Source organism: Arvicanthis niloticus, chromosome 10 (genome assembly GCF_011762505.2).
Source record: "Arvicanthis niloticus isolate mArvNil1 chromosome 10, mArvNil1.pat.X, whole genome shotgun sequence".
Classification (NCBI taxonomy): Eukaryota; Metazoa; Chordata; class Mammalia; order Rodentia; family Muridae; genus Arvicanthis; species Arvicanthis niloticus.
Window position 1 is genome coordinate 73,406,836 of NC_047667.1, and position 288,358 is coordinate 73,695,193.

At 44.2% G+C, this 288,358-nt stretch overlaps 2 protein-coding genes across 3 annotated transcripts; both read left to right on the plus strand.

Annotated features, from left to right (window-relative positions):
• Positions 1 to 1,570: 1,570 nt before the first annotated feature.
• Positions 1,571 to 37,452, plus strand: Kdsr (3-ketodihydrosphingosine reductase). The gene is made up of 10 exons (XM_034513019.2): positions 1,571 to 1,748; positions 5,872 to 5,961; positions 8,115 to 8,171; positions 13,904 to 13,969; positions 14,155 to 14,250; positions 17,153 to 17,344; positions 20,447 to 20,530; positions 25,021 to 25,104; positions 29,918 to 30,019; positions 34,053 to 37,452. The coding sequence occupies exons 1-10, from the start codon at positions 1,641 to 1,643 to the stop codon at positions 34,170 to 34,172; spliced, it is 999 nt and encodes a 332-aa protein (XP_034368910.1). The 5' UTR covers positions 1,571 to 1,640; the 3' UTR covers positions 34,173 to 37,452.
• A 6,718-nt stretch (positions 37,453 to 44,170) lies between these two features.
• Positions 44,171 to 212,856, plus strand: Bcl2 (BCL2 apoptosis regulator). 2 transcript variants are annotated; one of them, XM_034513402.2, is made up of 3 exons: positions 44,174 to 44,890; positions 45,089 to 45,975; positions 207,575 to 212,856. In XM_034513402.2, exons 2-3 carry the CDS (start codon positions 45,400 to 45,402, stop codon positions 207,707 to 207,709), a joined length of 711 nt encoding a protein of 236 aa, XP_034369293.1. In that variant the 5' UTR covers positions 44,174 to 44,890; positions 45,089 to 45,399; the 3' UTR covers positions 207,710 to 212,856. The 2 variants fall into 2 exon arrangements, with proteins under 2 accessions (XP_076797798.1, XP_034369293.1); XM_076941683.1 differs by lacking the exon at positions 207,575 to 212,856 and adding an exon at positions 70,025 to 72,041 and having other exon boundaries at positions 44,171 to 45,975.
• Positions 212,857 to 288,358: the final 75,502 nt, after the last annotated feature.

Here is a 288,358-nt window from a genome sequence, read left to right on the forward strand (position 1 = left end):
TCCTCAAATCTATCAGCTTAACTAACACTGGGCACAGATCAATGAAAGAAAAAGATCAATTCCTTTTGCTTTTTGTAAACACAACTACATTTCTCAAAAAGAAAGAAAGAAAGAAAGAAAGAAAGAAAGAAAGAGAAAGAAAAGAAAAATAGTTACCAAGAAAACAAACCCACACAAATCTGATGTGTCCAGTGGAAAGTTTTTACTAATCAGGAGGAAGAGTGTTGGACTAGAGGGTTGGAAAGTCTGCCGTTCACATAGCTGAATGAAAAGTTGTGCTACTACTTAAGAAAATGGTCTGGCAAAGCCCTTCAAATGCTGTTGCAAAGTGGCTTGAGGGCCAGCAATTGACAGAGAACCAAACTGTGCACACACAAGAGCTTGTATGTTCTTTGGTGAGACTATAATACTCTGTGGATAGCCAAATATATTGAGAAATGGAGTTTAAAACCTCTGGCTCCCCAGTGAGCCCTCCAAGGGTTGGAGGTTTGTTTTTCTAAAGTGAGCTTTGGCTAAAGGGTAGATGTTAGCTACTTATCCAGAATTCACCCTTATCCAGAAAGTGAGTTCTTTCTTTGCTTTGGGGAGGTTTAATAGGAGTGTCTTTGTTTAAAGGAGGCTGACTATACATGACCTTAGGATAAATTTATTCAGTGAGTGTGAGGATGCTGATGAATGCCAGGACACACCATTGGAGGTCAGAGGACAACCTGCCAGGTGGGCCGAAGGGATCCAGTGCAGGACTTTAGGCTTGCTGGCAAAAGCCCTTCCCTTTGGACCCAGTAGCATTGTTTTTTGCTTTTGTTATTGTTTTGATCAAAAAGTTTTGAGTGAAAAAAACGATCTAGCCTACAGTAGGATATTATTGGCAATAAAAAGAAATTAAATACTGATAGGTACAGTATGGAAGAATCTTAAAAACAGTACGCTAAGTCAAAGGAGCTAGGCACTGCAGAGGGCATATTATTAGAACTCCATTGGTATGAATAGGCAAGTCCAGAGACAGTTTTGTGACTGCCTATAACTGCATCATTTAAGAGAAATTGAGCTGTGACTGTTAATGACTAAGATTGCTGTGTAGGGCGACACAAGATTGCGGCGATCATTTAGACACTAAACTAAAACTACTTTGAGTCGGTGAATCGGATGTTGAAATTAAATCTCAGCCACGGCGGCTCTTTTTCCCCCCGTTTGCATCTGCCTTGGTAACAGGATGTACGTACAATTTTCAGCGAAATTCAATTATCAGAAATCCAAGTCAAGACTCAAAGCGAAAGGGAGCAGTGACCATTTTCTGAGTGTGCCAGGAATACACGAACTGGAACCTGTGATTTCAAAGTGGAATCGCAGGACTTCAGCACAGCACAAAATCCGTGAATCCGAAAGCCACCGTTTGCAAGCCTCTCACTACGTTGGCGGGCGGGCCCACGGAGGTCGGGTACCCGGAGCCTACGCACGCACAGCCTGCGCAGCCGCAGCCCGATGCCTAAGGGGGCGCGGGTCCAGGGGCCAGTCCGACGGCGGAGGCCGCCCCGCCCCGGCTCCTCCTCTTCCCCTCGCCGCCGTCCCGCCCTCGCCCGCAAACCCAAACACTCCCGGCTGCTGGTGCATGTGATCTCCCAGTAGTCGCTGGAACGGAGATGTTGCTGTTGGCCGCTGCCGGCCTCGTGGCCTTCGTGCTGCTCCTCTACATGGTGTCGCCGCTCATCAGCCCCAAGCCCCTCGCGCTGCCTGGCGCGCACGTAGTGGTGAGTGGCCTCCTGTTGCTGAGCTCGCCCAGGACTGCTTGGCTGGCTTGGGCCAGCGAGACCACGGTCCCGGAAAGGGACAGTTGAGTAGGGCGTGTTACCTGCTGCCTTCGTCCCGTCACTGCCCGGCCCTGTCCGACCTCAGGAACCCGCCCTCCGCGGCGCCGGGCTACAGGGTAGTGTCGTGCGGAACGCGCCAGCCGAGTTTCCAGGGTTCTGGGGCTCTGTGCTGCTCGCTGATCCCCGGAGCATCCCTGTCTGCGACTGTTTGGATCTTCAGTTTTCCCGATGAGTCAACAGAGAGACTGAGAAACTTTGCCAAGGACGCGGCAGTCGGTGACTAGCAGGATAAGGGCGCAAACCCGGGTGGGAGCAGCCACAGCCAGGGAATCCTAAGGAGCCCACAGCAAGGAAGGGTCCGGGCCTCTGGGGCTGGCCCAGGCAGCTGAGACACTAGAGTGTCATGTGCGGGTGATAAAGAGCCATCAGAGGGTTCTAGGAAGTGATACACCTGAGGGGGTGGCCTGGCAGGTTGGACAAGCAGGCTTGTCTCTGAACTCAGCCCGGGCTCTGCTGAGTACTGCTCAAGTGCAATCCTTCACCATCTTTCCGGCGTCGGAAGGATGAGCTAACCAGCTTGGTTAGGGCCTTAAGATGGAAGGAGATATGAGTGGTTTGGTTTGTTAATGTCCGGAAGCTCGCACATTCCTAATGTGCAGGCTTGGCTATGCCTCCACCGCGCCCCACAGCTCAGAGCTTCTTCTACCCTGGCATTTCTCATCGGTGTCCTATATAGACCTCAAAACCTGAGGCACGCCGAGACAATGAATTGTGAGTAAGGACAGCTAGTATCTAAACTGGCAGCATGCATCTCCTTGGTGCTCTTAGGTGACTTACATGAGTGCACCCAAGTGAGTTCCCACTCAGTTGTTACAGGATAGGGCGGTTATTTATCTTAGTGTGCCTTACCTAAACAAGGGTTTGTGGATGGCAACCTGTGCTTCCGTTAATTTGTCTTTTGTAAAATTACTGGTTTATTCCCAGCTGCTGCTATGCGTGATGTGGGAAGAGTTTATTAGGAACAGGAAGCCAGACTTTACAATCATGCCAAGTTTTTAAAGTTTTACACTCACAAGACAACTACTTCAAAATCGGGACTAAAACCGTTGAACTTCAGGGCTGGGGAAATGGCTCACACTTGGGAAAACGCTTGCTGTGCATCATGTCCTGAGTTAGGGTCCCCAGCGCCCACATACTCACTGGGTCTGTGCCTCTAACCTCAAGGCCAGAAGAGCCTCACACTGGGGCCAGGACCTGTGGATCCCTGGGGCTCGCTGGCCGGCTTGCCTAGACACATGAGTGACTTTCAGGTTCAGGGAGAAGCCTTGTCTCAAAAATTGAGGTGCAGGGTGACTGAAGTGCTGGACGCCGACTGTTGGCCTCTGCACTGGTGCACTGACAAACACAAAGCTGAATTAACTTGTGCTTGGATAACATAGCAGCTCAGCTATGGGGCAAGGAGGGCCACAGTCAGGAGGAAAGCGGATTCAACATTTACACGGTACTCACAGCTAACCTTGGTACTTGTTCATGTGTCCCCAGTCCTGTCTCACAGGGAAGGTGAGGGCTGTTTCAGCAGCGACATTCTTTTTTCCCAACACGATATTTTTATTGATTCTTTGGGAATTTTACATAATGCACCCCAGCGCATTCACTTTCCAGCCCTCCCAGGATCCTGCTTTAATACAATAAAAAATAATTATCTCTATGCATACTGGTATATAAACATCATGCCACGGCTTACTAATATACCGTGTCACTGTCTGCCTTTTTTTAATATCCGAAGAAGAGTAAGATGTGATTTAGTTGAGATCCGGGATGGGGAGAGTGAGCTGAACCCTTTATTTTCTGCTTCAGTTTTAGAGCAGTTCCCATACGCTGCTGCGCTGTGTCTGACCACAGCAGCGAAGCTGTGCTGGTCTTCTCAGCCACTCGATGCTGGTTCCAGTGTTCCCCCTTTTGGATGACTGAGAGCAGTGCTCCTAGCAGCAGGAAAGCTGCTGCTGCCCTTAGTAGGAGCTGTATGCTGTGGTTAAAGAGACAGTGTCATTTAAGTGGTATTTGTAGTGATCAGTAAGAAGGTGTGATCAAGCAAGGGAAAATAAATGGTTATTGTTGTGCCCTCTGTTTTCTCAGCCACTGTGAAAAACCCTATGACAGTTCTCATAGCATCCAGAAGAACGTAGTCTAAAGTTAGCCCAACTCTGTTCTTACATGCCACTCAAGAGTTAGCTGCCTTGGCTAGATCATTTTTAATACACCTTGATCCCAAAGCCAGGTCTCCCTCCTGTTGTGAGAAAGTGACACGGTTTGCTTTCCTGCAGCCCCTGGTTACTGTCTACGTAATACATCAGAGCATAAAAGACATCTTGGTAACCTCCTTCCTGCCTCCATAGCTTTGACTTTTTTTTTTTTTTTCATGGAAGTGACATTAGAGAACATTCTGCAAACTAAGGAAAAGTGTTTATGTAGTGCCTGCTGTGCAGGGGGCTGGTATTGTCTGTGATGTGTGAGACAAGCTGGCTTCGTGTTTGTCCACAGGAACTGAGTTCAGCCAGGGAACCAGGATATATCCAAATTGTGTGCAAGCTACACGGTGACCAGCCAGGAGGACTGACTGATGTGTTCAGGGAAGGCACCCATAGGGCTTAGAAGAGCTGCTGTGGGGTGATGTGTGATACAGGGAAGCTAAACAGCTTAAGGCAGCGTTGTAAAACATGTGAGGAAAACTTTTAGAGGCCCTGTCAAGTACTGTGAAGAGTGAAAGTTCCTAAACCAAACAGCCCATAAGATATCCCGAGATCAGGAACCTCAGAGACAACACTCAGCCAAGGCAACGGGTATGCTTCTGAAAGAATCCTCAGTAGACACTCGGTTAATGATCTACCAAGTAAATCTCTCCATTAGAACCAAGGGGAGAGTAAAGAAAAGTGACACATTCTCAAGAACAGATAGAGACATAGCTGTGCTTGGAGGGTGTCGTGGCGATATGAACATGATGATGTGGGAGACGGCCTCTCTGCCTGGCTTTAGGGTAATAAAATATTCAGAGTTATCCAAATGTCTGACTGGAAAATGGCTAGGTTTTGACGGACGAGATTTTTGGTTTGTTTTGTTTTTGTTTTTGATACAGGGTCTCACTATATAGCCATGCTGGCTTTGAATTTGCTGTGTAGATCGGAATGGCTTGAGTTCAGACAGATCTGCCTGCCTCTACCTCCAATGTTCTAATATTAAGGCGTGTGCCGCCACTACTGTGCCTGGCCTGGATGGAGCTCCTTAAATACAGTATTGTGAAGCCTTTTAGTTTTCAACATTGATAGCATCCATTCATTCATTCACTCATTCATTCATTCATTCATTCATATTCTCTCTCTCTCTCTCTCTCTCTCTCTCTCTCTCTCTCTCACACACACACACACACACACACACACACACATGCACTAAGATCAAGCTGTACCACTGACCTCCATCCTTAAGTCTCTAACATGTTTTTACATAGACCTAGTCTTCTGTAGATGTGCTGGAAGGAAATAAGATTCCTTTGTGTTTATAATCAGCACCACTAACGTGTTATTTCTTAGCTAAAATTGTAGGGCAAGTTCCCTTTGGTGACCTGAAACAATTTTAGATGAATAGTTTATAGCTCAGCACAGGGAAGAAAAAAAAAAAAAAAAACAGTCAAAGCTAGGAGGGCCTGCTGAGAGTGTAATCGTTGGCGTTTATGCTGCATTTCAAATGACAAATCTACTATGAGGAGGTTGTGGTTCTTGGAGACGTTTTGTTGTTTTGTTTCTGAGACAGAGCCCTGTGTAAACCATGAAACTGTCCTTGAGATTGATTGGCTTCAACCTCGACCTGCAGACACTCTCCTGATGAATTTTTAAACCTCATAATTAGGTTATAGTCCTTTGTAGTACTGGAGATCCAACCTGGGGCCTCACCTAGGCAAGTGCCTGCACCGAGCTCCGCCCCTACTACTCCCAACACAAATATTTCAAGTAGACTTTGTACTGAGGAGACATTGCAAGTGCCAAGATGGTCTTACTCATGTTCTCTGTAGGTCACGGGAGGTTCCAGTGGCATTGGAAAGTGCGTTGCCATTGAGTGCTACAGACAAGGAGCATTTATAACTCTGGTCGCACGAAATGAGGTAAGCGCTCTTGACTCCTCATGACAAATGTGGGAAGTCCAAGAGACCTGTCTTAGTGCTCACAGCCGTGTCGGGACTATCTGTCATTTTTCTCTGTGATTTGCTAATGACAAGATAGGCATCTTTGGCGGAGTCCCCACGCCCCAGGAGAGTTTCATCCTTTCTAGTATGTGTAGCAAAGTAGTTTTTTCCTGTGTCTAAACAATCAGAGGTCTGTTTTTCTTTGTATTGGGCTCTGCAGTCTTATCAAAATTGCTTTTGGAGCGTGAAGAAGTGACTGAAGATGCCCTTTGTCCCTCTTTGGGGTCTAGGACAGAGACCGTGGCCTCATGGTCAAAAGGTTGTCCTTTCTTGCCATGGAGCAGACATTCTGTTGAATGACAAAATGAAAGAAGAGGGGCTTGGGATTTGCTCAGTGGGTTCAGCACTTACCCAGGGTGAATGACTCAGACCCACGTCATACTTAAGAAGGTGCATGAGAACCCTAGCTCTAGGGAGGTTCAGTCAGGAGGATCAAAAGTTCAAGGTCACCCTCTGCTGTACAGCTAAGGAGAGTCCAGCCTGGCCTATGTGACACCCTGTATCCAGGGAGAGGGAAGAGAAGGAAAGTGAGATGTGCCTGAGGGGTTAACTGTCTAGGTAGAGTGGTTATTTGGAAAAGGGCCTAGTGGGGGAAGGCAGGCTAGAAAGGATCTCTAGAGAAAATACATAGAGAAAATGACCCAGAAGTAGGCTAAAATATCCATCGTTTCTTTAAAAAAACAAAACAAAACAAAACAAAACAAACAAACAAACAAAAAAAAACAAGCTGGATGGTGGTGGCACACACCTTTAATCCCAGCACTTGGGAGGCAGAGGCAGTCGGATTTCTGAGTTCGAGGCCAGCCTGGTCTACAGAGTGAGTTCCAGGATAGCCAGGGCTACACAGAGAAACCCTGCCTCGAAAATAAATAAATAAATAAATAAATGAATAAATAAATACAAGAAAATGTTTTTGTTTGTTTGTTCGTTTGTTTGGTTTTTAATTATGGCTTGTTTGTTTTTTAATTATGGCTTGGTCGTACATGCTTTAAAGTCACTGTACTCGAACAGAACCACTGAGTTGGGGAAAGGCCACTTTTGAGTTTTCAGCAGGGCTAGAATTTGACGTGAGTCCTTGAGTGAGCAGTTGGGGTGCTGGTGTCACAGCTGGCTGGGACCTCATGCGGGGCCATGTTGGAGTGAGTGTACAGAGAGCTTTCTGGCTTGAAGACCTTCTTTAGTTTCTTATGTAACTTTTCATTGCCATTGTGTACTCATTCCCCATCATTCGATAGCAATGTACTGTTTTGTCACGGACATCATGTTTGTAAACTCTGCTTGTGCTTTGAAGGTACCTGCCGGACCACCCCACCCCTCTGTGACATAAGGTTTGGAGTATCATGGGCTAACCTGGAAGTCTGTAGCAGAAAATGCCCTTGCCAGATACGTGGGTTCCTCCAGGCTTGGTTGTAGCCTTTCTGGGGATTGAACCCCAGGTTTCATGCATGCTGGCACCTTCTCCTTTATTCTTCTACAGTTCTCAAATTATATTTGAGTTTATGAAGAATTAAGGTTTTATAAACTCAAATCTGTTTTTAGGAGAATAACAAAATGGAGGATATGGGAAAACTTGGCAATTATCTGGGTAGCTTTGCAGGTCTGAGGAGTATTTTTGAAAGTAGCCAGATGTAAATTTTTCTATCTAGTCTTTGTAAGAAGTGATCAGTTTTTACTTGAGGTTGTGTTGAAAGGAATAAACTGCTAATGTTGTCTTACAAAGGCCCTCTCGATGTGGAATCGTCGCTCGCCTTGGCTTTGCAGATCATTTCGTCTCCCTGTGCTTACTCTGTGTCATCTATAACAGGTGTGAACGAAAATGTCTGTCGGCTTCGACAGGCTGACCGTCAACACGAATGTGGCGAAGAGGGATTTGAGCATCACTTCTTTTTCTTCATCTCTCTGCAATGGACTTAAACCTTGCTGTGACTTATCTGTACTCTCCTATGTTTTGCCTCATTCTTCCTCAGGCTCACGGTTCTGTTGTATAGAATGCAGTGTCTGTTCACATGTTGCTTTTTCTTTTCTTTTTAACAAATGCAGACAGACATAATTTTTTTCTGTATTGCTTTTAGGACAAGCTACTGCAGGCGAAGAAAGAAATTGAAAAGCACTCTATTAACGATAAGCAGGTAAAGTGAGGCCTGGGGACACATTTTCTTTCCTGATTGACACCGTTGTTTAAAGGGGAGGAAAGATGATGCTGTCACTGCAACTAGATCACTGAAGGCATTTATGATTTTTCCAATTAAAATATATTTTAGGCTGCTTTTTATAAGATGAAACTATTTGAAATGACCAGGGTTCAGGTCAGTCAGTACAGAAACCAGAAGGTGTGGTCTGTCACACATACGTAAAAATAGCCACCAGCACTTTATGAGAAAATGGTTTCATTTCAATTACTTTAAAACAAAAAAGAACAGCTTACACAAGTACTTAGATAAAAGGACTTTGAAAAGATGTTGTATGGTTTGGGCTACTAAAACGATAATATACAATATAATGTATCTTTTAATGTACAGTTCAATGACAGGTTAACTACTATAGATCCATCATCATTTAATCTAAAGAAATGGAATTTAAAGGAGTCCCTGGCCCCTTTCTCCAGCCTTTGGGCTCAGTGCCAGCCTCTTGTCCCTGAAGGGCACCTTAAACCAACTCTGATCTTGTTCATTCATTCTTTGCTTTTCGTTAAAATTTTACCATCTATAGGAGTGTATATGCCCCTAAACAGTATTTTGTATGAGTATATACGTGCACCTGTGTGTACATACACCTGTACTGATATGCATGCACATACATGCAGACACTTAAGAAGCCACAGGCCAACATTGGGTGTCTTCTGTAATCTCTCTCCATCCTATTTTTGTTTGTTTGTTTGTTTGAAATAGGCTCTTTTGGTGAGCCTGGAGCTCATGAATTCAGCTAGACTTGCTGAGGACCTAAACACAGGGCCTCACGCTAGCTAGCACCAACTAGTCATCTCAGCCCCTAGATAGCGTGAGTGTGTGCGTGTGTGTTTGTGTGCACGAGTGTGTAAAAATTTTAGAGTTCTGAATCTTTCTGAACTTTGGCATTATTCTTATGTTCCTAAGCTGCCTTAATGATACCGCACACAGTGGCGTTCTGTTTAAGACACCCACTTCCTGAGTTCTCACAAACTTGTGCAACCATAACCACAGTCAGTTTGGAAATCTTCCCAACTCTGAAGTCTCCAGGCTGCACTAGCAGCCACACTCATCCCCGTCCTGCCTCTCCTAACCTTAGCCAAGTACTGATGCCCTCATGATTAGATGGACTGATGGACGTTTTTATGTAGCGGTCTGCAACTTTATTTATTCATTCTGTATTATTTTTAAAATTCATCTGTGTTGCTGAATAAAATAGCTCATGCGGTCTTTCCTTCCTTCCTTCCTTTCTTTCTTTTCTTTTCTTTTTTTTTTTTTTTTGAGATTCTCTCTATGGCTGTGCTGTTCAGCTAGACTCAAATTCCAGGACTGTTGTAGAATGTTTAAATCCCAATCCAGGGTTTTTACCCTGCCTTTGACCATTCAGTTCCCAGATAAAAGACACACAACTTTTATTATTTACAGTAAGCCTTGAACAATACGAGAGCTGGGCAGATATCTATTATCTGTGATATTAAGATCTACTTTCCTATCGATAACCCTGAGTTATTACCTACTGTGTTTCATCTGAGCTGCTCTTAGCTCCAACTGGCCAGCCTCATAGCTGTTTTCTTGACTCCTAACCCATGGTGTCTTTCTCTTCCTCCTCCCCTTCTTTGCACTGGAGGTTCTCCAACCCCCAAGCCTTGGAACCCTAAACCCCACCTATGTCTCTTCTGCCCAGCTTTTGGCTGTTGGTATCTTTATTTACCAATCAGAAATAACTTAGGGATAAGGTCACATAGCATCACTTGGGTCTGTATGTGGACTCTCCTCTCTGGGGCAACCAGGTCTTGAGGAACCAGTATTGGCACTAGACTACAAGCGGCATCAGGCCAACCCTTACAGAAAACTTAAATGATTCTCCTGTCTCAGCCTGTTAACAGTATTGCAGTAGGCATACGTCATTGTACCCACGATCACTTAAGTTTATTAAGTAGTTGTATGTGCAAGCTACTCTCACTTATCTGTTCTGTCATTGGTGGCTCTTTAATTTGCTTTCCCATATTTTTGTGTTTGTTGCTTGTTGCTGTCCTGGCAGCTTTTCTTTGTGCACAAGCTCAAAAGTGTCTCTGTTGTTTTGGGGCCTCTGACAAGGGAAATCAAAGTTGTTCGACTCTTGATGGCTGGGAAATGGGGGGAAGGGGTGGGGAGCTTTCTTTAGTATCCTCTGTTTCCTTCAAGGGCACACCTCAGTAGCCTAAATTCCTTTTATTATGCACTACCTTTTAAAGGTTTCACCACCTTCCAATGATGCCAATGTACTAAGCCTTTAACACGTTGGCAGTGGGAATACAAATTGTAGCACCAGATCTTTTGGGTGCCTGCCTGTTTGCTCTGGTACCCATTGTCATGTCCCTTGCCACAACCTCACCTAGGCACACTGCTTTGTGATAAGCTGTTTCTTGGCTGCCAGTGAAATGAGCCCATTTAAGCCAGGTTAGAGTGTATTAAAGGCAGTTTTATTGAGAAGCCACTCCACAGTGAGTGAGTTCACTGGCTCCAAATACCGTGCCAGGGAAGTAGCCATGGGGAGGTAGGGGAGGGGAGGAAGAGAGAAGGGGCACACACAGAGAGAGCAAAAAGGAAAAGAAGAAGGAGAGAGTGTGTACAAAATGTCTAGATTATATAGAGGGGAGCCTCTGGGGGAAGGGCAGCCCAGCCCCTGGACTGGAAAGTTCAGGGTTGGGGGCAGGGTATGCCAGGTAGGGACTGAGGGATGCTGGGAGAACCCAGAGGCCAGGTCTGCTGTGGTATGTAAAATATGCACCTCCTTCTCTTGTCCCAGGGTCCAGAACTGAACATCTGTCTTTTGTTGATTATAAAAGAATAAGAGCGCCATACTCATCTACGACTACATCCTGCTGGCATTGGGGCGCAGTTTTAAATGTGGGGTGGGAAGAGCTGCTTGTTTCACTGCTGCCCAGGCTGTGGTACCATCGAGGGTAGGAGTGCGCAGGCCCAGTTGAAGCAGTCTGTGAGGCTGGGCCGGAGCACCTGTGAGTAACTGTTTTACAGCTGGCTTGGATGCAGATTCTGAGAGAATACCTGGATGTTGGGAACAGAAGATAAAATTTAGGGCAAAAAACTTTTGGGGGACGAAATACATTTGAAACACTTAGGCTCATGGTCGTGGGAGTTGGAGAAGGGGTGGGGTGGGGGCCGGGATCAGGGAAAAGGGAATAGATCCCACCCTCAGGAATGGGCAGGTGGGGAAGGAAATAGGCTATACTTATCTCACTTATCTCAAGAGTCCATTTGGCTGTGGGAGGTGGATTTGTGTGGATTCCCTGAAGCTTACAAGAATCTTTTTAAGTTGACAAAAAGATAAATCCTTTCTAACTTCAATTAGCCACCCCAAATCACCTTCCTAGACCTTCACACAGTTTCTTAGAAGCTTTTATATCCTCAGACCTCACGGGAACTTTTTCTATCCGGTTATTTACCTTGAGACACAGGTGGCTGACCACTGGGTTTAAACCCCTCAGAAACCTGAGAATGATATGTCTAAATGTCCTATGTGTCAATTAGAATGACAAACTTACCCATTACCCAGTCACCCCACATGGTTCCTGTTAATGTCAATGGCTTTGTTTGGGACACGGGTCCCAGGGCAGGATCGGTCTTAGGTTGCCAGGCCCAGCAAATCTAACAGACCTTCCTGTGGAGGAGGAACTTGGGAGACTGACCTTGCTTTGACTTAAGCAACACAAGACATGTCTGGTGTATGTGTTTGTCCACAGCAGGCAGCGAGCCATCCTTCTTAGTGGTCGTTGTACCACAGTTAGGGTGGAATTGTTTCTTGTGTGTCTGGATGTTCTTGGAGACCTCTAGGTGTCACTGCTAGGATTGGGGAATATACCATTTTAAGCATTAAGTTTAAGATTTTAAATGTCATACTCAGATGGTCTCTGACAGATTTGAGGCCAGTGCCTACTAAGCATATCTGGGTTAGACTATGTCTGTTTCTAGTTACATGTTCTAAACTGTACATCTAGCAAACATAAAACAGGAGGCTAAATAAAGCTTAAATAGCTGCATCTGTTCTCAACATGACTTTAGTGTTGCCTTTAAGAAAGATGGTGGTGAAGCCATAATTCAACCCTCTTTATTCCAAAGTCAAGATGGCGACCAATCACTTGCTGTTTACCCAGTGTGTATACATTATTTAGTTCACATCACCATTGCAATCAATGCTGTTGCTACTGCAGCTGCAGCAGATGCTGGGGCCACAGGACGGACAGGAGGGGGGGGCGGAGGCTAGGTGATATCTGGGGCCCTGTGCTCGGTGTGGCGAAGGGAGAGCGGGAGAGCACAGCCTCCAAAATGCTGGACACAGGGAATTCAGACCAATTTGAATAAATTTTTTTGATTTAGATCCTTTGGCACCCACCTTCCCAGCGTTCGCCGGAAATCCCAACACTAATGAATTGGCATCCCCATTCATAGTCTGAGATAAGACATTTCTGTATCAGAGGTTCCGCCAAAACAGACCTGGTCTTTGTTCAGATGGGGTTAACTCTGGCGTGGTCTCAACTCAGCAGAGAGAGCCCAGAGGGTCTCAGATCCAGATAGAAAATAGCTGGGGATGGGTACCCACGGAGTCGGAAGAAATGTATTTCAGTGGAGAAGAATAGAGGTCCCCACGTGACCAGGAAATACCAGGACCTTCGAACTGGGGACTCACCTTCTCTCTGGTTTGGTGACATCTGATAAGTTATTTCTCTACCACTGGTAAAATGAGCCAATTTAAACCAGATTAGATTAATGGCAGGTTTATCGAGAAGCTGCTCTCAAGTGGGTGAGTTCACTGGCCCAAGGACCATGGCCAGGGAAGTCGCCATAGGGAAAGGAGGGAAGGGGAGGGAGAGAGAAAGAGAAAGGGAAGCACAGAGAGAGGAAAGAGGAGAGTATCCTCCGGGGAAGGGCGGACCAGCTCTTGGGGTAGAAAGTTTAGAGTCGAGTTGGGCCAGAGTATCCAAGGTAGGGACTGAGGGATGCTGGGAGAACCTGGAGCTTTGGTATGTAAAATATGCACCTCAGTCTCCAAACCTGGGGTCAGAAATGAAACACCTTGTAGGTATGCAGGGCTAAATTGGCCTTCATTATTAGAAAGAGTTGGTTTTATTTTTTAAAAATACCTTACAAATAGTTTTGATAGACCAGCATTTTGGTGTTTACTTGTAATCTTAGTAATCTCAGTATTTGAAAGGCTGAAACAGGAGGATAGCTGTGAGCCCAAGTAATTCTGTACTAAAGTTCAAGACCAGCTTAGACTATGTAAAAGACACTGTCTCAAAACATAAAAAACTACTTTTGATACCTAAATCTCCAATATTATATTTTAGATGCTGTGTGTTTCTATTTTATAGAAAGTGAGATTACTGGACCAGTGTCAGAACTATCTTCTCACAGGCTGTAGTCAACACCATATACTCAGAGATGCACGAAAGGCCTGCAGGAGAGTCAGAGAGTGGTGTATGTGTGTGGTGTGTGCGTGTTGTGTGTGTGTTGTATGTGTGTGTGTGTGTGTGTGTGTGTGGTGTATGTGTGTAGGTTAGAACAACCCGAACTTGTCATTCTGTCCTTCCACCATGTGAGTCCCAGGTCACCAGGCTTGGTGGCCAGCACCCTTACCTGGTGAGCTGTCTTAGAGGTCCTGATCCCATTCCCTCTTTTTTTCTTCTTTTGAACAGGTGGTGCTGTGTATCTCAGTTGATGTGTCTCAAGACTATAACCAAGTAGAGAATGTCATAAAGCAGGTAAGAGGCCAGGTGATTTCAGTTCCCTGACTGACTTTGTTGGTTCTTGCCAAGAGTTGGCAACTCTTCTCTGTAGGTTTGGTGGTTTGGTGGACTTCATTGACCTTGCCTTTCTTCACGATGAATCTTCCATTCTCTGGTGTAATGTTTGGAATAATATGTAATGTTCTGGAATATTCCTCCAGGCACAGGAGAAGCTGGGTCCTGTGGACATGCTGGTCAACTGTGCAGGCACCTCTATAACAGGAAAGTTTGAAGATCTGGAAGTTAGTAGTTTTGAGGTGAGTGATAATGTTTGTTCACCTTCATTCAAGATGACGTCTTCTATTTTAAAACAGGCCGGCCAAGCCAAGGGCTCAGCTACTAACACTCTTCAGCGCTGAGGAAATGGACATTAGATTTGAACTCTAAAGTGCAAGGCGTTTTGTGCTTGGCAGTACGGCAGTCTTGTTTTTAGTGTCCTCCTTTATCCGGATGATGGGTTTTGAAAGCTCGACTCTGAAGTTAAACCAGTCTCCTATCTTGTAGAAAGTGAGATCGCTGGACCAGTGTCAGAACTATCTTCTCACAGGCTGTAGTCAACACCATATACTCAGAGATGCACGAAAGGCCTGCAGGAGAGTCAGCGGGTGGTAAAAGGCAGAATGGTGGGACCTGAGTGTGTGCACTTGTCTGAGACATCCTACCACTGTACACAGCATGCTGGCCCAGCCTTACTTCTGCCTCAGCTTCCTAAGCACTGGAATCACAGGTCTCTGCCACTGCGCCTAGTGCCACTACACCTGCCACAGTTGTTTGTTTTAGAGTGAATAATTCAGAGGCACTTAGCATATTGTGATGTTGTGTAACTAATTCCAAAACATTTTCATCTCCTCAGAAGAATACTCTGTACTTTAGTCATTATTCCCCATGACCCCAAACCCTTATTCTAGCCATTGGCTACCCCTAATCTGTGTCTGTCTTGCTGAATAATAGAGTCATGTGAAGCATACCCTCCTGTGTCTGGCTTTTTTCACATGGTAACTGCCCTAAAGGTTTCTTCACGCTGAAGTGTACACCAGTGCTTTATTTTTCTTGGTTGGTAATGGTCCTATTGTGTGGCCAGACTGCAATGTGTTTGTCTATTTATCATCCCTGAATATTTGGACCGGTCTTAACCCACCCAGCCCAGGCCAGAAGCTCTAGGTGTCATTTGAGCCCTTGGGAGGATTGTGTTGCACAATCCTGTCTTTCAGTTTCCCAGTCGCCAGTCAACACTCAAGTTTCTGTGTCTTGCCAGGTGTGTTACAACAACTCCTGTGTTTTCAGTTGTCGCTTCTTAAAGTTCCTTAGTATTCTGCTGCGTTGCCATCTTGGTTTGTGTGTACGACCTTGACTGGGCTGTGTAGCTTCTCGGGGTAGTGAGAATAAGGGTTTTGGTGTGTAAAGGTGTTACTGTGCATCCTCAGGTTCTCAGGTTGGGCCTAGGTTTTAAGAGTTCTAGGATGGGAAGCTGGGAGTGTCTTTGCAGGCACTTAACTATGTGGTGTACTGGCCAGCTGATACTGACTTCTTACTGTGCAGGCCAGCAGGATCTGTGCTTGTACTTAGCTTGTGTTTTCCCTCGTAATCCCTGAAGCATCCTGAGGTAATGCCAAGATTAACCCCATTTTCGGCTGAGGAAGTGGCCAGCGTCTTTTCTCATGAGATCAGGCACTGCTACACTGTTAACTGGTACCATGTTCTCTGTATAATCCTTGTTAGCTTGGAACTGACAGGGCCAGAAATATTTAGAAGCCTTTTTTGTTTTAGTTGCTATTCTATTGCAGTGAAGAGACACGGTGACCAAGACCAACTCTTATAAAGGAAAGCATTTAATAGGGGCTTGCTTACAGGTTCAGAGGTTCAGTCCATTATCACCATGGTGTGCGGGGCTATAGTTCATGCACGTGCATCGGTGTAGGTCCTGTTGGGCTGAGTTGTGGGTCTCATGTGTCTGCCACCCCAGGCGGCTTGAACCACCACTCAGAGGGTAGAAGTAAATTTGAGTTTACTCCACGCAACGCCGTGCAGACAGACGCTGGGCAGTGAGAAGCCACGGGGCTTCACCCAGGCATGGAGAGGTCTCAGCCTGAAACCCCGTGTGGGCCTGGGCTTTTGGATGGGGACCCTGGGGAAGAAGGCGTGCAGGGATGGATTGACTGGTCTCAGACTCCTGGGCTTCTAGGTGCCCTTTGGGAGCTGTGGAAGAGTGGAGACTGGGGGCAAATGGGCTGGACTGGCCACCAGCCGAAGGGGACAAGGGAGAGAAGCTCTGGCAGTGCCCTGTGGGGTAGTGAGACTCGCTTGGCTGGGTCATGGCTGCCTGGGCTTGCTTGGGTTGGCAGCGTCTGGAGCTTAGGAAGCGGCTCATTGGTTAGAGGCCCCCTCTATGGTTCTCCACAGTGGGCTCCAAAGACAGAGGTAGTCCATGATTTCAAAAAGTTTATTATCATGGTGGAAAGTGCATGAAGCTCTACCCCCCGGTGTTCTCAGGGACAGCCTGAGGTTAAATACCTTTTGCAAGGAGGAGGGTCTGGGCTTTCCTCCCTCTGGCCTTTAGGTATCTCATTAATATGAAGATCTCTTGAGGCTCTGTGGCCTGTAGTCACACCCTCTACCTGTGCTATGTGACCTAAGACCACAAACCTTTCTTTGGGATGGGCTGTGGGTAAGTGAAAGGAACCAGGGCCCAGGAGCAAGGCCAAACACCTACCCGTTCCATTAGGGTCCGGAGTTTGAGGCCTGTGCTCGACCAGGTACCCAGCTGCCTCTCACAGCCCACTGCCCCACAATGGTGGGAAGCAGACAGGCATAATACTAGAGCAGTAGCTGAGAGCCTTGCATCCTGGTCCACGGGCAGGAGAGAGAGGGGGAGAGCAAGGGAAAACACAGACACTTGTCCTGCCGCAGGACTTTTGAAACCTCAGAGCACACCCCCAGAGACATACCTCCTCCAACAACCCTACCCCCTACCCCCGTCCAGTCCTTCCAAACTGTTAATCAAGTAGGAATCAAGTATATATGCCTATGGGGCTATTCACATTCAAACTACCACAGGGTCTCTCTTAAATAAATTAGTCCTGGGAAGAGACAAACTCCCCTTAGCAGGGTTTAGGCTTCTGCCCTTGTTCCCTCCTCATCTGGCCTCTTTGTTCCTTGCAGAAATTAATGAGCATAAATTACCTGGGCAGCGTGTACCCCAGCAGGGCAGTCATCACCACCATGAAGGAGCGGCGGGTGGGCAGGATTGTGTTCGTGTCCTCTCAGGCAGGACAGCTCGGCCTGTTTGGTTTCACGGCCTACTCTCCGTCCAAGTTTGCCATAAGAGGATTGGCGGAAGCTCTGCAGATGGAGGTAAAAGCTGCGTTTATGTCTGTATTCTGTCTTCTCAGATCAGCAGGGAGCACTGTTCTAGCATCCTCGCTAAAGGCTTACAAAGCTGGTATCTATAAAAACAAAACAGAACCAATTCAGTTGTAAGTTCTGCATTTTAATACTTCTTTTTGTTTTGGTTTGGTTTTTGGTTCTTCGAGACAGGGTTTCTCTGTGTAGCCCTGGCTGTCCTGGAACTCACTCTGTAGACCAGGCTGGCCTCAAACTCAGAAATCCACCTGCCTCTGTCTCCCAAATGCTGGGATTAAAGGTGTGCACCACCACTGCCCGGCTTAATACTTCTTATTGTATAAAAATTATACTCAGGACAGAGGCAAAATGACTCTGGGGGTGGAGGGATTGTCTGCTGTATAAAGTACTTGAAATCCCTTCCTGGCGTTGGTCTGCTTCTGCTTGAGTGAACTCATCCTCTGCCAACCCATCCATTGTCTTACCTGTGAGGCTGGTGCCAAGCAGAAGGGAGAAAATGAGAACAGGATGGGAGAGAGGCAGAGCAGGAGAGTAGAAAATGACTGTTTCTCAGGACAGGGAGAAAGAAATCAGCTAGATCAGATGTAACAGTCAGTCGTCATAACACTCGTCATAACCCAGAACAGGCGTATGTAAGCCAAGCTGCCCTTTTTGGTTGGCTTATAATGTTAACAGTTAGAGAGAGGTGTAGGAATAATTTTGTATGTCCTGGTTTTTGCAAATTACGTGAATGAGAGTATCAGGAGACCAGGAACTGGGTGATGGACAGAGAACTATCCGTTTAGTTCACACCTGTACGTAACACTATGTTGGGATATAGTAGTAATTTAGTAAGCACCCACCCATAGGCTAGCAGGAAAATTGTGCTTGGTGATTGCAAAAACAGTGTTGGCTCCAAAGGCGATGGACCGGTCCCTCTCTACCTTGCTGTTTGTTTCCAGTCCCTCCCCATGAGAGAACTGTTGGTGACCTGGTCATGACCTTGAGTTTGATAGACACTACTTTGAATCACAGTTTTGATGATCATAAACACCACAGCCTTTACTGTGGGAGGGCAGGGCGATGGGGCAGGCAGTGCGGAGTGGGCCTAAGAAACCAGTGTCTTTGTGACTTGCCCAATTATTACTTGGGTGCCTTTTTTTTTTTTTTTTTGGAAGCCATTTTTCTCTGGTCCCAATACAGGCCCAGACAAGAAGACTACAAGAGACATTTTATTAAGTCACCATCTCGAAAGCAAGTGTGAGAGAAGTCACTTGTTCATCGTTCCAACTGGCTTACTTACAGCCTGATTGGCCAGGAAGACAGCAAGCCCTGGCAAGGCCAAGCCACGAACCCTCGTGACTCGGCTGCCCTGGAATGGAACCAACTTTCATTTTTGCGATTACTTGGATGGGTGCACAGTACCTACTGTTTCTTTCTTTTTTTTTTTTTTCCTCTTAACCCATGTAACTCTCCTGAGCCTTCATAGCTGTGTCACTAAGAGAATCTAGGAGCTAACGGGCTGGCTCCCTGGTAGAAGGGTGGGGCTGTGGAACACTGTCGAATTTCTTCCTTAAGATTTTCAGCGCTTGCCTTGTTGCCACCCCTTCCAAATACCCAGATGTCTTTATGAGGACAAAGACACAAGCCAGCAGTAAATAATGAAAGCAGGCCAAAGTGAACTTGATGGTCTGAGCCTTTGGATTGCTAATTACCAGGCAAGAGAGGAACAGGCGATGGCGACTGGAGTGCTGTTGGGCAGTTTGGGGAGGCTGACCCTTGAAAAGAAGGGCCACTGGGATTGCTGGGGTGTCTTCATCAGTAGAGGAGTTGACTGGGAAAAGAAAGAGGGAGACAGACAGTGTTGGAAGAGCTAAAGGTTATAAGAGGCAGAGCAGCTATAAAGAAAACCAGGGGGAACCGGGCATGATGGTGCACACCTGTGTCCCAAGTATTTGGGAGACCGTGGCAGAAGGATCACCAGGTCAGACTAGCCTGGGCTAGAGGAGCCTGATATGGCTGACTCCTTAGAGGTCCCCCAGAGTCTGACATACCCAGAGGCGGATGCTCACAGCTAACCACTGATCTGATCAAGGGTTCCCAAATGGAGAAGTTAGAAGACTGAAGGAGCTGAAAGGTTTGGTGCCCCATGAGGAGAGCAACAATACCAACCAACCAGAGCTCCCCAGGGTCTAAACCACCAGCCTAGGAGACCTTACTATTTGTTTAAAAGGACAGAGGGAAGAACTTCTGTCCGTAAATAGTGGTTGGGGCTGTTTACGGGAGAGTTGCTTGGGTGGTCGTACTTTGGGGGTCTGCACAGGGTGGAGATGTTTCCACCGATGCTATGATGCTGTGTGGTGGTTGTACAGGGACTTCTACAGGGATGGATAGGATTCCAGACCTGGATTCAGGCACAGCAATGCACAGCAGGGTAGGCACTGGGAGACACAGTCTTTTGCAGTTGAAATGAACATAACAGTATTGGAAGCATCCTGAAAGTCAAAAAGGACTAGCCTCATAGATAAGGGCATAGACCTGCCTCCTGCCTTGAACTGTGCAGTTCCTGGGCAGAGTCTGGGATGAATGAGCAATACTGCCATTCCACAGCTCGTGCAGTCCTCCATGGGCAGCTCCCAGCCTCTGCTGGTAGCGGGAAGGAAGAACCGTACTGGGAGGGGTGTGATGCACTTCAGAGCCATCTCGTTTCTGGCGTAGGTCAGGGGAAACTCTTGCTACCGTTTCTAAGTCATCTTCGTGGAGCGGGGTCCCCAGTACATTTGGTGGCTGTTCACTCATAGTCACTTCACGAGCCTGACAACCACCACCTTCTGAGGCAGTGCCGTGACCCTTGAATCACCTCGTGTTGTGGCGACCCTCCCTCCCCCCCATTGAGTTGTTTCATTGCTGTTTCATAGCAACTGTAGTGTTGCTACTGTTATGAATCAGAGTGTGAATATCTGATATGCAGGTATCTGGTATGTAACCCCCCCCAAAAGGTGGACCCACAGGGTGGAAGCACTGTTCTAAGAATCAGGACAGCTGAGACAAGTTACAGGGATGAATACAAAGTGCTCTGTTTACTGAGAGTTCAAACCTTGTTTGTGTGACCAGGTGAAGCCTTATAATGTGTACATCACTGTGGCCTACCCACCAGACACTGACACCCCGGGGCTGGCTGAGGAAAACAAAACGAAGGTCAGTATTCCTCCATCACACCCTCTGTGAGGAGTGTGTGATGGTGTGTGTGTGTGTGTTATGTGTGTGCTGTGTGAAGTGTGTTGTTTGTGTGATGTGTGTTGTGTGTATGATATGCGCGTTGTGTGTGATTCGTGTTGTATGTGTGATGTGTATGATACGATGTTATGTGTTCTGAGTGAGATGTGTTTGTGATGTATTTTGTGTATGCGTGTGCATGTGTGTGGGGTGGTGTGTACATAATTTGTATTTGTGACTGTGGAGGGAGTTATGCATGTTTGGGTGTGTATATGTTGTGTGATGTGTGTATGGGATATGTGTGGGGGTTATACATATTTGTGTGTGTGTCCATGTTTGAGGGTGTGTAGGTGTGTATGAAGACTAGAGAACAACCTTGGCTATTCTCCAGGTAGTGTCCTTGGTCTTGAGACAGGGTCTCCCACTGTCCTAGAGCTGTCAAGTAGGCCCAGCTGACAGGCCGGTGAGCAGCAGGAGTTCTGGCTTTGCAAGTGCACATGCTCAGAGGCCGGACAGGCACTTTCTCTCCCTAGCCCTGTTCTGCATCTTTACTGTGACTTCTATGAATTTATACTACTTTAGGTCCTGGCTGTTTACCAGTTAATGGGTCTGTTGGGTGCAGGGTGCCAAGCCGAGACTTGACTTTCCAGGAAATGCTTCCTCCTCCCTTCTTCTGCTCTCCCGTCCCCTTAACATTGAACTGGTTTTTTCCCCAACTTTTAGCACAGTGTTCTCTCATACTAGGTAGTTGTCTAATGCTGCCTGTGGTATTATCGCTCCCATGTCTGACTTCTGATCCCCAGAGGGAGCCGTTTCACCCATGTGTCTAAAACCAATCCATACATGCATGCATACATACATACAGACATACGTACATACACACACACACAACATATGTACCTACATATACATATATACATTCATACATATATTCATATGTACTCACATACAAACATGTATTTTAACTAGGGAAGCTAAAATTTGAGCCTCAGATCTACTTTGTTCTCCCTGTGTTCCTCTGATGGAGCCAGATTCGATGTTTATATGTAACTTTGTGAATGTTAGTAAGGTTGAGCCTCTCTCATGGCATTTCCTTTCTTGTGTGTGTTTGTTTAACTATGCATCTGTAGCCCACGCACTGGGGAGAACTGAATGTCTCTTGATCAACTGAACTCGTTTCTGTTACTTTCACTCTTCTTCCCTTCAAGTCCCTTCTCATGAGGCTCCGCCTCCTGACAGGAGACAGGACACAGGCCTGGGGGACATCCTCTGCACTCCACTGGGCTGGGCTTCCCTTCTCTGTCCCTCGATGGGGTCTGTGTCTTCTACTCCTGTCATTTGTCTGCTCACTTTGGTGGCCCTTCAGTCATTGCGGAGAAAGGCACATGAGAGGCAACATTTGTTTAGAATCTGCCTTGACAAAAATGCATCTTCCTTTTTCTATGTCTCGTTAGTTGTGTTTGGTGGGCTGTTTTACTGGTGTGAGTGTTTGGTCCTCACAGAGTTGCAGGCAGTTTTCACTGAGTTCTGGCTCCTAGAGTTTCCTGGGGACCACATTGAGCAAGTGCCACACCCTTCCATCAGGACAGGGAGAACTGGCGTGGACACAATCAGTTCTCCTTCCAGGAAGCAGAAAAAGGGGGTACAGCAGAGAGCCAGGTGAGCCATAGCCTCAGCAACACATTCCTCCAGCTGGGCCTCGGCCCCTCCCTTCCCCACCTTCCAGTAATGCCCTCAGGCCACGCGTGTGTCAGTGACTGAGCAACCCCCTGACACTCGGGGGAGGTGTGTGCTGCTGCTGGTGTTTGGTTGTGGACACTCCTCATCTGTTTTATCTCTCAGAATGTCATTTTACGTGACGTGCTCTCGCTTCATGTGCCGGGTACTCAGGTAGCCCCGTCAGCCGTCCTCTCACTCTTGTGCGGTTGTCCAGGTCTGGAACATCGAGGTCTATTTTTTCCATCCAGAGCACTTGGAAGCGTTCTTTGTGTGGTTGTCCCTCGGGAGCCCCACTTTCCCTGCCGACCTTCATCACCCCCTCTCTGGTTCGCAGTTGGCTTCTCCTTCAACTTTGCGTCGAAATTTTTGTTTCTACTGATTTTTCTTTTTCTTTTTTTAAAGCTTAGATCATGGGTTTGTCTTAGTTACTGGTCTGTGGTTGTGAAGAGAAACCAAGACCAACGTAACATAAAAAAAAAAAAAAAAACCGTCGATTTGGCGCTGTCTTACAGCTTCATAGGACTAATCCGTTAGCGTGATGGCAGGGACCGTGGCGACACGCAGGCAGACGTGGTGCTTGAGAAGGAACTGAGCTAAATCCTGATCCACAGGCTGCAGGCAGAGAGAGAGAGAGAGACAGACAGAGAGAGAGAGACAGGGCCTGCTGTAGACTTTTGAAACCTCCGACCCCATCCGCACTGAGGTTTTTATCTCTAAGGAGCTTCAGTCTGGATGTTGCTTGGCTGTATTTGTCTTGGTTTTGATTCTAGGTGTTCCAGACTCTCCTCACATTGGTGATCCTGTCCAGCAAGGCCGGAGCACCTGTCGTATTGAGCCCTGTAAAGCCCTTCCTCCACCTTCTGCTTTACATATGGAGGATGGGGTGGGGGTGGCACCTACATTCCCTTAGAGTCACGAATGTTGACAGGTGGCATGCGTCTGGTCATTTCAGCCCCAGTAGCATCTATCTCCCTGGGGCGTGCATGCACATTGTATGAAAATGACTGAGTGGTCCTGAGCTGAGTGTAGGCTTCCTTCTCTGTTCATCTGGCTCCTGCTTTCCCTTTGTCATGTCATGTAGCGAACAGATAAAGTGGGGCTGGAGGAAACCAATGAAAACACAGCACCTCACACCGAGGGTAGCTTCGTTTTAGATTAATTAATTCATTTATTTTTCCTCTTAGAGTGTACATGGGTCTCTGCCATAAATCTAGGATGTTTATGTAATCTGTGTCCTGTTTTTGTTTGCAAAAAAACGGGAGTGTATTCATGTAGAAACAACCTCCTCATTTTCTTTTGAGTTCAGCCATTTTTACAATTTCTTTCTGTTTTAAAGAAATAAGTTGAAACCAAATCTCCTGCCTCAGACCTGCTAAGTAAGCATTAATATTTGCTGCATACTCCTTAAGTCTGAAGCCACTGAAGTAGTGACTTCCCTGAGAGTTTGTTGTTTGTCTGTTTGTTTGTTTGTTTGTTTAACCTCCAGTAAAGTTTTGGACACAGTTCTGGTGACTGGAACCTGCATTGGTCTGTGGGCCCTGTAGGGGGCGGCAGACACCCTTCTAACTCAGTGCATCCTGCATGCCCTTACTCACCTGTTATGGAGGAAGAGCAACCCAATGGGATATTTGTCCTTTCAAATTCTTAAAAAATAAAACCAACAAATCCCAACTTTTGTGAAGCATTTGGCATGTGCCTATAATCACAGTATTCAGGAGCGGGGGGATCAAGAGTTACAAGCCTGCTTGGGCTTCATAGTCAGACCCTGACTCTCAGAACCAGACGTGGAGGAAAAAATGTATTCCAGGCTTTCCCCTCAAGCCTATGTAAAGAGTCACATTTAGTCTCCTGTGGCGTAACACTTCAGTCTGAAACTTGTCTTTTGAAGAATGTGTGGATGTGTGTGTAAAATGCTACTCAGAAAAGCCAGTGGGAAAAGACAAAAAAAGTCGCCGCTCACAAGTAAATAGGACACAAAGTTTGAATACAGAAGTAGCTATAACGTGAATTAATACAGAAATGAAGGAGAGAGAGAGAGAGAAAAGGAGAGGGAAGGAGAGAGAGAAAAACCAAGACACAAGGAGCAAGGAACTAGGAAAGGCGTTCTGAGCTAAGTGCGAGTCTGACAGACCTTAGACTGTCTCGAGGAACAGAAGCCTATGATTTGAGAATTGGTACCTCAGTCCTGTAACTATCTCTCAGCCAAACTAGGGACTAGGCAGTGTTGATTCTCCAATGGCTAGTGTCTTTCCCTCCTCTGCTTGTCCTTGAGCAAATAGATACAGTTCTTCAATGAGGCCTGGGTGGAGACTGTCCTCACCTGGGCTTTTAACTGTCCCCAGCATCATTCATCTGCTCAGTGGGGACTCTGTTGAATGGAGGCACTATCCTGAGATGGGTCACCTTTGCTCAGTCACAGGGACAAGCCTCTATGCACATACTGTCTGGCAGTTGTCTGGCCAGTAAGAGGAGGGGCCCTCCCTCACTGTGACTGACACACTGATCTACTCTAGCTCCAGCTCTGAAATTCCTCACTAGAGCCATGCTTGTGGCACAGAGAAGGGCAAGCACCTCCTTAGCATGCTTTGCCAATGGAGATAAACATTCCACAGGTAGAAACTAATAGAGAATCTAGATTGAGCCTTGTCTTAAATGTATTTGTTTGAAGGTAAAATAGATGATAATTATTTCTAATCAGCCTATAAGAGTTTTAATTTTGTGGACACTAATTTGTATATTTCCCCCACTTGCAGCCCCTGGAAACCCGGCTTATCTCAGAGACCACAGGTGTTTGCAAACCAGAGCAGGTGGCCAAACAAATTGTCAAAGATGCCATAGTAAGTAAAAGCCCTTGTGTGTGGCTTTCCGTACTACTTGCACTTATGCCATATTTCTGAAAAGCACATAAGGACTTATTTCAAAGCAGAGCATTGAGCTTTGGGTTGGGGCGTGACTAATGTTAGCCTCCGCAACCCCCTCACACTCCCTGTGGATCCAGTAGTAACCTGGGGAATAGAGTCACAGTATTGTAAGAGAGCCGAAGCTCTCGGAAAGCACATGACCACTACATAAGGAGAGGCACCGTCTTTTGATTTTCATTTGTAATTTACTTATTGTGCAGGTGTGAATGTCACCTTACAGGAAAGATTGTCTCGTCTACCACGTGGGTCCCGGGGATTGAACTCAGGTCATCAGGCTCGGTGTCCATTGTTGACCCCCGAGCCTGGCCTCGGGTCCCTACCTTGTCTCTTCCCATGGTTTGAGACCGTACAAGGTACTTGGTTGCCAGGCTCAGGACGGGCTTTTCTTTCCCTTCCTGTTTCCTGTTACCAGTTTTCTCATGGTTCACAAGAAGAAGATGTGAAGCATCAGGCTGCTGGCCCCACCGTTCCCCTCGATGTCCCTCCTCACTCATTTGTGGGGAGTTGGCCTTAGGACCTGTATAAAGCATTGTGTAGAACACGGTGTAGCACAGTTTTTTTGTTTTTGGTTTTTTCGAGACAGGGTTTCTCTGTATAGCCTTGGCTGTCCTGGAACTCACTCTGTAGACCAGGCTGGCCTCGAACTCAGAAATCCGCCTGCCTCTACCTCCCAAGTGCTGGGATTAAAGGCCTGTGCCACCACTGCCCAGCAGCACAGTTCTTTTGACCACGTTCCGATTAACCCACTTGTAGAACAAGGTTCAATCGAGGGATATGCAGAAACATAGCAACCTACATGGCTTCAGAAAATCTGGACTCTATTGCCATGAGCGCTGCCCAGAGAGCATGGGGCAGCTTCTAAGTACCAAAAAGTTAGTGGGACACAGTAACAGCAGCAGCCTCACCAAGAGACCCAAAGGCCTGGTGAGACAGCTCCATGGGTAAAGGGACCTGTCACCAATCCTAGTAACCAGAGTTCTTCAGACTCCGGTAGTGGAAGGAAGAACTGACTTCCTCGTGGCCTCTGTATACACACATACACACAAATAAATAAATAAACATTTTTAAAAAAAGAACGCGGAGAGATAGCTTGGTAAGTTCTACAAGCACAAGGACCCCAGTTCGGAAGCAGCACGACCTCCGCTAACTCCAGTTCCAGGGCTCCAGTGCCCTCTTCTGGCCTTATTGGGCACTGCACCATCACATACATGGTACACATGCATACATGCAGGCATTCACACATGCACATACATATTTTTTTAAATCTTAAAACAACAACAAAAGGACTGAGTTCCTAGCACTGACATAGAAAGCCAGTGGGGTTATTCCTGTCTGTAACCCAAGCCCTGTGTGGACAGAGACAGGCAAATCCCCAGAGCTTGTGAGCCAGCCAACCCATCCAGTCTGTGAGCCTAGCCAGGGTCATTTAGAGACCCGTTCACAAAAGATAAGGTGTAGAGTGATTGAGGTAGACACCCAATATTGACCTTTGCACACCCAGACATGCACACGGGGGCGGGGAAAGGGGTTGTAGTTTGTCCTGGTTGCCTTTAGAGGCTGAGAGCAGTGGCATAGAGGCATTGAAAGCTAATTTGCTTTTCCCTCAAGTCAAAACAAGTACCCTCAAGGTGTCTTGTTGTTGTCTTAAGATGGTGGTACTTGCCTTGCATGTGCATGGTCCTGGGTTCCATCAGCAGCAGAAGAAGATGGAGAAGAGATTTAGTTAGGAGATAAAGTCATTTGAAATCAAAGAAATTGGGACTGGGCAGTTGCCACAGTGGTTAACAGCCCTTCTTCTTGTAAAGAATCTAGATTCAATCCCCACGGCCACATGGAGGCTTAGCAGTTCCTTAGGCAGCATGTTGTACCCAGACATGCATGCAGTCAACACACACACACACACACACACACACACACACACACACACACACACACACGATAGGCAATAATAAAACTTAAATACATTTATTACATTTCTACACAGCTTTATTTGTTCTTTTGATGTATGTTTGTGCCTGAGTGTGTGTATGTATGTATGTATGTATGTATGTATGTATGTATGTATGTGCAATGCCTGCAGAGGCCAGAAGAGAGCATCACATCCCTGGGACTGGACTTACAGGCATTATCCCCTCTTTATGGTTTCTTTTTAATTGTGTGTGTGGTGGGGGAGGGGTAGCTTTGGGCATGCATGTGTGAGGATAACAGTCAGACAACAGATTTGAGGAGTCACTTATTTCCTTCACTGGGTTTCTGGGATCAAACTTAGATCAGACTCAAGAAACAAGAGCTCTTGTCTGCCGGGTCCTGACTTTTCTCAGTTTCTTTCGTCCAGGGCTCCAGTAGCTTCAGACTCAATTGCAGCTGAGGGTGACCTTGAACTACTGACCCTTCTTCCACTTCTCAAGTGCTGATATTACAGGCACGCACAATTATGCGTGGCTCAAACATAGCTATTTTCAAACCGAAATTCATCGGGAAGAGTGGCATTGTGTTTTCACGAGCCTCTACAAAGTCCACACTAATGGATGCCAGCTGCCTTTTCGTGTCTGCTTCTGTGGCCAGTTTGTTAAATACATTCTTTTTCAAACATTTGAAGAAAATCTGACTTTAAACAGATACGTAGTAGGGAGGGGATAAAGTCTTCACAGGCTTTGCAGATAATGGGCATAATGTTCTTCCTTCCTTTCCTTTTAATTTTTATATTAACCCCCTTCTTGATGACAACTAGGAGTTTCTTAAAGGTTGGTTGCAGTGTGAAATTAGAAACTGCACCAATGAGCTTTCTGTTCTCTGTGACACTGAAATCCATGTCTCATTTCTATTCTGAATGGATCTTTTACTCATTCTTCATTTGAAAACATGCATTAGTCACTTGGAAAATATGGAGAATGAGTTATCAAAAGTCACATTCATCAGAGATCAGGGAAATATCAGGAAGCCAACCATCTCATGCTGATGGACAAAGTTTTCATAAATCTTAATTTTCCCCATGCACATACGTATTCTGTGGTCTTCTTGCAAACTGCAAGTTCAGTTCACTTGTCTGCCCTATTTGTGCCTCAAGCCCAAGTGGGAATGTAGGGCTTTTCTTCAAGGCGTGGGCCAGCCTTTAGTGTTCCTAGTCAAGCCGAAGCACTCCCAGTGAATTTCTTACTTGTCACCTGAGAACAGAAGCCCTCTTCCCGGTGTCCTCCAGGAGATGCTGGTCCCTGTGAATGCTGTGTGCACACCTGTGTGTAGTGTAGCTAGGATGAGGCTCAGCTGGCAGAGTGATAGTCTGGTAGGAATGAAGCCCTGGTTCCTCCCTAGTACCATATCTACTGAGTATGAGAGCACATGCCTGTAATCCCAGCACTCAGTTACAGATCGAGCTCAAGGGCAGCCTGAAATCCGGCCTCAAAAACAAACCAACCCCAAACCTGTTTAACTAATGGATTAGGCCCCTGATTATACTGAGGAACAAAGAAGTGACACATACTTGTAGGAGGAATAAAGAGAGGAAGAGGAGGAGTAAGGGAGGAAGAGGAGAAGGAAGAGGAGGAGCTAGGGGAGAGACGAGAGGAGAGAGAGAGGCGAACATGGAGGCAGGTGTTCACATGTCTCCACCAGTCAACAGTAGTTGGTATATCTAGGTTGGGTATTGGGTTACACTTCTGATTGTATGGGCATCTTGTTATTGATCATTACCAAATATATAAGCCTTTGGATAATCTAAGCATTAGAGTCTCATCTGTACCAAACCCGTGTGGATGGTGGGATGATCTGGGCACTGCCCAGCCTTGCAGAGACAGTGTGGAAGATTGGCAGAGCCATCTCCCATGCTGGTGTCTCGTGGGTGGCAGGGCTGGTGTTTCTGGCTGGTGGGTTCTAGCTGCAGCGCCCACATGGCCTCTGGCCACTGAACATGGTGGCTGAGCTAGCCAGAGCCACTGCAGCCTAGACAGTCAGCTTGGCCAGTGGCCGCTTTTTTAAAATAATTATTACAACAAAGTGGTGCCTAACGTGGGGCATGAACCCATGACCCTGAGATTAAGAGTCTCATGCCCTAGCCCAGCAATGCCCTTAGGATTATAACTTAACAAAATGAGGAGCTTTTCTGTTTTATCATGTATTTTTAAGAACAATGTGCCTTGCCGGGCAGTGGTGGCGCACGCCTTTAATCCCAGCACTTGTGAGGCAGAGGCAGGCGGATTTCTGAGTTCGAGGCCAACCTGGTCTACAGAGTGAGTTCCAGGACAGACAAGGCTATACAGAGAAACCCTGTCTCGAAAAACCAAAAGAAAAAAAAAAAAAAAAGAAGAACGATGTGCCTTTTGGGTGCTAAGACTTTTTTTTAGTGTGTGTGTGTTTCTTCTGTGCTTCGGTGGTGGTGGCAGTGGCTGCATTAGGGCCATACACTTCAGAAACTCTGGTTTGTGCTGTGGCACTTTTGTCCATAAGTACAAAGGTCAGTGGGAGAGCAGCTAGTGTCTCAATGTCATTTAACAGTTTCATTGTCCCTAGAGACCCTGAAAAGGTCTGGAACCCACAGGGAATCTGTGGACTCGTACTTTCAGAACTGGACATACTTTTAAGGCTACGTGTCCATTTTTCAGTTCTGGTATATTCTAAGTGGCCATGCTATCTCACATAAAGTGGAGGGACACACTCCATTGCTTCTCCAATGTTGAACTGACTCCATTAAACTTACTCCATACCACTCTTTTTTTTCTTGCTTCTTTTCTAGCAAGGGAATTTTAATAGTTCTATTGGCTCAGATGGGTACATGCTGTCCTCCGTGACCTGTGGGATGGCCCCGGTGACTTCCATCACTGAAGGACTCCAGCAGGTAAGGTAGACGTACAGACAGGTAGACTAACAAAACAAGAATTAACTGTACCCAACTTCTGTGAGAAGATGAAGACTAGAGTGCAGTAATTTAATGTAAAGTTTCTTTCTCTGCCAACAGTAAGTAGACAAGCAGGTTAAGGATATGTACTGGGTGAAAGTGACGGACCAGGCTGCAGGCAGACGAGGGGTTGTCACTGTTGTTGGGTGCTCAGCTAGCTTTTCAGTAAAGATTCCTTGCTCTCAAGTGTTCAAAAAGGAAAACTTGGTCTAGAATGGTGTGGGGGCAGCCTTGTCCACAAACAATGAAAATTAGCTTAGAAACCATTTGATAGCTCATCAAGCCCCCCAGTAGCTAAGCTGAAGGAGACTCAGAGAGAGGACCAGACACACCTTGCCCTTAGTAGTTTCATCCAGATTGCCAGCAATGTCATAAAAAGGCAGTGTGGTTGCTCCTGTGTGGAACCCAGGCCCCGTGTGGCAGATCCCCAGAGTTTGTGAGCCAGCCAGCCTGTCAGGTCTGTGAGCCTAGCCAGGGTCACAAAAGATATGTGCGTGAGTTCGTCCCCATGGATGTCTGCACACCATGTGTGTGCACGCAGTGTCCACGTGTGTGCAGTGATCATGGAGGGCAGAAGGAAACATTGGATTCCCTAGAATTGGTGTGACAAAGAGTAAGCTGGCAGCTAGGTGCTAGGAATCAAATCTAGGCCCTCTGGAAGAAGACCATATACTCTTGATCTCTGAACCATCTCTCAAGCCTGAGAATTCATAGCTGTCGTTAAGGTTGTCTCCCTCAGGTAGTTAGGTGTAAGAGGGTTCACTAACCCTTATGGAGTCTGTGGACTCCTACTTTCAGAACTGGACATACTTTTAAGTCTACGTGTCCGTGGAGCGGCTGAAACTGGAGAGCAGTGCTAACAGCAGCCGTGTCATTAGAGCTGTAATAGAAAGAACATTTGGGGACAACGCCACGCGTGCTGGCTGACAAAGCCCTGGTCTGTAGGGATCTGTGTGAGGTGCATTCAGATAACTCCTAGTTCTTTTTTTCTCAGGTCCTTTCCTAACCTGTCTCATTCTGAGATGGTCCCCCCACCCCCCCAAAAAACATGATTTGTCTGACAGTAAAACTTGTTACAGATAAGATCTTTGGGGACAGGGCCTAAGTCACTCTTGCTTATCATTGGACCCCAGCAGCCAGCACCTGCACAACACAGGGATTTTGGATAAGAGCACAGAGTCTAGGCCTGTCCACCCGTCCTGCTTCTTCACACAACGATGCCAAGTCTAAAACTCAGTCTAGAACTAGGTTCACACTCCAACTTTTTTAAAAATCAATTTCTTTTACATATTTTCCCTGGGAAGTAACTAGACATTTCCAGTTCAGCAAGTCTAAAATAAACCTCCATAGGCCTCCGGGTCCCTGTATGACATCTCTTGCCACAGCCCTCTCCTCCAGTGTGGTCAGTCTGTGATGGGTGTTCATGCCCAAGCCAGAGATGGACTGTGATCCCTGACTACCCTGCCTCAGCTTCTCTCAGATCTGGCCCCACTCACACCTTGCTCTTCAGATCTCTCCCACATTCTGCATCTCTGCTGATGATCCCAGAGTCGACACCGAGATCACGATCCCTTACCAGATCCACCTACATTGTGAGCGAGAACTCGTAAACAGGAGCCTGGGGGCATGAAAAGTGACTTTGTCGTCCATCTGATAGAAGTGACTCCTCCTTACACTGACTCTCCTCCGCCACCCTCCCTAGCCCCGAGATATGGGTGTGAGCCACCACTCTCCAAGAGTGTGTACATTTAAATGAAATTGTTTCAAAATCAGATGTTGCAAGACAAATCCAAATTTGAGACATTTCTTGGGACATCCGGAGGTCTACCTAAGCAGACTGCTTCCTCAGCAGGCAAAGATGGCAGTTACTCCCGTAGAATAGAGCATAGCCCCTTCCCAGTCCCTGTGACCTACACCTCCTGTGCTGGCCACTGGAGTGCACAGATGCTGAGCGACTTTCTTTGCTGTGTTTGTGAAGTACAACTCTGCATTATATAAACCCATCAGTGGTTGCCTGGGGCACTGGATGAACCTTGAAATCCAGTGCACAGCACCAGCTGCAGCCTGCTGCCATTTCTTCCCGCTCCCTCAGCTCTCCTGCTGTCTGTGTGTGTCCTCCCTGCCTGTGGTCAGTGCCTGGACCGGCCCCTGTTTAAGCTCAAGTAGTTTGTACGCCACTGCTGTCCCTTCTCTTGATGTCTCCCTCTCCCAGACCTTTGCTTTGTTGTATTTTAAATAACAGATCTTACTTAATAGAAAATATAGTACGTTCACTATACACCCACCAACTGTGGCCTGCGTGTCGCTGAGTCCTTAGTTAGTGTGGAATCTTTATTTCAAATGAGTCAGTATTGACATGCTATTCTCATAAAGACCGCAGTTTACGCTCTGGTTACTGCTGTGCTTCTGGGGGAGTCGCATATCCACCCATCGCTCCAGGGCACATGGGATCTTTCCGATGTCCAGAAATTCTCCCGGGACACCTCCTTCATCCCTTCCCAAGACCATGGCTGCTTGCCATCATTTTACGAGTTGGTCCTTGACCAGCTTCTGTTTAGTTTTCTTGGTTTTTTTTTTTTTGTTGTTGTTGTTGTTGTTTGTTTATTTTTGTTTTTTGTTTTTTAATCCCCTTTGCACTCAGACTGTTGCCTAAGGCTTTCTGGGGAAATCGTCCTCCTCAGCTTCACTTTGTGCCATCTCGGAGGCAGTCACTCCTTGTAGCAAAGCCTCCACTGTTTGCCCCACTGCCTGGGAGTGTGCATCCCTCCTCCTGCTGTCCCTCTCTCTGGTGTGTCCTTCCGAGTGGAGAAGGGCTGGCTCTCCTGCATAGTCCCCACGCTAATTTTTGTACATAGCTCTATTATCATTATGGTTAGATCTGTATTTGAGAAATGTTTTCTTCTCTTCATGACTAAAGTTACAGTATTATTTTTTTGTCCGTTATTTTTTCCGCCCTAAGATTCTTGAGATGGTGACCTTGAACTTGTGATCCTCTTACCTCGTTCTCCAGTCGGTGATCTCAGGTGGATGCCACCAGGCCTGTGTTATGTGGTGCTAGGTGGAAGCCAGGACTCCATGCATCCTGGAGACACTTACCCAGCTGAGCCACCTCCCCAGCCTGTTAATATATTATAAATCCATTGCTGGCCTTTCTCTTCAGATATTTACAGATTTCAGAACTCCAGAACACACGTCAGTGTTTAACTTCCGTGACCTCTCACTTTATCTTATTCTCGGAAGAGGATACCTGGGAGACAATGTTTTTTTTAGTCATTACGTATCTGAAAATGTGTATCTTTCCATGATGCCATTTGAAGTTGCTTTAGTGAGAAACTGTCAGTGGGAGGGCAAATGACTATGGATAATTGCTGCCTTGCCCCCAGGACCATTTGCTTCCTTACTTGATTATCTTTCCACTACAACCCACCTGTAGTCAGTCACAGCTACTTAGAAGGCTGAGGCGAGAGGAACACTGGTGACTAGGAGCGGAGACCAGTCTGAGCAACATAGTGAGACTTTGCCTCAATAAATAAACAGATCAGTTCGGGTAGGAGAGGAATATATATTTCTCACTTCACTATCCTGAGCACCCAGCAAAAGGGCTTAATACTCAGAACAAGAATCCTAGCCAAGGACATCTTGATTCTAGCGTTGCTATCTGGAATGCTGGATCTCACCGTGCCTAGGAGCTATAACCGACTTCTGAGAATGCCTAGCTTGTTCTTTTTATGGTTGGAATTTGTTAATTCAGACAAATATTGTTGTCTGGGTGGCTGGCTCAGTGCGACCAAGTGTACAAAGCAGACGTATTCTGTTCTTGAGAATGACTGGCATTTACAAAGTTTTCATTATACTTGTTCTTGGAGCAGATTAGATGTGTCCTAGAAACTGTTTAGAAGAGGTTTAACTACTATAAAATGGGCTATTGTCCTGTCCTGTTGGATGAGCTGAAAGGTCTCCCTTTATCTTGCAGGTGGTCACCATGGGCCTTTTCCGAACAATTGCTTTGTTTTACCTTGGAAGTTTTGATAACATAGTTCGCCGATGCATGGTGCAGAAAGCAAAACCTGAAGTTGTAGACAAAACCGCCTAATCCTTGCCCCTTGGACGAAAGACTAAATCCAGTGATTGGAACCGTGTGCTGCTAAAGGGACTCAAGTTTTGGCCTCCAGACTCTTGGGTGTCGTTTTTGAATGTGTGAGGTCGGACCCCGTGCTCTTCACAAATCTGGCTCCAAGCAGAGGGCCATGAGGCCATCCGTACAACGTTACTGTTAACACTATGCAAATGCAGAACAGGACACCTTTAGTTTTCTGGGTTTGGGGGGTGATGGTGTGAGAACTAAAAACAGGAAAACAGGGTAAAGAATAGCATTCCAGAACGGTAAACTCGGCTTTTCAGTTATTCCCCCATCCTGCCCATAGAGGTCAAGAAATGTCCTTTGTGGCACCTAAGAATTTCTGAGGGTTTCTTTTGATTTTTGGTTTTAACTTTTCATGAAAGACAGCCTGGGTTTTTATTAGTCTTTTTTATTTTTTGTAATTTTTTTTCAGTGTATGTTATTCATGGTATGTCTTTGAGTAGCCCCGAGTCTGACTCTCAGCACCTCTTGCTGTGCCTGGGGCTTGCTTCTGCTAGTGAAGCTGGTTTCTCTCTCTTTGATCCCATAAGACTCGAGGGGGATGAGAGAGTAGCACAGAGGAAGGCAAGGCTTGCCGGGGCTTTCTTATCTTCTTAGACTAACGCTTACAACGTTTTCATTTTTATTCAAGGGGAAAGGCAGCCTCTTTATGTGTTTTCTGAAGAGAAATAAAATCTCATAGAAGCTTAAAAGTTTACAGTTTCTTCAGTAGCCATGACGACCTGAAGTTCACATTCCAGCTCAGTTCCCAGTGCTTCTTCGTATTCCTCTTTCTAGTTTCGCTTATGCTACTATAATATTTTTGTAAAAGAAAGGTAGAAAAAAAGATGGAGACCAGTACAAATGTTTTTGACTTGACTTTTTAAATTAATCCATGAATTCATTAAAATAAAAAAATGAAAAGCATGACATTTTTACTCTCAGAACATACAACTGAGCTTTAGGGAAGGCAGCTGGCTGTGTATTTTTCAGTCTTACTATTAAAAGGCGATCAGTTTTGAAGATGCTCATTTTGGAAGATGGGTGTTGAGCTGCTCTGTCTCCCACACTGACTCTGAAGAGGTTTTTTTCAGCGTGGTAAGGAGCCCCGTGCTCACCCTCCGACGGCAGCTTATGTGCATGCGCTGTGCATTGCAGGTCTGCTGCTCTGTGGGTGAGCCTGTAACAAGTGCCTCTGACGAGTCCAGCTGGTACCCCAGTCATCCTGTTTATTGTTCCCCAGGCTCCTGGACACTTTTCTATGTCTTAATGTTTTACCCTGGCCTCCTTGTATACAAAATACTGCATTCCACTTCACGCTACCGAGAAAATACCACTACTTTCAAAGAAAAAAAACTTTTTTTAATGTTAAAAAATAGAAGACAAAAAACAAAACAGAAAACCCAACAAACAAAAGGGTTTGAAAATTTAGATTTTATTGCCATGGCAAACATTTGGTTTTTGCTTTTCTTTTTGCTGTGTGATCTTTTACCTCAGCCACCTGAGTTCTGGCAGTTCACCTTTGCCTCACCATGGCCAATGAGCCAAGCAGTCTTTTGCTCTTGACTTTATGGTGGCTTTCAAACTCTTGACTTTATGGTGGCTTAGTTTTTAATTAATAAGATAATTAATGGCTCCATTTTTATGAAGGTCTGAAAACATTTTAAATATCATTATAGAAGATATTCCTTATTATATGCATTAGTTTACAGGAGCAGGTTGACAATGCCAAAATGGTTCCAACACCCATTCAGTCAAATGTAGCCAAAGTTGGCAGCTTTTGTCATGTTGGGCATCTGCAGAGGTGGAACAGTAAGGACCAGTTGTTCCCAGTTCAGAGGAAACCACTGTGTTCCTATCTGGACAGTTTCCAATTTTGTTTTCTTTTAAATGTTTTCAGACAGTTGGCACTTTCTACTCTTACCTGTTAAAATCTAATCCCAGATGGCATCTGACACAGTGCAATTAACTTTTTTCATTATACTGTTTTCAAACATTCCTCTGCCAGAGGATGGCTGTGTGGATAATGCCAGACATACACTGAAAAGCCTTGTTTCACAGTGGGTGATTCTGACCCTAGCCCACTTTAAGCTCAGGTTTGCAGAGACCAGGATGCCACGGCATGAGCCTTTTTGCCCAGAGTATTAGAGGCCTCAACACCCGGATTCACAAAAGTTTGGAATGAGCTCTACTCTTCTTCTAAAGTTGATACCATAATCACAGAGGAACTTGATGTGAGAATACTGGTTTTATTCCTGTCACATCAGCGTAATGTGCCTGTTTGTTAACTTTCCTAGACTCCGTGCAAGCATCTTGCTTCTCAGTATGTGTTCCACATTACCTTCAAAGTCCAACAGAGTCTGATACTCCTGCTTGGAATGCAACATTGAAGCCATGCCCCTGAAAATCATGATTTTATCCCCGATGAGTTGGAAAACTACAATTCTCTGCTTAGGATAAGAATCGTTGGGGCTGGGGTAGTGGGGGGTGGACAGCCCCATTGATAGGGGAATTGTCAGCTTCCCTCCCCCCACCCCGCCCCCAGAGTTGAACACTCTGTGTTCTTTACCACATGCTAAGGCTGAGTCAGGTCAGGTCACTGAAGCTTAGAATTCCTTTCTACCATTTCCTCTGTGACCAAGGGCTTCTGGGGTTTCAGTTCTGAATGCCTGCTCTGATAGTCAGGTTGGATTGTTTTATCTTAATATATCCTTGTGTTCATTTGAAAAATTAATATTTTGCTATATAAATTTAGGGATTCTTCGTAACTGAGAATGAATAGGAGGCAATCATTTATTTATTAAAAAAAGAAAAAGAGTAATGGTCACCAGACTGGGAAGTGTTTCACTGGAGAGCACTTGCCTAGCATGCTTGGGATCCAGGGTTTGATTCCTTACTCCAATCCAAAAACAGTCTTTATAAAAATTGTTCTCCTCTATAGTTTTAAATTTTAGTAATTACACAGTTGACATTTAGAATGTTGTTGTGGTCTCTTTCTGTATAATTTAGTGGTATGTATTTAGATCTGTTAAATCATATATTGATTCCTGAAAGCAGAACCTTTAAGATGACTCTCTGTTAGGTGATGAGAACATTTCTATACCATTTGCTCCAATCCAAGAATCCTATGCATTTGTCCTTGTAGACGGCTGTAGACTGCATCATGTTGTGGTATTTAAGTTTAGTGTACTGTATTCTAATTGAAATGTGTCTTGCCGAAGACCACAGTTAATATTCATACTTTTTGCTAGAAGATGCTTTGTGTCTTTCTTATCATCCTTAGTCCTTAGGATCCCAGCTTGAAAGGCCCCTGCTGACTGTCACCCTCCGGTTCCAGACTGGATCTTGCTGTTCTGATTTTTCTGGGTTAATGGAAGTTTATGGGTTTGATTTTCGAGTTGCCGTTATATTTTATACCTGTTTGTGGTGCAAACTCCTAAGGCATTTTGACATTGGCAGAGAACACACAGCTATTTTGATACATATTAGGACAAGGTTGCTACTTTAGAAGCTTTTGTGGCGATACTGGATCATGGTAGTACTGTAATGATTTTCATATCTTGTATTTCTGAATTACACATACAGAACAAGCTTTACTGATCTGAGACTTTATTTTTCTAGAAATTTGTCTTTTTAAAGATACTTAAACTAGAAAAGTCTTCTATTTGGCTTCCTGGGCATTTCATAAGGCCTGATTTTTATTATTTTTAGGAAGTAATATTTTTATAATATATACTTAGGATCTGAACATTTATTTCAGGTATGCTCTGTCTGTGAGTAACAAAAAAAACGCCTAAGAAATAGAGAATTTAATAAAGCTTTTTGAAGTTATATTTCACATGCAAATAGATTTTCTGACCCTTGTTTCTGCTTATTCTGTGAGCTGTGTCTAATTTTGACAGCAAGATGTAGGTGAAAGAACACCTTGGTTTCTTGTAAGCAGAAATGTGTGCTCATCCTGAGAAGATGTTCCTTAAACACGTTTTTCATTGTGGGTCTTCCTTTGGTGCTTGTAAATGCTCAGATACCTCACCAATACATATACGACTGTTTGTAAGATTGTCATAGAAAGCATAGGTTGACAATGTCTCATTTCCTATTTGCTGAGAGTTTTTTTTTTAATTAATAGGTCTCTGTCAAATTATATTGTATGTTTTCTGCATCTATATGTTGATAATATGATTTTTTGTTTATCCTTTTAAATTACTTTTATTCGTTGTACTCAATGGTGAGTTTTATAAAGACATTTCATTAAGTAGATGATTTTGGAAGCATCTTAAATTGCAAGCTGAACTTTTCTTTAAATTTGAAAATTTTATGTTCAAATGTCATGTGATATTGCTTCTCTAATTTGTATGTAAGGTTGTTTAAAAGAAAAGTTATTTCCACTTTACTAGTGAGTTTATGTAACCCCCATTTTTCTTCATTTTACATATATTGGCTGAATTCTGGTGATGAGCCTGCTAGTTGAGCGCCAGGCATAAGACCTGTGGACTTCTCTCCCTCCTGATGACTACAGGCCTTTCTTCTTCCCTCCACTTGAAACCCAATGCATCCACCCACGGTTTTGGCTGAAGAACCTTGAGTTTTTATGTCACAAAGATGTGAATGCCACGAGCTTTTGTAGGCAAGGAGTGTACTAGAAATGTCTCTTCCCTCAAATGGTCCATGATCTAGCAGAGCGGCCAGACAGTGGGCTGTGATTGACAGGAGGTGTGATTAAACTATGTTAACGAATATAGATCAGATCAGATCGGTTTAAGGCTCTGTTGAGCCCTTTGAGTGGTTTGACTCAGTGAAAGTATACATGCACACTCTGGGTGGCAGTCATTACACCTCTGCTTCTAATAAGGGAACAGGCACCGAGAGACAGAGAGGTTCATTAACCAGCTTAAGGTCACAACTGTCAGTTCCATGGAACCAGGATTCTGCCTGGGGCTTCTGGGTTTTTGTTTTGCTTTGTTTGTTTTATCTCTTAGCCTCCAAAACAAACTGCGTCTAAGCTGCCTGGGTGGTGTGTGGAGGCTTCCTGGAGAAGTCAGGGCTGGTTTCACACAAGTGTTGGAGCTGAAGCCTAAGGAACGGATAGGAATTTCTAAGGTGGAAAGTTAGGTTTTAGAGAGGAACAGATGTGGGGGCAAAAGATGCTAAGAACACATTTCAGACACAGCTCAGTGGTAGAGCTCTTGCCTGGCATGGGACAGGTTTGATCCCCTCTACTGCCAAAGGAAAAACAAGGACAAAGCCACCAAAAGTTAACACAGCTCTGGGAAGGGCAAGTGGGGAGGAGGGAAGGCAAGCTTGGGCAGATCTAGTCACAGGAATGAGACGCCAGCTTTTGAACTCCATTGAGCGGAAAAGAAATAGCAAGATGGGAGTTTGAGAAGGGTGTGGTATCCCATGGAATTCAGTTTTGATGTTACCCAGGCTGTAGGGATATTGCAGCAAACAGTCTTCATTTGTTTGAGAGGCCCTCCGTTAAAGACATTGCTGGTGGAAATGTCACCTCAGGAGATGCTGAAGTACTTGGCCTTTGGAAATAGGGCTAGTGGTGGTGTCCTCGTCAGCCTTAAACAGAATGACCAATGGCCTTAGAAGAACAGGAGAAAAGGGAGCTACACGGGAAGGATATCTTGGTAGGGGCGGAGGTGGGGAGGACATCAGTGACTGCCATCAGCCTGCCACCAGCTAACTAAGAAGAGAAGGAAAGACTTCAGCCTTGAGGAACATCCATTGCTGGTCGTGACCTTCCACCTTCGACAGCAGAGGGGTACTCAGACCAGTCACACGGCTCGTCGTGTCTGGACACAAGCATGCTAACGTTGCTATCTAACTCTTTGAATTTTATTTTAATTTATTTTATTTTAATGTGTAGTTCGTATCCGGAGGCATTGTGAGATCTGCTAAATAGCAAATGAGTGTGGTTATTATTTACAGGAATGTAAATACTTCCTCTACCCCCTGTGGTATGGGTGGTGAACTAGTTTGTTCAACCACTTCAGTTGCTATCCAGAAATGAGCAGGCTTTGAAAACTGTCAGACAAGGTGAGCACCGTTTCTGCATTGCCGCTCTGGTGCTGGGCATTGGGCCCAAAGTCTTACACAGGCTGGGACAGCCACACCCCAGGCCCTTGCTCACTGTTAAATTTGCACTCCAGTGTGTCGGATTTCTTATTCATGCCTAATGGTAGAGATTGGTGGCTTCTTGTTGTAATGGGTTTGTGAGGCTTAGCATCCAACATAAACTAGTCAGGTGAGCTTCTAGGTTAGGTTAGGGCTTATTTCCTTCAATCTGATAAAAGTGTTTCCCAGGTATGACAAGAATGGCTGGACAGTGCAGAAAAGATAGAAATAATGTGACCAGTCATGGGAAGAAAGGTCTGAGCCCGGGTGTCCCGAGTGTGCACCCACCAGTGCCTTCACACTGCCTTGCACAGGAGCCCACGGTGCGTACATAGGGCCCGTGAAATGTTAGGTTTTTAAATAGTTCATTTTATTCAGGTTATATGGCGTCAGTCTCAGCCTCTCCCCCCCGCCCCCGTCTCTGTTTCTGCCTCTCTCTCTCTATCTCTATTTTGTTTACAGATTTATTTCCACAGCTTTTAACCTGAAATAACAAAAATATATCTTTCTGTTATTTGTTTTCTCAGTGAAGAGTCCCCTCATTGTCTCCTCCCTCATTTCAGTTAAAAGTTCGATAGCTGGAAGGATTTGATATGTATACTTACACAGACCAGGTCTGTGTTCGTTCTACAGTATTCTTTTTCAATTTTATAAGCTTGGGAAACTTTCACACTGATCGTCCAGAGAACTTCCGGAGTAATGCTGCAAAGGGCCAACCAGCAGGTGGCGCACCTCGAAGGATGAAGAAGGGCCTCTCAGACCCTTGTTATGTCAGCTATTCTGTGTCAGGCCCCTTTCCCTTCTACTGCTACCAAGCAGAGGTAACAAAGGTTGGTCCCTGGATTCTGAGGAGGTAGAAGCCACCGTGGGAAGTGGAAGGCCAAGGTCCAGAAGGTCTCAGTTACTTGTCCCCAAGCTGTTGGTCAAGGCCAAGATGCCACAAAAGGACCCAGTCTGGGAAGACCCTTAAGTCAGGGGCCATTTCTGTGTCTGGGAATAGGGGATGCTTTCGTTCTGCCTGGTCCTGTTGCAGAAGCACTCCACTCCTGCCCACCCCATTCCTGTCCTCTCGTTTCCTCAGCCCAGTGCAGGGCATTAAAAGTGCGAAGGCTTTCGATTCCTCTGAAGTAACGTGGAAGGTGAAGACGTGATCCTAAGAGGGTCCCTGAGCCATTTCTATACCATCAGTGCCAGTTCATTTCTGTGAACAAATACATCAGGGCCTCCCTCCAGTGCAAGCCACCTCTCCAACGGTGCCAGTGCCGTCAGAGAGCTGTGAAGAAGCTCTTCGTCCCTTTAGTAACAGACTCCCAGGAAGGCTCCCATTCTCACAGGACAGAGAGTGGTCTCGTAGCTAACGGTGAGATAAGTGAAAAAAAAATGTGATGTGCTGTTTGTGTGTATGTGTGAGTGTGTGTACATATATGTACATATACATTAATATATATTAATAGATGCTTTGGGGACTGGGGATGTAGCTCAGTTGGTACAGCACTTGCCTCTGGTGTGTGAAAAGCCCTAGTTTCAATCCCCAACACCATACAAATGGGTCATTGTGAATGCCTATTATTCTAGCACTCTGGAGATAGAGGCAGAACAACCATTAAGTTTATCCTTTGTTACATAGCAAATCCAAGGCCCACCTGGGCTCAAGTAAATAAAGGAGGAAGGGGAGAGCTGGCCCCACTGCTGTCCTATGACAATTCATGTCATGGCATGCATTCCCCACCACCCCACATCGTGTATACACAAAGTACACCCACCCGTTTAGACTTGGAGTGAAGAAAAGATGGCGCCTGAATGTGTTCTGTTACCACAGTGATCCAGCAAGCCTGCGAACTTGTCCACCCTACCCGCGTGGTTTGTTCGTGGGCTCTATGTAGCAATCTGCTATTCTGTGAATGAGCAGCTTGTTTTCTAAAGATTTATTTATTTGGTTCACGTATGTGCGTACACTGTCTTCAGACACACCAGAAGAGAGCATTGAATCCCATCACAGATGGTTGTGAGCCACCATGTGGTTGCTGGGACTTGAACTCGGGCCCTCTGGAAGAGCAGTCAATGCTATGAACTGCTGAGCCATCTCTCCAGCACTGAATGAACAGTTTTTCGTGGTGTTTTATTTATTTATCTCTCAGCTTGATCTTTTCTCTCACTGTTCATACAGGTGACAGTGACATTGTGTGCCTGTGGGTACATAGACACATATCTGTACTGCTGTATCTTCTGAAACCATCTCAGGTTGGCTGCTGGTTAGAACTGAGGACATCCAGAACCATACCTAAACCATGTTAGGATGATGGCCTTGAAAGGTGGCAGGTAGCACTCTCGGAAGTCCAGCCTCAGCCCAGTGCTGGGAGCATTAGGAGCAGAGGAAAAACTGTTTCTGAATTATTTTAAAGCTCTCAAGGCTGCTGTTCTCCTCTCCTCTCTTCACCGGCCCACTGAGAGTTAGGTCTGGCCTTGTTCACCAGATTGGGTATGCCAGGATAAAGATTAAAAGGGCCCCGTGTTCATGTGTATCTGCTTGGACACCGCCAAGGTAACACCTCCACATAACACTTGGGAATTCCTTTGACTATTCTTTATCAAGCCAAGAACATCAATGACTGCCATCAATCAGTCTGCCACTATCTGACAAAGAAGGGACAAGGGAAGACCAGCCTCCGAGGCACATCCCTTGCTGGTTGTGGACATCCGCTCTTCACAGCATCAGAGTACTTAGGCCTGTTCTAAGTTACACAGCTTGTGGTGTCTAGACAAAAAAGGCCTAGAAACAAGCATGCTGACTTTGTTTTCATTTGTAATTAATATCCTGGAGACTGTGGTCGGGAGTTGTCTCTCTTCACCCAAGGGCAGCATGTTGGTACTACTCACTACTCTGGGGTCAGTATATGCCTCAGTAATCTCTCTGACTGCAGAGAGCTGATACCATAGTGTTTTTGTTTGTGTTCATGTACATTACACACATGGTTAGCAGAGGGTTTGTTTGATTTTATACACTACATGTGGTTGTGCACACTACCCTGTTTAAAGGGTCCATGTGACTGTAGATAGACTACACTACACACACACACACTTTACATGTGGTTAGAAAGAGTCCATTGGATTGTGCACATTCCATGCACACCGTTAGAAAGGGTCCATGTGACAGTGCACATGCTACCTAGTAAGTAAGGGTCCATGAGGTTGTGCACACCGTACACGTTGAAAAAGATCCATGCAATTGTGCACACCCGGTTAGAAAGGGTCCAGGTGACCGGCCACAGCCTGGCCCAGGAGGTAGGCGCGCCCACCCAGCAGCCAGCCCCGCAGGCCCGAGGCGGCCCCTCGCACGCCCACTGAGCCACGGCCGCCCGGGAGGCCCGCGCCACCCACGGTCCGGGGCCCAGCGGAGCCCGCGGGTGGCCGCCACCCAGGCCAGCGGCCGCGGCCGGGCGCGCGCTCCCCGGGGCGGCCGCGGCGCCTTTAACCCGGGCGGCGGGCGGGCGGGCGGAGGCGGCGGGCGGGCGCTCAGAGGAGGGCTCTTTCTTTCTTCTTTTTTTTTGAATGAACGGTGACGTACGTACAGGAAACCAGGCGCTCCGGCGGAGAATGAAGTAAGAGGCCGGGCCCCCCGCCCCGCGCCCGCCCCCTTCCTCCCCGGCCCGTCCTCCCGCCCCGCGTCCGGGTCCCCGCCGAGCCGCCGCCGCCGACACCGAGGTGCCCCGGCCCTCCCCAGCCGCGGCCGTCACCGCGGAACGGGCTGCGCGGCGCGAGCACGAGGAGGCGGCCGCCAGCGCCGCCCGCAGCGGAGGAGGAGAAAGGGTGCGCAGCCCGGAGGCGGGGTGCGCCGGTGGGGTGCAGCGGAAGAGGGGGCCGGGGGGGGGGGAACTTCGTAGCAGTCATCCTTTTTAGGAAAAAAGAGGGGGGGCAAACCCTCCCCCACCACCTCCTTCTCCCGCAGCGCACCACACACAGTGCGCGGGCTGCTCCTTGGGCACCGGCGGCCCCAGCGCGTCCTTCCTTGCCTACGTTTAGCAAGCTGCTTCTTTTTTCCCCCTTTCGGAAAACGCATTGGCCCTGCGGAGTTTAATCAGAAGAGGATTCCGGTCCCGGTCCCCCAGCTCCTCCATCGTCCCCCTGGCGTGTCTCTCTCCCCTGGAGGTCTGAAGCGGTCCGGTGGATACGGATCCATGCCTGCGCTCCAGCGTGTGTGTGCGAGTGTAAATTGCCGAGAAACGGGGAGAATCCCAGGACTTCTGCAAATGCTGGACTGAAAATTGTAATTCATCTGCCGCCGCCGCTGCCTTTTTTGCCCCGCTGCGGTGCTCTTGAGATCTCTGGTTGGGATTCCGACGGATTGACATTCTCAGTGAAGCCGGAGTGTGAGGACCCAATCTGGAAACCCTCCTGATTTTTCCTCCACCTCGCCTCCAGACCCCAACTCCCGATTCATTGCAAGTTTCAAAGAAGCTTATACAAGGAGACTTCTGAAGATCGATGGTGTGGTTGCCTTATGTATTTGTTTGGGTTTTACCAAAAAAGGGGAAACTTGACAGAAGATCATGCCGTCCTTAGAAAATACAGTAAGTTCTTTGCACAGGAATTTGGTTTAATGTAACTTTTAATGGACGCGTTTGAAATATTTTTTACTTCCAAGTGCATTCAAGCAAATTTAATTTCCAGACAGTCTAATGCATTTTCTTTAACGTGTAACTTGTAACGGATATACCTTTCTTACCTTAAATATATAAAGGAAAACACACCTGATTTTAACTTCCTAGGTCGTCCCGCCTCCTCACCTTTCAGCATTGCGGAGGAAGTAGACTGATATTAACAAAGCTTAATAAATAACGTGCCTCATGAAATAAAAAGCCGAAAGGAATTTGAATAAAATTTTCCTGCATCTCATGCCAAGGGGGAAACACCAGAATCAAGTGTTCGGCGTAACGAAAGACACCCCTTCATCCAAGAATGCAAAGCACACCCAATAAAAGAGCTGGATTATAACTGTTCTTTTTTTTTCTTTGGGGCCGTGGGGCGGGAGTCGGGACGCGAAGTGCTGTTGGTACCTGCAGCTTCTTTTCGGGGAAGGATGGCGCAAGCCGGGAGAACAGGGTATGATAACAGGGAGATCGTGATGAAGTACATCCATTATAAGCTGTCACAGAGGGGCTACGAGTGGGATGCTGGAGATGCGGACGTCGCGCCCCTGGGGGCTGCCCCCACCCCTGGCATCTTCTCCTTCCAGCCTGAGAGCAACCCAGCGGCCGCTGTGCACCGTGACACGGCTGCCAGGACGTCGCCTCTAAGGCCCCTCGTCGCCACTGCTGGGCCTGCGCTCAGCCCTGTGCCACCTGTGGTCCACCTGACCCTCCGCCGTGCTGGGGATGACTTCTCTCGTCGCTACCGTCGCGACTTCGCTGAGATGTCCAGTCAGCTGCACCTGACACCCTTCACCGCGAGGGGACGCTTTGCCACGGTGGTGGAGGAACTCTTCAGGGATGGGGTGAACTGGGGGAGGATTGTGGCCTTCTTTGAGTTCGGTGGGGTCATGTGTGTGGAGAGCGTCAACAGGGAGATGTCACCCCTGGTGGACAACATCGCCCTGTGGATGACTGAGTACCTGAACCGGCATCTGCACACCTGGATCCAGGATAACGGAGGCTGGGTAGGTGCATGTCTGGTTGAATGAGTCTGGGCTTTGATCTCAAGGCCGAAATTCACAGGTTGGGGTGTGAGTGGATTCTGGGTCAAAATGGGCTGTTGAGCCGATGGATGCAATAAAGTCGAGTTTGTAGCTTTGTTCCCCTTCCTCCCTCCTCACTCCCTTCCTCTGGGTAGATCCCACCCTGCCAACACTGTGCTAACTCCTGCCCGCTGGCTGCGAGGGAGCAAAGGTCCAGCAGTTTGGATCCAGTAGGATTTGGAGATAAATAGTACCCTCCAGTGACTCTCAAAGTTACTCAGTGGCTTGCTGCAGATGTTTTGGGTCCTGTGTAGGAACCAGACCTCCAGCACTCCCTCCTGACCTGTGCATCTTTAGTTCCTCTGCTGGACTAACAAATTTAAAAAGGTCCAACTAGACAAACAGGCTCCACCAGAGGACGCAGGCAAACCTTTTCTAACTCACTTGGGAACATTTTCCCTAAGAAAAACAATACAGCTCCTTTTCCTGGAAATCATAGCTAAGCTTGTAAAAAAAAAAAAAAAAAAAAAAAAAAAAAAGGTAAGCTTAGGTATTCGTGGATGTTTGTGGAATCCAGTCAGCATATGCCATAGCCCCAGTGGGCATGGTGTGTGTGCACCCTGAACAGACCGTGGGCACTTTTGTCCATCAGCGAATCTGCAGGGATTTAGAAGTTTGCATCCACTCTAATGTCTTTTACTTATCTCTCCCTACAGTCCACATAGATTTGCGATCTCCATCTAGGGTTCAAGGAGTGGTGGGGAGTCTCCAGCCCTGACAAGTTAAAATGATTAGTATCCGTAACTTTGATGAGCATCTGTGGGGTGATTGTTTGCTGGTGTCCTGGAAGGTCAAGCTTCCATATTTTACCATACGATTTAAGCTTTTCCCTGGTTCTTTGGGGGCAGAGAGCAGACTCAAGGCTTGTTATACCTAAAACAATTAAGTTATGAGAAAGCAATAATTATTGTCTGATATTTTTAAAAGACCTTGTCTTAATGAAAAGGGTTTTCATTTTAATCCTGCCTTGGTAGTATCAAGAGAATGGGTGTTTTGTTTTTGTTTTTGTTTTTTTTTAAATAGAGCTTAACAGGCACAAAAAGTGTAACTGACCGAACGTGAGCCAAATATCTAGAAGCACATTATGTTTCTACTACAGTTTGCTAGATGTGCGTGCTAATATTCATAGGCCCTGAAAAGAAAAAGCCAAGAAAAACAGATGATTGATGTGAACATCTGATCTTATTTGACCAAAGTTGACAAAATACTGGTGGCACTGTTCAGTGTTTAAAAGTAAAATTAACTCAAATATCAGAGTTTAAAATGCTTGAAATTCACGTGCTCCTTGTGAATTGCTTGTTTGTTGACATCCACAGGATCGGATTGTTAGCAATGCTGGAAGACTTGGCTGAAGGATAGAAACCATTTTGTTAGATATTTAGTTAAGTGGGTGGTTTGATTTTTTTTTTTTTTTTTTTTTTTGCCACTGTCTTAAAAAAGATGGGAACTTCAGGTTCCAGAAGAATCATTTTAAAGTCAAAGTAAAACTGATTTAGGTTTATTATTTCATATTTTTTAATAAAAATAAACGTTTCTTTCTATTTGAAAAAAATCCAAAGCAGGGACTGTGTGGTACTGACTACCAAGTTCATAAAAAGATGGGAAACAGGGCCGTATGTTTCTGATAGAAATTCAGATACAGCCTGACCTCTGGTGTTGACCTGCAATATGTTAACACCTCAGACAGCTGAGGCTTCTCTTTAAATGAAGCGTTTCTTTTTTTCTGTGTTCATCATCAAGTTTTTGCTGTAGGGCCTATCTTTGTGGTCAACAGGTATCTGAGGTTGATAAATGCATAGGCTTCATGTTAGGAAGCCAAACCACAATGGCATATTGGAAGAAGTGATAAAAACTTTTTTTTTTGACAAAGACTCATAGTAAACATAAATCATACAGAACCACAAATGGATGATAGGGAAAAAAAAAAGTCTAACAGTTTTCAGAACAGCACATAAAAGGATGGCTGCAGGAAAACAAAGTACATTGACAAGAGTATGTATCAAAAAACAGAATCAAATGTGAACACTTCGGAATAAAAGAGGTAGTGTTTGAGAATTCTTAGTGGTTGGTCTACATCAGTGTATGGTTTCAAATGTCTTATTAATATAAATGTTTGCTTTAGGCATTTGGCAAATAACTTTCCCTTTAATGTTAGTCAGGATTTCGTCTCTAACATGTTGCATACGGCAGTGACATTTTAATAACTGTAGCTATGATTCAGCTGAGAGTGTCTTTTCTTGACGTGAGATAATAATGGAAATGGTGGACATAATTTCCCATGGTTAGTGGACCAGCTTGGCTATAGACCTACAGGGACACTTACATGAAATCTCTGCTTCAAAGTCAGAGTGCCCCGAGACTGGCAAAGAAAGCACTCCATGTTTCATTGCAGAGAAAACAGTCCTTGGAAGGACGAGCTTCTGATTCGAGGGTTCCAGAACCTGCAAATTAAATAAAGAATAAAGAAGAAATTGGGTTTAAAGCAGAGTATGGCTTAGCTCCATGTCTGAATAAGGGCTTTGTGCCATTTAGAAAGGCAAGAAAGAGGGAGTAGGGAGACAGCAATAATTCTAGAAAACATCAGAGGCCTTACAGATCAGTAGCATGGTTGTCACCAGGGACCTTTTTGGGCAGAGAATCCCAGGCTTCACTCCAGTACCATTGAGTCACAATCGGTGATTTCTATGTACAGTGAAGTCTGAGGGTGCTGGCTGCCACTTGGTCCTTTCTGGATATGGGTGGTTTCTTGTTTTGTTTTTGAAGGGTCAATCTTGGCATGGGTTCTGTTGACCTCTTTTAGTGGGCTCCAGGTCCAGACTGTTACCTGGAATCCTGTTTCTCAGGTGTCCACGACAGCAATCTGACCTCCAAAAGGAGTAGAGAATGAAGGCAAGAGAGAAGTTACATGATCCCAATCGGACTCCTCTCAGGAAGGCTTCTCGTGGTGGTTATGGAGTTTGTGTTGGCACTACTGGCACCATTATAGTGTGAGACGTTTTCCTCTTCAGCTACAGGGAAACTCATGTCACTGTACCCAGCAGAGGTCAGCTCCCTTTGTTGTAGGTAGGTAGCTAGCACGTAGTTTCCCCCTCTGGATTCTGCTAGCATTATCACTCTCATGTCAGTGGATGAACTACGTGAAAGCATCGTTTTTCCAGTGGCCGTATCAGCTGCCATGGCCACTTTTGGCAGCAAACTAATAGTATTAAAAATAGCCTGACGATGGTCCAGTCTTAAATAATACATTCCCTGATGAACTTTCCTTGGGAAACTGTGTATCTCTGTCTGCTAGGAATCCCATGACCACTTTCAATAATTTATTTTGTAAGGAAAAAAAAATCATGTTATTGGTCTTCGAGTCATGTGCTGTTGACTGGCTTCCTGGAACTTCATACAAGTCTAGTTCCCTCCGTTCTCCTTTCTGGCTCAGAGCTTTTGTTACGTTTAGCATCCACTGAAAGATTTCTTTCCCGTGTCCTGTTCCTTTCAGTTGTGTTTTCTAAAAAGGGCAGCTTGTTCATTTTATCAACTCTCGACTGAACTGGTACAGGTCATATTGTTTAAATGCCATAGACCACACATACCTACCACATAACAGAAATCCACCGAGGGGGAAAAACCAAACCAAACTCTTAAGCCTTCTTTTCCCTCTTCTCCTTGTCTTCATCTTGTTTTGTATCTTGGGTGGATGATAACTGCATGCAAGCAACAACATGGCTGGGTCTTTGAGTGCATTACAGTAGGGGTGTCTCCTGCATGGTGCACCATCTCACTTGCTCTAAGGACTCTCACTGTGTCATGTCTTCATAGCATGTCAGCAAAGGAGCACATTTGTACAAGAAAACAACACTGTCTTTGTTGTGTACAAGCACCACGTTTTTTTCCCCCCTAGAGGTTTATTGTATATGAGAGTTTAAAGGTTCTGCTAAACCTTTTTAAGGTAATCTGATATTACCTTTTTCAGGCACAGCAGTGACCTTTCATAGAGACCACTCTGAGTTCATCTTCCTATGAAGTCTGTCTTTCACTCTTCTTGGTTTAATTCAGACACGCACTTAATGTCTGAGCAGGTTAATCATTCAAGGACTGGGTTTCTAGCAGAGCAACATGGCAAGTTTCCCACGTGCCAGGCCCTGGATTAGGTGGGGACGTGGGAAGTAATGCTCCCCTGCAACCTGGCTAAATCACAGGCTGGGGTTCTCTGTGTCTTAGTGTGGTGCCCAGGAGCTCAGCAAGCAAGATCCTGGCCTTAGAAAGAAAAACACAAGAAGTATGTTGTTTTGCTTCAGTCTTGATCTTAAAGTTATTTCTAGCCATATGGTTGTTCGAGTGTGCATTCGGGCTCATTTAAATAAGGGGCCAAATGCAGGTAATAATTTTAAAAACCAACTAATATAGACATAGGATTAACAGAACTGAAAGGTGGGGGGAGTTCCCTATTTAAATAGTAATCAGCTAAATACTGTTTTTCACATTGAGTAGACTTAATAAACACTAATCTACAGTTTTAAAAGAATTTCATTAAAGGGTTTTAAGGGAAAGACAATCAAGGCTTGCGCTAATTAGAACATGGAAACTTGAAGACGTGTCTTAAGTAATTAGAAAGATGCAAGTATGCTTTGAACCAGACAAGAAACTCCCCTTGCACCCGTACCCCCCAACCTTTGAGAGGAAAAAAAGAAAAGCTTTCTTTTGCTTTGGTTTCGGTCCTGGTACTTTTCTGTTATCAGATGTTTCTCTTCTGAAATGTGATTCACAATTTACAGGGATCTGTACCACACTCTCACTGTGTTCCTAAGCAACAGTGTATGGTACCCGTGGGCCCCTCTCTCTCTTTAAAACCAGATGGAGAAAGTTTTAAAATTAAAAAGTTCTTTCCCTTCTAACAAGGTCTTCTTGCAGGTGGCTGTTTGATAGCAGCCAGTTGCACAGTGCCAGCACCGGCCTCTGGTGAGCATGAGGCTTTCGTGATTTTAATGATGCGTTCTCTCCCTAAGGCTTTGTAGATTCTCTCACAGGCACCCTAGGCTAACTCCTTGTCACCATGCAACAGTTGAGGGGTAGGATTCACGTGGAGACCTTGGCACTGCATCTGGATTCTTCCGGGAGGTAGAAAGTAGTGAGATTTTGCTAAAGTCACAGTATAGCTCGCCAGACTCTGATTTTGCCACAGGCAGAAAGGCAGGTAAAAATTCCGTTGGCAGATGCTGCCCCTTGCCTCCAGAGATCATAAATTCCAACTCAAGCAGAGAAGAGTACCAGCTGGCATAGGTTTTTTTTTTTTCTTGCAGGGATCCCTGCAGTGGGTGATTCCAGCGGGCAAATGCCTTGACTAAGATAACCTATTGTAAGGACCTCTTCCCCAACCCCACCCGTCAACATGCTCAAAAGGGGATCTCGATGACACGATGGTGTAGCCACTCTGGATTGCATCATGGGTAGTTTTCTTGGGTGATGCAGCTCATCCCATAAGACGCTAACCGTGGAACTGAACACGCCTTCTTTTACACGTCACCTGTGCGCACGGACTTCAACAGCATACCATTAGGCAGCCTTACATTTCTGTCTAGCTGTTTGTTTTGCATTCAGGATTTTAGGACTAGAGAGTATTCTCTTTTTAGTTAATACTCTGCTCTCTGGGATTTCGGCATCATGACTCAGAAGCTTATGACCGGTTCTGCTCTGTTCTTTATTACATCTCCTGAAAACAAATGGAGAGCCCACTGTGTCAAGAGAAACTTTAATTTTTAAAGGGAGACCTTTTTTTTTCCCCATTGAGATCAATATGTCTTTGCTTGTGACAGTTCCAATTGCTATATTTCTCCATTTTAAGTTATCAAGAAGACAGTTAAGCTGTAAAAGAGTAATGGGCCGTTTACAGGTGTTAATATGTAGTGCCCGAAACAAGGGGTTCGAGTTGCAGGTTGGGTTTTGCTGTATCTTTCTGGCTCTCCGTAGTATATAGCTAAGACGTCTGCTTTGCAACATGATGAATTTTATATCTATGTTATTAAGTCTGACGTTGAATCACAGCCAACCCTTCCCCTCTCAGCTGCGTCTGAAATTTCCAAAAGAAGATGGGAGGACAAATGCTTAGGCCTCTTGATTCAGCGCTTACTTAGGGTATAGTACATATCCGTATTACAGTTAGGATAGAAGTCAAATCAACCCGAGTCACGCCATCAGCTGCACACGCTGACTCACCTCTTGGGGTGGGGAGAAATAGTTCCATGCAAGATGGCAGCTCTGCCACCTTTGCGTCTACAGCTCCAGGGTTATCACCTACTCACTTCCTCTTTGGATTCTTGCCAGCATCTTTCTCCCCCCCCCCCCCCCACTGAAAACAGAGGTTCGACAGTATTTTACAGCAAAATTATAGGTCTATTGAGGCAGAGCTACTTACTAACCGTTGGAATGGTAGCACAAGAGTAAGATTATCTGAGGAAGCATTAAGAAAAATGAGTGGCTACCCATGAACTTTAACCTCAAGTTCCCAGGATCTAGAACAATATTGAGCATGGATGGGTTCAAAAATAATCTTATTTAGGGAAGCACACACACTAACTTTTTTGTTCATAGCGGAAAACGTTTATTCCAAACCTACAGACAAAAGGCTCAGTGCTAGGTGTTTTGGTTAAATAAGCTTTTAAAAAGAACAGACATTTGGACTGGGACACAACTGACGGTAGCCACGTTGTCGTTGTTTTAAGCTGAGAGAGAGCTAGCTACTCTAGTTAGAAGGCACCCCAGCAGAGTTCCATGTGAGATAGTTTTGAAGCAAATTTTGGAGAAAAGATAGAAAAGAGGTGTGGGGAAGGAGTCTTTAAGGCCGTGGGACCCAGAGCGACCGAGCAGCAAGGATGTGTGAATTGTGTATTGAGCAGGGAGGTCTGGCTTCATTAGGGCAGCACGACTCTTCTGGGAATAACCTAATCTGAGAATGCAGCCTTCGGTCCTAAACTGAGGGAGGTGTTGTATTAATCAGGGATCTCTAGAGTCACAGAACTTATTAAGAGAAATTATTGGAATGACTTACAGTTTGCAGTCTAACTAACCCAAGAGTGAGCAGCTATGAATAGAAAGTCCAAGCATCTAGTCATCGCTCAGTCCCACAAGGGCTAGGTGTTTCCGTTGGTCTCCAGTATAAACTGCAGTCCTGGAGAACTAGGTTCCAACAGATGTGCTGGCAAGCAAGTGCAAGCAGGTGAAGAGGACTGACGCTTCCTTCTTCCATCATCTTTATGTAGGGCTCAGCAGAAGGTATGGTGTGTACCACCTTGCCTTGGCCTAAGCTTTTCTTGGCCATTATTCCTCAAGATCTGGACCAAAAGCCTGTATCTTCCAGCCTCAAGGTCTGGATCACAGGTGTGCCCTCTATTTTTGGTTGCAGTTCACTCCCAATGTAGTCAAGTTGACACCTGGAATAGCCATCACGGGTGTGTATATAACTTAGAAGATGTTGGAAGGACGTGTGTGTGAGGAAGACTGGACTGGTCATGCTTGATGCTAGGTGGGACTGTGAAGCACATTCACGGGGATGGGGAAATGGAAAAGGATGGGTAGATGTAGTACCAAAAGATTTGGATCCCATGAAGAATGAGGTACAGAAAGAATCAGAGTACACCAGCTGGCTGGGGAAAAAAAAGACATTGTCTTCCAGAGAAGGGAAGGCCTACTTGCCGTGTTTCGTGGTGGGTAAATGTGATGCCTTTAAACTAGCTCATCTTGGGCCTTATGAGGGTGTCCAAGTGGAAGAGCCTAGGAAGCAGTGAGACCTAGGTATCAGGCGCCCCAGGGGGAGCAGGGTGTAAACTTAACTGCCCTTGTGCCTAAGCTCTGTGGGCTTAGGCCAGCCCTTTGCTCCTCTCACTGCCCAAGGCAGTCCCAAGCACTGCTTCTGAGTCTGCCATCTTTGCTGCAGTTCATGGGCTGCCTTTCCCCAGCCGGCTTTAGATTGGATTTCAGGGTCGGCATGAAAATTTGCTTTTCTGAACTTGTCTTCCCACTCCCAAACAGTAATTTAACTTGAGATGAACTGGTATCATCCTGCTAGCTAAGGCCCTCCATTTGTGGTCTCAGTTCAAGGGACTTTGGGAGTCTCTGCAAACCCTGTGAACTAATTTATCCCATTAAATTCAAGATGGAATCTTGAATACGTCAGCAGTAAGTGTTTTATAATAGACAGTACGTTTATGAAGAAGAATGAATTAATAAAGTGATTCTAGTGAACCAGTCTGGGTGCTTAGCTCATCCTAACCAGCCAGTCTTGTCTTAGTCTCTTAATGAGTGATGTGTGCCCAACTGTCACATCCTTCTTAATTAATATTTATTAAAAAACAAAAAAAAAAGAAAACGTACCTATAATTTCCTTGTATCCTTTCTTTGAATCAAGGAAGTGTAATATAAAGATAGATTTTCTTGATTTTGTTTTGCACTAAACATTCCTCAGATATTACTCTTTCCATGCCAACATCGTGATGGTCACATTCTATTTATACGAAGGGGATATGCACGCAGATTCCACACATGTCCTTTCTCTTCACTCTCCACCTATCTCAGATCTAACCCAAACGGTGTCTGCCTTGATGTCTGAGATTTTCATCACCTTATCATTAAAGTAAGCAAGGCTTGTGCAAGGCTCTCGAGGAGGGAGCAAGGTGGATTGGAGCTCTGATTACTGTGCTCACTGAAATATTAAGAGAATTGCACTGAAGTCATGAAGATAAATGATAAAAATCAAGCAGCCCACCGAAGCTGGAAGTCAGTTCAGGTCAGCATTCCCAAAGTTTAGAGAACTTAAGATTTCATTTCTAAAGATCCTAACTAATAGGAAGACCACCAGGGCTGTCACCAGTGACAGTAATGGCCCAATAACTTCGGCTACATTTGGTTTGGTCTGGTTCGAGCCAGACTGTTCTGAACCACTGGCCTATCTGTGGTTTTGAGAACTGGAGGAATCTGTGTTTTGAGAACCCTCATCTCTTGGCATCAAGCAATTGTAAAGCCCTGTTGCTCATCATTTGTCATCTGTTTGAGAAAAGATCGTATGATTTGTTTACTTGTAATGAACGTTGACCATACTTCTCTAGGGGCTTTTAAAAAGACGGATGTGTCAACTTGCAGATTTGTCCCCATGAATGAAACCACAAACAAATTCTCTTCTGATCCCCCTCCCCCATCCCTCCCTCTCTTCTTCTATGGCCATCTGTGCCTCTTTCCCATTGCCAGCCCCTCTTCAAGTGGCTTATCTTTTGAGTGAATTCAGAAACTTCAAATTATAAAGGATACCCAGATAATTGGCCTGGTCTCCAAACTATCTGTCCCCTGTCCAACTGCCAGATTCCTTCTTAATGAATACATCCACTGACAGAGGGATCTTAAGCTTGCCCACATCGTGAGAAAATGAGCTCTCCTGCTCTGCAACAGCTTGCAGCACAGGGGAAGAGGCAATGACAGCCATTGCACAAGTTGTCTTTGAATGCAGCTTTCTTTCCCATAAATGATACTTTGAGAATACAGTTAAGGGTTATTAGTTTTCTATTTCATGCTTGGCCTGTGTGTGAGAATAACACAAGCTGTCACTGCAAATCAGTAGCTTTATCTGGTTAATGTGAGCGTTTAATATTTGGCTCAATTAAAAATTAACTGATGAAAGTCCATGTCGTTGGAATCTGAAAATGCCTTTTGTAAGAAATATGTCAAGGGCATGACCAATGAGTAAATTAGCGGCTTAAAAAACATGGAAAATTGAGGGAGGTAATGTGAGTGGCGGTGTTTGACTTTGCCTTAAAACCTCTACCTGTTTGGCACAGTAAAATGTTGGAAAGGACTACTTTGGTTACCATTGCTAAGGACCAACTTGTAATTTTTTTTTTTTTGCATTTGATATTAAGTGAACATTTTTTTTAAATTGGCCATCATTTACTGAACATAGAACAATAAATCAACTATTAATTATATGACATTTTCATACTATAATGTACTAATTATGTTTATATAATGTTAACTGTGGTACCTGACAGAAAGCATACAAGGGGAGAAGATTTGCTGGGGGGGGGTGGCGCTCATGGTTTTAGAAGGTTCGGTTGTGGTTGCGTGGGCCAGGTGCTTGGTCAGAGCATCATGGTGTGGAGTTTATGGTAGGTGCTGTTCTTGGCAGATTGGAGTGTCAGGGTGAGATGCCCTCAGAGCTGACCCACATTATCTACTTCCTCCAACTACCGCCCATCTCTGAAGTTTCCAGATAGGGATTATGCATTTAAAATTCGAACCTGGGGCTGAAGAGATGGTTCTGTGGTTAAGAGCACCAGCTAACCCTTCCAGAAGAACTGGATTTAGTTCCCAGCACCCACATGGTAGCCAGTTAACCATCTGTGACTCCAGTTCCAGTGGGTCTGATGACCTCTTTTCGCTTCGTCTAGCACTGGCCATAAAAGTGCTTCACAGACATCCTTACAGGAAAAGCACTCATAAATAAAATAAATATGGGCCTGGGGGGGGGGCATTTCATATTCAGATGATAACGTTTGTATATAGGCTAGGTCCTGGAGCAAGGACAGTCTTCTGACTTTCAGTCCTGGAGGTGTAGGGCGTCCAGAGTCAGCCAGCACAGACAAGCATACCTAGTGCTGTGGGGGAAGACTGCAGCTGTAGCAGAGGTATTTGTGGGGTCAGGAAGGTACCGCAGGGAGTAGACTGAAGCCTGCAGGAGGGGCAGAGTTAGCCTAATGAAGAGGGAAACGTGGGACCAGCTGACGCAGGATATAGGGACTGAGGAGTTCTGCCTGGCTGGCGCAGAGAACGCAAGCCAGGTAGATCAGAGAGAGGATGTTAGAGACATGCATGCTGCCTGCAAGGGCCCTTTCCACACAGGCCGATCTGACACCCTCAGACTCAGACTCAGACTCAGTCAGGGATGGGAAGGTATGAGTGGGCAGTGAGAGTCCCTGTGCCTGGCCTCAGGAACGGCACTGCGGATTCAGAGATTATTGAGGAAGATGCAGGGATGGACCAAGCATTTTAAGCACTACCCATTTTCTTTTTAAACTGCAGTGATCTCCTCTCCTGCCTATTTTTAACGAGCTGTGGCTGTTGTCTTAGTTCTTTGTGAGTCTCGCCTCATCTCATATTCTCTTAAACCAGCAGCGTCTGGTCGAAAGCCTCCCATGGCTAGAGTTCACAGTGGAATAACCCCCTTTTAAAAGATCAGCTTGTCGATATTTCTTTGAGGAGAAGTTAGATGTCACAGAATTTTCTTATACATGAAAACAAAGAACAAACTATTCTGTGGATTCCCTGTGTTGGGTCCTAAGAAAGGCAGGTACTGCAGACCGCCTTCTCCATGATTTCCAGCCCACGCTTCTCTGTATCTTGGAAGAAAAAACTTTCCGCAGTGTTTTAGCACCAGGAAGCTAAGGGGGGGGGGGGGTTGCTGCTCCTGGCACCTGGTAGATCACTCACCTTCCTGGTATGGTTTCCTAAGACCATGGTCCTCAACCTGTGGGTTGCGATTCCTTTAGGACCATCTCACAGGGGTAGCCTAAGACTATTGGAAAACACAGACATTTCCATTATGATTCATAACAGTAGCAAAATTACAGTTATGAAGTAGCAGCGAAAATAATTTTATGGTTGGTGAGTCACCACAACATGAGAAACTGTTTTAAAGGGTCACAGCGTTAGGGAGGTGGAGAACCACTGTCCTAAGACACCAGATTACGCGTGATAGAAATCTGATCAATCTTATTTAATTTTGGAACTATGTATCCTCTAGTGCTTTCTTTTGCTAAATAAATAAATAAATAAATAAATCACAAAAATTAAAATGTAGCTTAATGATAGAATGTGTGCCTAACCTGTGACTGATTCAAGGCCACACACACACACACACACACACACACACACACACACAAATAGAATGCCTGATGCTCATACATGAACTTAAGACCCAGTGGGGACTTATGAGTCAGGTGGTCTTGGCTCTAAAAGAACAGTCCTAAAGGGCTAATTGGAGACTTTTATATTACATGAGACAGTTCTATAAACGAACACACACACACACACACACACACACACACACACCTCAGAGAGAGACAGCAAAACCTGGTGATGATCATCACAGAGGTAGCTCTTGGTTGTCACTGCCTAAATAGTAACTGTGGTTTTTATTTGCACTTAAAAATGGTCTTCTCTCTAGGTAAACAGTAAAACAATGGGCATGCATTCATTAAATTGAAAACAAATATTAGAGCTTTCATCTTCAAGGTAGCACCGAAGTGCTAAAGACCTGGACCCTACTTCTCCCATCCAACAGAGCATTTATGAGGTCATTGGGAGGCAGTAGTGTTCAGTTGGCAGGGTAAGGCTCCCTACAGAACATCTAAAAAAATTCTTACTGTTGGGCGTGGTAGCTCATGTCTGCAGTTCTAGCACTCAAGGCTGGGGCTGGAGGATTACTGGGAGTTCAGGGTCAGCTTGGACTGCTGATACAAACCTTTAATCCCAGTATTTAAGAAAAGTGGAGGCCGGCAGGTGTCTTTTGATTTTAGGACAGCCTGATCTACATAGCATGTCCAGGAAATCCAGAGTCACATGGTGAGACCTTGTCTCAAACAACAACAAAGCAAAACAAATTGTGTACCAGGCACTATTCTAGGAGACCACAGCTGAAACAGAAATTACAGTGTTCAATAGGTCTTTCTCCTACAGCCCTCGAATCCTACAGTGCTGGGTAACTAGCTGAATAACAGGAGAGCTGCAGACTGAGGAAGGGTCTGTGAAGCCACTGTGCATGAGGCAAGGTGGACTTGTGTGTCTTGGAGCATCACGGTGGTTCACACAGCAAAGGATAAAGGCCTTTGTTCCTAAACCACCCCAAACTTAGTGCTGTACCCTTAAATTTACCATCAATTTGAAGTCAGTTACTATGCAACAACATTAATTAAAGAGAGCTACTATTTTTGGATTATGTGCTTGAAGCACCTCTCCACTTAGGAATCTCTGGTAGATCTCACCCCTTTCTATTTATGGAAGCGCTGGCTATTGGACTGGGCATGAAGAATAAGGAAGGAAGGAAGGAGACGAGCACTTATTGAACCCCCATAAGTGCCAGACCCTACGTTTAACCTTAGCAACCTCCTAAGAGTGGGAAGCAGCATTGTAGATTCGGAAACCCACGTGACTTCTCCACTGAGAGGCAAGACCAGCTCTTACATTCAGGCAACCCCACTGCTAATTAATGTCCTCTGGAACTTAAAAAAAAAAAAAAAATGTAAGCATTTAAACATAGACCCATTAAGAATGACAAATTGATACATGCGAGGTTTTTGTTTTTGTTTTGTTTTCTTTAAGAAGCCACTTAGTCATCTGCATTTCAGTAACAAGGAGATGAAATCTTTCTCGCTTTATGGGATCCAAACAGTCTTTCACAGCTGAGAAAAAAAAATAAAGCTTTTAAAGGGTTTTTTTCTGTCTCTTTCTTCTCTGGCTCCAGTATCTGTGCAGCTTTTGGAAAAATAAGTGGTCACCATTGTTTTGTCCAGGGCCAGACACCTGACTGCTGTACTCTTCCAGGGGTCAGTATATTTGGAATAACAACCCCACCCCCCCACCCCCAGTGCTGTCCTCAATCCAGGCAGTGATGTCACCAGCAAATTGTAACCTGCCCAATGCCTTTAATAAAAAGGTGGGAAGGTCTGTGGCTTCAGGTCCTCTGTACTCTTGACTCCCCGCCGTTCTTTTTTTAGGCAAGCCCTTTGTGTGTGTTTTTTCCAGAGTCCAGGGGTGGAATGACATGTGCTCACATTTACAAGGGGATGCTGTATCTCCTTTTAAAGGTAGCTGTAAATTTTCTTCTACTTAGGAATAAACCTACTGTCAGCCAGATGAGGTTGCCTGCATCCCAGAACAGGACGGTCCTTCCATACTAACTTTTGAATGGGGTGCATGCAGTGTGCTGAATTACTGGGCGCAGGGAGTTCCAGTGTAGGCCAGGAAATGCCTTTCTTCAATGAAGTGTAGACACCAAACCCTGACTAGTGAGGAAATCCTTCCTGCTTTCTTATTAAATGTCTTTGTTATTGTCTGAGACAAGGTTTCTGTGTGTATCTCTGACCAGTGTGGAACTTGTCGTATAGACCAGGCTGGCCTCAAACTCAAAGATCTGCCTACCTCTACCCACCATGTACTGGGATTAAAGACATGGACTATCACATCTGGCCAAATGTGCTTTTTCTTCTCTCTCTCATTTTTTTAAATTGATATATTTCTTCATTGCTGAGCACAGATGAGTTGAATATTTAAATAACTTCAAGTTCACATGCAGGATGTGAAACTTAAGAGTCAACAAAAAGAACCATATGAATTAAATTTTTTAGTAAAGCATAGGTAAATACAAAATTAAATGTATTTTCCAAGTATAACTGACGTTAACACTTTTAAGAGCAGAACAGTATAGTGTTTCATAAGACATACACAAACAAAAAAAAAAAAAAAAAAGGGAAGAGAAATTGTTATTTAGGTCCAAGGAAAATAATAACCTTTCATTAGGCAAGACAGAGTTCAACGAGGCTCCTCAAATGCCCAGCCTCTGTGGTGGTGACTGAACAAGCCAACTGTTTATCCTTGTTTAATTTATAAGGAACAACCCAACAATGTAGTATTGAAAAGGCTGCTGTATTTTATTTTTAAACCCTTACTATCCTAGTGAATTCCCACTATCAGTGTCTCCCATCTTTTAGTAGAGTTTATGTAACAGTACTGCTTTAAGGACATGGGGGGGCGGAGTGAAAGGAAGAAAGCCCCCATACGTTGACCTCAGTTCTCTTGGGCTTCTTCCTGATGTACCCAAGAAACAGCACCCTTTTGTCACAGAACTGTAATCTGTAAGTATGAGGCTTTCCAAACTACAAACACATTAATGTCTTCGGCAATCTCTGCCCAACGGTGGCCATTCCACACATCAGCAGCTGTGCAGGGTGAGCTTGCTAGCATTTACAGCGGAGAGCTCCTGAGGGCTCAGCCACCATTCCCTCGACAGCTTGCAAGGAAGCAGTGTGCACACGTGTATTAGAATATACATAGCATTTACCAATTTTACCAGGTTGGATTGTTTTGAGACCGGTTTCCACTCGGTATCTTAGGCTACTCTAGAACTTACCTGTACTGTACTGAGTACGTAGAGGCTGTACTTGAGGTTGGATAGACCCTCCTGTATTCACCTCTTTAGTACTGGGGTTAATGGCATGACTTACCATACCTAGCTAAAAGTCATATTTTGTCTGTTTTTATGGTACTTGGTATTGAACCAGAGGTTTCAAGTACACTAAGTGTCTTAGTTACTCTTCTAGTGTTGTGAAGAGACACCACAACCAAGCAACTCTTATTTAAAAAGAAATAATTTATTTGGGCACTTGCTTACAGTTCTAGAAGGTTCGTTTCATTATCATTATGGCGGGGAGTGTAGCAGCAGGCAGATAGAGATAGAGATAGAGATGATACTGGAACAGTAGCTGAGAGCTGTGTCCTACTACACGGGCAGCAGGGAGACAGACAGACAGACAGACACAATGAGACAAAGGCTAAGATAGAGACAGAGTCAGACAGAGACAGACAGACAGAGACAATGAGACAGAGACAGACAGTCAGACAGAGACAAAGAGACAGAGGCCAAGATAGAGACAGTCAGACAGAGACAAAGAGACAGAGGCCAAGATAGAGACAGAGACAGACAGAGAGACAGCGAGATAGGCAAAGGGACAGAGACAGACAGAGAGAGGCAGAGAGGGCCACTGGGCCTGGCTTAAGCTTTTGAGACCTCAAAGTCCACCAGTGACACACTTCTTCCAACAAGGTTGCACCTCCTAATCCTTCTAATGTCTCTCAAACCGTTCCGCCCTCCAGTGGCTAATGAGCCTGTTGGAAGCCTTCTTATTCAAACCACCACTCTAAGTGTGCCCTCTGCCACTGAGCTGCACCCCCACCCGTTTTAACAATTCTGTCTAGTGCTGTACAGTTGCCACCATTTTCCACCACTAGGAAACTCTCTTCCCATCAAATAATAACTCTGAATTTTTTTTCCTTTTCTGGGGAACAACCTCTGCTTTCTCTGTCTATAAACTTGACTAATCCACTTACTGCGTGGCAGTGGAATCACACAGTGTTTGTCCTTCTGTACCCAACATATGTTGCTTATGCATGTTGAAGCATTGTCAGAATAATAATTTTGCCAATTTGCATTTAAAAGGCATTTTCTCATGGAGTGAGTATTGATTTTTTCCATCAGCCAATCATGACAGCAAATGCATTAAACCAAAACCAAGTTGAATAATAGAGATCTAAGCATTATTAAAACAATTGTTTTAGAACCTGATGGTGTTTTTCTTGCTGTGTAGTCAACTATGTAACAGAAACAACTAAACGGGGCAAGAGTCACTTTAATTGTCAGGTTCAGAGAGTTGAGTTCATTGTTGTTAGCCCCACTGGTTCTGGGCTGGTAGTAACACTGGGTGGGCATCGTGCCAGCAGAAGAGAGGAGAAAGAAGTTCTTCATCTCATGACAGGAAGCAGAACAGAAAGAGGAAGAAGCTACAGCAAGATATTCTTTCAAATCATTCCCTCAATGGCCTGCTCCCTTCAGCCACGCCTAGCCTCTCACTACTTCCCGGCAGCCTGTTCAGAGCCCAAACCCATCATCAATGGGTGGAAATGTGGATGAGGTCAGAGCCCTCACACTAAAACTGTCCGTGGAAATACTAGAGCTAAGCTTTAACAAACTCCTAGGCACTTCTCCATCCAAGCAAGCTGTCAATCAAGACTGACGTCACTGTGTTGTGAAGGGTAACCTAGGAGCCGAACAGCATGATCTTCTGCAGCCCTCAGAATGGAGCAGACTCGGGACCCCAGGGGTCTTTTTCATCTCCCGCCCACCCGAGTCAGCACAATCCTGTCCAGACAAGGGAATTTCTCACAGCCACAGGTAGAGAATTCAGAAAAAGTGGGTAATGATTTGCAGAAATACCTCCATTCTAAATGGTTAACATTTTTTTGAAAGTTTAGGCTTCAGCCATCTGAAAAATTCACTTAGTGAGATGATTCATTCCAACTCACTGTGAAAGAGAAGGTAAGCGGAAAGCAGAGTTCAGGCCAGCGTTCACTGACCGGCTTTATGCCTTCTCCTTATGCTGGAGAGTGGAAGAGTTAGTTAAGAACTCTCAAGTGGGCGTCCAGTAAGGTTTACTAGGGGAGTTTTGGCTTTACCACTGAGTCTAAATCTTTGTCTGTGTATAAAGTCACATACTTATAAGGGTCACTGGCATTCTCTGTCAGCTAGAGTGGCCCTGGGGAGGCTACTTCACACAGACTGACCCTTAACCACCATTTTGGACAGTAGGGTATGATGGCATCTGGCCTGGTTGGAGGCCTTGCCTATGATGGAGAAACAAAGAAGTAGATTACAGACCTGTGAGCTGTCCTGAAAGGAGGTGCAGAGTGGCCACCGAGCCAGATGGTCTGGGGAGGTGATTAACGGCAGTGATTGCGGGTTGAAGCTGGGGTGGAACCTAGCCAGCACCACAGCAGATGATGCTCTTGAAGACACCGTACTTCTGTCGCTCCAGATCTGAGTTTCCAGAAAGCTGCTTCTCTCAAGGCCCTAGATGTGATGACTGGGGCAAACCCGAGCAGCCACAGGATGCTGAGAAGCTTGTTTAGGAAACCATTTATCTCTCGTAGACAGAGCATCTGAGATGACCTTAGCAGAAATAACAATGGTAATGATAACAACAGCACAGCCTTTCCCCTGGCACAAGAAACCAGTTTTGTAATGAAAATGGAATTTCCCTGGGGAATAGCCGTAGAGAGAACTGGGCGGGTGAGATAAAAATAACAAATATAAAATAATGTCTGATTGTGTTCTGCTCTGCCTTCTACACTTGGCCTTGTGTGATTTACTTTGTTCAGCTGTCATGTTGAGTGTTACTTCATTTGACTCGTACATCCTTTTGGTCCAGAGAAAGAAGATGGCGGCATGGGTTTAGAGACCATGTTACCTTGAATTTGCACCTCAATGCACCTGGCAAAGAGGAGGAAGTGACTCAGGGTGAATGTTGCCTTAGGGATGGAAGCCAAGGGCTTTATGGAATGAGGGGTGATAGGTTTGGTTTCCCATGTTTCTGGAGGCCCAAGTCTTAGCTCCCCTGCACTCAGGCATGCGTACAGTCTTGGGTCATTAGGACATCAGCTGAAGCTGTGTTTTCTTACCATAGGTCAGAGTCTCGTAAATAAACTCTTGTCATAATAACGGATGCAGCAGCCATATGATGTGGCTAGGCCCCCTACCCCTTTACCCAGAGGATGGCAATTTCCAAGTGGGCATGGGGAGGGGAAGATTCTACTTTGATGTTGATTCTAATAAAGGGATCTGTCTTGCTAGACCATTTTAGTAAATGCTGACAAATAGTGGTGGCTGTAGCATCATGGAGAAAAGAGTGAGGCTTGCAAACCCAGCCAAGCTCTCTTCATTCCAGCTTTATGCAAATGTGAGTAGTAGACCACAAATGACTTCTCAGTAACCCAGGGCCCAGGGGCCCAGGCTCATCTGTTTTCAGCCCTGTTCCTGGGCTTTTTGGTATGGTTACTTTGACAGAGGGGTCATATGCAGTGAAGCAAGTAAAGGAAGGCTGGGGGTGGGGGGTCTGCAGCTTCTCTGTCTGCAGGCATAGGCCATGACTTACTTGTGTGGGGAATAAGAGAAGGTCAACACAGACTAATGTATTTTCAAAGTCCTTTGTTTCTGCTCTTCTCCCTCAAATGTTTCAGTGCCACAGTGCATATCATTTATTCATCACAAATGTATTATTTATCTGCTACAAGCACTGCAGTAGGTACTGAAAAGAAATTAGTATGTTCTCCTAAATGTGAACTTGTGGTACTCCAGCGGTAGCTTTTCCATCTCCAACATGATAGTTGGCCCCTATGCATGTTGTGTGTGAGTGTGGTGAGGCTCATTTCAGATGGGTTGAGTATCCAAATCATGTGCCAAGTTTCAAAGATTCTTGGCATCAGCGAATGGATTCAGAAATGTTCATATTTATATAAATATATATTTATATATAATTTTTATATTAACTGCATTTTAAGGACATGGTATAAATAAAATACATTCAATATGGCCACTAGAAGGATTAACATGGTGTATATAGCTCCCGTTGTGTTTCTGTTTGGCAGCATTAGTGGAGGCTTCTAGCATCTCAGTAAACAATATTGTCACCTTTTCACTTTGGTGTTTGGGAATGATATAGAATTGTAAAAGATAGTGTGGTCTAGTTTACATGTTTTGCAGCATCCTGTATATCTCATCTCAGAGTATGTTCCTATCTGTATTTATTCTATTGTCTGTCCACTGAAGTAGTCAGGCAGCCTTTGCCTTATTTTTATAGAGAAAGATGCAGAGTTGGGGTGACTTGCCAACCTGCAGAAGTAGAGCTGAGTTAGGAATAGAATTCTAGCCTTTGAATGTCTATCTCTATTGGATGGAAGTCTGTTCGAAATATATTAAAGCTTCTCCATATGGACGTTTTTCTTTACTGAAGACTGTTGTGCAAACATAATCCATTCAGAAGTATGTGCAGGTATACATTTAGATAGCGTATCAGACAGCTTCATTGTGTGTGTGTGTGTGTGTGTGTGTGTGTGAACTTGTCTACAGCTGGCTAATATGACATAGTCATCCAAAATTGCAGCTGATGCTCAATTTTAAGGTACAGCTGCTGTTGGGGTTGCGGGCTCATTAGGGAAGAGCAAGGTCAGGGTCGCAAGTACCTTGTCACTGTCAGCAGATATTCTCTTCTCATGTCAAGTTCTTGGCATTATAAGGCATGGCTGAGAAGCTCTGATTGAGATTCAGTCATCCATGAGATAGAACGGCAAGGCAGGTTGTCTGGAACTTCAAGGCAATGCATTGTAACCAGGAAGTCACTTGACATGAGAGGTGGCCTAAACATGGAGAGGTGCAGCTCTGGGGAAGAGAAAGGCTGTGCCTGTCAAGGCAGGTGAGATGTGTGTAGTTGTTGAGGGTACCTAGGGTCAGGGTATTGGGAGTGTCTTCCCAGCTTTACCAGGTCCACACTGTTGGAAAATGTTACAGACTTTGTGTTTCTTTATGTTCATTTGAGAGAGTTGGATTAGAGAGTCTCTCATCATTTTGAACACATAACATTTGAAGGCTAGAGAATCAACAAATAAGAATGCCCGTCCGCTACCAATCACAGCAGAGAGATTTTGGCTCTCTCTGCCCTTCCTTCTGTCATCTAGCAGAGCAATGTGTGGTGCACGTGACCATTGGCTTGGACTATTCACCTGGCCCTCATGGAACACAAACTGTGACCAAAACATAGCAGTTGGAGTGTGAGACCTAAGAGCATGGTTCTCTGCCTGTCTTCCTGAGCTTACTCTGATCTCCAGACATTTTCTGAGTTTTAATTATTTCTACCGCATATCATTAGTCTGCTGTAACAAAGGTTCTAACTCCCTACACACACACTGACCATATGCTTTAGTAACTCACAGCTTGATCTTTGTCTAAAACTATTCCGTCTACCCTACACTTCTATAGATTAAAAAGTTTCCCAGCCAGTGATGAGTGGCAGAAAGGTTTTGCTGCTTTTCCTTCTTAAAGGAAATATTTTAATTGAGTTTCCTATGTTCAGGGCAACAAAAGTCCTTGGATATTAAGGTAGCTTTTTATTGTGGAAAGTGAGTCGTCTCAGGGGCACATTCCCTCAGTGAGGGCTCTAGTCACCCGTTTCTGCCTCATTATTCTTTGCTTAGCAGTGAGAAGCCTGGCAGGCTTTCTGTTGGAATGAAGAGATTGGCAGAGCCACCCTAGACGGCAGAATCCCAAAACACTGTGGCAGAAGGTTTAGTCTACATACCAAGGCAGCTAGAGGATTAATTGCATTCTGCGATCGCAGAAAAGGTGCTGAATTATGCTCCACGTGTTTTAAGAATGACAGGTGTTTGCTTTGCCGTCTCTGTAAACAATGCATCACAGGGAACGGAGAAGCCAGAGTTCAGAAACATAAATAAATAAATAAATGAAAAGCACCAAAGTGAAGGTCTCTGGAGCCAGCTAGCTCTTTAAAAGGACCTAAAGATGAACTATTTCATGGTTGGAACCTGGAAAGATTAGAAGTAGGGTGAGGAAGTGTTTCTAGAAATTTCCATGGTCTAATTAAAGCATATTCCATTTGGAAATCTAATTTTGAGTATGAAATAAAATTTCAAGTTGCCCACTATTGTTTGATCCCCTTCCCTTTGGTGTTAGAATGTGTATTAGAGAAAAGTTGCTTTTCTACTGTCCCTATATGTGTGCTTCTCCAATGGCCCCTGACCAAGGACATCCTCTAAATGTCCAGGGCATCCCATGTTCTTTATGTTGCTTTTCCCCAGAGCCCGTTGTTCTTTCCCAAGTGCACACTCTACACACCCCACAGTCATGTATCCACCACCCAGTGTAATCCCATGGCTTTGTGGCCATCTCTTCAATCTCCTTTCACCCAGGAAGGGTGGTTCCTAAAGAAGTCTATGTAATCATTTGACTTGCTTGGGGGAATACGTGAAGCAGGTGTCGGCCTCAGTGTGGGGGATTTTCCTACCCTGACTGTTGTTATTCTGCAGAGCACCCCACCCTCTCTTCACAAGGCTGAAAAAGAGAAGTCTTGCGGAGGCTGATATTCAGGGTTTGAGCTGAGTAAATTTTGGTGTAAAATGTTTAATGGCGTGGGGACAATTTCATTCTGGACAAGGTGCTCCGTGCTGGAGGAGAGTTTTGACGTGTCATTAGACCTCATTCTTATCCCTGATATTGGGGGATGTGGACATGCTACCCCGAGACTCTGGCTGGGAGTACTGCGTGAGGGCCGACTCTGCCCAGCCTGCACATTGCAGGACTTCTGCCCTGCCCTCTCAGAGCCTGTCCTCAAGAGGGAGAGGTTGGGGCCACCAGGTCTTTGTGTTGAAAGCTAGCTAAGATGACTTGTTCTCAACAACAGAAGGAAGGATGTCCAGATGCCCCTGCATCCAGGAGAGCCCCTAAATTCTTTTTTTAATCCTAAGAGTATGAGGATGCTTTAGTGAGTTCTGTGCTACAGCTGACCTTTCTGACAGCCCTGCCCCCATGCCTGCTGCACCCACAGACTTCAGGTGAAATGCTACATGCTGTTTTTAGCGCTGAAGAACCATCTTTGTGAGCTGTGGGTAAACATGGTCCACAGACTGTCTCATGCAGTCTATGTACAGAGCACCTGGTTGGCCCGGTCACACATGATCGTTTTTCTTTCTTTGTTATTACAATGCAGTGCCTAATCTAAATTGCTCAGAGTGGAAGCTTTTCTGACCGTGTTTTGATCGGATATTTCCTTTAATCTATTAGATCGACAATGTTAATTACCAGGATAATTGTATGTTTTACCATCTAGAGCAGGACTTGTGAGCCCAACCCTGCTAAGAAGTTTCTGGCTTTCTTGGAATCCATTGAAACTTCAATTCTAAGCAAGAATCCACTTCCCTAAGCTATCTTTTAAAAAAGTATTATTTTAAACTATGTGTACATATGTGCCTTTATGGTGGCTATGAGCATGTAAGTGCAGGTGTCAGTGGTAGCCAGAGGCATGGGATGCTTCTGGAGCTAGAGTTTAGGAAGCTGTGAGCTACTTGGTATAAGTGCTGGGGACTAAATGTGGGTCCTATGCAAGGTTCATACTCTTAACTGCCGAGCCCTTTCTTCAGACTCAGCATAAGCCATCTTCTAAGCATGCCTCTGTCTAGGAATATAAGACCTCAAGAAAAGGCATAACTGGATGCTGGTCCTGTCTCCATCTTCCTGACACAAGAAAGAGATGCATTGAAATATTCTTTCAGCAAATATTTCCATTTTTATTGGAAAAACAACCCCAAAACTATAAAACCCCAGAGAATTCTCATGGGTATACAGGACTATGTTTGGTGGTGTGACAAGTAGTTGTTTCAACCAAACTAAGTAATTGTACATGGCTTTACCTCTGCAGGCTGGGGCGCATTCCTGTTGCATTTCTAGATTGAGTTGGTGCTCTTCCATTCAGCAGCAAGCTCCCAGTGACAACTCTGTTTCTGCCATGACGTCAAGGGCAGGGCTGTTGATCAGTGGGTGCTTGCTGACTCCTGGTTTCCAGGTCTCATAATGTTCTCTTGGAGAGCAGAAGGCTCCCCCAACATGTGTGAAGGCAGATAGGCAGATAACCAAGTAGGTAATGGTCCCTCGTACTCCATATTAGCAAGAAGATTGAAAACTTTTTGAAAAAGAAAAATTATAGATTTTTACAAAGTTGTTGCTTGTTTTCACTTTCAACCTTGAACATCAATCGAAAGAATAATTCATTCTGGGAACATTTTAGGAATTTACTGACATGCAGGAGTGGAAACCAAGCATGCCTGTGTGCCTCCAGGGCTGATATTGGGAGAAAATCAGCTTTCTCCTCTTGTTAAGGAACTCTTGTGCTAAGGACTTTTTTTTTTGCACTTTTCAACTGAAGCTAAATTAGGCCACAGGAAAAGGATGGTGTACCTTCAAAGAGCCAGTGGGGTTGGCGTGTGCTTTCTATTCGTGGCAAACAGCTGTGGGTGCCTGTGCAAAAGTAAAGCTTTTGTTCCATGCAAAGGTGGGAAAGTTGGTGTAGAGAAGATATCTCTGCTGTGGAGAAGCTCAGTTTGTAGATGTGAAGAGTTTTATCTACCCCCTCAGAGGCGTTGAAATGTGTCTATAATGAGCTGGGAAAAGAGCCGGGTGGGATTCGAGTGGGTGGAGGAAGCGCCCACCTACACATAGCTGGGCTCGGCCCTCCTTTGTGTATCTGCTCTGACTTGGTTTGCGCTTTTCCATTACCTTCTACGAAACAGAGGCTCACCTTGAAGCTCTGGGTTGTTTTTCTCTGTTCAGTGAAGCGCAACCTGGCTTCAGGAGAGGAGAGCTGTGCCTGGAGACCGTGTTCCCTCCTTCCATGGTGCTGGCTCTCTCACAGGAAGTTCCTGCCGTGGGGTTGGCTCTTTACTTTCCCACACTGCACCACTGCCACCACCCTCCTTGTGAGCGAGCTGAAGCGGCGCCTTAGGAATTCTTTTTCTTTTTTTCTGCTATGAAAAATACGGGAATGAAGCTCATCTTTCTATCTTTAAGATATTCATCATCATCATCATCATCATCATCATCATCATCATCATCATCATCATCATCATTTGTTGTCAAGAGGTTGGGAGAGAACACACGCACTGCATCGCGTGCATGTGGAGGTCAGACGGACATTTTGTAGAATCCGTTATCTCCTCCTCCCTTGACATGGTTGTGGGATTGAAATCAGGCCACCAGCTTTACTCAGCATCAACGTTTTATCTGCCAAGCCATCTGACAGTCCGCACCATTTCCACTTTCATATGTTGGATAAATGACTTGGAAATTTCCTGAACAGTATTCATTTGGACTCATTTCCCTACTCCCCGTCTTCTTCCTCTGACTCTCCTGTGAATGGTCTCCTCCACTGCCATAGCTTCATTCGTTATCTCTGTGTGCAGCTGATTCTGCACATTCTTGTTCATGCTCTTTTCTGATGACCCTTTCTATGTGGCATCCTCATCGGCAACTGGAGTTAAACATGTTGTCAACTCTTCAGCTCAGCGCGAAACTCATCATTGTCCCCCCAAAACCTTCATCAGACTCAGCACCTTCTCTTCATGTTACTGTCATATTCTTGATGTCTCAGACTCAGCACTGGCCTGTGTGTTTTGCTAGCCATCCGTGCAGGGAGTCAGGAGACCCGGCTGGTATCCCTGGACATGTCTCTGCATCCCCCTTCTTCACTGTCAAGCAGCGACCACCAGTCCTAGCTTGTGCTTGGATCTTCATAAGCCCACTCTAGTTCCTTCTTATTCTAGTTTATCTTGTGTCTTCAACAGATTTGCTTAAAATTCACGTTCAGATTTCTTAAAATGCTATCTCTCCTACCAGGTCAAATCTTTACTCCTGTGGTATGCTACTTGGAACCTGCTTTCTGCCTTTCATTTCAACACACATGAAGTGAGTCCTGAACAATCCCTAAGTCCTCTGATCTAGGTGGTCCTTTCTGGTACCTAGCCTGTCACCTCTGTTTTGGAGATATTTTTTTCTTCTACTTTTATATCTCAGAACACTCTGCTTCTGTCTAAATGCTCTGAGATTTCCAAAGTTTCTGACCTGACATATGAAAACATGGGACTGACCTGAAAATCTTTGTCTCAGGGACACACAACCTTTCTCCATCACCCTGCCAAGTGTGGTCACATAATAAGTGATATATGCAAATACTTTCTACACATTTTCTTCTATTCCCTTAGGTGTAAAAGTGTCTTATTTGTTTACATATCTATTACCATGCTTAGACTACAGATCTTGGACATAAGTGTTCAGGGACATTCACTGAATAATGTACATTAACTACCACTTTTTACTTTTCCTTCCTTCCTTCCTTCCTTCCTTCCTTCCTTCCTTCCTTCCTTCCTTCCTTCCTTCTGTTCTTCCTTCCTTCTGCAGTTATATAGGTCTTCTGCTAAGCATGTGAATCCATCGTTTGGCATGCTGACTAGAGGTGCACACATCTTTTTATCGTCTTAAGACCCGCCATATTTTCCAAAGACCCTGCTTAGCTCTTAAATAATAAGCAGTTATTTTAAATGCTGTCTGTGTTGCATCTCTGTAGCTTATGTCTGTGATTAAATTTTGCTTCCAAAATATTGTGTCTTCTTGGTAGTTTGATGCTCTAGTTCATAAGATTGGTATATCCCCATGAGTGGCGCTTGAAAATATTGAAAATTGTACTTCATTTTTGTGTTTGTAACTACTAAATGAACTAATTTTCCAAGTCCCTCTGAAATATAGACAGTTTTCTAATTCCAGTCCAAATGGCGACATGGAAATATTAATTAACAGTCAGCAAGTCAATGCCTGTATTCCTTTGGTGATTTATACTGTATTATAAAATAAAATCACTGAACAGAAGAGCAGTGGCTTGTAACTGCCATCAATAAGCGTAGAAAACAATTAGTTTTCAAAGTTTGGTTTTTAATATTATCGACAAGGCAGGAAAGCTTTTTGTATAGATGCAGAGGGGTAAGGTAGAGTCGGCAGCAGGCACATCAGTGGAGAGGATGCAGAGAATCTGTCCTGGCTCAGGACCATTCTCCTTTTCATCCTTGTGACTTTGAATGAGTGTCAGTCACAAAACAAGGATAACATAGAATAATCTCATGTGCCATCCTCAAGAAGGACTCTGCGGCCACAGCTCTGCTCACCACAGCTCCAGGGAGCCTGTTTGTGGAAAGATACTGCTTTCAATGCCAAAACCTAACAATTTTGTTTTCAACTTCCTCAAAACTAAAATAAGAAACCTTGGTGACATAAATGTTCCAAATTCAAAATATCCACAGTGAACTCATCCACTTCCTGTTTGACCCTGCTCCTCCTTGTCTGTCTGTCTGGCTAATAACATCATCACTCAGCGGGACAAAGCCCAAACTCTTTACTGTCTCTTACTGTCTTCTCAATGCCAGATGGAGCTTTCCTGGGTGAATCGTATGGTCCTGTCTGGCATCAAGCATCTGGATGCACAGTCCTCCACTCTTCCTCCTCATCTGAACTCCAGTTTTAAAATATCCAAGTTCAATCCCTGTTTTTATTTTTTAATTTATTTATGGCATTAGCTCCTCAATTGTTTCTGACTATCACGTGGCTTCTCATCTCATCTGCCTATTTATATTTATTTATGTATTTATGTATTTATTTATTTGTGTGTGTGCAGTGCATGTGTGTGTGTGAATTTTTGTTTGTGTGTGTGTATGTGCATGCATGCATGTATGCGTGTGTGCATGTTTGTGTGTTTGTAAGGCAAAGATAAACCTTGTCTTTTGATATAGGGCCTCTCAACCTGGAGATGGCTCCTCTGGCAAGGCTGACTAACTAAGGACTGACAGAAATCTGTTCATCCCCAGCACTGGAGTAACAAGTATACACCACAATGCTAGGCTTTTTAATGTGAAGTCTAGATCAGTCTCAAGCCTTCGTATTTGTAAGGAAGCACTTTACCAACTGAACTATCTACCTACCACTAGCTCTGGCCTCCAAAAATTATTTTAAAATCTATATACAGTCAAATGTACCACTTTTTTGAGTTTGAGAAATAACCATGACCAGACTGGGGAGAAGCAACATATCTTTCACTTCTTTAAAACTCCTCCCTGTTGTTCTTCTGTACTCACACCCTGTGCTGCCCTGTGCTGCCCCATGCTATGAATGCTGGTCTTCTCTCTGTTTATCATGGTTTGCATTTTCCAATGTGTCATGAACTTGTATCTTTGTCATGGAATACCTGTCCCATGTCCACATATCATCTTTATCGGTGATGTGGAATATTATTAACACATCTGTATTGGACGCACTGGGAAACGTGCAGTTTCTCCAAGCTTAACTTTTCTTAGTAGTGTGTAACCCAGCAAGAGTATAAAATCAAGAACATAAAGAGAGCCAGGCAGTGATGGTGCACATTTTTAATCTCAGCACTTGGGGGGCAGAGGCAGGTGGATCTCTGAGTTTGAGGCCAGCCTGATCTACAGAGTGAGTTCCAGGACAGCTCTGGAAATAAGAATGTAAAGAATACCAACACTTTGTAAGGAGGTTGATTTTTGAGGAAGACCCCTTATCTTGCTAGTCAGGTAACTGATTAGGACACCAGGAAAGCAGTGAGTCTCTCTGAGGGGACATGGTGGCTTAGAACCATTGTGAAGAAAGAACACTCAGAAATGGGTAGGAGAGACAAAGAAAAGGAAGGGGGTCTATGAAGTGGATTGATGGTGTCCAGTATCTGTGAAATGGGGTGATGGTGTCCAGTGTCTATCAGCCTTTCTCAGGGACCTTGGGACACTGCTACTGGGCAGTGTGTGATGTCTTATGAGTGACCCTCCATGTTGAGAAGGATGTCAGAAAAGCCAGACCTGAAATAGGCATGGTGAAGTCATTCGGCTGGCCTGTCATGAGGGCATCGTGAGGCGGTTGCTGGCTCCTAGTGTGCCTAGGAGTTTGGGAACTAAGGAAATGTTGACTTCTTGCCCTGTATCTTATGTCCTTCTGAAGGTCACCTCCAAACTGCCCCAACTCTTTAGGCTATCTTGCTCTGGTATTTTTGGTACTTCACTACTTCTAATAGGCTCTGTTCTCTTCACTTCTTGCCCCACCCCACCACTAACCCAGAATATCTCCTATTTGAAATACATTTAACTCTCCTTCAATCAAAATTAGCTTTTGTCAACCTTCTTTCTGCATTTATAAGAAGTACAGCAGGTTTCACAATTGTTTATTTTTGTTTTTGAGACAGAATCTCAGTCAAGGCTGGACTCAAACGCATTATGGAGACAAGGGCAAATCTGAACTTCTGTTTCTCTGCCTCCCATGTGCTGGGATTACAGGGATGTTCCACTCTGTCTGGTTTATTTGGTGTTTGACAAGGACTCTACCAATTGAACTATACCCAGCCCCACATATAGGTTTATATTCTAATTATTCATCCACGTCTCTAATGTCCCTTGAGCAGTATAAAACTTGCCCAATTCTGTGTTTGATGAAGTGGACTTCCTAAGTAGTCATGGCAATATTGATGACAGTGTCAGGAACAAGGAAGGCATTTCTCTTACAGGACGGTGTTCACTCTTGTACGTACACATAGTTTTCACTTCACAGGTTTACTCCACTTGTGAAAGTTTTAAAATGGCTGTCACGTGATCAAACCCCCATGTTGATGTTTTTATGAACATGGGATTAGAAGCCAGCCTAGACAGGTCCAGAAGTGGTGAGGACGTGGGAAGCCTGGCTATCTGCTGACACAGAAAGTGAGAGGCGAGAGAGGACCCTTCCATTTGCAGGAGGGGACACCGTTCCTCTGCAGCTGTTCCTCCGAGTATGTGTGCTGTCAGGTTTCAGTCGCCAACAGAGTGCTGGACCTTAAGGCCATGCTCAGTAAAACTGAGGGGAGGGCATGTCCAGCGCTTCCCATGCCTGCTCAATGATGCACAACTGTCCTCTCCCTGTGCCACATTGAAATTCCCACAACCTTCACACAGTCAGTTTGTGAAACTCAAACTTGGCCTTCCACGCTAGTGTAAGAAGTGTGCTACGGGGCTGACATACGTGCAGTTTGTGATCACTCGGAACATGTCCCGTCCAGTGTCTCAGCAGTGTTTACCCATCTTGTAGTTGCATATGTTCCCCTTTCTCAGATTCAGAGGGTGCGGTCCCAGCTGCCTCAGGTACAGTTCCCTCAAAGGCCATAGGCTCTTGGGGAGATGTCAGGAGATTCCCAAGGGCCTCTTCCATCCCCTGCAAGCACAAGGCCATGGGTCAGCCAGAGAAAGAACCAGTTGGAAAAATGTTCTCCTTCATGTTCTTCCCACACATCTGGTCTCCTGAGTAATGGTCCCTAGTGGGAGTGAGAATTCCCCAGTCCTTATGTAGAGATTAAGCCCACACATAGCTTTATTATTCTCTTTAAATGGATTTCTTCCTCCAATTCCCGCTTCCTCCCATTTCTTCACAAGAACCCACCTCCCATAATCCTTCTTGCAAATGGGGACCATAGTGGTTAGATCTCTGCTCCCTGAGATGCCCGAATCTTCTAGCCAACAAGTCTGACACTTTAAATGCCTTCAGGCCATATGTGCTCCAACTCAGTCCTGCCTTCCTTCCTCTGTCTCAAAGGGTCTCCATTAAACCCACCCAAACTGTAGTCGTAAGTCTCCACAACTAGACCAGTTTAATCAGGATGTGCAGGCAGAAGGAGAGCCAGAAACTGCTATGGTGAAAGTTCCACAGAGGCGCCCTAGACTAATATCACATCTGTGGGAGCACTGAGGGGCACACCATTACTCTGGCATTTTCCCACTGTAGTTAGGCTGCCAATGCTGGGCACTGTTTATCCAGAGAAGAAAAGCATCTCAGCTAGTACTTACACTGAGGTCAGATTTTCCTTTGAAACAGGAAGCAGATGCCAAGTTTATTTTAAAAGTGTTCTTGGTCTACCTAAAACTAGAGGGTATGAAGAATCTTCTGAGGGTAACATCCTCACAACGTAATGAGTCTTTGCTTCCAAACCCTAGGTTTTAATCTGTCCGCCTTAGGATTTTGTTTTTGTGTTTTTCTCCCCAATTTGACAGAAACTACAGACACCAGGGAATGAGCCTCAACTGAGAAGTTGCGTCTATCAGTTTGGCCTGTGGGCATGTCCCTGGAACATTTTCATGATTAATGACTAATGTAGGCAGTGCCACTCCTGGGCAGATGAACCTGGACTGAATTAAAAAGCAGACTGAGCAAGCCAGTAAGCACCATTCCTCCATGGTCTCAGCTTCAGTTCCTGCCTTCAGTTTCCTGCCTTCAGTCTCTTCCCTGACTCCCTCAGTGATGGAATGTTACCTAAAAGTATAAGATAAAACAAACCCTCTCCTTCCTAAGTTGATTTTAGTCAGTTTTTTTTTTTTTTTTTTTTTTTTTTTTTTTTTTTTTTTTTTTTTTTTTTTAATTCACAGCAGTAGAAAGCAAATTAGAACATATCCCATTACATAAAGGTGCCCTGTGACTTATTTGGAATATATCTGAATGTAAAATTCTGAGGTCACCTATGGGAAGGGATTTAGCCAGTTTTCACACATGACAAAAGTAATGTGGAGATCGGTTGATCTCCATAAGCTGTAATGCTCCGTGAAGTGGGCACGGTATCTCTGGGAGCAGAGACTTCTGGCTGACTGAGACCTGATTATTTGTTTAGAACTTGAGAGGAGAAAAGCAGCTACAACAGCTCCGTGCTTAGTGAACCATGCAGACATTTTAGGTTGGGGACTAAGCAGCTACATTTTAGGTTCTTGGTTTTATTGTCAGAATGATAGAGTTTCACAGTCAGGAGAGAGTTTATCTCCCAGACAGGAAAAGGTTAAGTATCTGTCAAGGAAGATTAAAAACGCAGATCAGAAAGATCCATTCGATAGCTAGTGACCAAAGACCCGTAGAGGTGACACGGAGTAGCTCTCCTTCTGAGGGACAGGCTTTCAGTGCTAGGCAGATGACGTTTGTCCTGGTGTCCAGTCCCTTCCCTGCCATGCTCATCACTGTTAGTTCCTAGTGGGACTGTGTTCCTGCTCCTAATTAACCAAAAGGCAAAACAACAACAACAAAATTAGTTGAATTTAAAACTAGAAAAGGAGAGAGGAAATATGCCTTGAAAGTTTCATTAATTGCAAAAGGATGCTAAATTGGAAAATTCAATAAAAATACTTCTCAGAACCAACAGTTATTCTCAGAAAGGGGGCGTTAAAGGCGAGTTCTCAAAAACTGAGGAAATCCTGGGAACAAAACCCAAATGCCTGGGAATCGGGTTTACAGAAGAAGTTTTGAGTCGGTCCTGCTTAGTAATTTACAAAATCGGATGGACTCACTGAGTGTTCTAAAAATCTGTCCAGCTGAAATGGGACAATGAGTTCAGTCTTCCATGAGCCACACACATTCGACTTGTCTGTTGTTATACATTTTAGTGCCATTTATTAAGCCTTTTTTTTGGTAATTGTGGGCCTGGGTTCTTGACAGTTGTAATAGGGCTTTGGACAAAGATCCAGAGCCCTTCACAGAAATCATTAGCAGGTTATGGGAGAGCCATGGTGCTGACTCCTGTTCCAAGAAAGTAAAGCTTTGTAATGGCATTCGAAACACTGTTTATACATACATTTAAAGCCAACCTTGAAGATAAGATTTCTATCCTATTGAGATGATTTAATAATTGGACTTCCACTCAGCAGGTAGAAAAAGAAAAATAAATAAAATCAACTTTCATTACTTAAACTGAGAGCTAAAGTTAGTATGTAGACAGAAATCCTATTGCCTATAAATAAGCATTTTTGAAAATGTTCAGTAATTCCGATAAGAGTAAATTTTGATCATTTGGTAAATGAAAGAAGTGATTACTAGTTGCAACTTATGCATTGAAATTGCTATTGAAAAAAAAATCTGAACTAGCACTCAGGCATAATCAAAGGATGACCTGCAGTTTAACTTTCTTAATTATATAGATCAATAACTTCAGGGAACAGACCCATCCAAAATGAGTGACTGAGTCAGGTAGTCTGAATGTCTTTCTAATCAGTTAAAGTCTCTACATGAAGCTTACCTTCCCTTACAGGGCTATGGGCTACCATTAAACAGAGTTACCTACAAGTTTGATAATACCAGTTACTACTGTGGACTAATTATAGCTAATTTTACTGCACAATATTACTATTGGTATGTGCTTTTGAAAGATGAAATAACTCATGGAAATTATTTGTGCACTACCAGACAACACGATGGTAACAAAAAATATCAATAATAATTAAAACATCAATGGCCAAACAAATTATCAGTCTATAGTATACACGTCATTTCTTCTGTGTTCTAAACATGTTATAATTGACTCTTTTGGCACACTTCTGTTTCAAATTGTTTTTCATCTTCTCATAGGATCTCATAGGAGAAGTTCAGGACCTTTTAGATGACCCAGCACAAAGTTCTTGTTCCTTCTGTCCCTGCCTCTAGCTGCTGGCAGCTCCATGCTGTCTCTATGAATTTGACTGGTCCAAGAGACCTATGAAAGCAAAGTCACACTTGTGAATGTCTTCAGGGTTTATCCATGTTGTGCCATGTATCAGAAATTTTCTTCTTGAAGCCAAACATTGTCCCCTTGTGTGCGGATAGCTGACTGTCAATCATTCACCTGGGTTGCTTTAGATTTTTTGTTATTGTAGACAAGGCTTTGGTGAAGGTGCTCAGAATCTGATCACGTGCCCATTCTCAGCTCTGTAGATTCTGTACCCAGAAGTGGGCTTTCTGGACCATGGTGATGCTGTTTTTAACCCTTTGAGAAACAGCCATGTTGTTTTCCACACCAACTGCACCATTCTCTATTCCCAACAGCTGGGAAGAGGTTCGGCCTCTCTACCTCCTTGCCAACACGTGTTAACCTTCATTTGTTTGGTTTTTTTTAAATTTTGTTTTGTTGTTGTTTTGGATAACAGACGACACATTTATTTAAAAACAATAAATAAATCCTATCACTTATTAATGATAAAAAGCAATTGCATACTAATGAGATAGATGCGGGTTTTTAAAAAATTACTTTTTTTTTTTTTACAGTCCAGCCATCGCTCTCCTCCTGGTTCCCCCTCCCCACAGTTCCTCATCCTATTCCTCCTCCCCCCTTGTCTTCAAGAGGATGTCCCCCCAACCACGACAGACCTTCCCACTCCCTGGGGCCTCAAGTTTCTCATGGGTTAGGCACACCTCTTCTCCCACTGAGACCAGACATGCAGTCCTCTGTTATATGTGTTTGGGGCCCTCAGAACAGCTGTTGTGTGTGCTGCCTGGTTTGTGGTGCAGTGTCTGAGAGATCTTAGGGGACCGGGTTAGTTGAGACTGCTGGTCTTCCTATGGGGTCGTCCTCCTCCTCAGCTTTTTCCAACTATTCTCTAATTCAACCACAGGGGTCCCTGACTTCGGTCCAATGGTTGGGTGTAAGTATCTGTTTCTGTCTCAGTCAGCTGCTTCTTGGGCCTTTCAGGGGACAGCCATGCCAGTCTTCTATCTGTAAGCACACCATAGCATCAGTTACAGTGTCAGGACGTAGGGCCTCCCCTTGAGACAAATCCAGGTTGGGTACATCACTAGGCAGCCTTTCCTCAGTCTCTTCTCCATTTTTGTCCCTGCAGTTCTTTTAGGCAGGAACAATTCTGGGTCAGAGTTTTTCTCTATGGGATGGCAACCCCATCCCTCCACTTGATGCCCTGTCTTTTTACTAGAGGTGGACTCTACAAGTTCCCTCTCCCCAGTGTTGGGCATTTCATCTAAGTTCCCTCCCTTTGAGTCCAGACAGTCCCTCACCTTCCAGGTCTTTGGGACATTCTAGAGTGAACCCCTACCTCTCACCCCTCCGGGATTGCATATTTCCATTCATTCTGCAGGCCCTGAGGGCTTCTCTTCTGCCTCCATCCCCCATACCTGATCATGTTCCCTTCTTCTTTTCCCTCTTCCCTCTCCCATCCAGATCCCTCCTTCCCTCTGCCTCCCATGAGTATTTTCTTCTCCCTTCCAAGTGAATTGAAGCACCCTTAGTTGGGCATTTCTGCTTGTTAATGTCCTTGAGTTCTGTGGATTGTATCCTAGGCATTCTGGACTTTTTTGGCTAATGTCCACTTCTTACTATGCATGTCCATTTGGGTCTGAGTTACCTCACTAAGGATGATACTTTCTAGTTCCTCTATTTGCCTGTAAAACTCATGATGTCCTCATTCTTAGTAGCTGAGTAGTATTCCACTGTGTAAAAGAACTACATTTTCTATATTCATTCTCCATTTGTGGGACATCTGGGTTTTTTTGCAGCTTCTGGCTATTACAAATAAGGCTGCTATGAACATGGTGGAGCATGTGTCCCTGTGGCTTGGTGGTGCATCTTTTGGGTATATGCCTGAGAGTGGTATAGCTGGTTCTTCAGGAAGATCTATTTCCAGTTTTCTGAGGAACCTCCAGATTGATTTCCAGAGTGGTTGTACTAGTTTGCAATCCCACCAGTAATGCAGGAGTGTTCCTCTTTCTCCACATCCTCGCCAGCATGTGCTATCACTTGAGTTTTTGATCTTAGTCATTCTGATTGGTGTCAGGTGGTATCTCAAGGTCATTTTGATTTGTGTTTCCCTGATGACAAAGGACTTTGAACATTTCTTTAACTGCTTCTTGACCATTTGAGGTTCCTCTGTTGTGAATTCTCTGTTTAGCTCTATACCTAATTTTTTAATTGGATTGTTTAATTGGGTTAATTGGGTTTTATGGAGGTTAACTTCTTGAATTCTTTATATATTTTGGATATTAGTCCTCTATCAGATGTAGGGTTAGTGAACATTTTCCCCTGTCTGTAGTTTGCTGATTTGTCCTATTGACTGTGTCTTTTGCCTTACACTGTGGACGCTTTTCAGTTTCATGAGGTCCCTTTTATCAATTCTTGATCTTAGAGCTTGAACCCCACCCCATGCCAATGAGTACAAGGGTCTTTCCCACTTTCTCTTCTATTAGATTCAGTGTATCTGGTTTTATGTTGAGGACCTTGATCCACTTGGACTTGAGCTTTGTGCAAGGTGACAAATATGGGTCTATTTTCATTTTTCTCCATACGGACTGCCAGTTGGACCAGCACCATTTATTGAAGATGCTTTCTCTTTTCCATTGTGTATTTTTGGCTTCTTTGTCAAAGACCAAGTATCCATAAATGTGTGGGTCTATTTCTGGGTCTTTAGTTCTGTTCCATTGATCGATACCTCTGTACCAATACCATGTGTTATTTTATCACTAAAAAATATTTATTGCTCTGTAGTACAGCTTGAGGTTAGGGACAGCAATTCCCCCAGAAGTTCTTTTATTGTTAAGAATTGTTTTGGCCAGCCGGGCGGTGGTGGCGCACAACTTTAATCCCAGCACTTGGGAGGCAGAGGCAGGCGGATTTCTGAGTTTAAGGCCAGCCTGGTCTACAGAGTGAGTTCCAGGACAGCCAGGACTACACAGAGAAACCCTGTCTCGAAAACAAACAAACAAACAAACAAAAAAACCAAACAAACAAACAAAAAAAGAATTGTTTTGGCTATCCTGGGGTCTTTGTGTTTTTTTCTTTGTCTGTAAAGAATTGTGTTGGAATTTTGATGGTGATTGCATTGAATCTGTAGATTGATTTTGGTAGGATGTCCATTTTTACTGTGTTAATCCTATCACTTCATGAGCAAGGGAGATCTCTCCATTTTCTGAGGTCTTCTTTGATTTCTTTCTTCATGGACTTGAAGTTCTTGTCATACAGATCTTTAACTTGTTTGGTTAGAGTTACCCCAGGATATTTTGTATTAGTCATGACTATTGTGAATGGTGTTGTTTCCCTAATTTCTTTTTCAGCCAGTTTATCATTTGTATAAAGGAAGGTTACTGATGTGTTTGAGTTAATTTTATATCCAGCCACTTGGCTGAAGTTATTTATCAGCTGTAGAAGTTCTCTGGTAGAATTTTTTGGGTTGCTTATCTATGCTATTGTATCACTTCTTCTTTGCCATTTGTATCCCTTTGATCTCTGATTGTTGTCTTGCTCTAGCTAGAACTCTGAGTAGTATATTAAATAGCTATTCAATAGTAGATATTGAACAGGAAGAGTGAGCATCCTTGTCTCTGATTTTAGTGGGATTGCTTCAAGTATCTCTCCATTTAATTTGATATTGGCTGTTGGTTTGTTGTACATTGCTTTTATTATGTTTAGGGATGGGCTTGGAATTCCTGATCTCTCCAATACTTTTAATATAAATAGATGTTTATTTTGTCAAATGCTTTTTCAGAATCTAGTGAGATGATCATGTGATTTTTTTCCCTTTGAGTTTGTTTATATAGTAGATTACATTAATGGATTTTTGTATATTGCACCTACCTTGCATCTCTGGAATGAAGGCTCCTTGATCGTGGTGAATGATGGTTTTGATGTGCTCTCGGGTTCAGTTTGCTAGAATTTTATTGAGTATTTTTGCATCGATATTCATAAACAAAATTGGTCTGAAATTCTCTTTCTTTGTTGGTCTTTGTGTGGTTTAGGAATCAGACTGTGACTTCATAGAATGTTTTAGGTAGTCTTCCTTCTGTTTCTATTTTATGGAATAGTTTGAGGAGTGTTGGTATTAGCTTTTTGAAGGTCTGGTTGAATTCCATGATTTTGTTGAAGATGTCTTATGGTCCTTGGAGCTGGGAATCTTCGCTGTCTTCGATTTCTATGATTCTTAGGTTGTGAAGCCCTTTGTAGCTCTGCCTGTTATTCTATCTACCGTATATAATGCTTCCGGGAACATTATTGTTGCTGTCCTTTGGTGCCTAATGCATGTATTTCTGTTGGGTGCCTGTCAAAGAGAGAATCTACTACCACACAGTTTGCTAAAATGGCTGTGTCCATTTCTACTCCCACCTGCATGTGCAAGTTGGTGGTTTTGTATCCATTCCAGATTTAGAATTACGAGTTTCTTTCATTTTAGCCATTCTGGTGAGTTTATTGTGAGGTGAATTTAGTTTTCCCTGACCCCTAATTACCAAACTGACTACCTTTTTATGTTTATTGGTTATCCTCTTTTATGGCAGGCCTATTAACATCTCTTTATGGTTTTTGATAGTTGTTTCTTGAAAGACTTGTAGGAATTCTTCTTCTTCTTCTTCTTCTTCTTCTTCTTCTTCTTCTTCTTCTTCTTCTTCTTCTTCTTCTTCTTCTTCTTCCTTTTTTAATCTATAAGGGCTTCACAAACCCTTTGTGTTGCAAACATCTTTTCCCTGGCCGCATCTTGCCTTTGTTAGTTACTCTTTTGGGAGGAACCTTTTGATGAGGAAGATTTAATTTGAATGGAGTCTGATTTATCACCTTCTCATTTAAGCCTTGTCTCTTGTTTCCTGCTTTAAAATCATGATGACTTTTCTCCTGAGTTAACTAAAGTCGTAGCATTTGCCTGTCATGTTTGTATTCATGAAATGCACCTGCAGTTGGGTTAAGTGAATGTTTGAACTGGGGGAAGGGTCATGTTTTCCTCTTTCATATACGGATATTCCATTCACTCAGCAACATCTCTTTGGGGGGAATTATCTTTTTCTAATGTTCCGAAAGAAATTAAGTCTCTATGTGTGTGTGTTGGGGGTCATGGAGGGGCTCTTTCCTTGAACTATCTTTTCTTGTCCACTAGTTTCTAAATCTCTATGTGTCACGATGCTACTCTGTGTGGCAGCTTTATAGTTAAGTCTGGTATTGTTAAAGGAAGAGTTACTTAGGATATGTAGTAAACACGTCAGGGAAGATTGTGTTCAGCGGGAGACCACTGACTGTAACAGGTACAGGGGCATCCACAATGGAATCTTACAATGGGGAACGGAACGCAGGTGGGCTCTGACTTGAAGAATAAATGGTAATTTATATCCAGGGAGTGGGGTAGGTGAGTGGGCAAAACATTAAATGAGAGACATCAGAGCTCTTGTTAGACCCACCCAAGAGAATACTTGTTGAAGGCAGGCCAAGGTGATGAGACAATGAAGACAGAGGGTACAGAGATAAAAAGAATGGGAGGTTTTGAGTACAGTGAGTTAGTGGAACCCTTACTCCAGCTAGGTTCTCTGGGGTGGAGATGAAGAGAGAACATCTTTGTAAATGTGGAATAAGGCCTTCACTGTACTTTGCATCCGAACATGTCTTTGCTGTACCTGGCCTTCTGCGTTTCCATGTCACTTCAGAGTTAGTTTATGAAAACAGACAAAAAGTACTCCTTGAGATTTGCATTATCTGATTAGCATTTATTCCTCATGATTTGTGCATAAAATTTATTTTGGGGAAGCAACAAAGACAATGACATAATAAAAAAGAAGAATAAGGAAAGACACAGCTTTGCTATCAGCTGCCATTAGTGATTTCTAAATATGTGTAATCCTGGCTAAACATGCCATTACTGAAGCCGGAGGTTTTTCTAAGGGACAGCCCCTTCCAGATTCAAACCATCGCCTTTGTGACTGAGACAAATAGGGTGAGGAGGGTGAAGCTGGACCAGAACCAGGACAGTGTTGAGTCTGTTTTAAATTTACCCTCTGCCCTTCATGAGTCTCTTTGACCTATACTGTTCTGTTACCTGGGAAAGGGAGAAACAAGGAAAGGGTGTGCAGAAGAAAAGGCAGACCGTGAGTGGAGGGAAGTCCATTCTGCTGCAGTATCTATCACAGGGAGGTGGCGGAGCTATTGGTTCCAGGGAAGCTGAGCCCCTTTGGATTGATTCATCACTAGATGCTGGCAAGTACCTTTATGTGTGACACTCTTTCCTGGCGTCAGGAAAGAAGACAGAGATCGAGTCTTTAGTCTTATGGAGCATGATTCTAGTCATAAAGTCAATAACTACTCAGATATAGCATTGGACGCTAGACAGTGATACATTCTACGTAAGAAAAAGGAGGGCTGAGAATGTGCAAGGAAGGAAACCCGTGGGCGTCTGGGAGGCAGAGGGCAAGTGGGAGGTCTCAGAGCAGGAGGTGGGCCGTGGAAGGAGAATCAGAGGTTGTCTGGATCACCCATTAAAGTGCCTCTCAATGGTAGGGCACTGTGGTGTCCTCTGTGCCCCATATCTGTCACAAGACAGATGTTAGCTGTCAAGTCAACCATGTTTCAACCACCCTCTCCCCGACCCCACGACATACTCCCAATCTGTTTGGACTCCCCTTCCTATAATAAATGACAGATCTATGCAGAGTGACTAGAAGCAGTTTCACAGTTAAGCTTCACACCCTGGGTATTTTGCCAAGCAACCTCCCCCCTGGAACATAGCCCCCTTCTAACATCCTGGAAACCCTGTTGGATCTGCTGCCATATGCTGCAGGCTTTGCTTGGGCCTGCAGGGCCAGTAGGGCAGAAGTGTTTCCTGTAACTGGAATCTTATGCTCGGCCTTCCAGACATCGACAGATAACTGGATGAATCCTAAGCTGGAAACTGCAAACAATAAACAGAAACCTGCACATTCTGCAGAATGCATGCTGCTCCCAGCCAGGCAGCACGTACACACAACTACCTGGGCACATCCTTTAGTTTTTGGCAACTGGTGAAGCTCATTGTCAGGATGGGATTCAGAAAAGGGTCAAGGCCTGATGTGTGTTTAGATGTGAAACTGGGGATGCGGATTCCAAGTGTGGCCACCGATAGGTGTAGGGGTGTGGAGAGCAGTCACGGGGTGCTACTGTAAGTTGCCATGGCTAACTGCAGATGCGGTGGGAGTGAAGGGTATTCCAGTCTCGGTCACTATTTTACGGGCACTCGTCCTTCTTTAACATGGCCTCGGTAGCTTCATGGTCTTTAGACATCTCTTCAGCCTTCTCATCTCACACACATACATAAAGCACTTGATAAGATGATGGGTACACTTAGTCAGCCTGACTAAACCCTTCTGTACTGTAGAATAGGCCAGAGCATCTTCTTTGCCCTGTAAAGAGATACAATTGTTTGACAAATAAGATATATAAATAAAATTAAAACAGCCTATTATTTAAAAGAGAGAGCCATGAATGTCTCTCTGCTCTCTAAGAGTGAGTTACATGGGTGACTACAAAATTCCGCATCCAAAAGACCCTGCTGCTTCTCAGCCACCAGCTACCTGAACAGTGCCCGGTGGGCTCTTTGGCATTTTAGACTTGATTTTCTTAGCTATGAGGTGAGAGAGCTGACTAAGGCGACTGTGCTCTAAGTGTCCATGGTTTGTGATCAAGGCTGGGGCGACTCTGACATCTAGAAGATCCGAGTCAATATCCAGCACTCACATGGCAGTTCACCATCATCTGTAACTCCAGTTCCAGACAACAATGCCCTCTTCGGGCCTCCGTGGGCATCAGACATGCACATGGTGCCCAGACACATATGTAGGCAAACACTCGTACACATTGTGGTGGTTTGAATGAGAATAGCCTCATAGGCTCCTATGATCTTTGTTCTGTTTAATCATCTCTTCAGTTCCCTGCCCCTCCTTACTTCCCATCTCTGGAAGGACAGCTTAAGCTACAATAATTCATGTCATTACACAATATGTTACCAGAATAGTTACAAGTTACAAAATGTTACCAGAATAGTTGTTATTCCTCGTCTGATTTATTTCACTTACTATTTTCTTCTTAAAAGTCACATGAAACTCTGTCCTGTGTGTGTGTGTATGAGCATGCACGAATGTCCACACACGTGCGCGCGCACACACACACACCATGTACTATTTATGCATCCTGTATGCACACATCATGTTTTTGTTATCCTTTTATGCATGTAACTTGGGTTATGTAGTGCATTAACTACAATGAAAAGTACTGTGTATCTGTTGGCTATTTGTATCTCTTCCTTTAAGAAATGTACATTTGAGTCTTTTGCATGTCTTTAAAAATAGAGTTATTTTCTTGCTATTGAATTATTTGGGTTCCTGGTATATTTTGAATAGCAGTCCCTTATTAGGTATATGATTTTCAAATATTTATCATGGTCAATTTATTTTTGTTTGCCGTTGACCTTCACATCCCAGCTGGAGAGCATAAATTTTAGCTGATGATTTTATTTTCTTGATGTGTGTGTAAAATGAATCTTTTAAAGGGGTCAGTGGGATTTTTAGGGGGTACATATTTTTTACCCCAAGACTCAATCCAAGAAGGCCTTATAACTTCTCAGTCAGCTGACACAGGCAAGACCCAAGCTTTGTATCTGAAAAGTTCGCAGGATGTAATTTCCATGTACATTGAAGGATTAGTTTTGCTAGAAAAAAAAATCTAAGAAAAAAAAAAAAAACGCATAGTGATTCCGAAATAAGCTCTCGTTACCTCATACTATCTGAATTTCTTTATAATGTTTGCCTCTGAGGAGTTCCTCTTTCATGGAAAGCAGGCATGATGGTCACTGTTACTGCATTATCAAACTCAAACTGTTAGAAAGCATAGCTTTATTTGGTGCCTGTCTTTCCTGTGCTTTTAGGCCAGGTTGTAAACAAGCCATAATGCAAAGAGATGTATAACAGAAGCTGCCTTGGAAAAAGAAATTGAATTTATAGGCAGTAAGATAGGATAATTAGTTTTTATATTCAGAAATACCCTCCACCCAGAAGGCTCTGCTGTCTCCAGTAGAGAATAGGATTAAGTCTGAATCCCAGTACCTTGAATAATTTCAAATAATTGTCAACTGCTGGCCCTGTATAAAGCATACACATAAATCTGTGTGCAAAATTGCAGAAAATACACATTCACATGACACATATGTGAATTCAAGTGCCAGTTCAAGTCCCACAGTTAAGACTGTGCTAATCATGTGTACTTGGAATTCTCAGGCTTAAAGGTTATTGATACAGCATAAAAATAATCCAGTTGGCCCCACGTCTGCTCTTTTTTTTCTCTCAGTAATTATTTGGCGCTCAAATTCAAATAAATAAAAACATCACAGCTTCTTATGTGGAAAGTAAGAACTGTAACTTGCACTTGGGTTTTGGTAAAGCCCATTCTCCGGAGAATGTGTATTTAAAAGCACAGTGTACGGGATGGCAAGAGACACGAGATCGTCATCTTCAGCCTACCTTCTTGCTCAGCCAGTATCTTAGCTCATCTCTGTCATCATCAACAGGCAGAGACCAGCCAGTGGTTTAGATCTTCAGGGTTTTTTTTGGGGGGGGGGACCTACGGTGAGGAGGCTTGTTTAACCACTGTTGGGAGTGCATCCTGTGTGATATGTGCTGTCTGCCCAACCTGGGTCTGTGAGGACAGAGAGGAAGAGCATCTGTCAGCTGTTCTGAAGTCTTCCACATCTGGAGTCAGTCATCAGGTCCTTGCCGGGGGTTCAGCTAACAAAACTGCCATCCTTTGACAATCCTCCCAGCAGAGAAAAGCTAAGAATAGGATGAACCTGAAGATCAGAGCAGACGGGCTCCTCCCTCTGCTTTCTCCTTTGCCCTTGAAGGGGGAGGACTCTCGAGAATGAGCCCCCATGCCTGCTCTGCAGACCATAGGAGGTTTCCACCGGCTCTCAGATCTTGGCCAAGTTCTCTGCCTCCGCTTCATAAGTCTCTGTTTCACAAGTGAAGAAAAGAGATTGTTGTTAAATAATAAACCTTCAGGTCAGCTTTGGTTACATCACATTCCAAGATCATGGCCAAAACCTTTTGTTGAACTGAAACGCTAGATTGGTTTAGTTTGAAATCACTGAGCCATTCATGGCCTAAGGATAGGAAACCTTTCTGTTGTCCAGAGGTGGTTTGTGGTGTGTGAGTGCATTTGCTTGCATGGAAAAGTGGGATGGATTTGCAGCAGCATTTGTGTTGTGGGGCAGAACAAAGAAAACAGTGGTACCCAAAGTACCTAAAACTAGGAAAAGTTACATAGGCACACTTATTTCACGCACTTAGGATCACCCCATTCAGATACAGTTTCATCCGGCCCCTTGACGTTTGCACAGTCAGATCAGGTTCTGTTTCTTGTTTTCCAGTACTTTGTTCTTGTTTGCCATGTGCCTAGTCACATTTACTGTTGCTTACCAGTGTGACTCTGTTAATAGGACATGTGTCTGTCATTCATCTGAGGAAGAGGCTAACGGTGATTTATGTTCTTTTTCATTGATATTTCTTTAAACTGCTCTATTTCATTTATGATTAGTATTTCCAAAGATTTGTTTCTTAAACTTTATTATTTATTTATTTATTTATTTATTTAATGTCTCTGGATGCTTTGTGCACAAGCATCTGTGCACTGTGCATTCCTAGTACCTAGGGAGGCATTGGAATTGGAGTTATAGACAGTTGTAAATTAGATGTTGTACATTAAACAGTTTTCTGTAAAGGCATCTGGTGCTCTTAATTGCTGAGCCATCTCACTAACACCCCTCTTAAAGAATTATTATTATTATTATTATTAAAATTGTGTGTCTGTGTGTGTTGATATGCACACATGAGTGTATGTGGTGGCAGAGACCAACGGCATCAGATCTTCTGGAATTTCGGGGGGCTGTGAGCCACTTGATGTGGGTCTGGGAAGCGAACTTGGTTCCTTTGCAGGGGCAGTACACACTCTTAGCCACTAGGCCATCTCTCCAACCAAGGTTTCTTTATATCTTTGTTTTATTTTTTATGTATGGATGTTTTACCTACCCATGAGTCCATGCACTGTCTGTGTGCTGGTGCCACATAGGCACACAGGATATCAGATCCCTGGAACTGGAGTTACTGAGGGTTGTAAGCCATCATGTGGTACTGGGAATTGAACATGGTTCCTTTGTAAGAGCAGCCAGTGCTCTTAACTACTGAGCTATCTCTCTAGCCCCTTTGTTTAATTTATAAGAACTCTAAGAGACGTGGAAAGAGAAGAAGGCTTGTTTTTATTTTTTTATACTTTTAACTGCATGGCTTCAAAGAAAGCCTTGCCTTAAATGTTTAAAATATCATTCTTTTAATTTCTCATTAAAAGGGAATATACTTGAAATACACGTGCTTACTAGCAAACAATACGTTAGTCATGAGTTCAGTATGCAAAAGATTGCAAGATGAGTGTGATGATGCACACCTGTGATCCCTGTGATTGCAAAGCTGAGGCAGAGGATTGAGAGTTTGAAGCAAACTTGTTTCAATAAATAAATAATAAAAACTTCAAGAGGTTCCAAAAGACATGTGGTGAGGACTTTTATCCTAATACTGTCTATAGACAAGGATATATTTTCTCAGGATCTGTGCAATCAGGGTCTTGTGGTATATACAAACACACACACTTTATTTATAGATATGATGATAGATATAGATGTATATATACCAATGTATATACAATATATATGTATATATGTGTGTATATATATATGTATATATGTATATATGTATATACATATATATACACACACACACACACAGTTTTTGTTTTCCATGCAGAGTATAGGGTCTTTAAATTCACGTCAGAGTACAGTGCAGTTCACCAGAGCTTTCTCTCTCTTTCTAAGACAAACTGTGTTAGCTGTTTGGTGACTTATACCCAGACCCTACCTGACTGACATTTGGGATCTTTTTACTTTGTGATAGGATGGAATGTCAGTGCAGTGAACACTCCGTGTCACCTTATCTTGTGTAACTGTAGGAAAAATACCCTTGAAGTAGAACTGTTGTAGCCAAAAATGAGTCCATTCATCATTTTGATTGATCTGTCAAATTGCCCTGAATAGAAGCTCACAGTGTACAGTTCCATCAGCAGCATGACTAGTCACCTGCCTTTTTATACTTGTGAAAATAATAAGTGAGGTTATCTGCCTCTGCTCATGATTCAGTCTGCCCATTCTCTGATTCTGAGCCATGCTGTATATAATAAACTCTTTAAAGTAAAAGGATATATTCTCATAGATATAGACAAACATATTTCAAAGCTTTGTTGTATTTGTGCATTTGTTTCACCTTCTACTTCTTCAAAACACCAGCAAATTATATCTGTCTTCTAGGAGATTCAACAGCTAGTCTTTATATGGCTGTTTTACTAACAATAAGTAGGCTGCAGATGTTGGAAGATTCTGTGTATCCTTCATATGATTACTGAAACATATTGCTGAAATCTGATTTCAGCTCAAGTTTTTTTTTTTTTTTAAATAATGCATTTCAGACTGATTTAATCAGGTTTTGGTTTGTAAGGGCACAGCACATGTTACGTTCTGAGAAACAATAAGTCAATTAAACGCTGACATATGTTGCCTTTTACAAAAAGTACACAGAAATCACATTTTAACTAACATGATAGAAAAAAAAGTTAGATAAAACTGACTATCTTCTGGCTATTTATCTTTGTTTTGAGCATTAGATGAAAATCATCTGTGGCTGGTTTTGGTTTTTTTTTCTGTGTGTATGGTGTATGCATTTTTTTATACATGTACAGGCCTGCCTGAGGTTAACATTGGGATTTTCCTCAGTAGCCTTCTGTCATAGTCACTGAATGAGAGACTTTCCATTTAGCTGAGAGCTCACCAAAACTGTGGGTCTACCTAGGCAGCTTGCTCCAGGAATCCTGTCTCTATCTTTTGTGTACTGTAATTACAGGTAGGTCACTACTCTCACCTAGCACTTATGTGGGTACTGGGCATCTGAACTCCAGTCCTCATACCTGTATAGCAAGTGCACTAACCACTGAGCAATCTCTCCAAGCCCCTTTGTGGCTATTTGTAACGGCCATGGCTGTGCTGTAATACCTGAGTTGATTGGATGATTTCATGACCCCTGTCAGAAATTAGTGGCAGAGGATATCTTCTATGTATTGAGTATCTTTGTTCATATCCCTTGCCTGGCCTGGCTGCAGTCACGTGGGTCTCTAAGGGTGGAAAAATGCATTGTTCATTTCTTGGTAGACAGAACTTTCTGTCTCACACTGTCATTTGTATTGTGAAAAGCTATGTGACCACTTCATGGCTCGACTGACATTTCTTCTCCCTTATGGATCTCCATCTGTAATTTCTTCAGGATATGAACAAAGGGGGAGGCTTCTCTGGCAGATGTGAAATTTGAAAACTGAGAATCTGCTACATTATAATAGTAGATATTTCCTTTAGGGGATAAATATGCTTGTCACTGCAACAAGCTTGTGACTAAGACATGGATACCATTTCTACTGCCGGGGTTAAAATATTCACCAATTTCCAAAATGAAATTGCCCTGTATATCTAAGGGTAGTTTTAAATGTTTGAGCTATTCCACGCTGTCAAGAAATGCATTAAAATCCTTTCCTGAAACTGAACTTAAACAACTTTTGTGCCAGAAGGAGGTTTGGAGATGAGCCTAGGAGCAGTTAATCTCGGTTTTGTAGGTGAGAAACTGAAGCATAGTCAGGGATGGGGTCATGGTCATGGGTAAGAAACCTGTTCTTAAAATTGTTTCAGAAATCTTTCTTACATACAGTTGTTTGTTAATTCTGGGAGGGAAATCTATGTTCTTTAAGAAGTCAGTTCAAGGGTCTTTAACCCCCTCTTGGCAGTTTATCATTAGTGAAAATTTGATTTGTTGAAGATTCTCAGGAAACCACACAAACCTAAGAAACATCCCAACAGTGTGTGCAGGCACATGCATCCTTCTGGCTACAGTGTGTGCAGGCACATGCATCCTTCTAGCTACAGTGTGTGCAGGCACATGCATCCTTCTGGCTACAGTGTGTGCAGGCACATGCATCCTTCTGGCTACAGTGTGTGCAGGCACATGCATCCTTCTGGCTACAGTGTGTGCAGGCACATGCATCCTTCTGACTACAGTGTGTGCAGGGACATGCATCCTTCAGGCTACAGTGTGTGCAGGCACATGCATCCTTCTGGCTACAGTGTGTGCAGGCAAATGCATTCTTCTGACTACAGTGTATGCAGGCACATGCATCCTTCTAGCTACAGTGTGTGCAGGCACATGCATCCTTCTGGCTACAGTGTGTGCAGGCACATGCATCCTTCTGGCTACAGTGTGTGCAGGCACATGCATCCTTCAGGCTACAGTGTGTGCAGGCACATGCATCTTTCTGACTAAAGTGTGTGTCAGCACGTACTACCTTCTGACTACAGTGTGTGTGTCGGCACGTACATCCTTCTGACAATAGTGTGGGTGGGTACATGCATCCTCCTGTATTTAACTGATAAGATAGAAATTAACCCCTTTGTAAATAAGGTCTTCAGGTATCTAAAGATAATCTAAAGACCCTGTGCATTGCTTCAGTCACCTTCAGTGGCCTCTCCACCACCTACTTTTTCCCCTCAACTTGCCCTCCACACTAACCAGATAAATGTTGTAGAAATACATGTCCATCCTTAGAGTCCTCCTGCCTAAATTTGTACCCATAACAGAACCTGTAAGGCCTGATCTTTATCCCTACTTCTTGCTGAACCCCTAGCCCAAACAGCTACAGCCCAGCCATCTCATGATGTCCCAGGGGACAGAGCACATGCCCACACCTTGGCTGCTTTAAGTACCAATCCTGAGGCTCTCCCCGTACCCCTCTCTTCTCTTCTAGTTCCAACTTGGCCTCCCTGACTGACTGATCACTTAACAACCATGTATACTTGTTCCCTCTGTGCCTTATTCTATGATTCTAAATACTGTACCCCATTCACTCCTAAGAACCCCAAGGAGAAGGAAGGCTTATCATACCTATTATACGAATGTGCAAGCAGAAACCTAAGGCCAACCCAGCCTTGAGAACCAGAAATCACTTGATTTTTATTTGTCTGTGGCATATGTACATGATATGTGTATGCATGTGTACTTATAAATGGACACATATATGCATGTATATATGTGTAATTTATTTTTGAATAAGCACATTATAAAATGTAAAAAGTACATAATATGAGAACATCTCCTTCCTAACTTTACATTCCAGCTAATTCTCACTGAAAGCATGGTCACTATCAGTCTTTTGTGTATCTTGATTATCATGGATGCATACAAGCATCTAGGATTGTATTTTTTTTTTTTCTATTTGTCATGCCATTTCCAGTTTCCACCTTTCATTGGCTTAACAGTATGCCTTAGGGCTTGTTCCATGTCAATATACTGAGAGCTTCCTCTTCTCCTTTATGCCTAAATAGTAGGCCATGATAGTAATACACTGTAATTTATTCATTAGTGCCTTTTTGTTGGAAATTTAAATTGTTATCAAACTTTTGATGGTACAAACAAAGTTCAAACAACGTGTTTCCTTCAGACATAATTTTACACAGTTAAGTGTTTACTTGTTAGATAAAGTAGTAGAATTAGGATTTGTATCCAAGGGGGTGTATGCTTGTGATTTTGATGCATATTGATAAATAATTTATCATAGGGATGCATATGTTTCTTCTTCCCCGAGAAACTTAGAAGCATGCCTCTTCCCTCATACCCACATATATATTAAAACATTTCGATGTCTGCTTTTCTGATGTGTTTAATATGCAGCTCTCTACGACCCAGTGTCTCTTCATGTGTTTCTGAAGTATTTGGATTCTCTTTTTGTTAGCTGATTGTCCTTTGTGCTTTGCTGGATCCTTTTTTGGGTACTGATTTATAGACATTCCTTACAGATTAAGGAAATTCGCCTTTTGTCTGTGATTTATGTTCCAAATAGTTCCCAGATTTGTCATTGGCCGTTTGTCTTTATTTATGGTGTTGTTTCCCATGCAGAAAATTGTTATTTTTATGTAATCTGATTTACCAGGTTTCTTCTTTTATGGCTTCTAGGGTTTGAATCATCAGTGGACTGACTTTCCTCACTGCTGCACGATCAAATCCTCTCTCTGCATACCTGTCTATGTGAGGTAGAGAGTCAAGTAGAGAATCAGCCGACTGGTGTAGCTCAGAAAACAAACTGTGGAATGAAACTGACCCAGCTGCCCTGGCTTCATCTTGAAATTATTCCGTAATCTTAGAGAAAATGTGACCATCTGTTGGAAATAGCTATATTCTAGGGTCGCAGGTTACGTACGATGGCGATCAAATATGACAGCATAGGGAAATGTCTGGTACTTACTTGTGTTAGGATTCCTTTCTCCACTCATTGACAAATAGCTTCAGGAGAACAGAGTTACTTCTTTTGATTTTTTTTTTTGTTACCTTGGCTTACCCGCCACCTACTCCAGAGGAGTCCTCAGTACAGCACCCTGCAGGCTCAGTACAGCACCCTGCAGGCTCAGTACAGCACCCTGCAGGCTCAGTACAGCACCCTGCAGGCTGTGCTTGGGTGCTCACTTACTTTGCTTTAGTGTTTATTTTGAGTGGAGAAGGAAAGGCTAGAGTTCTGTTTGGAGCCATCTGGAGTGCCACGGGTATGTCTCTCACAAGCTGTGTCCCAGCCTCAAGAGGCTCCTGGTGCCTTGAAGCATCTTGACCTCTGTTCCTTTCCATGGGTCACTGGTGAGAGTCCTTGAGCTACCCTGCAGCCTCCTCCCTGCTTCTGTGCATGCCGCTCTATGATGTGCATGTGCACATAAATGGTGATGGCCTTGCTTTCCTGTTGTTGTATCTCAGCCTTGTTCCTTTTCACATAGGTGCTTGGTACATCCCCTTCCAGAGATGACCTTCAGGAAGAGGCTTCTTTATTGTACGAGCCCAGATCGCTTAGCTCCTGTCTAGTTACTGTTGACTGCGTTGAAAAGAATTATTCATAGTAATGCTTTTTGGTTGGTGATTACTCTGAAAATTTCTTCTGTGCCATCTGTTGAGAGTTATTAAAGTTTTAGTCACCATAATTTGAACTCCTTCAAATGTTTCATAGTAACCACACCATGTAGAAACAGCAGGAATTTGAAACCAGCTGAGAATGTGGCCATTTTCCTGACTTCTTTTTCTGTCGCTCCTTTCTCTCTCTCTCTCTCTCTCTCTCTCTCTCTCTCTCTCTCTCTCTCTCTTTCTTTCTTTCTTTTCCATTCCCTATAAATATTTTCTTTCTGTTCTCTCTGCCTCTGTCTGTCTGTCTCTCTGTCTCTGTCTCTCTCTGTCTTTCTGTCTCTCTCTGTCTGTCTCTCTGTCTCTCTCTGTCTCTCTGTCTCTGTGCCTCCCCCGCCCCTCTCCTTCTCTCTCCAAAGGCACCTTGAAATTCCTGGAGTAGAAGCTACAGTAGTGTAATGTACAAGGTCACATCAGATTTAACTTTGCCACTACTAGCTAGTAATTAAAATAATTCTTGGGGGTGCGAATGTCTTGTTTATAGGTAGGTGTCATGCCAATTTGACTACTATAAAGCATGCTAGTCTAGTACCAGGCAGATCATTTAGCGGGGCGGAAAGTATATCATTGAGGAGATGAGTTTGCAGTAGATGACAGTTAATGGACCTATAACTGATCAACGTACAGAGGATGCGTGATCATGGAGTGCTGTGTTCTAGTGAGGACATCGATGTCATATACCTCCACCTGGGCCCTCCCTCAAGGCTCGTTACAGAAGAGGGCACAGAATGGGTGTAAGACCCAAGAGTAAACATCTGCAGTCAAACACAATTTTCTGAACATGATGAGACCCTTACAGGGGTCAATTCGCAGCAGTTGTGACTGCATGCTCCAAACCCACACAAGATCAAGCCAATGGGGGAGGGGCTCATGAAGTGCCACCATCAATGAGGAGCCATTGCCAGTCGATGGCCTCTGGGGAAGGGAGAGTCCGTTTTCCTCAGGGCAATGGTGACAGAGGCTACCTATACTCTAGTACATACTCAAGTGGGCAGCACGAAGCAGGCACCTTGGATTAAAAGGCAGAACCCATGAAGTTGAAATGGAAGAGTGGTGGGAGACAGGAGAGACTGGAGGGGAGAAGGGGAGAGGCTTGCAGGTGGATTTGATCAAAGCACTTGTATGAAATTCTCAAACAATGAACAAGAAACTAGAGAGATTAAAATAATTTGCTTTTGTTAATTTGAACACAAGTCTTTACTAGAGGCAGGTAACGTAGAGAGAGGAAGAAAAATGGCCTGTTTTATGAACACAAAGGAATGTTCAACTACTGGGTGTCAACATTTCACTTGTATTATGACACGTCACTTGCGAGAATCTTAGATGTGTCTTTATTGCATATGTATAATGAGGTGGAGAGAAGCTGGGTGACTGGACATTCTTCATAGTACAACGAGGCAGAGACTAAATGGAATGAAGCTTATTTGAGACCCCGGGGTCCCCAGCTGAGTTGCATGGCCTATCTACACGTATACAGTCCAGAACGGGGTAAACAGATGAGGAAAAGACTGTTTTCAGTGAAAAGAGAAAAATAGAGAACATTTTAGAAGGAGAAACATAGTGATACCTTTGAATTTTCTTTCTGGCTGAGCTTTTTGGTCCCGTGTTCTGTACCACAGTTCAGTATGGTGGATGAGAAGGGGATGGGGAGGGGAAGAAAGAAAAGATGTCACCCCCTCCCCATTCCATTTGATGAACGATGCCTTCTTAGCATCTGACAGACCTACGCGGGCTCTGAGGCGGTTCTGGGAGTCTGTTGTAAAGGACTCTTGCTTGCTTGGCTCTGCCAAGAAGCTCATTAGAAGTAAGGTTGTACTGGAGTCACGGGTCCAAGGGGTTAGCTGTTTAAAAGTGCTCAAGGCTCCTGAATCCCTATGGTGTGTTACTAGAATGTTCTGCAGCTTCAACACCTCTCAAGCCTGGTTTCCGGCTACTCATTTGTATTGCTCAGGTAAGGGCGCCAGTGGGCTGATTCCCACTGTCTGCCCACTACCTGACCTTCACTCAGGAGCTGGAGATTTTCTCAGAGGCATGCCAACCTTCTGTGAGAGATTTCAGTTATCTGTCTCTTTTGTTTCTAGAAGGAACTGTTTTCCCCAGCTGGAGATCCTGCTGTATTCCTTCATGTTTTGAAAACAAACTGTGCAGTGGGCGATTCTGGCTCTGTGACGATTGGATGGCTCTGTGCCCTGCACAACAATCTTCCCTTTGTATTAAACATCTGAAAACAGGAGTTCCAAATCACATTTTCATATTCCCTGTTGACCTGATTTCTTATTTTACTGTTTTATTTGGGGACAAGAGTTTGGTTTTTGCTTTGCTATTGAATTCAGATGTACTTTCTTTGATGATGGAGGTACCGTTGACCCGTAGCCTTAGACTGTCCTTCTGCAATTAGGAGTCATCTTCCCTCCCATCTGGGAACTTCTTTTTGGGTCCCTTAGGCTGCAGTGAGTGGCTCCCATCAGCAGTGGGGTGGCCAGCTGCTCAGAGCTGTGGTACCTGACCATGAGCTGAGTGGCTGAACTAGCCACAAAGGGATAAGATGAGCAGATAGACCAAAATAGCCGAACAGCACCTCCTTTATAGCAAGGCAGAGGGGCTCCAAGAATACCTAATTTGGTCAGAGAGTAAGCACTGACTCTGGTCGAGACTGGAATCCTGACCCTGGAGTGAGTTCCATACAGTGCTGCTTTAATCTGTTAGCATCCACAGGTTCGCATCTGAGATGGAGGGAGGTTAGCTACACAGTGACGACTACTTGTTAGCAAACACCCTTATGCTGAAATCCCATTTCCTTTTTTACAAGGAAAGTAAGTGGATGTACTCTCATGTCTAGCAAACCCATTATTATAAAAATCCAATTTTGTATGACAAAATAGGATACTTTTATCTTTCAGAAAACTCACATAATCTCTTTCCTTCAATAGTATAGATAGTACAATACAATATTATATTATAATCATATAATAAGTATAATTTATACTCTAAGACTATTTTTGTTTCTTAGTAAAATTCAAAGCTATTTCTTTTCCTTATTCATTTGTCAAACAAACCCTGGCTGAGTTACTATAACAGGCAAAGCTGCCCCGCCCAGCTGTCCTTTGGCCAGTAGGAAGAAGGCAAGCCATCACTTGAGCTGACGGCTCCTTGCTCCTTATTCCTTTGGCAAAAGTTTGTGTTAGGTTTTAGCTGTGCCCAGAAAATTCGGCTTTTCCAGATGTGAGCACTTAGTTTAATGTCTCTCTGGGCAGATGGAACACTTATTCTGTCTCCTATTCCTGAACATCAGACTCTTGACATCATTGGTCCTGGACTTGGGAAGTTTGTGGCCTAGCAAGAGTCTCAGTGAGCTCTGGGCATGGGGGTGGACTGGATTATTTTCTAAGTGGGAGAGCATTCTATGCTTCCAGTGTATTTAACTTGCTTCTGCACATTGCAACTGGGAAATCCCTCTCTGAACAGACAAGCTCCAGTGACAATGAGAAGTACTAGCCCCGAGCAGCCTGACAATGCTCACCTGAGCCAGAGGAACCTGGACACTGTGAAGTGGCTCTGCCTGTTTGGGGCAGTTCTTATTGGAGGATCTTTTCTGCCTGGGTTTGTCCCCTTGCCCCTGACCCTGTCGTGTTTGGTCCTGTTTTTAACTTCATTTCTTGCTTAGGCATTTTGTTTCTTATTTCTCTTACTTCATGATTTCCCACTGTCTGCTAGGAGGTATGGACATTTTGGATCAATGGACTGGTTTCTTATACAGAGTTCTCACTCTCTATAAACCCAACTCCTGACCAGTTGAGTTCTGTTCCTCAGGACTGAGCGACTGTCCTGCCCCAGCTGTCTGTTACTGATCTCTGCCGGCTTCCAGCCCTACTGATCAAGGTGACCCAGTCATCCCCTGACAACCGTGCTCTACAGAGTCAGAAAGCTCTATAGACTAGTAGCTACTCAAATCTCCTTGGGTGAAATAATGCCTTAAAGTCTTAAATTATAGCCTCAAACAATTTACATAATAAATCAAGAGTTTGGGAATCCAAGGAGTATTAGCATGTTTGGGGTTTTGTTGCTAGGGAATTTGGCCTCAGATTTCAAATGATGTATTTCTCTCTATTGTTCTCTCTCTCTCTCTCTCTCTCTCTCTCTCTCTCTCTCTCTGAAAACAAATGAGTGCTTTCATGGTTGGGACATAGGGAAAGACTTAGTAGGTTTACCCCGTGGACAACTTAACTGAACGTATTTTGTGTTACTGTGACTGAAGAAAACCAGCAGAGGAGCAGTGACCAGGCACATCCAGGACATAACTAATGCATCAGGCTCCTGGAACATCTGAGTTCAAAGGTTTGGTCTTCATCAAAATGCTCCAAGGTGATTTTTTTTTTTAAAGAGAGAAAGGTGGAGGAGACCAGCCGTGGAGATGGGTGGCAGACAATTACCTAGCAGATGTGTATACTGAATATAGCTTTAACTGGGTCCATGATCTCTCCTGTATGAGAGACTAGTTGGAAAAGCTCTAGTAAAGGTCACACAATAAAAACTGAGTCATTTAATTCTGTGCAGTAGAGCTTCATACAGAGAGTGAGGTTCTGAGCGGTGACTCTTATTTGTCATTGGCATAATTGGCCCCTGCCTTAAGCGTCTTTTGCCAGGGTGACCTAGTCCCTTCAGTGTGGGGTAGAAGACTCTGGCTGAGTCTAAACTGATAATAAGTAAGATAATCATAATCGCTGGCTGGTGGCTGGCTGGAAGGGATTACTTGGAGAAACCTGAGGCCAGGATGCAAATAAAGGCAAACAGTTTCCCCTTAGGTAATAGCAGCAGTCAGGATTCGACAGCTGATAACATTGTTCTGTTTCCTGTGTGTTCCTGTGTGATCCCCGTTAGGCATTTCATTCAGGTTTCATCCACCTGGCAATGCATCAGTGCCAGGAACTGACAAGGGGCACTCCGGCTCCCTCCCCGTTCCCCTCCTCCTGGGGCTGTGTGCAAACAGTCCTCAGCAGAGCCTTCTCTGCTTGTGATTGTCTCTAGGCAGCTGATTCTCTCTTCAGGTCACACTAGGGACAGTAGCAGGCTGCTCTGTGCTAACGCCGCTCTTGCATGAGGGCTACACAGACATCCATGGGAGGTGACAACATTTTGCCACAACCTTCAAGGGTCTGGGTTCAATGTGAGCACTCTTCTTAGAGGCACAATGACAGCCAGGAGAGTTGCATCCCCTTTCTACTATATAATGAAGACCCTTCACCCTGGCCATGGGTGATCACTTAGAATCTGTTTTTGTGGATTTGATAAACCTGGTGAGCAAACACTGGCAAGGAAGCACTTTTATGAGGTTTTCTGATAACGGATGGTTAAGTGATTGAAGTTTTGGCTGGACCATGTTTTCCATTTTTAATCTACTAAAGGAATTCACTGACAAGTCCTCTGCCTTTCTGTGTTCATTATAGTCAATTCTTACTCAACCAAGTCAGTATAGAAAATCACTCATGATCCAAACCTAGGAATGGCCCTGAGAGAATGTGTATTTGATTTTGAGTTGGAGCCAGCAGGCATGTAACATCCATGTACTTCAAACATGAGCCTGCTGCGAGGTCCAGTCAATGCTACCCATCCCGTCTGCCTTCTTTGTGAAGACAGGGAGGGGGTGTGTGGAACTGATCCATATCTGGTACAGGAACAGGCCCAGCTGGCGACCAGGGTAGCAGGTGGAGGAAGTGACTGTCAATCCTCACAGTACAATTAGGTATGGAGGAGCTAACAGAGCAGTATCCTTCTGAAAATATCACAGGAAGACTTTATGGATGCTTTTTAAAACATTGAATAACACCTATGTGTGATTAAAACAACAACCTGGAAGACTTTTAATAATAAAAATAAAAACAACTACCCTGCATCGCCCGGCTGGCTCCTCTGTTAAGATGCCCTTTGCATCCCTATACCTGTTTATAGTTCTTTGGGTGAGGACCTTCATCTCTGTAAAGGCACAAGTCTACCCTTCCCACTCATCTCCCAGGGATGCTTGGGAGTACAGTCTACTGGGTGCACAGCACAGACCAGCAGGCTGCTTGGTCTCCTGATCTCCAGACTGGGAGTCCAAAGTCAAGAGTGAGCAAGGTCACGTTTGCTGGAGGCTCCAGAAAGGATTCTCCCAATGCCTCTTCGAGCTCCTGCTGGTGACCGTTCATCCTTCACATTCCAGTTGCTTGCCCTGCAAGTCTCTGTCTTCCTAAATTAAAAAAGAAAAAAGAGGGAGAAAGTGTGTGTGTGTGTGTGTGTGTGTCTGTGTGTGTGTGTCTGTGTGTTGTAGTTTCACAGGCATGTGTGTGTACCTGTATGTGGAGGCCAGAGGTCAAGCTCAGGTGTCTCCCTCAATTGTTCTTCACCTTAATTTTGAGACAGCGTCTCTCACTAACCTGGACCTTAATGTTTGGCTCGAGGAGCGGCACAGCCCCAGGAACCTCTTGTCTTCTACTTCCCAAGCACTGGAGTTACAAGTGGATACCGTTATGCCTGGTTCTTAACAGGAGTGTTGGGGATCAGAACTCAGGGCCTCACACACTTGAGTGGCAAACACTTTACCAATAGATCCATACCCCCCAGCCCTATGTCTCAGTCTTTTTTTCCCTCCTCCTGGAAGGACTCAGTCATACTAAATTAGAACCATGTACTTAATATCGTCTAGGACTTTACTTCAAATCCCATCACGTTCTCAGGTAGCAGACCCTTGAATGTGTCTTTTTGGGGTTCATCATGAAGCCATGACACCACTGCTTATCATCACACAGACAGTTGACTGTGTTGTCTTCCATTTAAGGGAAGTGTATTTTTCCCCCTTATTCTGCCCTGTTGCCTTCCCAAGGCTTCCATTCCTTTACTCTCCTCCAGTCCAATCCCCACAACCTCATTTCTTATTCCCTTCCCCACCCAGAGCATAACCCATTAAAATCACAAGCACATGTGTTTATGTGTCTCCCCGCCTCAGCCCCCCCGTCAGGCAGCCTCACAGTAGATGACGCCTGTCATCTTCCTTCCCTGTATGGTTCCCTCCTCTGTCATTTGTACTTTCAGTGCAGAATAACTCACTCTGTGTCCATCACTGCTGTGGGTGAAATAGAGAATTTGAAAATCAATAAGGTGTGTGTTCTTTGCTAGTATGACTGAGTGCTGGGTACACTGGCTCTGCGTGCTGTCTGAGTTTTAGTTAAAACACTTTGTACTATTTGTGGAGTGACAACATAATTTCTGTTTGCAGAGTATGTTAGAATCTTCGTTTTATTTGACATTAGGCGGCGGTGTAGTTTTCTAGCTCTGAGTTTGGAAACGTCATTTACTGGTACATTGAAATCCTCCTGTATTACAAACTGAAACGAGGCTTTGCCCTCTTATAAATTATTTGATCATGCAAGGTGGTAGCCACGTGGATCTCTGATCTTTGTTCGGGAGGTTCTAGCATCAGGTGACTGAAATAGTGAGAAGCAAACTACCAGAATTCAAAACCCTTTCCCTTAAAAACAAACAAACAAACAAAAAACTGAAAGACCGATATAGAGATATAACTTTTTTTTTTTTTTTTTTCCGAGACAGGGTTTCTCTGTGTAGCCCTGGCTGTCCTGGAACTCACTCTGTAGACCAGGCTGGCCTTGAACTCAGAAATCTGCCTGCCTCTGCCTCCCATTTAAAGGCGTGCGCCACCACTGCCCGGCCGAGATATAACTTTTTATGTTGCTCAATTGTGAAGTTATTATTTACTTTCACTAGTAAATAGGGAATACTTAAATATTTGCCAGAAAAAAATAGAAATGGCTTATCTTGGAATAAGTTATATATTTTTAAAATGGAATGAATGTAACTTTAAAAACAAAACAAACAAACAAACAAACAAAAAACCCAAACAAGCCCAAAAACCACCTTTCTTCTTTTGCCAAGTGTTTTCCATGTGGTGGACTAATAAAGAGTGCAGAAGATCTCCTGTGTTTCCTTGGAACCTCATTGTTTATTCTGTTATTCATACATATTCATGTACATGATTTAAATAGATGTAGAGAAAGCTGGTTCTGTAGGGACTCATGTTGGAGCTACGCAGGCAAGGGCAGGTTTATGTTGGTTGGGTCACATCATTTCTGCCTCACCCACAACTATAATCAGACCAGTATAGCCTTGAGTTTGCACCCTACTGCTGGATAGCCAGGCATTTTCTGAAATGAGGTGTTGGATGTTAACCTTAGTTGAGTATGGAGTCAAGTCTTTCATCTTTTTGTGTGTGGCGCTTCAGTGACTCACACTTTCCTGTGTGTATTTCTCTTTTCTTTTGTTTTTTTTTTTTTCTCCCATAAAGTGATGCACTTGAGCATATCTTACCAAACTCATTTTGTACCTTGAGTTGAGGTAGCTGATAAAAGGTAGGCTTTCCACCTGTGCACGGTGACATCAGTTTTATAGACGCTACAAACTTTGAAGAAAATTAGTCTACTGAGTGTGTCTGTTGATTAACTTACCAGTAGGCCTTAATGTACAGTTTGGGACATTAATTAATCAGGGTTAGTATATTTCATGGCCACTTCCAGTTGAATTTAATTTTTAGACGTTAATGGATTTTAATTGTGACATTTGTGAGCCGAGTAGGTAGAAAATTAATTTCTTCCTTTTGGAGGGATTAGCATGAACCGTTGATTGGTGCCTGCTGCTGGTGAGGGCTAGAGGGGCTCCCACACAGGCTGTCAATGGCTCCTCCCAGTCTATGTTCTTAGCGTTTAAGGATTGCATACTGAGCCATTGCAGGTTTTGTTTGTGTGTTTGACTTTAAGAGCTGGATTTGGATAAGTCAGGTGTGGCTTTCTAGTTAGAAACGTTCAAGAGTATGTTCTGTAACGTATGAGTAGTGACAGCACTGGAGCCTCAGGACACAGGCTAGTCCCTGCAAAAGGAGGAAGAGGGCTCTGAGCTGTGATGTCACCAAGCTCTGTTATTCTGTCAGAAATACTGGTTTACACTGAGCAGCCTGCTTTGTCGTTACTTCTCATTCGCGACTGGTAACATATTCTACAGCAAAGGTCTGCTTATAATTCAAGAAGCTGAGGAAAGTTGCCAGTGCTAAGCCATACTGATTCATTCGGTTCTTTGGGGTCTCAGTCAGTAAAGGAGAGATTATGCTATGAACTGCCAGGCACTTCCCTCTGTGTGCTGACTTCCACATGCCCTTGCTAGGAACAAGCATGTAACCCCACGTCCGTCCTTTAGGTCAGAACCACTGGGCTCCATCAGATGCCCCAACCCAGGCATAGGTAGAGTCTGTGTCTATAGCTTTCTTTACACATCGCCTCTGCTCACACTCCCCAGGACCTTTGGAAGACCTCAGTCTTTATGTTCTTTTCAGACCAGCGTCGCGGGGTTCTGGAATGCATGATACCCATTGACTGCCAGGATAGCGCCCGTGACACTCCCTTGAAGAACTAATCTTTACTTTAGTTGAAACCCAATACTCAGTGTGACAAACAACAGCAAGACCCCTACACTCAGTTTCTTTTCTACGGTCCACAGTTTGGATACATGTATTAATTTAGAGCACAAACATTTGGACGTTTCACTAATACAAGACTGTTAAAGCTGACACCAGCCATCACAGCCCAATTCACAGGAGCTTCCTTCAGAGGAAGGTGGGTTTTCATCGAAGCATGCCCTGGTCTTTGTTCAGTCATGTTATACATGGCCGCTGTTGTAAACCAGAAAAGCCACCAAGCACGTATCCCTTTATCTAGAAAGCAAACATTTCTCCATTGTTAAGAGTTTGCTGTACATCAAAGTTTTCTGTCAGACGGTGGCTTTCCAAGCAAGCTGTGACTCCTGAAAATAAGATCTGTGGTGGGAAAGCTCCAACAAGCTCTTTGTGGGTGGAAAGAAACAGTGACCTTGTGTGTAATTCAGGCACGTGAGGCACAGGTGGGGACTGATCCCAACAGGAGAAACTTGGCAGAAAGGAAGTGACAGCAGTTTCTGGAACTTGAAGTCCTAAAAGTTTTTTCTTTCTTTCTGGTTAGTTCCTCATAGCCACAAGTATGTATATTATTTCCATCTTGCCCACAATTTATTGAGAATCATCTTTCTAATATGCCGGGGAATCCCAAATTTTTTTTTTTTTTAAATCTGTTTCCTAAAAACAGACAAGTGTTTCTTAACTCTAGCAATTATATCATTCATATGGAGACTATAAAAAGGAATTAAGAAAGTCTCTAAAGTTCATCTCAAACAGTTTGCCTATACTGCCAAAGGCTTAAGTTCTCATGGAGAGACTTTGGCCTGATGTTCAGAGAAAGGATTCAGAAACCTCTTGTAAAGACTCTCTGGTGCCCAGGCTACTCTAAGGCTGTGATGAAGTGTCAGGAGCACAGACAATGTGAATTCTTTTCTGAGTGTTGCAATGTGTCCTTGTGGAATGATGGAGTCCTTTGGATAAGCATTATAGACCAGCAAGGCAGCGTGTCAGCAAACTGTTGGGTGTTGGCAATAGACTGAGCCATTGCTGCATGGTCTCCAAACCCAAGGTCTGCTCCCTGCCACCTGGGGTCTACAGTGGTTCTCTTCTCTCATTTGCACAGTGTCAAATGGAGCAGTGTCTTCCTCATGCGGTTGTTCAGAGCTTGGAATAGTGCCTGGTACATCATAAATGCTGGGGAAGGGGTGCTGCCTAATGAGGAAGCACACCCAAACTGAATGCATCCTGGGAATAATGTCACTGCTATTGAAATAGGTTCTTCTTTAGAACTCGTACCTGGTGTAGGTCCATTCGCTTAACAACAAATCAGGTGGTGGTTGTATGCTACTGATGTTTCCTGGTTCTAAAGAACTGTTTGTTTGTTTTGAAGATAGAGTTCAATGTAGCTCAGGCTTGCCTTGGATTTGCTATGTAGCCAAGGTTGTCTACCAGATCCTTCTGCTTCCACATCCCAAGTTCTGGCATTATAGGCATGTACCATCATGCCAGGTTAAATCAAAACACCATTTTAATGAGAGTTTTCGGACTCTTTGAGGCATGAAGACATATGCAGAAAGCGAGTAGATAAAGGGGAAATTTAATATAAATAAACAAGTAGTCAAACAGTTAGAACTTTTGGTGTGTTTTCAACTAACTTGAAAGCAAATTCTCCATCCAATAAACTACGACCTGAATGTTTGAGATTGAACTAGTCTGCAGCTATTCTCTTCTCTGTTATATCTAGTAATCTTTGTACATAGAAATCCCACTGACATCTTTGAGAAACTAGGAACATCAACATCTTGTGTGCCTGAGGAAAGGCTGATATGGACAGCATGTTCCTGCTGACTTATTGTGGCTTCACCTTCTGGATGGTAAATCTAACCCTGGAGTCCACTGCCCAAGACTGATAAAAATTCTGTTCTGACAACCAAATATAAAATGTCGTGTGGGCACTAATCACTCTTTACTACTTAAGGTTATACATGGCTGACTTTTAAATACTGAAATTTAAAGATTTCCCCCTATAGGGATTGAGGGTTAATGGTATCTTTAAGTCTGGATTCATTGTTAATTACTACAGTAATTACACAATACACAATTCTTCAAAGTTAGCAATTCCATTTCTCAGATATGCTCAAAATACCTAAAAGAAGTCTGACTTTTTAGGACTGAATTATGAAAAGGTTGATATGAAAAACAGTACTCACATAGCATAATTGACTGTCCTCATATGTTGCTTTCATTCTCTGGTAGGACTTTTATATCTGCACATATATGTTGGTACCATAATTTAGCTCTCACTGCTGCACTGATGTTTCAGTCTTCGTTGCTAGCACACACTCACTATCTTTCCCGTATTCAGGAGTGACAGAACATTTGCTCTTCTTTCCAGTGCTATCATATACTGCTACCAACTTCAATATTCTGGTCACTACTAATTTAACTCACAATTAAGCCCGCTTTTCTCAAGAGCTTCCACGTTGGAGGGGAGTATAACACATTAGCTGGAGTATTTCTTCTAGAATCAAATGGTTCTCAGTTCAAATCCTGGCCCAGGTTGTTCTTTATTTCATAGTTTGACCATAAAGAGTTATTAGAGTTAAGTGAGGGAATGTCCACGTAAGCACCACGCTCAAACGGAATCCACACTCTGTGGGGATGGTCATAAAGGCCTCCGGATGGATGTTCTGTTAACCTGCAGGGAAAGAGAAAACAGCAGGTCCTTGAAATTACCAGTACATGCGGAGCCAAATGTGGTTTTGATATCAGCGATGTACCCCCCCATGTAGACTTTGGTTAACTACCCTCTGTTAAATGTGGAGTTGACCTTTACTGTGTGATTATTTTAAAGAACACTTTGAGGTCTGACCTTCTTAGAATCTGTGATGTTATGAAGTCACGAGTTAAAGAACAGGAGACCAATGAGCGGGTCGAATGGGTAGTGTCCACAGTAGTATGAAGGAAGAATCAACTGGACTTGGTGCACTTAGTAAGATAATTAGACATGAAAGAGAAACAGTGCTAACTCACAATGCAAAGTATGCCCGTTATAACACAGTAGCTCCTTGGGACACTTGCAGGCATCCATTGCTGAAGATTTTTGGAAAACCTCTTGGGAAAGGCTGATTTGACAGGTTTCTTGGCTGCATCTCTAAGTCCTTGACATCCTCTATGTACAGTGATTGTGAAATATGTGTAGTGATAGTATAAGACATTTCTGAAATATTCACCCATGGGGTGAGTATTATTTTGTCCCCAGCTAGCATCTTGTCATACTCAAAAGGCTATTTCATGGGGAATTCTGCTCTGCTGTTATAACCCAGAAACGTGGTAGAACATAGATGTCACTTCAGTCAACCCAAATGAATATACTGAGCTTCAGTCACACACAGGGCCTGGAGGAGGCCAAAGATGAATAAGAGGCATCTTTGCCACAAATCTGGGAATTCCCAAGCAATTGTTGTGCTGCCCATGTGACTAGGGGCTGAAATACACTGTGGGAGACAGCATCCTACCGGGTTAGTGATTCAGTGCTGCTTAAGGGAGTATCCACAGTATACCAACAATATGTTTATTCCTTTGGCTAGGAAGCTCTTATACGCCGGCTCCATCCACTTCAGTGAAGCTCCATAGCAAAGAGAAATGTGTGGTATCCAGCTGCAGGTGCACCGTTGAACTATTTCTAAGTTTCTTTGAGCCCAACAGTCATCTGACCACCTCTTCCACATTTGAAGTCAAAATACAACTTAATGGGAGGAGCCTGGAAGATTAAACTACAGACACAGGAGACCTTTGTTATGAGGGATGTGGCATCTCACTGTTGGTTGAAAGTGATCTTCATGTTTACTTCGTGTTGATGACATAGGGCTGGAGAGAGGCCTGTGGCAGATTTCTCTGGGAAAGAACACTTCCTTTCAGTGGTCAGGTTTGTGGATTTTCTTTCCACTTGGTTTCTCTGCCTGTTAGGCTCTTTGGAAATGTTCTGGCAGGTTGAGCAGTTATTTTGCTCATGTTGTGAGTAGTGTTTCTCTGACCTTTTGTTATTTACTGAAACGGTCCACCCTGTTTTCTTTTAAGAGAACCGTGAAATGAAAGGGAGTCAGTCAGAACATGCTGACTTTGGGATCAGAAGAGTAGCTGTTGAGCTGCTTGGCTCATATGTATTCTCTTAAAGTCTTGGGGTCACTGGCCTCTGCGTTTCTTATTCTCGTGATTTTTAAGGAGTCTCCTGGAGAAGTTTTTATTCTTCACTAGAGCACATGCATGTAAGGCTAGTAATTTGTTTAAAACATTTCACCACATTTAAAGCCCCTGTGAGCTGTTAGGGAAGCATAGGGCAAGGTGGGTCGTCCATTCCTCACCTGTTTTGAGTGACATGACTGATGTGTTCTGGGGGTGTCAATGACTTGGTGACATAGCAGTCCTCACTCCCAACCCTCAGAGTGAAAAGTGCTAACACTACCCCAGACAGGTTAGGTAGACCAGGACTGTGCCTCAGAAGCCATTTCTGTCTGTCTTTCTTGTCTCTCCACGCTTAGGATATGTCTGTTTTCTCTTTCCCTGATATGGGACACAACGCCCCTTACCCATTGCAGGCTGACTTACAAGCTAAAAACACATCAAGATTAGATTATATCTTTGAAGATGAAAAATTATGCCTCTTGTTTATTTGGTAGCTGTCCGCACCCTTCTTTCCACCGTTCTCCCTACGTACACGGTCTTTGCTCTTACTGTCTTTCTAGTTCAGACAGAACGGTCAACAGGAATCACTTTTGGGACAGGGAGACCTTACAGGAGATGAACTCAGCTGCTGACACCTCTCAAATGTTCATGTTCATTTTCTTAGCCAAACAAAGTGAGCAACACACTCAAGCTTGATGAGAGTGAGTTAATAGTACACGTAAATCCCTGATGCCCCGTGTGTTTCAGATACCATTGTGTAATAATGGCCTCTGGCTCTGGGGGGATTCTCATGTCTTCCATCTTATAGCCAACAAATACCAGTCTGTCATCCATGCTGGAGGCATTATGAGGTGAAGAGAAAATTCTCTTGATGTGCACCGAACATGAGAACACAGAGAGAGACAGACAGTATATGAAATGAGGGACAAGGTATACAGAATGGATGGTGGAGCAGCACACGAAAGGAAAAGACTAGCTTAGATTATGCTCTGTAAACTTACCTTGTCAAGGGGCTCAGGTGAGGAACCATGTTAAGTCCTGGGATAAACTTGGAGACAGGAGCAAAAACAAAGCCTTGACTAAATTAGGTTATTCTTTCCTCCCTGTCTCTTACAGAACGACCTCCTGTATATCTAGTCCACTTGGGCTTCCAACCTGAGTAGTCCTTCAGACTCTAGGTCATTGAGAACATCCACACAGCATCAGAGTCTGCTGTTAGAATGCAGATCGAGAGTCAGGGATGCTGGCGAGCCCAAGATGGACCTTTCTAAAACCTAGTTACGGTTTGCTATTCTGTCTCCATAACCTTCATATTCACAAAGCCTAGGATTTATGAGTCTGAATGTAATAAGACTTTATTTCCTAGAGAACCATCTTAGAAAACACTTAGAACTCATGTGACAGACTATAACTGGCTCAGTAGTTGAGAGTACCTGCTGTTCTTCCAGAGGACACAGTTCAATTCCCAGTACTCACGTCAGGTGGCTCACAGCTATCTGCAACTCTAGCTATAGGGAATCAGACACCACTAGCCTCCTTCGAGACTTGCTCTCATGTTTATATACTCATATGAACACATATATGCACACATACATGCACACACATATATATATGCATACTCATATATGGTTAAAATAATAAAAATAAATATTTTTAAAGTTTTTAAAAACTGTATACCTAGTAAAAAGTAATATACAGCTTCAAATGAAGTCAGGTCTGGTCGAGTGAGCTCCTGCCAGACACAAAGCACCATCTCTGCAGACATTTTCACAAACTCATAATGTCTTTTATTTTTAACTAATTATAACTCATGGGAAGCTGCAAAGATGGTGTAGAGAGTCCCTGTATCTTCTTTCCTCCTTCTCCCCTGTGGTAACAGCTTGGTAAACAGAAATGTTTAGGATCATGTAGGTAACATATACTGCCCCACCAACACCAGGAAGCTGATAGCTTATTCTCATTGATGATGGTGGTGGTGGTGGGGTGTGTGTGTGTGTCTGTCTGTCTGTCTGTCTCCATATCTAGGCTCTGGAAGCCACCACAGCCATCAGGACAGAGTGCTGTCTTATTGCTGACAAGTACTGCCTTGTCTGATGGCAGTTCTGCCTGTGAGCAGTGGCAGCAGATGGTAGTCTCCTTTCAGTCTGGTCTGGGCTGTGGCTCAATCTGTAGGGAAAGGATTCTGAACTCTATTGCTGTATGTGGCTGCCATGAAATCTACTTAGTTGACATACAAATGCAGTTCTTTGCTCTAATTTATACCGAGACATGTGTAAGCCCAGAACAAAAAGGAAACAAACAAAAGAAGAAAACATTGATTTTTGACTGAGGAGATGGCTAATTCAAAATAGTGCATGTAAGGTCGTGAGTTAGCTCAGTGTTGGGAAGGCTAAGAGAGAGACAGAGACTCTTGAGGCTCAATGGTCACTCCTAGCCAAATTGGTGAGTTCCAGGCCAATGATAGACCCTGTATCAAAAGAGATAAGGTGGATAAGCATCAGAGGATGCTCAGTTGTTCTGTGTCTCCCACATGCATGGATACATACACACCCTCACATATACCTGCAGCAGTGCACATGTACACACGCAAACATACACATGCATGCATTGACCTGCCTATATGTACACACACACACATACACACACAAACAGCTCTGAGTCAGTCATTTTGATTGGCTATGGGAGCCCATCAGTTGCTATCAAGTTGGCTCCAGATGCTAATACAGCCAATTCTGTGGACTCCATAGTTGACTCCCGGGAGGAAGCAAACACTTTATTGCTCGCAGAACTTGAAGGCTTCATGATTTTGATGGGGCACTTCCTACTATGTCTCCTGTGACTGGGAAAGCAAACATGCCAGGAAGGGGTTAACAGGTCACTTGAAGAGTGGGCACATTTCTTACAGAAATCAGAACAAAAGATAAACAAAAAACCCACCCTTTTGTGTGTGGAAGCAGGAAACCCTCAGGACGTGCAGTTAGCAGTGAGAACTCAAGGTGCAGGCTGAAATGGAAACATGCTATAAACAGACTGAGGGAGAGACAACAGACTTAAGGAAAAACATCTGTCTCGGAATCTGACATCCAAAAGCCGCATCTGTGGCCTAGGATCTTGCAATGCTTAAAACAGGAATGTGGAGGGGCCCAATGAAGGCTCTGTAAGCTCCTCTCTCTTTCTCTCTCTCTCCACCCCTCCCTCCCTCCCTTCTTCTCTCTCTCTCTCTCTCTCTCTCTCTCTCTCTGCCTCTGTCTCTCTGTGTCTGTGTGTTTCTTTCTGTCTCTGTCTCTCTGTGTCTCTGTTTCTGTCTATCTCTCTATGTCTCTGTCTATCTGTGTCTCTGTGTTTCTCTCTGTCTCTGTTTCTCCCCCCTCTGCCCCCACACCCTGTTTCCTCAAGATTCTCTCTGTATTCTGCCCGGAAAGCTGCTAGGGAGTGATGCAATGAGCTGTGTGTTTCTGAAGTAACAATACTTGGAAGTTAACCGCAAAGTGATAGATGGATGGAGAAGGTATGTCACCTGTATTGTTCAAAAAACACTCAGCAGAGGGAATATTTACTCTGCCAAATGAAACTTCAGGAAATCTCAAGATAGATTCTTCAAGTATTTTTACATTTCAGAAAGGTATTAGGGCCAAGGAGATGCCTAAGTGGATAAAATGCTTGCTATACAATTGCGAGGATGTGAGTATTTATCTCCAGAGTCATAATGCTAGGAAGGGGAGCATGCAACTGTACCTTGGCACTTCTGGGATGAGGTGAAAGCGGACAAAAACTCCTGAAAGTCTGTGCCTAGTCTGGCCTGCAAAGCACTGAATAAAAGACCCTGATTCAAGCTAAGGGCTGACATCTGAGGTTGTCCTCTGACCACGTGCCACACACACGCACCGGCAGTACATGCACACACAAATATGCACACAGTGAGGGTGGGGGTGACTTGAAAGCTAAAAGTGGATCCTGCCCTCATGCAGCCCCAGGGGAAAGAGGTTCATTTACATCAATACTGGCACAAGTTTGTCACATAGACCCTTGACTTACTCATTCCATTTCCTCTTTATGCCATTGATGTGAGTCCTGGTACACACTGAAGGAGGCTCATAGAAAGGAGGTGGATGAGATATACTCCATAGATATGCTGGCTCTGTTTCTTTTGGTAGAAGCAGAAGAGCATAGAGTATAGAACTTCTCTATTATCCTTGGGCATCCTCAGTCCTCCCTACATTCTCAGTAGTGGGCTGTGGATGCTACCCACTTCATTGGTGACTTTGTCATGTCATCTGAAGACTAGCATAAGTGGTGTGCAACCTGGCCTATGTTTGTGTAAATAATATCTTGGGCAACTTCACTCTGTCCTTGTAACTCAGTTTCCCTCTGTACTCCATGAAATTCCTTCTGTTACCTTATCTTTTTTATGCAACTAAGAGTCCTTTCCTATGTGTGTGGTCACATACATTTAAGCAATTTCAAATTTTACCCAATATAAACTAAGCCTCTATTAATAATAGTGCTTTGGTTGTAAGATGTTGGTTAAATAATGGTGAGGATATCTTTGATTTGTAGTGAGGAGAGGTGTTTAAAATGAGGTTCCCTGGTCCTGGGGAATGGTAGTACACCCAGATGAGTAGGAAATTAAGCAAGCAGCAAAAAGCAACAAAGAGTAATTAGGCTGCAGACTGTGAAGGAAAGCAGTGTGCAATGGCCCTCAGAGGGAATGTCCGTCTGATGTCTGAACACTGGCTGGGGCTCAGTCTTCTCAAACTTGCCACTGGAGAGACATCTTAGGCTTCCAGTGTTCAATTAAATCACATTCGTGATCATTTCCTCTTCTTGTAATGCAAAGGTGTTGGGTTTTATCAATGTCATTTATCCCTTCAAGCCACACAGGCTCATTGTGGTAGGTATGAGCTTAGGTGTTATGGCTCTACTGTGTCCTCCCTCCCTCCTCCTTCCTCCCTCCTCCTCCTCTTCCTCTTCCTTCACTCAATTCCCCATTTATAATCCTCCCACTTCTGCCTTCTTTCCAAGTGCTGGGATTACCAGTGTTTGCCAACATACCCAGTCACTTCCATTTCTGTAAGGCATAGATCCATTCTCATTGTTTTTTTAACCTGGTCTGGTGTTGAAGAGAAATTTGCTCTAATGGAAGCACTCAAATTGTATAATTATTTTTAGAAGAACTATCTAGAACTGCTTGACCACAATCTGGGGAGGGCAGATGGATTTTACTCAGACTGCCTGAAAATAGTCAGACAGAAAACATGTCCCCTGTCACTTGTATGTGGCTTGTAGATCCATCCCTTATACCACAGCAGACCAGTTGAATCTTTCTAAAACAAATAGGCAACCTTGGGACTTTGCATCTTTTTAGTATCCACACAATTAAAGTACAGCTCCCCTTTAAAATTTTATGTATGTATGCATATATGCATGTATGTATGTATGTATGTATGTATGTATGTATGTATGTATGTATTTTCAGACAATGATCTGATAGTGAAACAAAGATACGTGACAGACCAGATTCCTTCCATCAGGCCAGATGGCCAGCTTGGGACATCTCGGTATTTGTAGTGTTTGGGATGCTGGAGTCTTTTTTGTGGTTGGATGTTTTCCACGATGTTGTTGAACAAAAAGTTTCATCTTTGTTAAGGACCTTGAGAAGGGGCTCACAGTCAAATCAGAGACCAGATGACCTGGTGAACGGTTGAATAGGAGAGTTTCCAGGAGAAGTGTCAAGTTCATGAACGAGCTCCAGACACAGTAGCTCTGAAGTCCAATCAACCCTGTTACCTCAAGGGTGATGGTGTAGGTAGTACACTACTGCCTTTATTTTTTGAGATTTGAATCATTTCTTAAGAATACAGTAAATAAATTAACCAAGCATGAAATATATTTGCTAATTTCTCTGTGTGTTTTGCTTTGTTTTATTGAATGTTACTGTGAAGATCCTAAACACTATTTGCCATTTATATGTTCTGAGGCCTTAATTATATATAGGCATCATAAAAATTTAGTATTGTAGGATTATAGAAAGAGAAACACCATGGATCAGAGTCAGAAAACTGATATGTAGACCAAATCTTGTACACCAGTTTCTTTAAGTTTTTTTTTTTTTTAAAAACCACGTATTATAGACAATGATAGGTTTCATTCTGACATTTTCATAATTATGCATACTATTTTTTAATCATACTGGCTACCATTGCTCCACCTTGGCCCTCTACTCCTACTGATCCCCTTTTTGTGTGTAATCTAGCTTTAGATTTAATTAGGGCTGCTTACAAAAACATGGGTAAGAACTATTCACAGGAGCATAAGCCCTAACCAGTGCCTATACCATGAAAGGAAATGTCTCTGCCAGCAAATAGTCACTGCCTGCTGAGCTCAGGGAGAGGTGGGGCTTTAGGAATCCATTCCTCCCTACCTCATGACAGGAGCCTTATCTTGAGAGGGTCTTGTGAAAGTAATCCTAGCTGTGTGAGTTCAAGGTTGACATGGCCTTGCCATACCTAGGAGGCAACATTCCACAGCAACTTCTTCCTTCATCTCCCACCACTCCCTCTTCTCTGATGTACCCTGAATCTTGAAAGGAATGATAAAGATGTCCTATTTATGGATTAGTAGTCAACACTCACTTATTCTCAGCACTCTGACCAGCTATGCATCTCTAATGTTAATGGTGCCCACTGCAAAAAGAATCTTCCTGGACCAAAGCTGACAGAAACAATAAGCCATACTCACAAAAGTAAACATTTACACCAGTGGCTCTCAACCTTCCTAATACTGCAGCCCTTTAATACAGTGCCTCATGTTTTAGTGACTCCCAACCACAACTCTTTTTGTTGATACTTCATAACTGTAATTTTGCTACTGTTATGAATTGTAAATATTGGATATGCAAGATATCTGATATTCGACTCCCAAAGTGGTTGCAACCCACAGGTTGAGAACCTCTGATTTAGAAGGCAATTTGATGAGCACATCCTCATGTCCACAGCAAAACAACAACACGGCTTCTCCACTATAGAACCCATGACCTCCGTAGCCATGGGCATTTGACCAATAAATAACAGATGTGACTCCCAGGCCTCCCAATCAATTGGAGAGCAATTGTCACCACTTACCACCAGGCTTGCAACTATTGTACTAATGGGCACATCTTTCCTGGCATTATAGTATTCAGTGTTTTCACTAAGACTTGCCAGTTGTTTTTTGTAAATAAAGCTTTATTGGAACATATTTATGCTTATTTGTTTATGTCTCGTTTCTCACTCTAACTGCAGTGATGAATTATTATGATAGAGACCATATGGCTTGAGACATTTCCTATCTGGTCCTTTACTAAAATACCCAACGATCTCATGAATTGTACTCACTCATTTGTTTTATTGGTTGCCAACTCTGTTAATGACACCGAGGAGTGTAAAGATGAGTGGAGCTGTCCCTGAAGCACAAGGACTTACAGTCTAACATAAACAAGTCTACTACCATCAGACAAGGCAGAAGGTAGCATGTATTATCAACAAGAAACAGTTAAGTTGCTATGGGAGTTCAGAGATGGTGAGGCCCCCATGAAGAGAAGGAATTGAGCGCTGCACAGATATTACTTCCATAACCGTGGCTGTCAGTAATTTCCCAATAGGAACTTCGTGAGAGACATAAAAGTCACTTCTTTCATGGAGCTTTATAACTTGCAGTAGCCAAAGGGTGGAAGTGAGTTCAGATATTACTTTGTGTGCAAATGTCTTTATCTGGATGCACGCTTCCTGTCACTATGGGGATAATCATGCTTACAGAGATGTTTGAAGAGTTGAAGGAAGGCTTTTCTTGCTCAGACTGCAGATAGGAAGAATTCCTTTTCCTTTGTTACTGACTGTTCATTCAACAAATGTATGATCTCAAAGGACTTTGAAAGAGAGCCACTCAGGCATCAATGGAAGTCTTAAGAAGAAGATAAAATTATAGAACGCTAGCGTGCAGTAGTGTGACTCCTCTGTTTAATTCCCTCATGCCTAAGTATAAATGAGCTTTCAGTAAATTCTTATGGGCCTGTTGACACCCTTTAAGGGTCCAGTTACCAACCCCTACATGAAAAGAACCCTGTCCAGATTGAGACTGAAGTCTAGGATGTACCTAGCTTGCCTGACTCCTTCCCTCCCTTGACTCATTTCTTGAGACAGGTCACCTATCACCCAAACTGACCTCAACTCACTCTGTAGTTGAGGATAACCATGAACTTCTGATCCTCCAAAGATCTGGGATTACAGGTACACCACACTCAGTTTATATAATTGACACTGAGTATCAAATCCAAGATTTGGTGAATGCCAGGCAACACTGCCAACTGAGCTACGTCCCCAATCTTCACCATGTGCTTTTGAAACACTTACTAAATTGGTGTGGATATAGGCAGATACCATACATTCAAATTTAGGTGGTTGATTTGGTAAAGTATTTTTAGAATTTCAGGTTACTTTAAAAGTGAGATAAGTAAGATTCCTTCAGTTCTGCTTCCAGCAGGATATGAAAATTGTTGGCTATTTTCCAGCCACTCCTTTATATTCATAGTACCAAAGGGCCCCAAGCTAATGCAGAGCAGTCTTGACTTAAGATCTGACTGTGATGTATTTACCCATGCAAAGCATAATATTTTGATAGATAAAGTGAGTGCATTTGGTGAGAAAGCTACTGAAAGAAACTATCAAATACTCAATAAGGTAACGGGAGTGTTTGAAGAAGCACCAAGCCCAAGTAGTTCAAGTTCCTCAGACTCAGAGACCCCCTGCTGTTAGCCACCTGACTGCGCTGACTGGGAACTCCTTGTCTCCTTTTACCCAGAAGCAGAGACCAGTTTGGTCCCATACTTTCCCATACTCTCCATAGCCTGGCTGCCTATAGAGCAGAGGCTGCCCCAGATAGAAGGAAAAGAAGAACTCAGCAGCCCCTCTTTGCATGAGAAGCATTTCAGGGCATTTTCTGACAAGTAGGAATACTTACTGCACACACATATAGGGCTGTATTATATCAAAACTGTCTAAGTAAACAGAGACCTCACTGTCCCCTTCAAGCCCCACTGAGTGTACTTATGAATGGATTGCTTCCTCATTTTCCTCTGGTGTCAGTGGTAGGGAAGTCAGAAAGCATTACCTCTTAAATAGGGAGGGAACACTGAAAGTGTCTGTATTTGCAGCCTGCTACAGCAGTTACTCTGCAGACTCTGTTCCCCATTCAGCCTCCCATTGCCATGCCTCCCAACCCCCACACGACCCTATGGGAGTTGTCCTGAGTTTCTGATTTCCAGGGATAACTTTTGAAGATCCAGCAGTGCTTAGGTGATATTGAATTACTGATTATCCTCTGGTTCTGTTCCCACTGGGGGCATTCTGGTCAGCCACTCATTTGTCCCATTTAAAGCACTTGGTGGCATGAACTCACTGGGTTTCTGCCCACATCACTGCATTCCTGGGATGCCATTCACAGGCCTTAGCAAGATCATCTGACAGCTGCCTGTGAGGTCAGTTAACTTTATGCATAATCAAATGCTTACAGCTAGGAGAAGCCCTTTTCTGCTCCATCCCTCCTTGGGCAAAGAATACATGTTACACTGCCCCTTGGTTCCTTGGTGAGCTAGGAACCAAGCTAGTTTTACATGATTTAATGCTGAGCAGAGAAAGAAAGTGATTGCATCCTCTACTGGGCCCCACAGAACAGTCACCACCCACACTGTTTATTCAGACTGGGATCTTGGCCATTTGGGGTTTAAGCCAGAAGAAAGGGGGGAAAAAACCAACCCTGGAATGAACACTTTTGAAACTCTGTATTCAAGATGAAATGCAGCCAAAGATTCTTTTTAAAAAATCTATTTAAAATCAATTAGCGGGATCATATTTTCATTTGGAATGGATTGTTAGCAAAAGCTAATTGTCTCTGTTCTCACCCAGGTTCTGAGCTTGGGATAGATGCACAGACATTAGAATCAATCCTCTGTTTTGCCCGGAGTCTGATGCTACTACCAAACTATGTGTGGGCAGTTGGGCAACCCTGACCTTTGACCAGCTTTCTATTTGAGAACAAGAAGAGAGGTGTGAGGAAGAGAGGCTGATGTAAACAAGCCCGCTCTGCCTCTCAGAGCTTCCCTGGGAAGAGAGCCTCAGGAGCTTAGCCCAAACTGAAGGCAAGGGGCAGATCACAGGCCTGGGGAGGAGTCTCCATGAGGCACCTCCTTCATCTGTCTTTAGTCAGGACTGCAAAAAATTATCGCAGACATGGGAGATTGTATCGTAGTTTTAAAGATCTCGAGAGGAGATTCCGGGACCTCCCTTGGTTACCCACCCTGCTATTTAGCAGTTCCTCCAGCCAGGAAATTCTTTCTTATTTGCAGCCTCAAATGTGCATGTGGTACTGCTTCAGGGAGAAGCTCCTGGCCCAGACCACTCCCCCAGTGTGTTTACTCCTCTGATGTGATGGAGCCCATTACTGGCTTTTCCTTCTAGAACAGTCTATAGGTAACCCACGGTTGAACAGGAGAGAAGGTAGGCTAGGAGCCTGAGGAATGGCATTGATGGAGATTAAACAAGTTAATGGACAGTACTTCTGGGCATCTGCGTATTTATGGAGGACTTGAAGAACAAAGCGGCAAGTCGGAGAGGGAGCCTTACACTCTGTATATACGAAAGATGCTGAAGTTTCTGCTGCAGATTTTCAAAGAAAGGTGAAAGGAATGCCCCAAATCAGAGAGGCTAGGATTGCACTGACTCCAGGACTCTCCCACTAGTGTTCAATACACGGAGCCAGGTTGGGGCTGTGCTTGCCTGGCATGACAAGGCCCTGGCCTTACTCACCAGTAAACTGAGTGCACTGTACGCTGCTGCTGCTAATTCTTCCTCTCCTCCTTCTCCTTCTCCTTCTCCTTCTCCTTCCTTCTCCTTCTCTTCCTCCTTCTCCTTCTTTTTCTCCTCCTCCTCCTCCTCTTCCTCCTCCTCTTCCTCCTCCTCTTCCTCCTCCTCTTCCTCCTCCTCCTCTTCCTCCTCCTCCTACTCCTCTTTGTCCTCTTCCTCCTCCTCTTCCTCCTCCTCCTCTTCCTCCTCCTCCTACTCCTCTTTGTCCTCTTCCTCCTCTTCTTCTTCCTCCTCCTCTTCTTCCTCCTCCTACTCCTCTTTGTCCTCTTCCTCCTCTTCTTCTTCCTCCTCCTCTTCTTCCTCCTCCTCTTTCTCCTTCTCCTCCTGAATGATTTATTCTGAAAAATGCAATCAACAATTCAAATAGCAATTTACAAATCAAACACTTGAATATAACACAAACTAAAATATACTGAGGAGTAATGGTAGAAAAATATTAAAAGTCTTTGCTTTGCATAATTAAACTATAAATGTTTCTATAAAAGCAGACAGTATTGAGTGTACAGTGTGATATTAGCTAGTGGTCTTGAAACTGAGGTACTTCTAACATTGCGTGTTATGGCTTCATACCTGCTGCAGAGAACACAGGAGTTCAGAATCAGGGCCATGGTGTGATCAAAACAGGAACACTGCAAAAACGCTATGATTCATTTCCCATTTGATCTTCAATGAATATTGGGTCATAGGATGTACAGAAATCATTCACTGTCGCCACTTTTTGTAAACTTCACATTCAGTTATGTGAACCCCATGAAGGTCTTAGCTTAGGAAACCTGGATTCTGTAGCATACCTGCAGCCATTCCTGAAACTGTGAATACATACATGTATATCTGCTGGCATGAAGCATATGCCCATATTTTACAGACAGCATGCTAACTATGCTGGTCTCTTGACTTGAAAATTCTAGCTGAACTTTTCACCCACAGTTACATCTGGATGCTTCTATGGGGAGTAAGTGACCCAATGTACACATTCTATGAATGAATCGTTTGGTGTACTATATGCTTCTAATCCTAACATTTGTAAAGTAGAGGCAGGAGGACTAGAAATTCAAGGTCATCCTCAGCTACATAGTGAGTTTGTGGGTAGCCAGTCACACACACACACACACACACACACACACACACACACACACAAATCAAAACAAGAGAGCTCAGCAGTTAAGAGTATTTCCTGCGCTCTTGATTTCCAGCATCCATGTAGGATAACTCACGACTGCCTGCACATCTACTCCTAAAGGATTTGCCACCCTCTCCTGTCTTTTGCAAGCACCTCGCACATGTGACATACCCTCATAAATGCACATACAAATAAATAATAGTCTAAAGAACAACAAAAAAGAGCTAAAAGACAGAGAGGGTAAGGGACCCACCCCAGGCAGATGTCATTGCAACGCCTGTCCTTCACTCCGCTGACTGGATAGTGTTCCTTTCTCTCCTCCTCTGGCCTCTTCTTCCGCCTCAGCAGCTGTGTAGTGAGGACTCAGCCTCTCCACAGTGGGTTACAGACCTATTGACAAGACATTAGATGACCCGAGCAAGCAGCCGGTTGCTTCCCTTTTCACGGGATTATGTCATTGTCTTTTCTTAGGAGTAGGTTTCTCTCCTCCACCCACTCGCACCCTCACCCCACTGTACTTCCCTCAAGTGCCACTTCCTTCTGTTAAAGGAATGACTCAGTGAGTGTCATGGTGCTGGTGGTAGGATTAGTGAGCTTTGAGCAGGGACTTGGTGACCTGTGACCCACTGTGGAGGCCATGGGCCGTCAGCGTCATCACCGGTCCTTTGGTGATGATGCTCATGATGATGTGCCATGCGTCCTTCAACAGTGTGAGCAGTCTCAGAGCTGCTGTACTAAGTGGCTTTGTCACTGTCTCAGCAGGATCCCAACTAAGGTGGCTGTGGGCAATATCTTATGGGTCCTCTGGCATATGGCAAGAAGTGGGAGAGGGCAGGTGAATATCACATATATACAACCTCTTAAAGATAGCCTTCCAAAATGTTATACTGATAAGATGCAAAACACTACAGACAGCCGAGACCCACAGAACATTTAATAAATTTCTCTCTCTCTTTTTTTTTCTTTTGGTTTTCCTATGTAGCCCAATCTAATTTAGAACTCACTAGTAAGTCTACACTGGCCTCAAACTCACGACAATCCTCCTGCCTCAACCTATCTAGTGCTGGAATTGCAGTTGTGATTCCACCCACCATACCAAGTTTCTGCCATTGTTTATAAATGACTTGAAGAGGAACTGTAGCTTTTAAAGCCTCCTCTGCTGCCCCTGACACTATCGTGCCCCACTTCTCCCAGAAGGGACCCACTCAGCTCTCATGGTCATGTTAAAAGTTTGATGATGGCCGATATAGTTTTATATTGTAAGTTATGACATATTATTCTGACATTAAAATGCACAGCTATATTCTCACCAGATAATATTTTTGAAACTTTTATTATAACTTGAAATATCATTTTTGAAACATGACCTAAATTAGGTGATCTAGTTTTTTTTTTTTAACCACTGTCTTGTTGTAGACTGAATATTTGTGTTACTCTCAAATTTATGTGTTGAGTGAGTCCTGATTCCATTGTGATGACATTAGGAGAAGAGATTTTTCTGGAGTGGTACTTTATGAATTGGATTAGTGGTTTTATAAAGGATATTTTGGAGATCTCACTCCGTTTGCTGTGTGGGTACATCAGGAGGAAGGTTGAGCCCCCACTGAATTTGCTAGCACTTTAATCTTGGATGCTCACTTTCTGGAACCGAGAAATAAATTGGTATAAAACAATATAAAACAAAAGTAATAGCCCTCTGAATATACATGTCTCATGAGTGTACCACAGTGTGTTCATTTTTATCATCATAGGGCTTTAGAGGATTTCTGGATTTAGTTTTATAAGTACTCACTGCTGTGAGCTTCTCTGGATGTATTTCCAAGTGGGCATGCCGAGTTCTCAAAGACATAGAAGGGAATTTGATTCTCAAGTCTTCAAGTAAAGACGTCAAGAACTTCGGAGCTGCTGGAGCTTTCTCAGCTCACCCTGTGGTAGCTGCATGAGGGCCTGGCTTCTAGCATCCTCTGCAGCTCTAGGCATAGCCAGGCTTTGCGGTTTACTGATCGGGTGGCTTAAGAGGCATCTCACCATAGCTCTGATTTCTGGTTTTCCTCGATGTTACCTTTGGACCACCTTCCCCATAGTTTTGTTCATTGGGACCTCTTTTCTTTGTAGTACCTATGTGTGGATTCATTTGGGTGCAGGGGTTAATGGATTCTTTTTTTTGTTGTTTTCTTATAGTTGTCTAAATGTTTGCTATACATTATGGGTACTTAAAAGAAATGCTTTTAAATGCTGCGTTTGGTTTTCAGCATCTTTTGCCACACAAGGGAGTTTGAAGTCAGTTACTTCCTTTTCCCCCTTTGCTTTATATGTTCATATACGTACTCTCTAGCCTAAATTTCTGTGTACGTTGAAGCACTTTCTTTTTTCTAAATGTTTTAAAGTTTACTGGTTTTATTGGGATTTGAAGCTTACTTGGGGGAATAAAGTGAGTTAACGATGTTTTTCTCTACATGGGATGACTGTCTCTCCGGAACAAAACCCAGCCTCCTCCTCTACAGTACTGTGATACCGCCTTTTACACATGAACATCTCTCTCTCTCTCTCTCTCTCTCTCTCTCTCATACACACATGCACACACAGGTTTAGTCATCTATGTCTGAATTAACACTATGTTGTCTTAGTTACAAGCTATATGCACATATCAATATCTTGATATATGATAAAGTCAGTATCTTATTCTTTTCCAAAACAATTATCACTAGTTTTGGATTTTTACCTTTTCTGTATGAAATTTCAAACCATCAAAGCATGACCATAGAAAACCCATTCTTGAATTTAAATATGAATTTAATTTGGCTTATGCGTTAGCTTGGGGGTACTCATGTTTGCATTGAATCTCGTTGCCTCTGAACATGATGTATTTTCATTAGTTAGGCCTTAAAGCTTTCAGCCAAATTATATGTGCGCATATATACATAATATTTCATAGGCCTTGCATTTTATATATATTTATTCATAGGTACTTGATTATCTCTTGATATTGCTGATGGGATTTTATTTAAAAATTGCAGTTTTTAAAATGTTTATACTAACATGTAAGGAGATATTGGTCTTCTTTCCAGAATCCTGGATGAACCCTTATACTTGTGTGTAATTTCTCGTAGGTTCTGTAGACAACCATCAGCAGCTAATATAACGTTTCCTTCCCTCCTTGTCCTGCTTTCTCTTTCTCCTTTTCTCTGGTGTGTCGCACTAGTGACATAGCTCACACAGTGTCAGTGTGTGTGCGTGTGTGTGTGTGTGTGTGTGTGTGTGTGCACGCACTGTACGCATGTGCGTGTTTGTCTTGTTGCTGGCTTTAGAGTGATTGTAGCTTCTTAGTGGAGGACTCCCTGCCCAGGCTGCTGTCTGCCTTGGTCCTGCTGCCTCCCGCACCCCACTGTCTACAGAAATCCCTCTGCTGTAATCTTGCATTTGGTTCTTTTGGCTTTTACGGTTTCTGTGACAGAAACCTATCACAGCTGGATCCACGGGCGACACATTCACAGTGTGGATGCTCAGAAGGATCGTCGTTCTCTCTTGCCTCCTGTGTTAGCTTGTCTGTCTTGTACGAGAGAATGTAGGTCAATAATCCACTGCTCTTCTGAGGTTTGCAGCATGGCTCTCATGACGTCACGGGCTGGCGTGGCTGACAGGAGGAGAATCCATCCAGATTCTGCATGCTCTGACTGGACTGCTTCACTCCCTGCCTGTAACTGCATAGCGCTTGCTTCCCTGGGGTTATTGGGTCAGTTTCTGTCTGTGCTGCACCATGAGTGAGGTCCTTCACTCTGTTGCATATTTGTCTCTTTATGATCTCTGTCCTCCTTCCTAAAGTCTTCATTTAAGTGTTGTCATTCCCCGGCTCTGCCCTCCACCCTCACACTTTCTCCGTTCGACTTTCCATTTGTCATTTTGTACTCTCAGTAGATATTTTCCCTAATTTCAATTTCTAACCCACCTATTTGGTGCTCATTCCTGCAATCTTAAATTTCCTCTTTTCATCTATAAATAGGTTTTTAAAAGTTCTGTTCTGTTTTCAGAATGTATGAGCTTTCTGCCAATTGTTTTCTTTTTATATTTCTTTTGACTCTCAGTTGCTCATCTGTCTGTGTGCCTTGAGTTCCAGCTCTCTCTGGAAGCCTTCCTGGTATGTCTGGCTGTCTCAGCTACCTGGTCACTTTTAAGATGGAAGAATTACTGAACTTATTGGAAGCTCTGAGGGTAAACAAGGAGAATGTCAACTTTGAAATATGCTATAGAATGGTATGTTGATACTATTTGCTGGGGAAACTCATAATTGTAGCCCTAAAGACTCTTTGTGCGGTGTCCAGAAGATGATCTGATTATTGGCAGTCCTCTACAGGGTCAACACCTGTCTGCCCTACTGCTGGGTGCTGCAGAAAGCAACAGGCCTAGAATCGTAAGCCTATGTTCTGCTTGATGTGAAGTGGGACAACTCATTGCCTAGGATCTCTCTCAGAGGCCAAGCCTCTGACATCACCAAGTGGGAAGGAGGCCACCATGCGGATGGGTGGAGCTAAGAGTAAGACCTGCAGCTCTAGGGGCCTTCCTAGTAGTCATGAACAGTGTCCTCTTCTTCTCTGATGGCTCCTCTGTCCTCTACCAGCTGCAGCTCCAGAGGGATCTAGTGATGTTTCTGATCTTGGTACCTGCTGCTTCTTCCCGGCCTCCTAACTCCCGCCTCAGGACTGTTCCTTTGATCTGCTGGCTGTATGATCATTCATTCGTCTTTTCTATCTTTCTAAAATCTTGTTATTATCACTCCTCATTAAACTCAGGTATGTCCATGTGGGACCCCCTTAGCTGCCTGAACCCTAGGACAGCTGTGAATGCAGCCCAACACGAAATCTTGACCTCACTGTGAACTCTATGAGCTTCTTTGCAGTTTCTTTTTAGAATTCGATTGCATGGTTCTCAAGAATGCACTTTATAGATGACAGTATTGGGTGCAATGTCAATGGCTGGACATGCTGGTCAGGCTTTGCAAAGGTCACCCTCCTTAGTTTTAGTGACAGATCAGGTGAAGGCAATAGCACATATGGTGTCTTCAGCTCTTTGTTTCTACCTGGAACCCCCAGACTAAATTTTTTTTTCTTCAAATCTGTTTTCTAACTCACTGTGTCCATATTCCTCTACTGCCTAAGCCTTCCCCTGGGTTATTTCTAGAAAATCTATTTCCTTCTTTCTCCAATACACCTATTTCTTATTCTTACTTGATCTGATTGTTTTAGTATTGTTCTTTGTAACAACATTAAGCACAATAGCACACAATTCTGTTTTGTAGTCCACTTCTGATTGTGATATTTCCAATTCTTAAGATTTGATTTTTAAACTTTTCTTCCAGTAACTGGCCTGTATAGTATGCTCCTTTGCCCCCTTCAAACTTGTGTGTGTGTATACATGTCTGCGTGGCAGTGTGTGCATATGTGTGTCTGTGGTGTGTGTGTATGAGTATATATGTGTGTATATGTGTGTGTAGAGGTGTATGTATGTAAATGTGTATATGTGTATGTATGTGTTTATAGGTGTGTGTGTATATATATGTGTGTGTGTTTAGGTATATGTATGTAAATGTGTGTATGTATATAGGTGCATGTATATGTTTATACATATGTGTGTGTGCATACAAGCACACATATACATATAGGAAGACTGACAAGTTCATTTTCACAGAGATTTGTTTTTATGAATCTCTTGCAAGTCTCTAATTGTGAAATCTTTTAGTTGGTTTGCTTGAAGTCTCACTAACCAGTGTTGGTAGCCTTAAGCTGAACATGTCTTCCACGCCTCAAGTTCCCTGATCTACTTGCTTTAGCTTCCCAAGTGTGCCACCATAGCCAGCTCTACACTGAGAAACCGCCACTGCCTACTGCTTTTATTCCTTATCTCTGAGGAGTTAAGGACCTTTAGGCTCTCAGAACTGTGTTTACGTTACTTTCTTGCCATGGTGTTCTAAGGCAGCTTAAATCGAGGCTCTGTGACTTCGTGTTCTTTATCCTGAGAACGTTCTCAAAAGTGTCTAAGGCTATGGAAGTCTCTGTATGCCTCTGGGTAGCTGATCTTTTCTGCGTTGTGGGTTCTTCCTAATCCTACCGTTACCACCTCTCCCACCCCCACTTCATACCCTATCAGTAGATAGGAGACAAAAAAAGATACAGGGGAGGGGGGAATCCCTGAATCTAATTTTTTTCTTCTTGTTTAGTCTTGAGCAATATTACTAACAAACTGCAACCATCCCCACTGGATGACCAACAACCACCTACGCCACCTAGGGGGCTCTTGCATTTATATGGCCTAGAATTTCAAATGTCACACTATCACAGAAGTGATCTGCTGCTGGCAAAACCATGCCTCTGGTAGAGCATGGGGCAAATCATAGTCGGTTGATTTGGAAATTTGAAGCAGCCCCTTATCCCCACACCTGGGATTAAAACCAAAACACTTTAAAAATGTTATTTCTATGTTTAAAAAGCCAAAATTCCAGAATTGTCAGTAAAGCCTATGGCTTTTTCTCCTCTTCATCTCAGAACCAATGGGCAATGAAAACTTTGAGGCTTTGAGATGAGAGAGCCCAATCAGGCCTACCTACTTCATATAGGAACAAAGTTACATTTCTGAATGGGCTTTAGCATCATTGTGACAGACGCAATGTCTCAGTAGGGAGTTGTGTGGGATACCATGATGCCAACTTCTGATTAAATTTCCCTTCAATTTTTTGTCTCTACTTTTTCTTCATTTGGTTCTCCTCTTCCTTGTCTCCCTCCCGCCATCACATTACTTCAGGTTTCAATTTGTGGCATTTTTCTTAAGAACGTCACTTCTTTGCACTGGGAAGGAACCAATATAATTAACCCAGTGTTTACCATTTCCTTGAAAATAAATACTCAAGTCAACATTTTAATTAGGTCTATTGTTTCTTGGTCTTTTGCTTAACATCAAGTAAGATAAACCTAGAACATAATACGCAAAACCTAGATTGATTCTAAAGGGTATAGATTGTTAGAGATGAACAGATTCCTCAGGGGCCTGGGAAATGGCCCAGTGGATAAAATGCTTGCTTTGTAAGTATGAGAACCCAAATTTGAATTTTCAATAGTCACATGAAAGTCAGGTATGGTGGCTTCACATTTATGTAACCCAGTGCTAGGCAAAAGAAAAAAAAGGGGGCTTCCTGGGGTTTGCTGGAACCAAAAAAGTTCATTCCAGGCTGTGTGAAGACCTGTTTCAAAAACAAAGAGACGGGTAGAGAAAGACACCTGATGTCAACCTCTGAAACCTGCCACTTCTGCCACCACACACACCTGTGTGCATGTGGCCACACACACACACACACACACACAAACACACACATGGCAGTAGGGGAAGTAGGTAGGGAGAGAGAGATTTCAGAAATCAATGTGTTCAAACCTCCATTTTACTGAAAGAAACCAAGGTTCAACACCGAGGAAGCCATCTTCTCCTTCCATCCCACCCCCTCCTCAGTCAGTGAGTAGGGAGCTGGGATGAATTAGAAAGATGGCCACTGTTTTCTCACCACATCACAGGCAGGAACAGTTATATAGCCACCAGCTCTTGGCTGGTTGTCCAGGCACTTGGAAGTGATGGCTGCCGCGCCTGAAATCATTGTGACATTTTGGGAAAACCACAAACTCTTTGTATGTGGTTTTCATTTTTCTTTTACCATATATGGTAATACTACTTATAGAGTCATTTAAGTGGTTTATGACAGTCCATTTTTTTCCTTTTAAATGAGATGGTGTGTGTGTGTGTGCGCACGTGTGTATGCATGTGTATGTGTGTGCCAGAGCGTGGGAGCATGTATATATGTGGTGGTGGGTGCATATGTCCATTAAGAGACCTGAGGTTGAGAGTGGGTTCTTTCTGTAACACTCTCAGCCTGCTTGTCTTCTTCTCTCCTTCCTTCCTTCTTTCCTTCCATCCTTTTTTTTTCTATTTGAGACAATCTCTAACTGAACCTGGAACTCTATGCTTGGGTAGTCTTGGCCAACAAGTCCCTGGGATCCACCTGTTTGTGTCCACCCCCTGACCTCTACCTCAAATCCTAGGTACTGGCTCACACTGTGTCTGGTTTTACATGGGTTCTGGGATCAGAAGTAAGGATTTTATGCTTGCATAGCAAGCACGTTATCCACTGATCCATCTTCCTAACCCATCTACTTTCCTTCTCTCCCAAAGAAAAATCTCCTCATCTCCTCCCCTCCCCTCCCTTCCCTCCCCTCTTTTCTCCTTTCCTTTTCTTTTTCTTCCCTATCCATCTTTGTCCTCCAGTTTAGGATTCATCACCTTCCAGAGCTGCTCACTAAAGATTGAAGCCAGGGAAGCTTACCTTCTGCCTTTAACTCCTTTGGAATTGGCCATTTGAGCTTTATAACTACCACCATATTATCCAGTCCCATTTCGTTACTGTGCTTGCATTTTAGCTTCATGCAGAAACTGAATGAGCCAGGTCTGCAGAGCCACTGTTGACTTAGCGTTCCCACTTCCCCAGTGTTTTTGAGCATGTTACTTGATGAAGAAACAGCCCAATGAAAGTGTGCTCTCTTAGAGAGTACCAGGCGTGGCTCAGGAAGCTAGGATGCTGGCCCTTTGCTGCTCTGTGTGTTCCGAGCAGACCATCCCTTCCGTGGAGAAGCTACTAGCGTCTGGCGGCATTGCAGATGCAGCATTTATATAACCTGCCACTCAGACTGGGGCCTGTTCGAGAGTGAAAGGGGCACTATTAATAGTTTTACAGGAACAACAGGTGTACACTGGGACTCTCCCTGACAAGCTGGGACATATGGCCACCTTATGTTATAGATCACCTTGAGTGCTTCAGGGAAATTTGCACAGCTGCTCTTAAGATACTGATCTTTGAAACAAAAATTATCATCACATACAAAGGCTTTTCTCCAATGGCTTAACTTCACAGGTAGTAAAATGTTGATTTTTTTTTTTTGAATTCTTGTTTTTTTCAACAATGTCTGTGGCTCTGATTGCTTGTTATAACTGAAGTTGGAGTAGGTGGAAGATCTGAAGATTAGGAAAGGCCTTTATTTTTGTGAGCCCACTGTATCCCAAAGGGAACAAGGAGCCTTGGTTTCCAGTGTTTTATGCTTTCTTTTCTTGGGGGTCATTGGAGCACAGAGATCCTACTCCCACCATAGTTGGCAAGGTCTGTGAATGATGATCTATAGATAGTACTGTGTCTTCATTCTAATGGGTACCTAGTGCTGTAGTTTAATACCGTGCAATAGGGTTTCAACAGGCACAGGATAAACCCTCTGCCTCTTAGCTCCTGAAGCTCCTGCTGGCATGTTCTGCTCTGGTCACCATGGATGTCTGTTCATGGACACTGGTTGACTATAAATTCTGAGACAAACTTGGAAGAAAATGCTGGCTTGTAAAATCATCATGGGGATGAAAGCTTCCTTTGTGCTTGTGTTTGTGGAGAGACATCTTTGTTAGAACACAATATTGGGAGGTGAAGAAAAATGGACTTGATGGTCCAGATGTAGTAGGAGTTGATGATGGTCCATATATAGCAGGAGTTGATGGTCTAGATGTACCAGGAGTTGATGATGATCCAGATGTAGCAGGAGTAGATAGTCCAGATGTAGCAGGAGTTATGGTCCAGATGTAGCAGGAGTTATGGTCCAGATGTAGCAGGAGTTGATGATGATCTAGACATAGCAGGAGTTGATAGTCCAGATGTAGCAGGAGTTGATGGTCCAGATGTAGCAGGAGTTGAAAGTCCAGATGTAGCTCCATAACTGCAGATGATTAAAGCATGCAAAGTTCCAAAGGAGTAATAATCAACATTTACTTGTCTGAGTTAGATGGCATTTGAGTTAGGTTTGAAATGTAGGCTTTTTCCTCTACAGCTGATATGGCAGAAGGCCATCTCATACAGTAGAAATGACATGAAGAAAAACCTTGAGTGAAATGATGTGGAATGTTTGGGAGACCTGGGAGAGTTTTGTATGCATAGAAAGCAGCTGTCTCTCACTTGTGAATGAAGTAATTCAGGTTATGTTATCCAATGGAAATTGGATGCAGTTCAGTTGAGTGTGGTGATGTCAACTGACATGATTTAGGATGGCAGTCAGTTGCTATGGGACCAGAGCAGGGAGACCAGGTCTGAAAAGGCCTTGATCTTAGGAGAGACAGAAAAGTGAGAGTAAAAAGGATGAGATTAAGAGTCGCAGCTGACTGGACGGAGGGCATAAACAGACACAACTATGATAGAACGCCAAAGGGCTGGGTGGAGGGTGACGAGCACAAGACGAGTGCCGCTGACATGTTTGATGTCTGGAGAGATGTGTGGAGGATATCAGCAGGGCCTTGCATAAAGAAGGTTCTCTGTGGACGGTGAGTTGGAAGAAAAGGAGGTGGGAACTTTGCCTTCTGCCTCTCTTCTACAGCTGGCAGAGAGAGTAATGCTCTTAGGAGACCTTATGGGATGGCCGATGATTTGTCTCTTGCTAATTGAGCAAACCCAAGAAGAATGAAAAATAGGTAGAAGTTGTCAGCATCAGACAGAGGAAGGTTTTGAGCTACGTGAAAAGAAGAAGGGGAACTGGGTTGGTAAGGAGGCTGGGCAGAGACTGCAGGAGTGTTGTTCCATGGCAGGACCAGACATCCCATTACAGAGAACAAAGGAAAGCTACATGACAGGGGAAGTGGTCCTCTGTCAGGAGAGATTCCCTAGGTAGGCTCCTCAGGCTTTCTGTAAGAGGACAGTGCTTACCTCCTCTCCAGCCCACACTGAGAATCCTGTTTATGAAAAATGGCCATTCGTTCTTTTGTAACTGTTGGAAATAGTAGGTAAGCAATCCTTTCTTGTTAGGAGCCTACCCACAAACTAACTCCTTAAAACATTTTTTATTACATTTATGTATTTATTTTAAACACACACACATGCACACGCACACACACACACACACACACACACCACAGCATGTGTGTGGAGGTCAGAGGACAATTGTGATGAGTCCAGTTTCTCCTTCCAACATGTGAGCCCTGAGATCAAATCCAAGGCATCAGTCTCATCACCTTTACCATCTGAGCCATCTCAAAATCCCCAAGTAATTCAAGTCAGTTCTTTTCTTGGAAACCCTGTTGAGAGCTTTGACTTGTTTCTTTCGTCTCAGCCTTTGGTTGTTTAGTAAACATCTCAGTTTTGTGATGGCCTGGTATTTAGATGGCATTGCATCAGTTGCCTTACTAAGGTGGCTTCTCTCACTTGTGTTACATCAGCTACAAGAGTGTCAGCAAACAGAAGCAGGGTTCACATAGTGAACTGCCTTGGCCTGGTGCCTTCTTCTGAGCAATAGAACATGTAAAGGCTGGTGGCTGGCATGGCATCTCATCCTGAGTCAGAACCCAGAAGGTGAGAGGCTGTCTGAAGCCTCCTCCTTCAACCTTCTTGAACACAGAACTGTGATCTTTTCTCTGAATACTTCTAAGGGAAGGGAGAATGGGTCCCCAGAATGTACAAACTGTTAGAAATGAGCAAGCCACACCGAATCCAGATGTTTATGCTAATCTCTCCTAATGCTGTCGTAATCCTTTGTGTTGACTATAGCATAAAATGAGTCAAGGCAGGAGTTACCCGGGAACAGTTTTAAATGATCTATACATTTTATTGTTTGTCCTATGCAATGCTTTCCACAAATGTTTGTGGGGATAAAACATCCCATATCATAAGTGTCCACTTCTATATTTCTGCCACATATAGCCTTTTCTCCTGGCTGTTATACTTGTCTTCCTTGTAGGCTCTAGAATGAGGGTATGTTTAGAGACTGGATATTAAGAGTGGGTTAGCGTCTAAGCGCACTGTAGTGTATCATCATTTTTGTATCCAAGCACGTGACTTTGACATTTGCTGAATATGTCTCTGTAGGCACCAGCAAAACTGCCCAGAGGACCACCAGCTCTCCGCGCATGCCTCATCCATTGACTCTGTTCTTTCCAGGACAGTCAAGGCTCACAAGAGCCCCTTCTCTTTGCATAGCCTCTCTTTATTGGAGCCCTTCTCAACCACACTGGTGCTTCTGCTCCACGGTGGGGTGGGGTTACGTGTCCCTTTCCAAGATCTGCTGTGGGTTGATACCCTGAGGCATCATTGTAGTAGTCTGAGGCTCCACTCAAGAGTGTGTGCACTGCACTTTGCTCTACAGAATAAACAAAATATGATTTTATAAAAAAAACTGAAAATAGAGAAAGGAAATAAGAAATGCTATGGTTCACCCCAAACAAATTAAGCACAACCTACTGCTAACAGACTACCATTTTGTACAGCTGCCTCCTCAGCAGTACCTGGAACTTACAATCTTTAGGTTAGTTGGGGTATAACTGGGCTTTACCGACTCACTGGACTGACTGCTTCTTTGGAAACTATATTGCCGCATGCATAACGTTTTGCATTTTGCCCTTAATAAGTCTTTTTCTGACTTAAATAATACTCATAATTGATGGGGTGGTAAATAATGTAAAAAAAAATATTTAAAGGCATCTCACCATGCTGCAAAGAAAACCGCTGGCGTTGTGGGGACACACCGCTCTCACGCTCCCACGGACACTGTCCACACCCATGGTTTTCTTCCAGTGACATCACAGCTTGCAGGTGGTTTCATCGTCACCTGTCTTTCATTGTGCATGTCTATCCTTGTTGCTCCTTGTCCATGACTTCTCCCCCTCCCTCTCTGCTGACTGCTAGTGTTGAACCTGTGTGTACCCTTCCACACATCGCTCAGCTCACACAGCTGCTCCAAACACTGTTAGACCCAATGTGTGCATGTGTCATGAGCTTGCTACCATTTTATAAAAAACGGATGGCGTACTCCACTTCTATAACTTTTTTTTCTCATTCTACAACACAATATTAAAATCCCTCTGCTCTCCCTTTTACATGACTACATAGAATCCCTAACTGTAATGAATGTTTGTTTGATTTTAATATCAATATTAAATTTATTTAAGGATTGGAGAGATGGCTCAATTGATAAAGCATGAAGACCTGAGTTTATATCCCCAGCATCCGCATAGAAGCTAGGTGTAGTGGTGTCTATCAGGGCCCCAGTACTAGGAGAGAGAGATTGGTGGATCTGAAGGACTTATTGGCCTGCCAGTGTATCCGATCGACGAGCTCCAGGGTTAGAAAAACCTTGTCAGAAAACTTAAGGAGGAAGATGATTAGAAAGTCTCTGGCCTCCAGACACATGTATGTGTACATACATGCACACATACATGCATACATGTGTACATACAAATGCATACATCACACACACTATATAAACACACTATATACATGTATACACACACACATAGGTATATCCTCTGAATTCCAATGAACATTCTAAGGTTAAAATACATTGTAGGTGGTATAAAGCCACGCCTCAGCCCTGGCTGCTCTTACAAGAGGACTTGGTTTTGGTTCTCAGCACCCACATTACATATCTTACAAATGACTGTTTTTCAGTTCTGAGGGAACCAACACTCTCCTCTGGGTTCTGTGGGTACCTGCATGCATGTAGTCTACATACATACACTCTCAGGCACATGTACATAAAATAAAACTCTAAAAGATATATTGTAAAACAGAGTAATTTTAGTGGTTTAAGGACATTAGAGTTTAAGGTGTCTGTAGAAATACAGGTGAATGATAGCAATGCTGCCAGTTGGACAGATGAACCAACAGTGTGATACAGTCATACTGTATAAATGGTAAACTAACCAGGACTCTGATTAAACAGTTGACCAAATTACTTGAAAAAAGAATTATAAACATAGACTTATAAATGAACTTAGATATTCTTCATCTTACCAGTGATAAAAATACCAATTAAGCAAAGCAGGATATGAATTTCCCCTCTCTTTCTATTAGAAAATGTTTTTAAAATAACCACAAATATAGCATGATTCATTTTGTAGCAAGCATGCCTCTGTGTGTGCGTGTGTGCATGCATGTGTGCCGTGTGTATATGTGTGTGTCTGTGTGTGTCTTGATTAATGACAGCAGATCTTTCTGAATGAATATAGACATTTCCAGGCTATGTTATACCTAAATGGTTCATCCGACAACTTGTGACGGTTCCTCTTTTTGGTTCCTGACTAAAAGCTGAAGTGTTTAGATTGCAGGAGAGGCTGGCTCTCAGGTCTCTTGGAAATACAAACCTCTAGACAGATGAGGGAGATGAGGGGTCACACAAGACCCTCCCATGTCATGTCTGAGGGAAGTGACTAAGACCACAATTTATTGGGTTGAGTTCTGGGGAAGTATTATTTATAGAAATGTTCCCTAGGGCCTAAAGTATAATTTTATTTTTAGTGTGATTGAAAAAAAAAAAAAAAACCCTGACATTACTTGGTTACTGGGGATTCTAGAAGTTTCCCTCTGAACTTTTATTTTCCTCCTCTGGAGCTTTTGGTCACAAAACTTTGGCTCTTTCTGAGAACCGAAGAACGTGCAACTCTGACTTGAACCATCCAGATATCAAGGTGAGAGCTGGCTCTGTTTGTGTTTTCAAAGCTTGAAAAATGTCTTGCATATGACAGAGAGAAACTCAAAGCCTGTGAGAGGATTGCATCTCATTGAGGTCGCTTGAGCTGCTGGTCTGCTGGGCTCACTACTGCCCCCTGTGGCCTCTTTGAAGTCACCCCTGCCTGGTGTGAGCTGACCTTCAGGAACACGTCCCTCCTTACTGCCATCAGTCTCACCGCTTCACGTCCCTCTCTCCCCACTACTCTCCTCATCTCTCTCAGCTTTCCAACTCTAAGAAGATTGACTCATGTATCATTACCTCTGAGATCGCATGCTTTGGCCTGTTGACCTCTCCCCCTGCCCCTCCCACCCAGTCCACATCATTCAGGAAGCAACATCTTTGGCTGATATTTCCATGCCTGCTTGTTCTACTGATAAGACTTTCTGCCAACAGAAGTGCTCTCCTCCCATCTCCCTCTAACATTTCTTCCTGATATCATTCTGAGCCCTCGAGGTCTCTGAAGGCCATAGGCCTCCCTGTACTTTGAGATAGGCCGTATCTTAGATTTTTGTCACCAAGAGGAGTCTCGGCAGTCTTTTCTGTGAAAGAATGTCTGTAGTTGGGGCTCAGCAGATAAGAATCTCTGGGTGACAGCAGGTCCCAGAGCAGAGAGGAGAGCAGGTGGGACATGTGGAAGCTAGCTCCTCATGCAGCAGGCTGTTCATGTATGAGGGAAAAGTCTTGCTCCCTAATTCTGCATTCACTGACATCCTGGATGAAGCAGGTTGAGCATCATTCGGTGTGTGTGTGGTTTGATGTGTACAGCCTGTCTTGAACACAGCAGCCCTGTGGTTTGTCTTTTACTAAGAATTGCTTCCTTTCTCGTCCTTTTCTAAGAAAAGGCTGGGCTCCTGAACTAAGGTCTTTCTCGTGAGTTCATCAGCAGTGGTTATTGTGTGAGTACCTATTGGTGTTAAGATCAGACAGCCACCCAGCACAGGTGATTTGAACACCAACTGTATTGACTACAGTTGTACTGAGCACATGATGCTGGAATGAGATATTCGCCAATAAAAGCATCCATGTGGCTGGCACTCCCTGATACTATAAGAAACTTGCCTGTTGTCACATGTTTTTGTTTGAGACTCTGAGACCAAACTTTGCGTTTCGAGAGGGAAATAGCTTATGCAGACACTGGGCCTGCTGGCCTGCTGCTTACTTTCCCTGCTCTCAGGATTCCAGCCACTTCTTGCTTCAGCACCTACTCCTGACTGAGAGAGCAAACGAGTTCACAGAGCTGAACTTTCTCTATGTCCTTCCTCTCTCTCACTTCCTTCCTACAGTTTACTCTCATGTAAACATAGTAACCTCCATTTGGAAAAGGTTGAAATTTTGACCTGAGGCACTGAGACTGGGATCCTATGTAACTTGTGACCAGGAGACTTGGAGTTTTAGAATCACTAAAGTGAGGTACCCTGTTCCATGTGGCTCTTGGGGCATTACTTCTTTCTTTGTTCTTTTGAAAAAAAACTCAGGTTTTTTTTTTTTTTAAATTAAATGCAGTTTTTAGGCATTAGAGGTTCTCTCAGCTAACAGAGGATCACAAGGAATATAATTTTCTACAACCCCATGCATTAGAACCCAATGCAAAAAAGAGGAGTCTCTGGCTTACATTTCTAACAAAGCCCGATTGCAGTCTAATAAAATCCTGGGCAGGAAAGTTGCGGAGCATCTGAGTTTGGTGATGGCACAGCCTCGCGCCCTCGCTGCTGTGTACTGGCATCGTGTACTTCCAAGATGCTGGCAAAGTGGTCACCAGTGTGAAACCTGTGACCTCATCCAGGTTAGCACATGGCCAGATGCCTTCATGCACCTGAGCATTCTGGAGGATAGGACCTAGATCTCTATGCAGCTGTGCACATCAGAAAATCTCTCCCACCAGAACAAAATAAAAACGATTAAGGATTGCTGTCCAAATCCCCATGGCAATCTGGCCAAAGTCAAAAGGTGTGAACTTAAAATACAGGTGTCAGCTCTGCCAATGAATGGTGCCACGCTGTGACTTTGTGGGCTCAGAAAATAGAGATTTGAATCAAGAGACACCAAGGTCAACTGTCGTCAGTGGATATTTACTAAGGGCTTTGGAAAGAGTGGAGAAATGGTGACTGAATAGGTTAAGGGTTGAGAGTGAGAGTTGGCTTCATCCTCAGGATCAGGTGAAATGGAAAAAGAGTCAGAGGAGTCGAAGTGGGTCAGAGGACAATTAGACCATGAGGATGGAGACTGATGGGAGGATCCAGTGGGGCAGGGCAGAGCGGGGCGCCCTGGAACTGCTGAGCACAGCCCTGCAAAGGAACTTGAGAGAACGCTAAAAAGCAGGATGCACCAGAGAAGTTGCAAGGAAAGCAAACTCGGGCAAGATAAGCTCATTCTTAGACATAGGACCGAACTGAACACAGATAAAAATATTATCTTTTAATCCACTGTCTTTCAATAGGCAGAAGTTCAGTTCCTTTGAACCTCATTCATAAAAGCAATGCAGACTTATATTAATATATTTGCTCATAGAAGTTTAGAGAGAGACTCATAACTGACTAGACAACTTCAGATCAAAGGTTTCAGTAAAACATACTTGGAAATGCTGATACAGGGAATAAAATTTTAAGCCACTGATAAGATAATGCTCACTGCTAATAGAACACTCGCTATGTTCTGTAGAACAGCGTAGTCTTCTTCCTCAGGCCTGATGTCATCACTATCCACTTCAACCAGATCCTAGCAACAGGGCGAGCCCTCCAAAGCCCTACACCATGCCCATTTTGCTTTTCCGCTTCTCTTATCCTCCATTCAAATAGTCCAAGACATCCCCGCATTTTATCCATGTCATCTCTCAGTGTGACTGCCCTGAGGACGCCCAGTTCTAGAAAATAGTAGCCTTAAAACAGTCACTTTCTTTCTTTTTTTCTTTTCTTCTCCCAACTTCATGGTGTGTGCATGCGTGTGTTCTGCATGAGTAGGTATGCTATTGCATGCATTGTGTGTCAGTGCCTGCGGAGGCTGGAGGATGACGTCAGGACCGTCCTTGGTCACCCTTCTACCTTAGTCACTGAAGCAGTTGCTCAATGAAAACCGAAGCTTACTCATGTACCTAAGCTTGCTAGCCAGCTGGATGTGACAGTCCTGTCTCTGCCTTCCGGGTGGCAGCCCACCTGGCATTACATGGATTTCTGCAGATCCAAACTCTTCTGGTCCTGTCTGTATGGGCTGGCTCATCTATTTGGATACTTGATCTCCAGCTGGTGGAACTGTTCGGGAAGGATGAGGAGGTGCGTAATTGTTGGAGACATGTTACTGCAGGATGGGCTGTAAGGTTTCACAAGCTCATGCCTTTTCCAGTTAGCTCTCTCTGCTTCCTACTTGCTGACCAAGCTGCTGCTGCTCCAGCATCATGGTGGTTTGAAATTGTAAATTGCACCAAATTAAATGCTTTCTTTTATAAGTTGTCTTTGTCGTGGTTTCTTAACACAGTAGTAGGAAAGTAACTAAGACATATGGCAAGTGTTTAAGTGCGAAGCTGTCTCCCCAGACCTCTGCATCTTTTCCTCGCCATGCGGTGTGCTATACCTTCGTCCTTTTAGGCTTTCTCAAGCTGTATTGTTATGTTCTGAGTCTACAATTTGTCTCATCTGGTCCAATCTCCATGACTATTTACCACTCCAGAGATTAGAGTCAAGCATGCCAATGAAACTCTTGTGTGGGAAGGAATTACAGGGCTATTTCAACAAACTTCCAGAACCGTGTTGCTCTACCTTTCTCCAGTGGTTAAGTCTCTCTTCTATGCTAGACCTTCTGGCTTCTGCCACAGTGCATTTCCTTGCCTTGCTGAACAGCCACCTCTGTGGAACAGACCTGCTATTCTTCTTTGCTTTGGATGGAGAAATTAGAATGTTCACCTCAGCCCAGGCCCTCAGGCACTTCTCTGCCTCCTCTCTCTCAGGTAGTTCACCTTCTCCCTGTCATCCTTTCATGTAGGATCTGCACTGTAGGTGACCCAAAACCGTGTCTGCTGACTAGAATTGCTCCCGTGACTCTCCATGTTTCCAACTCTAGGTGGGTCGTGCCAACTTGGACAACGTAGTACCATCTCAACACATCTCCATTGCTTTCTCCTTCAGGCTCATCCACTCTGTTACTGCTGTTAGGGTACCGCCTGGTAATGCAGACCTGATCCTGTCCTCCGACCTCAGCCATCCTGGTTTCCATCCTCCCTCTCTTCTGTATGCAAATATCCCCTAACCGTATCTCCTCCATCTCAAACTTTATCCCCGTGGCTTCCTAGATGGGGAAAAAGGTAAGTAATATACAAAAATACTCACTAGTAGGAGCAGAAGCCTCTGGGTCAGGAGCAGGAAACCCTAAAGTGAACATTAGAGGTGACATGCCTCTGTCAATTCCTAACTTTGATCCAATTCGTAGATGCAGAGGTCCTTGAGTGAAGGGGAAACAGAGGAGACCCCACAATGCTGCCTACATTGTATACTGTTGCTCTCTCCTCTCCCAGTGTTCCTCCATGGTAAACTACTACACGGTACTAGAGTAAAAGAAGTAATTATACACTGGCCTGAGCTGACAGTAATCCCAGGAGACCCACACCATCCCTGTAACAAACCTGATCGAGCAAGGCTGCATTGCATGGAAGCTGTTCTAGTTAGAGCAAGTCCCTAAAGGAGTCACACCAGGCAGAGCAAGGAAGGCCCTCTGGAGGTCAAGTGGCCACTGGAGTGTGATTCTCTTTTGTGTCTATTCCCATAGAGACTGGAGGTCCACACAACCACAGTGGTTTCCTACACACTATTCAGGCCAAAGAATTTCTGCAACTTTCATATTCCCTGCCAGAAAACTTCCACAGCTAAAGTTACAAGGGAAAGGCCTGTGCTCTGTAGCCTGAGCCGGAGACTCCTCAACTAGGCCTTCCCTCTGTCTGACCATCTTGGCTCCAAGTCCTCACTCACCACTCTCTCCTTCCCCCTCCCTCTCCCCTGAAATCCCCATCCCTAAACATGGCACGTTCTCCTTAATTCACTTGTGTTCATGCTTTCTTGTGCCTGTTTTTTGTTGTTGTTGTTTTGTTTTGTTTTGTTTTCTGACTCCCTTCTCTGGATTTCTGTGGTGCCTGTTTTTAGCACAAATATACTATGTTCCCTTGTAAAATGTTTTTCCTTCACTGTGGCTTGCAAGAGCCAGGGAAATGACCAAAATGTGTGGATGGATTACCTCCCCAGAGTTGGGGAGGGAAAGGGTGTCTTTCTATGGATGGGCCGTGAACAGTCTTCATAAACAAAAGATTGCCTTGTTTATACCTTTCGTCAGAGTCAGCATTTTTTAAATCTGCTTAAGGTGAAATAAGTGCTTTTTGTTTAAGGAAATCATATGGGAAACACAGAAATATGAAATGTTCACTTTGTTTAATGTATAAGTCTATTCCACGACAGGTGGCCTCTCAAAGCACACAAATAAAACAAAATTGCTTGGCTCAAACCTATCAGAGAAGGAGTAAGAGCCAGGTGGTGGGGCCAGGAGCAGATGGGCAATATTTACTTAGAGCTTCATATTTTCTTCTTGCTAAGTGTCCCCCTGCTCAAATACCTTCCTTCAGTTATCAAATAAACCCCCAAGCCTTTGAATAGACTTTCATTACAAAGGTATATTCCTACACCCGGTTTCTCCTTTTTACAAAGTCAAGGGTCGAAAACCATATAGTGCCCATAGAGGGTGGAGTCTGGGCTAGCTTAAACATTCCAAGCTTCCTTCCAGACTTTTCTTTGAAGCTTCCAAATTTTACAGTCAAAATTAAAATAGTGTAAAAACTAAATTGAAACTATGAGTCCCAGGAACTTTTTTTCTATACCAAATAAGGAGGCATCAATCCTGATGGTCTGAGTGAACTTAGTATAGGTGAGGCAAATCTTTACAGTGAACGTCTGAAGCATCTGCTCCCCTCTGTACCAGGCAGTCATTCAGAGCCACATGAGTCTTCAGTAAGCACTGTGGTCCTCTATAGGGCACCAGCCCTTGGCCATCTTTAAATTCTTCTCTCCACAGAGCCTCTGCACTATGGGTCTGATGTGTGTTTTTTTCTTCCTGATGCGCAGACTGCAGCATTTCTGTTTTCTCCAACAAATATTTGTGAAGCTCATAGGTAGAAGACAAGTATCCCCCCCCCATCAATTGGATACATAGAATTCGTTTCTGCTCTTTCTTACATATGTATCTTCTGCATGTCTTTAGTTCTTAGCAATTTCCCATCACTGTCCAGATACAGTATCAATGCTACATGATGCTATCGCTTGATGTGGTCCAAGATGTAGTAGGGTTGCACTAACTCTGAGTCCTTCATCAAGAGAGAGAGAGAGGTACAGTTTGAACCATTTGGGCGCCTCAGACTTTCTTCTCAGAAGAGTTTCTGCCTTCATGGAGTTAGACACGTAGACAGTGTACTATGATAGAAGACAGACTCTAAGACCTACTAGGAAAGGCACATCTTCAAAGGAAAAAGAGGTTTCCAGTGAGAACTGTTAAGCTCTTGAAAAGGTTTACAGAGAAAGCTGTGGTCTCGCCTTTCCTAGAAACACTGAAGTCAATACATAGCAGCCCGCAGTGGTTGAGGGCTGACTTCTGTTGAGGTGCGATGAAGCCTCGCAGCTCAGCACATTCAATACCCCACTAATCCATCTCGATACATATTCCACAGGAGTTAGTCTGTGACTTATGAGAAACAACGAGACAAACGTCATTTGTCATTTTTCTAGACTCCTTTTTTTGTTAGTCTTTTTTAAAAATAAAAGAACCTATTGCATTTTTTTTGCCGCTTATGACACTCAAATTTAGCTTTTGTATATTTCACTCTCTCCCGGTCACTCAAGGTACATTTGAGAGAGACACATGCTCAAGCCATGAACAATGTTTAATCCTTTTTCTTGGAAGATGGCACAGCAGGAGTTCTGCAGAAGAAATTGAACTGTGGATTTCTTAGGACTCACCAGTGTTCTTTAAGTGATGTCATCATTCTTTCTTTACTTACTTGTATAAGGACATGCAGACTGCCACACAGGGTGCTGGTCTTTCCTTCTATCCTGTGGCTTCTGGAGAAGGAACTCCGGTCATCATTCCCTCTGAGCCATCTCACCGGTCCCAGAGTGTCTTGAAAGTTTCTTTTCACTTTCCTGCTCTGTGCTTTGCATGGCACTTGCTGGTTACTGAAGAGGTTATGATATCTGAGATGTATTTTCTGCTCCAAAAGTGTTTACAATCTTGCACAGAAGAGAAGATGTAGTTAAATAACTGCATATGCCATGAAGAAATGTAGTTCTGTTTCTCAGGAAGGCCATGAGATGAAGGATAGCTTTGTTACAGAAATATGATTGGCAGTTTGAAGTTTTGCCTTTCCAGACTATGACATTTCTCCCTTGCTTTATCTTTGTCACCTTTAAACACCAGGACAGTTTAAAAAGCTATTTATTGGTAAGTATACCCACCCATCTTCAACAAACCAATTTGTTGTCCCTTTTCTCCATAGACACAGATAGTCACATTTTATTTCTTGAGTATATGCCCTGTGTCTCCTTGTGCAATATACATGTATGTGTTCATGTATGAATATATGTATGTATGTATCCATATATGTATATATATATTTCTTCTTTTTTCTTTCCTACACAAAACAATGTTGTTTGTTATTCAGACAGCTTGTTCTATAACTGTGTTCTTGAGATAGGATGTCCTTCTTTTCTTCATGGTTAATATAGTGCCTCCATAACATCACCCTACTGAGAGATACAAGGCTGTATCACTAAGCTACTCCATAATACAGTGTCTTCAGCAACAGCTGTTTTATCATTCCTCTGTTCTGTGGATCAGCTATTTGGATTGGGGTCAGCCAGTGGTTCTGCTGCTAGTCTTGCAGAATTTACATATGTGGCTACACTCATAAGGCTATGTTACTGCCACAGCCTTGCTTGTTCCATGGTTGCCATGGTTGCCATGGTTGCTGGCAGACCTTACAGCACCTGCAGTCAGTTCTCTCAGCAAGTTTACATGGAACATTTCAAATGGGCCCAGAACCAAACGGGGACTGTGCGGCAACATGGAGGTACTAAGAAATCTTCTTGTTGTCTTGTATTTGCTAACATCTCATTTAGTGATAGAGAGCAAACCTCAGAGTCACAGGAGAAAGGAATGCAGAATGGGCAGTTCTCTGGAGTCATTACATAACTCGCAGGTATAGTTAACCAGCTCCCCACTGCAGCAGGTATAGTTAACCAGCTCCCCACTGCAGCAGGTATAGTTAACCAGCTCCCCACTGCAGCAGGTATGGTTAACCAGCTCCTGCTCATGGGCACCTGGCTATTTCAGTCTCTTAGTATTGCAAATACTGCTCAGGAGATCATTTTGCCATAATTCAGTTTATATGTGAACATGACAAATCCCCAGAATGGGATTGTTGGGTTAAAGGGCAAATGCTTTCCAAGTTAATCTGTGTATTCTGTTTCTCTGGTGTTATTTCTCTGGTTATTTTAAGCCTATGTTTTCTGCCACTGATTTAGGAACTTTAAAACTGTGAAAAGAGTTTAAAATGAATTAATTATAAACTTATCAAGAGAGGGGGAGAGTGGGAGAGAGAGAGAGAGAGAGAGAGAGAGAGAGAGAGAGAGAGAGATTCATGCATGTGCAGAGGAATGGCAAAGGAAGATGCTGGACAGGTTTTCTGTCATTCTTCACCTTATTCTTTGAGATAGTATCTCTTGCTGAACCTGACGCTCACGGCTGTACTAAGCTCACTGGCCACTGAGCTTGTAGGATCTGTCTTTGCTTCAGTGCTGGAGTTACAGGCACAAATGGTGATGCCCTGATTTTCTGTGGGTGCTGAGAGTTTGAACCTAGACGTCTTGCTTTTACAGCGTTCTTACTCAATGAGACCACTCTCCAGCTCCAAACTTACCTCTGAAATAACCAGAACTATGAAACCTGTAAATCAAATGCTTTTGAATACAGTAACATGTATGTAATAGGGAAATATATCTCATATAGCAATGCTTTGGGTCTTGCTCATGTGTTATCATAGAGGCATTTAAACTGCACGTAGTATCTCAGCAAGTATGCATTTAAATGCTTGATTATTTCGACAACCTGTCCCAGTGTATATGTTATGTGATGGTCAGGACATATACCTAGCAAACTTGGACAAACTTCCCCTTAATGGAATCTCATTAGTGCACATTTGTGTTTTGTGTCTGGCTCAGCTTCAGATGGTGTCAGTTTACTTGGCTTGCTTGTTGGCACATTTGCACCTTACTGGTGGTCCCATTTGATTTTTCCTTAAGAAACTTTTTTTTTAATTGAACATAGTTTATTTCTAATTTCTGATTACTTGGAGCACATCCTAGAGTATTGTTTTGCCTATGAACTCGTGTCAGTTAGGTGTCAGGGTGTCCAAGTGTTCAGACATGAACTCAACCTGGACCACAGGAGGATATCTAGCAGTTAGATAAAAGCCATCATTCTTTAGGGACTTGTGAAACCAATTCCCAATGGCCAAAAAGAATCCCTTATCTCTGGCAGAAGAGACACATGGCTCCTTTGGCATATTCCCGTGACTGCCTGTCTTCCAGGCATGAATGCTTCCTGGCACTCACAGTCCCAGAGGTACTTGTTCTACATTTCAAAGTCCTGGTAGGATCTCACCTTCTCACCTCTTCTTCTGCCCTAAGCACCTTCCAGCTCACAGGCTTGCTCCCTCAGCTACTCATCCCCCTACAGACCTCTGTTTTTCTTCTTCTTCTTCTTCTTCTTCTTCTTCTTCTTCTTCTTCTTCTTCTTCTTCTTCTTCTTCTTCTTCTTCTTCTTCCTCTCTCTCTCTCTCTCTCTCTCTCTCTGTCTCTCTCTCTCTCTCTCTCTCTCTCTCTCTCTCTCTCCTGCTATCCTCTATGACCTTTGTCCTCTCTGATCCCCACTATACTCTCCTCTCTCACAGATGGCTCTGGACATACATGTTCAGTCTGCTTCTTTTTCCCTCTGCTCTCTCTCTTATTCACAATAGAGACCTTAGCCATACAACGGAGTGGTCGGTCATGTCATCGGTTTCTGTACTGCGCAGCTTGTGTACAGTGTCTAAGCGGAGACTCATCTCTGATCTCTGTCCGCAGTAAATCTTGAGAGAGAAATTCTGTCCGAGTCCATGTGCCTACTTTTGGTCTTTGGGAAGGAGCAGTTGTTTTTAAATAAAACCTCCTCCCAGCCCTCCTGCAGCAGACGTGGGAAGTACACTGTTTTCCCTTTTCTTAAATTCACCCTCAGACATTTTCATAGGCACTTGGTCACAGCAAAGTGGTCCCCGTGTACAAACCGCCCGCTCTCTGAAGCATGATTGATTAGCAAAGCTGTTCTGCTCAAGGGCAGTCTGTTTTCCTGAGCCTGGATGTTGACAGGTCCGACATGCACAGATTTTAAAACAGGTCGCTCATCCAGGCTGTAGGCTGTGGGCCAACATGCTGGTTCTTGAGGGAGAAGAGAGGGAAACAGACCCAGTTTGGGGAGCAGAGGAAACTATATGGATCTGGACCTTAAAAAAAGAGGGCAACTCAGGCATACCCACTCCTTACTGCAAAGCTGCTTGCTGGTGTTTGGTGCCAAGAAAACAAACACTGGCTGCAGAGGAAATGCAAAGGAAAGGTGAAGATAGAGACGGACTGGCAGGGCTCACAGAAATAGGCATGAGCTCCATTTGACTAGGAATCTCTAAACATCAAAGAGAGGCATACATTTAAAGGGAAACTTGAGACCGAATCAAAGTAGCTATGATGGCCGTTTGGAAATGCAGCCAAGCAATGACACCATAAACAGGAAGAGACACGGGTCGGATCGTGTCTCTGCTTGTTCATTTGCTGCACGGCATCTAGCAGAGTGTCTTTTACAGGGCAGAGCCCACATTAATATGTAGTCATAAAATGATGGGGCCGAAAGCAACTTTGGAAACAATTCCCAGGTCTCTGTATTTCATACTCAAGTAAACTGAGACTCAACCAGTTTAATTATGGTCTCAGGGTGTCCTATCCAGGCACAACCAGGCTCTGACTCCTAGTAAAGCTAGCTTGTATAGACTCATGCTGCCAGCATCTGAATCATTGAGTGAATATGCTGATATAGTGATACCTCCCCCAAAGCCCGAGATGAAGGCTTGGTCACCAGCCTGTGGCACTATCGGGAGATCATAAGACCTTTAGGATTTGAAGTACGGTAGGAAGGACATACATCGCTGGGGATGTGTCCTTGAATAGGATATTGGGACCCGGATGGATCCTCTTCATTTCCTTGTTTCCTGGTCACCATAGGTGAACAAACCTCCCTTCACATGGTATACTGGGATGCCACCATTCCAAAGAAATAGTCCAAGAAACTATGAGCTAAAATAAACCTTCCCCTTACTAAGTTGATTTGTTTCTGATATTCGTCATAGTAGCAGAAAGCCTAACCAACTAAATAAATTTGTTGTTGTTATGTGGCCTTGGCTGACCTTGAACTCACAGAGATCCTCTTGCCTCTGCCTCCAGAGTCTTGGGATTAAAGGCACATGCCACCGTACTTAGGCTTTAATTTTCTGTGTAATAAACTCTATTTCAAAGCCATGCATTCTCTAACAGTATGTGTAATAGTCTCTTTAATTCAGTTATCTTTGAGTCATCACTCACCCATGTAGATCTTTAGGGTGGTGGGCAGAGAGAGGTTTGTGAGGCTGAACTGACTTTCAGGAATCTGAGTTTCCAAACATTCTGGCCATAGTAAGAAAGTCTTAAATATCAATGTTGGATGATAACATGGCTTTTCTTACAATAATGTGTTACATGCTCAAGATTTAAGCAGCTTAGGAAGGAAAATTCTGCATGAGGCTGACAATGGTCTGTTAGTCAACTTTAGTCAGCTGGGTCCCCGTGTAGCAGTGGAACCAAAGATCATCAGAAAGAACAGCCCTGACCCCTCCAGTGTTCTCCTCAGCAGCAGTGGCTCTTTGTGCAGGTAACAGACGATGCCTGGACTATCCAGGCACACCTTGTAGCAGGCTCCCCAGCCTCATAGAACAGCCATCCCGTGACCCACTGTGCTATCTCTGTCATTTTTAGCCTTTGGCTGTCATGCTACCAAGGAGGATGAGAATACATTTTTATAAGTCCCTTAAAGATTACATTTGTCAGAATTTACTGTCTCGAATCAATTTTGACAAATGACAAAAGTGTCTATAATCTTCCTGTCTGCTACAAGGTGTAAAGGGCCAGATGATATTATGCCTTTGAGGATAGAAATCACTTACTATTATACGTGTTGCAGAGAACATTGTAGAAGCCCACTTTTTGGTATCTTCACTGGTGCTTCCTATTTGGTTTCCTGTGTCATAAAGAAAAACCTGCATGGAAATAAAGGCAGAGATCCTAACACAGTGTGGGGTTGGTTTTGCTGTTTGGTGCGAGGAGTTGTGTGACTCTAACTCTAAGAACACCGGTAGTGGTGTCTGCCTACATTCTGAGAATTTAAGGAGGTGAGGTTTCTACAGAATGAAATCACCCAGCCTATCTGTGAGGCTTTCTACAGAGTGAAGGTGAAAATAAACTCAAGCAAACAAAACAGGAAGAGTCTGAAAACAGTAAGACGTGTGTGTTCAGACACTCAGAGTCCTTAGAGCTTAGGTGCAGTTCTGCCTGCTTCAAAGGTGTGTGTGTGTGTGTGCACTTGCGCGCGTGCACGTGTGTGTATGTGTGTGAGAGTTGTATGTATAGTGTGTATGTTCATGTGTAGTGTATATGTGTGTATAGTGTCTATATTTGTATGTAGAGTGTATGTCTGGAGTGTGGAGGTGTGTGTGTGTGTGTGTATGCGTGTGTATGTGTGTGTAATGTGAAGGAGTGTGTGTGTGTTGTGTGTGGAGTGTCTATATTTGTCTGTAGAGTGTGTACATGTGTGTGTGTTGTGGATAGTGTGGGTGTGTAGAGTGTGTGTGTCTGATGGCAGTGTGTGTGTAATGTGTATGACTAGAGTGTGTGTGTATGTGTATGTGCAATGTGTACATTGGTGTGGAGTGTGGGTATGTATGGGAGTATGTGTAGTGTATTGCAGTGTGAGTGTGTGTAGTGTTTGTGTGGTGTGTGCAATCTGTATGTCTGGAGTATGTGAGTGTATATGTGTATGTGTGTAGTACATACATTTGTGTATAGTATAGGTATGCTTAGGGTATGTGTAGTGTGTAGTAGTGTAAGTAAATGTGAGGAGTGTGTACGGAGGTGTGTGTGTATGTTCAGTATATACATTTATGTGTAGTGTGGGTATGTGTAGGATATGTGTGTAGTGAATTACAGTGCCAGTGAGTGTGTAGTATGTGTGTAAGTAGGTGTGTGTGTGTAGTGTGTATGAGGATGTGTGTGTATGGAGTGTGCGTGTGCACACATGTATGGTCTGTGTGTGCACACGTGTGTGTGGTGTGGTGTATATGAGTATATGGCTGCCTGGCTTTGTCTGGCTTTCCTTTTGTTAGCTCACACACACTTTCCTAGTGACTTTAAGCCTTCTTCTTACAGCACCGCAGTCCTCTCCTTTGACTTGCAGCTACTTTACGGAGCTACGAAAGCAAACATAACTTCCTTACAAAATAAAGGCCAAATAGCCTAAGAAGATGCACTGGGACCTACCCTTGGAACAACATTAAGCACATCAAGATTTTCCATGGAGAGCATTCCAACCCAGTGGAGGAAGACAGCCTTGCTTAACCTGAGGCTTTCCCTGGTTTAATATTTTTTCTCTACCCTTCCCTGCTTTGCCAACAAAAGATTGCTTTCCCTGGGTATATACCCTACCTCTCCATTCTTATTAAAATGATTTTTATCTACATTTAAAATATTTGATGATGATTTGACATGCATAAAGACAGGAGATTGAATATTACATTTTCTCATAAAAAGATTTTCTTCTGTTCTTCCTTCTGCTCCTCCCTATGTCCCACCTCCTTCCTCTCTTTGATATTCTCTCTGAATTGCTACCTGTGAAGTTACAAAAAGCCAACTGTAGACATGTCTGACACCTCCAGATGTTATTGCACTAAAACTGCCATTCCTGAAAACTCAGTGGCTGGCATTGGGCTGCAGGGCTACAGCAGAAGGTGACAGCAAGAGCCACCTTGAGAGCTCTTCAGTCACACTGGTCCTGAAATTATCACAAGCAGAGAGATGGAAGACACTTTAAGAAGCGGGTGTTCTGCTGAGAATGCCCAGTGTAGCACAGGCAGCTGAGAACATCCGGCCTGAGAAGGTGACAAGGACTCTGAAGGGCAGATTCTAGCCACTTCAGCATCCTCCTGAGGATCCTGGAATCTGCTTCCACACACGAGTGTTTGACCACCATGTGTCAACAAGACATGGTTTCTTCCTGTTTCAGGAAAACATGATTTTGTCTCACCCGCACATAAATCATTCTATTTTCTGTTCTAAGAATTCAAAATATGGGCAGAAGATAAGTTTGAAGGAAATTTGCCACTTCTGGTGGCTAAATGCAGTCAAAGATGTATGATCTTGATGCTAAAATACTGACATTTCTTATTTATAATTCTAAAGGAAAAGTAAGGTGCAGTATAAAATTGAGATACAAGAATTTGATAAATTCAAGCCTGGGAATCCACCCAGTTAGGACGCTCACAGTTGTTTAGGAACCTTGGGTGGTTCTTAGCCCTTGGCCTTCATGGTAGGCTTCTTTTCTTTTTTTTTTTTAATTAAAAATTAAATATATTTAAATTTTTAAATTTATTTTCAACTAACAAACATCATGTCTAGAGGCTTTAGTACTTCTTCCCATGTGACAAGGCCATGCTGTTCCTCCTTGCTGCCTGAGTTAGCTAAGCGTATTAACCGCACGCAGTGATGCTCTCATTACTTTTCCATGCCTTCACTTGGCTTTGATCTTCCCATTTCAAAGCCAGGAGGACCATCGAGGGAGAGAAATGATCACACTGTGTGTCCTTTCCTCCAGCGTGGGCAGCCTCTTTAGTCAGGAAGCTCCTTTGGGTAACCCAGGGACTAAATAACACAACCAGACTCCCCCACCCTTCATCAATATTTAATTAATATTGATTCTTTGTGTAGCTTCATCTCGTTTCAGAACCTTCACAGATGGGCTTTCTCCATAAATGAGCCTTTTAAAGTATATATTCGAAATATCTTTAAGCCTCAGAGAGCAGTTTTTAAACAAGTTGTGCATTGATTTCCTCTGACTCCCACATATTTCTTGAGTGTTTTTCCTGAAAGATTCTTTGGTTCATTTAACACAAAAACAAACCCTGTCCCGGGTTGGCCGAGGTTATAGGGATCTAGGTAATATGGAATTTTTTTTCTCAGGGATTTCAGTTTCACTAGAGGATATAAGACACTCCAACAAATAGGCCAAAGAGAAAATTGCACAGTGCGGATTCCTGCACACCTACAAGCTGGTTGTTAGATTACAGTTTTATTGAACATTAACGAGCTCCCGCGGTTCTCCCGCATAGAATTGAAAAGGTCTTTACTTTCTGGGGTTATAATTATGGTGACTGAATTTTTCCATACCAAAAATTAAAACCCATGGCCGGACAAAGGATTCTTGTGCCACTTCTAGGTGTGAGACCACCCATAGTTAGACTTTGTAAAGCGGGCGTTTTCAGGCAGGCCCCATAAAAGTAGAGATTCGTTAAGTAGGCATGCTTTTAGACATTTCATTAAAAGCCTATAATGCAAACAGTATTTTATTCTGTATCTGAATCAACACGTTATATCCTAAAGCACTATTTTATGGCCTTAAGGTATGTGTTAGCCTATTCATAAAAAACCATAATGCCGCATGTTGAGTAATGATACCCACCATTATCCAGGTGGGGTAAAAAGGTCCCTAGTGGTCTACTCCAGGCCTTTAATTTTCCTTTTGAAGATAAAAGTTCCCTATTTCACTTTCAAAGTTCAAGGTTTTTTGAGCCATGCAAGTGATTGCCATTGAGGCGTGCCAGATGTGAGCAGTTGTGAGCAGTCTCTCCTGAAAAGAGGGAGGAGTGACATTTTCTTCCTGCAGTTTCTACATGTGTAACTTTTCAGACCATCAAGGTCATGGGGATGGATACTGGCCAAGTTGCTGTAACCTAGGCAGAAGGTCTTGAACTGGGGGTGTTGGGGGTCTAAAACGGGGTGTGTTGATGGTTTAAAAATGCTGAGACCAAAGCCTGCTTGACCAAAACTAAGTGACATACCCAAAGCGACACTGTGTTTAGCTGGGCAAGCCAGGTCCTGACCACAAGCTTGGTGACTGACACAGGTCTCCCTCCCAAGCTGTGAGCTTTCTTCTTCCCCAGAGTCACTCTAGTGCATCTCCAACTTTGAAGTTGGGGACACCCCTACAATGTGATTACATCACTCTAAACCCTGTGCTTGCTGCCTGGACCAACCTACTGTCGTTGGAAAGGACATGGAAAAGTTTGGCAAATGAATGTCTTCAACCAATGACTTCTTTGGTGAGGTGGCTTCAGATGTGCCAAGGCTTTTCAAGGCCAGCCTTCAACTGGACAGAAGCTGGGCCCAAGCAGTCTTGAGTATACTCTGCTTCCTTTCATCCCAGAACCACCTTCTTGGAACCAGACTCATCTCACAGGAGAGCTCATTCCCTGCTTTGTTTAGTAGAGAGTGTCCATCATTTATTTCACAAGATGGCTACATTTATAAAGTGCTTATCTGAGTACACTTTCTGAATGTATTTCTTCTATCAAAGCATGACAGGTACGGGTCTCCATTGTTGGCTCAATGGTTAAGGAACTTCCTGCTTTTCTGGAGGACTAGAGTTCAGGTCCCAGCACCCACAGCAGACAGCTGATAACCACCCCTGACTTAACTTAATTATCTAACACTCTCTTCTGGCTTCTATGGGCGCGCGCGCGCACACGCGCGCGCGCGCACACACACACACACACACACACCACGAGTCAAAATAAAAACAAGTCTTAAATAATACATACCAGGCTATCCATCCAAGTAACCTCCAAATTCAACTTACTTTCCCTTTCCATCTGTTCAACCATTTGATGACTATTTTCTGTTTTATATTAACATTTATTTACTTAGTCTGTGCGTACATATACACATGGGTATACATGTGCACACGTGTGTACTTCAACATGTATACGGAGGTTGGAGGACAACCAGTGAGAGTCAGTTCTCATTTTATACCTGTGGATATCAAAGATTGTACTCAGGTCATTGGACTTGATGCAAGTGCTGCCAGCAGCTGAACCATGACTATTTATTAAGTGCCATGTGGAGGGCACTTTGCTGGCTATCAAAGATACTGACCACAGTGAACAGAAAGACCAAGGTCATAGCCCTTTTGTGGCTTATATGCCACCAAGTTGTGTTACCAAATGTATCACTCTATGGCTATTTTTATATTATATTAGGCAGAATTTCCTATTCTATATCAAAATACCTTACAAAAACAACTGAGAGGACAATGGACTTGTTTTGTTTATGATTTCAGAGTGTCCAGTTCATCATGCTTGGGGGTGGGGCAGGTGCTGCGAAGCAGAGCATCTTACCTCATAGCAGTCGGGAAGCGTAGAGCACAGTCACACTCCTCAGCTTTCTCTGTTTTCTTCCCTGGGGTCCCCAGCCTATGGAATCACTTATATTTAGAGTGACTCTTCCACACTTAGTTAATCTTCTCTGGAAATTATCCAAAGACACATCTTAGGAAAGAGGGGGTGCTTACAAAACATCTCCTAGGTGCCTTGCAATCTAGTCAAGTCGTCAACCAAGATTCACCCACCCACACATCATAAGACCACAGCCTTGTTTCATTATTTTGTAACCCCATGAAAGCAGAGACCATTTGGTCTTACCTTCCTCGGGGACTCAACCTACATGAACCTAGAGCATGTGAGTACACAGCTCTGCGAAGAGAGGATGAAGCGTTTGCATTAGAAGGGATTTAAAGAGGCTCCAATATATTTCTAGATTATTTTTAATAATGCAAAATAAATGAAAACCAGGCCATCTTTTTTTTAATATTCCACACTTTGCTTTGAGGCATTTAAGGATGTGTAATTAGTTAAAGATTAATCACGTACAACAGCCAAGCTAAGTAGACCCACTGTGCTGCTCTTTTCAAACATGCTTTGTTGGTTTGGCATCTTATTTGCTGGCAGCGTTTCAGACTCTCCACATAATGCATCAGAAAGCTTTAGAATATATCCCTGACCCACGGGCCAGTGTTAATTTCGAAACAAGCACTGCTCATGTGCAATACCCATAGCGAGCGAGTTGGCCAGAAAACCCACCTCAGATGCTTACTCAGAGTGAGAGGTATTTCACATAGAAGAGAAGCACAGTTCCATCTGAGGAGGTTGGTGAATATTCTGCTCTTGAAAAGACTGGAACTATATACACACCAACAAAATTCTGGCTAAAAATTGGGGTGTGGTTGGAGAGAGATCTGTTATAGTGGCCGAAGGTGATGTATCAGAGTTGCTAAGATACACTTTCCAGAGCTCATTCTTTGACTTGCTTGCGCTGCCCTATGGCTTCCAGGGATTGGGAAAGGGCTCTGGGGTTGAGCCTTTAGAAAAGATTGCAGATTCTTCCCCTTTACATTGGTTGTATTCTTGGTCTCTAGAAGTGACATAATGATGCTGATAAGTGCTATCTCTAAAATCTAGCTCTGGGTGCTGTATGCAGCATGCCTGCAGAAAGGACATTTTAACCTAATTAATTGGGGGTGGGGGGAGATTGCACTTAAAAACTCATCTTCAAAAACTTATTTTGTTTTCAAATAAAAGAGGGACTGATTTCATATAATAAAATTACAGAATAAATCATGGTATAAAAATCATTGATTAAGCTTTGCACTCCAAATCAGTTTCTTATTTTCTTTAATCTTGATGATGTAACTGCTAATTTGAGAATTAGTATGAAGAGTGGAATTAGCAGTCTTACACTTGACTCCTTTTAGGGTGAAGGGTGGGAAATACTCCTTTTTACACATTATCCTGGCAGAAAACGTCTGTTCCTTTGCCCAGCAAGACTGAGCTCAGCATGGAGACCTGTGCTTGTAAGACACAAGCTAAGATCCCCAACTTAACCTGCAATCCAGTTCCAGGGCCACCATGAAAAGCATCAGGCATCCAAGAAATGGCTGTTCGTGGGGAATGGGGACTGATCATAGGCTGACTGGTAGTCACTTACTGAAGGTGGCACTTCGCTGGGTGTGGTAGTGTGGGGGGTAGGAATACCAGGTCTTCCTTTCCCAGGTAACAGCAGGTCATCTGCCACACTGACTCAAAATGAGGTAGTGTGTGCGGAGCATTGAGGCCTGAGTCCAATAAGAGGAAAAACATTTCTAAATACAAATAACTTCAACCAACATAGCTGGGATCAGTCTGGCTTTTTCTTATTCTTATTCTTTTCTTTTCCTCCCTCCCAACCTCCCTCCCTCCCTCCCTCCCTCCCTCCCTCCCAACCTCCCTCCTTCCCTCCCTCCCTCCCTCCCTCCCTTCCTTCCTTCCTTCCTTCTTTTGAGTAGGGACTTCTCATAGTCCTCAGAGTCTCAGTGACAGAAACCTGTTGTCCCTAACTCAGGATCTTTGGCAGTGCTCACAGTTTCAATACTTTTCTACTTTTTTGTGTGTATGTGTATAACATGTGAACACATGCTTGTGTGTGAGAGCATATGTGTGCACAACACTTGTGTCGAGGTCTTAGGACATCTGTAAGCGTCCGTTTTTACCTTCACCTGGTATTTCTTGTTCAACCCTGTGCTGTGTACTCCCAGCTAGCTTGTCCTTGAACGTTTTGGGGTTCTCCTGTCTTCACCTCTCCTCTCCAAAGGGGTGCTGGGATTACAGTCATGCCCCACTGTGCTTGGCCTTCCTATGGGACCTGTGCTCAGGTTGTGAGACTTTATGGCAAGTGTTATCACCCAGAGAGCCACAACCTCAGCCCTTGCTTATGGCTTTAAACTGAGCATCCACATAATGTAATGGCAAGCAACTATTGCAACAAAGAGTTGATGTCTCAGGGAGACTTTACCAGTCAGTTATACTGTGATTGCAGACCAACCCTCCGGGACACATCTGGGAAGACAGAATCAGGAGGAGCAGACAGGAGAGGCTCGGTGGCTTCTCTCCATACACTGTTAATGAGGGGGAGGGTTTTTTTTTTTTTTTAATGTTTTTGTGGTGCATTTTGACCTCAGTTTTTGAAAATACAAAATCCACATATCTTTGACATCCCAGAATCCTTTCTGCTTGTATGTAAGGCTGACCGTTATTGATTTTGTTTTCTCAGCAAAGATAAAACAAACTAGGAAAACTGGAAATGTCTCCCTGCATGGGAGACAGGTTCAGTTAGTAAAGTGATGTGAAATAAAGTACAGAATTAGGATATAGTGTGTGTGTGTGTGTGTGTGTGTGTGTGTGTGCGCATGGGAGACTGGTTCAGTTAGGAAAGCGATGTGAGATAAAATGCAGTATTAGGATATAGTATGTGTGTGTGCACGCATGCACACACACACATTCTGAGTAGTATAAATTGAAAATAACAACATTGAATGAAAACCATGATCATGTGCACGTTCCTCATAGTAAAGTGCACGTGATTAAATCACGTAGATTTGGAGTGCCAGGTTAGCTAAATAGTTTACAGTTTTGACCTTAATTTGCCTATTCAAACATTTGTTCCTATCATCCATATAACTAGACATCAATCTGTCTTAGCCATTCAGTGATTTCTAAATGACTGCTTGTCCTGTTTCTCCAACAATGCTGACCGCAGCAGCGCTTGCCCTGGTCGTTACACGCTAAAGCCCAGCTGTACACTACGGTCTTGTTCTCCTACTTTCTCCGAACCTCACAAATCCTAAAAGAAGAAGATGAAAGAGCGTTTCCACAGTCTTCTGGAATTCACTGTAGCTGCATGGGAGGGAGCTCTGGGGCTAGCTCCCACACAGATTCTGTTTCCACTTGCCTGAGGAATGGCTCTGTTTTCTGGTTAAGAGATCACTTTTGAATGAAGAGTTAGTAGGAATACTTCTGGGGTTGTTCATTACTGTTGCCTGTGATCTTCCAGTCACCAAGTATGGGACTTTGTTAACCGTCCCAATATTTACACTCACCAACCCATGTGATCACATAGGCAGAGAACTTTCCAGATACTTCTTGGGTATATTTATTTACCTCTCTTGGAGTTCCCATGGTGTGAACACCCGCTTTACTTGTGGGGCCAGGTGGAGCTTGCGAGCCGAAAACCACCCTGGCTTTCAGGGTAGGACCGGGTTCAGCTGAGCAACGCTGAACCACTGTTTATTTTATGAGATAAAGAACAAAGACAAACAAAAGAGCCAACTCTGCTTTTAGAATCATTGAAGTGATGTAATTTTTATTAGTTGAACTAATGCTAAACGTGGCCTGGTTTTGATTTAAGAGATTTCTATTGTTCCTTAGGCTGCGCACACCCAGGGTGGTGGGGTAGCAGTCACTGAAATGATCCTAGGAAGCCATCCATTGCATGCCTTGTGTCCTTTCTGCTCAGCTGATATCCCTCCTTCTGCTGGTTACTGAGACGGGACTCTGTTGAAGTTCTTCTGGCTTTCTTGACTGAGTAGGATAAGCAGGCTGGACAAAAGGACAGACAGGCATAAAGTAGGTATCCATGCTGGGTATAACAATGGCTTTTTGGAGAACATAACTAATTTGCATCTTAGAGCAGAGGTGACAAAGGTGCCTGGGTCCCTAGAATGGGGACAGTGTGTACAGGGCAGGGGTACAGTGAGCAAGGTGCTTCTGCAGGTCTCCAGAGTGAGCTGTCTTTTCTGCAAGGATATTGACCACAGAGAGCTTAGGTCTTGTATTTTCCTACTCGGTATACTCAAGAAACATTTATAGAATGAATACTTTTGCTCCAAAACATTTCCCCAACGTTGTTAATGATACTGTGGGTGTCTATGAACCCTTTTTAAGATCTCTCTTATCTGGCCATACCTGTCCCTTTTTTTTCCCTAAATTAGCACTAGTGAAGGACACATCTAAACCGAGGAAATCTTTAGAGACACAAGTAAATTAAAATGGTAGCTGCTATTTTTGAAACAGATTGTTGGTATAATACCGGTTTTGCAAACTAGGGAAATGCTTAGGGCTCCAGTTTCTGTTTTCAGTAATGAAAGGGGATATTCATAGGAGAAGACAAAAGAAGACCAAGGGCCCCTGCTGTGGGCTAAACAGTTGGGCTGTTTTGATTTGTCACTGCCTGAAACCCCAATTGACAAATCTTCCTTCGATCCTCTTCATGCAGGTGTTCTATTGAATCTCGGACTCTGTTAGCTCTAGAAAGTGTAAACCTCGTAGACACACTTCACGAACACAGTTTAGAAGCCTCTAGAACACAGGTTAGAATGTTCTCTAGTTGGACAAGGGAAGATTTTTTTTCTTAGAAAAAATCTTTCTCTAGATGTATTTTCTTGCCTGTGAAACCTGAAATGGTGAAGGTGGAATTTGGAGACTCGTGTGTCCCAGAGCACAGAACTCTGTGAGAAAAAAAAGAAAACAGAAGAAAAGAGAGAAGAGGGAAGTTAAGAGAAGGGAGAGGAAGTGAGGGAAGGAAGGGAAGAGAGGGAAGGGAAGGGAAGGGGAGGGGAGGGAAGGGAAATTGAAGAGCAATGGTTCAGACTTTGGAAAGTGAAGCAATGGGCCAACAATAGTGTATGAAGACTGAGGAGATCACTGAGTGGGTAAGAAGAATGTATGCAACAAGAGTGTGAGGATCTGAGTTTTCGTTCCCAGCACTTAGGTAAAAGAGGAGTGTGGTAGCATTTATTTGTAAACCTAGTGCTGGAGGGCCAGAGACAGATGGATCCTGGGGGCTCTCTGGCCCTCCAGTCTGGTGCCTCACTTCCCATTTAGTGAGATATGCTATCTCACAGGACAAAATGGAGGGAGTTACAGGAAGAAACAGACTTAGACCCCTGGTCTCCATACGCACAGACACAGACACACATGCACACGCATGCAGACACGCGCGCGCGCACGCACACACACACACACACACACACACACACACACAAGAAAACCCCCACACATACATGTGCACACACGCATACAGTGCATATGCACATAGAATAACATGTGATTAGTATTTGATAATGGAAGTAATCCCATCATGCACTGAATGGATTTGCTAAAATAAGCAGTAAAGGATACCTCTTTTTATTGTCAGCCTGCTTCCACTCTTTAACACTAATTATAAGGTAAAGGCAGGCCATGCCATAGATTCCACAGCTAGCTGGAAACTGACAGTCCCACAGTAAGCGGTAGGCAGGGAGGGGTGCATTGGACACATGTATATAATAAAGATGATAAATGTGTGTAAGTATAGCTGTGATGAAATGTGTATAAAGACTTAGAACTCCACAGAAGTAAGCAAAGCATAAATAGATAGCGTGCTCAGGCAGAGAGAAATCGGGTGCTATTTTAGCAGTTGGACTCGTGATAATTTATTGTTCAGCCTCTCCTGTTGACTCAGTGTTTATGCAGTGCTATATATTAACCGAGACCAAAATAGTCTGTGCACATCACAGTCTTGGATAGATTACCGAGTGATCAGCAGAAGCTGCACCAAACAACCACTCCCTATGAGAAATGGATTTATAATATTTAAAGTAGAAAGTAGTCATCCTAAAAACCCAAGCTGTTTTGACAATTTTTCGTCTGTTAATCAGTATGGTTGAAAACGAGGTGGTTTGGCATGTCACAGAGAAGGATAGTCAAGTGGTTTAGAAGCCAAAGTGAAGGCCCAAGATTCTGTGGGTTGAGATTCTGGCTCTTACTGGTGGGACTGGTCTCTGAGCCATGTGCAGGGTTAATGGTGGCACCTACCTCTTAGAGTTGATGTGAAGATGAAATGTGTTCAGTTGAATCAGCGTGTGAGTGAGCTGAGGTGCATTCAAGCTGGTGTGGCCAGAGGCCTGAGAAGGACTTGCTGCTTGCCGGGGCGACTGTTAATTACCTAGATTTCAACACTTACCGTGAAGTGACTCTAGACAAGCTACCTAGCCTTCTTAAATTTTGCCAGATCGCATGGGATCACAGAATCAGAACAAAGGCGTTAAGAGACTGGACTAGAGTCAAGATGATGCCAGGTACATGTTCCGGAGATCACCTTGTTAGGGGCTGTGATGGCTTTGATTGTCATGCTGATTGGAGTTAGATTGAACTGGATTGATGCTGTGACAGCGTGGGTATGAGGCTTCCAGAGAGGATTAGCCAAGTCTGGGGGAATACCCAGACTGTGGGGGAGGGTCAGGAGAGCCCCAGCAATGTGTTAGTAGTTGTTTCTGCCCTTTCTTGAGATGTGCTCTGCTTCCCCATGAGCCACCCTCCCCATGAGGGACTGACACCTCTGAAATAGTGAGCCACAGTAAAGAATTCCTCCTGTTAAGTTACTGCTGTCAGATACTTGGTCACAGCAGTGCGAAAGTCATCAATATGGTTTCTCCAAGGTGTTTCTCCAAGGTGTCTTTCCCCCCGCCCCCCCTTGGCTCTGACTGACAGTCACATGTCTGTCTCTGTGTGGTCGTGGAGACAGTCTGTACTTGTGGGGGCAGGGCCCTAGTCCAAGCTCCTTGCTCAGTAAAGTGCAGGGCTGGTGCTCTCCAGCAAGCTGTCTTCAGAACAAGCATAATACAAGAGGAGGATGGTTATTCTGGCTAAAATAAATTATTCTGCTTAATGTACACAGGAGATGGGACATGGAGAGAGCAGGACACTCTCTCCAGACAAGTGTTTACTGCTGAGACTGTGTGGTTACAGATGCATAATGCCTTCCATAGACACATGTGTCCTAGGCCCCCACACCATGCAGAGGGTGCTGTCATGACTTTTTGTCTTAACTCATGCCATATAGGCAGGGATCTCTGGTTATCTCCTCTATAGTCATTTTACTTCTTGGTTGCTTTGAACTTTTCATTAGGCTCTATCTGCAGCTGTCACTCATAAGGTAGGCCTGTCCCCATACCAGACACACACACATATACACACACACACAGAGAGAGAGAGAGAGAGAGAGAGAGAGAGAGAGAGAGAGAGAGAGAGAGAGCTGTATACCTAGCCTGTTCTTTCCATGTTCCCTTAACCTATATTCTCTTGGTAATGGTCTAACTCATAAGATGCTGTCTGCAATCTAGGACAAGTACTTTGACAGTGACCCCAACAATGAGCCTGCTCTCCTCACTGGATACCTAAGAGGGACAGATACATTATCTCTGTCCTTTCCTGGACAAGCGGGTTGTCTATAGAAGTTATTTCCTGACTTCTCTAAGAGGTTACATGACCCCTACTGCATTGCAGTCTGCCATGTTTTACCTTTCTTCAGCATTTAAAGGTTCATAGCAAGTAGCAGGCTCAAGGCCCACCTTCGGTGCCCTGTATGTTTGCTCACTTAAGAATCAGCAGAGGTTCATCACTCCAGGAAATACGGAGATTCCGGGCCTTTGTAGATGCCTTTAGGTAGCAGAGGAAGCCCACTCTCACGCTACATCTCCCCTGACAGCCGTGGTCTATGTTATGTAAGGAATCCTTTTGCATCGAGTTGTTCTTGTCTGCAGGCAAATGCTCCAGGAAGGCACATGACGTTTATTATGCTCTGCAGTGTTTCCTTAAGGAGACCAGTGTGGAGCAGAGTTCTATGCAAAATGTTCTGTCCTTCTCAGGGTATGAGTGTTGTGTGAGCAATAAAACTGGGAGCCGGTGCAGAATGAGCCAATGAAGCCAGTTTTATGGTCGGGTTTATGGTACGGATCTCCCTGGGAGAGCGGTGTGTGCACAGCCTCTCCTTGTTTCAGACCCATTCGATATACAGGGCAGCTCTCCTTCCTGGTACCCACCCCTGGGCATCCCTTGATCCCAAGGGGGCCAGTGTACATTCTCCCAGAATGCCTTAGCTCAGGACAGCCTAGGTTGCACTTTGTCCACCAGGAGTTAGGAGCTCCTGCTCCCTGCAGCAGATGGTGGCAGCCGTGTGCATAGTGATGTGGCTGGGATGGCCCTGGGCCTACCCTGGGCATCTTCGCCGTATCCTGGTTTTATGAGTATGCTGGTAGTCAGCTATCATGTTAATATGAACACACCCTGGTAAATCTCCTCCTTCTGCAGGCTGCAGGTGAGAGGTGTTGGAGTGACAGCTCCGGACTTCAGCTGTGCACTAGAACTAATCCAGAGTTCCATAATATCCTGATGTCCAAACCAGGCTGCCACTCTCCCTGGGCATATGACCCAGAACCCACTAAATGACTTGATGATTATCTAAGTATGACTGCTACACAGGAGAGAAGTTAGGGGATGAAACAGGGCAGGAGGAAAAGAATAAAACCAGAAAGCAGAGAACAAAGCCCAGAGCTAGCCAGATAGCCAGGAGTAGGGAGGTACAATCAGCTGCTTGGTGGACCCAGAAAGATTCACTGATTCACTATCCCCTGCCCCTGCCTCAGAAACCAGGCTGTCTCTGGAGTAAGGGCAGGATCTTTGTAGAATCTTCCACATGCATTTGATCTTTTGAAACATCACAGGAAGTATTTCCTAGCTGAGGACCGACCCTATTTTAGGGTCACTTGAGTTCTTCCAGTGCTGCTTCCTAATTTAAAAAAAAAACTGGGTTTATTATGAGGATGTAGTAGAAGGATGGTGAAGGTGAGGCTATGTCCTTCCACAAATGGCAGCTGAATAACCGTAAGCATTGGAGGAATCTCACACTTCTGTTTCAGTAAAAATTCCTCAACTCTTATCAGGTGTTTCTGTATACTGTCCCCAAAGGCAGGGGTTCTGAGTCACTGATTTAGAAGAGCAGGAGGGAAAAGAAAAATAAAGCCCCAATACATCTGTTGTCTATTCAGGGTCCCTGCTGAGTCCAAGACCCTCAAGGCTTGAGACCTCTCTACCAGAAAGGAGCACAGGGCGGTTGGCCCTCGGAGCTGAGCACACAGTTCTGTGTAGCTGAAGGGGCTTCACTGTGCTCTACTGCTTGCTCAGTGTTTCTTGGTTTCTCTGTCTAATGACATCTGTTCCACCTCAGCAGGACAAGGAGGGTGATGTGAGATGGCTGGGGACAGGAGCCACCCAGTAAGGTAATTTTGACAAGGTTCCACCTTTCATTTACAAGTCAAACTGAGATGAACTCTAAACATGTCATCTTCTAAATTAGTAACCTCGCTGAAGGAGGTGACAGTTTTGCACTTCTGAGTGTAGAGGCAGAAATGCGTTGTCTGTTCCCTTTCCATATTCAGCCGCCTGAAAGCCCCAGGTTATCAGCTTTGGAGTACCTAATGAAACACTTCTCAGCTCCTATTTGTGTCTGAAGACATGAAAAGTCCCTTGGATAGCAATGAGTCGAAGGGACTGTTCATTGACACATTTCCACTGGTCCTTGGGGGCCCACAGACCCCTGGGTGGTTTTACCACTTATTCTTGTTGCTGTATCTATAATAAGAAAAAGGATATATCTGCCCATAGTTACAGCTGGAGCCATAGGAGCTGAGTCAGGAACCCCACCCCTAGTAGGGAGTAAGGAATATTATTGGGGATACACTCACCCAGCAATGTAGCTCCAGTCCTCCCTGCTACTCAGGCAGTGTTCCCACCAAGGACAGCCCCCTTGTTGGCTGGCAGTGAACCACTCCTGTTGCTCTGATGGGCCTGGGAAAGTAGGCAGCACCATGGAGACTAAGCCTGGGGTGCAGTAGGCAGACAGCCCTTGCCTCCTCCTCTCTCCGGGAGGAATCAATGCGGCCACAGAGCCCCTGTAGATCCAGAGAGCTGAAGCCCTTTATTTTCCACTTCACAAAGGGTAGAGGCATTCCTGCCGCAATTTTTGCTTAAGAGCAGGAATTCCTAGCAACACCAAGAGTTTCTCTTGATTAGGGGATTTTAACCTCTCCCTTCCCTGATCTTGACTGGGGTACCATGCTGTGACTGATTCAGAAAGCATCTTTACTAAGTGATAGTTACTGTCATGCTACAAAACTCATTTTTCATAGCCTGTCTAAAGTTCCATAAATATCTGCTAAGGGTCTTTAATGGATTTAGAAAGGAGGGGAGAAGAAAAGGGAAGTGTGTGTAAATGAGAACACAAACTTCTACATGCTTACTGAGCTGCGGTCTGGACTCTTGTAAACGAGTAAGATTTATCCTAGCACCAGTTTGACATACGCCAAGATGCAGAAATCTCAGTGGGAAAGGAAACAGGAAAGTTTCCTGATCAGTCAACCAAGGCACGAGGGAAGCCATGAGATCTAACATCTCCTTCATGACCCCCCTTGTGTGTTAAGACCATCCATGTGGTTCGCTCATCTTCATCCTCACCTGGGAGCCAGCTACTGTAGTGTGTCTCACCCTAGAAATGAGCTAGACCTGCCCTGATGGGACCCTATTGATGTAAGGACTACGTCCTCAGCCCACCTAAGGACCACTGTGGCTAGTCACAAGGAGTAAAGACCCTGGACCTATGCTGATGCAGTTGGGGCCTTCACGCCCAGGCTTTCCTCCTGCACCCCAGAATGTGCTTCTCTGAGTACCACATCCATGCATTAGAACTGGCACAGTCTCTCCCTCTTTCCAGGAGAAAACAGGGCAGGCATTTTCTGCTTGTTATAGGCATAGAGAGCACCAGAAACCAGAAACTGGAGCAAGAAACCGGTGATCCTGGAGAGACCCGGGCTGCCTTCTGAAAATCAGGATACTCTCTGGGTCTGGTAACCCGGTAATGCTGTGAAACCACAGCGCCCTGCATGGAACACATTGCAAACTCTGTACTTCTGCACTTGTGCCTTGAGAACTCTTGTTCCTATCCTCTTACCCCTATGTCAGAGCCTTTGGTAGGCTCTGATAGAGTCCCAAGACTCCAAAAGACTCTCCTGCCCTCTATGTTAAGGGCTGGAGAGTAGGCGAAACAGCCACAGACATCCTTGCTGGGCTTTGGAATCTCTACACAGAGATTGCCAAAAAGGCTCAAGAATAGAAGCAGAGAAGCCAAAATATCCTTCTGCCATATTTTAACATTATTTTAAAACTGTGTTGATGCTTTTCCATTTTAATTGAATTAGATCCCATGACTTTTGCGATCCCCAAATCCTCCATAAATTCTCTGCAACTGGCCACCGCCCCACTCTTCCCTCCTAAAGTCCCCTCCTCTCCCCTGCCTGGGAACCTGCCCTTTAAATTTGACATGGCTGGGATTTTAATCGCTCCTCAAAGGCACAGTGACAATTTCACAACAAAGCGGGGGTGGGAGGGGGACGAGTTTTGTTTTCTGCTCTGATTAAGAGAGCAACTGTTCTCGATTTGTCCCCCAGGGCCGACTCTTGGCACCAGACTGGGGAGAACCTCGAACTTAGTGTTGCAACATCCATCAGATGCGATGAGTCTGGGGCCCACGAAGGTGAACTGCAGCTGTTCGAATAAAAACTCCAAAACCTTGTTTAGAAGATTCTCAGCCCTTCTTTTATAGTCTTTTCTTTCTGGGGGAGGAACCAGGAAGCTTTACTTTCCCAGGATCTCAGGCAGGTAATTGTTTTCCCAAGCTAGATTTTAATCTGATGAAAATAGACATTCTTTTCGATGAGAACCTCGCCCACGCCCATCGACTGGTTGTCTCCACCTGGTACACTGAAGACTCGACTGCAGAATGTCCCCCTCCTTCCAGGCACACTTCCAACTCCGGTTAGAATTTACAATCATTTTCATTTCACAGCAGCACTTACAGACCTTTGGTCTTTCGGCATCATGGAACATCTTCCTGTCCTGTAGCTGGCCATGACCAGGTAGTGGCCATTCTTCTGAGGATGACAGTTGGCAATGCCTCTTATTTAGTGCCATCATTTATTCATTTATTTTTTTGTGTGAGTAGGCATGTTTAGCCTGCATGTATGTTTGTTCATGCCTGGTGCCACGGAGGTTAGAACCTGTGGGACTGGAGTTGAAGATGGTTCTCAGCTGCCATAGTTGTGCTGGGAACTAAACCAGGGTGCGATGTGTGATGAGCAATGTTCCTAACCACTGAGCAACCTTTCCTTCCAGCCCTCTCAATTCCAGTTGTGTGCAAAGTAACGCTACTAGAGCTAAGGTCAGAGCCTATGTCCTGGCAGCTCAAACAAGCCCAGCTTAGCTACTTGCCCTCAAAAAGCTCATTAATGGTACAAAAAAAAAATTTTTTTTCATTATTGGCCATATTGAGAAGGGACACAAGAAATATGGTGACCCCTTAAGTCTGTCATCTGGTCATAACATGAGAGTAAACTTTAAATAGAAGGCAAGAAATATGAATAATGAACCAGTCCTGGTCAGTTCAGTCCTACCCATCATTGATCCATAATTGTCTTCCTCTCTGGTGTTTCCTAATAGGTGGTCTGATAAGTTACCTGTCTCGTGTAAGAATCCTTGTCTCTTTACAGACTAGTTGTGCCTCCGCCTGGCACGGGGTTTCAGACTTTTCCATCTTCCAACACATTCCTGGGGCAGGGGGTGGGGGGAATTCTAATTCCCTAAGATGCCTGAATGTTTCTTTAGAATGGCCTCATTCCTCCCAGGCGTGGAAGTTAAAGTAGCTTGAACCGTGCCTAGTTAATAGTCTCCTCAACAAGCTGGTGTGGCTTCTGGTGTCTGATTGGTTCATCACAAGGGATCTTGCTCAGGTATTCTCTCACTGGAACTATTTAGGGAAGTGGCTGATGACCAAGTGTTATTTCCTGTTGTGCATAGCTTACAGGTCCATGCTGGCTGTGTTGGTAATGCTTTAGGTAAAAGCTGTGGTTAAGTTGGTTCTTCAACCTGAAGATGAGAATATACAGGAAACACATTCCCCAAACCTTTCTTAGTTACCCAAGTGAATCTCCAAGATGGCTTAGAAGACAACGGGGCCTTGACTCTGCCTTCCTGAAAGACCTTTGTTACTTCCTTCTTGCACCAGATTTTGGATTCTGTGTTTTCTGATGGTCCCCCCAAATGTTAAAGCCAACATATTTGGAGGGGGGAAGTCCACTTTGCTAAAATGCCTTTGGTACACATCAACAAATGATAATCTGTGAATACTTATGCTGATCCTTGAGAAGTTACAGTCAGTTTCAAGCATGGGTAAAGATTCCAGCTGAAGGCAGTCACTCATCACTAAATACAGGGAAGGCTGCAGCAATTTGAGTGGGTTTCCCAGGACTTCGTGAGCTTGGTCTTTGGAGTGATGGTGTGAAGGCGAAGGAGTTTTAAGAAGTGGAGCTCAGGGAAAGATCATCAAGTCACTGGACGTGCTGCCCTCCAAGAAGCCTAATGAAGGTCTCCGGGAGTGAGTTAGTTCTCCTGAGCATGGCTATTATAACATCAACAAGGCTGGCCTCCCTCTGGTCTCTGACTACCTCATTTGCCATATGACCTTTCTTTCTCATCTGCGCCATCACCAATGCAATGCCACACACCTTTTACCAAGGCCAAACCAAAGAGGATGCCCAATTGTGGACTTTTAAGCTGAAGAACCTCTTCAAACAGTGGTACTGTGATGATAAGTACCCAGGTGACCCAAGAGGGACATTCATCCAGACCAACGCAGATTTGGCTGAAGTCTGAAATCTTATGGCAGGCATTCAGAGTGCTACAGGGAAACTCTTGGCATAGCACCCCGTAGGAGACTTGTCTCTTTAGCCAGAGGTTTTGTGTTTTAAGGATTCCTTCTGTTGTTTTCATCTTGTACAGTTGAATCACACGAACTGCACAAAGGCATGGTTGCAGACTTAGCCCTTCCCCTGGTCTTAGGAAAGTCATGTTTGAGACATTCTGCCAAAGGGGACCCAGTAACTTAAGATGAATATAGCTGCTTATGTGCACATAGTCAGATGCCTACTGCTCGCTCAGTCACTGTCTCACTTAGTGACTAACGTGTTCACCTGCTGTTTTAGTCTTCATTCAGTCAGCCATCATGAGCATGCACTGCTGATGTACTGGGGGCTGCCAAGCACGTGGCCATCCATCTCATCTTGAGCCTATAGCATACGGTTGTTGTTCCCTAGGACTGCCCACATGCATTGGGTTCCTGTGCTTCTTTCTTCTTGCCCAGTGCACACCTGGTATCCAAAATGAGTGGGGAGAATATGAGAGACATAATAGTTTCTCTGGCCAGGTCTCGTCATTGTAGAAAATACTTGACTAGTCTACAAATGAATTTATGCCATGAGTTCTCAAATGCTAATTTCCATCCTGCCCCCCTGTTCTCTGCCCTCATGAAGCCCATGCAGAATGATGACTGGGGTCCACTGAACAGCTCTTTGCGGGGGCGGAGGGGATGCACAAGCCAATGCATGGAGCAGAGAGCATGAGTTGAGACGTTTCTTGGATTTAGCTCTGCTTGAAAATGCTGTCCATCTTTCCCGTCATCTCAGGTCAACCCTCCTCCGCTGGCGTAGGGTTGTGATTGCAGAAAAGTTGTTCTGAGAAGGGCCAGCACTTCAGAGAGCTTGCGAGCAGAAGGGGTCTGACTATGGGCTGCTGGGACTCTAGATTTTAAGATTTGTTTGTATACATATGAATGTTTTACATGCATGCAATATATGTACTGCAATTTTCCCCTGAAGAGCCATTCAGTGGACCCCAGTCAGCATTCTGCATGGGCCACTGACAGGTTAGGACTTTATGAGGATAGGGAACAAAGGCAGGATGGAAATCAGCATTTGAGAGCTCATGGGCTGTATTTATTTACAGTAACTGTACTGCATGAATGCCTGGTGTCAGTGGAGGACAGGATTTGACACCCAGGTCCCTGGAACCAGAGGTACAGAAGGTTGCAAACCAGCATATGGGTACCAGGAACTTAACCTGGGTTCTCTGAAAGAACATCAAGTTTTTTTTTTTTTTTAACTGCTGAGCCATCTTTCCAGCCCTAAGGCTGCTGTGACTTTTTAGAGGATGTCTAAATAGATAATCCCTTGGGTTCCTAATAGCTTTACTGCCTGATGTAGCAGGGGTTCTGAGTTGCATTTTGGATTCCAGGGTGGTGGGAGAAAGAGACAGCAGTGGTTAGAAACTCTGAGCTTGAATCTCACACACGCCCAACACCAGGCCATCTACGAAGTTCCCTGCATCTGGGCTACCTCACCTTAGGATTGCTGCTTCTGTTCCTAAGTGAAACAAGGCCGCCAGCCTAGCCTGGACTGGCACTGACCTGGGATGCTCCTGCCTTATTGTGCCAGCTGTTGCTGCAGCACAAGTCTAGTTGCCTGGCCTGGGGGCATGCCATGCTGAATTCTATATACTTTGAGTACGACTTTTGGAAATAATATACGTAAAGGAGTTTGTAGATGAAACAATACACCATCAGACATTTGATCAACTGTAATCTCCAAGTCAGTCCAAGTATAGCGCCTATACACACATTTGTCAACTAACAAAGTTGTCTCAAGTATGCGTATCTGTTCAAAGCTCAGCAAAGGGTAGACACTGTCATAGTATCTCTCGTCAATACTGATATTTGGCACACTGAGCCTCTGGAAAAGGAACTGTATCTGGGCCTTACAAAATAACTAAAAGACCACTCATGGTGGCCTTGTAAGGAAGGTACTGTTTATGGAAGAGAACTTCATGCAAAATATCAGTGGTGTCACAACGGGTATCCCTCAGCCGGATGAGGGTTAGTCAGTTGATCTCTCAGGTGGAAATGGCAGACGTACGTGTTTTAAAGGATGTGTTGTATGTTCTTAGAGGAATCCCATGAAAAACCAGTGTGGCCATACAGGTAACAGAGCTGCGTTTGCATCGAGGGAAGACCACTGATCTTCTTTAGGCTGTTCGTGATGAGGGCATGAGTGCTCCCATCCGTGGTGAGGGCATGAGTGCTCCCATTCTGTAGTTAAGTCTCAGGAAAGATAAACCTGAGGGGTGTGAGATGCCAGGAATCCTGGCTTCATGCAGAAGAACAGGGGGGTAAATACAAAAGCGACATCAGACCTTCATGCTGTGCCTGCTGGAAGTGGGCCCCTGTGTTCCTCAGTGAGTAGTGATTCAGCTTCAGGGTCTCAGCTCAGTCCTTTAGCGTTTAGTAAATAATGGCTGACCTAGGCTATAAGTGGCCTGATTTCTACCTACAGAATGACATATGATTCATCTGTCTCTTCTAGGCCTCAAAGTATTATCTATAACATGGGGATCAAAATAATTCTTATTTCATAAATTTACATAAGAATTACATGATTATATATAAGTACATGTCTATGTACAGATATGAATATGTTCATATATAACATTGATAAACACATAGTATATCTTTTGAGAATGAAAATAGCATACTCCCATCCTAGAAAAATTCATAAGCATAAGATATTTAGCTTAATATTGCTAGAGAATTTATGAATTACCCCAAACCAAATAAAAGATTCTTTTATGCAGGAGGAAAACGCTTCTTATGATATAGTCTCATGTTTATTTTTTCACTTAAAAGGAACTTCCAGCCAATTTTAATCTCAGTTGGTATTCTGTAGTAAATGGTTCTTCATGCTCACTGGTCCCTAAGGCTTCCAAGCTCAGCCATGTCAAGAATATGCCAGATGAGAAAAATGTTTGGGTACAAACAATAAAAAAGTCTTATATGATTATTAGAACTCTTAGGAATAGAATTGGGTTTATAACAATATGGAAATAAGTGACTGTGATCAGATACCAACTCTAAGCTTAGCTCTACACAGGGATAAAGTTGTCATTCCTCACTTGTGTGGGGTAGAAAGGTACCTTTCTCTTCTACTTTGTTTGTCTAAATCTATTTAGAGCAACCAAAACAGGAGAGAACTACAAAGGTCCTAAAATGCACTTCCTCTGCCCGCTCTCTGTGCTCTACTCTGGGTCTCATGACTCTAACTTCTAAAACATGTCATTTATTTTTATTTTAGTTTAAATATCCCCTTCAAAAGCACGAGGGGGAGGGGACATACTTACCCCGCTGAGAAAACAAATGCATTTAAACAAATAATACCTAAGATGTTCAGGTAGAGTTGGTGTTTCCTGACGAAACTGTATTTTAGCACTGAGCCCAGGAAAATACAGCCTGAAAACAGACTTTATTGCTTCATCTTCACAGTTTCAGTCTCTTTGTGAAATAAAACAAAGAAGTTAGCAGATCATAGCTTTTATGTCAGAGCCTTTATTTGTTCTCAGTGGTTATTCCAAAGCAGGCAATGCGATGCCAGTGTCCTTGGCTTCAGTTTGAATTGCTGTTCACAGACACCCTCTGCAGAGTCAGTGGACATGCAGATTGCAGTTTTATAGTACGGCCTCTTTCTTTCCGTGCATAACACATTCACCCACTATGGAGCATCGCCTGGCCTAGTAACTGTGGCAATTAACCAATCACTCTAGAGACAGGTCTATGGGAAAAGGAAGAGAACGAGGTCCCGGAACCTCACCTGAGGATTTTAGTGGCTACTCACTGCCCCCTGCAAAGCTGCCTGTGTTCTTGGGAGGTGCTAGAGATTATATAAGAAGTATAAGGTTTAGCACTGTACCCCATTTTTAAATAGGATTATTTGGTTCTCTGGAGTCTTATTTCTTGAGTTCTTTGTATATATTGGGTATTAGCCCTCTATCGGATGTAGGATTGGTAAAGATTTTTCCCAATCTGTTGGTTGCTGTTTTGTCTTATTGACAATGTCCTTTGCCTTACAGAAGCTTTGCAGTTTTATGAGGTACCATTTGTTGATTCTTGATCTTAGAGCATAGGCCATTGGTGTTCTGTTCAGGAACTTTCCCCTGTGCTCATGTGTTCATGGCTCTTTCCCAATTTTTCTTCTAATAGGTTCAGTGTATCTGGTTTTATGTGGAGGTCATTGATCCACTTGGACTTGAGCTTTGTACAAGGAGATAAGAATGAGTCAGTGTGCATCCTTCTACATGCTGACCTCCACTTGAGCCAGCACTATTTGTTGAATATGCTGGGTTTGTTTCCACTGGATGGTTTTAGCTTCTTAGTCAAAGATCAAGTGCCCGTACGTGTGTGGGTTTATTTCTGGGTCTTCAATTCTATTCTGCTGATCTACATGCCTGTCTCTGTACCAATACAATACTCTGTGGTTTTTATCACTATTACTCTGTAATAGAGCTTTAGATCAGGGATGGTGATTCCTCCTGAAGTTCTCCTATTGTTGAGAATAGTTTTCCCTGTCCTGTTTTTTTTTTTTTTCCAAATGAATTTGAGAATTGCTTTTACTATCTCTGTGAAGAATTGAGTTATAATTTTGATGGAGATTGCGTTGACCATGTAGATTGATTTTGGTAAGATGGCCATTTTTACTATGTTATTCTTGCTGATCTATGAACTTGGGAAATTTTTCCATCTTCTGAGGTCTTCTTCAATTTCTTTCTTCATAGACTTGAAGTTCTTGTCATACAGATCTTTGACTTACTTGGTTAGAATCACACCAAGGTATTTTATATTATTTGTGACTATTGTGAAGGTGTCATTTCTAGAAGCATGGAGGAGGGGGTGAGGTAGGTGGTTTTTTAGAGGGGAAACCGGGAAGGGGGATAACATTTGAAATGTAAATAAATAAAACAACCAATAAAAAAAAGTACAAGATTGACTTCAAAGAGGGACTCTATAATGGGATGAAACTTTAGGGTGATGTAGCTGTTTTAGGGTCACACATGCTCCTGTAAGTACCCCCTCAACCATGGTCTGTAAAAGTAACCCAGATAAACTCAATGGCTTGCCAGTCTGGACTTGAGTTGATGCTCCTTTGGCCTGACGTTGGTGCCCTACTTGGGGGTGATCAGATGTTTGTTTATATCTCCCCAGAAAAAGCACATGCAGCATAGTGCAAGGAGGCAAAGGTGAGCAGAGAAAGGAAACGAGCCCCAAATCAAGACCTGCTAGTTCACCCTCGCTCGGCCTAGGTGTTTTCCTGCCCTCAAGACATTTTTAGGTCAAATCTGGTCATTTTAAGCTTACTGCTTCCTCTTTTGATCTTCGATGCCCCAGAGATCCATAGTGGGAAATTAGACCTTGATTAAAAAGCAAGGCTTGTCTCATGAGTTCTTCGGGTCAAGTCTTCACAATTCTTGCTCAGTAAATGGCTGGCATAGGAACGTCCTCATCCAGTGAGGTGATGCTGAAAGGATGAGGGAGATGATTGCCTGCAAGCTGCTCTATCATTTCTAGACCTGCACCCTAGGAAGCTTCCCCTCACTGGGATGTTGCTACATGGGACTTTGGTAAACCCAATACACATGTACTTTGGGAGTCAGCTTGAATAACCTGTATCTTCTATTTATTACTAAGGCAGGCATATATCAGAGTAAGCATTCCATCCCTAACAAGTACGTTTTTATCTCCTATGAGGTGAAGCATGTTTGCCATGCAGAACTGACATGCTCTCCCCTGAAATGCTCTTCAGGTGTACTTTACCCTTTGTGAGGCGAAGCTGTCTGTGGGTTCACTCAACTAGATTCTTAGAAATGTTATCAGTTGGCTGTGCACTGTCACTTACATCTCTCTCTACCTTCTACTTACAAGTGATCTATCCTTGCAAGCCTGAACCCTGCAAGACCATTGGTTGCTAAGTGTTTTCATTACATCATCAGCAGTTATCAGTATCTCCCAACCTTTCCGCCTCTAGAAGTAAATTGCCCTCATCCACACTTTGCTAGTTAAATTGAAGGGCGGGCACTTGGGCTGTATCTGTTGGCTATGCAAATCTTTTCATTTCCTACAATGTTAAAAGATCAGATAATAGAAGTAAGATTTGGGATCTCTTCCTTTTGACCGTTATGCTGGTTAGTTTGGGGGCTTAAGCTTGAAAAGTTTCCCACAAACCCTGACATTGGCAGATGAGAGACGTGCATCACACATGAGTACTTAGGTAGAGCAATACCCAGCAAGTTTTATGACTTATTCGGTACAGAATAAAACATTAATTATTACTATGAGAAGACTCTACTGAAACTCAGTTTATAATATTCCACTAACATCATTTCAAATATGAGTCATTCTCCAGGCTTCTAAAAGTGTCTGTTTACAAAGAGTCCCCAGTCAAAGGATGTCTCCGTGAAGTTTTTGGCAGAAGGCCTCACCATGGTGTAATTCCCTTTTTGGTAGTTGGCAGCCAGGTAGCAGCACAGCAGGAGGAAGACTCATGAGGGAAGTGCTGTCAGTGAGCAGCTGATAAATGCACTCCTCGTGCCTCTGTGTGTGCAGCCTCACCCTACTTGTGACTCCCCGTGCACACTCATAAGTTCAGGCTGGGGCTCTATCTCTGAAATTCTTGCAATTAAAAGCATTTCATATGTTTTTGGATTTTGGGATCTTTGCATATTTGTAAGTATATATCTTGTGTATTTGTTACAATTCTGAAAGTATAATTTGTTTTGGTTTCATGTGCAGCTTGTACATGTGACCTGAAGGTAATTTCATGTGTTGACTGTGATCCACGCCCAGACATCAGTATTAGCAGTGTCATGTTGATGCTCAAGCCCTTTTGTACTGAAGACACTTCAGATTTGAAATCTTTGCATGCTCAACCTGTATAGGAAGTTGCATTTAAAGGTTGTATATAACCTCGAAATTTGAATATGCAATTGTAAAGAGAAATGGAGAAGACAAATATGGAAAGAAGAAATGGGAAAACCGTAAATATGATCAGACTACTGTCCATGCATCAGGATGACCTATAAACTCTCAGGGCCAGCAAAGAATTCCTTCTAAAGTGAGACTGGGGCTGGGTCTTTTCTTCTTGAACAACAGAAATGAGAAGATCAGGGCAACAGTATCCCAATTATTAATTGCTAACATTGAACACTTGCTGTATACCAGACACTGTTTGAAGCTCTTTGCTGTATCCCATTCAAAACTGAAGGTCCCAGAGGCTGCCCCGTCTGTGTGGTGCTGAGTTTAGTGATTCACTCATTTATCATGAAAGCCAATAGAATGCTGATCACAGCCATTCATTCTGTTAAGCACGTAGCATTCAGTAATTCATTTAGTTCTCATAAGAACCGGTGTGATGTGGTATATCGCTATCCCATTTCATAGATGAAGAAATTGAGGCCCAGAATATCGACCAAATTGCTCGTGACCACAATGGTGATAAGTGGCTAACCCAAGGTTGATGGGTTGGCTTCAGTGCCAGGCTTGCTCTCATGCAGTGGCCACTGATTACAGTCCTAATGGGGATGGTGAGTTTATTAGCTTAGTTGTTTTATTACAAAGAAAATAATAGAAATGCAGCAGAACACACATGGAGCATCTCAGTTCTTCTCCCCAAATAAACATTTCAGATACAACCAGGCAGTGGTGGGACAGGCCTTAACTCCAGCACTCAGGAGACAGAGGCTGGACGAGCTCTTAATCAGAAGCCAGCCTGGACTATGGAGTGAGTTCCAGGACAGCCAGGATTACACATAGAAACCCTGTCTTTGAAAAAGAATTCAGATAGCTCTAATGCTTCCTTTGTGGTGATCGTTTGTGTCTATACCTTAAGGACAATGGAAATGGAATGGACTTTTATTTTCATTTAATTTAGGAAACAGGACCAAGTGGCTTCTGACGGACCAATTAGAAGCTCTCATTGGATAAGTCAATTAGAGAATGACTGGTAGTAGACATTATCTACCTGCAGGTAGACCTGAGGAGTGTCCCTGTTAGATGAAGAGTCAGGGACTGGAGACGGACCTGTGTATCCAGTGTTGTTAGAATAATCAGCAACTTTGATTGAAGACACTTAATTCTCCAGATTAAAGACTAATACACTAAGTCCTAAATATGTAGGGCTTGGGTAGTTGTTGGTTAGCTGTTCAGCGGAACTGACCCATTTAGTTTTGATTCCAGGAGAGAATGTGTAGTCACCATTGGTCAGTAGTATGCACCTTCAGATTATCTCTCATCTTTCCCAACATATAGACCACCTCAAAGCTCTGGCATTCCAGGAAGACTTGGGACTTAACTAAAGAAAAGAGAACTTTTAGAAATGCATACTGCAGAAGAAATAGTATTCCTCCCGTTGTAAACAGACCAGAAGCTGTAGTCCATTAAGAAATGCAAGCCACACAATGAAGCATCTTACAGATTTGGGGCCCTTGATGTTGGGTATGGGTGACAATAAGCATGATATAAGCCCCTGGACAAAGTTAGCCTCTCTAATAGAATTGCAGCCAATGGCAGCAATGATCTGTTACCATGCCATGCCAGCCTGTGGCATGGGGAGTCAGACCCAGTATTAAAAGAGAATCAACTGTCCTTGGCTCAAGAGGATTTAACTGTTCTTGACAATGCAGGGGGACAAGGACACATGGGAGCCCTTGAAAAGTTTTGGATAGTCCCGGATACTCTTTAGCAGAGCCACCCAACCATCCCATCCAGGAGAGAACAATCCTGTTGCCAAAGATTCCAGAGAAGGAACTCTGAAAGCCATTGGCTTTTATCTTGATAGGTGGTTTTGGGGGGTGAGTCTTAACCTGCAGAAGGGAGATTAAGCATTTAAGATAGATATGTATGAAAACAGGGCCCAGGAAGGTGGGGGGAAAGTGGAGATGGAACCCTCAAAGATGCCTGGGATTCAGACTCCAGAGACAAGCATCAGTGTTCAGATCTAACTTTATGGTTCATTACTTAAGATTATATATAGCTTTTGGCCAATTGGGGTACGTTTATGTATTCAAGGGCAAGCTGGGCTGCAACCTGTGTTGTTTAGCCAAATCTGACTTGCCTGTCCATGAGCCTATAGAGGAGGGCACAAACCCCCAGGGAGATTTCTATGAAGACAGAGGAAGCAGCCACCACCCTGACCTCAGGTCATTTGTGTTGTGTCCCAGGAGCCATGTCACATTATACACTGCATACAGTAGACCAGGACTCTTCAAGGATTCACAGGAGTTTGTGGTGCCTCACTCTCTGTACCACTTCTTCCTCCACCAGGATCTCTGCATCCCCCATAAATACATAGGTAGGTAGATAGATGGATGGATAAAAAAGAGATGATAGATGGATAGATAGATAGATAGATAGATAGATAGATAGATAGATAGATGATAGAAAGATAGATGATAGATGGTAGATAGGTAGATAGATGATAGATAGATAGATGATAGAAGATAGATAGATAGATAGATAGATGATATATATAGAGATAGATAGATAGATGATATATATGATAGGTAGATAGATGATAGATAGATAGATAGATAGATAGATAGATAGATAGATGATAGATGGTAGATAGATAGATAGATAGATAGATGATATATATGATAGGTAGATAGATGATAGATAGATAGATAGATAGATAGATAGATAGATAGATAGATGTAGATAGATGGATAGATGGATGTAAATGGATTAGACAATAATGAACAGAGGGAGGATGGAAGGGAGAGAGTTGATGCCCGTGAGAACCAGCTGAACATCTTCCAATGTGACATATTTATTGCAGCATTGTAAACCAGGGAAGCCTCTAAACGCCACTCAAAACAGATGCCACCTCCATCACATCCCCTCATACACAGTCTCCACATTCCACTGTGGTAACAGTTCATCATGTTGCCTTATTCAAATCTGTAGCTGTTGGTGCCCCCAGCTCAAGTGTGAGAAGGCAAGGATTTCATCTTCTCCTGCTGTGTAGGAGCAACACTAAGCTGAGCAGTATTTGTCCCAACACTGTGCAGCATTTGGGAGACACTCCCTAGCAGTCTCAACGCTGTGCAGCATTCAGGAGACACTCCCTAGCAGGAGGGACTGAAGGAAAGAAGGTCAGAGGGAAGAAGGAGCAAGAAACTTAGAAAAGGTGCCGCTGGCATAGGTGATGCACATTGCTGATATGAATACGGCTTCCATGTCCTGAAAGCTATTCTGTGGCCCCATCTTGCTGTAGTTAACTACAGGATAGCCACTCAATCACTTTCACTAGTGAGTCTTATTTAAACATCTTCATTTGCCAGTGTTTCCTGACTATCAGGACATGCATCATTATCCCACACTCTCCGAGATCCTGGCCACACAGCCCTGCCAGAATAGCACCCATGCTCCATCCCCAAGTGCAGACTGTCTTTGCTCTTAAAGGTTATCAGGTTCCTCCCTTCCACATGGAATTTTTTTCCCTCAACTTCAATGGGCTTTTTCTCCTCCTGATGTCTCTCTTTTCCTGGTTAACAATCTTTGTCTTGGACCTTGCACATGTATAAAGTCATGAGGACTTTCAATGTTCATGGCTCTCTGCCCAGGAAAACAACTAGCAAATAGCTCCTGATGCTGAGAGCCAGGCTCTGTGTCTCAGGGCCTGTAGCCTCATTATCACCAATTGTGTGTCTAAGACCTGCTTTACAAGGTCTAGGATACAGAGCACAGCTTTAAAGTGATATGGTGTAAGACATCTGGAGCACCAGTTTCAAAGTCACGGTGGACTGTTTTGGACTAGAAATGTCTAGTGGTACCTGTTCTCAGCATTGCCGTGTAGCATGTTCATCATTTGGATGTTCCTTTGGGCTACACTGTTTTATATCTTCCTCCTCTAGATTATAAGGTCTCCGAGGACAGACTCTTGACTAATCCTCCTTGTCACTCTATCCGTATCTGAGCCATTGTCAGGTGAACATAAATGCCTAGGCTCTTAACCTACACATGCAGTTTTGGACTTGACCCTGAGTGGGTGACAAGGGTGTAAAGAAAGGAGAGAGAGAGAGAGAGAGAGAGAGAGAGAGAGAGAGACTGGATCTAGTGGGATGTGTGCCCTGATGGAGGCATGCAGCAGCAGCTTAGAAAACAGATGACTTTATTTTAAATATCTCCATCAAGGAGATGAGGTTAAATACACAACTGGACAAGGAGGCAGGTTAGCCAGTCTCTGTAGAGCATCTCTGTAGAATAGCAATTTTAGCCTGTAAACATCTGGGAGGAAGAAGGTGAGATGAACATTTTCTTCATGTGTTGCCAACAATCTGCACATGGACCAGGGAAAGGCTTTGCCATTCCCTTGAATCTGAGGCACTGGAGTCCTTAGCGTGGCTGTGTTTGTGTTAAACAATACACATTTGCCCAGAATATCCTCCATCCCCCACAACCTTTGCCTTGACCCAAGGGGATAAATTCTCCCCTGGGTCTGTCTCATGTGCAGCACAGGAGAGATCTAGGATCTTGTCACCTCACTGACATGTACATTGAATGTGGATCAGGCCAATAGGGACAGCGACAGGGCCTGGTGAGGGTATTGTTGGAAAGATGAAAAATGGAAGGTCCTTTGCCTGGGAGGTAGGAAAGTTTTCTGTGAGGGGCCTGGGAGAAAAAGCAATCTGGCAATGTGACATGAAAGGGGGGCGCTTCAAGACCATGAAGATATAGAAACCCACAGAGTTGTACCAAGTGCTCTTCATCTGAACCAAATACCCTACGAATGGTGTCCTCCTCCTCAGGGTTATAATCTCCCCTCACAGAAGGGTTATGGGTTATCCATCTTTGTATCCTCAGTGCCCCCATAGGTTCCTGGTAATGGTTTCTAACCGGAACCAAGTATCTGGAAGCAGGTCCTGCAGCATCGCTTGACAATCCAGCCAGTGGTCTACCAAGGTGTTGATTATCTTGAACCAACAGTGTTGTTTTGACACAGTTAAAGTCCACTTTTCTGCAAAGGTTTTCAAATGTATAGGGTGACTTTCCAGCCATCAGGAAGAAGGAATGAATGCTACATATACAGCCTGGATTCAATAAAGCCAGATTTTTCAAAAACAGCTCTTAGCATCTTCTACTACAGACACTGGTCTGGGCAGAGCTTTTTATTTTATTGAATCCAGCTGAATAGCTTGACTGCATTAATAATGGAGCTTCCTTTCCAACCACTGCCTCCCAGTCGTTTCCCCTAAAAGCCTTATGGTTAGCTTAAGCAACTGCTAATACATGAATGATTGCTGGTGGCATCATTTCCTGCCATGATTTGACCACCAGGATGAGGGTTTTGTTTTATTTTGTTGTGTTTTCCTGGTTCGTAATCTGGAGTTCTATATGAGTGGCTGACTGTAATTGTTTTTAAAGTATAGTAACAGCTCCAACTGCAGACAGTCTCTTTACACTTAGCAATTAAGGATTTGGGAAGACTGTGCTAGCTGTGTATCGTTTGGCTGAAAAGAGACTATCTAAAGATTGGCCCAGATCATGGAATCTGGTGCCTCTGCTGAGAATGGATAGGTAACACTAACTGTGCATTTCCAGGGTAGACAGTCTGATTTTTTTTAACCTCATACATTTAAAAGAAACTTCTGTTCACTTGGCTCTCATTTTGGTATACTTTGTGAGGATGCCCTGGAAATCTGTCTCACCTTCAGTTTCCTTATCGCTGGACTTGAGTTTGAGTGGTGATGGCCTTACTTGTAACTGTGACGAGGTGTTTGTGGAGAGAGCAGGGTCTTCTTTACTGCCATAAACAAAAGCGTAATACACACCCTGTAAACCATGGCTGCAGCAAGTACATGCTGGGGCCAGAGCTTCTACGGCTGATGCTAGCTGGCTACTTTCTTTAGGACTTCTGATAAATGACTTACAGTAACTCAGTTTACTGCTGTGGGGGAATGGAAATGATTATAGTACCTGTTTTGTAGGGTCAGGATAAGACGTGATGGATTGATAATTATGAAACGTTTGCATGCGGTGCTACCTACATGACTCCTACTGGCTGTGCTTGTTACTTGGCTGGATGCTCAACATATTTATTCCTCCACTTAGCTTCTACTGGGATTAAAAAGTAGAGTCTATCTATTGGATAGCAGGCAACCAGACTTAACAGAGGGCTAAAACTTTACTAAGACCTTACATATTATACCCTCCTGGCAAAAATCAAGTATTACTTACCTTAATCTGAAGCTCAAAGATGTATCCTCATCTGATTTGATCATTACCAGGAGTACAGAGGAATAAAGAATGGGACTGCCATGCTACCAAACAACAAAATTCCTTTGCAACCAAACATGACTCATATTGTGTTAGCAACAAAACTGGAGAGCAGATGCGATAACGCATTGGGGATTGATGGAAGAAGTTAGATATTCAGGACAGCATGAATGGTGGGTAAGGAAGGCCTCACAGGGCGTTTCTCGGGTGGAGTGGGCTGTCTGTACTGGGGAGATGGAGCAAGACTTAGGCTACGAGGCACCAGGAAGAGAGATCAGTGAATACACTGGGGTGGTGCTGAAGTCACTTCCCATGTCCTCATTAAAGACAGAGGTGAAGATCTGCTCCGTTATTCACTGGACACAAACCTAGACATGTTAGAAGACGAGGAGAGAGGGGACAGACAGTGATGGTCTTCACAAAGCAGGCAAATGAGGTAGGATCTGGTTCAATAGAAAATGGGAAGTGAGAACGAGGTAGGAAACACTCTCTAGGGTGCTTGGCAGCTGTGTCCTCACATGTCTTCCTACAACAGCTTGTCCCCCAAACTTGAGCCTGACATCATCTCCAGTGAATGAAGAATAAGAACAAGTTGGGGGAGATATAATCACTGGAATACACCTGAACGACCAAAAGTCACAACGGATCCCAGGAATGGATGCATTCGTAGGCTGGTATTGCCTCTATGGTTGTCTACCAACCCTAACCCATTAGAGCTACGTTTGTACATACAGAAATAGATAGCATTTAATTTTTATGTTCATGCATCCATATCCTGCTGGATTTGGAGGCATTTTCTCGGGGTGTCCAGTGGCTAGTAAAACTAAATGTTTTTCTTACTTCCTGATGTTGGGTGATGTCCTTTGCTTCCTCTTCTGGAAATTTTCCAAGAGCTGAGTGAGGACCTGGCAGCCCCTCCACCCCCCCCCAACAGCTCTTCTCTGTCATTGCCCCCTCCTGTTACGTGAAGGGAAATAAAAACAGCATGTGGGAAGGGGAATCTGTGTTCTAAGAATTGCCCTGGTTTCCACATTTACACTCAACCATTTACACTCAACCAGTTATGGGTCACACATAGCAGCCAGTGAAACAGCATGAGTCACTTTGCAGTTACCCATAGAGAAACATGGGTCTGAAACCCAGCGCTATTGGCTGACACATGGAGCACCCCATATCAGCTGTGTGCATGACATTTCAGGTAGGGAGAAAGGGCCTTTGTGCTGAGCAATAGGGTTCAATGTGTGGGTTTCCATCTGCAAGACCACCCCCCACTTCCTCAATGACGGTGGGTGCTTAGGGACAAACTTGTTATTCTTTGTGATTGGCACTAGAACTCTCAATGAAAACCTATGATAGCATCTCAGTAAGCCTTCTGCACCTAAAACATGACCAGTGTGTCAGTTGAGCATGAGATTAGGTTGCTGGAGGGAGGGAGGGAGGGAGGGAGGGAGAGAGAGAGAGAGAGAGAGAGAGAGAGAGAGAGAGAATTCTTGGAGCATCTAGGAGCAGGGCTTTACTTAAGCCTAAGAAGTCTTACCTTAAAACAAAGAGAAAACTATTTCAGGACCAGTGGGTGTGGCTCTGTATGACTGTAATTCCCACACTCAGGAGTCTGAAGTAGAAGAATTTGGGGTTCAAGACCAGCAAGATCCCAGGAAAGATGGGAAAGTAACCACTTAAACAAAAAGAAACCATAATCGTGAAGGCAGCAACTGCATTCCATCTGTTGGACACCTAAAATTTTGACAGAAAATATACACACATATGTAGACTACTAGAGAACCACCAACAAGCCAGAGGCAGTGCTCACACAAGTAGCCCATGGGAGGGATTTCACCCAATGCAAATGAACAAAGAACAATCTATGTGACTGAAAATAACCGTTATGTTATGCTCTGAACTGGGGAGGATGGGAGGCAGGGAGGTGACCTTTGCAAGGGTTGAAAGTTGTAAACTTTTCAACCACATTGTTTTGGTTGCTGGGTGAAAGGATCACCCTGGGTGCCATTTTGGAAAAGTGACTTTATTAACAAAACTATTGCCTACATGATATTTGGTGACATACTCCATTTGGGTTTTGCTTCAAAGACACACAATTCAGATGTCTGAGAATCATCTCAGTCTTTAAGGAGGAGCCAATGGCAAGGAGTCTAGAGGTACCTGTCTCTCTCCCTTTGGAAGCAGTTTAGTGCGGACAAGAGGATATCAAGAAGTATGCGTACTAGACCCTGAGTGCCCTCACTCTACCCCAAAGGCTGTACATATGGCTAAAGTTTCCTCCCAGCCCCATCCTGGTGATAGACCACAAGGACAGTAGCATCCTACCAGACAAATACAGGTATGGGGGCTTGGCCTATCCATTTTCTCCTCATCCCAGTAGCTACCCTGGGCCAACCATTCCCTGAAGGGATTCTTTGAAATCTGGGAAACAGGAAATGCTAAGAAAAGTTCTTATGTACCTGGTCATGTGAACTCTGCTTTCAGTGTTGCAGCAGACTTTGGGGAGGGCTCTCAGAGTTGAGGTTGGACCTTCCTAGGCAGACAGCCCTCACTCCTGAGAGAGCGGGGCCCGTTTGACTATTCAGCCTCAACTTCCCTCTTTCTAAGCATGTAAACCCCGATGTGCAAACCAGGAAAGAAAGCCACCATGTCAGTTAGGTGATTGGCTAGGTGTCGATGGGGCTTGTTTGTACACATCCTCACTGCCTTTTATTCTGTGCTGTTTGTTTAGATGATAAATAATTAGCCAGCTCCTCCCTTCTCCATCCCACCCCCGGACACACTGATAATCTCTTCCTTCCTTTCTTTACTTTCTTTCTTTTTCTGAGTGTTGAAATGTTCCACCTCTTGGTAAGAGAGTTGTCTCCAGCTTGTACTTGGCCATCATCGGTGTTTGTCAACATATAACATAGATTGTTTTCATTTTTGCAAGGTACATCATACTTAAGTTAAAAAAAAATTAAGACAAAGTGAGTTCAGTTTGGAAAATAGAAAAAAGTGAACAGAAGGCAAACAAATCCTATTTAAAAGGGCTTGGAAGCAAAAAGTTGGCCAGCAAACACTGGATGCTATGTTTTTTATGTGCAGACAGTGCCTCTTATTTGAGAAGTCTTTTGAGAGGTGAGCAGATTCAGCCCCACTTATCAAATAGTAGCTGTGTGTGTGCACTCATGTAGGCTTGTGGGTGTTTCCATTTGGGTCATGTCCTCATTCAGCTGGATTTTACTCCTATTTTGTAAGTACAGCTCCCCACAGTACCAAACATCCCAGGTCTGTAAAAAGTGAATGTCCAATAAATGTTCAGTTGGCCATAGGAATGAACTGATTCCCTTCTCCCTGGAACGTGCTGTGGAAATTAGGCATCGCACGTTGGTCTGAAGCGCATTTGGAAATGTGGAAAGCAAAAGGAGGCCCATCTACTCTTGCGTTCATTTTGAGAAGATTCCCAGATATCTCTGCTCTTTAAAAAAAAAATCATTTCACAACACTGTGGAAATGTAAAATATGCCATCAATAAGCAGTTGTGTTTGCTTTAATATAAAAAACACAGCACCAAAGACCATGGATGCATAGAAAGGATAATGAGGGCAAAAGCATATCTCTCTCTCTCTCTCTCTCTCTCTCTCTCTCTCTCTCTCTCTCTTTTCCTCTGCCTCTCCCTCTCGCTCTCTGTCCCTCTTTCCCTCCATCTTCTCTCTACCTCTCTGCCTCCATCTCTTTCTCTCTCCTCTCCCCTGAACCCCACCCCCCCCTTGAGACAAATCAGAGTGGAAATTCCTGCAAGTGGCAGGAATCTGTGTACTTCTGCACACTTAGATGCTGGTACCTGGAGCTTTGTGGTTGGATGTTGTTTTCTGACAAGTCAGTCTCTGTCGTGGTCTCATCTTGAAACTAGAGAGGAAGGGAATGGAAGGCTGAATTGCTAATATCAGAGGCTCTGGAAATTCCCCTTTTATGGTACACGAGTCTTTAAGAATAGCTCTCTTTCAGTTGTGTTTTTGTGATTTAGGTGACAAGCCATGTGCCCAGCCGTCCTTCTGGTGGACCCTATTTACATCGACACATTTCTAGCTGTCTTTGGGATGCTGGCTGGAGATGGGGTGGGGCTTGGGGGGAAGAGATAACTTGAATTGTACTTTTTAGGAGAAAAGACCCAGGAAAAGAATTTTTTGCTTTTTTTGTTTTTGTTGTCTTTATTTTGTTGTCTTATTGTTTTAAAGAACATAACCTGGACACCAATCTATACTCCCATGATTTTCAATAATTAAGTTGTTTAGAAGTATCTTTCATAGGATGATAAATCTCACATGAATTAACAACCTACCTTGACTTCAGTGTGCAGACAGACAAGAACGTCTATGAATTTCTACTGATATTTTATGTTATTATATGTGATTAGTTCCAGTAATCACATATGGTTCCATTGGTTTCAATGCCGCTGTTACTGCTGCAGGTCAGTAAATGAGAGATTGTTTTAAAAGAAAGGCTTCCTCACCATCACTATGTTAGAAGGAGCCACGTTGAGGATGGACACAGATCTGGGATCCCAGTGGGGATCTGGGAGACTGACTGTGTCCGATGGACTCACTGGTAAACAGAGGTAAACAAGACCTGCCCTGCTTGGGCAGTGCCCATGGATAAAGGACCTCTGGAGAAAGCAGATCATACTGCTCTCAGCCTGGCTGGCTGCCTGTGGTCTCCTTGCAGCCTGATGTTTGGAATGTAGGCGAGCATGTGACAGCCAGTCCCCAGCCTGTACACTGAGAGAATATGTTAATTAGCATGGTCACCGCTTGGGTTAGGTAGGCCAGGTAAACCGTATATCAGGTTCTTTCTGAGTTGGCAGCAGAGACAGGGGACTAACTGCTTTCACTATGCGGTTGTTCCAGGCAGTTTCTTATTAACTGTACTCCAGGCATCAGGTTAGTCAAGAAAAATACCTTCTTTATGGACACCCCCGCCCCTACTATCTCCTCGCTGCTCCAACAACCTTACAGTCTACCCTTCAGCCTGGGAAATCTCCTACCTAGAGACTGACCCCGAACAAGTGTGGCCTCCAGGCCCGTGGAGGGCAGTCTGTTTCCTACCCAGTTCGAGCTTCCCAAGGTTCTAGGCCAGGGCAGTGTAGAGCTGGACAAAGTTTTTCATAAGAAATGTTTTGACTTTTGAAGTTTCTTTTTCCTGCTGCAAGAAGCCCTGTAAATGTTTGCTTTTGTTCTAATTTTGGCTAAAGAAAAGAAAAGCAAAAAAAAAAAAGAAGAAGAAGAAGAATGTTTGGGTATGGTGTAAAAGTTCTCTTGTGTCCAGACTGGAAACTCCCTAGTTGTTCTGAAACCGGACAGGCTGAGAGTATTTGTTTCTCTGTCAATAAACAGTGCGTGCCTGGTCTAGACTTCACCTCAGCAGGTAGGAGGAGTGTGCCTAGGCCTGTGTCAGGGTTTCAGGAGGGCTGCAAAGCCCGAGTTTAGAAGTAAAGGCTTCCTCTCACCCTGTATTTTTGATCTTCTGACAGAGACCACACTGTGTTCCCTTCGTGGTATTTGGATAGCGTATGACATAAACACAGGTGTGGCCTCTATCGGCATACTAAGATACAATTAGAGTAAGTGAGACATAATAAAGCCAGCTGGGGCTTAAGGTTGAAGCCGGAAACAGCCAATGCTGATTTTCACTGAAAGTCATGTCAAGAGAAGGAAGGCACGGGTGTCCCTCCAGGGGACCCTGGTCAATATCCTATGGGGCAGTTCTATGTGCAAAGGGTTTACATGAAGTAAGCCATTGTTTGCAGTTCAGAGAAATACTACTGACAAATTCTGTAAGGAGACCGTGTGCATGCCGCCCAGAAGCATGCCCCTGGTCTCTGGCTAGGGTGACTTCTCTTAGGTTAAGGTATTGTGACAGATTTGGCCCTGGTTTTGCCAATGGCTGCTATGTCGCTTCTTTAGGGTTTAGAGTCCTGAGAAACTGACCATATTCCTTCATTTTCTTGCCTTCTGGTGCTCAGCCTGGAAACCTAAGCCCAAATGGTACTTAATTCCTCAGGGGAAAATATTTGTCAAAGCCACAATTAACTTAATTGTTTATTTGTGCGGAGGCTTTCTTGTTTAGTGCCAGGACATGAAGGAGGGCGGCTCCAGATTCCTCTTCATATTCTGGCTCTTACTCACTGCATGCCCACTCAGCAGACACAAAATGGAGAAGGAAGGGAAGAAAATGGAAGGCAAGGTTCCGTGTCCACTGTAGGCTGCTTCTGGCAAGCATTTCTTCCTGGAGGTCAGACTCTGAGTGTTGAGTCCTCTTAGTAGTTATGGGATTCACTAGGCTGTAGCTTTAGACAGAACAGGCTATGGCCCTCAAAACTAGACTTGGGAAGATATTCTTGGGTTTCTTTAGACACTCATAATTTTGCCTGTGTGAACATCAACTGGATGTAGATGCCAGCTCATGGTATTGTTGTAGTGCCCAAGCAAAGGTGTGTGTGTGTGTGGCATGCCCATGTACTTTAGATGCTGTTCCTTAGGAACTGTCCACCTTTTTAAGGGCAGGGTCTGTCAGTTTCCTGGAGCTTACCAAACAGGCTAGATAATAGGTTGTCCAATACCTGGGATGGGCCTGTCTCTGACTCCCCGACGCTGGCATGATAAGCCTGCTCCACCATGTCCTCGCTTCTGAAAATATGAATTTTAAGGAGCAAACTAAGATCATCATGCTTGCACAGGGATCATTTTACTGACTGAATCTTCTCCCCAGCCCTGGGGACATTTTTAGTTGTCACCCCGTAGTCAAGAGTTTGTATTAGCATTTCATGGGTTGAAGCCAAGAATATTGCTAAATACGCAATATTCTCCCCTAATGAAGAACCATTCGACTCAAAATATTACTGATGCAAGTCCTAAGCCTGGCAGTATCACTGGGCTGATATACATAAGAAAGGAAATTTGCAATTTTCCTTTGGGGACATTCTGCTGACACTTGATGCTCCTTCTCCAGAGCTAGAGAAGCCTTGGTGTCACCTCTTGCCCTATTCACCTCTTTCTGGTGCCTTCTCAGCTTTGTTGGTCGAGCTTGCTTCTCAACAAACCTCTTGGGTATTAACTGGGTCCTTCAAGATTTGAGAAATGGCTTCAAGCAATAAAGAGAAAGAGTCCCAGTCCCAGTCCAGAGCCCTTACTTTGGTTGCCCCAGTAGTTCTCAATGACTGGACAATGAGCCTGGGATATGGAAGATACACCTCTGACCTACCAAGAGAACAAGGCTGGGGAACCCAGGAGGGACAGAGAGTGACAAGCATTCTAGGATGGCAGGGCATCAAGGTGGCCCTGAGCTCAGGGCAAAAGGTACAGTGGCTTGCAATTTGCAGGCTGCTCAGCCTCTGGCTAAACAGGGCTTCTCTCTTCTTAGCCTCCAGCCCTCAGAATAGGTAACTGCACTTGTTGGTCTCTTGTTGGCCTTGCCCTTACCCCCTTGCTTACTACTGCTCTTACCTCTCCACACCGAAAGGGAGTAGCAGAGAGCAGCAAACTATTCTCAGACCTTCCAACCACCTCTTAGCCATTGCCTCCCCTGACCCTGGCAGGGTGACCCCAGATAACTCCCTTTTCTACCTTCATCATCAGTCACTCAGTGCACAGGATGCTTAGGTGGAAATCTGTTTGACTCCCTCGAGAGCCCCTAATATGACACACCTACTGTATGACTTCTCAACTTTGTGAGACAGTGGCTGTCCCTGAAGCAGAAGTTACACTGTGTCCTACTCTAGTACCTTTCTCTAAGTATTTAATTTACTGTTGTTTTTGATAAAGGGACTACAGTGCTATTTGGCCGCTGTCTAGTCTGCAAACTCCCTTGACATTCCTACCTTGAACCCATATGTCTTTGTACACGCTACAAAGATATCCCTTTGTATAGTGTACTGGGGGTCAAAGATGTTTTGTAGATTGACCAAGGTAAATCTGTGCTATGGTGTCTTTGGAACTCAGTTCAGCATAGGCTTAAAGTCCAACGCAGTCTTGAGCTTCTTTTAAGATGTGTAACATAACTATCTTTCTGTAGCACAACACATTTACTATGGACCTGTTTGAGTAGTTTTAGTTTATATCCATTTAGCCATTGAGTAAACACACAGCTTTGCCAAGGTACCAAGCACTGTTAGATTCCAGAAAAGCAGACAGATCAAATGCATACCCTGCCCCAGAGCAAGAGACAGGCAGGTAGTAATGCACACAGGCTCCTTAAAACAGAGTTGAGGCACAGTGAGAAAAGACCACTTCTCAGTTGATGGGGAACAGGGACTTGACCCAGAAGGGCTTCCTGGAGGAAGTAGCCTTTGAACTGAGTCCAGAGTGGGTACAAAGGGAAAAGTAGCCCTTCAGCTGAAGGATATGGTTCAGCAGATGCAACCAGTGGTCTCATGGAGTGTAAGGCACACAGTGACACTGAACATCGTCACACTTCTGTAATCCCACACTGGGGAAGCTGAGACAGAAGGATTGTCGCATTGGAGGTTAGCCTTAACTTGACGTAGTGAGGTGACACCCATTTCAGGATTGGTAGCAGGCTGGCCAGGTGATAATACTTCATTACTTCTTCCCTTCATTCCCTCCCCTTCAATAACTGTACCTCCTCCAGCCAAGACTGTAAGACATAAGGATACCATAGGAACACCAAGTTCAGGGTCAAATCTGACTGGTTCTAACTCCTTCTCTCCATCTATCTCTTTCTTTTTCTCTCCCCCTCCCTCTTTCCCTCCTTCTCTTCCCCCACCCCTGAATTTCTCCCTCTATGGAGTAGAAAGGTACAAACACAGAGTCAAAGGCCAAGTAAAATAGCTTCTCAATTGAGATGAAGCAAACAGGCCATGGATATTTGTGCTCCATTTGGGCAAGTTGATGAAATAACCTTTCATTTTAGAATTTTCTTAAAACAAGAATGTTTTTATATTTTTGAGCACCTCGAAGTGGGCAAACAAGGTGTTGCCAGGGGACAGCTGTACTAGGTGAACGAGGACCACATCAAAACCCCGTTGGGCGAGGCGCACAGAGTCTGTGCTCTAAACAGTCACACTGGTTTAGTGTCAAATGCAGATTCAAAGGATTCAAACCTTATTTTCTCTTAGATAAACAAACAACTTGATATCTATTTATAGCTATTGTTTTCTGGAGGCGGGGGGCTGGCAGCAGCCTGTGGAAACAGTACAAACTAATCGGAACATGAAGGTGAGGTTTTTCAGGTTGGCTGCAAGCAGAGACTGTTTTGATTACAGTCCTAGGGTCCCCTACCAAACCCTTGCTTGAAGTTCTTATTAGTATTTTTCTAATTGTCATTCAAACTGTTCTTCCAACTTCTGTACATTCCATATACAAGTACTACTCCTGTTGGCTGCTTTCTGCGGGAAGGAACCCTACCTTGACATTAGCCAGTGAGTCCTTTGAGCCATACACTACTGAAGGCCCCCAGCTCACAGAAAGCCAGTGTGCAGTGAGCATTTGGTTACAACTTGCTTGTGTTTGAACATTTATATTTATAATAGTGCTAATCTCCAAGGGACTCAAATCACATTAAGAGCTTTATCTGAGGCTGCCAAGGAAATTAGCATGTATCCACATGACTAGAATCTATAAGGGATTGGGGTTGGACTGACAGAAATGTAATAAGTGCCAACTTTCATCTCAATTATCTTTTCCATGAGAGTTTGTTTGAAACCCAAATGTCAGGCTGGGCCACTAGCATCCCTTGTGCACACAAGTACCCCTGCCCCTGCACACAACTCCCCTGTGCACACAAGTACCCCTGCCCCTGCACACAACTCCCCTGTGCACACAAGTATCCCTGCCCCTGCATACAACTCCCCTGTGCACACAAGTACCCCTGCCCCTGCACACAACTCCCTGCCTGAATGGCCTGGCCTTTCTCCTAGCCTTTGCAGCCCTTTATTGGGAACAATTGTATGGCAGGATGTTCTTCCTTCCCCTGCCCTTTTGACCTCACACACACTCGTCTATCACCAGAGGGAGAATACTTATGTTTCTCCTTGAGTCCATCCGGGGATCAGTCTGTATAACACAAGCCCATCAGCCGCTGTTGGCGTGAGCGTTAGTCAGTGGAGACTGGACGGTGTGGGAAAGTGGAGGTGAGAGTAACTCAGGGCCACATACACCCTGTCATGATGGGGATGGGAGTTTTGGGGGGAAATCTAGACAGTTTAATTTGACTAATCTGTGTGGCTAATTTATAGAAAATGCACAGGCATGGGGAAAAGCCTTCTTGGCAACGGAAGAGATGAAAGCAGGCAGGGAGTGCCCCCAAGTCGCCCTGCCGAAGAGGAAACCAAGATGACTGAAGGAGTAATTTATGGAAACTGCACCCGAGAGCAGTGTAGCCAGGATGAGCGGCAGCCTCTTTGCATGCTCAGCGAACTTGGAGTGCTGCTGTCAGACTGAGAAGAAGACAGGAATTACCCAGGGCCTGCTGGGGACCAGCACCCCTTCCCTCCCCTGCCTGGTAACTCTTCTAAAGTGATACATTTTGAGTTGCATTCTTTCCCAGAAGCACTTTTAAAAATGCCACCTAAACTTCCATCTTTTTATTTGTTTGTTTGTTTGTTTTTAATTACACTTCTTGTGTGCACTGGGCTGGAGGTGTGGCTCATGTCCCAAGGATCAAATTCAGGTTATCAGATTTAGCAACAAGCACCCTTATCTCTTGAGCCATCTTGTTGACCCAGATTCAACTTGTTTTTGCAATTTTATTTATATCGATTTCTTCAGCCCCACACAGAGAGTGTGGGTGAGTGAGGGTGAAGGCTGAACAGGAGTTTGGCAACAGGAGTTTGGCTCTAGAATTCATGGCAGACTTGGGAGAGGGGGCAAAGAGAAGGCGTGAAAGCATAGTAGTGATGATGTCACACACTAGGGAGGAACTTAACTCCAGAAATGAAGGTGGGAAGAAAGAAAAATGCTAAGGGGCAGAGATGACAAACCAAGAGAAATAATGAAGAAAACAATAGAGGTGAACATTGCAGTCAGAAAGGAAAATGACCCCATTACCCAGTGGACAGCAAACTCAGTTTTCTTTTGCTTTGTGCCTTACAGGGCACATAGCCTTTCTTTGTATTCTCTTCCTCTTTTAATTTTTCCCTTCACAAAAAGTGCTGGAAGACGAGAGCACAGGGCTTTGTGAGAGAAACTCTTGCTGTAGGTCCTGTGCACAGCAAAGAAGGGAGTTCAGATCCCCCTTTCTTTCCCTTTCAGGCTCCTCCCAGTGAACCAATGGGGCCGACTGTGACTGTATCTGCACACAGGAAACCTCTCTCCCTGAAGCTTAAGTCCTGATGTCAAAGGGGCCCTTTGCACAGACAGCCATGCAGGCAGCCCTTGGGCTAGATTCCCAGGAGAAACTAGATAAAAAGCTGGAACTTCGGATTACTAACCCTGTTCCCCTCCCCCGTCACTGTTCACCCATGCCAGGTCATGATCCTGTGATTTTTCATGCCTGAACCAAAAACTGGATCTCCCATCAAGAAAGGGCTTTTAAGAGAAGCTTGGGTTATTAATATGCTGTTGTTTGGACACTCGCTGTTATCCTACACGTGATTCCAGCTCCTTTCCACATGGGTGGAGGTGACAGATGACTGGATGGTGGGCACAGGCAGAAACAAGAGTAAATTCTGCAATATCATCCAGCGTTTATCATAGAAATGAATTTTCTTTTTCTTGCAATTTAAACTTATGACAAACAGAGATGTTACAAGTAAGCAGGTAACCTCTGTATTCAATTCACAGTACCATGCCTCCAGACAAGATTAGTTATCTAGATGTTATCTAGATGTCATGTTGCAGGAGACCATGTTAGAGAGTGACCTATGTGACAGAGAGATTATGTCAAGACTTTGAGTTAGTTCTAGGTCCACTATTAGCGTGTATCTTTGGGAAAGACATATTCTGGTTTATCTGTAAAAATAGGCAAAACCATAGTGGTAGCTTACTTCTGAGTTGTGTGTTACTCTGGCTTATAGATCTGACCATAATTTATTAACCACAACATGACATTTATCTATTTCTATTTATAATAAACACTTCTATAACTACGTGAAAGAGTCACTGGTTTCATCTTTGGTGTCTGTTCACTTTTATTTAATGGTCATTTTGGAGTCCTAACTTTTAGGCAACAGGCCTGTGACCTGGGAGCTCAGTTGCTACTTAGTAGGATAGCATTGGCACTTAGTAGGGTAGCATTGCCATTTAGTAGGATAGCATTCATTGCATCACCACAGGTTTTCTCCTGTCTGGTACCAAATGCCAATTTGGGGCAGTAAAAACCAGTAAGCTTCATATGGAGGTGCAAGCACTGGGGATTCAGAGTTCGGCAGATTGTTATGAGTATGGAGCCCCTTGGTCTACAGAGTAAGTTCCAAACCAGTCAGGGCTTCATAGTGAGACCATAACTAAAGAAGGAAGGAAAGAAGGAAGGAAGGAAGGAAGGAAGGAAGGAAGGAAGGAAGGAAGGAAGGAAGGGAGGGAGGGAGGGAGGGAGGGAAAAAAGAAGAAAGGATGAAAGTCTAAGAGCCAGAAAGATTAAGGAACAAGCTAATTTTCAAAATAACAAGTCTTTTCTTATATTCTTATTTCATTTATATGGTACTGATAATTTTTAAAATTAGATTTTTCTCTGGGCATTTCACACTAAAAATGATACAGTTCCTCATCCTTTGTAATTGCATTTTTTTTCTATTTTCTTTTATTATGACTTTCATATCACAGGCACCTTTTTCCTGGAATGTTAAATGTATACATCATCCAGCTAAAAGGAAAAAATATTGTTTTGATAAAAATGGAAAGGGGGTGTGTGGATCATCTTCTTTTTGGTTCCAAACTAGGGGAGCCTGGTTTGCTTGCTCTACACATTTGCCAAGGTTGATGTAATGGATCCCAACGAGTTTTGAGTTATTGGAAATGGAACAAAAAAAGACAGTTCAACAATCTTTTGAAGCCTGGAAGAGCAACTCGTTTCACTCTCTGTCATGTCCAAGAAGAGACAGGCAGACATGGGAAGACTCATCAAGAAAACATGTAAGGTTTCAGCAGAACACAGTGTTCTGGTGAATGTAAGAACCACCTTCCTGCAAAAGCTAAAAAGGACCCTGTAGGGATCTTGACAAAATCTATCTCTGCTACATGAGGGACAGGAAGCATCTTTGGTAGATGGAGTGACTTGCCACCAAAAGTTACCAGCACTGAGCTTACAAGTAGGGTTGCCTGACAGGTCGGAAGTATCAAGGGAAGGCTCCTTTAGATTTTCATGAACTTGTCTTCTCAGTATTGTTGAAATATGGCTTTCGTTGCATTTGAACTGGGTCTTAAACATCTGTTGTGTAGGTTCTTATGCAGAAATAGGTAGGGGGGATTCTGACATCTCTACCAGGAATTCTAATGTCTGATCTCTTGAAGGTATATCATCAGGGCATTTGTAGGAGATGAGAAAGCAGTGGTCTCCAGACAGACTAATGACTTGTCCTTATCTGGGGCACAGGATCACTGGGGACATCGAGTTGGCCACACATAGTCATCTACCCTGGATAGTTGAAAGACCTGCCAAGCCAGGAGTGCAGCACAGTGGAGAATCATGCTTTGGAAGGTGGTGTGGTGGCTCTAACCTGTAATCTTAGTGGTCAGGAGGCTGAGACAGCAGGACTGCTGCTGAGCCAGGAACACATAGCTAATCCCGGTCTCAGAAAATTAAAAAAAAAAAAAAAAAAAAAAAAAAAAAAACTAATTACTTGAGAAATCAAAAATTGAAAGAGAATGCTCTTCTTGCAGACATTAAAACTTTGGGTTTCCTGTTTTCCCAGCAAAAATGCACTGCAGACACAATGGCAGTGATATGGTTTTAATTTAGCATAACTTTTAGGAAAAGAAATACCTTTTCCAAATGACATGCCAGGATAGTGAAACATACTTGGTTAAACATGTCATCATCATGGACTGGATGCCTCCCACTCCTAACAGCCCAGAAAATGGTGTCGTGTAAGGCATGTACTATTAAGCATTACAGATGCCAGCTGACAGCGGAAGTCTGACATGATGCTGAGCCTGTGAACCAGCCTGGTTCAGACTTATTCTAATCATATTCTAATCATAATCAGAGGCTTATTCTACAGCTGCCTTCAGCCTTTACAGAGTTAAATATTGGTACTATAATTTCACACCCAAGGGCGGTGTGAAACTATCACTCCAAACCCTCCATATTACACACACACACACACACATGTGCATGCACACATGCATGTGCACACACACCTGCACACACACATGCAGGAACCCATGCACACACATACACATGTACACATGTACACTTGCACACACATACTCACAAATTCAGAAGCATATGCACATACATAATGCATGCACACACACATGCACACATTAATGTACACACATATCAGCTTCCCAGGTGTTTCAGGAGATTGGGATTACATTATAAAGACATTTAAATGATCCCACAGGTTCAAACGGAAATGAAAAGCACATAAAATTGTAAGTCTTACAATTTCAAGAATGTATCAGGAATGAAAACACACCAAGAAGACATGAGATTTAGCCCATTTTGTTACTCTCCTTTGTCCAACACAAATCTCTCTCAGTTAATTACAGTACCAATATTTAACTCTGTAAAGGCAGCTGTAGAATAAGCCTCTGGCTGACTGAGCCTGGTTCACAGGCTCAGCATCATGTCAGACTTCTGCTGTCAGCTGGCATCCATGACGCTTAACAGTACATGCCTTACATGACACTGTTTTCTGAACTGTCAGGAGTGGGAGGCATCCAGCATAGCCCAAGTTCTAAGAGGACCTACTGCAGGGTCCTCTTGTCCGGAAGAGGACTAGCATCCCAGGAAGGGAGGACTCAGCATTTCTTGGATCTAAAGAGATCTCATTTGTGCCAAGCAGCAAGTATTTTATTCTTTTAAATGAGAAGAGGTGAAGAATTGCTACCTGCTAATTTCAGAGCACATCCAAATAGAAAATAGGTGAAAAAAAATCAAAATAGAGAAACAAACTTTTGTTTAAAATTCGAGTCAAGGATGGAATGGGAAAGCAAGGCAAAGTGCAGGGGCGGGGGAGGCTGGGAAGGGACAGGGGTGGAGGGACATGCAGTGTAGAAGCCTAGAAGCTGTATCCCATCTGAGTGTTGGCTGGGCCTGGGAAGGCCAAGCCTGGAGGCCTTCAAGGGCCCACTTGGGTCTTTTCATCTACTGTGTCTGTCCCCCCGCCCCCCACCTGGCTGTCAGGTACAGCCCACAGAGGGGGATTCGGCCCCCCAACTCCCCATTCAGAGGTGGAGTGGGAATCATGGCCACTGTCTCTATACTGGTATGTGCTGGCCCCAAACTCAGCTTCCCATTTTTCTCCTCAATTTGAGTGCATTGGAAAATTTATGCCGAACATGTTCCAACACACATGCGACTCCAGAGATGGCTCATTAGGTCTCACCACTTGAGTCAAGGACTGGCTCCACAAAACTCCAGCCTTTCAGAAACAAACCTAGGGAGTGATCCATGAATACGGATAGGCAGGGCCTTGTGAAAGGCTGTATGCATAGTCTTAGGGATTTAAAGACCTTTGCATAATAATAAATACAGAGTAGTATCTCAGCGAGCAGACTCCCTCATCTGGAGGCTACATTTCCAGAATGAAGGCTGCTGGCTGGGGCAGTCCTCTCTGCATGCCTCCCTTGGACCTTATAGAATGGGAAATTGTCTCTGTTTCCTTACACTGTGGGCACAGCTCTCTTTGATTCTGCAGAACAGCTGAATGGATCCCCAGAAAGGAATAAAACCCAGTTCTCACCTCACAGCCTCTGAGGCCAGCTGTGTTAATATTCTAACCAAGTCTCAGTTGGATTTGTTTTTGTGACTCAGGGAAATTTTGTTCTCCTTTGCCTTCCAGAATTCCCTGTAAAGCAGCTCTGTAGCAAGAGGGCTTTCCCTGAATTACATGGAAAAAGTTTCTCCTTTGGGATTGGAGTCTCTATCAATGTAAACACTCTTGAGGTGCAAGGTGACGCGTGGTATGAGCCAACAGGGCCAGACCACAGACTCGGAGGAGTCCAGAGCGCACCACACACATTCCCGTGGGATCTAGTTCTGCAAGTGTGCACGGGAGGCCCCATGACTTGTGGTTTCCCGTGGTCACGGGGTCCTTTCTCTGATATTGCAGCCTCAAGGAATGATTCATCCCTGCTTGGCTGCGGACACCAGCTGGCTGTCTTTGGGACCTGCCTCAGGACTGTCACAAACCCTTGAGTTGATTCCATACCGTGAACATCCTCAGCTTTCTCTACTTGGCTTTTTTCCTTCAACACTAGGGGTTGAACCGAGGGCCTCATGAGTGCTAGGCAAAGCTAGCACTGACTTACCCAGCTCTCTTTGAAATCCTTAGGGTGTGGGTCCTCCACCTTCTATACATGCCCCACAGCCTCTCAATGCATTCATTCTGTTCTCCCTCACCAGTCTTGAGCCTCTCTTGCATTCTACCTTCATTTGTTATGCATGCCTGAAGGACTGGCTCTTGTACATAATTTTCCCTCCAATAGGAGCCGCACAATGTAGTTGAAGAAGCACACCTGTAGGGCTTGTGCGGCCTTAGATCCACATCTCACTGTAACCTGGGCCAAGCCAAGGGACCTTTCTGACCTTAGTCTCTTGTCTCCAGTTGTTTATAAAAGATACTCTCTGGGGCCTGGCACAGTAGTTAGTTCTCACTCCGCATCTCAGATTTAGTGTCTGGCCAGAAGTAGACACTAGATAAATGCTTTGGTGCTCGCTCTGACTCCCTCTGGGTTGCTTGACTCAGATTCCAAAGATAGATCAAAGAGAGTAGAGCCAGGCTTCTTTGCTCTGCAAAAAGCATCCATGAAAGAAGAACTTCCGAAGTTTACGCCAATTTTCTTAGGAAAAACTATGTTGTACACGGATATGAAATTAGCCGAGGTGCTTCTCGCTAAAAATAACAGTTTGTTGGACCTAGTGTTCCCCACTAACGCCTTCACCTACCCAAACCTGAACTTCTGATGCCTTTAGGGTGAAGCACTCTTGAGTCGGCATGTGTGGAAGGCATGATCTGTGTAATGAGTGTAGCATTGCTGTACAGTTCACTGTCACACAAAGCCATGGTCACTGGCGTCCCCTCGTACTAATACAGTGCTGTGCACAGAGGCATTTAGTGAATATTGCTTTACTTGGTACTACTTTAGCAGGCCGGCATCACGGTCTCAGCAAATGGGGTTACTGGAAAGTCTCAAGGAGAGACTCGGGTGTTGACAACTGACATGGCAATCCAGCTCGAGAACTTTTGGCTCTGACTGAGGGATCACTGGTGCACATAGGCCCAGAGACATGACTCAACTCTGATTTTAGTCTAATCAGCAAATACATACAGACCTTCTGTAAGCATTGGGCAGGCTTCATGCTACAAACTACAAGAGGACAGGAACGGTCACTCTAGTAAGTACCCAAGAGCACCCCTCACACACTGGTGGGCTTTGGACAGTGGGCGGACCCACATGTCCACATGTGGTCATGTCCACAGCAGACTCACTTCACTGCAGGAAAGTGGCCTTATGTCAGTCAACTGTCAACATGCCCTAGAGGTTCTGCTGATGGAGAAGATTTCAGCCACCCATCCATCTTTCTCCCCTCCCCTTTCCTCCATCCATCTCCCCCTCTCCATATATGGCCATCTAGTTCTGACAAGAGACTGCACACTGACCAAGATCTGCTCTGTAAATGGCCACGCCAGCCATCTCATCCCTGTGTTAAAGAGGTTGGATCCAGAACTCTAGCCTTGACCCTGCCCAGTATTCACATGCTCCATTACTAACAGCTGTTGTCAGTGACAGAGACTGCATTTTCCTTGCGTTAGAGCGGGCTGTCCTTTCTGGCCTCAGGAAGACCATCTGAGGAAGGAAGAGGCTTGTCAGAGAGCCAGCCAGTGTGCCTTGAAATGCATCTGGTTTTATTCATGCTGAGTCTTTCCAGGTGAACTGAGCTAAGTCATAAACTACAAAACAAAAGCAGATTTTCCTGAGTGCACCCACATGGAACATACTGAGCTTACCACCGTGGATCAGCCCCTGCCTGAGACAGAGAAGACGTAATCACCTTTCTATTTACTGTTGGCTGGATTGATGGCGTGGATACGAAACCTCTCCTATGGGCCATCTCAGTCATTTTGACTGTCACAGAATGAATGGTTCCATGGGCTGCAGAGTAGGGGGCTGAGAGCAGGTTGAGACTTGTTATGTCTTAGGGGTGCTTTGGAATGAGCTGTTAGCAGGCTGTGAGCTTTCAGTAGAGTAGGAGACTTATTTGTCCCAGACCAAAAACTGTAGGAAGAACCCACCCTATGGAGGCCACAGCTGGTCTGTGACAGATGCTCCAGTTGCTGTAGGTCTTCCAGGAAAGCATTCTGGAACAGCATGGCAGGGAACTTCCAGAAAAGACACCAGGTCTTAAGAGGCACTTGCCAGGCCAGGCGTGGCTGAGAGCCACCAGCGCCCAGCAGATGTCTTCTATGGGACTAGCTTCTCCTTTAAGCTCTTTACTGGAACATGTCCCATTCCAGGGTTGAACTCATTTTCAGCAAATCCCCATTAGGAAAGCCAGGTTCTTTGTACCTCCTCCCACCAGCCTCAGTCAACACTTGCTGATTTAAACAAGTGAAAAATCAAACATTTGGCCCCCAGCTCTGGTCCTCCCTGTTCAATCAATGAAGAGCCCCTCTCCTCCCTGCCCCCCAGCAGCGGTATACTGATGACAGCGATTAGGCCAGGCTGCAGAACTTCATAAGCATGTGCTTTCAGTTCCCATTTTTGGCATATTTTCATGAATTAACTCTTGCAGTGACATGCTGGGCCATGCCACGTGTTCACAGGCCACATGGCAGGCACAGTGGGACACTGCAAGTGTGGCCCAAGGAATGACCTACAGGGCGAGTGTTTTCAGCTGCCATTGGTCCTGTGGAGTGTCAGTGCTTATGGTCACACTCATATACAAGGGTGGACACTGGGGCACTTGAGATGATGCCAAGAGACAAGGAGGTGAGTGACCACACAGTAGCCACAGATCCCAAGAAAGGCAGTAGCGGGTCTGTCTGAATGCTAAACTGCTCATGAAGTATGGAGAATCCCATGTAGCCCCAGGACAAGCATAGCTTCACACTTTTCTCCCAACCTGAGGCACACTAATTAAAATTAGCATGAAGGCCAGGCACAGTAGTGAATGCCTGTGATCACAGCTACTTGGGGTACTGGGGTGGGAGGACTGCTTGACCCGACTTGAGACCAGCCTATGTAGCATAGTAAGACCCCCGTCTCTTGAAAACAAAGGTATGGTACGTTAGGTGCCATATAGTAACATGGGGTATGGGGAGGCTGGGGAAGAGCGCAGAGAAACACCAGAGACATGGACTTTCTCCCTCACCAAAGGATCAGAGGCCCTGACAGAGGGGCCTGAGCCTAGGGAACTCTGAGGCAGAAGGGCCCTGTGGAAGCAGAGTGCAGTGCAGATGAACCACTCTTTGAGGAATCTGGACGTTACCACGTGCACCATTATACTAACATGTATTCTGGCACACACCAGCACATCCCAAGCCATATCCCCAAGGATGTGTGAGAGACAGAGAAGATCTTGACCATGCATGCTCCAGATAGTGCAACAGTTTGTAGAGGAAGGAAACATAATGCCTGCACGAATATGAGCCTCTTACCTCACAGTAGAGAATGCTCAGCTGGCCTGAGTCCTCACTCAGAACAAGTCTGCTGCATGAGCCATCCTGCTACAGTTTGCTTGGATAACAGTGGGCGAGACAGTCAGAAGGAAAGAAGTTCCCTAGTCCTCAAACCACTGCGAGAAGAGCTACAGAACCAGACATTCTGTCCAATTACATATGGTATAAAATTGTTAACCATCCCCCTCATGGACTGTAAGAAATACAGTTGTTTAATATAGTTCATATGCCATGAAACTCCACTTGCTATGATCAGTTCACTGTTTTTTTAGAATATTCAAAAGGTTTTACAGCTATTACACTAATTTCAGAACACATTTTTTTTTTTTACCAATCTAAAAGGACTTCTGTACACATTGACAGTTTACTCCATAGTCCTCCCCCTCCCCAACTCCTGACAACCATTCATCTGATTTCTGTCTCTAAAATGTACCTCGTTGGGACATTTCCTATAAGAGGAATTGTACTGCATTTAATGTCAGGCTTTTTGTGTGTAGCTTTTGCTTCAAGGTTCACCCAGCGTATAGTACATAGCAGAGCCTCATTCCTTCTGTGGATAAATAATATTGCACTGTGTGGGCACACCATATTTTGTCTGTTTATCAGCTACCAGATAGCTGGATTATTTCTTCTCCTTGGCTATTTCAAATAATGCTGACATGAATATTCATGTACAGTTTTTACATGAGCATATGCTTTCAATTATATTGATTATATACTAAACTCTTAGTTCATGCAGTAGCTCAATGTAACTGTTTAAAGAGCCATCAAACTCTTTTCTTCTGTGGTTATAGCCTTTTATATTCCCAATGCCACCGTGTTAAGGCTCCAACACACTACACCCTCATCAACACTTGTTACTGTCCACTTTAAGAATTACAGCCATCTGAGGAGTTCTAAAGTGCCAGCTCCTTGTAGTTTCCAACGCAGTCCCCTAACAAGCAATAATCTTGAGTATATTTTCATGTTCTTATTGGTCACACCAGGGTCATTTGGTGTAGCATCCATTCAAAGTCTTTGCCTATTTTTCAGCTTGGCTGGCTCTCTTTCGATGACCTAACTGTAGTAAGATCCATGCACATCATACTTTCTTAAATAGTACAATAACATAAACTGATATTCTCCCCCAAATAATAACGTGTTGTAAATCCAAAGCTACATAGGATCACATTCCAGGAAGGGCTCTGGCCAAAGGGAGAAAGTTGAATTCCAGAAGTGAAATGGAGAGAGAGCCTTCTCCAGGGCCACGGCTCTAGGACACAGGTTACTGAGGGCAGAGTGGATGGAACCCCCTAAGAAAAAGCTACTGTGGCTTAAATGTAAAACACCCCCCACAAACTCGTCTGTTTGAGCACTTTGTCTCCAGTGGGTGGTGCTGTTTTGGGAGGTCGTAGAACCTTTGGGAGGTCATAGAGGCGGGGCTTATCAGGAGTGGAGGCGGGCCTCCAAAGTTCTAACCCAGCCCACTCCCTGCAGTCAGCTATGCTTCCTGTTCTGCCAGGCTGTTAGCAGACAGCATCACACTTCTGCCACCGTGCCTTCCCCATTAGGAGGGACAGCATCCTCAACTCATGAATCCAAAGAAATCCATCTTCTCATCTAGCCAAGTAACAGCACACCAACAAGGCAGCGGACACCAGTGCCTCCCCCTGAGGCTTTGCAGCATGCTGTGAGTCTCCTGACCAGGACCCTGCAGGATCAGTAGGCCTACATGCACGAAAAGCTTTGAGTGGACTGAGAAGACTCATGCCCATTAAAGCTACCGTGCGTTTTTAGAATGTTACCAAGAAACTATACGACAGAGACAAATCATATTTAAAGGCTCTTTAGTGCCTTCCACAAAATCGTCTTTGGTGTCAAAATGAACAAGCAGGCTGATGATGAGTTGCCAAGGCTGGGTATCAGTCAGCCTCTTTTGTTATGAACCTGGTGAATGGAGGGACATAGCTGTTACTTTATACCTGTTTCCGTGTGTGCCTTTCATATCTCCCTGTGCAGGGAGGGACCTGAGCCACAGGTGGATGGGCTGCTTCCCTGCAGGGTTTGCATAGCTGGTGCACATCACCAGCTTGCATCTGTGCTTCTCCCAGCTCATATCTCACCCAGCCAAGTCAAGTGGTAGGTGAGCCAAGGAACCCTTCAAGTTCCTGCCCAGAGGCTTTGGCCACCTCCGGATGTGAGACTCCTGAGGTGGCTGGGTATGTCTGAGTACCCTTTGACCTGATACCCTTTGACCAGCCTTCTGGCACAGAGACCTTTGCAAATGGCTTTCAGACTGTTCTGCTCAAGAAACGAGGCACTCTTCACATTTTCCATCTTGCACCCTCTTGGCTCCTGAGACCCAGCAGCTCATTTGCATCCTACCTAAATTTTCATAGCAAAATCTACCCCAAACTTCTCTGGCCCAAGCCGTTGCGGGCAGGCAAGTTTTATTGTTGTTGTGTTTGGGTTTCTCATCTCCTGTCCTTTGTCCAGCAGTCTTCAAGTTACAACCAAATGATGCTTAGATTAGGTTTCGCTGTATGCGTGTCTTTGGCCTATGCTTCAAAGAACCCTGCCTTCTGGGCCCAGAGCCTCTCCAAGATTGAGCCGCATTGACTGGGCAATGGGGACTCTGAGGAAGCAGAGTGGCACTTCTCATGCCTCTCCAGTGCGCTCCTCCCCAGCAGAGGCCATGCAGCTGTGTGGCCTTCAGCTCCGTGTTCACACGCTGTTTTTTCCTTTCCTTTTCCCTCAGACCTGAAATCAGTATTTTGGGAGAATGGGGAAGGCCGGAGAAGCAAAAGTCCCAGGGAACAGATGCAAGCAAGCCACTGACAAAGCTAGCCTTTTCTGCAGAGGGAACCCTCAGGGCCCGTTTAGTACAAGTGGCTGCAGAGGAAATCCTGCTCAGCCAAACGAGAAAGGAAATGGAGTCACTTCCTCAACAGCTGCTTTACTCAGGTAGAAAAAAAGCCCTCACTTCCTCGTGAGTGCGCGCTTCTGCTTTTGCTCAGAGCCAAACCTGATGTCAAGACAATCACAGCTTCCTCGTCCTCAGGGAGCACTTCCGGGCTCTCCCCGATGGCTTGTGCTCTTGCTGCCGCCTTTCCGCCCTTCTCTCACTGGCATCCCCTTGAGCCCAGCAGTTTAATATCAGCAAACAGACAATGGTGGAAGCGAGTCGCATGTCTCCTACCATGCAGAAGCACCAGGCTTCCGCATGTCTACCTGAATGGCCAGACGTAGCCTTGTTCTGTGTAACAAAGATGTCAGTGACCTTGATCATTGTGCATTTACTTGTAGAGAACATTGTATAAATGTGTCTTTCTAGTGTGGGTCAGACACTACAGGTCTCTCTGATGGAGGGCAAGTGGTCAGATACCCAGGATACCTGCCTCGTGGAGGTTCACAGGGAATGAAGGGGGAAGTGATGCCATGCTTAGCAGTCGTGCAGCATAGAAGCTGACTAGCAAGTAGATGGTGTGCGGGGCCCTTGTGACCCGCCTGAGCATCCTTCCTAAGGGAAGGATCTGGAGGTGGCAGCAAAGAACATCGAGTTTTCTTTAACTTGGTCTTTCTTTGGCCTTCCCGAGTTCTTTCTCTTAAAGATGTCCATTAGATTGGGTTTTGAAGTCCTACTGTGTAATGAAAGAAATCGGCTTATTCCACTAATGTGTGTTTGCCAAATGGCTAGTGGGTGACAGACACCTGCTCCAGGGACCAGAGTTTCAGTTCAGAGCCTACAAGGGTCCCTTTGCACTTTGTAATTGCAGAGGGCAGAGCTTTGGGGTCTTGTGCAAACTGCAGGGATCGAATGATTCACCACCGCCCCGTCCTACAAACCAATGGACTAGTCATCTAACCTGCACAAGCAGACACGGCTACTCCCACTTCTGTCTTCAGAACGAAAGCTGGCCCCCTAGGGAGCTGGACAGCAGCTTCCATGCAGAAGCAAATGGGCATAACCAGAAGAAGGCACAGACAGGTGGAGCTGTGCAGAGCTACCAAAGGGAAAGCTGGAGGCCAGACAACGGCACATGTGGCTATCACTGTGTTTGCTCCCTGCAGGACTACACACATGATTTCAAGGACTGTGTGCTACTCTTCACAGCTACTGATTGTATGACCATGGGGACGTAAATAAGGTTAGGGGTTGGATAATTTGCTTAAGGCCACAAATTGATAAATTTTCAGAGCAGAGGCATCATCCAGATCCTTGAGCAAGTTCAGAGGCCTTTCTAGACACTCAGGGTTTCAAATCTCCACTCCCACTCTTTTAGCCAGGAGGTAATAAGTTAGCTCACCTGACTCTCAGAAAGCTGTTTTTCTTTATACACTTGGGAAATGGCCCTTGGGATGCTGTCTGAGACTGCTGGTGAGGAGAAGGGGTGAAGGCATGAAGGGATTACCAGCTCCAGGAAGAGAGGGGTCAGGGGGAGATACTTCTTCAGTCCCCTAGCTCTATGTACTAAGCAACCTGGGAAGAAACTACTCTCCCCATCCCCAGAATGATCTCTGCTTCTGCCACTTTCTCAGAATGACTGGGAAAGCTCATATGACCAATGGCTTAATTTGTTTTAGATTTTGCCACAGAGAACTGAAGGAATTCAAGGACCAACCTGACCCTCTCAGTGGAAAGCTGAATTATAAACAGTCCGGGATCAAAGGTGCCCTGAAGAACTAAGATATTTTTGACTGGGCCTTCAGGGGCCCACACACTCTTGCCTATGAAAAAGATGGGAGATGACCACCGGATGTGGCAGCTGTCTTTCTGCTACCTCCACCTGTCAGGTGGTCCCTGCCCGTGCACAGGGAAGGCTACTTCCTCAGGAATCATCAGGGTGGAACCTGACCTGTGACTGAGAGATCTGTGCACACGTTTCACTTGTACCCTTTGCCTTCTGTTCTGGAACTCAATTTTAGACAACCCCAACAGTAGGGACATAAAAAGGAATCATCTGCGCCCCCTCCTGGCAAGATTTAATCTAGCCCCACCAGAGCTACCCAGCATTTGCTTGGGGTCAGCAACACTGTCCATTGCTAATGTGGCCAACATCATTGATGTTCACTTGGGCTGTTTGTTCTTCTGTGGCCCTTGGTTTTAACTGTGTCCTGTAAAGTAGACCTTCTCAGCCTCCGGGCCATTTGGTATCTGGATCTGAGTCACCTTTCCTAGTGGAAGCTGCCCAGGCCTTATGGGATGGTGACAGCCCTGATAGCTACCCACTGCCGACAATAGCTCCTCATTCGCCTCAAATGATAAGGACCAGATATTTTCAAACATCCCTGGGGGACAAGATGGTCCTTCATATGAACCACAGCCTAAACCATGGCCACTCTGCAAACGTGGCCGCTTTTGGTCAGGAGGCTGCCATGAGGGTCCAAGGGCAGTCCAGCACAGTCCCTTCATAATTACTGATAACAACGTCGATGGCATTGTCAGTAGAGTTCTGGGAATTTATTCTTTTAAAAACAAATGGCTATACACCTTATGCACAAAAGAATATCATAGTATTGTTACAATTCAGCGTGAAACAAATGTTGCTTATAGGATCCGCTACAGGATACTATGCACTCATGAAAAATAGCCGTGTCGATAATTAGCGAAGTGAGCAGCTCCTTCAGTCATGCTTTTAGCCTCCCCTTTAAGACGACTTCAGGATCCTCAGAGGCAATTACATGCAGAAGGAACAGATTAATAAGCACGTGGGGAAAGTAGGCCAAACTCAAAACAATGTAAGGGCTGAGGAAACGGCTCCTCTCGTAAAGCACTTACTTCGAAAGCATGAAGATATGCTTTTTGTTTGGTTGGTTGTTTGGTTGGTTTGGTTTTTCGAGACAGGGTTTCTCTGTGTAGCTGTGGCTGTCCTGAAACTCACTCTGTAGACCAGGCTAGCCTTGAACTCAGAAATCCACCTGCCTCTGCCTCCCAAGTGATGGGATTAAAGGTATGTGCCACCACTACCCTGCAAAGAGATGCTTTTAATTCCCTGCATTGTGTGAAAAGCTAGGTGTGGTGGCACCTAGCCAGAATCCCAGTGCCAGGGAGGGCAGAGCAAAGGGCATTGGCTTGGATCTGGGTTCGAATCCTGGCTCTACCACTTCCTGCACACATTCCTTAACCCCTAACTAATCCCCTGCTCAACGAATTCCTACAAGTAAGCTAGACTGATTCTCCATCAGAACTGCAGCCTGCAATCGGGGCCGTCATACCTGGCCCTTCTCACTCCCTCACAACTCCCCTGTGACTGACAGTCTGTTGCAACAGGCAGGTGAGGTTGCCATCTTCTGAACAAGAAGAACTAAAATGATTTTGTAAGATTGATATGAAAAATAAGATAATGTATGTTAGGTGTCTAGTACAGTCCCTAGGATACAGCAAGCACACAATAAAGAAAGATGTGTGAGAGACATTGCCTGAACTACGCTTTATTGTTTTTATGATGGCCATGCAAGCAAAAAAAAAAAAAAAAAAAAAAAAAAAATTGCAAAGCTGTCAGTTTTCCCTTGTCTTTCCTAAGCTGGCCTGAATGAACACTTTCCATTCATTGCCTTCCATGATATCACTTGGGGTGAGCCCTGTTTCACAAGGGCTTTGTACAGTAAGAGCTTCTAGTTCACTTTATGTCATTACCTCCAAAGAGTAGGTTTGTTTTCCCCTCTGATGTCGGTTACCTGGCATGCTGAGGCACATGGTGCCCTGCCTCTGCCCTGCTGCTGGGGAGGGCTCCTGAGATCTCTTGATGGCTAATGTTTTCTCTTTGTCCTTCTTTCTCTCTCCCTCTGCAGGATGCCTTTGTGGAACTATATGGCCCCAGTATGCGGCCTCTGTTTGATTTCTCCTGGCTGTCTCTGAAGACCCTGCTCAGCCTGGCCCTGGTGGGGGCCTGCATCACTCTGGGGGCATACCTGGGCCACAAGTGAGGTCAACAGACCTGTCCCAAACAAATATGCAAAAGGTTCACAGAAGCAGTAGAAATTATATGCATTATCAATGATATACCATGAAACAAAGTTGTGATCTTTTTTTAAAGCAGAGTACACACACAGACACACACACCACACCACACCACACACACACACACACACACACACACACATACACACACACATACACACCACAAACACCACATTCAGGCAAATGGTCGAATCAGCTATTAACTGCCAAAGGGAAATATCATTTATTTTTTACATTATTTAGGGAAAAAAAGATTTATTTATTTAAGACAGTTCCACTGAAACTCCAGGCTTTGAAAACCCTACCAGGAATTGCCAAGAAGCATGTGTGGCTCCACCTGCCGGCCTGTGCCTGTGGTCATGAATCTATTTTCCATATTGGCCAAACTGGCCCACCATCTAAAGAGCAAAAGGCGCAGGACCGTGACTGGTGCGGAAGCCTGCAGTCTGGCTGCTAGAAGCTGTGGAGAAGGCTTCAATGTCATCTCTATCCACTGGCCCTGGGGGCCAGAATGCTGGAAGGGGCAGGTGCCTACAAGAAAGCCTGGTCTTCCTTGGACTGGAGAGAGGACTTTTGTGTATGACTCATATGGTACATATCCAGTCAGAGGACAAAGGCTGGAAACTCCAGATGGACTTGGTACCCGCTGAGACTTCCCTACTGAAAGACAGTGATGGGAAAATGCCCTTAATCCATAGGAAATTATTTTTTTAAGCTACCAATTGTGCCGAGAAGCATTTTAGCAGTTTATACAATATCATCCAGTACCTTAAGCCCTGACGTAGATAATCATATATTTTGGATACACACACTCCTCCAATACTCACTCTGTCTGAGGAGGAAACAGAAGCTTCTGGATTCCAGGAAGTGGATGTGTGACGACTTCTTCAGCATCAGGAAGAATGGGGTCACCTAGCGCTTCAGGCAGCCACAAGTGCCTGCCTGAAGGGCAGACCATCATCTGCAGAACCTCCCTGTGGCTAAGCAACTCGTCCTGGGCAGCCTGCCCTGAGTGCGGCCCTCACCAGCCTCCTCACAGGGTTTGGAACAGAGTGGCTGGTCTCTGAGTGTCTGGAAGCTCTCAGAGATCAGACTTGCCCAGTAAGAAAGAGCAATATTGAGACTCACTTACTGGGGCCTGCTACCCTCAGGCCTTCCAGGCTGGGCCTGTCTGGAGCAGGAGAACTGCTCCTCCTAAGACACTTGCCACTGTAGAGAGGAGAAAGCAGGCTCAGGGCCTGTCCTGCCAGAGGGCGTAATGAAGGCAGAGACCCCCACCTCACAAGAGAAGAAGCCCGTGGCCCTTAGGCAGCCACAGGTTCCTGCTGGCTGTGCTCTGCCACCCTTGAGGCAAGGCTTTAAGTTACTTTGGCCATAAAACCTAAGGAAGCACTGAAGCAAGGTTCATGGAGTCCATGACCCATGTCTATGGATTTACATGCAAAACATTATCTTGTAGTTTGGTTTTATTTGAAAATCTGACAGAGGGAGAGAATAAAAAGTTTCAGGTATGTATAGAATGTGGAGATTATCTGTACATCCTGGGGCCAAAAGAAAAAAAAAAGACGGAAAATTATAGAGGAATAACAGAAGAAGTGAAATCTCCAACTAATGAGATTTCCCAAGTTTAGAATTAGCATGGGGATATTTGTGGAGTAACTTTGGGGCATTATCACACCCTGTACCATTCATCTGTATTAACGTTGGAATGTACTTCATTCAATGTTTATTACTGTGGTTGATATTTCAAAAGCTGCTTTCAAAAAGAATTCATGCATCTCAGCAATGTTTAAGTTGTATTTAGTTATGACCTCTAGAATGTTTGTTAGTTACACAAACAAAAGAGATACTTTTTCCATTTGAGGTATTTGTCTCTTGATTCTTCAAAAGCATTTCTGAAAAGGTGGGAACAGCCTGAGAGAGATTCTAGGGGCTCAAGAAGCTGGGTTTGCTGTTCCCTCTGCTGTGTTGTTGGAGCTTGCCCTCTGCCTGGACAGACCCTAGGATTGCTCGTTGAGATGGATATAGCCGTTGCCCACTCAACCTTGTTTCTTCAAAGTTTACTCGCCCCTGGACAGTTCAGCATTTAACTTGTTACCTAGGATTACAGGCATGTTTGGTTAAACCCATGGCATTCATTCAGTTAGAAATCCAGATGGGAAACAGAGTAAAGAGTTAGGATCTGGCTATGGCAGCTGGGCCTTCAGAGAGTTGCTTTGTGTGGCCTGTTGAGAATAGATGTATCAGGAGTCCTCTTATCCACCCTCCCCCAGGCCTGCTTCCCCCTGCAGAGAGAGAGAGAGAGAGAGAGAGAGAGAGAGAGAGAGAGAGAGAGAGAGAGAGAGAGAGCCAGACCTCCCCAGTAGGTCTCAGAGAACAAGATGATCAGAACTTTTCAAGTTATTCTAATTTTTAAGCAAAATATTATCCTGTGAAAGGTTTACATTCTCCACAAGGTGAATACTAGCCAACCCTGTGCTGCTGTCCTGCCAAGACCATTGTAGTGGAGGAGTCTGCAGTACACACCAAGTGTCCGGCTCCTTCAAGCTGCTTTTTGAAGTTACGATGAAGAACACAGACATTTTAAATATAAAACCTGTTTCTCTTCTGTTTTTGTTGTTATTGTTTGAACTTGGATTTGTAGAGTATCTGAAAAAAACTGTACATACATTTAAAAAAAAGAAGAAGAAGAGGAAGAAGAAGCTCACAGGAGTCCTTCAGGTGTGGGATTTTGTTTTCTGATTTGAATGGCAAATTCGCCCAGTCACTGGACCCCAGCACTGGACAGTATTGGGGCTGCACTTGCGATAAAAGCAGTTGGTGGTGCATTTTTTTTCTTGTTAAAAACACGTTAGAGGCGAAGAGTGTATATAGAAGCCTTGACTAGCCTTTTTCTTCCTCCTTTTTTTTTTTTTTTTTTTAATCTCAATTATTTTGCAGTCAGGCAACAGAGAGCCATCTGCATGTAGTTCATATTTGAGAAGGGTTTTATACCTGAATCTCACCTCCTCTGTAAGCTTTGACATCTCCTCTCCATCAATCAAAACCAAGCAGACATAGAAGTGGGCTGAGAGACTCAGAGAACCGTTGAGAAGAGCGGCCCAGTGCCTTCCATAGCCCCAGTGCTCACCCGGGCGCTCTGAAAGAGAGATGGAGAGAAACGGAGAGGTTCATCCCCAGTGTTTCCTCAGGGGCTGAACTTGTGTGCAGGCTTGAGATTTCCACGAGAACCACAGTTAAGGGAACACTTTCATGTAGTTCAAGTAAAACCCTCCATCCTGCCCAGCTTGCTTGTCTCTGCATGTTCGGGTGTGGCCTTTATTCATACATACATTTTTTCCATGGGCACATACTTATTTATTACATCTAAGAGCCTTGCTGTGTCTAGGAACGGGGAAGCAGGGTTTAGGAAGTGCTCACAAACCCAGAGGGATTATAATAGCCAGGACTGAATGTAGATAATGGGGCAGTACCCACACGTGTAGGTCCCACACTGAATAGAATAGGCAGAATTGTGAATACTCTGTGTTTGTAATCGAACCTAGACTAAAACAAGTCATAAATGTAAGCGTCAACGCTAACTGTGCTTTGAAGGTGGTGGGTGTCTCTATACCTCCTTATCACTTACGGTTAGAAATGTACACCTACCCTATCAGGAACAAATAACAGGAAAAGGCTGAAATACAAGCCAGTCTAAGGAAATGAGGGAGCCATTGAAGTTCTATTCTGATCTTATTCTATGGTGTCTATTGCAGCTCAGACAAATATGGTCACACACTTTTTAAGACATACAATTCTACATTGTCGGGCCCATGAAGGCTCTAATCTGATCTGTGCTGTTGCCCAATTTGAATCTTTCAGGGATTTTTCTATGCCATTATTATAAGGACAGAGGACATTTGTTATGAGGTGAGAGAGGGAGAGGAAGAATTCTTAACGAGTAGAGCATTCCCCAGATGGACCAGGGTGTGAAGGTCTTCAGTGAACTCAAACTGTGAGGAATGAGGGACCTTTACGGGGGTCAACGTTATGTTCATCTGAAGGCTTTCTGCATTCTTGCTTCTGCAAGACCGTTTTTAAGCTCTATTGTACATTTAGATTCCAAGGACATTGACATAGTTCAAAGTCTGGCTTAAACATGGTCATGCAATAGCATATGTTTCAAGTTGGATACGGCTAATGAGTATTTCAACAGTAAGTTTGACTTTTTAACCAATGGGATATTTAAACAACAGCCTTCCAGTTGGTAGGGACATCTGTTTCTCACTGTTTATTATACACAATGTAGAAAAAAATTAGATAAGATTGAATTAAGTAAAACATTGAGAGACCGAATTAGGTAAACAATTGTGGTGGCCTTTTAGCCTCAGCCAGGGAATTATTCAATCCTCAGTAGACATCTGTGCACTGTGCATCTCACTGGACATGAAGAAAACCAGGTAGAGAACAGATGCTGCCTGAGCGTTTCATCCTGGATACCCAAGAAGAATAACCTAAACCTAAAGCCAGTGTTCTGTGCACCAAGCCCAGTACAAAAGACAAAAACAGTCATGGGAAACGGAAAAGCTAGCTGATTGGAAATCCTGGGAATGTTAAATGTGCCGGCCATGAGGCTGTGTCTCAATGCCCGTACCTTCCTACTTGGGAACCTCCAGATGGCTCCCTTCATGAAATCCTCCCCTCCAAGATAACATCTGAAGGATTGATGGCAGATTCAGTTTCCTTTAGGAGACACTTTCCTTTGGAGAGGAGGGTTCTTTGTTAAAATATCTTCTTAGGTTTTCAACTAAGCTTTGCTTTGGCTTCAGTTATATTGGGGTTATTTCTAAGTAAAGTAATGTACAAATGAGTGTTTTGTATTGAAAGCTTTGTTACCAAGATTTTCATACTTTTGTCCATGGGCTGCTTTTAAGGTTGAGACTTAGGTGTGGCTGATACCTATAGCACTGTACATACAAAAATATATAAATGTGCTTGGCGTAGTTACGGTAAAGTAAGTCTCCAGTTGGCTACGGTTACATATAATGGCACTTTGTTTGTGTTGTTAGAAAACGTTACATTGCCTTTAACTCCCCATGTCTGTCGGAAGAAAAATAAAGTACAGTGTGCAGCATGTGTTGTTCTCTGGAACTCTTTATAACATGCTACCGTGGCTGCACCGGCCATTCATCATTATCCAAGAAGCCTTTGGCAAACCTTCCTAACAAGCCACAAGGACCATCGTGAACACGTTCTAACGAAGGCCTGGGAGAACAGGCTAAGGGATTGCCTTACAGGTGAAATTACCTCTGAAGGAACACTTTGTTTCTTGGTTGCTAGTCACCTGTACTGGTTCAGGATGGACCAGCCATGAATCCCATTGCCTGAGAGAATTCATATTGCTATTTGGTAAGTTCTTTCGTATGGATGGAGGTCCCAGCCTCCATTCCTGTTACTGTAATAAAATATTCTGAAAAAAAAAAAAAAAAAAAAAAAAACCTTAGGAGAGAAAGGCTTGAAGGTCATAATTCCAAGTTATAATCCAACATAGCAGAGAAAAATCCAGGCCACAAGAATTTAAAACAGCTAGTCACATCACACTCACAGTCAGGAGCAGAAGACTGACTATGTGCATCCTTGTGCTTAGGTCAAGCTTTTCACGAGTGCACAGTTCAAGACCATCTGCCTAGGGAACGGTGCTTCCCACAATGAGCTATGTCTTCCAACATCAAATAACTCAAGAGAATCCCTCATAGACATGCCCATAGACTCACCCAATGTAGACAGTCCCTCATAGAGACTTCCCAATTGATTCTGAATTGTGCCAAGCTGACAATCAAAGCTAACCACCAACATTTCACAGTATGAAATGCTATGTGGAAAAGTGAGAAGCTGAAGGCTTCTTCTGAAGCTAAGATGATAAGACAACCAAAACCGACATATGCTTTGGAGTGTATAAACTCTTAAGTTATAAGAGACTCAATGTTTCTTATGCTTGGGTTCTGATATTCTAAGCCTCAACCACACAAGTCTCTGCCCTTCAGCTTTATTCAAAGGCCTGTGATAGTAACATCAGTCTGTTCAACATCCTCTGGATATAAAACCATGTAAATAGTACTACCTATTCTGATACTTCAGAAGGTAGACATTGGCCTCTTTTAATCTATAGGAGAGGACTGAGATGCAGACCATGAATAGCCTGCTTGTGTGACCACAAGGTAAGATCCTGGCCCTATTCATGCTGGCCCAGAACCTCAACTCCGTCTGGTCTTTCTTTCCAACTAAGTGATCACACAGAGCCAGGAAGTACCAACCTTTCTGAGCAGGCCCAACCTTGAGATGGTTACAGGAATTGTCACATCATGGCTTTTTGTCATAAAAGTATCTCCCAACAATAGCCCCGGGTCAGATGGTTTCTCACACACCTCCTTATCTTCAGTCATCAGCCACTCTTCTCAGGAGACACCCCACTCACCTGCTCTCTCTTAAACCTCCCCTGAGGTGCCCTGCACCAGGCAGGCACCTTGCATGTGCAGCTACCGAACTACAGGTCACAAACCTTCAGAGTTTCCTTGTAGACGTTACGTGATTAATCAATGTGAGCTATTAACTGTGAGGTATACCACACGAGTGCCAGGTCTCAAATCCAGGACAAAGGGCTAACAGAGGTGCCCTCTAACAGAATTAAATCTCATGCTGGCCCCAGCACCTCTCAGTCTCTACCACTTACAGTGCACACCTGGCTGGCATAACCCACCCTCTACCTTGAACTCCCCAACTCAGGTGTGACCTGGGCTTCCCTGCCACAGCTCCTCTGGCCCCTATATAACTCAAACATTTTGGCTATGCCAGTGTCTAGGCCAGGTTCTTGGCTCAGGCTGTCCCTCTTGGTTAGCAGCTCCCCTCCCTCTACTCCCTCCCCTCTCCCTTCTCTCCCCTATCCCCTGTCCCCCATTTATCCCCTGTCCCCTCTCCCCTGTCCCCTCCCCTCTTTCCTCTCCTTTCTCCTGTGTCCTATCCCCTGTCCCCTCCCCTCTGTCCCCTCCTCCACCCTTCCGCCCTCCCCCACCCCATCTCCCCTTCCATCTCCTCAGGGTCCTGTTCACTCTGGCCTCCCCCACAGACATTTCTGCCTCTGGCTATGCTCTCTGTCACATCTGCAATAAACCTTCCCCTCCTCCACGCCAAGAGCACGCATGTCCTTCCTTTTTGCTTTCTTTTTTTTTTTTTTTTTTTCATTCAATGAGGATTCATTGAATTTGAAGAGAAAAGGAAATTAAATTTTCTAGGCATAAAAATTCATTTATTTTGTGTTGTCTTCATGCAGATTATGTTAAATATCACTTTGCTGTGGTGTGTAGATTCCACTGAATGTAATTTTAAAGTGATAAAAACAGATTTATTTTAAAATGTCAGCCCTTAAATTCTGGACAAGGTTTTTATCAGTAGATGTCAAAAAATTCAATTTTAAAATGGCCTCCCAGAGAGTTAGCCAGTGATTCTCTCTTAAAATTTTTTTTTATTATTATCATGTGACCGATGGGTGGTGTGTGTGTGCCCTGGTGGGTATGGCCATCAAAGGATACTTTCTCAGATGGAGTTCTCTCCTTTTGTGAGTGATGATTTCTATGAAGCAGCCTCCTCACATGGTCAGCTTGTGAGTTTGTCTGCTGAGCCATCTCACCAGCCCACTTCATCAAATCTCTTGAGAAAAGGAAAGGCTGGGATGTGGGTGACAGGGTTTTGGTGGTGTTTGTGCTTTTTCTTTGTTTTGTGTCTGTTTTTAGACACAAACTGTGTCCTCCCATTTTATTTATTTGTTTATGTTTAACTGTATGAATCTGGGTGTTTTGCTTACATGCAGGTATGTCTGTCCACCAGCATGTCTGGTGCACACAGAAGCCAGAGGCGGGCATTGGGTCCTCTGGAACTGTAGTCACAGATGGTTATGAGCCATGTCGGTGCTGTGAATCAAATCCATCTCCTCTGGAGTTCAACCAGTGCTCTGAACCACTGAGCCATCTCTGTCTCCATGGTGACAATTTCCAGAACCCAAATGTCGCAGTACTTATTAAACCCTTTACAAAATCCGTGAGGAATTACCCAAGCACACTTCACTAGGAATCACTATCACTCCGTGGAGGAGCTATAAATTATATCATCTAAGTTCTGACACAGAATTTAAGGGAAATTTCCTTGTTTGTTTTAACTTTTAAGAAATGAACATTATATCCTTACCAACTGTTTACACTTAAATTTCAAAAATTAAATGTCAACCTAGATGTGTTGTAGTGGCTTTTTCCTTTCAAACTTCCTTAGGTGGCACACAAGCCAGTTTAATGCAGAAGCCCCTCCTCCCTGCAAGCCCCTCCTCCCTGCAAGCCCCTCCTTCTCTGCAAGCCCCTCCTTCTCTGCAAGCCCCTCCCTCCCTGCAAGCCCCTCCCAGGACCCTCTGTACTCTGTAAGACTACCCATCAGGACTTACATGTGTAACCGACTCTACCAGCACCCAGAAAGCAGGTTATTGGACAATAGAAACTGTAATAATTATTCAAAAACTGTAGAGAGAACATGACTAAAAATCACTTAAATGCATAGAGTCAACTTTTATTGTCAAAAATATGATACACTAATCCAATGTAAATGTTAGCTTTTTTTAGAAGCTGAAGAAAACAACTGTTCGTATGTTTCTCATTTCAAAAGAGATTGGTCTCAAGTCATACAATGATCAGGTCCTTTCATGTGCACACAAAAATGATTACATTTTATTCATGTGTGCATGTGAGTGAGTGTGTGTGTGTGTGTGTGTTAGATTGTAGGACAGCTAGCAAGAGTTAATTTCTCTCTTTTCCTCATATGGGTCTGAAGAATTGCAGGCTATCAAGTTTGGCAAGCAAGCCCCTTTACCCACTGAACCATTTTGTCAGCCTATTATTCACATTTCTACAGTGATGATATTTAATATTTCCTATTATACACATACAGGAAGAGGTGAGAAGAAAACAGATTCAGGGTGATTATATTTTGTTGGCCCTCAAAATCTGCATCTACGTGCAGGTTGCATCTCAGATCTCCATTGGTCTGGTACTAAAAATCGGTGCCTTGCTAGATAGAACTGTTCTGGAGAATATCTGCCCCCCTAACACCAGCCATAAATGACATTATAAGCTATAGTCTAACTGCTGTGATGAGTTCTAAGAGGACCACTGATCCCTGATCCCTGACCACTGATCCCTGATCCCTGACCACTGATCCCTGATCCTTCAGCCTCAATGGCCAGCTAGATGGTGGTGGTGGTCATTGCTCTAAAGAAAGGCAGAAAACTGAGTTGGATGTGGACAAGATCTGGTAAAGGATAGTCATTAGCAAAGGATCAGCTGGATTTAGTGGCACAAACCTGTAAATCCTAGCATGCTGGAGGTTAAGACAGGAGGATCATGAACTAAGGGCTAGCCTGGGATACACAGTGAGCTCCTGTCCAAAGAAACAAACTATCGATAGGTTGAGAACTCCACCCTACTTAGTCCTCCTGAGCTCCAAACTTATGTTCTCATCTCAATATTCAGTATCTACTCTCGATTACTCTTTAAATGTGTCCGTTTTAAACTGGCCCAAGCAGGATTTGATCTGAGCCAGCAGGATAAAGGACCTGTAGTTTTATGACAAATAGAGATTTTAAAAGAAGAGACAGCAAAAAAAGAAAAAGTACGGCCACAGGTTTGTTTTGTGGTGTTTTATGATGATGATTATAACAACATCTGTAAATATGACAAGAACTCGCTCTCTCCTCCAGCCGAGCAAGATGCCCAAAGGAAAGAAGACCAAGGGGAAGAAGGTGGCCCCGGCCCCCGCCGTCGTCAAGAAACAGGAGGCCAAAAAGGTGGTCAATCCACTGTTCGAGAAAAGGCCCAAGAACTTCGGCATTGGGCAGGACATCCAGCCCAAAAGAGATCTAACACGCTTCGTTAAGTGGCCCGATACATCAAGCTGCAGCGGCAAAGAGCCATCCTCTACAAGCGGCTCAAAGTACCTCCTGCCATTAACCAGTTCACCCAGGCCGTGGACAGGCAAACAGCTACTCAGCTGCTTAAGCTTGCCCACAAGTACAGGCCAGAGACAAAGCAAGAGAAGAAGCAAAGGCTACTGGCCCGTGCTGAGAAGAAGGCTGCTGGCAAAGGGGACGTCCCAACTAAGAGACCACCTGTCCTCCGAGCAGGAGTCAATACAGTCACCACCTTGGTGGAGAACAAGAAGGCTCAGCTGGTGGTGACTGCCCATGATGTAGACCCCATTGAGCTGGTGGGTTTCCTGCCTGCCCTGTGTCGAAAGATGGGGGTGCCTTACTGCATCATCAAGGGAAAGGCCAGGCTGGGGCGCCTGGTCCACAGGAAGACATGCACCACTGTTGCCTTCACACAGGTTAACTCGAAAGACAAGGGTGCTCTAGCTAAGCTGGTGGAAGCCATTAGGACCAATTATAATGACAGATATGACGAGATCCGCCGCCACTGGGGAGGCAACGTCCTGGGTCCTAAGTCTGTGGCTCGCGTTGCCAAGCTGGAAAATGCAAAGACTAAAGAACTCGCCACTAAACTGGGTTAAATGTACACTTGGGTTTTCTGTACATAAATATAAAATTACCTTCCAAAAAAAAATGACAAGAACTCATCAACTGGTTGTCATTATCACTAGTGATTGTTGGTGTAAACCAATTAGTCAGTATTGAAGCTAAAGAGACCCATTAGCTAAAGCAGAAGAAATTAGGTTGCAGTAATAAGGAACCTTGAAAGTAAGGGTTTTTTTTTTTTTTTTTTTTGAAATCATTTTATTTGTTTACATTTGAAATGATATCCCCCTTCCCTGTTTCCTCTCCACAACCCCTGCATCCCATTCCCCCTTTCTCCCCTCCCCTTTACCTCCATGAGGGAGCTCCTCCACCCACTCCCACCTCACCATCCTAGCATTCCCCTACACTGGGGCATCAAGCCTCCACAGGACCAAGGGCCTTCCCTCCCACTGATGCCAGACAAGGCCATCCTCTGCTACATATGTGGCTGGAGCCATGGATCCCTCCATGTGTACTCTTTGGGTGGTGGTTTAGTCCCTGGGAGCTCTGGACGGTTCAGTTAGTTGATATTATAGTTCTTCCTATGGGGTTGCAATTCCCTTCAGCTCCTTCAGTTCTCTTCTTAGCTCTTCCATTGGGGTCCCTGGGCACCTCCAGACTGAAATTAAGTTTCTTAAGATGTACACACAACTGGAAGTATGGGTTTTCATTATGGTGAGTAAAACGCAAAACTAAGATTACAGAAGGACTGATTGCCTGCAGCAGGTAAGGGGAACACAGACATTACCATTCACTGTGGAAGCAATGCTGTCACAGACCTCAGTTACAGAATCCAGCAGAGTCCACATGCTCATACAGAAAGTCCTAGGGAGGACACACTCCTGAGCATGCTCAGCTTAAGGGAAGGGAGAATGGGAGACGATGGAATATGATCAAACCAAGATCATAGATACATTCAAAAGGTTAAGATAGCAGGTAGGAGTGCTTGGGTCCTCAGCTTGAGTCACAAAGATGGCGGAGAGGGTCTATCTCAGTACCTTAGCTTTCGTCCTTAGTTTAAAAGGAAGCGACGTTTCAAAGATGCGTGAGTTTGCTCCTAAAGCTGCCTACCTCTTTAGTGGCTAACGTGGACTGCAGATGTGAGCGTCCCTCCTAGGCTTCTCCCATCAGTGATCCGAAACTAGTTTCGCTGAGGTCATCATCTTCAATGGAGAATTATTCATGAGCTCCTTAGCCTTTCCTGTGGAAGCCGGTTCTGATTTCTTCTTATGATTTTTTGCTCCATAATTTGCAGAACAAAGGCAAAAGAGTTGAGGTGTCTCCCTTCCGATGTCTTTTGTAAATACCCCTCCCTCTTGTGTGAGTGTGAGTGTTCGTGCATGTGTGTGTTAGTGTGTGTTTACTAGAGTGTCTGTGCGTGTTAGTATATGTATTATGTGCTTGTGTGTGTGCTGTTGCAAATGTTTCAGAATACCATTTTGCTGTTTGGTTTTTTTTTTTTAAGTGGCTGCAGCCGATTCCCTTTCCCACCATATCCATCTATAATCTGCGTCCTTGCTGATATCATCCCTCACCCAGACTACTTAACGTCTCTGCTTTCATTGTTAATGAAAGACCCAACTTAATGCAATGTTTTTGTTTGTTTGTTCTTACCCACCAGACAATAGCTCTGACATGATTTTAATTACAGAATCTTTGCAAGTTCTCCATAAAGGCAGAAAAAGGGTGAAGGGGAACCATCAGAAACTCTGAAAGCCTAGCCAGGTATTGTGGCACACACCTTTAATCCAGGCAGGTAGACTTCCATGAGTTTAAAACCAGTCTGATCTACATAGAAAGTTCCAGAGCACCAAGGACTGTATGCATAGTGAAACCTTGTCTTGAAATAAAAAAACAAAACAAAACAAAAAAAACCCACAAGACCCAAAATGCCTTGCTTTTCCATCCTTGAACATTGGAAGTTTATCTGCATAATTTTACACATGTCAAGTGAAAACATAAAACCTGAGACACAAAGGGCAGTTTCAGTTTACTATTCTCAATACTTGCAGGTGACAGAATTATTTGTCTAATAGCTAAGCAGGATCCATGTATCCCAACCTCAGAGCAATGTGAAGGTAGGTGACATCTGCAGACAGAAATGTAACATCGGAGAGGAACTGTGACCTTATCATAGACAATAAGCCTGTTTACCCTCTGTTGAAGAGAGACATTAGACTCTCTCCTAAGGTTGTTCCCTGGATGCACATTCTGGAAACCCCGTGTAGGTTGAATGGCACTCAGTGCTTTGCTTGTATCATGAACAGAAACAGAGGGATGCACAGAGAATTTGTCTCCCTACAACCACACAGAATAAGCATGCCAGGCCACCAAATGCTTAAGATAGCAAAATACACCCCAGTATATTTTTTGCCCCTTGAAGATAAATGTCCCAACTACAGTCTCAGCCTTGTGCCATCCCAGCTCCTGTCTGTAAATGGCATGTTCCAATCTCTGACACAGTGAGTTCATTAGCCGGATATATATTGCCGAGACACTAGATTAAGAGTTCCAAGGCTAGCTGTGTTTAGTTGGCACTCAGAGTTTGCGGTGCCTGGAGCTGGGGAGCCGGAGGTCAGGTGGTAGAGTTCTTGGCTACTGTGCATGAGACTTTGGGTTCAATAGCCAGCAGTACACAAACAAGAAATGATGCTACATGTCTGTAATCCCAGCACTCGAGCTCTGTAGGCGAGAGAGTCCAAAGCTCAAGTTCATTCTCAGCTCTACAGCAGATTCAAGGCCAGCTTGATCCGTGTCAAAGCCCAACACCTGGAACTCAACCTGCTTTTGTAAGCTGTAGTCAACCACCTCCCAGGCTAATATCTCCTTAAAAGGATTATACCAGCTATGTTCCTAGTCCTCAACTGAAGAGCCGTCTCCAGGCTGATCATCAACGATGACCTTGAATCTCTGTTCATCCACCTCTGGCACCTAATGTTCGCTAAGAACGCTGCTAAGGCCCACTAAGGGGTCAGTGCCAATATTTAATTACATCTAAGACTAGGTCCTGTCTCAGCTTCTCCATTCCACCCTTTTCCCAGTTTCCCCATATCAAATACTGCGGACAACCGGCATATACTCTGTTCATCTTGTGAGTTGATGAATGAAGCCCGTCATTCAAAATACGCTTGTCAAATGTTGGCCTACCTGAAGGAAAAGTAGACTAGACTCTAGGCACTAGGAATTCTGAAAAGTCCGCCCTCCTGCTCAGGAGCTCTCACGGTAGTATCCTGGCACCTTTAATGAATGTTTATCTCAAACCATTTATGGATCCAAAGACTTGCTACTTAGATTTCTAAGTGCCTTTCAAAGTGCATTGTTTGAGGGTCATTGCCCACAGGTAGACCATACTCATGTCACTCCCTGGTGGAGCCTTGAACAATGATCTCACAGTCATGTGCTTGTAGCTTTTTCCGACAATCTTTGTTGGTTGTCCACAAAGTCGGGCCCCCTCCATCTCAGAGCCACAGGCAGAACTGTGAATGCTCCAAAACTTAGAGTGAAGCTTAGTGTGGGCTTTGATCCTCTATCCCAAGGGGATCACCATTGCTGATCCCCATGTGGAGCCTCTCAGCTGGAGAACAAAAAAAAAAAGGACGGATGAAATATTTATTGAAAAATCATTTCTCACAAGCAGGCATTTGTTCTAAAAGCTTTTAGAAATATAATTATTGTCTCCTTCTTGGGTTTTTCTGTTTTTAATATGAAGCACTTTAAAGCCCTTGGTTTGATTTCCAGGAAGCAATAATCCATTGTTGCCTTGGGTGGTGTTTAGGAAAGAAACTAGGTCTCAGAAGAGAAAATGTTTCCAATGAAATTGCTCCTGGGATGTCTGCAGTGTTCTTGCATAATAAAGTTTCTGTCCCAGGAGTGGTGTGAGCCAAGCTTCTTTCCTTTGGCACCCTGCCCCCACCCAAGAGTCCCCATCCCTGTGGGAACACAGCTGGACTATTGGTCTCCCCCTCCCTTACCTAGGGACTGTGTCATCCAAACTCAAAACGCCAGATCGAGGCCAGCACCACTGAACAAAGAGTATGTGAGACTCATGTGGGATTTCACCCTGTAGCAGTTGCGTTAACATTTTAAACATTCTAAAAGGAAACTAGGTCTGAATTCGAGCCAGTGGGTGGATTATTAGTCAAAACTGCAGAGAGTGGACCCATGATATCAAATCAGAGTTTAAATTCTCACCTGCCAAGTGTATGAGTCAAGTCAAAGAATTTGCCTTCTTACTCCTTTCTCACAAAGTCAGTGGGATGTGATGGTTGCCCAGTCAGCATCATGGGCTGACAATGTAAGAAGATCAGAATCATGACGGTTAAGGCATTAGGATGATGCCTGAAGAGGAAATGAACATTGTTCGCTGTTCCAAGCCACCTAAAAGCCGTGCCACTCCAAAGAAGAGTCAACCCACAAAAGCTGCAAACATGGGGGCAAAGATTCAAATGAAGGAACAAAGAACACATTTCCACAACGTTCTAGGGTCAATACTCCTGAACCAGTACCAAACCTTGACTTGTCATTTTTATTTACAGCGAAGAAAGGAGAGGAGGTGAGAATGATGGATGCCTCCCCCCACCCCCTGGGATGATAAACAACCGTGTTCCTCAGAGCCAGGTACACATCTCGGGAATGTGACTTGATATTACCCAGCAATAAACTTAGTTGCGATCTTGACAATGGCTCTGTAGAGAGGCTCACACATGAACCTTATTTTCCAAGACCAACAGTTTGAGGCATCCACCGAGAGCTCCTGCAATATCACCAGCTGATAACCACTGGGCTATTTCCTCACACTAATAGCTTTTAGATTAGTGACATTAGGTCCTAACATTCCCTAGGACACCACTTAAAGCTTACCTTCTTTAAAATGAGGTTTGGGGTCAGGGGAATTGGGACATATGTTATCTTCATTCTTAAATTATTTTCTCCCAAGTGTTTGTTGAAAACAGAATCCCATCTGCCTTCACTAATTGCTTCCTTTATGTTCCACCAGTTATGCCACACCAACTTCAAATTCAGCTAGAATGCAGTCATTCGTCATCTCCTCCCACTCTGCTCTGCTCCACCAGAAGCCATAGAATCCATCAAGACAGGAATCATGGAGAAGGCCCCGGGCTTCATGAGGCCACAAACGTTACTCTGATTTCATTGCACGAGACCAAGATTGCCAGGGCCAAATCACATAGAGCATAGTCTTGTCTTCAAATCCACATTTACTAGTCACAGAGTATATAGAAACAAAAGGCCACACCGATGAGACTCGGCTAAGGAGATTGATTCAGGATTTACCATGCACAGTGGGAGAATCTACTAGTTGCTTTCACTGAGGAAGAGTGAGGCAGAGGCAGGTGGCAGAGTAAGCAGACTTTGCGATGGGCAGACAAATGGAAGGCTTTGGGCATACTCTGATTGGAGAGGGCTACCCTCGGGAAATAGGAGCTGGCTGAACTGAAAGGGGGGCTCTCTTCCCATGTGGTTAGGTAGAGGTAACATTTGGCTTTCCCTGTTTGGTTGTAAACGGAAAGTCAGCCAAGTATAAGGAAACTGTCAGCTGGCATTCAAATCTAGCCACTTAGGAGTGGTTATTATAGGTATCATTGCATGGCTTCCAGAATTGTTGCCAGAGGTGGTGATGGCTTCCTGTAAGTCAGCTACCTAGCAAGCAGGATTCTGGGCTGGCCACTGTGAATACTGGGTTGTCATCTTGGATGGGTTGCTGCTGACTGTAGTCCAGGAGTCAGTTTTCATTCACGGTCTCATTGCTGTCGATTTGTTCATCTCTCAGGTATGAAACCAAGCCAGTGAGGATTGCAGGAACCTAGAAAAGGATCAACGTGAAGAAATAAGAGATGATCAAAGCAGTCCAGCACACTTATGCAACATCCTGGCAGCCACCCAGCAATTTATTAATGACATCCTTTGAGTCCTTCTCCCCCACTTCGCAGCCACACAGCTTCATAGTTGTTTTATGTCTACTGCCACATGGTCTAAGAAAGAACCTCCAATGCATAGCCATTCTGCAAAAGGCACCCAGGAGATGGTTGTGAAGAACACAGGCATAGAATCAGTGGTGCGTCTGTGCACTGGGATTCAGCAGGTTGTTTAAGAGAAACCCGGTGCCAAGAGTTTTCTGAGATTAAGGACTAAGGAGCATCTCCTTTAGAGCCATCCTGAAATGCTTACCCATAAACCCTTGGAAGAGCCGTATGTACTTCCAACATGGATTGTCTTCAGTGGAGTACGGTGGGCGCACTTTCTGTCAGACTTGAGATCCAACTGGGCTCTAATAATGTAGTTTCTAAAAAGCAAAGGATGAGAGTCGTCTACTGTTTACGTGGCCCTAGAGTATGACAGACTCTATGCTAAGTCCTTTAGATCCATGTCTCATGATCTGTCACAGCAGCGCTGTGTTGTTGGCACAATTATTGATGCAGTCTGTGGACATAGCTTGGGCCAAATCCAATTGTCAGCAGAGTCACGCCCCCGCTGTAGGCACTGGAGGACTAACTACAGGCCTTTCCTACTGTCTAGTAGCTATCCGCAGTCCTTGGCTGACAGTCTTCTCTCTCAGTCACTCCAAACTCCACCTCCGTTATCCCACCCTGGTATTGGTGTTCACTGTCTCGGGGTCTAGTTCTCCTTCTTACCTTTCAAAAGATCCCTGTGATTAGGCTCTGCCTACCTGGACGATGCAGAACAATCTACCCATCTCAGGACCCTTAATTCACACGTTTGTAAAATCCACTTCAGCTCAAGTTCTGGGGATTACAGTGTGGGCATCTATTATTAAGCCTATCAGAGTGATGATCACACAGAAAGCCTAAGAAGGTAATTTGTTTTTGTGATGCCTCATACACAGCAGTACTAAAGCAAGGTCTGTTAGGGAAGGTGACTCAGCAGTTCCTAAACCCTTCAGTTCTAGGATCTTTGAACAGCATTTGTGTCCTTCACTTCCATCTGACTCTTTGTGTTTGACTTCTGCAAGCAGGAAAGGAAAGCGTGCACACACACACACACACACACACACACACACACACTGTAAAGTCTGGCCCCTTTGATGCCTGGCATGAAGCTCTGTACATATCCCAGACATGCTCAGGGGAGGGAGACAGTGATCATCACTCTTGGCTCTAAGTAAAGCCATGTTCATGGAGTCTGCTGAGCCTGTAGGTGATTGCCAGTCCACAGCCTGCATCTGGCATGAATTCTGACTGGCTGAGCCCCTGATCACACTGGTACCTTACACAACAGAGCTTATCATATTGGCAGCGTGGTGCTATTCCTCTCACACTCACAGGTAAGGAAAAAAAAAAACAAAGCACCGTTTCTTGCTCTCCAAAAATAAGTCAAGACTTTTTTCTTGTGTATTTTCACAGGCTGCTAAAAATAGGAAATTAATTTAGACAGTCCTAAATATACCCTGGTAAGCCTCAAAAAAAGAGCAGACAGTGTTTTTATACTTCCAGACCATTGCTATAGTCACTGTTTTACTTGTGAAACTCAAGTACATATTTGATGTTAAATTTTTGTTTCAAAAGCCAAAATTGAAATAAAGTAGCGGTAGGGAACCCAAAAGAGCTAAAAAAAAAAAAAAAAAAAATCCTTGGAAATGTCATTTGATCCCCGTAGGTCTCCATCTTTTAAAATTCTATTGAAATGAAGGCGCTGGTGGGCAATAGTCAAGGTAGCACACAGTCCAGCCAAATTTTCTGTCATGACAAAAGACCCAGCATCTGTGTCATCTGGTATGGCAACACCTGCCACATGTGGCTACTGAGAATTTGAAGATGGCTAGTGAATGAGAAGTGGGATTTTATTTTTTAAGTGTTACTTAATTTTGTTCAAGTTTAAAAACCTATATGTAGCAGTCAGTTACTTTCTTGTTGCTGGCAGAGCGGGGTGGGGAAAGGCAGCTTTGATAATGATGTTAGATGCTCTGTCCACTACCGCTGAGAAGGTTACAGCTGGATGTGCAGCGGAGGGAAGAGAAGCAGTGCAGGTCATACTGTGGTGATCACCAGGAACCAGGTTGTCACATCCAAAGGCCTGTCCCTGCGACCTCCTCCCACCAGCCAAACATCTCCAAAGGCTGCGCAGTCCACCACCATTCAAAACATGAGTCTTCAGACACTTCAGATCCAAGCCATAGCTCCATGCATGGTCAGTGATTTTGTGCTGAACAAATGGAACAGGGTCCTTTCCCAAAGAAAAGAGAAGAGAGGTAATGCGTTTACCTCAGCTGAGAAGACAGGGACCTTGTGTGGGGCCTGAGGAACATCCTGCCTGCTTTGTAATTAGGATTGGGCATGTGAGACTTGGGGGGGGGGGACTTTTATATTTTCAGGTGCATTTGTGTATGCAGGAGGCTATCTCTAGATGCCAGCCCTCAGATATTGACTATTTCATTTGTTTGTTGTTTTGAGACAGGGTCCCTCCATGCCTTGGAACTCACAAGTAGGTTATGCTGGCTAGGCAGTGCACCTTGGGATCTGTGTATCCCTACCTACCAGCACCAGGATTGCGAATCTAGGCAGCCACACCCAGTTGTGTTTTTTTCTAAATGGAACTCTGGTCCGTGCCAGCACTTTGCTGCCTATGCTGTATCTCCGACCCCAGCAGGACTCGGAGAATCAAAAGCAGAAAGGAACCGAACGCAATCAGGTACGATGAAAGGCAGCCAGAGCTCAGCTGAGGAGAGAACAGAGCGGCCCCTTCCACGCAACCTTGGCTTTCCTGGATGTTCTTGGTCTCCCTCCAGACAGCTGCAGACACCAAAGACTCAGCAGCTGTGGAGAGAGCGGGAACTTAGTCCAGTTAGATAAGAGTGCTGGCCGCCGGCCGCCAATCAATCAAAAAGCTTTTAAGATGGAAGTATATGAAATATGTATTAAATATAAAAACAAAAAAGAAAGAAAGAAAGCAAAAGAAGAATTGAATGAGTCGACGTTTTCAACTTGCAAATTCTCCAGAGAGGGAGATCCAGCCTCTCACCTAGGCAGTGCTTTAAAACCCACCCCAGGTGGACTGACACACATCTGACTAAGGCTCTTTGGGAAAGGTTGGAACTTTGTCACTCACAGACACCTCCTGAGCGAATCTCCTTTCTGTAAGAAGCAAGAAAAACACTCATTTGTGCCATTGTGTTACGTACAATCACATGCCTGCAAACTGCCACATTCAAACCCTTTTCTGAGGCCGGTGGAGCAGGGGGGTCATGCCTGATGTAAGTAACCTAGGTTTTGGTTTCATGCAGGCCCACAAAGACTATGGAGACGTGGAATTCTATACTGCTCCAGCACTTGCATAGCTTGGGTCTCAATTAAAATGTTTGTTTACTTATCTGCTAATCTCATTATTTTTTTTTTTAAAAAAAATTCACTTCTCAGTGAGAGTTTAGAATCCAGCATTCAAACATTTCTGAAATATGACCAAAATGGAGACCTGGAGAAAGCGGACGCCATTCAGCTCAGGGAACAGAATACACAGAGGCGCAAATGCACGTCTCGGACGGCTTCTTCCCGAATAGGGAGCCATTTTCTACAGAGAAGGCAAATGCACACAGGAGAAACTTTTTAGAATTTTACTAGTGATTTTATCGTGCTAAAGTAAGCCACAGCCCCAGTGAGAGTTCTCACGGTTATTGCTAGCAATGCATGGAGCCTGTACTTATTTTCAGCAGGGTTTGGTGTCATTTTTATTATTGCTCTTCACAAAAAGCAAAACAGAAACCACCTGAGCCTCTAAGAGGTAGATCAGATGTTATCTCCCGCTCCCCGCTTTCCAAAGGAAGAAACCACACAAAGTGATTTGCTCAGGGGTCAGCCAGCCTGTTAGTGGCTGAGGTTAGAAGTTCTGGTCTCTGGTTGTCCACTCTACTGAAGGGTCCCTGGGGCTGGGTCCCCAGGTCCTCCCTGGAGACATCTGAGAGGCACTATGTACCTGGTAACTATGCCTACAGACAGTCCTGCTCCCTGTTACTCCCAGTTCTACCAGGTGGAGTCCCTGTGGCTCTGGCGTCCTCACCACCGAGACTTTGGGAGGAAGGTTTGGTTTGGTTTTTCGCCCCCCTCGGTCCCATTGTAACTAACAGCTCTTGAACACAGTCCAAGATCCTTCTTGTTCTGAAGTCTCCTCTATACCAGTAAGTTTCAAAATTACTTTTGTGTGATCTGGTTATATTCCTGCGTCCTTATAAAGTCCCTGTTGGTGTCTTCCCCAGGGCATCACACTGAGAACAACTCTCCTGTATCTGTCAAAATATACATGTAGTAGAGAGTTGGGGAGCACTCCTCAGCCTCGGGGTCAGCTCTGCACTGTGCTCATAATGGTTAGAGCAGGGCCACTGCCAGGGCCAGTCCTGCCTGCCTGCAGGCCCAGCCAGTGAGTACAGATGCATCTTTTTGGAAGGTTCCTCAGTGGCAGGTAGTGGACAGAGTGTGCAGTTGCCTGGGGGTAGGGTGAGGTGGCAAATCATGATCAGGAAGATGAAGCAAACAAGAAAATTCATCATGCCATTAAAGTAAAAGGTGTGCTGTGAATCACATTGCTGAGCTGGCATGTTGCACGCATCACTCGTACGCAGAACTGGTCATGGACAGAGTTCACAGAGAGCCCCACAGGGCACCAGTAGCACCTGGAAGCATCCAATAGAAAATTGTCCATCAAGTAGATTGAGAAGAACCACAGACCATATTTCCTTCTTTCAGAATCACATGGGCACATCAAAGGTCATGGGAAACTTCAGAATAAGGATCCCCCCAGTATCAATCTAGTGTCTGCTGCATCCCCCCAACACACAGGGAAGAAGAGGCGACATGAAGACAGAGTAACCTGAACATCCCTAGAAATACCCATCTCAGGGGCATTAGGGAGCTAGATGGTGAGGAGTAGTCGTCCCCACCCCCACCCCAGCTACCTACTCCACCCCAGCTAAAGGCTTCAGAAACTGCAGGGAGCCCTCATCTCTCCCAGATGAGCTTTGCCTCCATACAGACAGACTTTGCTCACACAGCCTTAAAGAGGCTAGCAGGTGGGCTGATGACAAGGGCAATACCATGCAGGCTGCTGACTCCTTGCGTGACAGGTAGAAGGCTTAGCTTTCCTGGGCTGCACATCAGGCACATATCTGCTCTTCTCTCTCTACTCAACACACACATACACACACACACACATACACACACACACACACACACACACACACGGGTTGGGTGGTGGTGGTGCCATGAAGTAATTTGTAGAAACATGGCATCTCCAGTGCTGCCACCTACTGGCCTATATCTGACAGCAGCAAATTTATATTCCAAAGACCAAGGATTTTTGTCTACAGGGCAGGACGATAATCTCAGGTGCCTTCTATCATTTTATGAATAATTCCCTTTGATAAATGTGTCTCATTTGATAACAACAGCATTGACAACTCAGTGAGACCTCTTAGCCACCGTCACCATATTAATTCCTTCTCTGGCCAGCGTTCTTCCAAAGCTGATGCAGTATTTCTATAAACATCGTCCTAGGGTCACTCGCACCCAAAGAAGTCCCTGATCTCCTGACCCCTTTTATCCCATAGGATTCCTATGGTTTGAATGTTTGCTTACGTCCATTCCCAGGTTTGTATTCTAAAATCTTAAGGTAGGGGGATCAGGAGGTGAAGCCTTTGGGTAGTGTGGTTGGAACATAAAGATGGGGCTCTTATAATTCAGACTAATATCCAAGGATTATTTTTACATGAATTTATTGTGTATGTGTGCACATGTATGCATGCCATGGTTTAGTGTGTGTGTGTACGTGTATGTGTAAACAACTTGCAGGCATTGTTTCTTTCCTTACACCTCCCACCACGTAGGTCCTAGGGATTGAACTCAGGTTGTCAGGCTTTGACAATGGCCGTTTTCTCCTGAGCCATCTCACTGGCCCTGGGTTAGAACACTTTATAAACAACCCCCAGGAAGCTGGGACTAGGGGTCTTGGCCTGTAAGTCTAACTAATTGGGAGACTAAAACTAGAAACCAACAAGTTCATAAATGCAAGGCCCTCCTTGGCTACAGTAAGTTCAAAGCCAGCCTGGACAACTTAAGATCCTGCTTACTAGAATAGTTAAGAGATAGCTGACAAGTGTTCAATGATTTAGCACGTGCTGGGCGTGAACAAGGCTGTATCGATCCCATCCCAAGTTCTGTAAGAGAAAGAAAAGAAAAAAATGAAGGAGGAAGGAAGGAAAGAAAGGGCAACAAGGAAAGTCTCCTGAGAGCTGCCTACCCATCCTGCAGGTGAGGCAGAGTGAGAGGATGCTTTCTGGGAATGAGCAAGGGCATAGCCTGTAACGGTGAGGATCTACCTGTGTCTCCCCCTTGCCTTCTCAGCCCCCCAGGACAACGAGAAATAAATTGTTATTATGTTTATGACAGTTTGTTGTTACAGGAGCCCAAACAGATCAAGGATCTTTATTTAATTTCCATTGTATCAAAAATACTGGTCTTGGTTAATTCGGTTAGGATGCCTGCAGATCCCAACAGCACTCTGGAGCCAGTCCTGGTCAGTACAAAACGTCTGTTTCCTGTTCTCTTTCCGGTTCTCAATTCTCCAGCTCTGCTTCCAGGATCTTAGACCATCCATTCTTAGTGATCCTCTTTAGTCCTTTAAAGTAATTCTCCTCCAAGTCTCTCTCTCTCTCTCTCTCTCTCTCTCTCTCTCTCTCTCTCTCTCTCTCTCTCTCTCCATCTCTCTCCTTGTCTCTCAACAGCTTTCAGCACTTCCTCATTTCAATCTGGGACACCATCCTCCTTCCAGCCCTGTTCCTGGGTGAAGACAACTTCTTCACAGTTTACACTGGAATGCCTGGAGATTCAGGCTGGAATTTCTTACCTGTCTGTCAGCAGCTCTTCATTGAGACTAAACTAATTCGAAATGGACAGATTCCTTGCCTCCCACTTCCACGTCATCGGAGGATCTTCTTAGTCAACAAATGTTCATCTACTTGATCATGGCAAGGTACTGCGATGGCCCAGATGGGCCCAGTTGGGAAACGTGGGACACTGGAAGCCTTGGTGTGGAATGGAAAAGCCAAAACGGGAGATGGGAAACAGTTAAGGATATTTGTTTTCTTTGCAATTCAACAGTGGAAATGGGTTTCCAGGAATCTCATAACAAGTTATCAATGGACTCCCATTGTCAACACTCACTTTCTTGCTTTAATTGCTTTTCAGTTTTAGTTTTAGAAACCACTCACAGCAGATAAACTGCTGGTCCAGACGGAAGGTTGCTCTGTCACAAAAGTCAGTCTCAAATTATTGGTAAGCAACTGGTGGAGGCTGAGAAGAGAGAAGTGATGGTTTAGACAGGGATGATCGATTGAGGGGGTCTGGGGATTAGACATGCATAGCAGAGTCAAAACAGCCTGAGAATTCCATCCCAGGCCACACCTGTTCAAATTCAGCAATAGCACATCTGAAAAGCTGTCTCCACCAGGATGGGTAAGGGTGGGTCTCTTCAGCCTGCAGTCTCCTGGATGAACACAGAATAGGAAGCAGAGATATTGGAGCTGAAGTGGCAAAACCAAATCAGGCAGAAACATTGTGAACCTCACCTGTGTCCCTCACTGGGGTTTATGATGATCCAGACTCTACAGGACCTGGAGAAGCAGGAGTTCAGTGTCAGTTCATACAAGTTTGCTCTCTACATAGGCTTGTTTGAAACCACTCCAGTTCTCAAGTTTTTATTCAGCCTGGGGCTTTAACATCCTTGAGTGAGCCTTAGATCTGCCAAATCCTGTTATGTTAGGGTCTTGGTACTTAATCTTGTTTGAGAGGGATCACAAGACCACCGTAAGCTCAGACCCTGGGCCCTCCTGCCCTACAGAACCTTAGCCATGGAGTCCTGGTTTTCCATCCCATTGCCATATCTGCCCTTATACCTGAGAGTCAAGGATCAGACAGCACGGAGCCATGGGGCCTCCAAAACGCTCATCCCCACCTCCACCTCCACCGCCCACCGCAAGCCCAGAGATGATGCAAGGACAGCATTGTGTAAGATGACCCACGATGCTGGGTGACACACATGCAAATGAAGTGTGACATTTGCCATCCTCTCCTCCTTCAGTCTTCTCTGCCCTGCTTCCTCGGCCTTTCTTGGCTACTGGTGGGTTTGCTTGCCTCTCCGGTCTTTATGTGCTTGCATATCCAACGCATCCATAGTTCTGACTTCCCAGATCTAGGACTTTAAAGAAGAAATCATTGGTACCTGTACAGGATGCATCTGCTGCTGCCCTGGGATCTCTCAAATATCCTTATCCTCAGGAAAGGCTGAAGTGACAAGGTTTCTACCACTCAAGGTTGAATGGCTGAATGAACTTGTAATCAGACCAGAAACTATAGCTGAGATTGAACACATGGCATTCATAAGAAGGGAGCTAGACTGATCCTAAATGGGAGAGTTTCACAGCCACATGGGGACCTGACTGGGGAGCTGGACACTGTGACTTTAGGGATGAAACTGTTGGTGGAGACAGTCTCCTCTTCTTTATGAGCCCACTGTACTGGCTTCATTGCCCCAGAGCTCATCACAAATGGGTGTGGCCTTGGCTTTCATGGGCACCCAGCCCTGGCAAGAGTGTGCAAACACTCTGTACATCCTGGGCTCTGAAAGGAAGCCAAGGGGGCAGAAACCAGGCTGATGCCCACATGCCTAAAGGGGAACAGCACCCACCACCCTCCCCTCCATACAAACCAAAGCCTAATTAAAACCAACCTGAGCACTAAAAATAGGACCGGGAGAGGAGTAGATGGAGGCAGAAATGAAATCCGTTTGTGACCAAAGGGGCTGGAACGTCTCGTCTTTTCCCTAGGTTGACAGCGTGGTTGGTTGTGCAACCTATGGTTCTTGCTCAGTGCCGCTTATCTGGGCTGGCAGTTAAACCGACGGCAGAGCTGGTCTCCCCACAATGGAGCTGAAATTAGCCCAGGCCCAGCTTGGTATAAGATATTTGGAGGTTATGTACTTAAATGGAACCAGCTCCTACAGCAGTTTTCTGTAGTAGCCCCTTCTGTGTCCAAGTTCAACTCTAAAGCTGCCACTGAGAGGCCCTGGGACAGAACACACATGGTACTGTGGACATCATAGTGACAGCAGTGAACATATACCACACTCGTGCACTTGCACACCCAAACACACAACACAGGCATGCACACCCACAAACATACACAACATATGCACGCACCCACATACACACTTGCACGAGCACACCTCACTCACACCCCTTACAGTTCTGCTTTGTCCTCTGCTTTTCAGCAGAATGGAAAGCCAAGTTAATAAGTTAAGCAGTTAGGGGCCATATCACACCCTTAAAAGATAAGGAAACCCAGCACTGGTGAAAATCAATATTTATTGTGGTCAGAGTGCATAGAGACAGGCCCTATATGTTCACCAGCCTGGACTGCCTGTTGGACAAGGGGTCATGGCTTTATATTGAGAGGTCATTTGACCATCTAGGCTGTCCCTGGTCTTTCTTGTGGATTCCAGCATCCCCAGTTTGATTGAGGCTACAGTTCTTCCAAACTCTTTGTTGGTTTCCTTACCTGAACATTCAGAAGATGGCAGTGCCCGAGAGAATGTGTTTAATAATTGAAACGGGGTAGCATGACCACTCAGAGGTAGATGCCTGCCTGGTGTGGACAAGGCCGTGGGTCTCATTCCTAGCACCCACCTCCTCCAAATCATAAGATTAAAAATTCTTCAAAGGGCTGTTTTACATGATGATTCCTTTTACAACTTTTTAATTGACTTTTATTTATTTAAAAATTATAAATTGTGTGTGTGTGTGTGTGTGTATGAGAGAGAGAGAGAGAGAGAGAGAGAGAGAGAGAGAGAGAGAGATTTGCACATATATGCAGATGTCTACAGAGGCTAGATGAGGGTGAGCCACCTGACATGGGTACTGGGAACCTAAGCTGAGTCCTCTGGAAAAGCACTGAGCCATCTCTTTAGCCCAGAATGACCTCCTGAATGCTGTCATCTCATCATCTTCTCCTCCCTCTCTTCTGCCACCTTCTCTCCTGTCTTCTGTTTCCCCGTCCTCTTCCTTCTTTTCCACTTCAAGTGTCAAATTCAAACTTCAAAATGTTTATTCTAACTTCTATTTTTATTTTTGGTTTTAAAGGTACACTCTTTGTTAATAGCTCAGTTTAGCTTTGAACTCATGATCCTCCTGCCTCTGCCTCCGCACTGCCAGGATACCCAGGTACGTGCCACCATACCCAGCCTTAAATACTTGTTTGTATCGGTGTACTTGCTCACCTAACACCTTCATCATGACGTCTGTGCTCTCTGCTAAACCAGCACTGCCCTTCTGTTGGCCGTTTATAGCCAGTGCATAGCCATGAGATGCATCCTTTGGTCACCTAACTCCTCAGAGCAGTGATAAGTCATAGATGTGGGTCTGACTGGTTGTCTCTGCATGAACTTAACTGAGGTTCCAGCTTAGCTTCTGCCCCTATCAGTCTGGCCCCTGGACTAAGCCTCCTCATCGGTAAAGTGACAAGATGCTCTCTCGGTCCTTCCTAACTATGGGAGGCTACATTCTTGGCTTCAGGCCTGGAACTCGATGAGTGTAACTCCTTCGTGAGTGCACCCCTGACCTTCCTGCCACGGGCTTAACTTTCCTCTAGGTGAAAGCTATGGTTAAGTTGGTGACTGCAGGCTGAGTGTCAGCCTCCTCTGCAGATGGGGCACTTGGCTTCAGCTGGGGAGGGAGAGCTTATCTGATGGGTGACCACTGGATGATTTTCACTTCTGTGAAACAGATCTCTGCTGTTTCTTGGCCCAGAAGCCTGCCACATCTTAAAGTCACTGGTGTCATGAGCCAGTTGTGGAAAGTGGAGATGGGCAGGATGTGGTTTGAACTGACAAAACTGGATTAGAGCACTCATCTCTGGGGCTGGCGGGGATACCGAGGGTGGGGGAGGCTGTGCAGGGGCTCTGAGAGCTGAGAGAGGCTGTGCTTACTATACAGACAACGGCCTTGTAAGTCTAAGGAAGACCAGCCACTGTCTACATACCAGGATAGTACTAACGTCTACAGAGACCACACACTCAACTACCAAGAGATAGGAACAAAGTGACAGTGTTTCTCCTTTCAGGAGAAGACCCTTGTATCAAAATAGCACCTAACAATGCTTTTTGTGTACATTTGTTTTTCATTGCAGCCTGAAGAACTGTGTTCATAGCTGTAGTTTTAGATATAAGAATATTAAACAGGACTGTGGATGTGAGGTTAGAGGTGACAAACTGGTCCAGGACAGAGGCACTCTGAGCATTGTGGGCTCAGGAGCTGGGCTGGGTTGGGACGCACCAGTACTTGGATGAAAGGAAATAACGGAGCAGGCTGCAGAGTCCTAAGATTCCAAGGTGTGACACAAACCCAGGGCATGCTTCTTCTGTACTACAAACAGACCCCTAAACTCAGAAAGAATCTGGCCCTTGACAGCCAGGATCCATGAAGCCTTTGTAACACTCACTATAGCCTTGACTGAGACCTGTCCATGTGACAGCCTTACCACGTGTCTCCACAACAGGGCCTCTGGCTGGCCCATGGAGACAGTCAGCAAATAGCAGATGGATGGATAGTTAATTCTAAAAAATGTAAACACCCCAGAAGTCTACTAGTGTGCATGTTGGTTTTTGTCAATTTGACATAAATCTAGACACAGTTAGAAAGAGGAAATGGTGACTGAGAAGATGCTTCTGTCACACTGGCCTGGAAGCAAGCCTTATGAGCCATTTTCATAATTAATGATTATTGTGGGAGAGCCCAGCCTAGTAAGGGCAGTGTCACCCCTGTACAGGTTGCTCTGGAATATATAAGACAGTGAGCTGAGCAAGCCCTGGGAAACAAGCCAATAAGCTGTGTTCCTCCATGGCCTCTGCTTCAGTTCCTGCTTCTGGGTTCCTGCCTTGAGCTCCTGTCCTGAGTTTCCTCCATGATGTACCATCAGCTGGTTTCCTCCCAAAGTTGCTTTTGTTTGTGGTGTGTATCCCAGCAATAGAAACATAACTGAGCGAGGTAGGTTTAACAAAAATTCAAGTACTGAATTATCTGGGCTACCATGAGGTTTTAGGGGGACGGGGAGGTTCTATCCTGCCTTCTTAAGCATATTGAATGAAAAACTTTCCGCCTGCCTTTCCTGGAGGTAGGAAGGCCTCTGTGACATCAGGGCTTACATAACTAACTGATGACTGACAGTAGTCCACACTTCTGAGACCCACAGGAATGGCTGGGTCGATCTTTTTACATCCCAGCCCTACAGTTGCTCTACCAGCACTGTCTTTGGTGAGCCTGTCACTGTCTGATGTCTTTGTTCAGAAGCTCAGACAAAGAACCATCACAATGCCTTGCTGATTGGCTAGGTTTGCTGCATCTTGGGTAGGCTCCCTTCTGACAGACTTAGAAGCCACACATCCTCAGGTCTAAAATTAAGACAATGATACAGAATACCTCATCATGGGTGCTCATGGGACTGACAGCATTATGAAACTGTTCACATAGAGCTGGGTGTGGAGTAAGCACCTGAGAGAAAGCAGCTCATGTTTAAGATTCTTTCAGCAGCATAATAGTCTTTAAATCATGCAATCTTATCCTGTGTTTTTTTTTTTTTTTCCTGGCATAAATGTGATCCGGCAGAGCCAACGTTGTTTAATGTTTGCCTGGCTTCCTTCCCTCTGTTTTCTGTCTCTGGGGAGGATAGGAGAGGAAGGACATCCACTTTCACAAACACTACCTCTGAGTGCCTCAGATTAATGTGCAACACTGAGATGACTTTTTATTTTTAGCATACATGAGTATTTAATGTATGATGATGTTTATACCACACATCAGCGGGGAATGGAAAGACCACTCACAAAATGGAACTGGAATTAACTAGCTAATTATTTAGGAAAATGTGAATGTACTCCGGGAAAAAAGAAAAGACATTTATTCTACACTCAAAACATCACAGATGGATCAGAAAGTACTGTTAAATCTATATACTTTGGAATGAGGACCTGTTTAAGAATGTGGCTCTGGGATGGAAAGGGATCAGCCCAGCCATTTCTGTGGGTCTCAGAAGTGTGGACCACCGCCAGTTAGTAGTTAGTTACATAAGCTCTGTAGTCACAACAGCCTTCCTTCTTCCAGGAACGGCAGACAGAAAGCCTTTCATCCAATAGGCTTAAGAAGGCGGGGCAGCCTCATTTATAATAGTCAGGAGTTGGAAAGAACCCAGATGTCCTTCAACAGAGGAATGGATACGAAAAATGTGGTACATTTACACAATGGAGTACTACTTAGCTATTAAAAACAATGACTTCATGAAATTCTTAGGCAAAATGATGGAATTAGAAATATCCTGAGTGAGGTAACCCAATCACAAAAGGACACACACGGTATACACTCACTGATAAGTGGATATTAGCCCCAAAGCTCGGAATATCCAAGATACAATTCACAGACTACATGAAGTCCAAGAAGAAGGAAAACCACGGTATGGATGCTTTAGTCCTTCTTAGAAAGAGGAACAACATACTCACAGGAGCAAATAGAAAGTGTGGAGCAGAGACTGAAGGAAAGGCCATCCAGAGACTGCCCCACCTGGGGATCCATTCCATATACAGTCACCAAACCCAGACACTGTGGTGGATGCCAAGAAATGTTTGCTGTCAGGAACTTGATAGCTGTCTCCTGAGAGACTCTGCCAGAGCCTGACAAATACAGAGGCAGATGATTTCAGCCAACCATTGGACTGAGCACGGTGTCCCCATTGTTAGAGAAAGGACTGAAGGAACAGAAGGAGTTTGCAACCCCATAGGAAGAACAAAAATATCAACTAATGAGACCCCCAGAGCTCCCAGGGACTAAACCACCAACCAAAGAGTACACATGGAGTGACTCATGGCTCCAGCCGCATATGTAGCACAGATGGCCTCATTAGGTTTCAATGGGAGGAGAAACCCTTGGTCTTGTGAAGGCTCGATGCCCTAGTGTAGGGGGATGCCAGGGTGGGGAGGCAGGAGTATGTGTGTGGGATACCCTCATAGAAGCAGTAGGAGGTAGAGGGGATGGAGGTTTTGGTGTGGGGGACTGGGAAAGGGGATAACATTTGAAATGTAAATAAAGAAAATATTCAATAAAAAAAAGATGTGGGAAAAAAATAAGAAGGCAGGACTGACACACACACACACCCCCCCCCCGCCTTCCTCCCAAGACCTACAGTAGCACAGAGAAATCAATAGTTTTTTTTTTTTTTTTTTGAACCATGCAATAGAAAACACGGGGGCTTTGTCTACATAAAATAAAACTACATGAAAATCACAAATAAATGAAATTAAAGGGTAAATGTAAGACTGGTTTAACTGCATTCCACTGAGTTCTTGAGTTCTTTGTTGTTTTGTTCACTTTACAGAGCTCTTTGTATAGGAAGGAATTAGCCCTTTGGTCTATCATGTATCACATATCACATCTCCACTTGTGGTATTATTTTTTGTCTCATAGAAACTTTGAGGCTCTTTGCAGTTAAATTCCTTAATCTAACAAATTAATTATAAGATGGCTTCACTGTGCATATATCTCCATAGTCACTTTTAGTGTCATCTGAGACCCAGTGTTGGGAATAACGCAAACTACACGGCAGAACTGTGAGCTGTTCTTACAGTCTTCCTTGGGTGGGATTACGCGGAATTTTAAATCTATGTTCTTCTGCCTTAAAGAAGGGAGAAAGAGCTAATAAGTATTTTTGTTAGAATTTAGATAAAAAATTAGCAGTCTTATAGGCCTATGGGCTTTTCAATACATGTGTTTTTGTTTTTGTTTTTTTAATTTTTGACCCAAATGTCAAGTAAACACCTGACCTTCACTGAAGGTTGTCAGAGACTGAGCCAGTGTGGACACCCAGAAGTGTCTGGCTCCTGCAGATGGAGGCCACAAGTGTTCAGAGATATCACCTTCAGTGTGTCCCTTCTTGGTGGGTGCCATTATGGTTAGCAAAGCTGGGCAGGTGGAAGTCCCTCACCCTCCAGAAAACAGTAAGACAGGCCAGGCCTGGAGGCACAGCACTGTACCCCAACTGCTCAGGACGCTAAGACAGAAAGATGACAAGTTCAAGGCCAGCCTGCACAACAGAGTTCACTGCCAAGTTGGACAGTTAGTGCAACAAAATCTCAAAAATTTTTAAAGTAAAACAGGGGCCTGGGGATGAAATTCAGTGGCAGCATATTTGCTCAGTATGCTTACGTACCTAGGTTCAATTCCCAGTACAGACGGTAAACACATAAATACATCAATAAGTACATGTAATTGAATGTAATTTAAAAATCCAAACAAGCAAAACCAAAACAAAACTAAAATATATTAGCTCAGAATGCAGCACCCCAACAGCATTCACTGTGCCTGGATCACATGATTAGCTTCTAGTAGCTAATACATGTACTTTATTTAATAAAGACAGCTGGTGATTTGTTCAAAGTCAGGAGGTGAACTAAATGTACAAGGTCCCTTAATTGACCTGCCAGATGCTTGGGGACATGTAGATCAGACTGTAGCCACTCTTGAGTCTCGATACAGGGACATGCCTGGCTTCCGAGCAAATCTATGTGCGCATAAATTTCTTACTAGGAAAAGGACCTCGGCCAGCAACTCAGACCTTACATTCAGCATGTCCCTCGCTGACGTTAGCATCATGACTGAAAGAACACTCAGCCTGGGTGACACAATATGCAAAGTGAAAATTATGGCCACAGCCCGCTTCCAGGAGGTCAATTTATGAGACTGGCGGAAGCTGGAAGCTACCAAAGTTGAAGCTATGACACTGCTGGAAGCCGAACTTGATGACTTCACACTGCCCACCGCAGGATGCCTCGCTTTCAGTCCACCAGCGCCCCCTGCAGGAACTCACTGTGAAGCACTCGTTTCAGGGCTCTGCTTGCTCACAGTGAATGCTCCGTGAGACTGGCCTGCATTAGGGATAAGCCAGGGATGTAACTGCGGACATCAAAACGAGGGTTCAGGTGTCTGTTCAAAGGGGAACAGCTGGTAATAGATGCTACACAGGACTGAGGCTTCTTTAACAACTGTTCTGCCCTTCACCTGTTGGAAGCAGAGATAAATGGGCAGCATGTGTCTCCTTTGAAGTGCTACGCTCCTATCTTAAGCAAACAAAAACATCTTGATATTCTTTTCTGTTAAGAAAAACATGTAAAAGAACTAAAAATAGTCTTAGGATTATTTTCCTTTTTCTTTTTTAGAGCCTGCCCTCCTCCCCCACCCCACAAACAAGTAACCTACTCCATTCCGGGCAGGCTCCTTCCACCAAGTGCACCAGAAAACATCAAGACAAAAGGAGACATATATAAGGCCTTTCATGAAGGGACTTGGGATAGGTGTGAGTGTCCTTCATAAAAGGCTTTTAGGATTTTATTTTTAATTTATATTATTATTATTATTATTATTATTATTATTATTATTATCAGGGTTTCTCTGTGTAGCCCTGGCTGTCCTGGAACTCACTCTGTAGACCAGGCTGGCCTTGAACTCAGAAATCCACCTGCCTCTGCCTCCAAGTGCTGGGATTAAAGGCGTGCACCACCACTGCCTGGTGATTTTAGGGGTTTTTTGTTGTTTGTTTTTTTTTAACGCAGAGCTAAGAGCTAGACAAGGAAGTACCCTTATTGCTCCTCTGTCTGATGTTATTTTTCTAGTTCAAGAAAGGCGCTCTTCAGGGGTCTTGGCTTTGTGTAGGAATCCCTGGTCTGAGGCTAACCTTGTGTGGTCCCGCATTTTATTTTCTGCCCAGAAATACAACCTCTTGAAGACCAAAGGTCAAGGCTACTGTGAATGGCCAATGTCTGTGAGATGAGCAGCCACTTGAGTCTCCTCTTTCCTGTGCCCTTCGGAACTATAAGAATTCCCCTTTCTTCCTCTGCCTCAGCCCCCTAGGCCGCAGGGAAGCACCCACAGATGTCTCTGCCGCCATATTGCCTACACATGGTTTTCTGCTACAGTCTTTCTCCCTCTCTTCCCAAATAACCATTCTGTCCATTTCCTGTTCTCTTGCTTCTTTAGCCTTGTGGATGCTTCTATAACCATGTGACATATCAAACCTTTTGTCTGTCTGTTTGTCTGTTTAAAATGCTTAGCAGAGGGCTGGAAACAAAGATTGCTCAGTGGTCAAGCGCGCTTTATGCTCTTCCGAAAGACCTGAGTTCAGTTCCCAGCAGAAATCTGAATTCAGATTTGTATGTTAAGACCCAGCAGCCCTTAGTGTGATGGAGGTGGTTGATGATGCGGTGAGAGGTGGACCCCGTGCACAGGCGTGCCTTACCCTACTGTGCTGGGATGACTCTGTGTTTAGTATGGATGGAAGGATGCAGCTAAACACATCTATGGACTGCGATGTAACGTTTTCCTGCAGTGTTTCCCATTTCTGCGTTATTGCCATAACTGTGACCAGTGATCTATTGTGCTATTATTATACTATTATGGTATTGATCTATTATTATATCTATTGTTCCTGGCTTCAGTTCCCAGCACTCACATTGGGAAACTCATGCTCTTGACACCCCCTTTCCATAGGCATCCATATTTATGAGTATTCACGCACACAGACGTACACACAGACTGGACCCCCGATGAAGACGCCATCTCTCCGCTATCCTCAGCTCCTCAGTCCCAACCCTCCTATTTATCTGCAGAATCAGGAACTGCAGATAAGAAAGTACAGAGCATGTTGTGACAGAGATAGAGATCTAGAAGATGCAGCCTCAAACTGAAGCATGCTGGGAACAGACAGCCATGATCACAAGTCAGGAATCAGGCAAGAAGGCTCCTCTCCAGAGGACTGAGGAGGACTCAGCTCTGTTGCAGCTTGATTTCTAGCTGCTAGAATGACAAGAGGACAGAAGTCTGCTAGTGAAGCCATCCATTTTGTGGTGCTTGACCACATCAGTGCGAGGAAGCCGAGACTCTAGCCTCATCTCCGTTTCCTCGTTTGTAAAGATCAGCTTGTAGTGCTGCCTAGAGATCTGAAGAGTAAACAGCACTGGTAGATGCAAGCATCTCTCACAGGAAGAGGCGAGCAGGATGCAGACTGTTTGTCATCCTCTTCAGATGAGGGAGTTGCCCTTTCACAGCACTCTCACCTTATCTGGACCACAGCTCCTACTTTCCTACATGCCCATCATGCACTCACGTGCCAGACACATCACTCTCTCAAACATACACATACACACACAGACCGTTATATACATATGCCGGACACAACACAATACACACAACACATGTATGACAAACAAAGACCAAGTATATGAACATAGCACATACAGAGAACACACCACACTATACCATGCACTGTACATATCATACATACCATATCACATATGCATACTACACTATGCATACCACACCACACACATCACATACACACACATCATACCATACCATTCCATACCATGCACATGCTACATGTACCACATTACATACCCATACCTCAGATCCATCAATCACACATACCAGACACATACACATCACACATATATTACACAGATATTTTATATTTTACATACACACACATATCCCACAGTACACATGCTACCCCATACCATACCTACCAAACCACACCATGTATGCCACACATCAAACACATTCTACATCACACACACACACACACACACACACACACACAGAGGTGGGCTCCATTCCTGCTACTATGTGGTAGCAGAATCTGATGATACTGTTGTCCTGTATGTTCTTCCTCTGTATGTAAAATGCGGAATGTGTGTTTGTGTAGAACATATGGGTGATTTGTATCTAGTGTGTGTCACTGATTCACCTGAGGTATGAGTATATAATGTACATCAGAGGTTGCTCATTTTTGCCAGACACCCACTTTAAGTAGTCTGGTGTCCCATCCAGCAGGGCAGTGAACAGGGTCCAGGGGACCACCTGAGAGAATGGGGGAACAGGCAATCGCAAAGGACCACGGCTTGTCTATAGTCTGATCAAACCACTGACCTTAATTTTTTCACACAGGGGTTATATACACATAGAGGCAGGATGTGGGGAAGGGGATAACGCAGGAGTGTAGGTCTTCTCAGAGGGAGTACAGATATCGTCCAGAACAGGGTATTGGCTGGGTGAAGAAGCAGGGAACAGGTCACTATGACTCTGTCTATGATTCACTTGTCCTTATCTAAGCTGGCACCTTCCACCAAGGCTGCCTATCCACAAGGTCTATGGCTACTAGTTCTTATCCAGGCTGGCAGTTTTCCACTCAGGCTACCTGTCTACAAGATCTATAGCCATCTGTTCTAGGGTCAGTGCTTTCCACAGAGACCAAGACTTTGTGTTAGCAGGCATGTATGACTGACTCAGGCCTATGGCTGATTTTAGGCTTTCACTGTATAAGCAAGGCTGCTCCTGGCAGTCTTGGAACATAGGAAAGATCCAAACCTAGTGCAGCTCTGGGAGGACACGGAACATCTCCTAGTTTGCCCCTACCCCACCTGAAAGCGTTTACCCTTGCGGCTTAAACATTTTCAGTCTTAAGACCACAAGGCACTGCAGGTCTGAAACAGTGGGATACACTGGGCACTTCTTTTCCACTCACTAATAATATATTTGCTTTGCTAGATACAAGATGGACAGGATTTCTGGTCCTTTCCTGAGCTGAGAACAAAAGAGCAAATGGGCAGAACAGAGGCAGGAATGGGAGGAAGGAGGCAGTTTGGTTTGGCTGTGCTTGCATCCACCTAGAAGCCCTGAAGAAGCAGTGCTACTGCATCTGCTCTCCCCCCCCCCCCCCCAAGTGCAGGCAATCTTCTCAGCAAGTACCTCTCAGGACACTTGAAAATAATCATCAGAGGAGGTAGGTAACATTCCAAGTGTCCACACTTCAAATGAAAAGCAGAGGATTCCTAGCCCGCGGCTGCTTAGAGAATACAAGGCTGGAACCATTTTCAGTGGCACCTGCTCTCTGGCTACCAGCTGCTCAGAGCTAACCTTGAGCAGGAAACAGACAGAAAGCCAGGCCTGCTGGGAGCTCCACATACCACCAGCACGCTCCTTCACTTTGTTCCCAGTCCACTTTATCGGGCACAGGGGGAACAGGGCTCCTGGATTGACCTCTCCCCCTGCTAGTCCTGAGTTATTAAGACACAGGGGTTTCAAGCCATTAAAAGTGAATCTCCCCAACATAGACAGAACTGTCAGGAGAGCAAGAATCCATAGAAACTCTAAACACCAATTAGGCAAAATCCTAAATTACAGAGTTCTCATTCTACAAAGAAACACAGAGTATAATTTTGCCTCCTCCAGGAACCTGCAACAGTTTCTGTCTCCATCTGCAAAATGTATTCTTCTACCTAGTAGGCACTTCCCTGAGAGCTTTACTGGGCATGTCAAAATGGGACAAAGACTGTCAGCTAAGCACTGTGCCTGATACCCAGTAAGGCTTGCAGGAAGGGGGTGCGGGGGGTGGGGGCGGGGGAGGAGAGGGAGAGAAGAGAAGGAGGAGCAGAGAACCAGGAAGAAATAAGAAGGAGAAGGCATGTGAGAGAGAGACACACAGGGGTGAGAGGGAACATCTCATTGGTTGTGATCGGCACCAAGAGTTCCTCACGCGCCCCGTAGAAAGCACCATAGCAGATACAGTATAAGATGGAACCCTCGGGCATCACTATTTCCAATCCAGACAAGACAAAGAGCGAACTCCACATCGCAGGAAACTTCCAGCTGTGAAAATTCTGGAAGAGTGCGAGTGGTGAGAACTGAAGGAGAAAGGGCTTCCTGGGGGGAGTTGCCCTGAACTGGACCATGGAGAGAGAACCACCAGGAAAGAAAGCAGCAAAGTCCAGGCCTGTACCTGTGCACGGAAGCTTTCCTGGTCTCTGGAAATCTTCCCTAAGTCCCTTGGGGAGCTCTTCAAAGAACCCAAGCTCCCCTGGAGTTCCACAGGGTCCTCGGCCACCAACCTAGGACACAATCCCTAGGACATGAGCTAGACCTCAGGTCTGAAAGGATGGCATGTGCCTAAAAATGATACCTGCTGGGCTGTAAGCGGGAGAAGTTTCTCCATGGCCTTTAGTGCGCCATCATCCCTCATGTCCTGAAGAACTGCACAGTGGACAGAGAAAGCTCATGAGGTCTCAGCCCTAGACAAAAGCTCCAGGGAACTAAGGAATGCTGGGAGTGGGAGAAGTGTCCAGGGAACAGCACAGCTACTCATTATCCAGTACCACACGGTCAGCCCTAAAAACATATATACAACTAACATCACACAGATTGAGAAGGTTGTATCTATATTTAGGAACACACACACACACCCCAATAATTAAAGAAAAGGGAGTCATGAATTTGGAGTTAGGACTAGGAAAGGGAAGGGGAGAAATAATATCATTATATTAGAATAAAAAATATTTTAAAAAGAGAACTGCCCAGTGGGAACACAGTACAGGTGGAAATACTAAGAATTGTTGGCTGCAAGTCTGCCCTGTCCTGTCTTTCATTGCCCCTCTGGTAATCCTGTCTTTATTGGGTTGTTGGATCCTGGCCTCTTCCACCGGCCTTGCCTGTGAAGATTTAATGGCAGAAGCCATGGTCTTTCCAGTGGGCCAGATCTGGGTTTTCCTCTTCTTTCAGTGTGTCCATCATGAGTGAAGCCCTTCCCAGGGAAAGGTCTTCTCAAATGTCCCTTTTTCCAGATGTCCACTTGCTAGAGACCCATAATGGCTTTCCAGTGTCACACACTGACCTCTGTCATACTTCAAGGTTTCTAGACCATAGGGACTTTCTGACTCTGGCCCAAGCTGGCTTTTATTGTCTCATTGCTTGGTAGTTGATTTCTTGAAATAAATATGGGCTGGTCCCAGGGAACAGGAGCCCTGGGATTTAAAGAGGGTAAGGTGCAGGGGGAGAGGAAGACAGGGTTACTGGGGATTACTAAGAACAGATTACGAACCCTGCAGAGCCTGCGAGGGAATGGGGGACAGGAGTCAACTCCGAGGGGTCATGAGAAGGAAGAGCGTTAGGTGTTTAACCCTTGGCACAGGAAATTCCGCAATGAATCCTTAGTCAAACCAGGGGCCTAGATTTGTGTTGTAGAAAGATGATCCCAGCCTCAGTATATTTTAGCTCTAAAGGGCTTTCTGTGTTAATGGGTCATTTGTATAGATCTTCTCTCATGCGTACCCACCACCACTACTCATTTCCAACTTGTTATCCAGGCACCTGGACACTCAGATTTACAGTTCTGAGAGAGATGATCAGGTGTGCTGTGGAAGAGGCCCAGGGTGCACAGGAAAACCGTGAACTAAGAGTCTTTTCAGGCCCTTAGATCTGAGGTAGTCACTCTTTCATTATTCCTAAGATCAAATATATTTTCTTATAAGTCACTGAATTTTTAACGTCTCTATTTCACAGCACGTCAGAAGCATGTTTCTCTAAGCTTGTTCCAACAGGAGATGGTGTCTATAAATCATGTGATTAAGTTATTATAGGATAAATCAAATGCATCTGTGTGGGTGCGAGCCTAGGGTTCTGACGCTGGTGATTTGCTACAGTGCTTAGCGCTATCTCGGTTTATGTGGTATCACAGAGAAGAGGCCTTTCACAAACAGTCACCACTTAGTCTGCAACCGCCAAGACACCAGCTCTAGGATCTGGCTCCAGACCTGCTGTTCTCATACAGTATACCCGTGGATAAGACGCACCAAACTCACACAGTAAAGGCATGATACGGGCTGAAAGATTCAAAGCAAACAGTAAACAGTATCTTTTCTTTTAGCCCTTGCCTTCCAAAATATGTCTAAAACCGGACAAACTTTGCCACTGTCCCATATACTCATGGCCAGGTTTTTTTTCCCCAGCAACAGATGTACTGCAACAGCTGTGGACTCCCCAGTCGTACTTAATGTTTTAATGCTTAAAAATATGTATTTTGTGTGCATGTGTATTCCCATATATATTCAAGGGTTATGGTACACATATAGAAGTATAAAACAACGTGAAGGAATTGGTTCTCTCCTTTGCCTGGGTAGGGCCTTGGATCAAACGCGGCCATCATGCTTTGACACCAAGTGACTTAACCCCAGAGCCACACCGGCTTGCAGCTGTACTTCTTTCTAGCTTGACTCTGCACTGTCTCTAAGCCTGCCCAACTCTTTGGACGATACTGATTCCCACCTAATTTGTAACTAACACGTTTGCAGCCGTTTCGGTTTTGGTACTTGGCTGTGAATTACTCTAAGACTAAGTAATTATGGTAAGTGAACTAAGCCAGGGGTGTTAGTGTTGCCAGTTTCCAGAATATTCTAAGCAGTTAGTGGTAGGTAGGTGAATAGGTGATGTTAGGGGAGCAGAAAGCACCATCCAAGCTACCTTAGACCTATTTTTTTTTTTTTTTTGTCATGTAGGACACACATGAGTCAGCCTTCTTCTGTGATTAGTAGTTATAAAATGATCTCATTTAATTTACTAAATGCCAACCTTAAATCATACTGTAATGCTGAACACTGTTCTGCAATCGTAGCCGTGATTCCAGCCATTGGTCAAACGCTGTGGTTCCTAAGAACCCTTAGAAAGAGGTGTTTGCTGACTGCATTAGCCATGATTTATGAAGACTAAATCTACAGACTTAGAACCTTAGAATTAGAGGTTGTTTGACCTACAGAAGCCCTTCTTCAATGTACAGGAAGGAGGCCACTACAAGTGTCCATCAATTTCAAACTCTCCTGCCTGTTAAGATAAAATTCAGCCTGCCAAAGCGCTTTTTAAAAGAATGTTTTAAAACTTTTATTTTATTATTTTATGTGTATGCATGTTTTGCCTGCATGTATGTCTATGCATCGTGTGTGTGCCTGGTGCTCAAAGAGGCCAGAAGAGGGCACAAGACAGTTGTGAGCTCCCACATGGGTGCTGGGAATCAAACCTAGGTCATTTGGAAGAACATTGGTGCTCTTAGTCACAGAGCACCTCTCCAGCCCCAAAGATTTGATTATGCATGAGTATTTTATGTACATGTACATCTGCACATCAGAAGAGGGCCTCTGACAGTTGTGGTCCACCATGTAGGTGCTGAGAATTGAATGCAGGACCTCTGGAAGAGCAGCCAGAGCTCCTATACACTGAACCATCACTCCAGCATTGAAGCTTTTCAAGGTAATAAAATCACTTCCCAATGCTATCAGATTTGGCTAATAAGGTATTTGCAGACCATGCAAGAGGCACAACCACAGAAATGTATCAGGACAAAGAACCAATGCGTGACAGCAAAGGAGACGGGAGCTCAAAGCCCTGTGTTAAATCATGCAAAAAAAAAAAAAAATGCTCAAAGAGAGAAAGAAGCACATTAACCAACTAACCGCTGGGAACGGGCTACCTGCCCTGCAGCGCACGGCCATCAGCGGCTGTTGGATGGCACCAGACTTGGATACAGACTTTTGTTTCTGTGCTGGGATCACCTCAGCCACTCATCCTGACCTGCACACTGGTTTCATACTGGATCTTCCCTGGTGAATGAGCTCAGCCTCCAAGCCAACCTGACTCCGTTCATGTCTTTTAGTCTTCATCATCTTCTGGGCACTCCAAGAGCTGGGGTCTCCTGACTCATTGGTTTGCGGTCTCCCACTTCCTGGTTTCATAGCTCTAAGGAGTTAAAAGGATACAAGCAGATGGAACCACAATGGTTCTGATCAAAGCAGAACATTTTGAAAAGTCCCTTTGTTTAAGTTGGAAGCCTATAGCATGAAATAGAGTCAGATTTGGGATTCCTTGAGGGGAGACATAAGACATTATAAGATGATCAACACACACCAGACACACACCTGCAGTATTCTATACTCTCAGTGACTCACTGGGCACCAGTTAATATTCATCTTAAAGTATTGCTTACTGTTAATAAATTTAATTAATTGTATTACAATTAAAAAGTTTAATTGAGCTGGGCAGTGGTGGCACACGCCTTTAATCCCAGTACTTGGGAGGCAGAGACAAGGAGGATTTCTGAGTTCGAGGCCAATCTGGTCTACAGAGTGAGTTCCAGGACAGTCAGGGCTACACAGAGAAACCCTGTCTTGAAAAACAAACAAACAAAAAAAGTTTAATTGATAAGTAATGTTATTTATTACTTGTATCTTTATTAAACTCAGAACTATTTTTCTTTCTTTTAAAGTAAATCTCATCTCTAGAGTAATAGTCCCACCACCTCACACATTTTGAAGGACCCGTATTACGGCAATTCATACGTAGTTTAATAGCTGTACTCAAAGCCAGTAGCTCAGTGTCAACTTGTGGAGACATTTGTCTTTGGCCCTGGTCAGCTTACATTTTTTGACATCAGTGACTTGGAATAAGGCCTAGAATCTATATGGATCAATAAATAATAGAAAGGCAGAGTCAAATCAGAATAAGCGAAACAATGACATCATTCCTCTTCCTTTATTTGAGTCACGAACTACCATGCATTCATTCATGGTGTTTTGTAATGTTTCAGGCTTTGTGTTAAGACAGAGTCTCATGTATCCGAGGCTGGCCTTGGGCTGTCTATATAGCTAAAAATGACCTTGAGTTTCCGATTCCCTGCCTCCACCTCCTGAGTCCTGGAATTATAGACTTGTACTACCAGGCCCAGTTTCTGTGCTACTGATAAAACCTGAAGTCTCATCTATGCTAGGGAAGTGATCTGCCAACTGAGTTATGCTCCCAGCCCACATTTATGTCTTTAAAAATTAATTTTGAAGGGATATGCAGGGAAGAACAGATTTGGTAGTGGATTAAGAATCGTAATCCAAGCCATCACAGCCACGATAGTGTAATCCACAGTCACAGTAACAGAAGCTTACTGCTGGGCCATGCCTGGAGTAGACATTCAGTCCTAGATGCCACATGTTAAAAGAGACATTTAAGATAAATTATGTGTGAATGGAATGAAAGAATCAGCAAGCTAGAAAAAGTTAGAATTCCAGGAGAGTATAGATTTATTTTCAACAACTAAAAGATTATGTCCCCATGTACATTGTATAAGACTTCTGACCTATATACTTAAAGTCTTGTTGGTGGTCCCAAACCTAACAGTCTCTCTCTCTCTCTCTCTCTCTCTCTCTCTCTCTCTCTCTCTCTCTCTCTCTCTCTCTCTCTCTCTTTTTCTCTCAAGACAGGGCTTCACTGTATAGCCCCAACTGTCCTGGAACTCCTTCTGTAGGCCAAAACTCAAACTCACAGATAGACTCCTGCCTCTGCCTCCCATGGGCTAGGATTAAAGGTGTGCACCATTACTGTCTGTCTGATAGTTTCTGTTTTCTTTTTCTTTTTTCTTTTTGATATGATGCAATCATGAACTATGGTGTCCTCATGTGTGCATGGCACCATGGGAAATGTTCAAAGTGACGCTGAAGTCTCGAGTAACGTGGCGGAAGGAGGAACGGCGTTAGAAGATACAGAGCTTTCCTCCTCGGGTTGCTGACATCCTTAATTGCTGGGCATCCGGAACCCTTGGGGTGATTCTTGGGGTCACAGCTGACCTCAAACTCTCCTCTATGTGGCTTTTGTCCTAAGGTTGAGTCCAGCTGAGGTGTCATTAGTTACTTTCTTGCTGCTGTGATCAAGCCCTGGCAAAAGTAGTGAGGAAGAAAGGGTCGGCTCACGGCTTCAGGGTTGTGGTAGGGAGGCCGCGTCGGCAGGAACTTGAACCGTAGTCATATTCACCATGGCCATGAAGTAGACATGAACGATGTCCTTACAGTATTTTTGCTTTCTTCTCAGTCTAGGACAGCATTCCATGGGTGGTGCTGCCCACACTAAGGGTGGGTCTTCCCAGCTCAATTAGCCCAATCCAGACAGCCCTTTACAGGTGAGCCTGGAGGCTTCTCTCTTAGATGATTCTACATCATGTCAAATTGACCATCAGTATCAGTCCTTACATCGAGGAAGCACCAGGAACTATAGCCACAGAGGCTCCAGTAGCCTAGGCCTGGTCTTTCCTCCTTAGGCCTAGGTCTTCAAGGCCACATCCTAAGTGTGCCACGAACCCCTCTTTCTTGGATCACACCGTGCAGGCTCTGCCCTTGATTACCAGCAAACCAAAGCTTGCTCAGCTCCTGCCTCGTGTCCTTTATACTCTGACACCACCACAAAACAGTTCTAGTTTATTAACTGGGAATTCTGATCATAACTTTACGGTAGATTTGTTTTCCGTAGAGCATTGACCTCTACTCCTTCAAGGAAGTAAGACAAAAATTCAGATCAACCTCAGAGTCTCTCACCTTGAGTGTATCAAGTTTGTAAAAGAACCGAAAGCCAAACGCAGGGAGAAAATAACAATCAATGCTACACAACACAGCTAGATAACCTCTGAGTATTTGCCAAAAAGACTTGACATATCACAGAGGTATCTGTGCATTGTTGCAGTGCTGTCTGCAACAGCTAAGTTATAGAACCATCTGACATGTCCAACAACAGAGGGGTGGACAAGGGAAATGTGTGTGTACAGGGCAGGGTGTGTTTTTTAGCCATCAATAAGAGTCAACTCATGTTTGCAGATAATGAATGCAACTAGAGCTGATTACAGTAAGTGAACTAAGTCAATCACAGAAAAACCAATGTTTTCTCTCATTTGTGGTTCCTAGGTTGGTGGTTTGTGTGTGTGTGTGTGTGTGTGTGTGTGTGTGTGTGTGTCTATGTGTGTGTGTGTGTGTGCCTATGTGTGTCTGTGTGTGTGTGTGTCTCTGTGTGTGTGTGTGTGTGTGTGTATGTGCGTGTGTCTGTGTATGAAAGTAGAAACTGTGTAGGGGACAAAGAGGATCACTGTGTGCCGGAGAGGCAGTACAGGGGATCACAAGGGTCTGAGGGGAATGTGCTCAACAAAGAACTATACGTATACAAAAAAAGCTTTAGAAATAAAACAAATATAATAGAAAAACCTCTGGAAATAGATTTGCTTACATTTTGAAGTTTAAAGAATGCATGCCCCAGTATGTTTGATTGAGGGCACGCCCCTTTATGAATGAAGTATCAATTTATGTCTAACACTTTTCCCTAGGATGTCTCATGTCTCTCATTCCTTCCTGGAACCAAGGAAATGGCAAAGCCACTAAAGAATCATTTGCTATTCATCTGGCGTGACAACTAGTTAGTGGGCTTTATGAGGCTAGGTGGGGGCCGGAGGACCTTGTGAGTCAAGCTTAAGACTCAGTTGGGTGTCAATGATCTGTTGTCTCCAGTGAAGCCCAAACATCAATCTGTTCCTCCCCAAACTCCTGGTGAAGCTTAGCCATCCCTAAGTAATAGCCTCAAGTTCCTCGTGAGCAAGCCCTGCTAGATCAAAGCAGTCTGAACTGCCTTGTTTTGATGACTTGCCAGAAAAATGAACCAGAAATATGAGCATTAAAAATTCCTTCAGGATGCAAATACTCAGAAACCTCCACCAGGCCAAACTCTATCTGAGGCATCATGAGACCCCAGCCACAGGAGTGGATAAAAATGATGACAAGCCAAGACATGCTGGACTTGCCTCCGAACGATGGTAATATTGGCTGTGGATTTGACAACCTGTAGACTTACCCAGAAGACAAGCCCCCAGGCATGCCTGTGAGAGGTTATCGAGACTAGGTTAGCCTCTGGGAATGGCTCAGAGGGCGTATCCAGACTAAGTTAATTGCAGACGACTGCATTGCATGGCCTGGGGGCCCAGCGTGCATAGAGGAGCAAGCTAGGTGAGCGCTTGCAGTCATTGCTACCCACTTCCTGATTGTGGATGCAACCAGATCAGCTGCCTCGAGTTCTTGGCGCCACAGTTCCAGGCCATGATGGGCTGTAAGCTAAACTTGTGAACCAGCATATGCCATGTCTTTCTTTAGCTGCTTTTGTTGGGGTACTTTATCACTACAACAAGATAAGTAACAAACACAGTCCACACTGTGATGCATTGTGAAATATTGCAGTAGAGGAGACCTATATCTCATAGAAAGAGAGTTTTATGTATGTGGCCTTTGTGTCTGGTTTCTTACACTGAGCAGCTGGAAAACCGTGTCATTTCCTCAGAGGCTTAAATATAGTTAACATAAGAACAGCAACTCCCAGTATGTATTTTTCAAAATGGAATATATGTCTATAGTAACTTACTGTATACAAATGCTTACAGCTGTATTATTTGTAATAGCCCCCAAACTGATACAAACCCAAATACTTATAAACTGATATGTGAATATAATAAAAAAAATAATATCTGTAAAATGTATATCTGTAAAATGGAATGTCATTCAGCAGTTAAAAGGAATGAAGTACTGGTATCTGTAACAATACAGGTGAAACTCGACTGCAACTAAGTGAATGGCGCTGAGTGAGAAGTGCCCATCCAAAGAGTGCATACTACAGGATCCCTTTGGTGAGATGTGTTCAGAACAGGCAAGCCCATGAGGATGGAGAGCATACTTGTAGATGGGTATGGGGGAAGGAGCAGGAGAATGAGGTAATGATAGCCAAGGACTGATAGCAATGTCCTACTGTTGATTGTGGTGATGGTGGTACAACTTCCGAATATATTGAAACTCACAAAACTGTATATTTTAAATAGGAAAGTTGGGATCTTGGAGACAGGACTCAGTGGATACAGAGAGTGCCATGCAAGTCTGAGGACCTGAGTTTGAATCCTCACATAAAAACTCACATAAAAACTAGATGTGACAGCACATGTCTGGAATTCCAGAGCTCCTCCTTGGAAGCTCATTAGCCTTCCAGCCTGGTGTACACAACAGTGCTCAACAACGTCAAAGGTGAGACAACACCAGTGCTGTCCTCTGATCTTCAGACACATGCCATGGCATTTGTGCACTATGACATGCACAAGGCTACACTCAAACATGTGTACACCCACACATGCACACACACGCACACTCACACACAAGCATGCACACACACACACACCCATGTGTGCACACACATATCGGGGAAAAATAAATGAATTCTATGGTAAGTAAGCTACATCTCAATAAAGCTGCTAACCAATAATGAAACATCTAGAAGAAAATAGTGATGAAACTATAACAAGTAGTTAAAGAAACCTGTAGAGTCCTACAATGCCGTTAAGACACAACAAAGACTTATACATGAACTCGGGAAAGAACAGAGCTAAGTATAAAAAGTGATGAGTGTAAAAACACAATAAATAATAAAAATAATGGAACAAACAAAAGCGGAATGAAGTGACCAGTGAATCGAAAGTCCAATTTGGGGGAGAAAAGATCAATAAAAGATGCTTATAAAATAAGCATCTGTAAATGCTAATGATAAGACAAAGGAGGAGACTGACCAGACAACACCCAGGCAGTAGCTATGGCAGGACCACAGATGTCATGGAAGGGGAAACAGAGAGACCTGATGCATAGTTTTATGTCAAAAACTTGGAAAATACAGTTCTCAAAAGCCAGAGTAAAATTCTGAAACCCACTAAAATGAACTGAAACAGCACCAAAGATGCAGTTTCCCCATGGAGCGTCTCCACGCCCTGCTGAGAACTCCACTGGGTCAGATAACCTTTGCTGGCTCAGGACAGGGAGCTGCGGTGCGCTCACAGAGCACAGCAAAGCACCAAGAGCAAAAGACTGGCAGCCAGAGGAGAGCAAACCTCTACTGAGGACTTCCTGTCAAGGCCTGGAGGTGGTTCAGTGGATGGCGGCTCACAGCAGTGTGTAACTCTAGCTTCGCAGGTCCAGCCTCTGCAGGCACCAGGCACAAATGTGGTGTACTGACAGATATACATGCAGGCAAAACACTTATACGCTTAAAAATAAAAGTAAAACAATATAAATTTTAAAATGCTGGACATGGTGGATCACCCCTTTAATCCCAGTACACAAGAAGCAGAAGCAGGTGGATCTCTGTGAGTTCCACCTGGTTTACTGTCAGAAGCAGCCAGAGACACACAGAAAGAACTGGTCTCAACAAACCAAAACACTTCCCAGCAAATGTTTGTAAGCTGAATTCAGCTTTTATGTATCTTGACAACAACCAGTTTGGGTTTATACCAGGAAAGTGAGACTCTGAGAGAAATCCACGGTAGAGAGGTGGCTCAGCAGTTAAGAACACTCTGGCTGCTCTTCCAGAGGTCCTGTGTTCAATTCCCAGCAACCACATGGTGGCGCACAACTGTATGTACTGGAATCTGATGCCCTCTGCTGGTGTGCAGCTGTATATGCAGACAAGCACTCCAAGCAGAATTCATACAAAATACATAAAAGCGAAACAAAAAAGTAACAAGAAAAATCCATCAGTCAAAGTTTGCCATCTTTGTAGATTAAAAATAAATAAATAAAATTCAGACAAAAAGTAAAAAAAAAAAAAAAAAAAAAAAAAAAACCCAAACCAAAAGCAGTAGCAGCAGCAGCGGCAACAACAACAAATAAAATAATGATATATTTGATTTCACAAATGGAACACCCACTTTCCTTTAAAAGATGAGCCACACACCAACCCCATGTTTTCATTTAATTAAATCAGTTTATTTTAGATGTTTGAGGATGTTGCCTACATGTTTGTCTATGTACCACATGACGCCAATATCCACAGAAACTATAAGACGGTACTGAATCTGGAACTGGAATGACAGAGAATTATGAGCTACTATGTGTGTGCTGGGAATCTAAGCCAGGTCCCCAGAAAGAGCAGCCAGTGTTCTTAACCACAGAACCATCTCTCCAACCTAACTGTCTTTTCATTTTAAGTTTGGGGGTAGTAGTGCTTGGAATCAAAGTCAGGGCTTTAGTCTTGCAAGCCTAAAATTCTATCAGCTCAACTGCATCCCCAGTGTTCATGTTTAAAGACAAAGTCATAAGAAGCAGAAATGAAAGGGACCTCCTTAATCTCTGGAAGAGATCTCACCCATCAAAAACCTAGAGCAGTATAGCAGTGTCTAAGATGCTCTCACGGAGAACAGGAGCACAGGCAGGAAGGAGAGCAAGTGTCCACACCACAGTCCAGCATTCTCAGAACACCAGCAGATGCTTCTATACAGAAGAAAACATCTTGTGCAGCAAAGAAGAGTGAAACTCACAGATATAAGGACGGAACTTGAACATTGCACCGAGTTGACCAGAGCCAAAAAGAAGAGTGCCACGTGCTTTCTCTCATTTGTGCAATCTAGCTCTGAATATTTAGATGTGAGTTAATAATATGGCATAACTACAGAAGATGGGGCAGTAGAAAGGCCATGTGGAGATGGCAGAGAAGAGGCTCTAGCGAGGGTGACTGTGGGACACAGGCAGTATCAAAGGGGAAGTGGGAAAACCACTGGGGGCAGGGAATTGGCAGGGGAAGGATTATCCACTCAGGGAGAGAGATGAATGTCACTAGAGGTGTTTGAGAAAGAGACACTGTAGGCTTCCATAGGCTTGCTTAGAAATAGATAGAAGACAGACAGACAGACAAACAGACAGACAGACAGACAGACAAATGATAGTGTATGTATACAAGTAAATATATGTATGTGCTGTGATGTATGTGTGTCAATATATGTATGTGGCATGTATGTGCATTGGTTTATCTGTGCCTGTGTGTTTGTGTGTGTATGGTGTGGTGTGGCATGCATGTATGCATGTGTGAGTGTGTATATGTAAGTATATGTATGTGTGTGTATGTGTTCCTGTGTAGTTCTCCACAGACAAGTTACTCAACAAGGTAGATGCTGCTGCCTGTAGGATGGATATCTCTGACACACTCCAGCTCCAGGCATGGGAAACTTCCTATTGGAGTGTTGGTCACGGGGTTCAGGAGACTCCTAAACCAACACAAGCTATTGCCATTCCCCTTGTCGCCCAGAGCTTAAAGGTAAGACCCTAAGCTTCCAAAGAAGTAAAGAACCAATAGCTGTGAAGCCCAGGATGCCCAACAATGACCAGGCAAAATATCCTCAGTGGTGCAATAGTGGCACTGTTATCTAGGAGGTAACCAACGGATGTCTAATTGGACTTGGGGCCACTCAATACGGTGCTGTAAATGTAAATGTACACTCAGTCCAGTACTGTAAATGTAGCCAACCACCCACGGCTGGAGTAGATAATAGACCCCGAGAACGGTCCTACAACTGCCTAAACCAATACAACTTCCAACTGTATGCTAAATACTTCTTATATCCACAGATAAGTATAGCTCTCACTCCTCATTAAAGAAACTTGCTTTTACAGAAGGTGGACATTATGACATTGATCCACAACTAGTCAAAATTCATAAAATAGGTAATCATAGGATGCCTAACTCCAGCTAGTCCATCTACAACACAACCCCTACACCTAAGGCTCAGGGAATATCACAGAAGATGAGGCAGAAAGACTGTGAGAGCCAGAGAACCTGGATGCTTGCTGTGAGGTAATGCCACCTGGATCTAACAAGGAAGCTGCACCTATGGGATCTCAACAAAATGCTGCACAGGCAATCTGCATGAAGCATGCAACTGACATGCCATGAACCATGCGACTGACATGTCAGTTTGGGCAGGGGTCTCATAGGACCCCACACCGAGATGAAGAGCTCCAAGCAACCACTATCTGCTGGGAGAAAGAGAATCAGTTTTCTCCACAGACAATTCCCCTGATCAGGTATTCAAATGTAAGTGGTCAGTCTTAAACACATGTACATGCAAGCAACACTAAACAGACTCATATGTTATAGCAGGTTATATATGAGACTATTTGTATGTATGTGTATTTGTAACAATAATAATTTTAAAAGAGGGCATAAATTAGAGAGGAACTGGGGACAAACCAAAGGGGTTGGACAGGGTTGTGTAGAAATTATGTAAATATGGTACTTATGTATGAAATTCACAAAACTAATTTTTTAAATAAAAAGGCACAAACATCACAGACAAGCCATTGCAGCTGATAAAAGAAAGAGCAAGTCTCTGGTTGCAGGATTAACATAAAAACAAAACAGTATATACTTTTCTACTTGTTAACAATAACGAACAAAAAAATAAAACATCAGTCTATTCATAGCAAAAAAAAAAAAAAAAAAAAAAAAACACAAATAAACGACCCACGGGATATACACATGGAACATTTAAAAGTTTCATTGAAAAATTATAAAACCTAATTAAGGATAAAAGGAAGCACTGAATAATGGCAAGGAGACTCAAAGGTGTAAACATGTCAGTTCTGCCCATGTTATCTATAAAGGAATCTCGGTTTCAAACAAAAACCATGAAAAACTTGGGTGGTTTCTAAACCAACTCTAAAGTTTATATGGAAAAGTAAATTGTCATTGGTAACACAGTGTGGAGAAAGAGAACAGGCAGGCGGGCAAAGCTGCCTTCAGGGGAAAGCGTCCTAGAGAGGTACAGAAGTTAAAAACAGGGACACGGAAAGGAGCCCAGTGGGGACGGAGCTCAGCCAATAGACTGGCCGGCTGGCCATTCAGCCTCCAGCACGGGGTAAATTGTGTATGCACATCTGTAATCCCATCATTCAGAAGGTGGGGGCAGGAGGATCGAAAGAAAGTTCTAGGTCATACTTGGATACATAGCAAGTCAGAGGCCATCCTGAACTACATGAGACCTTGACTCAAGATGACAGAGGAAGATGAGGAGGAGGTGGAGGAAAAAAAGCTTGTGGGTACAGGAAAGTCACTGTGGCAGCGGTGGCTTCATAGATCAGCTGATTAGTAAGAGATGATGGACATAACGAGCTTTCATAAAAAAACTTCAAATAGAGTCCTACGTCAGTGACTCAAAATGAACTGGAAGACCTCACCCTGAAAAACTTGCATCATAAATGCTGAGGTGCAGGGAGAGGGATTCCCTGTTCTCTGGAAACCTGCCAAGCTCTCTGCCAAACAACAACGTCTGCATCTGCTTGTTCTCTGCTCCTCAAGCCTTGTCTTCCCAAGTGACACTCTTAACCAACACTTCGCCAGACTGAGTCCCTTTACTTGAAAGATCCAGATGGGCAGGAATTGGCTGCCCAGCCTCTCTAGACCTCAGTGTTTCCCTGGGAGAATGCATGCAGAAGATTCTGGGTCTAGGGAAGTGGTACCTCCCTGTAAGACCCATTTGGCTCCAGGAATGTTTCCCTCACTGAATCTCATGCTTCTCTTGCTCTGGGTCTCACCCCCTACTGTCTCCTTTCCTTTCTCCTTACACAGATCAGAGAAGACTCTCTTGCAGGCAGCTAACCACAGTAGCTGACCTCCAACCTCAACACTGAGCAGAGCTTTTTAGCAGTCATGCACCAGTTATGTTAGAGACAGGCAAAACCGGCGCAAAGACCATAGCTGCAAGACCTATAACAAAGGAATTGATAAAAGACATTTATGAATATTTTTTCATAAAGACAATAAATGTATTGACCAAGCCAAATTAAAAAAAAAAAAAAAGACATTCACTGTTACAGAGAAGTTATATTTAACTACGAAAGAACCCAAATAAAAAACAAGTTGAAAACCACTAGAAACACACTAATAGGAAGGTGGGGGGGGAAATAAGTACTTATTTTCACAAATATATATGTTTGTACATATATACTATTTGGTTTTTATGAATATAGAATCATAGTATGTATAACCTATGTAATTAAAAAATTATTAGTAGTATTATGCATATGTGTGCAGGATGTATGTAGGTACGCATGTCACAGCGCATGTGTGGAGGTCAGAGGACACTTTTGTGGACTCTGGTCTCCCCTTCTACTCTCATATAGGTTCTGAGACTCAAACAGATCACCTGGCTTTCATAGCAGGCACCTTTACCCGCTGAACCATTTCACTGGCCCGTCATATAACTGTTAACTAAGGTGAGTATGTCTGACAGTTTAGCCATATTCTGAATGCAAAAATACATGAGATGAACATCGAGATTCCATTTATACATTTTAATGTTTCATTGAAATAGAATTACATCCCTCTCCCCTTCCTCCCACTAGCCACGCCCAGCTGCCCTCCCCTGGGCCCCTCGCATTCCCCAAATCTGTTGCACTGTGTCCAGCTGTGGTTTCTGTGATGGTCTCCATGTGCTGTAACGAGAGGCTTCTTGGATGAGGAGTGATAGCCATGTTTATCTGTGGGCGTGAGCATGAGGTTAGACTGTAGTAAGCAATTATGTAAAGCAGGTTTAGTAGATTCTTTTCTAAGCTCTGTAACTTCACTGGCCCCAGGAAGCTGACTGTTTTCAGTACCACATGTGACTTCCCTCGTGCTGAGTGCACCTTAGCTCCAGTTAGACAGCTGCTGACATGTGAGGGCCCCTGACTGTACTTTTACGAATGTCTTGCCATGCTGGTAATTGTCATTGTCGTGGTTCATAGGCTTTGCAGCTGGTAGGGCAGTTTAACAGCTTCCCTCCCTTGGGAGTTTAAATAGTATTTTCTGGAACCATGGAGGCTAGACTGTAGGAAAAAGGCCTTCAGGTCAGATTCAGTTGGAATCATCTGAGTCCCGTGTCCTAAGTCTGGGGTATCCACAGCAATAAAGACCTACCCTCAACCCCCAGAGACAACCAGGGGCTACAGAGATAATCTATATTATTTTAGGGGTCACTTGGGCTGTCCTGATCAATCATCAAAAGGAGGTTTCTTGTGCTTGGCATTGGGTGTTTTGTTAGTCTATGGTTCTTGAGTGGAGTATTGTCAGCCCATGTGGCTTAACATCCTTTAAGATATACACAATATATGTATATATATACATGTATTATGTATAACTTTAGGCAAATATGAAATAATAAGATTCCTTGAAAGTTATCAAATAATCTTTCTGTTAGTGTCCCTCCTCCTCCTCCTTCTGTGTTGTCCTCCCTCCTCCTCCTCCTCCTCCTCCTCCTCTTTTTCTTCTTCCTCCTCCTCCTCCTCCTCCTCCTCCTCTCCTTCCTCCTCCTCCTCTTCCTCTTCCTCCTGTGTTGTCTTCCCTCCCTCGTCCTTCTCTTCCTGTACTGTCCTCCCTCCCTGGTCCTCCTCCTCCTGTGTTGTCTTCCCTCCCTCCTCCCTCCTCCTCCTCCTCCTGTGTCGTCCTCCCTCCCTCATCCTCTTCCTTCTGTGTTGTCCTCCCTCCCTCGTCCTCCTCCTCCTGTGTTGTCTTCCCTCCCTCCCTCCTCCTACCCCTCTCCTCTTCCTTCTCCTGTGTTGTCCTCCCTCCCTCATCCTTTTCTTTTTTATTGTCCTCCCTCCCTGGTCCTCCACCTCCTGTGTTGTTTTCCCTCCCTCCCTCCTCCTCCTGTGTTGTCCTCCTCCCTCATCTCCAGGAGGAGACTTCTCATTGTTGTTTGTTTCCCACTTTGTATCACCCGTATCCTCCTAGTCCTCCCCTCCCATACACACACAAAACAATTAAAATGGAAAGGTAAAACTGCTCATTGCTTCTGGAAATGTCTTTTAGGATGTAAAAAGAAAAGAGGGATTTCGGGTTGGGGTGGGGAGGGGCTGCTAAGGATGTCGGTCAAAGGGTACCTGAAATAAAATGCCAAGTGTTTAGTGTCTACTCTACTTTCACTGTAACCAAAGCTACACGGAGAGGAAAGGCTTTATTAGGTTTGCACCTCCGGATGACGGGTCCACCCTGGAGGGACGTCAGAGCAGGAACTTAAAGAGCTCACAGCAGAACCTAGGAAGGAAAGCTGCCTGGTGCCTTGCTCTGTGGTTCCTGGGTAGGGTGGTGTTCATGTGGCTTTCTTAAATAACCCAGGGCTATCTCCCTAGGGATGGTACCATCCACATGTACGAATGGAGGCCTCCGACAACAAGTATAATCGTAGAACACTGCTGCAGCCCAATCTCCAGTTAAGTTTCCTCTCCCCAGGTAACTTGAGGTTGCATAAAGGTGACAGGAAAAACTGATCAGGATAGTGTTGTTAATGATCCGATACGAATTTGTAATCGCTATCATAAAGCAGCATAAACGCCATGATCAAAAACAACTTGGGAAGGAAAGAGTTTATTGGGCTTATGCTTTCTGATCACAATCCATCCTCCAGGGAAATCAGGCTGTGAACTCAGGCAGGAACCCGGAGGCAGGAACTGAAGCAGAGACTGTAGAGAAATGTATGCTTGCTACTTTGCTTCCCATGGTCTGCCCAGCCTGCTTTTTAATACAACTCAGGACTACCAGTGCAAGAGGACCCATGTGGGCTGGGTCCTATCACTTCATTAATCAAGGACCTCCCCACCCCAACCCCACAGCCTTGCCACAGTCCAGTCTGATAGAGGCATTTTCTCACCTGAGGTTCTGTCTTCCCAGATGACTCTAGCTTGTGTCAAGTTGACAAACAATCAAAACAACACAGGATTGTTTCACCCCACACCCAACACTTAAGAATAACAATCAGTTTTAAAATGTCCTCTTTTCTTACTTAAAGCATGAGAAAGACACACACAGAAGCAGGTCTACATATTATGGGAGATTGAGACGCCGCCAAGGGAGAAACAATAACATGTTCTCCGTATAAAAATGACCAGAAGAAACTTATACTCAATTTTCCCAAAGAAGAGATTTGAAAAGAATAATGTTTGTCTTTAAGCCTGCAACTAGAGAGGCAGAGGCAGATAGAGTTTGAGGATAGCCTGGTTTATACAGTAAATTCCAGGCCATCCACAGCTATGCAAGAGACCTGTCTCAAAATAAACAAACAAATAAAATACAATAGCTATTCGTAGCTTTATTCTCAATTCACCTTTAAATTAAACACATACTTAATTTCTTCTAAATAAGCACAAAAGGCCACAATGATTCGCTTGTAGTGGTGTTAGGCCTTGCAAGAGACTAATACGCATTTGGATTTTATTCTTCTGTCATTGGTACAACTTCTTGGTATTGCTGTGCCTCCAGAGTCCAGACCCCAGGCCTACAAGGACCATACTTTAGATGCTCCTGTCACTCACGGCTATGCCACAGGATGCCACTGTGTTTTTACAATAATAAACTTATACGCCGGGCGGTGGTGGCGCACGCCTTTAATCCCAGCACTTGGGAGGCAGAGGCAGGCGGATTTCTGAGTTCGAGGCCAGCCTGGTCTACAGAGTGAGTTCCAGGACAGCCAGGGCTACACAGAGAAACCCTGTCTCAAAATAATAATAATAATAATAATAATAATAATAATAATAATAATAATAAACAACTTATACTTCAGTTGACTTGAATGACAAAAACAATGAAGATACAGTCTGTTGTTTTTTTTTTTTTTTATAAAAACAAAACAAAAAAAAACTCATGGCAACTGTTAAAGGCTCAAAGTTCAAATCCTATCTTACTTGCTGTGACTAATTGTTCAAGTCACTTTAAATCAGATTTTGAACAATAAATGAGATTTCCTAGCAATGACAAGCCAGTGTCAAAGCTAAACAAATTGTTTGGAGGACAGATTTAAAAAAAAATGTGAAAACCTACAAATGCCCAGAACAAAGGCTACCGAGAGGTAAATTCTTACCAGAGGTTTCTGTGCTCAGTGGGTGAAGTCAGATGCTGCATTTATAGACTTCCGAGACACCCGTGACACCGTCCTCTAAAAGCTGGCGAATAATAGATTCTCTAGTATTTAAAACTCACTAAAATTGCTTTTAATGGTGCCAGTCTGTTTTTTGAAATGTGTTGTATAAGTCAAAATTGCTTCTGTCCAACATGAGTCACATTAATGCAACGTTTATGCTTATCAGCAATTCCCAGCGTCACAGAACGAGAGCACCATGACCTGCTCTGGGAGCTCAGAATACACTCAATGTATTAAAGCTATGTGTGAGCTTATCTCTCTCTCCTACAGGACAGTGAATTATCCCAGAGCACACACTTGAATGGACTGTGAATACTAGCTGTACTAAGAAATGATTCTCTGCGGTGAGGTACAGCAGGAGCCCCAGAAGTTAGCGTGCTTCTCCAGTCAAGAGATGCCAGGAGCTGGGAATAGAGGGCTGGAGTTGTGGGAGGGAAGGCATGCTCAGTGTGGGGCCGTTTGAGTAAAAATGGTTCCCATGGGCTCATGTATTTAGATATTTGGTCCTTGCTTAGTGACCCTGTTTGGGAAATGATGAGGTGTGCCACTGGGGGTGAGCTCTGTGGTTTCAAACGCCCACACCAGGCTCAGTGTTCTTGCTGTTCCTGTTGCCTGTAGAGCGTGATGTAAGTTCTCAGCCACTGCTCCAGTGCCATGCCTGTCTGCCTGCCAGCACACTCCCTGCCATGATGGTCATGGACTAGTCCTCTGAGACTATAAGCCAGCCCCAATTAAGTGCTCTGTTTCATAAGAGTTGGCATGGTCATGGTATCTCTTCCCAGCAACAGGACACTGAATAAGACACTAAGGAAGAAGACAAGAGACTAGGAAGACTTGCTCTTCCTACCAGCAGCCAAGGAGAGTCCCAGACCCCAAATACCCCAGGCTGATCCAGTGGATCTGTCTCCTTCAGAACCTTGATTAATATGGTAATGCCAATCCCCAGTGTGAAGGTCACAGGAGGTGGGGCTCCTATGAGGGGATGGGTCACAGGACACTCATTAGAGGGATCAAGGCACTTAGAAAAGAGACTTGCAAGGTTGCCTCATCCTTTCTACCATGTCAGGACACAGCAAGAGGGTGCCATCTATGACCCAGACAGGAAACCTTTGCCAAAAACTTGGTTGCCTTAGTCCTGGGCTCACCAGCCTCCAGCCCTGAGAGAAACAGCTTCCTGTTGTTGGAGATACTAGTAATAGTGTCTGGTTATGTTTTGTTTAGTTGTGGTCTAGAGGGCTTAGGAACATAAAGGGTTAATATTTACCGAATAGACTAAGGAACCTTGAGTTAGCCATGTGCCATCCCAGCAGCTGAGGAATGAGCTGTCCGGTTCTCCAGCTAGCAGATTGGCAGAAGGGAGTAGCAGGACAGCTATGCTGAAAGACAGATGGGGGTTCCCTCTGCCTACTCTGTCTGGCACGCCTCAGCAAGAAGCCAGGCTGCTGTAAGCATGTGAGACATGAGTCCTTTGTCCCAGCTCTCCACATACACTGGAGTCACAGGTCACAGTTCATCTAAAGTAGAGGCAGCTCTAAGAGGGTCAGTGTGACTCATAAGACTGGAACACAAACGGGTGGGATGAGTGTTATCAGGTAATAAATTTGTAAGCTTTACTCAATTCAGGATATTGGTTGCCTAAGCAACAGAGAGGTTAAAACCACAATAAATTATGATTGACCTTATTCAAACAGAGTGGTTATTGTTTTACAATAGGGAATTATCACCCTTGCTGTTGGCTGCCAAACACAGCTCAGTATGGAAGGAGTATTAACTTCATATCAGCGGAAAAGAGAATGCCTCAAGCAAGGTTCAAGGTCCAAGAAGATGGTGGTCCTAACTTCAGGCAGTGTCAGACAGAAGCCCCGCCTCCAGCCCCGCCTCCAGCCCCGCCTGCAGCCTCACCTAAGCTCCAATAGTAGTCCAGTCCAGTCTAGTCTGTCATTTACTGTGTAGCTTTGTCAGTGGCTCTTTGCCTCTCTGAGCCTCAGACTGAGATCCAACCAGGAAGTGCATGAGGTCCATGGGTTGACATTCATACCCTGGACGCTCTGCCAAAAAGGTCCTGCTATCACTAAAAGATAACAAAAAGCCAGTAAGAGCCTCCGCCTGGTGGCACAGGCCTATAATTCCAGACACTTAGAAGACTGAGGCAGAGGGATTGCAATTTAAAGCCAATTTGGGCTAAACGTTAATTTCAAGGCATCCTGGGAAACTTAGGTAAACCCTGTCTCAAAATAAAAAATAAATAAAAATGGGCATTGTGATATACACTTCAATGGTAGATTACCTGTCTATGAAATGCCACTCTTTGGGTTGACTCCTCTAACACACACACATGCAAATGCACACACACACACGCGTGTGTACATGCAAACACACATGCATGCAAGCACACACAAACACATATTAGCTGTTGGATGAGTGAAACTTTCTGGGATGGGAAGATGGAGTCAGCCACATGATTGACGTCTATCCTCTGAGCCATGTCTGTCTTCTGCCGTCTTCCTTATACCTGTCTCTGTATTCCACATCTGCTGTAAGAGGAAGGAGAAGGCAGCTGGACCGGCTTTCTTACTTATCTGATTGCTCTGTGTCATTGCCATCCACGTGTCTGCTAAACACCCAATGCATGTATGCCCTAACTCCCTCCAGATAAAGGGCAGATGTCTCCACCCCACAGGGCAGGTGAGTACTGTGTTAAACCTGTGTGTGAGGCTCACAGCCTCTGCACCCTCCTCATCCTCATCTTCCTCCTCTCATGAGCCCCAGCCTAACATGGATCCTCAGGTTTTTCGGGCAACCAAAGCAAGCAAGTTGTTCCTGGACCCTTTCTCAAAGAGCTGGTGATCTAGCTGAAGGCATGAACAGTGCAGGACACGGGCAGTGCCCCATCTCTGCTGCTGCTGGGCAGAAAGAACTCACATGGGAACAGAAGAAAGGAGAGAAGGAGAAAGGAAAGGAGGGAAAGAGGAATCACAGGCATGAGCGAGTTTCTGAGTGCATGAGAGACAGTGCTAGAGAATGGATCAAAGACTGGAACACAGCCCCAAGTTTCCAACAACTCAAATGCCAGCATCCTGGAAGGTCATTGTTATAAGTGTTAACACAATTCATTTAAAATGAAAACATTGTTTTAAATCTGGGTTCTGGATCTAGAGAAACCGCTCAGTGGTTAAAACCATGTTTCCTTGGTGCCATAAAGAAAAGGAGTTTGGTTTCTAGCATCCTGGTTAGGCATCTCACAGCCACCTGTAACTCCAACTGGGTATCTGATATTTCCGGTCTCTGTAGGCACCTGCACACATGTGCGCAGGCCCACACACAGATCTGTACACACAGATAAAATACAAGAAATATTTTAAAAGAATATATATTAATATATGGTTTTTAAAATGGGCCAATCGAGTGGCTGGCTTCACCTTCCTCTCCCAGAGCATGAAGGCTTATAAACCTAACACCCATGCCATGTCTGCTGCCAGCCGCTCAACACCCGGTGAGGGACCAGCATGGTGAGTAAAGAAGACGTCTCATCTTCCTGAAGTTTGCCTTCCTGAGCTATGGCTTCTTCTCTGCTCCCAATAACACTGTTGGAAGACATGAACTCAATCCCTCTTTGTGTGGGATTTGACTGAAAACTCTTATCTTCAGGTATGATCAAAAGAGTCAACACATGAACACACTCACATAACCAGCATGTCAATCAGAACAGGGCTAGCAAATGCCCAGCATTCCAGGAAGCTTCCCCTTGGTCCTTTCCACTTAGGCCCACCCTCCCCCAAAGCATCTGATTCTATTACTGAGGTGAAGCTGTGTCTGTTTTTTACATAGAAGCACTCAGATACACTGTGTTCTTTTCGCTCTGGTTTTTAGAACTCAAAGTAATGCTCACCCTTGTTACTTGCACCTTTTCATCACTGAATGGAATTTCACTAGATGAATGTGCCGTACTTTATCTGTTAATAAACACAGAGGTTTTCATTTCTCATGATATGAAAAAAAAGGCTACTGATGAAAACACGGACAGACCCTCATGTGTGCGTGTATTCTCACTTCTCCAGACTATATGTGTGGGAGTGCAGAGTTTGCACCTAAGCTTACATGTGTGGTATCTTTCTAGAGAATGGTCAAGTAGTTCCTGCCAGCATGTCATACCATTTTGCCTTATGGGCAGCAATTTAAAAAAAAAAAACAAAAAACAAACAAAAACAAACAAACAAACAAAAACCTCCAACTGTCCTTCATTCTTTCCCACATTTGTCAATGGCATCTTTTAGAACTGTGTGTGTGAATGTTTGTGTGTGTGATGTATATGCATGTGCATATGATGGCGTGCATACACTTGCACACGTGTGCAGAGGCTAAAGGAAGACATCATGTCTGACACTCCCCATGTAATGACTATTACTGTTATTATTATTCGAGGCAAAGTTTTTCACTGAACCAGAAGCTTACCATTTATCGCAGCTATGCTGGCTAGCCTGCAGGCTCCCGGGAAGTCCCCCTATCTCCACCCCTCCAGCCTTGCTAGCTTTGGGTGAAGGTGTTGAGAGTTTGAATTCCAGTCTCCTTGCTTTCACACTGTCCTCTTACCCATTGAACTGGCCCTCATATTATCATCTGGAGGGGTGTGCTGTTTTTGTTTTAAGACAGTCTTACAGGTTACCTCTTGGTGATGCCTCTCTCCTGGCAATTCTTGGTGTTCCTTGACTTATAAATGCTCTGGCCTCTGTTTCAGCTTCCACTTGACCGTCTTCCGCCTTGGCCTCTTCAGATGGCCTTCATTTAAACATATGCTAGTCATTGAATCCAGGGGTGTTGTGGCTTCAACGTGAAAAGCCCCCTCCCCCCCGTCCCCCACCTTAGGCTGACATGTCTGAACACTTTGTCCTCTAGGTAGTATTGCTGTTTGGGAAGGTGGTGGAACCTTCGGGAGGTGGAGCCTTGGTGATGGAACATGCTCCTGGGGATGGGTATTGTCATAGCCCAGCCTCATTTTCTGTCCACTTTCTGCTTCCTCTTCCTAGATAAGAGGAGGTGAGGCGTCTCAGCTGATCACTCCTGCCACCACACCTTCTCTTCCATGCTGGGCAGTGCTGGCTCAAAGTGTAAGCCGAAATAAACTCTCCAGTCCTAAAGCTGCTCTCGGGTGCTTTAGCCACGCGATGAGAACAGAAACCAGTGCACCGGCCTACTTTAGTCTTGGGTGACCTCATCTCAATTAATTACATTATCTATAGTACTTAATTGCAAAGACTTTATTTCCAAATAACATCATGTTTTGTGGTTGTAGGAAAACAGGAACTGGGATGGTGGTGAGAGGCACTTTCAGTCCAGTACATTAGTCTTTAACACACTCTACTTTGAATTTGTCCTGAATAAAAGCTGGAAAGATGGCTCAGCTGTCAAAGAACTTGCAGGGCAAGCCTGAAAACTAGAGTTCAGATGCCTGGTGGGTATGATGCCTACTTGTAGTCTCAGAAGGCTAGCTTCCAAGACCAGGTACATCAGCTACTCTGGGTTTGACTGAGAGACCTTGCCTCAGTGAATAAGGCAAAACAATTGAACAATTGAAGACAGTTAGTCTCCATGTGCATATATGTGCCCATACACATGTGCACCCACACACGTTAAACATGCATATACACATCACACACACACACATACACACACACATGCATGCACAAGACACATACAGAGACACACATACACACACACAGAAGGGAGAGGGAGAGAGATAGTAAAAGCATGGTGACTTTTTCTTTCTTTAAATCATTGATTAGAACAGTGCTAGGTGTTAACAGATTCTAAACTGATACTTGCTGAACCGGGACAGCTCGTGAAGTGCGTGAAGACCAAGCAGGGAGTGTGAATAGAGGTGGAGGCAGGGAGCGTCCTTGAGCTCTGGTACTCAGGGTAGAGAAGTGAGGGAGATGAGGCTGGACCACAGAGAACCAGAAGGAGCCTGCACAGAGAACAGGATGCTGTGCCACTAGAATGAAGACTTTCAAGGCAAGTGATCTGTGACTGACCGTGTGCCGAGAGGAAGCACTGACGACCTTGAGGAAAGCCATATTGATGGAGTGTGAGGCATGAATGTCAGGTCAAGTTTACAGGAAATGGAGGCCAAAGCTCAACTAAGTAGGCTCCGTGGTTGTTGGCAGACGTCTACACACAGTGTGTCATCACTGCCCTTTCTTTGCTTCACTGGGTCTCTTTGCATACTTTAAAAAAAGATTTATTTGTTTTACATGCACGATTGTTTTCCTGCGCGTATGTTTGTGCACTACATATATGCCTGGTGGTGACAGATGTCTGAGGAAGGCGTTAGATCCCCTGGAATTGAAGTTGAAAAGAGTTGTGAGCCATTTTGTGGGCCCTCTACCAAAACAGGAAACACTCTTCTCTGAGGGAGCCCCAGACAGACACACTCCTGCTAAGGAGGTGAGCATCTGGTGGCTTTAAGGAAAACAAAATCATACTACCTTAAATGTAGGCTAGGCTGTCTGGAGCACTTAAGGTGGACTTTCTGCTTTCTAACTTGTTTTCACCTGCTCCCTAAACTGTCACTGTGTCCCTAATATTTTAGAAGTGAACTAAGTCGAATGCAACGGATCACTAGCTCACATTTTCAAGTTTTTGTGCAGGATGTAAACACTCTTTATCATTTACTTAACTAAGGCTTTGTCATTGTTTTTGGAGTTCTTTCCAAACAAACTCCACTGTTGAACACTTTGATTGCTTCCAGTTTTGGCCCTAGCACAACCACATTGGAAGAACTGTGTGAAATCGCCCAGCAGAATCAGGGTAAGCAGATGAAAACCAATTACAAACCATGACCATGGGACACAAGAGTGAAGCAACTGGAGGGATTCTTTTAACATACGCAACATTTCTGAAACAATTAAAAGGTTTTTTTAATGCCCATAGGAGAAAGAAAGGAAGGAAGGAAGAAAGGAAGGAAGGAAGGAAGGAAGGAAGGAAGGAAGGAAGGAAAAGAAAATTGCTAATATTTGAAATATGTGATGGGTAGACATTATTCCTTCTCAAACAGATGATTATTTTTGCTTTTGAAAAATGATTAATAACTCAACTGCTTTTAACAAACTTATGTGCATGTCCCCTGCTGGGCCACATTACCACAGCATTCAATAAAGTAAACTGAATGTTCGTCTTTTGAATCTGGCCTTGATTAGCTGGGTTCAGGTGCATACATTCGTGCAGGTGTGTGTGAGCCTGACCCATCTCAACCAATCCAAAAGCGATAAATTAAGCCCTTTCTCTCCTGCTTGAACCCGAACCCCCTACAACGCTGCACAGAGATGGTCTGGGGATTCCTTGGGTTCTGGAATCTGACAAGTGCCTAGCACATAAGAGAAATAGAAAGATACTTCAAAACCAATTCATTTCCTCCTCTCCCAGCCTCTCCACAGGATAATGAAAGAACTCTTTTTAGGTATGAGTCTCAGTAGCCAAGGTCCTTGTCAAAGCGCCCACCACCTTACTTCTACCTGTGATAGCTTTATGCTGACTTCTTCTGGTCCTCTGAAATATGACCAATCCTTGTCCTATATCTAAGAGTGAAAACAAAACCCAGTGACAGGCTTGTTACAAGGCTCCTTTCTGATAAGGAGAATAAGTTTCCTTCTGGCACCTAAAGCAGGTCCTTGGGTTCTTTAGAATTACAACATCAGATTCACCCCGTGTGTGAATACAGTCTCAAGCATCTCCTTTGGTAGGAACAAAGGTGAGACCCAACCCAGGCAAGTCCTTTAAAATGTACTCTCTTCTGTTAGAAAGGTATAGCCCGCGTTATAGTTATCCTCAGGTTAGACAGCACCGCTTTCTTTTACGTACGCATCTCTAGCTGGACCATTTTTACAGTCCATTTTATCTCAGTCCCCTCATAAAAGTAGGGTTTGAACACTGTGATATTCCACCCCTGAGCATCTACCTTAAAGGACACCCAGTCAGTCACAGCACTATGGCTACATCAACAGCAGCTTGGACACCAGGCATACATACGGTGCACACGCATACATTCAGGGAAAACACTCACATAAAATAAAACAAATCTTAAAAAAAAACCACACAAAAATAAAATGTCAGCTATGGCCACCATGTCTATGCATCAGCAGCAAGTCCTAAACAGGGAGTCAGTTCTGTGCCACGTGACAACTATGCTGGTGCAAGCACCTGCTAGCACCACTTCTCACTGGGGGTGACAAGCACTGCCGATAATAAAATCTCTGGGGGCCACAGACATGACATGGCGGCTAAGAGCACTGGCTGTTCTTCCTCAAGACCAGGATTGGATCCTCAGCACCCACATGGCACCCCAGCCCGTAACTCCAGTTCCAGGTGATCCAACATGGCGCACAGACGTTCACGCAGGCAAAGTACCCATACACATAAAATTAAATAACTGTTTTTAAAAACAAGGAGGAGGGAGGGAACTAGTTGATAAGATTGGGGCAGGAAATTCTTCACCCAGCCATTGAGTCATCTGGCTAGTTTTAAAGTAATAAAACTGTCTAGTGTTTTCCATTTGAGGTGCTAAGGTGGGCAGAGGAGAAAGAGGACAGCTGGGACAGTAGTTGGTGGCTTGGCAAAGCGAGCTGTGAGGGGCTGGGGGAGCAACCAAGCTCCTGGGAAAAACAGCCAGCTGGCTGAGTGAGACAGGGCAGCTGTTGGCGGAACCAAACTGAGAGTGCAGCCCCGAGCAAAGGAGCAAGCATGTTTTTAAAATTACACACAACATGGATGCACACATACACACATGCACACACATACACATGCACACATACACACATGCACAGATACACACATGCATGGATACACACACATACATACATGTACATATACATGCATACATATACATACCACACATACACACTGCATGGATACACACACATACACACATGCACACACACATCACATATACACACATGCATGGATACACACATGCACACATACACAATACATGTATCACACATACACACACACACACATATACACATGCACACATACACACATGCACATATCACACATGCACACATATACACATCACACATACATATATACACACAGGCATGCATACATACAATAAGTAAATTTAAATTGAAAAAGAAAGAAAATGCTTGACTATTGAGTCAGTCAGAGTTACATAAAGAAAACTGATGTGAACTGAACAATATTCTCAGCTTCTGGCAACACGGTTTTAGCGATTTTTCTTTGGGGAAATACCCTAATAAATATTAAATTTGAAAGAGTCTTGTGAACTCAAGAGTTGACACGGAGTCACGGAAGATTGATCTTAATGAAGATCTGTTTTTGGCTGCCATCTCTGTTTTCGAGGTAATGAATGGTCTCATTAATTGAACTTGAGAGTCACCTTTTGATTGTGTGCACACGTGAAGGACGGGCGGAAAATGGGAAGTGATGAGCAGCCCTGTTACAAAGGAGACAGGCTGCATCTCATCACTGTAGGGATGAGAACTCCACACTCGCGGTCAGTCCCCCTGGAAATGCCGGGGAACTTGCCCATCTCAGAGCACAGCACGGGAGGTGAATGAGGGGAGCAACGGGCTTTGTTTTCACACGACAGAATGAATTAAAGAGAAGGCCTGTGTTTATTTCCTTCAGCTCTGACTCCAAGGAAAGCTAGTGATGGGTAGCAAATAGTGACGAAATTGAAATCTCCCTGCCTTGTACTGTCGGGTGAGTGGCCCATTTTGTAGGGTCTCAGATTTATTGAGACAGATTACACCCTCGTGTGTAAATCACTTTGTAAAAGTAAATCAGGCAGTTTCCCATAATTCTTTTAGGCCTCTGGGGTGCAATAGAATACACTAAAACAATAATTTATTATTAAGTGGTACCCTTGAGTTGGCTTTTTCTTAGGGAATTCTCTTCTTGTTGGAGTGTCTGCTTCATTATCTTACAGTAAGCACCTCCCTGTTTTCTGTCCCTCTCTGTTCATTATTTGTTTATCTGTCTGAAAGGGAAAGAGGCCCCAGGTTTGGAAGGTTGGAGGTCACTTCCTGTGTTTCTGGCAGAGAGAAAGCATTATCTCTTCTCAGAGAATACAGGACCACACCATATGGAAGACACAAGTCTGTCTTTCATCTGGAGAAGCCAGGGTTTCCCTTTCAGCCACTGGGCTCCCTGATGCTTTGTAGAGGGCCAGCCTCGGACCTTGGCACTCAGCTTCCTTCTGAAAGTGTGAATTTCAAACATTGTTTCTTCAAGACATTTAGCTTGTATTTTTGTTTGATTCTGGATATGGCTTGATTTTAAATCTTTTCATAGTTCTGATCTGTGCAAAATAAGAATAACTACTAGGTGGCTAAGTCTCCAATCTCTAGGAGGAAGTGATGGGTAGGGCTCCAGGGAAGTTGTGAAATAGTTATAAAATTTGGTATTGAAATTAAGAAAACTCATTTAGAAACTGGTGGTTTAGGCTTATTGGAAATGTAATTACTTTTAGCTTTTGTAATTTTGTGGAGATAAGAATTACACAAACAATGCCTTTCAAGGGAACTTAATATTCGAGAAAGGATTTAGCTGGTTCCAGATGAAATGAAATCACATGCTTGGGTAGGCTGCATTGTTAGTGACCTCTGAGCTATATTCTTAGGTTTCCTTCTGAAGAGAGGTGAGCCCTGTCTGCATTGCTTGGCCTTGGATTCACTGCCACCAGCCCACCCCGACTGTTCTGTAATCTTTCTGCACACCCATGCTGTTCTGTCTCATCATGAAGTAAACAGGATTTACACCCGTTTGCCCCGGACTCTCTCGCCCTTCTCATGGCTCTCCTGTGGCACTTCTGAATTTATTTTCTTCTCTGATAGCAGCTAATCATTGTGTAATTTTAAAGGAGAAGAACATGAAGAGGGGTGTGTGCCTGCACACCCATGGTCTCCTGTCCCCCTACCACATTTCTCCCCCCCCTCAAATGTAATACCAATTGAGTTAATTTTGTAAGGCCTGTATGTATATGGGTGTAAGACCATCTACTGGAGCATGGGTAGCCATCAGTTACCAAGAGTTCCTCAGCTAGGGCTTGGACTCCATGAGCCATTTCCCCATCCATGCTGGGATTTTGGCTTGCTTGATTGTGTGAATATCTTGTGCGTGCAATCCCAGCCACTGCACATTCATGTGTGCAACTGCTGTTTGCTATTTGGTAAATAACATCACTTCCCCTGGCCTCTGACAACTTTTTGATTCCATCTCTCACAATGATTCTCGAGTCTTGAGTGCATGATATAGCTGTCCCATGTAGAGCTGAGCATTCCACGGTCTCTTATTCTTAACTGGATATAAGTCTCTGCATTAATCAGTGTCTATTGCAAAAAAGGAGTTCATATGTTAAGGGTTGAGAGATGCAGTAATCTATAGGTATAAAACTACCTATGGTAGTTTATAGCTGTGTCCACTTAGCAGAATAATAGTACTAGGTTGTCCCCTGAGACCTATGACCTAGCCAGCCACAGGTATTTGGCCCAGTTAACAGTGCCAGGCATGGGTTCCATCTTGTGGTGTAGGGTTTAATTCTAATCAGAGAGTAGTTACTCCCACAAAATTCATGCACTGTTGCATCAGCAGGTATATCTTGGTGGGTTAGTCAGTATTGTAGCTCACAGTGTTCAAAGCAGGATAAAAGTAACAGTGACCTTTCTCTCCTGGTAGCATGCATACAGACTTCCCACACTAGAAAAGCTAACCAATAAGAATGAGGCTTCTCAGTTAGTATTAACTTTATTTCTCCATGTTCTATGACTGAAGTATATGGTATCTTCAGTGAAACGGTCCTGTTGTCAAGTTCTATAGAGTAACCAAGTCACTAGCTTTCATTTGATCTAACAACATATAATGACTGTTTGCCCATGTAGTTAGATATTCTTTTGGTAATTCTTTATAGTTATACATTATTCCATCTATGGTGATCCATTATTTTCTTAGTTATATTAGTATGTTCATTTTTTCTATTGCAAACAAGTTTGTGATGTATGTAGTTATGTATATGCATGAGCTTCATCTTTCTGATATTTATCTTAATGAGGAATCTTTTCCTTCAATAGACATTGCTCGAATGAGCCAACAATAATTCACAACAATAATATCACACCAATAAATAATTCTGGCTTAGAAACAATCAGAAGAATCATATATATTGAAGTTACCTATTTTAAGGAAGCAAATGGGGCCTAAAAAGCCAATAAACTTGTAACAAGTCTCTTATTTAATGAATCTAAAGCACAGACTGGAACCCCAAGTGTCTGGAACCCTATCCAATATACATCCCACCCTAACCCATCACCTCCTGGGACAGTTTCTAAACCATGCATAAGCAAATGTCAAATGTCAACTGTCAACACACAGCGTACACACACACACACAGGTACACACTGTAACTGAAGAAGAGTTAACTATACCTTACAATTCCATTTTTAGTTGAGAAACTCACCACGGCGTTGTAATGTGGCATGGTTCAAGGCTCACCATGCACATCATTGAAAGGCTTCTAGGTGAGTCAGAAGTACAGCGAGGGCGTTGGTTAACTCCCATGTATTAAGTGCTGAGCACACCCAAGGAGAGATGATACAGACACAGATAGAGCTGTCCCATTTAGATCTGAACACTCCACAGTCCCCTATTCTTTGGAATGGTTGTGATCTCTGCATTAAAAACTATCTGCTGAAAAAAAAAGCCTCTCTGATGAGGGCTGAGATATGTGCTAACCACCGAAGCACTCACCAGAGTTTCCACATCAGTTCTTAAAGGTAAGAAAAGACATCACACCAAACTATCCCAAACTACTGAGACAAATGGCTAAATATTAGCTTTTTACCAGAGTTAGTATCTGTAATGTTTCTGTCCCAAGATTACACACTGAATCAACCACAAAATATGCCTAGAAGCCTAAGACAACCATCAAGAATTTAAGAGTGTTCAAAGAGGAGCATACATTTCAAAGACAGAGAATTGTCAATAACCTTCTGAAGTTTTTCAACACAGAAATGTTATGTAAAAGGCAAAATCTGGTATCTGTGGCTCTCCTCCAACTCACTGTGAACACCTGTGGTTCTATGCCACACAAGCAACTTAGGCTCCTGTTCACATCTGACCGTGCCGCGCCTACATTATAGAGCTAGCACTGACATGACTTGGGCAGGACAGATTCACATGATTACATCACGGGTCCATCCGCAGAGACTTGTCATGTGGCTGCTTGGGAAACTAGACTAAGCTGGAGTAAATGGCCCCCTGAAAGGCTGACTCACTTTCAGATCTCTGCAAATGGTTATTGCATTGCCTGGCATGTTTTAAATACCTGATGGCACTGCAGCACTTCACATAATTGCCTTCCCTAACATTGGTGGCAAGTATAAATAGTCTTCTTAATATGCTCAGAAATGTTCAGATTCCAGATGTTCCCTCAGTAAAGGGACCCAAGCTATAATTTCCACCTCACTTAGAAACTCTGGGTCAGAGAAACGTGATAAGCAATTTTTTTGTTGTTATTGTTGGTCTCCTACAGATTTCCACCACCCCATACTCCAGGCCAGCACCTAAAATGAATCCATATCCCTTTGCTTTGAGACTCAGAAAACCTGCAGAGATTGATTTCTGGGCCTTTCTTTTCCTTCTAAAGGAAACCTCCAGAGAAATTCACCCCAGATAAACCCTTAGGCCGTTTCCAGGGGAGGCTTCATCATATCTGTCGATGTTGGGAGCAGGTTAAGTGAAGGAGTCCTGGTCTTTCGTTGCTGAGGTCCAGTCCTCTTGACTACTGTGTGTCCATATCTTCTTAGAAAAACACTGATGTGCTAGACACATGGTCAGGGCTCAATAACACTTGCTGTTCTTCAGAGGGGCTGAATTCAGTTCCCACAACTTGAATTAGAACCTTGACCATTAATTAGTTTGAATGTTTAAGGCTACACTCAGATAGACGGGGATATTTCAGTAAACACATTGTCCACTAGAATTAAAACCACATTCCAAATCACTTCATTTCTGACTTGATCATCCTACATTCACACCTTCAGAGGTACCACTGAATGGGGCGTTCAAGGCTGGTCTCGGTTATTCATCCAGTTGGATGCCGGTCTGAAGGACGTGGTGTCTTGTCTCAAAAACAAACAACAATAAAAATCTCCAAACAGAAATCAAAACAAACAAAAGTACACCATACACCATGGGTCTGATTCTTTCCCTTCCCCAGCCTGTGCTAGGGAGGGAAAGTAGAAAGAAGGGTCAGGTAGTCTCTGGGCCTGAGCTACACACACTGGTGGATTGGACAGAGGGGCTCTTGGGCATCCTTCTAGGTGTGGTTAGGAACTCTGTCAGACACATCAGTACCTGACAAGATTCCCAAGGAAGTCCAGGGTTGAGAATGGATTTCATTAATCCATTTTTGTATACACTCTGGACATCTGTTTGGTCCCTGCTTGTGGACACTGCAGATCTAGCCCCAGACAGATTTGCAGATTCATGGCTTCTCTGGGAGCCTTTCTAAGGATGTCATGCCTAGGCCAGCTTTGGCGTCCTCCTTCCGAACCTGCCTTTCTCTGTTCTTATAAAAGGGAAATGCACCCTGCGTGGGCACAGCAGTATGGAGAGGAGACTACAGTGCCAAGTTCAGGGCCATGTGACACTGGTGGGAACCCATATCTAAAGCACACCGGGCCTGGTTTCCATGAATGAATGAGAAGCGCACCTTCGAGGGCAGAGTTTCAGACCTCACGGCAGATGTAGGGACGATTGCAAAGGTCTCATCTCCTCTGCTTTCTAACTACCAACAGTCTCCTTGCCTCCCGAGTGGGCAGGGACAAGGAGAGATGTCCGAGACAGTGGTACAAGTCTGTCTGTCGTAGCAGAACATTTTGAGTTGAGGAAGGAAGGCAAGTCCCTCCAGCAGAAAGCTGAAGTCTAATTTGGCTGATTGGTGGACCATGAAAACTGATTTTATCAATTTGCTTATGTGACACATCTTTTCTATAAATTAATTGAGCCCTTAAAATAGCAAAGGAATTTAGCAAAAAGCTCTACTGGCAAAGGCAACTTAAGCCAAGTGTTTCGAGTTTGCTAATTCTTTTGGTAACACTAGGGAAATGCCGTGCTACGAGGGTCGCCTTTCTCACTACTGTGACAGAGTAACAATCAACTCACGGAAGGAAATATTTGTAAAAACATAATAAATAAATAAATAAATAAATAAACATAAATTTGTGTGTTTCCTTCTGACTCTTTAGTTCCAATCAATAATGGCTCTGTGACTAATTATTAATAAATAAAGGCATTGACCATAAGCCTTGGCTCATTCACTGACTAGCTTGTAACTAATTTAACCCACCCAAACTACTTTATGTCTACCATTTTATTAGTTACCTCTCCTTCAGCCCAGGCTGCTTTTTCCTCATCGTCTGTCTCATCATCTCCCTGAGTTCATCTACCTGCTGGTTTATATCCATCTCCTGCGGCTTTCTTGAATAGCTGGTCTTTTCTTTATTCTATCCTGGGTTCAGTTACTGCTGGTTTATGCCCCTGTATTTTTCTTGACTCTCCCTTTAATACTCTCACTATTTCCCAGAATCCTCTCTCTTCCTGCCACTGTCCCACCTCCTCTTTCCTGCCTCCACTCATTGGTCATTGGCTTTTTATTGACAGGTGATGCTTATAAGAGATTCTCTCTACAAAGATTTATTTTAGCTTACCATTTCCAAGGGATTTTAATCAGAAAGGCATGGTATCCTGGTTTCATCTATGGTAGCAGTTCTCAACCTGTGGGTCACACCCTTTTGGAGGTCAAACGACCCTTTCATAGGGGTCACATATAGATATCCTGCATACCAGATATTTACATTATGATGCCCAACAGTAGCCAAATTACAGTTATGAGGTAGCAATGAAAATAGTTTTATGGTTGAGGGTCACAACATGAGGACCTGTGTTAAAGGGTCACAGCATTAGGAAGGACGATGGCTTGTTCACATGTGACTGACCAGAAATGGAGAAAACAGTCAGAACCAAGGGCAGATATAGTCTTCAAAGGCCTGGTACCTTTCTTGCTCCAACCAGGCTCCAATTTCTAAAGGCTCCATAGCTTTCAAAATAGCACCATCAGCCCCACAAAGAGCATGAGCCCGTGGGCAACACTTCAGAGGCAAGCAGTCACACAAGCCTACTCAGAGAATAAATGGGAATCATTAATCATCATTTGAGAAGTCTCGGAGCCTCTGGGGCTGTGTTTCCCCAAAGTTGAGGAACTTAATGACTCTAGTGATGGAATAAAGAAATGTTTTGAATCTTTTGTAAATCATATTGCCTCCTCTTTTAGTAGGGCAAGCAGGCTCTTAATAAAATTAAAGAATGCACATATTTACGCATGTAATAACTATGTAGCAACATTTGACTATTACACTGTTGGGTCCTCTGTGAACTCACAGTAATTATAGCGATAAATCCATCCAGATAAAAGTCACCACTGAGCCCCCAATGGTCCCTGAACATCTAAACAGTTTTAAGTTCTTATTTTTACAGATGGTTTTCTGACACAGTACCACAGCAGGTTTTTCTGGCAGTAGGTCACCGATTACCTTGAAGCATACAGATATTACAGTGGGATGCAGAATGGCAGTGTGCGTTCTAGAAGAAAAGGAAGTGATAAGAAGTCCTGGGCATTAAGGAGGAGTGATCCATGCCCTTTATAAATGAACCACTGTGGTGGCTTCCACTCATCTGTTTATATTTCACTGTTTGTACTTTAAAAGCTCCATAACTCCTGCTAGTTCGATAACAATATTTCTATCACTCTGGAAAGTATGTCCTTAGCAACTGTTTTAACTTAGGATGAAAACTTTAAATGTCAACTACAAATGTGTGGGCAGGTGTCTGGTTTTCTTGTTTCAATAGTCTTTTAAGCTACAATAGCAAGCTTGAAGTGTGGGACTCTCAGTTTTGTTTGATTAGTAAGGTCCCCCGCCTCTTGTGTACATGTCTGTGGGTGGCCTGTCTAGGGGAGGCAGACAAGTCAACTTTCCTCTTTGAACTAACAGCCCCCTTAAAGGGAAATACCTTGTGGACCCATTGTGCTGTTGTGGAATTCACCTGTAACCTTGCTCTCAGAAGGACAGACAGAAAGGTAACAGGTAAGAACCCTTCTTTAACCTACAGAGTGAGTCCTGGTATCAACAAAACAAAAACAAACAAACAAAAAACAAAACAGCAACATAACTTGGCAAGGTGGCTCCGCAGGTAAAAGTGCTTGCTGCCAAGGCCAATGACCTGAGTTCTCTCCCTGTGCCCGACAAGGTGGAGGAAAAAACTAACTCTTGCAAGTTGTCCTCTGTTGTACATAGAGCGTGGCACATGTACCCCACACACATGTGCACACACACACATGTGCTCAAGCAAAATAAATGTTTTTAAATATTTTTTAAAAACCTAAAATTTCTCTAAAATAAATAAATCTAAAAACCAAGGATATTTTTAAGTTTTTAGAGATAGAAACTTATTCTGTATCCTAGGCTGCCCTTAATACCAATCTTCTGCTCCAGCTCCCAAACTGCTGGGATTACAAGTAGGGAGCCACTAAACTAAGCTAAAAATAACTTTTTCTTTAAAAATTAAAAAAAAAAAATGTTCATTTATTTATTGCAAGGCTCGACAGCAAATCTTTTATCTGCTGAGCCATCTTGCCCCCATTAGTAAGTGCTTTCTTCATTTTTTGATTGCCACCTCTCTCTCTCTCTCTCTCTCTCTTTCTCTCTCTCTCTCTCTCTCTCTCTGTCTCTCTCTCTCTCTCTCTCTCTCTCTCTCTCTCTCTCTCTCTCTCTCTCTCTCTCTCTCTCTCTCTCTCTGCATGTGTGTGTGTGTGTGTGTGTGTGCGCGCTTGACACATGAGTGAAGGCCAGAGGGCAACCTGCAAGAGTTGGTTCTCTCCTTCTACCATGTATGTTCTGGGATAAAGTTCAGTACATTAGCCTTAGTGGACAGCACCGTCACCTTCCAAGTCTTATCACTGGCCCCTGCTTTTTCTTTTCTTCCTCATGAGGCTCTTGATACTGTCCTTCTATATGAATAATAGTGACTGCTGTAAAGCTGGGTGTGGTTGTGTTTTAATCTGACATGTTGGTATTCATGTGAAGTCATATAAAATGGTTTCATCATTTCCTTTTGCAAACACTCTGGAACCTTTCTGGGGAGCTGACAGGAAGGTACTCCTGGGCCAATCCTTGGCCACTAGTGTGGCCCTCCTTTACCAAACCTCACTCTGACTGGTCAGCTTAGGAAGAATGATGAAGAAAGTGTTGGGAGCTCGTGCACATCACCCAAGGGGGAGGTAGTGTTAAAGTGGCCCCCCACATGACTCTGAATTCATTTTTTTTAAGATTTAAGTTATTGACAGATGGAAAATATATTTACAAACACGTTCTATGGAAAACTCATGGGCCCCATCATGTCCTGAACCCCCAGAGAGAGCCCCCATGAACTCCAATTGGAGATACGCAAAATATGGTTGTTCCCTATGGCTGGAAAAGATGCACATCTTACACGTTCAGGTGGACCCAAGAAGTCATCTCAGAGAAAGAGAGGTCACATCATGGAATTTTCCAGCTTAGCTACTCCAAGCAACTGAGAACAAAAACATCTTAGATTGCTTATAGCACCTGGCCGAGTGCCTGAACCTGGCAGTAAGCACAACATGACTTATGTAATAAGTGATTTGAATAAAGTATCCGTGTTACCACATCATTCAAAACAGTGCTGTAACTTTAATTTTTTCAAAGTATACTTTTAATGATAGTTCTTAAATGCTTTAACCTCACTGCTAGCCCACCACCCACCAGAGGCAATGGAAAAGAAAGGATACTGGGGAAGTGAACTGTTCTGAAAGGTTCTTTGGAGCAACTCCTGTCTGTGTTGTCTGTGCTATTCATCTCATGGGTCAGCAGCGGCAGCTCGACTCACTTGTAAACACTTTACAGGTAAACCAGCAGTCCGGTTAGGTAGAGTCCAGATAGCAACGCCAATCAGCAGCGGTGGCACAACTTAGCAGAGCAGCCAGGCCTCAGCCTGGGCTTGAGTCAGCAGGAGGGACCTGGAGGGATGCCAGGAGAAGTTACTGGCTGTGCCTCTCTCAGGGGAGCAAAGATCAGCAAAGATGCGAGTCCCACAAGTGCTGCACAGCTAGAGCAAGCCTGGCTCAGCCTCTGTCGCTGTCCTTTGAAACCTATTTATACACTCCAAACATCATGTGCCCTCCATGGGTCTTGCCTCAGCACATGAGTCTGTCTCAGCTGACATCACTCTGCCAATCAGCCCAAGTCCAAGGAAGCCGCAAGAAACTGCAGCACACCGCCAGAAATGTTTTGGTGTGGTTTCTCACTATAGAGTCCTGACAAATGCAGCTCAATAATGCAATGTAAGGCAGACCAATACATGCGTGCTGTTAGCAAAGAATCCATCACATGTCCCCTCATGTGCTTGCTTTAGCAGAACATCCTTTCACCTGTGTCTGCCTCAGTTAAATGTTCTTTCACAAGTCTGCCTTAGTTTTTCACCTGTGTCCACTTCAGGAAAACACTTCTTCATGTGTTTGCCCCAGCAAAACACCTTCCAACACTACTTACTTTCCAAAGAACTCTTATGTCTCCACTTCATGGGACTCTAAGGACTGACTTTCTTCCTAAATATCCCAAGAATGGTTTCCTTTAGAATTGCTATAGATTCCAAGTTGGATCATCTGCAACCAGGCTACTGTGTATCACACACGTACACACACACATACATACACACACCCAAATATAACATAAATAAAAAAAATCTATACACTATATATAGTAACACTATATGAAAGTTTATATATTTTATAAATAGACATACAGACAGGCAGATGGATGTGTAGATAGTAAAATAGATAAATAGGTTGATAGATAGATAGATAGACAGACAGACAGACAGATGACCGACAACTAGAGATTAAAGACACTGAGGTGAGACGGGCTCTGGATGCACACTTAAGCACTGAGAGTACAGAAAACACATTCAGACTGACTAGTGTGAGAGGGGATTGATGGAAGTGGGTCATTCTTATTAGCTTCTGTTGAAATCCAGTGATTGGGTATTCTGGGTGTTACTCCCTTTACTGTTCTTGTAAGAGCAGTTTCCCATTGGCTTCTACAGCCTTCTCCAAGCTTTTGACTAATAAATATTTTCTTTGATAACAGAGTCTTCCCTGAAAGATATACAATCCCATCCAACTCCAACAGAGAGGACAAGTACCACAATACTTTTAAAAATAAAATCATAACCACCTTACCATTTTTGGGTAACTAATTCATGCTGAGGCTCCCATACCCTGACACCCTGATTTGTTTCCCTCAACTTCATCATCAAGCTCTTGTGATTCTGTGAACAGTTCATCTTGCTCAGCACTGCTGTGTGGCCAGTGACTCAGGGCAGGTTGTAGTTAGTTAGCATGCCTTGATTAAGTCCCATCCTGGATCTGCTCTCGAACTTAACAAAGTCACCTTGAACTGTAAGCTGAATAACCCTTCCTCCCCTAAGCTGCTCTAGTCAAGGTACTTTATCACAGGAATAGAAATCAAGCTACAATATTTGTTTTCCTCATTTTAAAGCTGCTTGTTGAAAGGATTATGTGGACCAATGCAGATAAGGCTTTTGGCTCCAGAGAACCAGGGAGCACATGACACTGCTCTGTGTTGTTACTGCTCTCTAAAGCGTTAGTCACATGAAGCTTTGGGAGTAAAGTTCTTTGGATGACATTTCCATGGGCTTTGCTTGATGTCATTCATTTTCGATACTTTAGCACCTCTCTGAGGCCATATCGCTCATACACACACCTGAGCATACCACACACCCCCATGCATAAACATGCATAAACACACACACACACACACACACACACACACACACACACACACACACACACCATATTACTGTCTGGTGAAGCGAAGGCCCTGGGCTTTCTAGACTTGTGCTCATCTGTGAGGCAGTTACATTTGGGGGGTGGGGGGTAGCTCTGCTTTTGACAGACACTTTAAATGGGATGTAAGGCTCCTGTCTGCAATGGCTTGCTTCTATGACTTGCTCATTGGAGCCCTCTGACTTTTTATAGGTGCTTGCTTGTGCTTTACCGTTTGCTGTATCTTTTGAACTCTTTCATACTTTACTATTTCACTTTTCATTTTCAAGTACAGAATTTTACTTTCCACTGATTCTGATCAGATCTCTGAACCCAAACAGGACAAACTGGGTTGAGCTCTGTCTTAGTTTCTCTTTTGTTGATGAAATAAAACACCAGAACCAAGGCAACTTATAAAGGAAAGTGTTTAATGTGGTACTCACTGTTTCAGAGGGTTAGAGTCCATGCCCAGCATAGCGGGGAGCATGTAAGCAGGCAGGCAGGCATGGCACTGTAGCAGTACCTGAGATACACAACAAGGCAGAGAGAACTAACTGGAAATGTCATGGGCTTTTGAAATCTCAGAGCCTAACCCCAGTGACACGCCTCCTCCATCCAGGCCACACCTCCTAATCCTCCCAAAACAGTTCTATCAACTGGGAATCAAGGATTTAAATCTAAGAGCCTGTGGGGTCATTCAGACCATCACAAGCTGTCTTTTTGTGTTTGTTTTTGTTTTGTTTTTCGGACAGGGTTTCTCTGCATAGCCTGGCTGTCCTGGAACTCACTCTGTAGACCAGGCTAGCCTTGAACTCAGAAATCTGCCTGCCTCTGCCTCCCAAGTGCTGGGACTAAAGGTGTGTGTCACCACTGCTCGGCACAAGCTGTCTTAAAGGAAGGAGCTCTGCACTTTGTGGCCCATATTCTACCAAGGCCACAGCTACTGTCTCGTCTGGTCTCATAGCATTAATACGACACACTATCGTTACGCTCATTTTAGGGATGAGAATTTTGTGCTACTGAAAAAGGAGTAATGCTATGTGGTTACTGCTCTGAGAGAAGCAGGATGTTCCCCTCTGGATGTCACATTTCTGAACTTTACCTAAACATATTTCCATTTTATTAGAGGGGAAATATTCTACTGAGAATTCAGGAAGTTCTTCCTACCTTCATCTACTTCATCATCCATTTCACAGGGATTTATGTGTCACTTAATACAGCACTGTTCAAAAAATGCTCTGTGAGAAATGTGGTAGCATATGACAGCACTCCTAGCCCTTGGGAAGTTGAAACTAGGAGGATCATGAGTTCAAGGCCAGCCTGGGGTATATATCTAGACATCATCAGGGGTTGGAGGAAGTGATGTAACTTACACCCTGAGGAGGCCACTCAGTGGTAAAGCACACTTGCTACTCTTGGAAATATTGATTCCCAATATCTACATGGTGGGTCACAACTTAAGGTAACTCCAGTTTCAGGGTGTCAAACACTTTCTTCTTGTCTCTGTGGGTAGCAGGCATGCACATAACAGATATGCAGGCAAAACACTTGTATATATATAAGAGAAATGAATCTTTTAAAACTGCTTGGTAGGGATATGAAAAGCAGCTCTTTCTTGGATGGCTGGGATGGCAGATATTCTGAGCATCAGCTCACTGAATCTCCACCTAACAACAGGTGGAACTTCTAGATGCGGAGTGAATGGGTGGGAGAGTGAATGAATGAATGAATGAATGAAGCAACAGTGAGGCTAAATATGAGGTCACATGATCATGCCCAAATTCTAGGAAGGTTTCTCTTTTTGTCAAAGTTATACATAGAGTTAAAAATCAAAGAGACTGGAGAGATGGCTTAGTAATTCAGAGCACACCTTGCTCCTGCAGACAACTCAAGTTCAGCTCCTAACTGCAGCTCCCAAAGATTTGACTCCTTTAGCTTCCATGGGCACCTGCATGTGTACACATACACACACACACACACACACACACACACACACACACACACATGATTTAAAAAATACATATACCTTTTGGCAAATTCAAACAGTGTGGGAAGGCTGGTGGCAAGTCTCAGCAACCCTCCCCTACACTAACTCGTGGTTGAACTTTTAAAGTCCTTGCTTCTGGCAACTGCCTTGTCTTCATCACATAATACGTTTGTGCCGCTAGTGTTTGATTTACCCCTTTAAGATAACATCTGATACCTTTGATCCATCACTATTTTTAAATTGCCATGACAATAAAAACACACTTTGTTTCAAACGTTCTACTGACTGGCCATCTCTTTTATCTTGATAACTAAGGAGCTCTTTCTCCATATCTCCAATTATATCAGTTGCTTTTCTATTGCTGCAATAGAACATTATGACCAAGGCAACTGATACAAGAAAGGTTGTGTTTGGGGTTTATGGCTCCAGAGGGATCCCTCACCATCATGGTGAAAAAGTGTGGCAGCAGATAGGCATGGTGACTGGAACAGCTAAGAACTTTTTCTGCAGGCAGGAATCAGAGAACTAACTGGGGATGGCATGAGGCTCTGAAACCTCAAAGCCTGACCCCAGTGATGCACTTCCTCCAGCAAGGCCACACCCCTGAAGCCTCCCCAAACAACAATACCACCTGGGGACCAAGCAGTCAAATAACAGAGAATACTGTGGACAGCTCATTCAAACCATCACATCATCCTGCTTCCATTTGGCTTGCTTCTTCTGTGTTTCCAAAACATCTCAGACAGATGTGTTTCAGGCTGCATCAACTTTCCTCGATCTGATGTGTCTTTTCTCTTGGATTGCTATTTTATTTACCTTTATTTTAGTTTACAGAATTTGATTTTACCACACTGGGAATCAGCCCTTGTGAGTTCTAGGAAAGGGCTGTGCCACTAAGCCACCACCTACAGAGTGACTTCTGGGTCTTTCCATTACATAAGCTCCATTCACTTTCCATGACAGAATAAGTGAAAGACAGAGATTCCGAGTCCCACCATGTCTAAAAAACCTGCTCTTCTCCAGATTTGAGGGGATTCAGTAGTATGCCCAAATCAGGTGCAATTCACTGTTCTCCAGGTCTAGCAAGCAATTGTCCCACCTTTCCCAGTCTGTGAGGAGGACCAGATGTCAGGCTTCAGTTTGTCTGGTCTCCTTTATCTTGAATGCTCATCACACAGCACCCGATTGGGGCACTGTCCCCTGTGGTGCTTGTCCCTGACTCTGGTGTTTCAGCATGAAGATTTCTGTCTCCGTTCTAGAGAGTTCTGATGTTGTTTCGTTTATCTTCCCCGGTTTCTCCTCCGGGAACTACCGCTAACTTTAATGCCGGGCCTGAGCCCCCATCAGCTCCCACGCCTCTTTCCTCCCAAAGATTCTTTTTATCATTCATATTGACTTATATAGCATTATGTTCCAATCCCCATGTGAAATATTTTCAATTTTGCTACTTTATTCATTTTTGGATTTCAGATTGGGTGAGATGGCTCAGCAGGCAGAGGCTCAAACCACTAAATACATGCCTAAGCCCAGGAGTTCAACCCTGACAAGTGGCAGGAGAGACCGATTCCAGCCCCAACTCCTCCCCACATGCAAACCAAGGACACGTGCACCTACACACAATAATAAAGGAAGAGTGAGTTA

Bases quoted from the DNA above. Each gene is read 5' to 3' on its own strand.
- Bcl2 (XM_034513402.2), top strand. From the start codon at position 45,400: ATGGCGCAAGCCGGGAGAACAGGGTATGATAACAGGGAGATCGTGATG. The intron at 45,976-207,574 runs GTAGGTGCATGT...CTCCCTCTGCAG, and splicing joins TCCAGGATAACGGAGGCTGG to GATGCCTTTGTGGAACTATA.
- Kdsr (XM_034513019.2), top strand. From the start codon at position 1,641: ATGTTGCTGTTGGCCGCTGCCGGCCTCGTGGCCTTCGTGCTGCTCCTC. The intron at 5,962-8,114 runs GTAAGCGCTCTT...TATTGCTTTTAG, and splicing joins CTCTGGTCGCACGAAATGAG to GACAAGCTACTGCAGGCGAA. The intron at 17,345-20,446 runs GTAAAAGCTGCG...TTGTGTGACCAG, and splicing joins CGGAAGCTCTGCAGATGGAG to GTGAAGCCTTATAATGTGTA.